Below are 288,284 nucleotides of genomic sequence, written 5' to 3'. Positions count from 1 at the left end.
TGCCAGCTTGTAATAATTCAGCTTCCTTCCACCTACGTTTTCAGACTGTTTAGTCTCCTTAGATGTTGCCTGACTTCATGTGTGGTACAAACAACAGAAAATCTGCAGATGCTGGAAATCCAAGCAAAATTTCTAGCTTTGTAGAATCTTTGGTGTTTATGATTTTCTGATTTACTTCTGCCTCTGGATCGTACTAGAACTTTACAAATCTCTGGTTAGGACTTAGACACTTGTGAACACTTGTAGGCATCACATGTTAAAAATGCATGACGCTATGAAGCATTTGTAGTCCAGCTCATAGATCTGCTACCTAGCAAACTTAGGTAAGTGGATTCAATCTGGACGTCTGACGTTGTCTATATGGTGCTTACCTGTACCTCCCTGTGGCTACGTAGGCTTTCTTTGGGTTTTCAGTTCCTTTCATATCTCAAAGACATGCAGTGGTAAGTTAGTTGGCTACCGTGAGTTGCCCTGCGTCACGCAGGTGAGTGACAGTATATGGCTAGTTATTGGAAATGTGAAGAGAGGAAGTTAAAAGAAAAATTAATGAAAATTGCTTTCTGATTGCTCTTTACTAGCGTTAATGGTCATCAATGTTTCTATCAAATCCTCTCTCAGTCCCCTCTGCTCTAAGAAGAACAGAATCCTTATTCCTTTCATGTAAATAACATCTGTCATCCTTGTAACTGTTCTACTGAATCCTTCCTGTACTTTGAGTTTTCATACTCTTCCTATAAACTGGTATCTGAACCAGATTCATAGTAGAGCAGATGGAGGATTCTCTCTGGCACCTGGATCAATGTCCATATAAAATCATTAAAAAAATATCTGGAAGTGAAACTAAATTATTTTCCTTGTTTGGATAGTTACCGCATCCAGCATTCTTTACGAGGCAGTGACATTGCACACACATTGATGTATTATCATCCTGTATATAGATTCTATTTTAAGTCAGTTAGAATTAATTTTAATTAAATGTGCTTTGCAATGTAAAAATGGCGATGGTAACATCAATAGGTAATCTATGGTATTAATTGAATTGAATTGAATTTTGGTTTATTGTCACTTAGAAACCACAACTGCAATGCAGTTAAAAAATGAAACAACGTTCCTCCAGAATGATATCACAAAAGCATATGACAAAACAGACTACACCAGAAAATCCACATAATGTTTGGCAATCCCCAATCCAGAGTCCGGAGAGGCTGCTGCGTATTAATATTGTGCTACCATCTTAGCACGTTCCCCGGAAAGGAGCTCCAAATCCACCAGACAAAATGACTACCCAGACACACCAAGTCAGGAGACCAACTCTACCACCCAACAAACCAAAAACTAAAGCTACAAGACCTACACAAAACCACATAGTTACAACATGTGCAAACAATACCATAATTGATAAAAAAAAAACAGACCATGGGCACAGTAAAAATAGTCCAAGATGTTAAAAGACTGTAAGTTTGAAAGAAACCACCACACAGTTTCCACAAGTCCTCAGGGTCCCGATAGACTCGTCATCCCACGCAGGCGGCAGAAGGGAATACCCCCGCTATGGACATCTAATGGCGCCGCCGGACTCAGCCTCGCAGACGCAGCACACAATGAAAGCGCTGCCGGACCCAGCCTCGCAGACGCAGCACACAGTGAAAGCGCCCCGACCGTAGCGGACTCTGAGTCCATCAAACTTCCGAGCCTCCGACCATCCCCTCCGGCACAGCCTCTCTGAGCACCATCCTCTGCTGAGCGCACTACAATGCCCCCGCCACCAGCCACCAGCAACGTGACCCTGAGGACTGGGAGCCTGTTCTTCCCAGCAGAGACCCGGACCTCACTACAGCAGCAGCAACAAAGAAGGCCTTCCTGGAGAGTTCCAGATGTTCCTCTGTGCTCCCATGTCGCCCTTTTTTCAGAACTGAAAAGCTGGTACTGTAATTATCCTCTTAGCAAGAGTAAATGTTAGAATACTTGTGCTGCCATTCAGAAAGTTTGGTACATGCAGCAACAAATCATCAATCAGGATAGATGTTTATTGCATAAAGTGTCGTTTTACAATCTTATGACAACCATGGGAACATTGCTATACTATCAGTCACATGGCTATCACCAACCAATGAAACATGAGAACCAAAAGATAGAACATATTTATGGATGCACCTGCCCCTGGTCTCGCTTTGGATTTGATATCCTATCTCACTTTACCCATCGTTTTTCACTTTTTGCATGCTCTGAATGCTCTCAGCCTTCCCACTGTCAGGTATTTACTTCGCTTCAGAACTGGAAAAGAGCAGGCTACGGAGTGCGCAAAGACAACCTGACTGGTGGAGAGATCCCTGCCTGTTCTACAGTCACTTCCAGCATCAAGTGGCCAACATGGCTCACAGCATTCTGAGCAAATAAACTTAGAGGCTGGTTCTGAGAGTATCAATTCAATGATAAATGATATCATGCAGATGAAGCTATTATTCCACTTTGATGCATTTAAAACTAATTCCAAAATTAATCTTCAAAATATGAACTTATATTACATGAATTAGAAAAGGAAAATATGGAATATTACTGGTGGCTAATTTATGCACATTGGCAGGCTGCTTTGAGGAATATTTTAGACTTTGTAAATCCTCCTGAAAGTGGGGTCTGTGATGCAGGAACACTTCTCAGTGAGAAGCAGAATGGAGTTATTTCTATAAAGGATTTCAAAGCACCCAAAGCCATTAGAAGCATACAAATATTACATCCAATATGTCATGAAAACCTTATGATGTTAGAAAGGAACATTAATTGCTAAATTCAAATATAAAAACATTTACACCACAAAATCTTTATAGATTGTGACTTGCACACTGTGTGCGCTTTGTGCACTTAAAACCTGAACTTTGTGTGTTCTGTAATCATGGAGTGGAATTCGGGTATGGAGGATCTGGTTGGGTCATGAGATATGTTTTGCACTAGCTGCTAGGGACAAGGGTTGGAGTCTCTGTTGGGGGTGGGGGTTGTATAGTTCTTGGTATGGATGTGTATTGTAGCTAGTGGAGATGGGAAGGGAGAAATCAGGCTAACAATTGGACCAACCAAGGTTTGGGTTCATGATCAAAGAGGATGATGGCCACAAACGTATGCTCAGATGTCTCTGATGGTTAGCTTATCGAATGCAAGGGGGATTGGAAAGATCACTAGGAGCTCGTGATCCAGATGGTAGTTTATCATTTTTCCCAACGAAAAATCATCATTTTTCTCAGCAACAGAACTTCTGCAGCAATTGCATCAATTAGTATTCAATGCTAACAGAGTACTAATATTTTCAAACAACATCCTCCAGTTTAAGCCATCTTTAAAGTTGTTACATGGCATGAAATACCACTGACTCCTGGCAACCTCTTCCCTCTCAATAAGAGGACCATGAAGCACTTAATGGTTAACTACTGGATTGTTACTTTCTGACTGCCGTACACAGTCTGTCAGACAGCCAGTAGAGAAAGGAGTCAGAGCTAGAAAGGCTTTCATCATATTTATCCTTAGAGGGTCTTTAAGGAGGTTTTCTCATCTCAACTTCAACAAGGAACAATGCTTGAAATATCTTTGCTTTTTTAAAAGGAAATGTGAAGGAAACTGCTGAATGCAGCAATAACAATTATAATCTAGGCCAAGTGGCCATGGAGGCTGCTTATGACACTTGTATTTTATGTGTCTCACTCCTGATCTGGAATAAGTACTCATTATATTGAAGTTTGTGCACCTAGGTATTATATATACATAGATACTGATAGATAGAAGGCTTTATTTCTTTTCCTCCTGTCAGAGGCAAGCTAGCCAAGTAAACCCAAGAGCCTATATGGATTGCAGGTTGTGTTAAGTATAAACACATTGCTTTACGTGTACCTCATCCAAACTCAGCTAAATTAATGAACCAAAAAAGATATGAATCTTTCCCATGAAACATTCAATGAAAATACAGATTCTATGTGCAGCCAGAGTGTGATTAGAAGCAGGATAATTTTTAGGTCATTGACCATTATCCTGGCAGTGGCTACAAGTTTGTGAATCTTTTATGTCAACTGCATAAGTAAAAAGTTAATTTTCTACTGAATGACACAGTACATGCCTCCAGATAAAAGCATATAGATATTCAAAATAAGCCAACGAGAAGCATGCTGCCACGAGAAAGTAAACATTTCTAATACCTTGCATTTATTATCCAACAGTACCAGCTGAGAAAATGCAGGAAATACTCAGTAAACCAGGCAGCATCTTAGAGAGAACAAAATATGGGTTATTTCTTCATGGAAAACAGAAGTAAAGAAGTTTCAAGTCATAAAGAGAGAAGGCTCAGCCGTGATGAAATAGCTGAGAAGACTTTGGGCCAAATGGTCTAATTCTGCTCCTATATTTTATGATCTTACAAAGAAAGTTGGGACGGGTAGAGAGAAGAAAAGGGAAAGAGAGCAGCAGTTGTTACTCTTTAATTTTTTTTGCTCAATTTATACAGGATCATATGATTCATGAGGCAACAGTAATTTGAACATTGCTGTCCATTCACTGAGTCCCATATTCCTTAGTGTTCATTCACCATCCCCATTCTGACAACACACATGTGAAAGAAGAAACAGTGGAAGGTGTTAAGTCCCATGAGGAATGCAGCCATTGAGGTCTATGAGATATATAAACAAAGCTATCTGTTGTTGAGGAAACCGCCTGTTGCCAAGAGTAATGGGAAACTGGAAGATCGGGAAAACTTTAAAAACAACAAAGAACCACTAAGTGAACAATAAAGAAAGGGAGGCTAGATTTTGAAAATAAGCTAGCACAAAATATAAAAAAGGATGGTACAAGTTTTTATAATTATATAAAGCAGAAAAGAGTGGCTAAAGTGAATGTAATTTCCTTGGAGGACGAGAAGGGGGAATTGATATTGGGTAATGAGGAAATAGCAGAGGCTTTGAATGACTATTTTGTGTCAGTCTTCACAGTAGAGGACATGTCTAACATGTCAGAGAGGTGCTATGGATGTGATGGGAGGTGAGGACCTCGATACAATAGCTATCACTAAAGAGGTAGTGCTAAGCAAACTTATGGGCCTGAAGATAGATAAGTTCCCTGGTACTGATAGATTGCATCCCAAGGTATTGAAATAAATGGCAGAAGTTATAGTAGAGGCTTTGGTATAATTTACTAAAGTTCTCTGGACTCTGGGCAGGTCCGAATGATTTGGAAGACAGTGAATGTCATGCCACTATTCGAAAAAAGTTGGAGGCAAAAGGCAGATAACCATAGGCCAGTTAGTTTAACATCTGTGGTTGGGAAAATGCTTGGAGGTATCATTAAAGAATAAATAGAGAAGTACCTGGAAAGAAAGAGATCCATCAGGCAGATGCAGCATGGATTCAGCAAAGGCAAGTCCTATTTGACAAACTTACTGGAGTTCTTTGAGGATTCAAAAAAAGAGGGCAGTGGTAGATGGGAACAGATGGACGTTATTTACTTGGATTTCTAGAAAGTGTTTGATAAGGTGCCACTTAAAAGACTTAACCATAAGATAAGGGTGCATAGAGTTGGGGGTGATGTATTAGCATGGACAGAGGCTTGATTAACCAATAGAAAGTAGAGAGATTGGATACATGGGTGTTACTCTGGTTGGCAATCAGTGGTGATTAGTGTGCCGCAGGGGTCAGAGCTGTTCATGATATACAGTAACAAACTGCTTTTTCCAGAGAGTAGTGAATCTGTGGAATTGTATGCCCAATAAAGCAGTGGAGGCTAGCTTAGTAAATAAATTTAAGACAAGGTTGGATAGATTTTTGCATAGTGGGGGAATTAAGGGTTTAGGGAAAAGGTGCGTAGGTGGAGATGAGTCCATGGCCAGATCAGCCATGGTCTTACTAAATGACGGAGCAGGCTCAATGGGCCAGATGGCCTATTCCTACTCCTATTTCTTATGTTCTCATAGAGGTCGGATTTCAGTTTCATTCCAATTTTTCAAGGTAATCATGATGTAATACATTCAAAAGTAAGCTCAACATCCTGATGAATGTCTTGGTTGCTTAATCTTGTTCTACATCAGGCTTCTCCAGTGTCTCCAGCATGGACAACAAAAGGAAGCTAAGGTCCTAATTGGAAAATGCCAGCTGTCACAGAGTGGCAACCTCAAGCATCTCTCAGCATGAAAGGATCTGAGAGTGGGGACAGATTTTTGGATTGCTTGTCAACAATTCTGTTTAAAAACTGAAAGTCCTTTAAACAATGGCAGCTTGTTGTGTTGCTCTCCGCGCCTTATGGCGTGTTGGGTGGCAACCTCGCCGTTTCTTATAAGGCTGAGTTGCTAGCCTGGTATTAGGACCAAGACAGATGGAAAGCATGCAAGGAGCCAGCCGGATTCGAACCCGGGGCCACTTGCCTCAAAATCTGGTGCAGATGGCACTATGCCATTGACCAGCTTAAACAGTGACAGCACTCTAAGTTATATTGCAGAACTCAGACTTCTAATGGAACTTGTTTGAAATCGTAAGAACAGCTATCAGATACCCTTGCATGATGAAATCCGTAGTGTGCCAGTAGAACTATCCAATGTATCATGCTTGAAAACACAAGTTCCAAGCTCTGCACTGAGTTCTTTGTTAAGCTATGTCTGGACACCCCCATGTTCCATATAATTGAGTGGTAGATTTGCAGTAAGACTTTAGGTTATTTATATTCATCAGTATCATGTAATTTCAAGCCCTTCAACAGAAATGACCCATTGTGTAACCTTGTTCTCTGATAACTTGGCACATGTACTGTCCTCTTCCTTGCCACCCTTCCTGGACATTTGCAGTGCCTATAAAAAGTATTCACCCTCCCTTGCAAGTGTTCATGTTTTAATGGTTTACAACACTGAATCAGAGTGGATTTAATTTGGCTTTTTTTGACACTGATCAACAGAAAAAGACTATTCCAGGTCAAAGTGAAAACAGATCTCTACAAAGTGATATAAACTAATTACAAATATAAAATGCAAAATAATTAATGACATAAGTATTCACCTCCTTTAATATGACATAACAGCCAGATGGCTCTTGACGTGAGTTGGCAACAGCACATGACGAACGTCGAGCTCTGTGACGACCTACTGATGCTCACTACTAAAATCGAGGCAAGAAGACTGCAACTAGCGGGCACTGTCTACGCCACCCTGAGCTACCTGCCAGCCTAGTCATCACATGGGAGGATGAACCCTGGACGCCCTCCCAAGACTATGGTCAACATGCTTGTAGAAGGTAGTGGAGCAGCTAATGTAGATGAACTGAACATATGAGGGAGAGGGAGGAGTGGAAAGTCCGTCATCATGCCTGATGCCGGCCCACCAGGCCTGAGTCGACGTAGTAGTAGTAGTAGTAGTTAATATGACACACCAAATCATAACTGGTGCAGCCAATTAGTTTTAGAAGTCACATGATTAGTTAAATGTGGACCTGTTTTTGAGACCTGTGTGCAGTCAAAAGTGTTTTAATTGATTGTAGTAAAAATACACCTGTATGTGGAAGGTCCAACTGCTGGTGAGTCAGTATCCTGGCAAAAACTACACCATGTGGACATTCCAGGCAACTCTGTGAAAAGGTTATTGGGAAGCACAAGTCTGAAGATTGAGCCTTTTGGCCATCAGACTAAACACTATGCTTGGCATAAGCCAAACACCGCAAATCATCAAAAACACACCATCCCTACCGAGAAGCATGGTGGTGGCTGCATCATGCTGTGGGGATGCTTCACTGCAGCAGGACCTGGAAGTCTTGTGAAGGTACAAGGTCAAATGAATGCAGCAAATTACAGGGAAGCCCTGGAGGAACACCTGATGCAGTCTGCAAGGGAACTACTACCTGGGAGAAGATTTGTTATCCAGCAAAACAATGACCCTAAGCGTAAAGCCAAAGCTACACAGGAATGGCTTAAAGACAACAAAGTTAATGTCCTAGAGTGGCCAAGTCAGATTCCAGGCCTCAATACAATTGAAAATTTGTAGTTGGACTTGAAAAGGGCTGTTCACTCACAATCCCCAGGCAATCTGACAGAGCTTCAGCAGTTTTCTAAAGAATGGGGAAAAATTGCAGTGCCCAAATGTGCAAAGCTGATAAAGAGACCCACCCACACAAACTCAAGTCTGTAATTGCTGCCAAACGTGCATCTACCAAATACTGACTTGAAGGGGGTGAATACTTATGCAATCAAATTATTTTGTGTTTTATATTTGTAATCAATTAGATTACTTTATAGAGATCTGTTTTCACTTTGTCTTTTTCTGTTGGTCGTGATAAAAAAAAACAAATTAACTCCACTGATTCAATGTTATAAAGCAATAAAATGAAAACTTCCAAGTGTGGTGAATACTTTGTATAGGCACTGTATATCCATTGTTGCATTTTTTTCTGGATTGTGCATCTATGCTTTCCTCTCCATTGTTATTCTCAGAGCTGGTGAATGGAGGTTTAACATTGAATAAGGCATATAGAGAACATGGAACATAAAACAGCAGATCACTAGAACAAGCCCTTCAGCCAACCATGTACTGAGCTAATTAAGCTTTCTTGTTAACTTTTTTTCCACTGACAGAAATGATTCAACTTCTCAGGTCCATTAGGTTTAGAGGAACCTGAGTTGGTTTGTGAAGGGGAAAGGACAGAATGTGAGATGTGACGTTATCAGCAGGAGTGCTAGAAGAGGAAGTATTAGTGCAAGAAAAAGATAACTTTGATAAATGGTTTGATTTACCGAGTAAAGACTGACTCATCGAGACAAACATTATGTGAAATCATTGAAGTTGTTCATGTACTACAGTCCTATTGTCTGAGCAACTTCTTCTGCATTGACTCTACTTTCTGCTGTCTCACCAGGCCAAATGGATTGAAAAGGCAGAGTTTCGGGACCAGAGGCAAGGGTCTGTTCGCTGCTCTGTGACCTTTATTCCACTCTTCGCTGCACTGAGGTGGTGGACCTGTTTGGCTGGTCCAGGCTTCATGTCTGAAGACTCATTTTAGTTCTAAGTGCTATTTGCTTGCTATTTTTTTGTTTGCATATTTTCCCCCCCTCTTTTTACACATTGGGTGTTTGCCTTTTTTTGGGTTTTTTGTTTTGTGGATGCCTATAAGGCGATGAATCTCAAGGTTGTATAATGTATACATACTTTGATAACAAATGTATTTTGAGGTTTGAACTTTGATCTCCTTGGAGGGCTCTTCTATTAAAAACTCCCATGCACTGACTTTAAAAATTCAAGCTCAGTCTTTTTCATATTCAGTTATTGAATAAAGCACCACAGTACAGTGTCTTTATATAAAAGACTCAGTTTCTTGCAGCTTCTTTACCTATAAGCCATTTGAAATATCGTGTCCCCATTGATGCATACTCCAGAGATTAGTGGGAATCATCTAAACCAGCAGGTTGCAATAATTTAACGTGCAGCTAGCAAGACAATGACTAGCTTATTAATTGTATATTGTGACAAGAACAGAAAATGCTGGGAATTCTCAGCAGGTCAGACAAGATCTGAGAAAATGAACAGTAAATGTTTCTAGTCAAAACTCATTGTCAGGTCATGTGATCCCTTTCTACAGATTTTTTTGCGAACTTGTTCTTCGTGAAACTGAAAATGGAAGAGTGGAAATAGATTTGCATTTTCTAGTCTACAACTGAAATACACAGTATTATTAATAAGTCATCCAATCACAGGGGAAGTCTCTCAGAGGCAAGTTCATCTCATTCTAATTGGTTTGTGGCTTCAGGGTTGATTTAATTTTACAACAAGTTTTCTGCCACTTCTTAATGCATTTTAGGGCATTTATGAATATCTTATGTTGATGTTTGTCATTATATCTGGAATGATATGAGCCAATTACCATATCTTTATACTTCAATAGGTTTGCACTAATCACAAACTCTGATCCACATTAGCTGAGAGTTTTATAATTTTGACAGGAAGTTTTAACTTCAAATCCATTTATTCCTTTCTTCTTAAACATTTGCCATCTTGGCAACCATGTCTTATGACTGAATTTCACCTCATCTATTTAAAGAATCATTGTAAACATGATATTTGTTAGATTCTGCACAGCTACTGGTGTATAGAAAAATGAAATATGAACAGGCCCCTGGATTCAATTACTCTGCACTTGAAATATTTTGGGAGCTGTAAAAACATACAGGAACATAGTGCTCTCTACTGACAAGAGGAGGAAGTCTATCACTGTAATCAAGAAGATATTGTTGAAGGCAGCTAAAATTTGAGCTGTCAAAGAGAGTTCTTAAGCTCTGATTTCAGAGCCATTTGTGGCTGAATGATCTCATCAAATCAGGAAAGGTGAGAACAGTATTCACCTACATCCTAATATGTGAAACTCAAGCAAAAACTACAGGTGCTGGAAATGTTCAGCAGATCAACCCACATCTGTGGGAAGAGAAACAGTGTCAGTATTTCAAGTCAGAGATTCCAATTCCAATTCAGATTTATTTATCAGGAGTATGTTGAATCATTAAGTGAAATGTGTCACTTGCATTAACAAGGCTGAGCTGGCAGCAGCCTGCAAACGTTGCCACATATTCCAGCACCAACATGGCATCCCCACAATGTTCAGTAGCACAAGAACAGCAACAACAAAACCAAAATAAGACCACAACAGTAAAACAAGCCCCTTTCTCACCCTCCTGCCCACGCACACTCTCACAAATACACGGAAAGACTTCCAAGTCTAAGACAAGATGCCTCCAGGCCTCCAGTCCTTGGACTCAGATTCTCAAACTTGCGGGGGAGACTCCCACCTCTACCCGGGTCTCGCCACACTTACAGACCTCCAACCCAGGACCGAGACCAGCCAGAGATCTCTGTTTTCTTCAGTATCTATCACTCAACTGTTGGATTGCAAAACACACTAACCTGGACTCAAATTCCTGTCCAGACTCTTCATTTACTGTCTGTGACCTCTGACTGCCCCATCCCTGTCCCGAAATCCGATGTCCTAAAAAATCAACTAGGCCCTTCATCATAACCCAAACGGAGACAATAGAAGCTTGTAAAGCTGCAGGGAGGGGGTGGGGAGTTGTCTTTCATAGGGTAAAACTAGGACGTGAGAAGCCAGTCAGAGGTGTGTGTCTCCATCTCATTTTGATTGGTCTGTAGCTTCAAGGTTAATTTAGTTGTAAAACAAACTCTCTGCCACCTGCCTTCTGCACTTTAGACACATTGACTGCTAGACGTTGCATGACCCTGATAATAAAGCCTTGGAAGGGCCAAAGGCAAAGAGCAAGATAGTGAAAAGAGAATCCTATGGTACTTGCAAGCAGCAGTTCTTGTTCTAGTTTTGTGCTTATCTGCCATCTAATTCAGTAGGCTGTTTCATTCTCAACCGCTGGTGACACTTTTGTAGTTGTTGAACACCCAGTGTCCTGTCTGTGGACCTACTTCAGTTTATCCTGATAGCCTCCTGAGAGCTTGTGTTGATACCACTGCTTTTTATATCTCCAGGGATCAGAGATAGTTAGGAATAGTTGAAGTATATTTAAGTAATTAAAGAAGTTAAACTTTATAAAAAGTCAATGTTAATTTTGAAAATACTTTTTATAAAATAAATACATTTCTAAATATACACTTTTAATACTAACATTGATCAAAGTAAAAGGAAACAGCCCAGACAGTGTAACTTCCCCAGACTTTGGCATGCAGGTTAGTGACCCTGTTCCATTTAATGGGGTTGCCTTATGCACATCAACTCTACCTAGTGTAAACCAAAGCTAGTGGCCATGTGCTTCACATGAATTCCAAAGTGTTCCATATTTCCGCACTGCAGTGTGCAGTCACTGAAGTCTGGAATGTGGTAACACATGCATTGCATCTGACTTGTGATTCCCTATGGAACAGCCCGCCAGTCATCTGTGCAATTTGGCCTAATACTTCCAGCCTTCTGCACCATTATGTTCGCATGAGGAGTTTGACCTGACTCTATAGTATGTGTGGTGGTTTGGCCTCCCGTATTTCTCTACTGATTCCTTTATTCCCATACATCTGGAAATGTGTGGAGAAGAGAACTTTCTTCTCCTGTGGCTCTTGTTGATGTTTATCATGATCCACTCCTGACTGCCAAAGTATTTTGCAATATAAAGAGCAGATATGTTGATGTGGCTTTTGGAACCTGCAAACTGCAATCCAAGAACTGTAAGGTTTGAAAACTATTCTATGAGATTTTTTAGATTTTCAAATTCAGTTCCAACTTTTATAAAGTCTGTTCCAAGATTTTCAGATTTAAGTCCCACCTCAAGCCATAAGTTCTTTGAGCAAACTCTTTTTTTCACGTTCCACTGAAGGAAACAATTGTGAGGTGACTACAATTATTGAAAGATTTCTGCGCCCTTTCTTTAAGATTAAACAAGATTGGGAAAAGGAACTTAATTTGACTTTTATAGCAGAGGACTGGATGCAGATCTTGAAGTTGGATAACTCTTCTTCGATTTGTGTCTCTCCGTGGCCGACGTGAGACGAACCCTGTGCAGGGTCAACCCATGGAAGGCTGCTGGACCAGACAACATCCCTGGTAGAGTGCTCAGAGGATGTGCAGACCAGCTAGCAGATGTTCTCACTGACATCTTCAACATCTCCCTGAGTAGCGCCGCCATTCCAATGTACTTCAAGGCCGCCACCATCGTCCCCGTGCCGAAGAAGTCTTCAGTGGCCTGCCTCAATGACTACCGTCCCGTTGCACTTACATTCATCATCATGAAGTGTTTCGAGAGGCTCATCATGAGGCATATCAAGACCCTACTGCCCCCCTCACTGGACCTCCTGCAGTTTGCATACCATCCCAACCACTCAACAGATGATGCCATTGCCACCACCCTCCACCTGGCCCTAACCCACCTGGACAAAAAAGACACATACGTTTGGATGCTGTTCATAGACTTTAGTTCAGCATTCAACACAATCATCCCTCAGAAACTGATTGGAAAGCTGAGCCTATTGGGCCTGAACACCTCCCTCTGCAACTGGATCCTAGACTTCCTGACTGGGAGATCTCAGTCAGTCCGGATCGGGAGCAGCATCTCCAACACCATCACACTGAGCACGGGGGCTCCCCAGGGTTGTGTGCTCAGTCCACTGCTGTTCACTCTGCTGACCCACGACTGTGCTGCAACACACAGCTCGAACCACATCATCAAGTTCGCCGATGACACCACCGTGGTGGGTCTCATCAGCAAGAATGACGAGTCAGCTTATAGAGAGGAGGTGCAGCGGCTAACGGACTGATGCAGAGCCAACACCCTGTCTCTTAATGTGAACAAAACAAAAGAGATGGTTGTTGACTTCAGGAGGGCACGGAGTGACCACTCCCTGCTGAATATCAATGGCTCCTTGGTAGAGATTGTAAAGAGCACCAAATCTCTTGGTGTTCACCTGACGGAGAATCTCACCTGGTCCCTCAACACCAGCTCCATAGCAAAGAAAGCCCAGCAGCGTCTCTACTTTTTGCGAAGGCTGAGGAAAGTCCATTTCCCACCCCCCCCATCCTCATCAGATTCTACACGGGTTGTATTGAGAGCAACTTGAGCAACTGCATCACTGCCTGGTTCGGAAATTGCACCATCTCGGATCGCAAGACCCTGCAGCGGATAGTGAGGTCAGCTGAGAAGATCATCGGGGTCTCTCTTCCCGCCATCACGGACATTTACACTACACGCTGCATCTGCAAAGGAAGCAGCATTATGAAGGACCCCATGCACCCCTCATACAATCTCTTCTCCCTCCTGCCATCTGGAAAAAGGCTCTGAAGCATTCGGGCTCTTACGACCAGACTATGTAACAGTTTCTTCCCCCAAGCTATCAGACTCCTCAACACCGGAAGCCTGGACTGACACCTTGCCCTACTGTCCTGTCTATTATTTATTGTAATGCCGGTACTGTTTTTGTGCACTTTATGCAGTCCAGTGTAGGTCTGTAGTCTAGTATAGCTTTCTCTGTATTTTTTTATTACGTAGTTCAGTCTAGTTTTTTGTACTGTGTCATGTAAACCATGGTCCTGAAAAACGTTGTCTCATTTTTACTATGCACTGTACCAGCAGTTATGGTCAAAATGACAATAAAAGTTCACTTGACTTGACTTGACTTGACTTGATTTGTGCTAGCCATTCATTGATTCAATTTAAAATTGTACATTGTTATTATTTGACGAAGGAGAGATTGTCTAAAATTTTTCCTAATGTTGATAGTTATTGTGATAGATGTAAAACCAAGACAGCTGCACTGACACACATGTTTTGGTCTTGTTCTATATTGGAACGATTTTGAAAGTCAGTTTATTCTACAATTTCTAAAGCACTTAGAATTAATTTACAACCTAACAAATTAACTGTGCTCTTTGGAATAATACCTCAAAGTATTTGTGGTATTTCTTTGTCTGACCAACATGTTATTGCGTTTGTTACATTGATAGCGAGGAGGGCCATTCTGTTGAAGTGGAAGGATACGTAGGCTCCCACTCTGTCACAATGGTTCTCTCAAGTGATGTTATGTCTTAGTTTGGAGAAAATTAGAAGTCGAACCTTTGAACCTATGTTTGATTTTGAGAAAAGATGGGGTTCATTTGCTCGTTACTACCATTTGAGTTAATTGATAGATTTTCTCCAGGATCTAATTGTAAGTTTTGGTATAATTTGTTTTTGCTGGTGGTTTGATGTTTATCTTTAGAAGCTTTTTATATGACACATGGCTCCAGGGTTGAACACCTAATGGGTCTATTTTTTCCCCTCACTTTTTTCTTGCTTTAGTAGGGGGTTTTTTCTTCTCTTTTTTTTTGTGTCACCATATTTTTCAATCCTTAATATTGTCTTTTTTCTCTTTTGAGGCATTGTAAGTGTTACTTACTTTGATGTACTCTTGTATTTTGGTTACTAATAATAATAATTTAAAAAAAGATTTGAAAAGGAAGATTTCTCCTTCGGTTCCACTGTGTTCCTGCTTTGCTTTCACTGGCAAGTTCTAGGAAACTTGAGAAACCTGTGCCAACACTCAAAATGACCATTAACGTGATTTTTCAGAAGCTGTTAATACACTGGAATTGCCAATTCACTTCTCCTTAGGGTGTGTTCATAGTTAGCCTTTCACACGCAAATTGAACAAAGTCAATGTTGATAACATCCAAATTCTCCATTATTTTCAGTCTATCTAATTTCTGACACATTCCCAGATCAATTGTTTCACAAAGATGTAATCTATGGCTAAAATCCTGATGATATCCTGTATAACCATTTATACAATTGAGAAGTATAACCATTGGTTCCATGTACTTATGGATAGAAACTTGGATTTGTTTTTGTGTCTGTATTGTGTAGATTCAACAGTTAAGGATGTCACATGCTCAGTGCATAGTTTGGTTACAGCTGTGGGCAATACTGTGCCTTTATAAGCAAACAACAAAATTTCCTTAATATTTGGAATGTAGCTGTGCTCAAATGCAATTTAACGCTGTTGGAGCTTTGAAGCTTCTGGTAAGATGGTGACACACTTGGTCACAGACTCCTCTCCAGGTCTGACAAAAGGTGCAAATTTAGACTTAAACATTTTTCTGATGATCGCAAGACCCTGTTGAACATTGGTAATACAATATACTGCAAGTCCAGTTCATTGGGTCTTTTGCGAGACCAAGGACAGGGGAGCTGTGTGGCCTCAGTTGTGTGGACCAGGCCCTCACACCTTGGAATACGTGCACAACGCTGGACGAACTCAGCAGGTCAGGCAGCATCCGTGAGAAAAGAGTAGCCAATGTTTCGGGCCGAGTCCCTTCATCAGGAATGGGGGGGAAGAGAGGGCCGAAGCCCAGTAATAGAGATAGGGGAGGGGTTAGGGCCTAGAGGCGCCAGGTGGAAAACCAATCAGAGGAAAGATAAAGGGGGGAGGAGAGGGGATAAGCATGAAAGAACTGTAGAGATAAAGAAGCAGAAAGTTGAAAGGGGAGAGAGGCAGAGAGGGGAAGGGGGAGGGGGAGCGAATTACCGGAAATTGGAGAATTCAATGTTCATACCACCAGGCTGGAGGCTACCCAGATGGTAGATGAGGTGTTGCTCCTCCAACCTGAGTTTGGCCTCATCATGGCAGTAGAGGAGGCCATGTATGGACATATCTAGATGGGAATGAGAGGCAGAGTTGAAGTGGGTGGCAACCGGGAGGTCCTGTCTATTGTGACGGACGGAGCGTAGGTGCTCGACAAAGTGGTCTCCCAATCTGCGTCGGGTCTCGCTGATGTAGAGGAGGCCACACTGGATGCAATAGACTCTCAGGTGAAGTGTTACCTCACCTGGAAGGACTGTCTGGGGCCCGGAATGGTGGTAAGGGGGGAGGTGTGGGGACAGGTGTAGCATTTGTGCTTGCAGGGATAAGTGCCAGGTGGGAGTTCTGTGGGGAGGGACGTGTGGACCAGGTAGTCGTGGAGGGAACGATCCCTGCGAAAAGCTGAGAGTGGTAGGGAGGGAAAGATGTGCTTGGTGGTGGGGTCCTGTTGAAGGTGGCGGAAGTTGTGGAGGATAATATGTTGGATCCGGAAGCTGGTGGGGTGGTAGGTGAGGACAAGGGGAACCCTGTCCCTGTTGTGGTGACGGGAGGATCGGTTAAGGGCTGAAGTGCGGGAAGTGGAGGAGATGCGGGTGAGGGCATCTTTGATGACGCCAGAAGGGAAACCACGATCCTGAAAGAAAGAGGACATTTGGGAAGTCCTGGAACAGAAAGCCTCATCCTGGGAGCAGATGTGGCGGAGACGGAGAAACTGGGAATAGGGAATGGCATTTTTGCATTGGGCAGGGTTGGAAGAGGTATAGTCAAGATAGTTATGGGAGTCAGTGGGTTTGTAGAAGATGTCAGTGGGTAGTCTGTCTCCAGAGATGGAGACCGAGAGATCAAGAAAGGGGAGAGAAGTGTTCAAGATGGACCAAGTAAATTTAAGGGCTGGATGAAAGTTAGAAGCAAAGTTGATGAAATTGACGAGCTGAGCATGGGTGCAGGAAGCAGCACCAATGTAGTCGTCAGTGTAGCAGAGAAAAAGTTGGGGAGTGGTGCCAGTATAGATTTGGAGCATAGACTGTTCCACATAACCCACAAAGAGGCAGGCATAGCTGGGGTCCATGTGAGTGCCCATGACTAAGCCCTTGATCTGGAGAAAGTGGGAAGAACCAAAGGAGAAGTTATTGAGAGTTAGAACAAGCTCCACCAACCGGAGGAGTGTGGTGGTGCTGGAGAACTGGTGGGGTCTGTTATCTAAAAAGTAGCGGAGGGCTTTGAGGCCTTCTTGATGGGGGATGGAGGTGTATAAGGATTGAACATCCAATGTAAAAATGAAGCACCTCACACTTTGGCATCGCCTGTTACAACCACCCAAGGGAGGAAGTGTTGAAATTTGTGTGGGTGAAAACAGGCATGGCGGACACACTGGAATCCGTGCTGGGTTGGGAGCTGACTCCAGTATTTATCCCTGAACACAAGCTGGATTGCTGTCTTCTGCGGCTGGAAGAGATGAGGAACTGATGCATGCTTGCTCTTGCAGAAACGTGGTTCCAGGACAACTTCCCATGCCCCATCAGCCTTCAGGCCAAGCCACTTGTGCTATATTATTTTATTACTGTATGTGCTTTCAAAACTATATGTGCCATGTGCTATTTGTGACTATACTGTGTTTTACACCTTGGCTCCAGAGAAATGTTGTTTTGTTTGTTTATTTATTTATTGTGATACGACGCTGAATAGGCTCCTCGCTGCCCAGCAATCCCCCTGTAGCTTAATCACAAAACACTTTGCAAGGACCAATTAACCTACCAACTGGTACATCTTTGGACTGTGGGAGGAAACTGAAGCACCCGGAGGAAACCCGTGTGGTTGTAGGAAGAACAGACAAACTCCAGACAGCAATAAAAATAGCTGTATATATGAGTATGGTTGAATGGCATTTATACTTAAACTTGAACTTGGATCCAACTGTCAATAATAATTCACGAGGAAATCTGCAGATGCTGGAAATTCAAACAACAACACACACAAAATGCTGGTGGAACACAGCAGGTCAGGCAGCATCTATATCTATATGATGCTGCCTGGCCTGCTGTGTTCCACCAGCATTTTGTGTGTGTTGTTGTCAATAATAATTCACTTGTTTGTGTGCTGTAACCATTGAAGGTTCCAGATTGATACCATGAATACACTTTGGCACTTAGTCCTGTCATGTTGTTGAAAACTTGAGCTGCTGGAATAGCAAACACTGAAGGAAGATGATGATGTAAATCAACATGTCAGGTGATTTCATATCAAACTGTCATTCTGGAGTTCCAGCTCTTCAATCCATGCCCCCTTAGACAGAAATGATGAGCAGCAGAATTGGGAGAATGATCAGATGAGGCGGAGCAGAACAAGCTGCTAAAGAGGGAGGAGAAGTGGGTGCAGTGATTGGGGAGGCCTCTCAGCACAGAGCCACATTTCCAGAAAGTCATAAGGAAATAGCCCTATAAGAGAATTTATTGCTGGAGGACTGCAACACTCTGGCAGTTCATTTCTGTGCACTCAGCCTTTGAGTCACAGATTCACACAGCATGGAAACAAATTCTTCAGAGCAGTGCTTCCACATAGAACACCAATTGCACATGTAACCCCCTGGGTCGCCTCAGGCTCGCTGAGCTCGTTCTCGTCTAGGGGGAGCAGCCTTCGGCCCCGCCAAACTGGGTAACCAGCTTGTGTGGATGCTGTGTGATGTCCCCGCCTCGTCCAAAAACAGACAGTACACCATATGCGATTAAATGATTACAATTTATAAAGGTTACTATAACTAAGTGATTAATAACAATACAGTATATATGAAGGAAAAAAATAAAGAAAAGGTGCCAAACTTATCAAAGTCCAAACCACTTTGTGCACAACCGTTGGAGCTCAATTAGTGAAGTCTTCTGGCCACCATTCGATCCCCTCCGAACTCCTCGACTTGCAGCTCAGTACCACCCGAAGTGGTCAACCAAGCATATCTATCTTAGTCTCCTCTCCTCAGGGTACCTCCTGGTCTCAGACCCCCACTTGGGGTCCATTCCTCGCCCAGTTTACAGCATCACATCCTCTCTCTCTCACCCCCCGTGCCGATCTGCCCAAAAGCCCGCCAACAATAGCTTACAGACTCAGAAGAAAGAACAACATTAATCCCAATTGGTTTACAAAGGAATACAATTCTCGTTATCAGTAAATTTTAACACAAACAAGCTTCCAGCACTCTCTCGCAACAAAGAAGCATTCGTACTTTTAACAAACAAAGAAGCCATTTTGATCAACATACGCAGTAACTGCGGGATTCATGTGTGTAATCATGGCGGTTGCCATGACCCGTACAGTAGAGGGGGGTAATGTTGTGTCTTTTTTCCACAACATTAGTAGGGGGGTATTTTTTTTTCCTTTATATTTTAATTTTTTTCTATCTTTTTGCCTGGATGATTGGTGGGGACACACATAGCAACATGGAGATTTTTATAAAGATTTCCTAGGATACCACGAAAGTGGAAAGATTAGGTATTATTATAGATTGAAGTAATATAATAAAAAAAATGACTAATCTACTAAATTTTTAAAGTTTTAATGTTAATGGGCTTAATGGGCCAGTAAAAAGAAAAAGAATTTTAACATATATTAAAAAAAAAATGAGAACTCTGTGGAGCATGTGGGGATCTTCCAACATCCAGGCATTCCTTTTTTTTTTCTTTCTTATTTTTTTAATAGGGATGTTAGGGGGGAGGGGTTAAGGGGAGGGGGGCTGGGTAACACTTTTTTTTTCATGCACATTTATTTTGTAACTATTTGAAAACAATAAAAAAAAGTTTTTAAAAAAACATACGCAGTAACAATGAAAAAGAAGAAACCCCCTTTACACACATTTGTGTTAATGCCTCACTAATCCCATTTTGTTCTGCTTATATTCCTATTACCTGTCTTCCCCTGATGCTATAACACTCACTGACATACTAGATGCAACTTACAATGCAATTAACGCACCAGCATACACTTGGGATCTGAGAGGAAAATGGTGAATTCTGGGTAAACCCAGGCAGTCACTGGGTGAACGTGAAATACATCACAAGCTCCACCATTGGTCAGGATCAAACCTGGTTCACTGCAGCTCTAAGGTAGCTACTCTGCCAGCTGTGTCACTTTGATCCAAGCCATGACATAGTTGTTTGAGTTTGCATGGCATGGCACCATTCTAGCTTCCCACAACTGGACTCAAATATTAGGTGGACTCTTCTTGTTCTGCAGTAGAAAAAAAGGCATTGAACATAGAACGCCGCTTCATACTTTGATTGAGATGGCCTATCAGAGGATGATGTTCAGCTCTGTGCAAAGTAGTAAGGTAAGTTGGTGTCAATTTCCTATATGTACATTGATGTTACAAAATTTCTGACAGACAGCCTAGTGCAGTTAACATTTTGGTTCACACTACTCTCAGCTTCCTTTTGTAATTTGGACCATCAACATGTGCAATTGCACCTCCTGCAGCAGGAAAGATACTCCAATGGAATTTGATTTCCTCATATCCCTTTATGACACAGAAGAAAGTCACTTGTCCTAATAAGTCAATGTCAACTCTCTGGGTAATCCCATCAATCCCATTCTCCTGTTTATTCCTGGTGACCCTTTCTGTCACACATGTTCATTAGCACCAGTCCCCCTACCCAGATTCTTCTACCCACCACTTATATCAGGAGTAATTTATGGCAAATAATTATCCTAATGAACAGCACATGGGATGTGGGAGAAAGGTGAAGCACCCGGGGAAATCCAGTAGAAATCACAGCAAGAACATGCAAACTATACTCAGAGAGCTTCTGAAGACAGAGCTGAAGCTAGATCACTGGAGTTTTGAGACTGCTGGATGACATGCAATGCCAGTTCCTGAACTTCTGGCTTCCAGCTGGCTGACAACTGCATTTCCCTTTCCAGCTGAGTGCTATGTGCACAGCATTCACTAAAGGCAGAGCTATTTCTATGCTAAGATCCAAATTACATGCATTGTTAGTGTCTAAATTGGCAGATGGCAGCATAGAAGACTGATGCTGTGTCTTAATGTTCACTGTCTTCCTGCATTTCTGCTACTCAACAGGTCAGTTTGTTCACAATGGGAGGAAAAGAAGAGATATATAAACAGATTGAATTGAATTGACTTTATTTCTTACGTCCTTTACGTACATGAGTAAAAAATATTTACATTACGTCTCCATCTAAATGTGCAATGTGCAATCATATTAATTCAAAATAATTTATAATAAATCGAACAGTCAATGTAATACACAGTATACTTAAATCAGCATGAGTTCATCAGTCTGATGGCCTGGTGGAAGAAGCTGTCCTGGAGCCTGTTGGTCCTGGCTTTTATGTTGTGGTACTGCTTCCCGGATGGAAGCAGCTGGAATAGATTGTGGTTGGGATGGCTTGGGTCCCCAATGATCTTATGGGACCTTTTTACACACCTGTCCTTGTAAATGTCCTGAATCATGGGAAGTTCACAACTATAGATGTGTTGGGCTGTCTGCACCACTCTCTGCAGAGTCCTGCGATTGAGGGGGGAACAGTTCCCATACCAGGCAGTGATGCAGCCAGTCAAGATGCTCTCAATTGTGCCCTGTAGAAAGTTCTTGGGATTTGGGGGCCCACACCAAACTTGCCAAAAAATAATAGGGTTGTTGTCATGGGGGAATTTCAACTTCCCTAATATAAACAGTGACCTTCTTAGTGCAAGGGGATTAGATGGGGCAGAAATTGTTAAGTGCATTCAGAAGGGTTTCTTAAATTGATGTGTGGATGGTCCAGTGAGAGGAGGGGCTGTACTGGACCTGTTGTTGGGTAATGAGCCTGGCCAGGTGACTGACCTTTCAGTGGGTGAGCAGTTATGGAACAGTGACAACTCCTTAATTTTTAGGATAGCTATAGATAAGATAGGTATGTTTCTTGCGGAAGAGTCTTAAATTGGAATAGGGCAAATTATGAGGGTATTAGGGTCGAACCAAGAAGAGTTCATTGGAACACCTTTTCTCTAGCAAGTCCACATCAGACGTGGAGAATGTTTAAAGATCAATTGCACAGAGTACAGGAAAGGTATCACACACAAAATGCTGAAGGAACTCAGTAGGCCAGGCAGCATCTCAAAGTTCAGAGTAAAATTTATTATCAAAGTACATAACGTGTCACCACATACAACCCTGAGATTCTTTTTTTTATGTGGGCATACTAAGCAAATCTACAGATTAGTAACTGTAAGCATCGGGAATTATGAACTGTAAACAAACTGAGCAAATGCTGATAATAAAAAATAGCAATAAATAATGAGCATGAAGTACAAGATAAAAAGAGTCCTTATGTGATTCTTTATTTAAGGATCATTATTGTTATCCCCTTTTGTTCAAAAGCCTGATGGTTGAGAGGTAATAACTGTTCTTGAACCTGGTGGTACAAGTCCTAAGGCTCTTGTACTTTCTGCCTGATGGCAGCAGTGGAAAAAGAACATGGCCTGGGTGGTAGGGATCTTTGATGATGGATGCTGCTTTTCTACAGCAACATTTCATGTAGATGTGCTTAATGGTTGAGAGAGGTTTGCCCGTGATATGGTGGGCCAAATCCACAAACTTTTGTAGGACTTTCCACTCAAAAGCATTGGTGTTCCAAAGGCACACTTTCCACCACACATCTATAGAAGTTTGCCAAGGTTTTCGATGATATGCTGAACCTCCATAGACTCCTGGGGAAGTGGAGGCACTGTTGTACTTTCTTCACAATTATGTTTATATGATGGGGCCAGGACAGGTGCTCTGAGAAAGTGACACCCAGGAATTTAAAGCTACTGACCCTCTCCACCTCTGATCCTCAGATGACTACTGGCTCACGGATCTCTGGTTTCCCAATCCTGAAGTCTACAATCAGTTCCTTGATCTTATTGACATTGAGTGGGAGGCTATTGTTATTACACCATTCAGCCAGATTTTCAATACCCTTCTATATGCTGATTCATCATCACTTTTGATACAGCCCACAACTATGGAAAAGAGTAGCCAGTCAACATTTCGGCAAGGCCCTTCATCAGGACTGGAAAGAAAGAGGAGAAGTCTTCTCTTGTCCACTTTCTTTCCAGTCCTGATGAAGGGTCTGACTTGAAATGCCGAATGTTACTCTTTTCCATAGATGCTACCTGGCCTGATGAGTTCCTCCAGCATTTTGTGTGTGTTGCTCTGGATTTCCAGCATCTGCAGATTTCCTCATGTACAGGAAAGGTACGTTCCTGACAGGGATGGAAGGATAAAAGGACCTTGGATGTTCCGAGAGGTGATGAATTTAATCAAAAGAAAAAAGAAAAGTATGTAATGCTTCTGAAGTTAGGATTAGACAGAGTACATGAGGATTATAAAGGAGCCAGAAAACAACTAAAGCAGGGAATTAGGGGTCATGAAAAGTCCTTGACAAGTAGGATTAAGATGAATCCCAAAGCATTCTATACATAGATCCAGAGCAAGAGAATAACTAGGGAGAGTATAGGATCACTTAAAGATAAAGAGGAGAGCATTTGCTTGGATGTAGAGAATGTGAGTGAGATACTTAATGAGTACTTTGCTTCAGTATTTACCAAGGTAAAGGACATGGGGGACCAGGAGATCAGTGTTATATGCATAAATATGTTAGAACGATAAGAGGTCAAGGAGGAAGAAGTACTGGTTCTCTTGATGAGTATTAAGGAAGATAAGTCCCCAGGGCCTGATGGGATTTTCCCCAGTTATTGAGGGACACTAAAGATGAGATTGCTGGGGTCTTGACTTTTATCTTTGTGTCCTCACTAGGTGAGGTCCTGGAGGACTGGTGAGTGGCTAATGTTGTGCCTATATTTACGACGGGAACAAGGGAAAATCCTTGAGTCTCACATCAGTTGTGTAGAAATTGTTGAAGAAAATTATTAGGGTAGGATATATGAGCATTTGGAAACCCATGGCCTAATTAGGGAAAACAAGGATGGCTTTGTGCAGAGTAAGTCGTGTCTTACCAACCTGACTGAGTTTTTGACAAGATGACCATAAGAAAGGAGCCGAATTCAGTCATTTGGTAAATGTCTTTTCCTCCATTTTGTCATGGCTGATCCAATTTTCCCCTCAGCCCCAATCTCTTGCTTTCTCCTCGTATTCCTTCATGCCCTGACCAGTAAAGAATCTATTGACTTGTGCCTTAAAGACTTGGCCTCCACAGCTGTCTGTGGCAAAGAATTCCACAGATTCACCACTCTCTGGCTAGAGAAATTCCTCCTTAATTCTGTTCTGAGAGAACGGCCCTCTATTCTGAGACTGTCTCCTCTGGTCTTAGACTTTTCCACCACAGTGAGAGAGATTGATGAAGGTAGAGCAGTGGATGTTGTCTGTATGGTTTCAGTAAGATGTTTGACAAAGTCCCTTGTGGGAGGCTAATCCAGAGGATTACGATGCATGGGGTATGCAGTAAATTGGCTGTTTGGATTCAGAACTGGTTTACACATAGAAGACAGAAGGTAGTAGTCAAAGAGACTTACTCAAGGTCTGTGATTTGTGGTTTTCCACAGGGATCTGTGCTGGGACCTCTGCTGTTTGTGATGTACATAAAAGATCTGGATGATAATGTAGATGGGTGGGTTAGTAAGTTTGTGGATGATACCAAGATCGGTGGAGTTGTGGATCGTGTAGAATGACAAAGGATACGTCATGATATAGATCGGTTGCAGATATGGGCTGAGAAATGGCAGATGGAGTTTGACTCAGATAAATGTGAGGTTTTTGCACTTGAGTAGGGAAATGCAAGGAGATAGTATACTGTTAAGGTCAAGATCCTTAACAGTGTTGCTGAGCAGAGAGATCTTGGAGTCCAAGTTCATAGCTCCTTGAAAGTGGCTACACAGATCGATAAGATGCTTAAGGCAGCTTATGCAATGCTTGTTTTTATTAGTCAAAGCATTGAATTCAGAAGTCAGGAAGTTATGATGCAACTTCATAGAACTCTGGTTCGGTCACATTTGGAGTATTGCATACAGACTGGTTGCTCCACAATAGGAAGGACACTGAGGCTTTGGAGAGGGTGCAAAAGAGGCTTACAAGGATGCTGCCTGCTTTGGAGGGTATGTGCTATCAGGAGAGGCTTGTCAAACTTGGGAGTTGATTTCTTTGGAGTGGCAGAGGCTGACGGAAGATCTGATAGAGGTTTATAAGATTATGAAAGGCATATATAGAGTACACAGGCTAGAAATGTCTAATATCAGAGGGCAAGCATTGAAGGTGAGGGGCAAGTTTTTTGCTCAGAGAGTGTTGGATGCCTGGGATATGCTGCCTGGTATGGTGGTAGAGGCAAATACATTAAGTTTTTTAAGAGATGTTTGGATAGAGACATGAATGTGAGGAAGGTAGAAGGATATGGACATTGTGTAGGTAGGAGCAATTAATTTTGGGTTTTTAAAATTTACTTTTTAGCTGGTTTAGCACAAAATTTTGGGCCAAGGGGCCTGTTCCTCTCCTGTACTGTTCTGTGTAACTTGGTTTTGTTGAGAAAGTGGAACAAATAAGATGCAGCTATTTACACCATTAATAGTCTCACTGTCAGAAGGGACTGAATAAGGGAGAAACAGAATAACAAAAGGGATATTAGGTGTGCTGAGATCTTCACCTTCAGTGGTGCTCACAATCTCTGCATAACCATCACCAGACTATCCACCATGGGTTTAGTCATCTGTTTCTCCAGGTTTTTTTTCTGGTGCCATCAGCTATGTTACATCTTCTTCAGAGTGAGAGGCAAGGCATCAGTACCTTGAGGCCCACTCTGCATTATGCTTGGCAGAGTGATCAAGTTGTATGATCTGGGTGTTAGACTTCCAATGCAACTGGGCTGTGGCAGAACATATGAATAAGAGTCCTAATTCCTAATTGATGGGAGGATGATAAAAGCACCGGCTTGAGCAGTGTCTGTAGCTGGTCGCCCAAGAAACTTTCCATTCCCTTGACCTCAGCACTGTTGAAATAAACATGAAAGTGTGCACCACCCCCTTCCTGAAGTCAATGACCCCCTCTTTGTTTTGCTGACATTCAGAGGAGGGATATTGACATTACACCATCCACTGGGCTCTCTATCTCTTTTCTATACTCCAGCTCATCATTGAGATATGGTCCACTACAGTGGTATCATCTGTAAACTTGTATTTGGAGTTACATCAGAAGCTGTCCAAACAATCAAGACATAAAGGTAGTAAAGTAGAGGGATGAGGGCACCAGTGTTGAGGATAATTATGCAGAGGTGCAAGTATACTGGCTGAAATAGGATTGGAGCTAGCCACCCCTCTTAAAATTTTATGATGATGAACCAAATTCTAATTCAGGAAGAGCTCTGGTTCTCTTTATGTTGTTAGCTGTTCCATCATACGGTCCTGTGCTGCTGCTTCTTACTGCCACAGAACATGACAACAAACTTGACTCTGTCATGTCAACTGCTTTTATATTCCTGTCAGTAGCAGCTTAGTTGCTTCTTCATCAGAAGCTATCATGTACAAGGTAGCTGCAATCTTCATTGTAGTATGTCTAATTGGCTGTTTCTAGTCTTACTTAATTCTTGACAATGGTTAAGTCATTTTAATGAAATTATAACGTTAATAAGTAAATACCTATTAATTAAAACAGCAGAAGAAAGAAACAGAATTATTTGAGAATTGTCATGTGTTCATGTATATTTTGACCTTATGGGTTGCTGTCAAACTGCCCTGGGTTTTACATACTGAACATAATGTGAGAGGAGATTTTGGGTAAATGACTTACAGGCCAAGTAAACAGCAGCACGTTTATTCCTTACCCCTCTGTCTCTCGTGTGTGTTATCCTTGGCCACCCGGCTTCCCAGCACTGCACCACAAACACAACAGGAATAATTGGGCTACTTTATTATTTATCTTGTTTGGGAGCAAATTATTTGGGGAAATTATTATTGGTAAGTAATCATTCAATAAAAGAAGACTGGTCACAAGCAAGGGGAAATTTGCAGGTGCTGGAAATCTAAGCAGCACACGCAAGATGCTGGAGGAACTCAGCAGGCCAGGCAGCCTCTAGGAACAGGAGTAAACCATCGACGTTTTGGAGCCAAGACCCTTCATCAGGACTGGAGAACAAATGAAGAGATCAGAGTAAGAAGAAGTTGGGAGGAGGTGAGAAAGAAGTACAAAGTAGTAGGTGATAGGTGAAACCAGGAGAGAGGGTGGGGGTGAAGTAAAGAGCTGGGAAGTTGATTGGTGAAAGAGATAAAGGGCTAGAGAAAGGGAATGTGATAGAGAGGACAGAATGCCATGGAAGAAAGGGAAGGTGGAGGAGCAGCAGAGGGAGTTGATGGGCAGGTAATGAGATGAGGTGAAAGAGGGAAATGGCAATGGAGAATGGTGAAGGAGAAGGGAGGGCGTTACCAGAAGTTTGAGAAATCCATGTACATGCCAACAGGTCAGAAGCTACCTAGATGGAATATAACGTGATGTTCCTCCAACCTGAGTGTGGCCTCATCATGGCAGTAGAGGGGGTCATGGACTAGCATGTCAGAATGGGAATGGGAAGTAGAATTAAAAAGGGTAGCCACAGGGACATCCCACTTTTTCTTAGGCGCTTGGCAAAGCCATCTCCCAATCTACATTGGGTCTCACTGATATACAGGAGGCCACTCCGGGAGCACCAGAAACAGTAGATGACTCCAATAGACTGACAGATGAAGTGTCACCTCACTGTAAGGACTGTGTGTGGCCCTAAATGGTAGTGAGGGAGGAGGTGTAGGGGCAGGTGTAGAACTTGTCCTGCTTGCAAGGATAAGTGCCAGGAGAGAAATCAGTGGGAAGGGACAAATTGGCAAGGGAGTTGCATAAGGAGTGATCCCTGCGGAAAGCAGTGTGATTGGTGGTGGGATCTCTTTGGAGATGGCGGAAGTTACGGAGAATTGTGTGCTGGATGGGGAGGCTGGTGGGGTGCTGGGAGAACAAGAGGAACCCTATCCCTGGTGGGATGGCAGGAGGATGGGGTGAGGACAGATGTGTGAGAAATGGATAAGGTGTGGGTGAGGGCAGCATTGATGGTGGAGGAAGGGAAACCCTTTTCTTTGGAGAAGGACATCTCCTTTGTTCCGGAATGAAAAGTCTCATCCTGAGAGAAGATGCAGCAGAGATGGAAGAATTGAGAGAAGGGGGGGTAATAGCATTATTTACAAGCTCACATGCTCCACTTCTTACTGAGAGAGTCCATCTTTGATGAAGATGTTTTCCTTTCTAATCAGAAGTGAATTTGAGGTTCCAGATGTTTTCCTAGGTTTTGATATATCCCACGAGCATTATTTATAAAACAGAAGCATTGGAATTAATTCTCCTAGGGTGAAATGTCAATGTACAAATGTTTTGTATGTGTCTCTTCCCCCACAATATTCAATTGAACACTTTGCCCAAAGCATCAATTTTTGCAAACTAGTTGTGCAATGATTGGAAATCGTGGAGTGGGGGTTCAGACTTTGAAATGGAAATATTTTACAATTCGTTCTGTGTTTTTTACTCATTCAGCTCAGTGTTTTCACATATTCATTTGCAAACAAAAGGAGGCACTGCACATGCGTTCAAGTCCATAAGAAAACTATTTATTAGAACTAGCACCAATGGAATACAGAAACGTTTACAGTTGTAGTAGTACTGAAGGCAACATAGTACTTATCATCCACTAAACAAGATGATCTGCAGAATGCCTCTCTCCATCTCTCTCTCTTTTTCTCGACATACTCTAACTCTCTCAGCGTACTTGTCCCTATCTTTTCCAACTCTTAGCACTAGTACCAGCCGTGACCTAGCCTAAGACAAAGCTCTCCTATGCATTAAGGAAGTGCCCTTTTTTGTATACCCTTTCAGATTCCTTCAAAGAATACATAATTATCACTATAGCACGTTCCCAAGCATTTAGCACCTGCACAATAATCGCACCTTCCCCAGTCAAACACCAGGAAATCTGCAGATGCTGGAAATTCAAATAGCACACACAAAATGCTGGTGGGACACAGCAGGCCAGGCAGCATTTTGTGAGTGTTGTTCCCCAGTCAAACATGTTTTTCACTATTATCCTCTATTATGGCTGTAGATTTGCACTTCCTTAACTTTCTCAAAACATTGATGTGGACTAGTTCTCTTGTACTTTCTTGAAACAATCCCACTCTAAGCTAACACCATTTTTTTCTTACAGATTTAAATTTTATTTTATTATATACCAAAGAAGAATCACATTTAGCTCTTTCATTACAAACTTTGAGAGGCCCATTGACATTTGGGGGGGGGGGGGGGGGCGTGAAATAAACATGAGCTGGAGCTTCAGTCAGGGAAATTGGCCTTTAACTATAGGCTTGGGGCAACAGGTCAGAGCTCATGGTCAAGTGGGGAAATCAGGATCATGATTAGGGGATTACAATGCTATTAAGTTAATCTTTGGTTCTGATAAATTGTTACCAAGAAGCAAGGAGATGTTAAAGAGTATACACTTAAAGTGAACTCTTATAAAGGACCTGTATGCAATAGGATCCAGCATCAAATTCCATGGTTATCAAGCAGCTTTGCTGACTTAATTCAATATGTGCAAAGGCAGTTTTTGTGTGACTTCTATGGCCAGACATCTTGTATATACAATGAAACAGAAAATATGCACAAATGTTAGCTCAGTTGACTTTGAGCTTCAATTGATGTGATACTCAAATAATATTGTAGCATGCTATCTTTGTCTCGCATTAAATACCATTCAAGTAACAGAGGTTGAATAGAGTAACTAGACTACAATGTGTTTGATTTTAGATATGCTACTTCGTAATTACTTTTTTAATTTCACAGTACAGCCAGTCCTTTCAACTGTGTGCCCACATGCGCGTACGTACACACACACACACACACACACACACACACACACACACACACACACACACACACACACACACACACACACACACACACACACACACACACACACACACACACCTGTGCCCTTGTTTAACCAGATTATGAATCATTAACTCAAGCTAATGTTTATGACACTTGAATTGTTTGCTACATCTCAGTTGCTTTCTTCCTCTGGTAAACCACCAGTTATCTTTGATCAGTGGCCATAAATCAAAGTACAAACATTAAGGAAAGTCAAATAGATTTGACATCAAAGAAACAAGCAATGTTCATTTCATCATTGAACATAGTTTAAATTTCCAATGAGCTGACAGAATATTATTAATAATTTTAGGCTGTAGTAAATTAAAACTTAATTAATTTCCTAACTAATACCAAAATATACATGAAACAAAAAGAAAAATACTGCATCTGCTAGAAAACCAAACAAAAATGAAATTCTTCAGCAAAACAAGTGGTATCAGTGGAAGAACATAGAAACATGAGCCATTGGCTATGATCTCAAGGCTATTTCCAATATGAAATAAATTTCTTTAGGTTAATTAATAGGTGTCATGTTATGTTCTTAACTTATGCTTTGGCAATTTCAAATCTACTGATACATTATCAGTATGAATTGGTTTTCGTCTGTTCTTTCTAGAAAATCAGGTCTTAGAATAATTGTGAATGAGAAACCATCAGATCTTCCTCGTATCCCCTTTTGATTCCTTTCCTAAGCTATTGGAGGATAGCTGGTAAGTTAAACTAACAAAGTGTTTTATTATCTTACAAAGAGGGCAGAGCATTCCCTGATTACTCCAAGACAGCAAGGAGATTTCAGGCTGTTTAATACTCACAGCGACAGTGAATAGTTTGATTCTAATGCAGAAGTCCAAAAAGTATTAATATCATCAAAGCTTGCTAAGGGCATTTCCTTTTCAAGAAAATGGAAAACCAAATTGGGTGGGGGGGGGGGGGGAATCAAGTCTTGGTATACACAAGTGAATCTGCAGATGCTGGAAATAAATAAAAACACAAAATGCTGGCAGAACTCAGCAGGCCAGACAGCATCTACAGGAGGAGGTAGTGACGACGTTTCGGGCCAAAACCCTTCATCAGGAGTGAAGTAACATGGGATGGTCGAGGGGGGGATAAGAAGTGGGGGGAGGGATGAAGTGGACAGCTGGGAAGTGATAGGCTGGAGAGAAATGGGCTAGGGGGAAGGTGGAGAATTATGGGAAATAAAAGAGAAAGAAAGGTATGGCTGGGGGGAGATTATAGTGAGGGGGGAAAAGAGAACCAGACTAAAATTATAGATAGGGATGGGGTAAGGGGGGGGCAGGGATATCAACGGAGGTCTGTGAGTTGGATGTTCATGCCGGCAGATAGGAGGCTACCTAGGCGGGAGATAAGGTATTGCTCCATCGACTTGCGTGTGGCTTCATCTTGACAGTAGAGGAGGCCAAGGACAGACATATCGGGGTGGGAGTGGTCTGTGGAATTGAAGTGTGTGGCCACAGGGAGATCCCACCACTGCTGGAGGACTGAGCGCTGGTGTTCGGTGAAACGGTCTCCCAGTCTGCGATGGGTCTTCCCAATGTATAAATGGCCACATCGGGAGCACCAGATATAGTATATCACCCCAGTTGACTCGCAGGTGAAGTAGTGCCTCACCCTAAAGGACTGTCTGGGGCCTAGGATGGTGGTGAGGGAAGTGTGGGGGCAGGTGTAGCACTTCTTCCGTTTGCAGGGATAAGTGCCTGGAGGGAGGTCTGTGGGGAGGGATGGGGGGGGGATGAATGGACAAGGGAGTCGCATAGGGAGTGATCCCTGTGGAAAGCAGAGAGTGGGGGGAGGGGAAGATGTGGCTGCTGGTGGGTTCCCGTAGGAGGTGGCGGAAGTTACAGAGGATTATACGTTGGATCTGTAGGCTGGTAGGGTGATAGGTGAGGACCAGGGGGACTCTATCCCTGGTGGGCTGGCGGGGGGATGGGGTGAGGGCAGAGGTGCGTGAAATACGGGAGACACGATGGAGAGCAGAGTGGATGAAGGGAAGCCCCTTTAGTTAAACACAAAATCCTCCTTAGTAGAGAGACTGTCATTTCAGGACCAACCTACACCCGTTTTTCTAAACCGGGACATCCATATCTGTCAAGACCTTGAAAGATCTGGTCAACAATGTCTGTGAATCACCTTTGCTCTTTTGCCCTCTCTGATATTAGTTTGATGTGAGTTTCATTTTTAGTGTGACAGGTCTGTCACTTTTGTGGTAATTGTCTTCCTGTCTTCTCTTAACTGCCTTCAAGAACTTGTTGTGGTGTAATGAAGTAACTTTATCAACATCAGCTACTGGATAACACTATTCCAATTTTGGTCTCTTTGATCTGCTCGACTTGAAAACTGCCTTGACTTTGTGGATTTGCCATCCTCAGAAAGCATTCTCCAGCAAGCTTCATTGTATGCCAAAAGCACATCAGTTTCATCGTATTAACACTGTGATGACCCATGACAACTTTCTTCTGAATCAAGGGTCCTTGCACCAATATTTTGCCCTAGTTATGACCTGCTCCAATAGTATTCTGAATATACTGTAATCCTGTCTATCTCTTCACAGCTCATCTTGCTCATTGCATGGTGTTTCGATGTTCTTTTTATCATACATTGGCTGTAAAAATGATTTCCCAAACCACAAAGTTTCACCCATATGCAGAGCACTTATTTTTGCTTATTGATGATGTTAGCCATAAGACCTGCAACACCTGAACACATTGGCTAGACTTCCTTGTTCTTTTGTACTTTTACTTCTTGCTGTTGGCCACCCAGAGTGCTGTTGAAAAGTATTCAAGATGAAGCATGAACTAACACGAGGAAATCTGCAGATGCTGGAAATTCAAGCAACACACACAAAATGCTGGTGGAACACAGCAGGCCAGGCAGCATCTATAGGGAGAAGCACTGTCGACGTTTCGGGCCGAGACCCTTTGTCAGGACTAACTGAAAGGAAAGATAGTAAGAGATTTCAAAGTAGGAGGGGGAGGAGGAAATGCGAAATGATAGGAGAAGACCGGAGGGGGTCTGATCTTCTATCATTTCGCATTTCCCCCTCCCCCTCCTACTTTTAAATCTCTTACTATCTTTCCTTTCAGTTAGTCCTGACGAAGAGTCTCGGCCCGAAACGTCGACAGTGCTTCTCCCTATAGATGCTGCCTGGCCTGCTGCGTTCCACCAGCATTTTGTGTGTGTTGCTTGGAGCATGAACTAGTGTCTCTTTCCACAGATGCTGCCTGGTTGGTTGGTTCTTCCAGCATTTCTGTATCTGTTTCAGATTCTAACATCTGCAGTTTATTTTCCTGTATACCTAGATTATTTGTGGATACTTCCACAGCTTGCCTGTAAGCAGTGCCCTGGAGTTAACTCTATCTCACATGTTAGTGCTCCTGCAGACTGGATCCCTGACAGTCCAAACAATCCAGTCCCTCAGGAGCAAGTTCTGTAAGTCTGCCAAACTGTAGATACCTGCTAATGGAATTAGTTCCATTTAAATAAGTGTCAAAGAATTCTTGCTCTTCATTGTGAAAAAGCAACTAGTAACTCTCAATTGTTCCATTTCTAGATGGTCTGCAAAATGCTTGTAATCTATGTACAGTGTTCTCAGGGGGCTCATTTGAAGACATTATATTATAATACAGATCCTTTCCTCTTGAGGCCAATGAGATATAATAGTATCTTCAGTTTAGTCCCTCTGGTTTATCTGCAAAAGCCAGCTCTATGTAGATGTGAAATTCTGGCCCATCCCCCCAACCACCCTATTGTTTCTATTCTTTTTAGCAAGTACTTGCCTGGAAATTCATTAAACAGATCTAGTTTTGTTTAATGGTACTGTCACAGAGCTCTCTTTCTCACTATGCATATTCATAGGATATCTTAATTTTCAGGTTGGAATTTTCATGGCTTCATTAACTGACAATTATGACACCATATATCAGCATCTCTCTAAGAAATTGGAGGCTATGCTTCTATCCATATTTAATTGTGACTTTATCCACAAAGCCTTCCACTTTAGAGCTTTCTCCACTTGCCTTTCTTCATTTACAATATGCTAATATCTTGCTTGGTGCTCCAGATACATCCCCAGAAACAGGAACGCTAAAGGAATCAACACCGAGGGGTAATTTTGACATTCCATATCGAATACTGTGTTGCTGACAGCAGCGCTATGCGGATAACCTGATGAACCACTCGATCAGAGACGATGTCTGCGGGGATTCCGTGGAGGCTGAATACATGGCGGACGAGAAGATCTGCGGTTTCTTGAGCGGAAGGGGGTTTAGGGAGGGCTACAAAGTGCACCGCCTTAGAGAACCAGTCTACCACGGTGAGTACGGTGGTGTTCCCATGTGAAGGTGGTAGACCAGTGATGAAGTCTAGGGCAATGTGTGACCAGGGACAACCAGGGACAGGTAGAGCACGAGGTAAACCCACAGGTGGCCGATGAGAGGCTTTTCCCCGGGCACAGATGGAACATGCTGAGACATAGGAACGGGTACCCCCCTTCATGGACGGCCACCAAAAGTGTTTTCTCAGGAGCGCTAGGGTCTGATCACCCCCGGGGTGGCAGGCGAACCGAGACGTGTGCCCCCCTTGGAGAACCTGAGACCTGACAGAAACTGGCACATACAGGTGATCGCCAGGTCCATTGCCAGGGTCAGGGTCATCCCATTGGGCTTCTTTTACTTTGGACTCGATCTCCCAACTGAGGGTGGCAGCCATGCAGGATGGTGGGAGGATAGTCCCTGGGCAGGAAATGTCCTCCTTGGAGTCGTATTAGCAGGAGAGCGTGTCTGGCTTCCCGTTCTTGGACCCTGGACGGTATGCAAGGAAAAACTTGAACCATACAAAAAGTAACACTCAGCGGGCCTGGCGGGAGTTCAAACGTTTGGCAGTCTGAATATACCCCAGGTTTTTATGATCAGTCCATACCACAAATGGTTGTTATGTCCCGTCCAGCCAGTGCCTCCATTCTTCCAATGCTAGTTTGATTGCCAAGAGTTCCTGATTCCCCACATCGTAATTCTACTTGGCGGGGGACAGTCGGCGAGAATAGAAGGCTCAGGGGTGAAGCTTTTCGTCCGAACTTGATCGTTGGGACAGGACTGCAGCTATCCCAGAGTCAGAGGCATCCACCTCAACAATGAATTGACGGGCTGGGTCTGGATGGACCAGGATGAGAGTGGTGGTGAAACACCTCTTCAGGTCAGTGAATGCTGAGTCAGCTTCAGAGTCCCAACAGAAGGGGGTAGTAGGCGAGGTAAACTGGGTAAGGGGGGGCCACCACTCGACTGTAGTCTCTGATAAATCAGCGGTAGAAATTTGCAAACCCCAGGAATCATTGAAGTTGTTTGTGGGTCATGGGTCTAGGCCATTCTTCCACTGCCCGGATCTTCTCGGGGTCTGCTCTCACCTGCCCGCTCTCAATGATATAACCCAGGAAGCTGACCGAAGGAACGTGGAACTCACATTTCTCCACCTTCACAAATAATTGGTTTTCCCACAGTCTCTGGAGGACTTAACAGACATGGTGAATATGTTCTTGGGGGTGCTAGAAAATATCAGGATATCATCGAGGTAAACAAATACGAACCAATTAATAAAGTCACACACAAAATGCTGGTGGAACGCAGCAGGCCAGGGAGCATCTATAGGGAGATGCATTGTCGACGTCAGGACGAAGGGTCTCGGCCCGAAACGTTGACTGTGCTTCTTCCTATAGATGCTGCCTGGCCTGCTGCATTCCACCAGCATTTTGTGTGTGTTGCTTCAATTTCCAGCACCTGCAGATTTCCTCGTGTTTGCCGATTAATAAAGTCCCTCAGTACGTCATTAATGAGGGCTTGAAAAACGGTGGGAGCTTTGGTGAGGCCAAACGGCATGACCAAATATTCGAAGTGGCCCAGAAGTGTATTAAAGGCCATCTTCCACTTGTCCCCCTCCCTCACCCTGACTAGGTGGTAGGCGTTATGAAGGTCCTGCTTTGAGAAAATGGTGGCTCCATGTAGTGGTTCAAAAGCTGAACTAATGAGTGGTAAAGGGTACTTAATCTTAACTGTTATACTGTTTAGGCTTCTGTAATCAATACAAGGATGAAGCCACCCGTACTTCTTTTCTACAAAGAAGAAACTGGCGCCTACCAGGGAAGATGAAGGTCTGATAATGCCCGCCGCAAGGGACTCGCTGATGTACTTCTCCATGGCCTCTCTCTCCGGTCAGGATAGGTTAAAAAGGCGACTGGTGTGTAGCGAGGCCCCGGGGAGAAGGTCGATGGCACAATCACATGGGCGGTGCAGAGGCAGGGAAAGGGCCCGTTGTTTACTGAATACTGGTCCCAGATCATGGTATTCTGTGGGGACTCAGGACAAATCGAGGGGTTCCGGGACAGGCAGAGTCACGGTAGCTTCCCTGGGAGATGGGGCTGCTGCAGAGAGTTGACGTGGCAAGATTGGCTCCATTTGGCTATCCTCCTGGTAGACCAGTCGATGTGGGGATTGTGCTGGGTCAGCCATTGTTACCCTTGAACTACTGGGGCTTGAGTTGAATGAATGAATCGTACCTCCTCCCAATGGTTGCCGGATAGGATCAAGGTCAGGGCGGCATACAGTGGGTCACCTGAGCCAGCAGTTTTCCATCCAGGGCCCGGGCCTCCAGGGGGGTAGTTAGCAGCTCACGAGGTATTCCAGCCTGGGAGGCTATGTCTTCATCCAGCAGGTTGCCCTTGGCACCGGAATCCACCAAAGCAGATAGGGACAGAGACTGTCGTTGGTAATTCATGGTAGCCAGGATCTGCATCTGAGTCTAGGGGGCTGAAGGGAGTATCGTCCAGCTCACCAGGGCCCCCTTTTTCACTGGTGGGACTTCCCTTTTGGCTGCTGCGGGCAGGTATCCCAGAAATGTCCTGGCTGGCTACAATAAAAACAATCCCCAGCTCTCCACCTCCGAAGTTGTTCGGCCGGGGAGAGACGGTTCCGTCCCAGCTGCATCGGTTCCTCCCCCAGGGTGGTGGGGACCGTTGGAGCAGGAGCTACACTTGGAGCAGCTGGGGAAGGCAGGCTGGCAGGGACTGATAAGGTGGACCGTGGGCTTCCCCGAGGAGCAGGGCGACTGGTTCTTTCTCTCAGCTGCTCTTAAAGTCGATTATCTAATCTAGTGGCTACTGAGATCAGAGAGTCCAGACAGTCCATGTAGTCCCTCACTGCCAGTTCATCCTTTATCTTGTCTGAGAGGCCTTGTCAAAACTCCTCCCGTAGGGCCTCATCATTCCACCCTGAGTCCGCGACTAAGGTTCAGAACTCGATGGAATACCTTGCTATGCTTTGCGAACCCTGACAAAGAGTCAGCAAGCATTTCGCGACATCCTTACCGCGAATGGGTTGTTCGAAGACCTTCCTCGTTTCAGCAACAAAGGAAGGGAAGGAGGAACAAACCTCTGGTTGGTTATCCCATATCGTGGTGGCCCAAGCCAAGGCATCCCCTTGTAACAGGCCCATGATGTACGCAATCTTGGATTTATCTGAAGTGTAGGTAGCTGTAGCTCAAAGACCAGAGAGCATTGTACAGGAAGGCCCGGCACCTCCCTAGGTCCCCTGCGTAGGGTTCTGGCTCAGGTACGTATGGCTCTTGAGGATACCGTATTGCTGATCCCAGGGATGACACCATCCTGAGTGGTGCAGTTTGGGTAGTCAGGATTCTTGGAGGGAACAGAGGAAGGGAAGAGGAAACTCGGTCCACTTGCTCACTGACCTTCCGTACATTCATGGACAGTGTCCGAAAGTTTTATATGACCTCCCTAAGTAGTTGGTCATGGTAGCCCTGACTGGCAAGGGCCTGTTGTACAGGATCCATGTCCGCTGGGTTCATTGTGGCCAGTTCATTCTGTTACACGAGCGTGGCGGTGGACGAACCCAAGTGCAAAACATGGGCACGGAGGCAGAGTCGGGAGGCATTATTGACGTAGCAAGCATGGAATCGGTATCAGGAGTGATGCTAGACTTAGAACTGGCAGTCCTAAGAACCATGAAATGAGGTTACTCACACTGGAGTGGACCAACGAACTGGCAGCTCCTTGTTGTGATCACAGGGTCTTTATCCTGCACTTTCTGATGGAAATCACGTGTGTGTAGTTAGTGGAACCTGGGAATGATTGGGAACTAAACAACAGGATTGAGGCCAAATCCCTGAAATAAATAACAAGGTGGGGGATTGCCAGAAGGGACCATGACATCTCCTCTGTTGACAGACCATTCGAGAGAAATAGTTAACTCTGTGAATGAAAGATTCCTCGGGTGACATCTGTCAGGTAGTCAATCATTTCAGCTTTTCTATGTCTTCTACTTATCCTTTTTTTTTCTTATTTTTATATTTGGAACTGTTGGAGTCTGTGGCTTATGGTTTGTGGTTCAATCTAGCGAGCTATCATTCTGCTGACCCCGAGAAAACTGCAGGAGAGAAGTGTGAGCACAACCTACTGTGAGGAGAAGCTCAGAGATGAGACAAAGGGCCATGATCAACTACATTTCTCGCCAATTAAATCGTCAAGAAAGATTGAAACATCAAGGCAAGTGCAGAGGAGAGCAAGTGGTTCTCCAGGAGGCCGCTGGTCTGGGTCTCTCTCCTTGGGGAGGCTGCTGGTGCGAGTTGCTGGGCTCCGAGATCAAGTCACTGCCCTCAAAGTCGAGTCGCTAGGTTTCGTTGCTCTCGGAGATGTTATTGAAATTCTGAAATTTAGAGATTGGATTGTATTTCAAACTAACTTTAGTGCATATTGGCCTTTTTCAGTTCTATGTTTTTTGTGTGTTCTTGCCCATTCTTTCTTGTTGTGGATTGGCGGGCTGGGGGTTTGGGTGATCTGTTAGTTTTTGTGTGAGGGAGGAGTTGGAGAGTTTTGGACTTTGTGAGTTTTTGTTTCTTTTTCTTTTCATGCGGGGGATTGGTGTCTGCCTTTCAACTACATATGGTTTTCTGTATACTATGGCTACCTGGAGAAGACAGATTTCGAAGTTGTATTCTGCATACACACTTTGATAATAAAATGATCCTTTGAACCTTTGAAGGAAAGTGGGGATAAACAGAAGGGTGAATTCCACAGCACTGAAACAGGAAGCTTGTGTTAAAGAAGTGCAAGATATGAAGGCAGGTAAGACATACAGGATAGGTCAACAACACTAGCAAATATCACAAAACCTAAAAATATTTAGCATGTACCTTGAATGCTTGTAAATATTCTTCAAAGGCATAACATGATAAAAGTTGCATGTAGCCATCCAAAGAACAAGTATAATAATATGTCACCAAAGGAAACTGATGCATTTTGTTGAAATGTGCTGGGACTCTTACATGCCATCAGTTAACAACCTTATATTGTGATGTTGATGATCCATTTCAAAAACTAGTCAAAAAATTGACGCACAGTGTCAAAGCTATGCATTCAATGCACCTAATCAGATACCAGAGGTGGCACTGGTCAGTAGATTGTGAATCTGAGGGACCTAGCTATGTTATGCAATTTCAGAACATTCTTAGATCAGGATTAGGTTATTTTTGTTAGATTAGCTAATGAGCGAATACAGGCCATCCTTTCTGATATTCCAGATCTATTATTAAAATATCTATGATTTCCATTGTGATGGAAATTCTACAGAACAGCATGAGAGAATTTTGATTCATCAGTCTACAGATGTTAAAGCATTGGACAGTGTTACAGGGACAGTTGAGGCAGTGTTAACTGTAACATTTTTTATTGAGACTCAGTCATATGACAGTCAATGTCAGGAATCCTATGTGTCCCTGCTATTAGTGGCAGGGAAAAGATACGACCTCAGTTTGTCCATACAAAACAGACCACTGCTATAATTTCAGCAGTTCAGTGCAATGCATAAAAAGTTACTATAAGTTGCAATAAGAAATATATATTAAAAAAAGTAGTGCAAAAAATGAACAAAATAATGAGGTTCATAGGTTCATGGACTGTTCAGGAATCTGAGGGCAGAGGGGAAGAAGTTGTTCTTTAAAAGCTGAGTGTACATCTTCAGGCTCCTGTACCCTCCTCCCTAATGGTAATAGTGAGAAGACGACATGTTCTGGGTGGTGAGTGTCCTTAATGACAGATGCACCATCTTTAAAAGATGTCCTCAATAGTAGGGATGCTAATGCTCATGATGGAGTTGGCTTATACTTAAAGGAACTTTTTATAAAGTTAGCTGATTCTGCAAGCTCTCCTACAACTTGCATATATTGACAGAAACAAGTTGAACATCACCAGTGTTGAAAGTTATAGTCTATAGCTGGCTCATAGGTTCAGAAACAAATAAGAAAGTCAAACCCAGAAGAATTCCTGGAATACTATGTTAATGAAAACCGAGATGGGAGGATCCATGTTCAATGTAATTTATACCTCAGATGGCGATTGTGCACTGCAATAAATTTAAAATCACCACTGAGTTAAATAGTGTATTATAACAAATATACACACTGTAGATGATAACTCAGTAATAATGCAAGACTATGGGCACAACTTTAACAAAATCCATCTAGCTAAGAAACATATCCTCATATTCTATCCAGTTGAGTTGGGAAAGAAAGGAACAAGGAGGGCAATCTGCACAAATAGCCTGGTAGCCACAATGAAAGCAAGGTCCTCAGCAGACCATACGGCAAACTTAAATCAAAATCACAATAAACAATCTGAATAAATTGTCCTTCTCATAGGTTGCAAAGTTACTAACTAGCTATGTGCCTTCTATCTCTTGATGCATGTCAACTGATTGCATGTGGCATTTGTTAAGTAGTGAGGAGAACACAAAAGGATGCTGACAGGATCTAGAGAAGAAATGCATTATTTCAAAAGAGTTACAGGGTGGATTATTACTGAGGTGTGCATTTGCTTGAGTATAGCATAAAAATGTTTGAGGTGACATAGTGAAGACAGATAGGCAGAGAAGAATAGCGAAGAAGAACAATGCGGAAACAGGAGGATTAGGTGATAAAATTACAAACTGAATTACAAAGGTGAATTCACCTTCACCAGAGAAAAAAACTACAATTAGGTGTGTAGGTTTCACAAAATGTTCCCGAAGAATATACATGTTTAGCAGGTTATTGGAAAAAATGAACTTGATGTTGATGAAGTGTACACATTAAAGGAAGATTCCAAAGAAAGGTGCCCATCAAGGGATCCATCAGAATGAAACGGAGATAATTGGCAAATGTATGGCATGAAATTGTCTCTCTAGATTGAAAGACTTGCAATTTGTGGTTAAGTTCTCAAGTGTAATGAATGGTTTCAGTCTGGAGACCTGGTGCAAGTGGTGAATCACAGAGATCGGTTCTGGGACCAGTGTTATTTGTAATAAATATATAAGTGACTTGGATGAGAATGTAGGTGACAAGTTGGAGTCATACAGGTGGCAAATTAACTTTAATCCTGACAAATATTAGATGGTGTACTTTGGGAAGTCAAATTCTGGTAGGGCATACAGATTAAATCACAGGGACCTTAGAAATGTTGATGCAACAAAATACTCTGGGTTAAAAGCTCATAGCTTCATGACACGTGGAAGGTATTTATAGGCTGACTTGTTGCAGTTGGACAAAACATTGATTTGACTGCATTTAGTACTGGTCACCATAGCACAGAAGGGACATGGTGGCAATCGAGAAAATGCAGAAGAAATTCACCAGGATGGTGCCTGGAACAGAGCGCTAATGCTAATTTGAATTGACTTTATTTCTTACATCCTTCACATACATGAGGAGTAAAAATCTTTATTGTACATCTCCATCTAAATGTGCAATGTGTAATCATAGTAATTTACAATAATTTATAATAAATAGCACAGTCAGTATAACATAGAAATACACTCATATCAGCGTGAGTTAATCAGTCTGATGGCCTGGTGGAAGAAGCTGTTCCAGAGCCTGTCGGTCCTGGGTGTTATGCTGCAGTACTGTTTCCCGGATGGTAGCTGCTGGAATAGACCATGGTTGGGTGACTCAGGTCCTCAATGATCCTTCAGGCCCTTTTTTCACACCTGTCTTTGTAAATGTACTGAATCATGGGAAGTTCACAACTACAGATGTGCCACTCTCTGCAGAATCCTGTGATTATGGGAGGTACATTTCCCATACCAAACATTGATGCAGCTAGTTAGGATGCTCTCAATTGTGCCCCTGTAGAAAGTTCTTAGGATTTGGGGCCCATACCAAACTTCCTAAACCGTCTGAGGGGAAAGAGGTGCTGTTGTGCTTTTGTCACCACACAGCTGGTGTGTACAGACCACGTGTGGTCCTCGGCGATGTGGATGCCAAGGAACTTGAAGCTGTTTACCCTCTCAACCCCATATCCACTGATGTCAATAGAGATTAGCCCATCTCCATTCCTCCAGTGATCCACAACCAGCTCCTTTGTTTTTATGACATTGTGGAAGAGGTTGTTTCCTTGACACCACTGTGTCAGAAAGATGACTTCTTCCGTGTAGGCTACCTTGTTAGTGTTTGAGATTAAGCCAATCAATGTAGTGTTGTCGGCAAATTTAATTAGCAGGTTAGAGCTGTGGGTGGCGATGCAGTCATGGGTATACAGAGAGTAAAGGAGGGGTCTTAGTACACAACCCCGAGGGGCTCCTGTGTTGAGAGTCGGAGGGGTGAAGGTGAGGGAGCCCACTCTTACCACCTGCTGGCGATCTGACAGAAAGTCCATGATCCAGCTGCACAAGGCAGGGTCAAGGCCGAGGTCTAAGCTTTCTGTCGAACCGGGATGAAATTATACTGAACTGCAGTCCAAGAACAGCATTCTCAGAATCAGAATCAGGTTTATTAACACTGGCACGTGACGTGAAATTTGTTAACTTAGCAGCAGCAGTTCAATACAATACATAATATAGAAGAGAGAAAACTAATAATAATTAAAATAAAAATAATAATAAATAAATCAATTACAATATACTTATATTGAATAGATTAAAAATGTGCAAAAAAACTGAAATAATGTATATTTTAAAATGTGAGGTAGTGTCCAAGGGTTCAATGTCCATTTAGGAATCGGATGGCAGAGGGGAAGAAGCTGTTCCTGAATCACTGAGTGTGCCTTCAGGCTTCTGTATCTCCTACCTGATGGTAACAGTGAGAAAAGGGCATGTCCTGGGTGCTGGAGTTCCTTAATAATGGATGCTGCCTTTCTGAGACACCGCTCCCTGAAGATGTCCTGAGTACTTTGTAGGCCAGTACCCAAGATGAAGCTGACTAGATTTACAACCCTCTGCAGCTTCTTTCAGTCCTGTGTAGTAGCCCCCCACCCCCCCACCAGACAGTGATGCAGCCTGTCAGAATGCTCTCCATGGTACAACTATAGAAGTTTATGAGTGAAGTTGTTGACATGCCAAATCTCTTCAAACTCCTAATTAAGTATAGCTGCTGTATTGCCTTCTTTATAACTATATCAATATGTTGGGACCAGGTTAGATCCTCAGCGACCTTGACACCAAGGAACTTGAAGCTGCTCACTCTCTCCACTTCTGATCCCTCTATAAGGATTAGTATGTGTTCCTTCATCTTACCCTTCTTGAAGTCCACTATCAGCTCTTTTGTCTTACTGACGTTGAGTGCCAGGTTGTTGCTGCACTAGTTGCTGCACTCCACTAGTTGGCATATCTCACTCCTGTACCTGAAATTCTACCAACAATGGGTGTATTGTCAGCAAATTTATAGATGGTATTTGAGCTATGCCTAGCAATATAGTCATGTGTATACAGAGAATAGAGCAGTGGGCTAAGCACACACCCCTGAGGTGCACCAGTGTTGATTGTCAGCGAGGAGGAGATGTTATCACCAATCCGCATAGATTGTGGTCTTCCGGTTAGGAAGTCAAGGATCCAATTGCAGAGGGAAGTATAGAGGCCCAGGTTCTGCAACTTCTCAATCAGGATTGTGGGAATGATGGTATTAAATGCTGAATTATAGTCGATGAACAGCTACATTACACAGGTGTTTGTGTTGTCCAGGTGGTGTAAAGTCATGTGGAGAGCTATTGAGATTGCATCTGTCGTTGACTTATTGTGGCAATTGGCAAATTGCACTGGGTCCAGGTCCTTGCTGAGGCAGGAGTTCAGTCTAGTCATGACCAACCTTTCAAAGCATTTCATCACTGTCGATGTGAGTGCTACCGGGTGTTAGTCATTAAGGCAGCTCACATTATTCTTCTTAGGCACTGGTATAATTGTTGCCTTTTCGAAGCAAGTGGGAACTTCCGCCCGTAGCAGTAAGAGGCTGAAGAGGTCCTCAAATACTCTCACTAGTTGGTTGGCACAGGTTTTCAGAGCCTTACCAGGTACTCCATCAGGACCTTCTGCCTTATGAGGGTTCACTCTCTTTAAAGACAGCCCAACAGTGGTCTCTGAGACAGAGAACACAGGGTCACCAGATGCAGCAGGGACCTTCACAGTTGTAGTTGTGTTCTCCCTTTCAAAGTGGGCATAGAAGGCGTAGAGTTCATCTGGTAGTGAAGCATCACTGCCATTCATACTATTGGGTTTCGCTTTGTAGGAAGTAATGTCTTGCAAACCCTGCCGGAGTTGCTGTGCATCTGATGTCACCTCCAACCTTGTTTGAAATTTTCTCTTTGCCCTTGAAATAGCACTCCACAAATCATAACTGGTTTTCTGGTACAGGCTTGGGTCACTGCCACAGATCTAGCCTTCAACAGACGACGTAACTCCTGGTTCATCCCTGGCTTTTAGTTTACAGTAAGTAATGTACAGGTAGTCTTTGTGGGCAGATACTCATCCACCCAGGTTTTAATGAAGTCAGTAACAACTGCAGCATACTCATCCAGGTTCGAAGATGAATCCCTGAATACAGTCCAGTCCACCGATTCAATGCAGTCCTGTGGTCCCTTGTACCTGAAATTCTACCAACAATGGGTGTATTGTCAGCAAATTTATAGAGGGTATTTGAGCTATGCCTAGCAATATAGTCATGTGTATACAGAGAGTAGAGCAGTGGGCTTCTGTGCTTCCCTTTAGTCCTCACTACTGGTGCTGCAGTCTTCAGTCTCTGCCTAAACTCAGGGAGTAGAAGTACAGCCAGGTGATCAGACTGCCTGAAGTGAGGGCATGGAATAGCACGGTAGGCATTCTTGATGGTGGTGTATCAATGGTCCAGTGTATTGTTTCCTCTGGTATTGCAAGTGATCCATTGATGGTAATTTCTTAGTGATTTTTTGAGACTGGTCTGATTAAGATCTCCCAAAACGATGGTGAAGGCGTTAGGGTGTGCTGTTTCATGCACATTGATCCCATTGCTCAGATTATCTAAAGCCTGATTGACATCAGCCTGAGGTGGAATGTAAACTGCTACCAAAATGGCCCCAGAGAACTTCCACAGTAGGTGAAAAGGACGGCACTTGACTGCTAGATATTCCAGGTCTAGTGAGCAGTATTGGGACAGCACTGATATATTTGTGCACTAAGAAGAGTTGGTAATGAGGCATACTCCTCCACCTCTGCTTTTGATAGACTCTAAAGATTTATCCTAATGGTGTGCAGTAAATCCGTCGATCTGAATCGCTGTATGCAGTACAGAAGAGGTTAACCAGGGTTCTGTGAAACAAAGGACACATACGGTCCTAATGTCTCTCTAATTCAGTGCCCTAGCTCTGAGATCATCAATTTTATTCACCAGAGACTGCACGTTCACCAGCAAGGTAGTTGGTATAGGGAGTTTAAAACCCAGTTTCCTTAAACACCCTTGTAACCCCGCTCTGCACCCTTGCTTCCTCCGAGGTATCCTACATGGGCGCTTCCAACTACATTCAGTGTTGTTTCCATCAGTTTTAAGCAGTGATAGTTCATTTAAACGCATTAAGACAGCTTTGTTGACTGTACTGACCTTGGAAACAATTGTGCTTTTTAGCTGTATCAGGCTGAAACGGGAATATTTGATCATATCCATTAAGAATACTGCTGCTACTTGAGTTGCACCTAGGCTCCCTGAAAACATTCTCACATTGAGGTTGAGGGTGTACTCCCCTGGGTTCTTTGCCGCAATGAAAAGAGGTACATTTAGGGTGATCAGGGTGCAGGTTCCCTCCCAGTTTACAGGTAGCCAATTATATAGGACCCGTTTCCCACAGTACCACCAGAGGTCCGCTCTGCTGACAGTCAGCATGGTGGCGTTTTCGGTGCCAGTAAGACTGATCCGGGTAGAGCATGCACTGTCAGGTAAGTTTCCCACTCTGTAGGGCTGATCCGACGGGGACAGGTTAGTAACGCAAGTGATGTTCCTGATCGGGTCCACCCTGAAGGCTGGTGGGGTCACATTGGCCGGGGCCATGGGGAAATAGGTTTCCCAGGACTTGCACCCGGCGGAGGGGTTGGTTAGTGACATGAGTTCGAGGGCGCAACGGAAGGTGTTGTTTCCTTCCTCGAAGGGGCTAGGACTCATGAGGAGTGTGGGTTTCCCCGTAGCACATACCCAGCAGTCCCCTATCGCTGCCTGGGTGGTGTATTGGACCACTCGGTCAACCCAGGCGTTCGCTTCCACGTACCCTGTCTCAATTGCAATATACTCCCGGGGAGTGATTTTACTCGAGTCCGAACTCTTTACCAGAACAGGGCTGGCTGTGGGACCCAATCCTGGGTCTGTGTAAGTTCCCAGATTGATCCGGATAATTCCCCATGGGTCTCGGCCTGTCACGTCCGCCCTTATGATCAGGTAGAGCACGCCCCCCGCCCCATGCTCCCTGTCCTCTGACCCGCGATGAGTGGAGCAGGTCTGTGACGACCATCCCTCCATACTAAAAGGGTTGTGTATTCCTTCCTTGAGTGTCAGGATTAGCGGGTTCACTCCCTGCTTTCTTCCCCAAATGGAGCCCCTGTAAAGGCTCACCTTCCTCTTAAACTCATAGTAGGGTTTGGAGGACCCTTGATTGATTGGCCTATTATCCAGCCAGGACTGGTCTGGGCCCGTCCACCACCATACATTTATCCATGCGCTACACTCTTTTACCCATGGGTTCGGGTATCCCAAGGTGAATGGACACATGTAGACATTATACCCAGTCCAGGCTCTCTTGTCGCCCCAGCAGTTGATCACATCGCACAGGTCAAACTGGAATGTCCTACCCGTATGAGGGTCCGCATTAAGGATGATATTCGCCCCACACGCATCTCCTCCCCTTCCCGCTTCGGCCATAGGCGCCTTACCTAGGAGCATCACTCCTACCCATATCAGGGTTTTCCATGGTGTCATCCTCCTCGGCTTCCTCCTCCTCTATGTCGGAGTCGGGATCAATCGGTCTTCCTTTCTTTGTCCTGGAGCAGTGCGAGAAATGGTGCCAGTTATTGTCCCCCTCCCTTCCCACCTTGAGTGTATTGTTTGAAATTTCTGTAACAGGGTACGGGCCATGCCATCGCTGCTCGCTCCAGGAGGAGCGCCCTGGTTGCCGCAGGTAGACCTCATCTCCTATTTTTAGCGGCAGCTCGGGGGCTGCATCCTCAGGGTGGGCATTCCTGACTTGTTTAGCTATGAGCCTCACCATCTGGCCCAGGACTCTCATGTATTGGGTCATGTCCTGATTCATTGTCTCCCAGTTTTCCTCCCACCGTGGCGAGGTGCGCGGTCCCGGCATGGAGCACCCCGTTAGTATCTCGTGTGGTGTTAGAAAAGTTTCCCCATTCTTTTCTTGCCACATGGACATCAGAGCCAGGGGGAGTGCCTCCACCCAAGTGAGCTGGGTGCCCGCCATTACTTTTGCAATTTTGTCTTTTATGGTTCGATTTGCTCTTTCCACTAGACCCTGGCTTTCTGGGTGGTAGACACTGCCGAACCGATGGGTTATCCCTAGAACGCCCTCTACTCTGGCCAAGTGTTCGTTTTTAAAGTGGGTGCCATTGTCTGTGCAGATTTTTGTGGGGACTCCGTATCGGGGAATCAGTTCCTGGGTAAGGATGTTGACCACCGTCTCACCATCCTCCGCCCTTGTGGGGAAAGCTTCTACCCATCTCGAGAATCGGTCCACTATAACTAACAGGTATCGGTGTTTCCTGGGGATCCTTAACCTTGCTCCCATGTCCGTGAAATCCATACAAATTTCCTGCCATGGTCCCGTGGGGTTGGGGAATTTGAGCATCGGATGGGGCAGTGGTCTCCGGGCATTGTGTTCGTTACAGATTTTACATTCAGCTCTCAAATTTTCCATGTGCTCTTTTAATTTTGGGGCCCACCAGTGATTCTTTATAAGTTTTATTACCTTGGCTATCCCTATGTGGGTGGGCCCATGGATCTCCTTAAATAGTGACGGTAGTAATGCCCTGGTTGCTACTATCTCCCCTCCCTCGGACCGCCATATATGGTGGTCCGTATCTCCCACAGTGAAGTGTTGTCGAGCAGCTCCCTTGTTAATCCACTCCCGACGCTCTGCTGCCGATGCTGCCCCCTGTAACTCAACAAGGTGGAGCATAGCATCCGCTTGGAGCAACGGAGCGACCTGTAAACCTCGGGATTCCGGCTGGACCGGCTCCGGGCGGGGCGAGCCAGGAGGCTCACAGTCTGAGGTGTCCCTCCCTGACCTCAGGGTGGGCATTTGAATTGCGGCTTTTGCCGCCCGGTCGGCCGCATCATTACCCCTAGCCTCGGGGGTGTTTGAGGAGCTGTGGCCTACCACCTTTATCACTGCGACCTGAGTCGGTAAGCGGACTAACCTTAACAACCTGCGGAGAGGTCTTTCATGCTTCACCGGGGTACCAGCCGCGGTCCTGAAACCCCGCCGGATCCAAGCTGCTCCCTCTATATGCACAGCCCCCCACGCGTAGTTAGAGTCGGTGTAAATATTGACTCGCAAACCCTCACTAAGCTCTAAGGCGCGCAGGAGGCCGTAGACCTCGGCCAGTTGGGCTGAGGCTGGTTGTGGGATCTCGTCTGCCTCCAGGGTCCGGAATGCCTGGCCCTGCCGCTGCACCACCGCGTACGAGGCCCGTACTCCGGCGTCATCCCGGCGACTGCTACCATCCGTGAAGAGGTCCCAAGCGGGCTCATCAAGGGGTTCCATGAATAGATCCCGCTGGACCTTCCGTTCCTCGGCCACACGTGCAACGCAATCGTGGGCCTCTAGCGTCCCGGAATTGACCCCCGTGGTCATGTTACGGAAATGGTCGCGGGTCGGCATGAAAGAGATGTGCGGGGCTAGGAGGGTGTCCTCCATCTTTATCTGTCGATTAGCCGAGAAACTGAAAGCAACAGACGCAAGCAGCGCGCTGACACTGTGATCCGTGTGGATCAGCAGGGGGTGGCACAGGACAATATGGGAGGTGTGATTCACCGCGCGAGTGACAGCCGCTAGAAAACGGGCACAGGCAGGCTGTCCCTGCTCAACGGGCTCAAGTCGGCAGCTATAGTAGCCCAGGACCCGCCGGGATCCTCGGTCGCGCTGATAGAGGACCGCATTCGCCCGCCCATCAGTTTCAGAAACGTCCAGGTGAAATTCCCGGCGGTAGTCGGGATGGGCCAGTACAGCAGCAGCCCCAAGAGCCTGCTTTACCTGTCGGAAAGCAGTTTCCCTCGTAGAGTCCCAGCGGAGGGTGCTCTTGAGGCGCTTAGTCCCGGCCTCCGTGATCATGGCTCGCAAGGGGCCAGTGAGACCGACATAATCCGGGACGTAAGTCCGAAAGTAGCCGCATAGACCAAGGAAAGCCATCATATCTTGCACAGTCCGGGGAAGCCCATACGAGAGAATGGCCTCGCGGTGGGCATCGGAGAGAGTCGTACCCCCCTTTCCTATGATTCTGCCCATAAATGCTACCGATTGGCGTGCTATCTGGCATTTCGATTTTTTGACCTTGAATCCCTCCCTCGCCAGTGCGTCCAGGAGAACGCGAACAGCCTCCAGATTAGCTTCATCGGTAACACTGGCAACAAGGAGGTCGTCAACATATTGGACAATGGTGGTGTCCGCCGGGAGCGGAAGGGCCTGAAGGATGGGTGTGAGTGCTGCGCTGAAAAGGCCAGGGGAGTCCTTGTAGCCCTGCGGGAGCCTGTTGTAAGTGTACCGGCAGCCTTGGAAAGTGAAGGCGAACCAGGCCTGACAATCAGGATGGAGGGGGAGACAGAAGAAGGCATTTGCCAAATCCACCACCGAATAATACTGCATGGATGGGTTAAGGGCGTGGAGGGCAACGTAAGGGTCCGGGACCTTCAGGTTCAAGGTCTCAGTGGCGTCATTAATTGCCCTGAGGTCGTGGACCATTCGCCACCCTTTGCCCAGGCCCTTGGGCACAGGAAGGATCGGCGTGTTCCACCGACCTCCCTCTATACGTCGCAGCACCCCGACCTCCTGGAGTCCCTCAATGGTGGGCCCGATCCCCGCGACTTGGTCCGGGGTCAGGGGATATTGGGGCACCCAGACGCAGTGTTTGACCTCGGGTTTAAGCTGGAGCCGCACTGCCCCTTTGAGGCGCCCGGTGTCATGGGGATGAGTGGTCCATAGGGTGGGGTTAGTATCCCGAAGGATCTGGGCGGCCTTCCCGTGATCTACGGTATCCAGGCGTAGGGCGCGCTCCACTGTACGCTTCTCGTACAAGCCTTCCTCCCTGAGGGCAAGAGGACGCCGCTGGAAGCAGCCATCTAGGGACACTTCTTCCGGTCCCCCTCCCACTATCCTGTACTGGCACCGCAGCGCCGCGCAGACCATTGGGCCAAGATTCCGTGCCTCGTATCCAGGGGCAATGGCCAGCGTGACATGCGGTGCCGACTCATCCCCAGCCTGAAACCAGTCAGTCTGTTCGTCGCTTAATTTCACTGCCGCTGCCATCCCCTCCCTTCCGGCTATTAGGTAGGCCAACTGAACAGCGGTGCGGGTGCCCCGTGCGTGGACAGTGAACCATGCGTAGTATTTGGGGTCACTTATGGTTATGTAGTTTAGGGTCACGTGGTAGGGATCGCGCGGTGGATGGTAGAATTGTGAATCGGGTACGGAGGGGAGCCACTCCTCGAACTCACGAAGGAGCCCCACAGTCCGTTGGTCATACAAAAGCCTAATCCAGTAAATACTGATCTCTTTAGATTGGGATTCTGGTGCAGGGGTGAAGATGTATTGGCTGGTGGCATGGTCAGTGATCCCCTTCTGACCCGGCCATACCAGCCGGAGCCCGGCTGGGGAGCAGAAAATCTTCGCCCCCAGTTTGGAGAGGGCATCACGGGCTAGGAGATTGACTGGACACTTCGGGGCCAGCAGAAAGGGCAAGGTAATTCTCTGGGTTCCAATAACAAGCGTGGCGGGATGAGTATATGGTCGGGCCTCAACCGTCCCCGAGAATCCCACAGTTTCCAATGTATTGCCCGAGAGGGTGAGATGGCGGGGTAATTTGGTGATCGTAGAGGCTGCTGCCCCCGTGTCGACCATAAACTCGATAGCCTCCCCGCAAAGTTTTGCCCGGATCATGGGGGGCTTATGGGGAGGCATCACCCTCGGGGATTCTCGCGGGCCCCGTCAGAATTGCTCGGGATAAGGGGGGTAATCATATTCCTCGTCTGGATCGACCAGCGGGCCATCCTGAACCCCCTGCAGTTCCTGGTTCTCCTGTGATCCATGCCATCCCCCTCTCACCTCTTCCCTACCCTGGGGTTGTTTCGGCCTAGGTTCCATTGACCGGCCTCTACTGGCCCCTATCCTAGCTCTAGGGGGAGGTCCTTGTCCTCGCCCGTGCCTTCCTTGGAGGGCGTCTACGGCCCGGGGCCGACCCCGTCCCATAGGCGGATTTTCGGCCCGGCAATCCCTGGCATAGTGGCCGAACTCATTACAGCTCCAGCACATTACCTGCGGATTGCGTCCCTGCGAGCGCGGGGGACCAGGTGGGTAGTAGCCCCGGGGTTGGCCCTTTAGTGGGGCTGGGTGGCCGTACGGGGGCTGATAGAATTGGGGCTGGGGGAGTACGGGGACCTGCGGGACCAAAGCCTGAGCCGCATGCTTGGCGCTAGCTTGCTCTAAGACCTTGCTCAGCTGTTCCATGACCTGCTGGGAAATCTTCGATGTCTGGCCTTCTGCCTTATTCTTCTCTGAACTCCTATATCTATTCAGATAGTGGTCTACCTGGCGTTTCCACTGATCCTCGGGGAGTGCGTCAAGGCCAACGATATTATCTCGCAATTTTGACTGGACGGGGTGCGGCAGCCCCGCCAAGATGCCGTGGCGGAAATGGGCCACTGCCAGAGCTGAACTATCGGGCCGCTCCCCTGTTCCTGCCTCCCATTGTTCCCAGGCCCGACTGAGGTACTCGTGGGTGTCCTCCCCTTCCCTGAGGCGGAGGGTGGCCAAGGCGTCCAAAGAGAAGGAGGTGGGGTAGCTCTCCCTGAGGGAGTCCCAAAACCGGTTCCTAAACAGGTCAAATAGGGATGACTCCTCTGCGCGGGTGCACTTTGCCAGCTTCTGTGCTCGGCTCAGTGCCTCTTCCGCCCGGACCTTCAGCAATATGGTACGTATATCGGCTAGGGCTAAGCGGTCCTGGCAGGTCTCCCTTTCAAAGGTCCGTATCCACGCCGCCACCCCATTTGTCAGTGGCGGCAGCTTTTTTATTAACGTGTCCAGATCAGTACGGGCCCAGGGGACACACTTTACTCCTCCCCCATGTGTGGCCAGTAGGGGGCCCTGTAGACCTGGCCAGGAGACACCATCCCCCGGCGTGCTAACTGCGTCCATGCTATCCCTATCCTCCGAGGGGTCGGGTTTGTTAGTCTGATTTATGGACGGGCTGCCTTTTACCAGTGTGGCACGCAGTCCATACCCTGTGATTACTACCGAGTCCTCCTCTGGAGGCTCTTGAGGCTCGGTCTGTCGCCTCAGCTCAGGGTCTCCCTTGCCACCTAGAATCGTGAGGGCGGCATGTCGGCCAGCCTGGGCGACGTGCTGGAATGACTCTGAGTGGGGAGGTTCGGAGGGCAGGCACCAGTCCGGCCAGTTCTCCCCCTCCCTCGGGAGGGCGACATGGGCCTTGAGAGTCCTCGCCTCCTCCTCCGTCAGGGCAATGAGTTCTTTTAGTTGCTGGCTGTGCTGCGTCAGCAGGGTGAGCATATGTTCTCGGATGGGGTCCTTTACGTCAATAATACCACCTTTTATTTCCATCATAGGAGCTTGGACATTCTCCTGTGGGGCTGACGGGACTGATGGTGCTAGATCAGCTTTGGGTGGCTGGGGGGGCTCTGCATATGGTGGAGGGGCCGTTGCTGGGATAATGTGATGCGGGGCGTGAGAGGCATTAGACCATCCGGAGGGAAACGGTGGGTAAAGAGGCTGGTGGTCTATGATCCACTCTGGGTCTGCGGGGTCAATCTCGGGGTCTGGACATGTGGCTGACTCCCTTGGTGTGGGGCGCGGGAGCTCGGAGTTCCCCGGCGGTTTGTCCGCATGCGCCTGGAACCGGGACAGGAATTCCTTGAGATACACATCCTCATCCTCTAATTTGGCTACGGACTTGGATTTTCCAAATAACTTTCGTTTTGCCTCCCCTCGTCTGTTTTCCAGATCATCGAGGACACGAAGTTGAAATTCAGCCAGCAAGGAGAGGGTCAGAAATGGTTGGTCATCGGCTGGGAACCATCCTTTGTCTCTCCACGCCTGAAGGCTTTTTTCTAACATGTGTAATTTCTTTTCTCCCTCCTTTACTGTATTGTTATGGGAGATCGAGTGTCTGACGCTCTGGAGCATCTCTCCAGTGCGTGGTCTATTTGCAGCGACAGTGGCGGGGGCCACAGTCGCGGACTCCTTTTGGGTGAAGTCTGAATCAGGGGGATACGTGAGATGGACCGCCACAAACCCCAGTTCCGCGGTTGTACTTGCCGGACGGGCGGTGCCCAATAGGGGCACGGTTTTTTAAAGGTCCAATGCCACGCGGAAAGTTTGATTGCATTGATCCCTTCTCAGGCCAATCCCGCGACTCCCACTTTGGGGTCAGACTCATTGTGAGCTCCGTCTTCCATTTGTGTGGCGGGGCCTTAATTCCCTCCCAGGTAGGGGGCGGATTACCTAACTTTATCACTGTTCTGGCAGATGCTTGGGGATTCGCTGCCAGGTTATCCAAAATTTTAGTCATGTGAACGGGGTCTACAAGGGTGCGTCGAACCTCACTTAGAAGGTGGTCTTTCTGGTGGGGTGCCTGGTCTAGTACCTGAAGTACATTGTTGGGGTCCATAATGGCATTATCTAACAATAGCTGTGATGTAAGATTAGTGCCGTGGTTTAGGCTCAGTCGCCACCACGGGACACCGGGGTGTTCAACACGCAGGTGTCTGAGTTTTGGTAACTTAAAGTTGAAGTGTTCCATGGCTCCCTAGTGCACAGAGAGGATCAAATGTGGGACAGTCGCCTTTCAAAACCTGACCTTCGCGTGGGAGATTTCTCCTCTTAACAACCAGTCTAAGGTAGGTGCCGTCAATATCCCCGTGCACTAAGGTGTACCGCGGAACACTTTCTCCTCCTCACTTCTGAGACTTTTATGCCCTTTTGGGCGGCGGGTTTCTCAACTCCCCTCACTCAGAAGACTTTTCCACGGGCGGAGGATCCTGCTAAAATGGATAAGAAAAATAAGTACTTACCAGTCACGATTCCGCACCTGGAATGAACTTTCACGAGGTAATTTGGGGTTGGTGAGGTTCCGTCAGCAGACAAGATCTAACTCAGTAATTTAACTATCTAGTGGAAGTCTTAGATATAACAGGCACTTCCTTACCTTATTCAAGACGCGGCCGCAAGTTGTCTGCCGTCGGACCCGCCAGCCTGTGTTGTCTCTCCCTCCCCACGTCGGGGTCACCAAATGTTGGGCTCAAGTTATGCCCTGTGTTCGTTTGGAAGAGAGACAACCAACATCGGAATATAGCAAAACGTGGCTTTATTGGCAGAATCGTAACTGGCACAGCGAATCCACGGAGTCGCTGGAGAAGGCGCGCTTTCCCACTTCCCCTTACAATCTGCTCTTATTTATATCCCTTTTCCCCCCAGCACAACCCCCCGCTACATATAAGGTAATATCGGGCACTTGTGTCCATCTTATTGGCCCGCAGCCATATGCTCACGAGTTACCTGTTTCTTTTGTTTACTGAATCGCGTGACACTAGTAGTTTCGGTGTAGCGGGGTCCCCAGTTTCGCTCCCCCCTCCCTCGCATTCCGGCTTCCTACTATTACGTGAGCCACTCCTGACCTGTAATGGCGGTCTCGAATTAACCCTAACATTAACCCTAACAAAAAGCAGTTGGACAGGTTCTTAGATAAGTAAAGTGTCGGCGGACACTGTCTAATGCCAGTAAATAGGATTAGCATAGGGAGGAAACATGGTCAACATGAAGAAAGGTGGGATTATGTGCTGTATGAGGAGTCCATGACCATCACATATCATAGTTTCACTATGACTGTATTCACCAACACGTTCAAGGTTGTATGCTCTTTTTCTTATAAACGTGTGGTATTGATGTATAGGTATATGAATTTGTAGCTCACATACCTCAGCTCTTACATATACATATAATTGTAACTTCAGTTGAGTCACAATTACTTTAAGGATCTATCACTGGTGTTTAGTAGAATAAGGAGGAATCTCACTGAAACTTATCAAATATTGAAAGGCATAGATAGAGTGGACGTGGAGAGTATGGTTCCTATAGTGGGGGAGTCTAGGACCAGAGGGCACAGCCTTAGAATAGAAGGATGTTGCTTTAGAAAAAAGATGACAGAACATAGAACAAATCCCTTACTATCTTTCCTTTCAGTTAGTCCTGACGAAGGGTCTCAGCCCGAAACGTCGACAGCGCTTCTCCCTATAGATGCTGCCTGGCCTGCTGTGTTCCACCAGCATCTTGTGTGTGTCCCTTCTTAAGCTCCTTTCTTGCTACCCTATATTCCTCAATAGATCCATCTGATCCTTGCTTCCTAAACCTTATGTATGCTGCTTTCTTCCATCTGACTAGATTTTCCACCTCACTTGTCACCCATGGTTCCTTCACCCTACCATTCTTTATCTTCCTCACCGGGACAAATTTATCCCTAAACATCCTGCAAGAGATCCTTAAACATCGACCACATGTCCATAGTACATTTCCCTGCAAAAACATCATCCCAATTCACACCCGCAAGTTCTAGCCTGAGAGCCTCATAATTTGCCCTTCCCCAATTAAAAATTTTCCTGTCCTCTCTGATTCTATCCTTTTCCATGACAACGCTAAAGGCCAGGGAGCGGTGATCACTGTCCCCCAGATGCTCACCCACTGAGAGATCTGTGACCTGACCCGGTTTGCTACCTAGTACTAGATCTAGTAAACACGAGGAAATCTGCAGATGCTGGAAATTCAAACAATACACACAAAATGCTGGTAGAACACAGCAGGCCAGGCAACATCTATAAGGAGAAGCACTGTCGACGTTTCAGGCCAAGACCCTTCGTCAGGACTAACTGAAAGGAAAGATACTAAGAGATTTGAAAGTAGTGGGGGGAGGGGGAAATGCGAAATGATAGGAGAAAACCGGAGGGGGTGGAATGAAGCTGAGAGCTGAAAAGGTGATTGGCGATAGTGATACAGAGCTTGAGAAGGGAAAGGATCATGGGATGGGAGGCCTCGGGAGAAAGAAAGGGGGAGGGGGGAGCACCAGAGGGAGATGGAGAACAGGCAGAGTAATGGGCAGAGAGGGAGAAAAAAAAACTTGCAAAAATGCAATCCCCTTCTCACAATTCCTCCGTCTCTGCCGCATCTGCTCTCAGGATGAGGCTTTTCATTCCGGGATGAAGGAGATGTCTTCCTTTTTTAAACAAAGGGGCTTCCCTTCTTCCACCATCAACTCTGCTCTCAAATGCATCTCTCCCATTTCCCGCACATCTGCCCTCACCCCATCCGCCCGCCACCCCACTCAGGATAGGGTTCCCCTTGTCCTCACCTACCGCCCCACCAGCCTCCAGGTCCAACGTATAATTCTCCGTAACTTCCTCCACCTCCAACGGGATCCCACTACCAAGCACATCTTTCCCTCCCCCCACTTTCTGCTTTCCGCAAGGATTGCTCCCTACGTGACTCCCTTGTCCACTCGTTCCCCCCCATCCCTTCCCACCGATCTCCCTCCTGGCACTTATCCTTGTAAACGGAACAAGTGCTACACCTGCCCTTACACTTCCTCCCTCACCACCATTCAGGGCTCCAGACAGTCCTTCCAGGTGAGGCGACACTTCACCTGTGAGTCGGCTGGTGTGGTATACTGTGTCTGGTGCTCCCGGTGTGGCCTTTTATATATTGGTGAGACCCGACGCAGACTGGGAGACTGTTTCGCTGAACACCTACACTCTGTCCGCCAGAGAAAGCAAGATCTCCCAGTGGTCACACATTTTAATTCCACGTCCCATTCCCATTCTGATATGTCTATCCGTGGCATCCTCTACTGTCAAAATGTATCCAAACTCAGGTCGGAGGAACAACACCTTATATATCGGCTGGGTAGCCTCCAATCTGATGGCATGAACATTGACTTCTCTAACTTCCGTTAATGCCCCTCCTCCCTTCTTACCCCATCCCTGACAATATTTAGTTATTTGTATTTTTTCTCTTTCTCTGCCCATTACTCTGCCTGTTCTCCATCTCCCTCTGGTGCTCCCCCCTCCCCCTTTCTTTCTCTCAAGGCCTCCCATCCCATGATCCTTTCCCTTCTCAAGCTCTGTATCACTTTCGCCAATCACCTTTCCAGCTCTTAGCTTCATCCCACCCCCTCCGGTCTTCTCCTATCATTTCGCATTTCCCCCTCCCCCACTACTTTCAAATCTCTTAGTATCTTTCCTTTCAGTTAGTCCTGACGAAGGGTCTCGGCCCGAAACGTCGACAGTGCTTCTCCTTATAGATGCTGCCTGGCCTGCTGTGTTCCACCAGCATTTTGTGTGTGTTACTAGATCTAGTATGGCATTCCCCCTAGTCGGCCTGTCAACATACTGTGACAGGAATCCATCCTGGACACACCTAACAAACTCTGCCCCATCTAAACCCTTGGAACTAATCAAGTGCCAATCAATATTAGGGAAGTTAAAGTCACCCATGATAACAACTGTGTTACTTTTGCACCTTTCCAAAATCTGCCTCCCAATCTGCTCTTCGGTATCTCTGCTGCTACCAGGGGGCCTATAGAATATCCCCAGTAGAGTAACTGCTCCCTTCCTGTTCCTGACTTCCACCCATACTGACTGAAAAGAGGATCCTGCTACATTACCCACCCTTTCTGTAGCTGTAATAGTATCCCTGACCAGTAATGCCACCCCCTCCTTCCCTTTTCCCCCCTCTCTATCCCTTTTAAAGCACTGAAATCCAGGAATACTGAGAATCTGTTCCTCCCCTGGTGCCAGCCAAGTCTCTGTAATGGCCACTACATCATAATTCCATGTATGTATCCAAGCTCTCAGTTCATCACCTTTGTCCCTGATGCTTCTTGCATTGAGGTACACACACTTTAGCCCTTCTACCTTTACACCCTTTACACCCTTTATTCTGCTTCTATTTCCTCAAAGCCTCTCTATATGTTAGATCTGGCTTTACTCCATGCACTTCTTTCACTGCTCTATCGCTCCGGGTCCCATCCCCCTTGCAAATTAGTTTAAACCCTCCCAAACCATGCTAGTAAACCTACCTGCAAGGATATTGCTCCCCCTCGAGTTCAGGTGCAACCCATCCAATCTGTATAGGTCCCACCTTCCCCAGAAGAGATCCCAATGATCCAAAAATCTAAAACCATGCCCCCTGCACCAACTCCTCAGCCACGCATTCAACTGCCATCTCCTCCAATTCTTACCATCACTATCACGTAGCACTGGCAGCAATCCTGAGAACGCCACCCTTGAGGTCCTGTTCTTCAGCCTTCTGCCTAGTTCCCGAAACTCACACTTCAGGACCTCATCCCTCTTCCTGCCTATGTCATTGGTACCAACATGTATCACGACTTCTGGTTGCTTTCCCTCTCGTACCAGGATGTCATGCACCCAATCAGAGACATCCCAGACCCTGGCACCCGGGAGGCAACAAACCATGCGGGTGTCCTTCTCACGTCCACAAAATCTCCTGTCTGCTCCCCTGACTATAGAGTCTCCAATGACGACAGCTCTCCTCTTCTCCATCCCATCTTTCTGCACCACAGGGTCAGACACAGTGCTGGAGGCCCTGCCACCATGGCTCACACCTGGTTGATCGTCCTCGCCAACAGTATCCAGGACGGTAAACTTATTATTCACAGGAATGGCTACAGGAGTGCTCTGCACTACCTGTCTACTCTCCTTCACTTTCCCCCCTCTGACTGTCACCCAACGATCTGCTTCCAGCAGCCTAGGTGTGACTACCTCCCTATAGCTCTCATCTATGGCTGCCTCATTCTCCCTTATGAGTCGAAGTTCATCCAGCTGCTGCTCCAGATTCCTCACACGGTCTTCCAGATCACCCAGCTGCATGCACTTCTGGCAGATATGACTCTGTGGGAGAGGGGAGTTCCCCCAAGACTGCCACATCTCACAGGAGAGGCACATCACTGTCTCAGGAGGCATTGTAAAGACTAACTGGGAACAAACTCATCCTCCGCCTCTTCTTGTCGAAGCCTCTTGAGTCAAAGCCTCAAATCTCCACTCCTTCACTGGTTGCTTTCCACAGGCCAGTGAAGACAGGGGACTTCTTTAGCCAGATAGTGGTCAATCTGTGGAGTTCTTGCCATAGACGGCTTTGGAGGCCACATTATTGGATGTATATAAAGTGGAGGTTAATATATTTTTGATTAGAAAGAGAATCAAAGGGGGAAGGCAGGAGAATGGGATTGCGAGGATTAATAAATCAGCCATGGAATGGCAGTGCAGCCTCAGTGGGCTGAATGGCCTAATTCTGCTTCCATGTCTTATGGTTAATTTCACAATATTGAATGTGCCATGTTTTGGTTCAGTTTAGAGAGTCAAATTCTTTAGAGAGATACCCGTTCACTTGGAATTTGCAAGCTCAGTTGAATTTGTGTTATAGTCCAAAGCAGTTAGAAGATATTGTAGTATCCTAATCTAGAATTTGCCTTTTTTTTCTCACAGACTTCATAGGCTACATCACAAGATCCATTTTCCTTCTGTCAATGTCTATGGATATTATAAAATATACTTCACCTTATGTTCCCAGTCTACTGGAGACTCAAGATGGAACTTCACAGACGTTACTTAGAATTTCATATTTGTCAGTTTACAAGTTCAATATGAAATAAATGATTTGCTTCATATCTGCAGATTACTGGGACCATAAACCCTGGTTCATGACTAAGGCACCAACAACTTGTGTATGACGTAAGTAGATTACACCAACAATGATCCCTTGGCCTCTCAATTCAAAACAATCAACCAGGAATTTATGGAATTCTTTTGGACTCCGTGAATGTTTGAGCTGATTTCATTAAGAGAATCAGATGATCTGAACTAAGGGACAGACTAAGAAATATGCCTTTTAGCAACAGTTCATCAGATATATTATGTTATTCTAGTCTTTCAACATAAATTTTCAAATTATGAAAGCCAAGTGCCTGCTTTCCTTAGTGACTCCACTCTTGTAATGATCTAGGTGTCAGGCAGTCAAACCCTGCTCCAGATAGTGGAAAAATATTCTAAACTGGAGAATTATTTTAATAAAATATGTTTTCCTTCATTGAAGTGAGGCAATATTAGATTTTAAGTTAGAATTTAAGCTACACTTTAAATAGCACCAATAAATTTTCCCAGCAATCTTCTTTGAAGCGACACAAGTGAAAAGAAATGGATGAAATGTGAATTATATTATTGCTATGTGTCAGGTTATTTCTGCCATGGTTTCCAACAGTGACTGCACAACAAAATAATTTAAAGTACTTGGGAATCAAGATTAATGATGAGGTACTATATTTATAATGTTGTCATCACGTAACAACTGCAGAAATATCTGTGATCTGTCTGTTGCTCATCTAGGTGACAGAATTAGGGAGATTGATAATAGCATGCACTCACTGAACAGATACCATAGAAGTCATTATCTTTGGTATTAATGCTGTAAAAGTCTCAAGCAATCTAATAGGACCTAGGTAAGTAAATTTCTTAGGTTGGTTATCCCAAAGCATGGGATAAAAAGTTATTGCTGAAAATTTTATTGAAAACTGGAGAGGAATTAAGAAATTTGAGACAAGCTAAAGTTTTATTAAGTTATCACAAAAGACAGCAAAAGACAGACATGAACAATTATGCAGCCACTGGTCTTGCTTTCATTTTAAGGTAAAGCAAAGGAAATAAGCTGTGTTTTTGATTTCATTAGAAATGTTATTCACCTCCACTGCAGAGCTAGGGAGCAATCATTGAGTTGCAGACTACAAACTACTGAGATGTCCTCCTTCAAAGAAAGGGGCTCCTTGCCTCCACCACTAATGTTGCCCTCACCTGCATCTATTCCATTTCATGCACACCTGCCCTCACCCCATCCTCCTGCCACCACACCAGGGATAAGGTTCCTCTTGTCCTCACCTACCACCCCACGTCTCCGCATCAAGCACATAATACTCCGTAACTTCAACCGTCACCAATGGGATCCCACCACCAAGTACAACTTTCCCTCTGTTCGCACCCCCCCCCTTCTGCTTTCTGCAGGGATCGCTCCCTACGCCCTTGTCCATTCATCCCTCCCCACTGATCTCCCTCCTCATACGTTTCCTTGCAAGTGGAACAGGTGCCACACCTACCCTTACACCTCCTCCCTCACTACAATTCAGGGCCCCAAACAGTCCTTCCTGGTGAGGTGAGTCTCTTGGGGTCATCTACTAAATCCAGTGCTCCCGGTGTAGCCTCCTGTATATCAGTGAGACCCAACGTAGAATGGGAGACGACTTCACTGAGGGCCTATGCTCCAACTGCCAGAAAAAGTGGGATCTTCTGGTGGCTATGCATTTCAGTTCTACTTCCCATTCCCATTCTGACATGTCAGTGCCTGGCCTCCTCTACTGCTGTGATGAGGCCACATTCAGGTTGGAGGAGCAACACCTTATATACTATCCTGGTAGCCTCCTGTAGGGTAATGTAATTGGGAGAGATGCACATAATTCACAACCACTGACATTAAGTTAGGATTTCTCTGTAATGGATAGTCTGATGTGATGATGTTATATATAGAGAGCTCAGTGCACTTTTGTGTGTAGGTATTGATGATCAATAAAATGCATTACGGGTTTCATTAAACATAAAATGCTTCACTTTGTTTTATTTGAAAAACCCTACATTGTTGACCTCAATATGCTAGGACGATACTAGAGTTATTGAATATGTCAGCCAAGGCGGTCGCTTTGAAACTATCGGAGATTTGGAACCAAAAGCTGTTTGGTTCATACAGGCTGAAGCTCAATTCGCTTCGCGAGAAATCCCTGCCGACAAACACCAAATTCTACTATGTGGTAGCATCGTTCAGTAGTTCCACCTCAACACAATAAATTTCGATCGCTGAAAGCTCAACTAATACAGACTTCTGGGCAGTTGGAGTTTGAGCACAGCAAACAGTTGCTGCCCTTACCCGGTCTCAGTAATACGAGGTCTTCAGATCCAATGGACGTGGGGTGTCTCTCCTGGGAAATCACAATCCTTGTTTTATTTTTAAAGAACTCTTCATGTAGCAAATGCCTGATCAAGTTCATATATCTTCATAAATACACCCGTGAAGGACTATAGGGAGCTTGCTAAAATGGCTGATGATCTACACTAATCTGGGCAGCAAGGCATCATTCCTCCTCCTTTCCCTACCTCAATAAGCCTGGTTAGCAAGGCCCCCAGTGTAAGGAAGCCTGTGGCTGCAAACCAGATGATGCTGGGTTCTGTGCGTTAACCATGCTCGTTTTGACATGAACACTAGGAAGTGCCGACTACCTTGCAGCTTCGATTGTGCCAGGGCATTAGGACATCAGAGGTCTGTGAACACCATGGTTTCCAGTTGCCAGGGTCATCTGCTGTTCATTACGACTGCCTTTTAGGGTGACGCTTCCTGTATGACACGGGTGCTCAAGTGAGTATGCTGCCAGCATCACCTATTGATGAGAAGGCAAAGAGCAATGAAACCTTGTGGAGGCTGCCAACAACGGGACAGGACTGGTGATGCTCTGCTTCAGTGGGCAATGTCACACATGGGACTTTGTCCTGGTTGAAGCAGCTAGACCTCTGCTCGGTGCAGATTTCCTGTGTGCCCAAGAGCTGTTAGTCGATCTTAAGAACTGCCAGCTTGTGGATGTCCAGGATTTGGGGAGTTACCCTGCTCCCCCAGTAAGTTCCCCACAGCAAATCTATCAAACACATGCACCACCGTATATGAATTTACTGGACTGAGTCACAGAACATGGGGATGGGCACCACATTCCCAAGGCGGGCCCATGCGTGTAGACTGGAACCAGAAAAGCTGGCAACTGTGAGACTGAGTTCGCCTACATGGAAAGACTTGAAATTGTACACTGTTCAAATAGCCCCTGGGCTCCACCCCTCCATTTGGTCCCTAAGTGCAATGGTGGTTGCTGCCGTTGTGATTACCGATTCTTAATGAGGCCACCACCCCCGATTGTTACCCAGTCCCACACATCCAAGACTTTTCAGCAGGTCTAGCAGGAAAGTTAATTTTTTTTCCAAAGTTGATCTAATTAGGGGCTACCTTCAGGTCCTGTGCGCTTGGAGGACTTTCCCAGAAGAGCTGCGATAACCCTATTTGGCCTTGTTGAGTTTCTGCGCGTGCCATTTGGACTAAAAAATGCAACACAGTCTTTCCAACACCGATGGACTCTGGATTAAAAGACTAAGATTTTCTTTTCGTTTTCCAGGGCGTCCAAATCCAAAGATGTTTCCCAGCTCCATACACTTTTCCAGTGCTCAAGACAACATGAGTTGATTATCAACCCGGCTAAATGCCAGTTTGGCTTGTCAATCATTGACTTTCTCAGCCATTACATCTCTGCGGCAGGTGGAAAACTCCTCCCATCAAAAATAGCCACTAATATGGATTCCCTCTGCTCCCGCATTGCTAAAAATCTAGAGGAGTTTCTGAGTTTCTGTCACTGCTTCATTTCTCAAGCTGCTGAATTTATGTTCCCCCTCTATAGTATGCTTAAAGGAAATCCCACTAATCGTGTGCTTGACACTTGATGATACCAGACGAGCTCTTTCTAACACAACCCTACTGCCGCACCCACTCCCCAGTGCAGCCATAGCCATTATTCCAATGCCTCAGACATCAAAAGTGCATGCACATTTGTTTGGAGGTGCATGGCAGCCACTTACCTTCTTCAAATGACATCTCCATCCTGCTGAAAGGAATGCAGTACACTTGACCGTGAGCTTCTTGCTCTTCTTTCTCATTCTAGAGGGTCGCTATTTCCTAGCGTTCATTGACCACAAATCCCTTGTGCATGCGATGGCCAAAATATCAGTCCCTTGGTCTGCATGGCAGCAACACCACCTGGCCTACATATCTGAGTTCACAACAGATATACAATATATCAAGGGAAACAATAACACCATGGCTGATTGCCTCTCATGGCCAGCCGTTGAGGCTGTACACATAGGTGTTGACTATGCCAGCGTGGCAGCCAACCAAGTTGCTGACCAGAAGTACAGGCTGACTGAACAGCAGTCACGACCCTGTGTTTGGCTGACATTAAGTTCATGGAAGCTGGTGTTTCTCTCCTGTGCAATGTCTCAAACACTCAGCCTTGTCCCATCGTGCCTGCAAACTGAAGATGAACTGTTTTCGACTCCATACGTGGCCTTTTGCATCCGGGCCAGATGGCCTCACAGAAACTGGTTGCAGTGAAGTTTGTCTGACACGGATGTGTGTGATTGGACTGCAGCCTGTGTGGAGTGCCAGCAGGGAAACATTAACCATCATATTCAGCCGCCATGGCACCTTTTGATGTCTCTGAATGATGGTTTGATCATGTCAATGAGGACCTTGTCGGCCCTCTTCCTCCCCCCCTGTGGTTTCACACACCTCACCATGGTGGACCATACTAGCAGGTTCAAGTTCAAGTTCAAGTTGTTTTTATTGTCATTTCAACCAAAAACTGCTGGTACAGTACACAGTAAAAATGAAACAATGTTCCTCCAGGACCCTGGTACTACATGAAACAACACAAAACTACACTAGACTATGTGAGACAGCACAAGGCTACACTAGACTATGTGAAACAACATAAAAACTGCATTAGACTACAGAACTGCACAGGACTACATAAAGAGCACAAAACAGTGCAAGGCAGTACAGTAATTAATAAACAAGACAATAGGCACAGTAGAGGACAAATTACAATATAATAAATGATGTAGATGTCAGTCTAGACTCTGAGTATTGAGGAGTCTGATGGCTCAGGGGAAGAAACTGTTGCACAGTCTGGTCGTGAGAGCCCGAATGCTTTGGTACCTTTTGCCAGATGGCAGAAGGGAGAAGAGTTTGTGTGAGGGGTGCGTGGGGTCCTTCACACTGCTGTTAGCTTTGTGGGTGTGGCGTGTTGTGTAAATGCCTGTAATAGCGGGAAGACAGGCCCCAATGATCTTCTCAGCTGACCTCACTATCCGCTGCAGGGTCTTGCGATTCGAGACGGTGCAATTTCCGAACCAGGCAGTGATGCAGCTACTCAGGACGCTCTCAATACAACCCCTGTAGAATGTGATGAGGATGGGGGGTGGGAGATGGACTTTTCTTAGCCTTCGCAGAAAATAGAGGTGCTACTGGGCTTTCTTGGCTATGGTGCAGGTAGCCAGAGGTTGTCCCTCTAGCATTGACAGTGGCTGCAGACATGTCTTGGGCATTCATCAGCACCTGCTTTGCTGGTTTGACACCTCATCTGATATTTCCTCTGACCGCGGTCCCCAGTTCATTTCAGACCTTTGAGCTGTGATGGCCCAGAACTTTGCGTTCAGCTACATCACATCAAGGCATAGATTTACTTTGAATTTTGAACTTTGAACATTGTTCGCCTAACCAGAACTGGACTCCATTCTGAACTCTGTCACAGCAAGAAATTACTCAGTGAGCTGAGGAAAAGATTCAAGGATGCTCTTAAAACATCCTTGAAAACATTTTTCATTTAACTTTTGGCCCATGAAGACCCAAAAGAGAAGAATCATTCTGCAGTCTATTGAGAAGACGGAGGCAAGAATAAATAGCAGAAAATGGTAACTGCCTCCCAAACTAGGCTCCTGATTTCCCTGTCAAGCATCTTCTGCTCTGTCTGTGGTCTGCAGATCCCACAATTGCCTCAGATCCATGGAACTGGAGTAGAAACATGTCATACAAGAGATTTCCATGAAGTCTAAACTCTTTCCTTTGAACTTCAAAGTTCAGGTCCAGCTTCAGAGACATAGCATAAATCTAATCTGATTTCCCAAATAGCACTGTATGCAGGAGGTATTTATTGTTTTTTGGATTGGATATTAAACTTAATTGGTTCTCTCAGGTGGATGTAAAAAATCTCATTGCACTTTACCTAAGAAGAATAGATTTTTAATTATCATCTATATTATGGGTAATATTTATCCTTCACTCAGCATTTTTGAAGAACAGATTTTATAGCAATTATTACATTTATGAGAGGTTCCTACCTTACAGCAATGACTGATGTATAAAGTACTTATCAGCTATGAAATCTTAAGTGGTTCTGAAACACCTTTCTTTCCATCAGCAATAAGCATGAAAATTCAAAAAGACAATACTAAAGATGTGGGAATGCAAAATAAAGAAGAGAAAATATTTGAAATACTTGCAGATCACATGGCAACTATAGAGATAGAGCCAATGGTTCAGGTTGATATTTCAGCTCAGCAGAACCGAGAAAATTTAGAAATAAATCAAGGTTTAAGATACCATATAGATAACTGATGGGGGAGGTGTTTGTTGGTGAGCATCAAAAAGAAAGAAATAAACATACTTCTCCACAGTAATTAACTTATGATTTCATGCATCATTCATGCTCAAAATGCAGATGGATTTAAATATTTTCAGAATTTTGATAGTGCAAAGGGTGAAAGAACGTTTTCTCTATTCTCTCCCCATTCTCCAGCATAGATATTTCTATCAATAACTTTCTATCGATGATTTTCAACATGCCCTCATCACTTGAATGCAGGGAACAGCATGCTGTTTAATCAGTGCACACAAATCAAACCTACTTGGCCACTTACAAATGAAATACATAGAAATAAGAAGATGCCACAGTATGGACTGATATGCTATGGTTCAAAAGCAGCTTGAGATTATTAAAGGATCAATATTGGTACAGATTTTATACTCACATGAATGGATTCTCATTTTCAAAAGAAATCTGTTTCAAAATGATATTATCCATCCATTTCACTAGATCACAAATTAAAGCGAAAAAAATCAACATTTAAATGTACACAAGTAAAATTGCATATGTTTAATTATGCTCAAGTTCTGACTGTAATGAAGTGACAATACAAATTATTTCAACACCTTCTCTAACAGCCATATTCTAAGTAGTTTAAAGTAAAATGCAAACTTCCTGATACAGAAGTAATAAGGAAACTAACTGATGAAGTCTGATACGTACAAAATGCTGGCGGGACTCAGCAGGCCAGGCAGCATCTATGGAAAAGAGTAAACAGTTGGCGTTTCAGGCTGAGTTTCTATTTCAGATCCTGCTGAGTTCCTCCAGCCTTGGATCTCCAGCATCTGCAAAGTTTCTAATGTTTGTGAAGTCTAATTATTTTTCCCAATGTAGATGTCTTGAGGGCTCAGTCATTGATACCAGATAAAAGGTGGAATTTTTGGGTTGTGAGTTTATAGATTCTGATCTTTGATAGCATTTGCAGGATGTGCTTTAAGGTGATGATAGCAATATTTATTTTAACATCATGTGCATGAAGAGCTTGACACAGGGATATAGTTGAGAGCTGGTGAGAGGGAGCAAAAAGAATGAAGAGGAATGTAGATCTGATTTCAGGAGTTCACAATGCGGGGCCTTTTATTATGGTTTGGACCTATCTGTGACAAGAAGGGTGACATGAGAAGTGCATCTAACAGTATTGCGAGAAACAACTGAATTTCTTTGATATTTGCTTTTAAAATGTGGACAGATCCCATTTATCAATATACAGTATGTGAGAGGTAAAAGAATGTGGTGGAAATCATGTTATATCTTATGAGATACTGCAAAATGTTTCAGAATAAGAAGAGAAATAGAAATGATAAATACTTCAAAAAGTGAGACTTCAAAATGTTAATCCTGTATTCTAAATTGCTATTTAGTATGCAGTATCCATCCATTTCAGATCCTGTCTCCACTGTATCTGGTTGGGGGTTGTTCTGTCTGAGATTGAACAGTAATTCACAATTTATCTCTTGTAGAAATGTTTACTTCCCTGTGCCACGAGACAAAGTTAGTTAACTGGCATCAGAAAACAAATTTAAAAATTTTTAAAATCTAGTGTGTTTATCCGGCATATTTGATGCATAAACTTTTCTCGGGCTTCCAGCTGGGTACAGGTGTAGATTTTATCCAACATTTTGATAACAAAATCCACCATCTTCATCAGGGATGATGGTTAGAATGTCTAGTCTAGTGGTATGTACACTTATCTCCCGTTGTTCATCCCTCTTGATTAGTTAGTTCTAAACCAATCAGGTTTCCACTGTCCCACCTTGTTTAAAATCATATTCTAGTTCTTACTTAGAGTGAGACCTTCTTCTTTGTTAAAATTCTTATTCTCTAGTCTTATTTAAACTGCTTCCTTCACCAGGTGGTCCCAGAAACCATTGATGCAACACAGTAGTTTTGCACCGTTGAAGTCAACCCTATGGTCATTGCGTATGCAATGTTCTGCTACCACCGATTTCTCCAGGTAACCCAAACGGATACACCTCCTGTGCTTGTTGATGCAGGTCTTCCACCATGCAGCCCGCCTGGCTGATATACACTGCTTTGCATTCACAATAGCAGCCATCCTGAGTCACAGATCATCTTTGACCTGCAATAAACTGGAAGTTGAGCTTCCTTACAGGTTTGTGATGGTATTAATCCAATATTTCTTCAGGGTCCTAGCAATCCTTCCAGAAACCGTGAAGATTAAATTGAAAATTAAATGGCCTAGATTCTTCTTGAATGCTCCTAATTTATTGTAAGGAAAACAAAGAACAAAACAAAGGACAATACAGCACTGTACAGGCCATTTGGCCCACAATGTTGTGCCAACCCTTAAAACCTGCCTCCCATTTAACCCTCCACCTTAAATTCCTCCATATACCTGTCTAGTAGTCTCTTAAATTTCACTAGTGTATCTGCTTCCACCACTGGCTCAGGCAGTGCATTCCATGCACCAACTACTCTCAGAGTAAAAAACCTTCCTCTAATATCCCCTTTGAACTTCCCTCCCCTTACCTTAAAGCCATGTCCTCTTGTACTGAGTAGTAGTGCCCTGGGGAAGAGGCACTGGCTGTCCACTCTGTCTATTCCTCTTAATATCTGCCAACACAGATGCCTTGTGCAGGAAGGCACAGAGTCAACTGTACTTCCTAAGAAGGTTGGCGTCATTCAATGTCTGTAGTGAGATGCTGAAGATGTTCTATAGGTCAGTTGTGGAGAGCACCCTCTTCTTTGTGGTGGCGTGTTGGGGAGGAAGCATTAAGAAGAGGGACGCCTCATGTCTTAATAAGCTGGTAAGGAAGGCGGGCTCTGTCGTGGGCAAACTACTGGAGAGTTTAACATCGGTAGCTGAGCGAAGGGCGCTGAGTAGGCTACGGTCAATTATGGAAAACTCTGAACATCCTCTACATAGCACCATCCAGAGACAGAGAAGCAGTTTCAGCGACAGGTTACTATCGATGCAATGCTCCTCAGACAGGATGAAGAGGTCAATACTCCCCAATGCCATTAGGCTTTACAATTCTACCGCCAGGACTTAAGAACTTTTTAAAAGCTATTATTAATGCTTTTTGAGATAGTGATTTAGATGCATATCATATTTTTTACTGAGTTAAGTATTGTATGTAATTAGTTTTGCTACAACAAGTGTATGGGACATTGGAAAAAAGTTGAATTTCCCCATGGGGATGAATAAAGTATCTATCTATCTATCTATCTATCTATCTATCTATCTATCTTGTATACCTCTATCATGTCTCCTCTCATCCTCCTTCTCTCCAGAGAGTAAAGCCCTAGCTCCCTTAATCTCTGATCATAATCCATACTCTCTAAACCAGGCAACACCCTGGTAAATCTCCTCTGTACCCTTTCCAAAGATTCCACATCCTTCCTATAGTGAGGCAACCAGAAATGGACACAGTACTCCAAGTGTGGCCTAACCAGAGATTTATAGAGCTGCATCATTACCCCACAACTCTTAAACTCTATCCCTTGACTTATGGAAGTTAACACTCCATAAGCTTTCTTAACTGCCCTATCTACCTGTGAGGCAGCTTTCAGGGATCTGTGGACATGTACCTCCAGACCCCTCTGCTCCTCCACACTCCCAAGTATCCTGCTATTTACTGTGTACTCTACCATGGAGTTTGTCCTTCCAAAGTGTACCACCTCACACTTCTCCGGGTTGAACTCCATCTGCCACTTCTCAGCCCACTTCTGCATCCTACCAATGTCTCCCTGCAATCTTCAACAATCCTCAACACTATCCACAACACCACCAACCTTTGTGTTGTCTGCAAACTTGCCAACCCACCCTTCTACCCCAACATCCAGGTCATTAATAAAAATCATGAAAAGTAGAGGTCCCAGAACAGATCCTTGTGGGACACCACAAGTCACAACCCTCCAATCCAAATGTACTCCCTCCACCACGACCCTCTGCTTTCTGCAGGCAAGCCAATTCTGAATCCACCTGGCCATACTTCCCTGGATCCCATGCCTTCTGACTTTCTGAATAAGCCTACCTTGTGGAACCTTGTCAAATGCCTATGACAAGGCATTTTCAATAATACAAGATGTTTTCAATTATTGCTCTAAGATAACACATTAATATTTTGTTATTCACATGCCTTTCAACAGATTTTTGAACAGGCCTTCTCCTTTAAACTATGATGAAGCCAGAGGTTTCCAAGAATTGCAGAGCTTCAAGAAAGTTGCCTAGACCTCTGAAAAAAATGTAACCTCCACAATGACATATGGGAATCCTTTGCCTATCATCTTTTAAAATGGTGGAAATATAATTATGAAAAAACAGGAAAACTTGTGCCTTTTTAGACCATAACACCATAAGATATAGGAGCAGAATTAGACCATTTGGCCCTTCGAGTCTGCTCCACCATTTTATCATGGCTGATCCATTTCTCTCTCAGCCCCAATCTCCTGCCTTCTTCCCATATTCTTTCATGCCCTGACTATCAACCTCTGCCTTATATATACCTAATGATCTGGCCTCCACAGATACAGATTTACCACTTTTTTGCTGGGGTTACAAAGAAATGCACTACCTGTTAAACTCCCTAGCCACCCATCTCCTCCAGCTATCTGTGGAAGAGCCAATGGATTCCATAACAATCTCATCTGCCACTCTGGATCCCAGAGGCTGGAGATGATGCAAGTTATCCTTTTAAGAAGTAGAAGAATCAATCTTCTATCATTTGTCTTCTATATATATATATTAAAATTCTGGTATTTGCATGCCCTACACAACACACTATCTATTATCCTAAGAATTAGTCTATTTAAATCAGGCCTCTAAGGAGCAATCTATGGAAATTATTGTAGAATTGTCTTGTGATTTATATCCTTTCAATTGAACAAATAGCACAAAGGTTCAAAAAGTCCATTAGAAACAAAGTGATTATGTTTTTCACACAAATTCTTAGTTTCTAATGAAATGACACAGGCTATCAAAATTAAAAGATATACCATCATTTATCAATGAGATAAATTAAAAACTGCTTAAAACACAGAGTTGTGATTAATTTTCAGTGTAAAAGGTGTCATAAAAGGAGCAGGCTGTATCTTTAATTTTTCATGCTTGATAAACACACCATTAACTTGGTAAGTGCTGCCTGATGATAGCAGTTCCTGTTTCAGTGTCAGTGTTGTGATATGAGACACCAGCCTCTGTAATTAAGGACAAAGTGGTTGAACATCTGGAAGATTTTCAGCTTAGAGGAGCAAGGGAGCATTGATTAGCAAAGGATTGATTAATGTGGTGCACAGAGGAATATATGGTCATCCATAAAGGATCTGATAATTACTCTCATAAGAAGTTGTGATAAAAAGATTAAATTTCATAGAATTGAAGGGTATTTTTCAACTTAGCAATTTGTCTGTGTGCCATGGGAATGAGAAACCTGGAACATGGAAGATTGTGATAACAATTAAATAATTGTGATGATGGAATAATGAATTATGTTTACAGGTCAACAAAGGCACAAGGATAGACAACGTTGAAAGAAGTGTCACCAATGGCACAAGGATAAGCAGCAATTAAGACATACAGATGGTTGCTCTATATTACAAATAGCATGCTCAATAAATAGAGAAAAATAAACAAGAGTTCATTGTAGGCAAACATGAACCCAATTTTTTTTTGTTTTAAATAGAATAGATTATTTTATAAATGGTGAAAAGGTAGAGCCATTGGAGATCTAGGCAATGGGTCCTTGTATTGGAGTTTAATGTCATTGTCATATACACAGCAGAATGAAAGTATCAGTGGGATATTGGAGTTTTCATTCAGAGGGACAGAACCCATGAGGATAGAAGCCTACTTACAGCTGTGTAAACTCCCAGTTAGACTACAAAGTACTGTGAACGATTTAAACACCACACCTTGGGCCTGGAGAGAATGAGGAACATTGTACCAGAATGATGCATAGTCTCTAAAGGTTAAATTAGGAGGAAGAGCTGCAAAACATTGATGTGAATTTCTGGAAGATCAGCAAACTAGGGAGTGTTTTGATGAAGCTGCCACTATATCACTGATATAGTACAGGGAAAGAAACTCTATTTGCTGGTTCATAAACCTTAAAATAATTAGATACATCTTTTGGGAGTGTACTGGGAAAACAAGTTTTGAAGCAAACATTGACAGAAATTTGGAGTTATTTTTAGCAAATGGTAAAGTGCCTTGAAAAAGTGTTCAGCTCCAACCCTTTGTTCACATAAATGAGTATTACAACCAGGGATTTTTAAAAGCTTAACTGAGAATTTTTATTTGTAAATCACATGCTCCTTTTTTCACCATAGATGCCAAAACAACAGGGAAAATTGTAAAGCATGAAAAATTAAAAATTCAAAAACTGAAATGTCAGCAGTTCAAAAATATTCATCCCCTCTTGCTTAGTTGAATCACCTCATGCAACTATTACAGCCAGTAATCTTTTTAGATGTCTCTATTAGTTTTACACAACCTGATGGAGCAGGATTTGCCCATTCCTCCTTTCATGCTGTGCCAGGTTAGTTGGGGAATGGTGGTGGAGAGCAATCTTGAGGTCTTGCCAGAGTTGTTCAATCGGGTTACGGTCAGGACTCTGACTGGGCACTCAAAGACAAAAATTTTCTTCATCTGAAGCCTCTCCATGGTTGCTCTGGCAGGGTGCTTTGGGTCATTGTCCTGCTGAAATTTGAACTTCGTCTCCAGTCTAAGCTTTCCAGCAGAGGCTAGCAGGATTTTATCCAAGATCTCTATATTTAGCAACGTTCATATTCCCATCAATTCTGAGCAGATTTCCAGTCCCCACTGCTGAAATGCATCCCCATAGCGTGATGCTACCTCCACCATACTCCACGGTAGGAATGGTGTTACTTGGTGTTCGATTTATGCCACATGTACTGCTTAGTGCTGAGGCCAAGAAGTTCCACTTTAGTCTCATCCAATCACAAGACCTTCTTCCACATCTTTACACTATCTTCTAAGTGATGCTTTACAAAGTCTTTACAGGCAAGGATATGCTTTTTTTTCTCAGCCGGGGCTTCTTCCTTGCCGCATTTCCATTAATACCCTTTTTGTGCAAGGCATTAGGATTATGGAGCCATGAAATTAATCTCCAGATGCAGCCACTGACTTCTGCAGCTCAGTCAGAGTGACTGTTGATGGCACAGCAGTGTCTCTTACAAGTGTCATTATTCTATGGTAACTAAGTTTAGAGGGGTGGCCTGGCCTAATGTATTGTTTCATATTTTTTCCGCTTTTTCACAATGAACTGCATTGAGCCCCAGGGTATGTTCAGTGCCTTTGAGATTGTCTTGTACCCTTCAGTAGATTTGTGCTTCTCTTTTATCATTTGACTTGGCTTGAATGCTATTTTCTCTTCTTTTTGGTTTGATCTGTTGAAAATCTACTATACTGTTGGACCTTACAGAGGAAGGGGATACTTATTCAGGTGGTCATCCAATTTTCTATATCAACAAATTGGGTGTGTAGGTAAGGTAATGTACATTATTGCACCTGAGGAAAGTTAGCATAGTAATTACAAAGGGGATACATACCTTTTTTCAGCCTCACAATTCTGGTTTTAGTGAATTGTTTACAGGTTTTGAATTTTTTTTTTGATTTGACATGGAGCACAATGTTTTGTAGAATAGCTCAAAAATCCTTCTTCTATATACTTTAAATTTAGAAAAAGAGACAGTAAAATGTGAAAATAATCGTGGGATCTGAATACCTTTCAAACCACTGTAGCCGATGATAATTTTAACTCTGTTGGTATTTTTTTAACAAAGGTATTAAGAGAAATAGGACAAAACAACTATTTGGAGTTAGTTCACATTTCAACCAGGATTTCATTAAATATTGGAGTAGTTTTCAGTGGACAACTACATAAGAAGCATAATGATACCTCCATAGTACTGCTACCAGTAAGGAAAAGACCACATTTTTTATTCCTTTTTGGAGCAGCTGATCCTGCCAGAAGAAGGCAGAAATGCAGAATGTTACCTACCACTCTTAACCTTCTCTAGCTCTACAGAAGGTATAATGACTGTGCTCCTAGGCTGAACTTGTGTTTACCAGTGGCTCGGATAATTAATTTAATGAGCAAAGGAACTATGCAAAACCTGATGTTAGCAGGTGTGAGGCAACTTCAGCAGGACTTAGTACTAGAGAGCAATAGTTTGTTACAATAAGCAAGGTGTTCCAGTGTCAGGGTGCTGGAATATCAATCATGGATTCCAATCTCTATTCATTTCTGACAGCTAGCAGTCAAAGGCCTTTGTTGGTCAGGGTCATCCATGGATGCTTCGTCTGAGCTATCTAGATATGTTAGTAGGCCAGGGCAATACAATATGGAGAGCAACCTGTTGCCTATGTAGCAAGCTGCTCCTCTCCACGCAAAAGAACAGCAGAGACTGATACAATTTGGAACCAACATTGTTGTGGGAGTTGCCAGTCAATATTGAACGCAATGTAGGACTGCCCTGGGGACTTCAGGTCCGGAGTTTTCAGAATTTCCCTTGAGTGGGTTTAGCCACAAGGCAGCGGAGGTTTGAGATCAGAGATTTCCTTCTGCAGATGAGCTGCCAACCACTGCTGATGAGCCCCATCTGCCCGACAGCTTTTAAGTAGCCAGTAATTTGCCTTTGCCCCTCCTCCTGTCAGGAGAAAGGATTCCACCGGGCTTAGCTGCTAAACCATACATGAAGGAGCTGGACTTGATTGTCAGAGGCTATTTGAGGCGCACACCATTGGGAGCATTTAATAGGTAGTGGGCGCTCTATCCCCATTACCTCACCTAGCTATAACAATCTTAAGGAACCCTAGCTGGCAGTGGATGTAGGAATAAATTGGAACCAAATAACCAAACATCAGGATGCCATTCTGCCTATGCCAGCTCTTGAAGAAAACAAAACATAATTCTACTGCCCACATATTCCTATGGCCTTGTATCTTCCTTTATCTGAGAGTTGTACTTCTCTTGATCTCAGCTATATCTTCCAGTATTTCATCATTTGACAATCCTCTTCTTGAAGAAAAATTTCTCCATCTCTCGCAACCTTATCTTGGCATTAATTCCTTTTAACATTACAGACCTAATCAAAGGAAGTAGTTTGTATTTATTAGAATCCTTCACCATTTTAAAAGAAGGTTTCAGTTTAATCACATTTTATCCACCTCTACTTCGATAGGTTCTTTTCCCAATAGCTCATAACGCTGGTTATTTATCCCTATTTACAGCATTGTCATGTGATTATATCTTGAGAGCTCTGAACATTTTCCATGATGAAACACCACAGTCACCTATGTTTGAACAGGGTCATGCTTGGGTCCTCTGTAGTTAAAATGTCCAGTGTCATTCAATGCAATTTACAGGAAGATGTTGTCTCCTGCTCGCATTGCTGTTTGCCATACCTCCAGCAGTGTGCTTAGGTCAGCTGCAGGGTCATCAGTCAGGGACCACCGCTCATTGATGTTTCACTTCTTTAGCCCTGGTACATCTCCTGGTGGTGGGCCAAAGTTAAGTTTCACACGTTAAAAAAACAGAAACTTAAGTGTGATCAATAGGCATTCGTGGAATCAATCATAATGGAAAATTAACAGGGGAGGTGAAGATAGAGGGAGATGAAACCAGTGTGTTTATTGGTGTAAATGATTGAGATTGTACATATTAAGCAATCTAAGTTCACTTTACAAGTAACTTAGATTAAGTTATTACGGTGATAAAGCTTTTTCTGTGGTCTTGCATTTAAAGTCAGTCAGTCCTGCCGAAGGGCTTCGGCCCGAAATGTTGACAACACTCTTTTCCATGGATGCTGCCTGGCCTGCTGAGTTCCTCCAGCATTTTGTGTTTGTTGCTTGAATTTCCAGCATCTGCAGATTTTCTCTTGTCTGAGCTTCATTTTTACTGTTGCAATTTTGCAGTACCCTGGTGACAGTTTCATCCTGGATTTTGCCAGCATTGAACCACAAACATTAATATTGCACAAGTTGCTTTCAAGCTGAAAGAAAGGGAAACTGGAAAATATTTTAAAAGTTGCTGAAAATACATTAATTTGGCTCTGGGGTGTTATTATTGAAGTCCTTTTTATAACTTGGTTACTAATTAAAGCTGCTTGCAGTGATGACAGGGAGATAGACTTTAATTTTGGACTAAAACAATTCACAATGCAAACATACACAATGCTATACTTCAAACAGCATCTGTTCATATACACCAGGGCAGAGCAAATGTTCACAGCATGATTGTGGAATGCATACATCGGTCCAAACAGCTTAGGTCACCCACATTACAAAGTTTACTGCATTGCTTATTGAGACTATATATACATACACACGCAACTAAAATGTGTACCTATTGTTGATCGCTGGCATTTCCTCCCCTGTTGTTCCCATTTCTCTCCATTTTCATGTCATTTAGGACCAATCAGATGGCCTCAAACTTCCCCAGATCAGTTGAGTCCTTGGAACTTTTTTTCATGGTTGAATCTTAATGATATTTCACCCCCCCCCCTTTGCAAAATAATTTGGTTTATTACAGATTAAACGTGTGTGTGAGTTCACTGGATGTCATACAGTGCCACATCTCCACAGTGTGTTTCTTCCAAACAACTCCAGGAGAGAAAGGTCAATGTCTGGGGCCTAGATTCTTGATTGCAGAATTAAAAAATCCTCTCATGTCAATAACTATTAGTTAAAGTTTCAGGAGCAACAATTTCCTTTATACTGTGCTCCACATATGGTACAATTTGTATCTATATGGAACTCCCTGTGAAATGGAATTTTTTTCTGTGTGGCTGCCAGGGTAGTATAGTGATTAGCGCAAAGCTATTACAGCTTGGGGCATTCCAGAGTCTGGAGTTCAATTGCAGCACCATCAGTAAGGAGTCTGTATGTCTTCCCTGTGGGATGCATGGGCTTTCCCTGGGTGCTCCGGTTTTCTTCCACGGTCCAAAGACATACCAGGTAGGTTAACTGGTCTTTGTAAGTTATCCTGTAATTAGGCTGGGATTCATTGGGGGTTGCTGGGGCGGAAGGGCTGCACTACTATATAAAAAATAAATAAATGAACTTTCAAGACTCCGCAAAACATTTTTATCGCCAGTGAAGAGTCTATGAAGAGTAGTCACTATTGTAATTGTTTTTGTGTATGGATCAACAAGTGCCACTAGGATAAGTAAGAATGTGCCAGAGTGATATTCTTTGAAAGATATGGATACACAATAAAACCCAGGAAAACTTTTGGTTCTTTGCAGTGGCTACATATTTCCTTATTTCCTCACAGCGATGAAAGAAGCCATTTGGCCCCAGAAATCTGTGCCCATTCTCAGAGTATTCCCATTCCCGAAATGATTGTAAAAAACATTCTCTCTGTTGTCCATCAACTACCCTACAATTCTCTTGGCACCTAACTGCACTAGGAACAAATAACAACACTCAATTTACCCATCTGTCTGCCTTTGGAATGTGGGAGGAAACCAGGCCCACATATCTGAGGGAAAATGTGTAAACTCAGAATTGAACATGGTTTGTATAATCTTCATTCTTTATTTAAGAGGCCAGATTAGAGCTCCTTTTAATATCTCAACAAAGGGATAGTATGTATGACAATCCAATGCCCATTCAGTACTGCACAAAGTTGGATTGTGACTCGGGAGAGTGACTGAGGCAAAGTAGAAATTTACAAGGTAGGAAAAGTGTTGAGAGAAATAAAGGTAAGCTAATGCCAGCTTTGGAAAAAGTGTTGCCAAGATGGGATATTAAGCTGCTCTGTGAGAGGCAGGTCAATTAAGAGAGAAAGCAGGAAAAGCTGGAATCACTAGGCATCAGTGGAAAGAGGAACAAGTTTAATGTTTCAAGGCCGTTTGACTGAATTGGGGAAAGAGAAATCAAGTTAATTTTAAGTTGCAGAGCAAGGGGCTGGGATGGAGTGAGGAGGGGTTGGGGAAAGGTGAGAGATGTAATGGGGATGTCTCTGAGAGGATGAGGTTAGAGCTGTGGGGATAAGTTGTTGAAGAACTGATCTGGTTGATGGGATACTATGATAATCAAGAGATATTTGAAAAGAGAAAAGGAGATGATAGGGTGGACAGGACTGGTTTAAGAATCCAGAGGCATGAGTGATGATAAAAAGTTTGTGAACCCTGTAGAATTTTCTCTATTTCTGCATAAACATGACCTAAAATGTGATCAGATCTTCATGTAAGTCCTAAAGCTAGATAAAGAGAACCCAATTAAAAATGTAACACAGACAACATTATACTTGTTCATTTATTTATTGAGAACAATGATCCAATATTACATGTATATGTTGGGAAAAGTGTGTGAGCCTCTGGGGCAATGCCTTCTACAAAAGCTATTTGAAGATAGGTGTTCCAATCGATGACTTGAGATTGGAGGTGTGGGTTGTAGAGGTGTCCTGCCCTATTTAAAAAAAAGACACACAAAGTCAGGTTACTGACAGAGCCTGCTCTTCTCAAGAAAGATGTGTTTATGTGCACGATGCCGCTATCAAACCAGCTTTCAGAGGACCTCAGAAGAAGAATTTTGGGGATGCATTAAGCTGGAAAAGGCATTTCTAAAGACCTGATTGTTCATTAGTCCACAGTACGAGAAGTTGTCTACAATGGAGGAAACTCTCTAGGAGTGGGTGTCCTACAAAGCTCACACAAAGAGCACAACGTGGAGTGCTGAAGGGAGTGAAAAAGAACCCAAGGGTAACAGCAAAAGACCTGCAGAAACCTCTAGAACTTGCTAAAGTCTCTGTTCATTTGTCCACTATAAGAAAAGTACTGAACAAGAATGGTGTTCATGGAAGGACACCACGGAGGAAATCACTGCTCGCCAAAAATATATTTCTGCATGTCTCAAGTTTGCAAAAGACCACCTGGATGTTCTACAACACTTTTGGGATACAATGTATGCAGACAGATGAGACAAAAGTTGAACTTTTTGGCAGAAAAGCATATTACTATGTTTAGAGGGAAAAGATCACTGCACACCAACACCAAAATCTCATTTCAACTGCAAAGCATGGTGGAAGGAGCATCATGGCTTTTGTGCAAATGATAGCACAACATTGCAGCCAGCAGGCTGAATATCAGTGCATTAGGAATGCAGAATCAAGAAGGGTAGCAAATACAGTACTCAAAGTGTTATATTTCAACGCACAAAGTACACATTGGATAAGAATTAAGATGGATGATCTTGTTGCACTATTACAGATTGTCAGGTATGATGTTGTGGCCATCACTAAATAGGGGCTGAAGGATGGTTGTAGTCGGAAGCTGAATATCTATGGTTACACATTGTATTGGAGGATAGGAGGGTAGGTAGAGGGGGTAGCGTGGCTCTGCTGGTAAAGAACGGCATCAAATCAGTAGAAAGATGTGACATAAGATTGGAAGATGTTGAATTCTTATGGATTGAGTTAAGAAACTGCAAGGGTAAAAGTTCCCTGATGGCAGTTATATACAGGCCTCCCAACAGTACCTGGGATGTGGACCACAGATTACAACGGGAAATAGAAAAAGTGTGTTAAAAAGGCAATATTGTGATAGTCATGGGAGATTTCAGCATGCACGGCGATTGGGAAAATCAGATTGGAAATGGATCTCAAGAGAGTGAATTTGTTGAATGCCTACAAGATGGCTTTTTAGAGCAGTTTGGCATTGAGCCTACTAGGGGATCAGCTATACTGGATTGGTGTTATGTAATGAACCGGAGGTGATTAGGGAAGTTAAAAGAAACCTTAGGAGGCAGTGATCACAATATGTTTGAGTTCAACTTGAAATTTGATAGGAAGAAAGTAATGTAGCAGTATTTCGTGGAGTAAAGTAAATTACAGTGGTATGAGAGCGGAGTTGGCCAAAGTAAATTGGAAGGAAAATCTGGCAGGGATGACAGCAGAGGAGCAATGGCATGCAATTCTGGGAAAAATGAGGAAAGTGCAGGATAGATGTATTACAAAAACAAAGAAATACCCAAATGGCAAAACAGTCCAACAGTGGCTGACAAGGGAAGTCAAAGCTTATGTAAAAGCAAATGAGAGGACATGTAACAAAACAAAAAATTAGTCAGAGGACAAAGGATTGGGAAGCTTTTAAACACCTACAGAGAGCAACGAAAAGAGTCATTAGGAGAGAAAAGATGAATTATGAAAGGAAGCTTACAAACAATATCAAAGTGGATAGTGAAAGCTTTTTCAAATATATAAAAAATAAAAGAGGGATGAGAGTGGACATAGGAATTCTAGAAAATTGAGGCTGGAGAAATAATAATGGGGGACAAGGAAATGACAGATGAATGAAATGAGTATTTTGCATCAGTCTTCACTGTAGAAGGCTTTAGCGGTTTACCAGATGTTGAAGGGTGTGAGAGAAAGAAGTGAGTGCAGCCATTATTACAAAGGAGAAGGTGCTCAAAAGGCTGAAGGACCTAAGGGTATGTACAGAGGCATGCAAAAGTTTGGGCACCCCTGGTCAAAATTTCTGTTACTGTGAATAGCTAAGCAAGTAAAAGATGACCTGATTTCCAAAAGGCATAAAGTTAAAGATGACGTATTTCTTTAATATTTTAAGCAAGATTACTTTTTTATTTCCATCTTTTACAGTTTCAAAATGACAAAAAAGGAAAAGGGCCTGAAGCATAAATTTTGGGCACCCTGCATGGTCAGTACTTAGTAACACCCCCTTTGGCAAGTATTACAGCTTGTAAACACTTTCTGTAGCCAACTAAGAGTCTTTCAATTCTTGTTTGGGGGATTTTCACCCATTCGTCCTTGCAAAAGGCTTCTAGTTCTGTGAGATTCTTGGGCCGTCTTGCATGCACTGCTCTTTTGAGGTCCATCCACAGATTTTCGATGATGTTTAGGTCAGGGGACTGTGAGGGCCATGGCAAAACCTTCAGCTTGCACCTCTTGCGGTATCTTGAGGTGTGTTTAGGATCATTATCCTGTTGTAGAAGCCATCCTCTTTTCATCTTCAGCTTTTTTTCAGACATTGTGATGTTTGCTTCCAGAATTTGCTGGTATTTAATTGAATTCATTCTTCCCTTTACCATGAAGGTCATATTTGTGCGACATGCTGCACAGTAGAACAGTGCACCACCACTCCAGAGTCTGCTAAATCTTCCTGAAGGTCTTTTGCTGTCAAACGGGGGTTTTGATTTGCCTTTCTAGCAATTCTACGAGCAGTTCTCTCAGAAAGTTTTCTTGGTCTTCCAGACCTCAATTTGACCTCCACCGTTCCTGTTAACTGCCATTTCTTAATTACATTATGAACTGAGGAAACAACTACTTGAAAACGCTTTGCTATCTTCTTATAGCCTTCTCCTGCTTTATGGGCATCATTTATTTTAATTTTCAGAGTGCTAGGCAGCTGCTTAGAGGAGCCCATGGCTGCTGATTGTTGGGACGAGGTTTGAGGAGTCAGGGTATTTAAAAAGCTTTGAAATTTGCATCACCTGGCCTTTCCTAACAATGACTGTGAACAAGCCACAGCCCTAACAAGCTAATTAAGGTCTGAGACCTTGGTAAAAGTTATCTGAGAGCTCAAAGCTCTTGGGGTGCCCAAACTTTTGCTTGGTGCTCCTTTCCTTTTTTTCACTCTAAAATTGTACAAAACAAAAATAATACACTAATCTTGGTTAAAATGTTGAAAAGAATGTTTCAGCTTTAACTTTATGACTTTTGGAGATCAGTTCATCTTCTACTCACTTAATTATTCACAGTAACAGAAATTTTGACCAGGCGTGCCCAAACTTTTGCATGCCACTGTAAGTCACCTGGGCTAGATGAACTGCATCCTAGGGTTCTGAAAGAGGCAGCAGTAGAGACTGTGGTTGCATTAGTAATGATCTTTCAAAAATCACTGGACCCTGGCGTGGTGCCAGAGGACTGGAAAATTGCAAATGTCACTCCACTTTTTAAGAAAGGAGGAAGGCAGCAGAAAGGAAATTATAGACCAGTTAGCTTGAGCTCAGTGGTTGGTGGAGTCAGTTGTTAAGGATGAAATTATGGAGGACTTGGTGACACACAACAACGTAGGACAAAGTCAGCATGGTTTCTTTAAGGGAAAATCTTGCCTGATAAACCTGTTGGAATTCTGAGAGAAGATTACAAGTGGGATAGATAAAGGGGATGCAGTAGATGTATATTTGGACTTTTAGAAGGCCTTTGACAAGGTGCCACACAGGAGGCACCTTACCAATTTAAGAGCCCATGGTGTTATAGGAAAATTTCTGGCATGGTTAATGCATTGGCTGATTGGTAGGAGGCAGTGTGTGGGAACAAGATGATACTTTTCTGGCTGGCTACCAGTGACCAATGGTGTTCTGTAGGGATCGTTTTGGGACCGTTTCTTTTTATGCTGTATGTCAGTGATTTAGATGATGGAATAGATGGCTTTGTTGCCAAGTTTGCAGATGATATGAAGATTGGTGGGGAGACAGGTAGTGTTCAGGAAACAGGTCGGCTGCAGAAAGATGTAAACAGATTAGGAGAATAGGCAAGAGAGAGGTAAATGAAATAAAATGTTGTAAAATGCATGGTCATGCACATTGGTAGAAGAAATAAATGTGCCAACTTTCTAAGTGGGAAGAAAATCCAAAAATCTGAGATACAAAGGCCTTAGGAATCCTTGTTCAGAGCATTCTAAAGGTTAACTTGCAAGTAGAGTCAGCGGTGAGGAAGGCAAATGCAATGTTAGCATTCATTTCAAGAGGACTTGAATACAAGAGCAGGGATGTGATGCTGAGGCTTATAAGGCACTGGTGAGGCCTCACCTTGAGTATTGTGAACAGTGTTTGGGCTTCTCGTCTAAGAAAAGATGTGCTGGCATTGGAGAGGGTTCAGGGGAGATTCACAAGGATGATCCTATGAGGAACGTGTGATAGCTCTGGGTCTGTACTCACTGGAACTTGGAAGGATGACGGGGGATCTATTTGAAACCTTTGGAATGTTGAAAGGCCTAGACATGGTACATGTGGAAAGAATGTTTCCCATGATGTGAGAGTCTAGGACAAGAGGGCACAGCCTCAGGATAGAGGGGCATCCATTTAAAACAGATGTAGAATTTTTTCTTTAGCCAGAGGGTAATGAATTTGTGGAATTTGTTACCACAGACAGCTATAAAGGCCAGGTTGTTGGGTGTACTTAAGGCAGAGCTTGATACGCTCTTGATTGGACATGGCATCAAAAGTTATGGGGAGAAGGCTGGGATGTGGGGCTGAGGTGGGAGGGGGGGGGGGGAGATCAGCCATGATTGAATGGCAGAGCAGGCTCGATGGGCTAATGTCTGAATTCTGTTCCTATGTTGGATGGTCTTATGGTATTATGGAATCATTGGTTGTAATACTGAATTTTGTGAAAAAAGCATTGGATTATGTAAACACATAATTTCACGATTTTGCTTTTTCCATGTTGGTGGGGTCGAGGGGGGGCATTGTTTTGTGGTGTTCTGTGGGAAGACAAATCTCAGGTTTGAGTATTGCATACATTGACAATAAATGTACTTTGAGTCTTTAAACATAAGAATAAACACAATGTAAAACCTTTCATATTTTAAGTGTCAAATGGTCAATATATTTAGTGGTGCTAACACTTTATTCAACAGTTGCACCATTGCCACTCATGTGGCCTCTCTGGGAAATTGAGCTAAGATGTCACATTTTCATAGTCTAACAACTAAATGATGGAAAGATTTGAAGAGCTGAACAGCTTATTTTTGTTCTATTGTCTTGTAAACAAAAGACTCAATGTCCAATTTTGTCTAGACAAATCCTTTTTTTAAAAGAATACACACAATGCAATGGAGCATACCTTTATATATTTTTATTTGTTGTAGTTGCCTCTCACTATAAGCACTAAACCTCAGCTGTTTATCTGTACTGATAAGAACGGGTATTGAGTCACAGATCTATGTCTCCTGGAAAAACAAAATAAAACAATTGTAACAAAATAAGTCCTGAAAACAAAACTGAATCTCAGAGGAAGCTGGAGAAGTAGTGAAAACCAGAGGAGAGTTTTCGTTTAGAAAGAATACAGAGACAACATCTATTACACATCAGGAAGACGTAGACATCAACCAAATGTGAACTCCCCACCAGCACTCATCCTTTTGGGAACAGATTTTGCCCCTCCACCAGCAGGTTTGTGAATGATCTATCAACCCATGATGGTACTAGTCTTTTGCACTGTTTATTTTTTGTAACTTACAGCAATGTTTGTTTTGTTCTGTACTGCTGCCCCAAAACAACAAATGTCTGGACACAGGTCAGTAATAAACCTGATTCCGATTCTGATGCGGGAGCACCCAAGGAAGATGTCGCCGACCGCAAGATTCTCGGTGCGGGTAAGAGCGGCTGGGGTGGTGTGAATTTGCTACTCCCACCTAACATTCCCGGGCGCCAGTAAGGAAACTATGTGGATTTTTTTTTACCAGCAAAGATATTGATTGATATTTATAACGTTAATTGTCCTTGAATGAATTGCTTATACGTTTTCAATTAACTTTTCTGCAAACTAAAATATTTAATTTTCTTCACAAACAAGAGAAAATCTGCAGATGCTGTGAATCCGAGCAACACACACAAAATGCTGGAGAAACGGACTGCATAAGTGTTTCGGCCCGAGATGACGACTGTACTCTTTTCCGAGATGTTGAGTTCCTCCAGCATTTTGTTTGTGTTATTTAATTGTTATTCAGGACCTAGAAATATAAATAATTTTATAAGCATGCAATTGTTGAATACATTAGCGGAATGAAGTTTTGCCCCAGTGCTCGGAGTTCCTGGCTGACAGGGTTGCTTTGACTCAAGAGTGTTTTGAAGAGCAGCGGGAGGAAAACGCTTTTAACAAAGAGCGTTTGAAAGAAATGGACCCAAGGCTTTTGTCCGTTTGTATATTACATTGTTTTATGAGACTGTGAAGTGTTAACTGCCCTTAAAGCGCCGTTGACAGGACTCTGGTGTCAGATGTTCGCCAGGTGCCACTCTCGATTAAAACCTGGTACATCTCGCAAATAAACCCTACTTTCTCGGAAGGAGGGTCCCTGTTCCAACCAACCCCGGCCCTGCCCACCGAGCACCTCACAGCTGAGTGCGGGACTGGGGAAAGTTCACACGGGATGTACTAACAGCCTCTTCCCACACCGCTTTCTTTGTACCACAGCTGCCGTCAGGCTGTCCTATACTTGAAGACATAAGCAGGCAGCGTTAATCGAGACACCCACCCCCCCCCACCCCACCTCCGGTGCTTTCTTCTTGTATCCGTTTTATCCTTTCCCACCCCTTCACACACACACACACACAACTAACGGGGTTCAATAGTCGATGTATGTAGGGTTGATCGCTCCGGGAGTCGCAGATGGGTGCTGGCAGATCACGATCGCGATGAGGACCGCTCGCAGCTTTCTGGCTGTGGTCGCTCTGCTCTGCAGCGGTAGAGTCTGTTGCTTTAGCGCGGCGGGATCCATTAGCCTCCCGGGCGACTGTCTGTACAGCCCAGCCGGCCCGGCTATTTCGCGGCGGTCATTCGGGATCGCCGAGTCCGGCCACAGGTGCCTGGAGTGGAGCGCCATCCCCAGTTTCGTCGAGAGGTACCCAGACAAAGGTCTGGGGGATCATAACTTCTGTCGTAACCCCGGCGGGAGGCTCAAACCCTGGTGCTTTATCAGAAATCGCCGTGGAAGGATCGATTGGGCTTATTGCGGCTGCAGGCAGGGTGCGTACTAACACTGGACTTGCTGCTCATGTATGCAGACAAAGTGGGAAGTCCACCGAGACGGTGCGGTGCTGGCACCCAGATGCAAAAGCTCCCTCGAATGTTATGTCGATTGTGTGCTGCTAGATTCAGATAAAGGTTAATTTTATCATACACAGCAGGGTGCAATGAAATTCCTTTTTTTTGTGAAGGTCTCTGTGTAGACAGTACATGTTTAATACTTTATAATTAATTCCTGTGTACATTGTTAGTACTTTGTTCTTAGTCATTATTAGCAGCACCAGAGAAGAAGGTCGGATGTTTCATAGTAATTGAAAACTAACTGCCATACAATAACCGTCGTAGAGTAAATAAATATTTGATGTAATGCCTCCGCCGATTATAACTCAACTGTAAGGAATTGTCTCAGCTGACTCAGAAAAATATTTTTTAACATGGATCTGTTTTTAATTAATAAGAAAGGTGCTAGCGTACGGACAAATAGGGACAAACTTACAGCAAGATTTGTCTTTTCGAGCACGGGTCCTAACCTGGGGTCCACAGACCCTCTCAGTTAAGTGTAAGGCTCCGTGGCAAAAAAAAAGTTGGTAACTCCTGATAGAGGATTTGCGGTTTGGGAGTGCAAAGCGAATTCTCAGTAAAATGGTCCTCAGCATATGTGTCACCATGGAAACAGGTGATGCCTTCTGAAACTAAGGGTTGCTGATTGAGCAACTTACAATATATGTTTATTCCAGAAAACGAAATGATTGCCATTTGGAGCTGTCTCCATCTCCGAATGCATTATGGCATTAGATAACATGAAAGATATTTATAAACCAAACCAAGGCTGCCTTTACAGAAACAGACAGAGAAGCAGCATTAGGTTGTCCAAATGGAATGTGTGTTTGGCACCCGCTCAGTTGCACCATTTGTAAATATTATTTGGACATGCATATTCTTTCTAAGCAGATTGTTGGTGCCATGGGCTGAAGATGGTGGTCTCTCATTTCATCTAATAGTGTGAGTTATGTTAGATTTCACATTTTCACAAATATATCAGCATTTCATTTTGGCAGAGATACTATTAACTATTCCTTATCTTCAGAAACTTGAAAAGAAATCCCTTTATTTTCTCAGGCCCATTTCTTCTATGATGTGGTTCCCCATTATCTCTTCCTAAAACATTCCAAAAGCACAGGCACTGAAGCTGCACAGAAACAAGACCGCAGGATAACATCTTGTGTGACCATATCCCATCCGTCTTTGTTTAACCAGATCAGCATTGTGGTATAATTGTCTCTGTGGTGTTGTTTATCCAGCTTCTCTAAACAGATCTTTATACTTGCTGTCCCCCACATTTCGATAACTCTCAGAATAAATAATTGCTCCTTAAATTCCACACCCAGTTAAGTTGGTTACCATCTTATAGTTACATCTGTAATTTTAAACTCTCCAAAAATATAATCTGTCTCCAACTCTTCCTATCCTATGTCCTGTATTTATTCCCTTTTCTCAATGTCTTTGCTGGCTTTCCATTCTAGAACATCAGAGATGTCTTCCTCCTTTAAACCCCTTTAGAGAATGGGGTTTCCCTCCCTCCACTACTGATGCTTCCCTCACCCACATTTCCTCCATTTCCCAGTCATCTGCACTCGTCCCATCTTTCCACCACCTTAATAGCGATAGAGTTCCTCTTATCTTTACCTACCACCCCATCAGTCTCCACATCCAATACATTATCCCCCACAACCTCTGCCATCTCCAAAGGGATCCTACAACTAAACATGTCTTTACTTTCCCCCCTCCCCCTACTTTCCATTAGGATTGTTCCCTCTGCGATTTGCTTGTCCATTCTCCCTTCAGGCACTTATCCCTGCAAGTGGGCGAAGTGCTACAACTTCCCATACACCTCCCTCACCTCCATTCAGGGCCCCAAACAGTCTATTTCAGATGAGCAACACTTCACCTGTGAATCTGCTGGGATCATCTATTGTGTCCAGTGTTCCCAATGCGGCTTCCTCTACACTGGTGAGATCAATCATAAGTTGGGGGACCGCTCTGTCGAACTCCTCTGCACCATTTGCCAAACATTTTTATTCCAATTCCTATTCCCGTTCTGACATGTCAATCTAGGGCTTCCTCTTGTGCTAAGATGGGGCCACCCTCTGGGTGGAGGAGCAACACCTTATATTCCATCCGGCACACTCCAACCTGATGGCATGAATATTGATTTCGCCTTCCAGTAATCAATTTCCTCCCCGCCCCCTTTATTCACGACTCTGGCATTCACCTCTTCTCATCTACCTATTACTTCCTCTGGGGTCCCTCCTCCTTCCCTTTCTCCTATGAACCACTTTTCTCTCCTATTTCTCCCCCCTCCACCTCTTTATTATGGCATCTTCCCCTTTCCTTTCCAGTTGTGAAGAAGGGTCTTGGCCTGAAACCAACTATTTACCCTTTTCCAAAGATGCTGCCTGACCAGCTGAGTTCTTCCAGCATTTTGTGTGTATTGCTTCGGGTTTTCAGCATCTGCAGATTTTTCATGTTTATGTCTACATATCAGACCCTTTCATCATCTATTTGGCAATTGATCAGCCTCCCATCCTGAACCCTTTTGACATTTATATCCTTTAAATTGTAGATCATCCTTGTAAATCTGTTTTCCTCCTTCCCTTATGTAGTCCTTTATTTTAACAATTTGAGTACCAAAACTGCACTTTTGGTCTTTGAGATCCAATACAAAAGTTCTCTGTCTTTCAATTCTATCTCTTTAAAAATATACTTTGATGATTGAGTTTACTTAGGAGTATTAAGATGTGTTGTTATTTTTAGTGATTTATGTATTTGGATTCCACGATTGGTTAGCTTCTCCAACACATTTTGATCCCCGGGACAGATGGGTTTGGGTCAAACAGAAAGTTTGTGTCACAACTTCTGACTCCTGTGTCCTGCCCTTTTCATGAGTACTGATGAAGGGTCTCTGCCCAAAGCATCAACTGTTTACTGTTTTTCATCAATGCTGCATGGCCTGCTAAGTTCCTGCAGCATTTTGTGTGTGCTGCTTGGATTTCCGGCATCTGCAGATTTTCTCCTGTTTGTGATTTAACCCATAGAGATTGGGTTTCATGGAGCTTTGGAGATCTACTAAGTGATAGGAGGTGTGATGGTCAGCAAATAAATTTTGTTGCAGTGTTGCTATGTCTGAGGCAAACAGAAATGTTTAGTCCAGGTTACCCTCACTTCCTGAATTCAACCATCAAATCTTGTTCTGAAGTCTCCAATCCATTCACTGTGAGAAATTCCTTATTTCATGGAATTGATTTACTCGAAACTTATGAGTATGTTCTTCTTAATTCATCAAACACTTGACATCACAGAAAAGGCCAGCATATAGTGATAAGCTCCAACTATTCAAGAGAAGCTTCATTCATTCAAGGCACTCTTATTGAGTCAAATGGTAGGAAATTTGCTCCAGCAATGGTAAATACATTTCTGTTAGGATGATGTATGAATTGGAGAGCAACTAGCAAGTGTATTGATCCCACACTTCTAGTGGCCTTATGTGATCTGGATGGTAAGCGTCATGGATTTGGGATGTGCATTAGAAGAAGTCTTGCGGAGTAACTGCTGTGGTTTTGTAAGTGGTGTATAATGCAGCTATGATTCACCACTAGTAGAAGGAATGATTGATTAACATGTTGGGTAATGGGCCACACAAGTGGCAAACTTTGAGAATATGATAACAGCTGCACATATCCAGCCAATTCAGGATTATTTCTTTACACTCCTTACTTACCCCTTGCGTACATTTGTAAAACTGAAGTGCATAGCCTGTCTGATAGCACATACAGAGAGAGAACAAAAACAGGCTACATTTCTGGTCAATGATATTTCTTCAAAACTCAAGATAAGAAGCAATTTCTTCACATGCTCCCTGCCTTTCTGAATATTTCTGGCATTTCTTGTTTTTATTTCAGATTTCCAAATTTCATAGATTGCAACAGCACACTGAGCAACATCTGTACTATTATTCAGGGTCTGAGCTGATAGATCTGCAATAAGCCCAACTATTTTCTTTATGGTTGATATTACTTCAGACTATTAATACTTCTTTCCCTCAATTCCCTTTAACTTCCATGTTACTAGGGGTGAATTATGCCAGGCTTGGTCATATACAGCCCTCATGTCAAAAGCAGTCCTTTTCCATTTGCCTCTTGAATTCAAATCCTTGGACAAGGGTTGAAGATCAATTTGAGGCAAATATGCCCAGTGAAATCCAAAATGAGCATCAGTGATTGTGTGGTGGTCAGTGTATTATCCATTTACTATGGATTGGGAATTGACTGGGCTTTTAGAGCATTTATTGAATATCACTGGAACTGACGATGTATTGGAGCTGAGGCTATGTGAATGAACTATAGACCATTTTGCAAAAAACAAATCAATTTACCGAGAAAACGAGATTGTTTAGACATTAAAGGAAGCAGAAAATACAGCAATTTTTCTCAGTGAAAGAATGATTAATTCTCTGATGGAGGGGAGTTGCTGATAAATCATGTAGATAAAATCAATTCCAATCACATTCAGCAGCCTGGGGAACAAGCTGAAAGAATAGAGGAATTATCCAATCATTTCCTTTCTGGTCATTGTCACTCCATGTAGTCTAATGGCAATTTTTTACTCTACACATGAAGGAAACATTCAGTTAGACCAGCCACAAATGTACTGTAGCTACAAGAACAACTGAATGGATGGGTGACTCAACTTCCTTTTTCATGGACTAGAATAGAATATTCTCTGCTTAAAGGAGACTGCAGCTACTATAGAAGAAGAGAGTATTGTCCCATACAAAACAGTGTGCACACCCACCACTCTCAATATTTATTCTCTGCACCACCAGTGCTTTTTGGCTTCAGTAGGTGCAGTTACTCATTTAGGCTATTTGGACAGCCCTCTGAACCCACAACCTCTATGACTAAAAAAGTCAAGGGGAACATCTTCATGAGAGTACCAGATATGGAGGTATGATTCTGAGTTTTCAGATGGCACTATTTTGATGGTGGCGTTCATAGTGACAAGGTTAACGAATGATATTGACCACCTGGGAAATTGGGCAGATTTTGGGAGGTCAAATAAGGACACATATCATGAGAGGCATTGGGGGAAGAATTGGTGGGTATTCCAGGGAGAGTGGTGGAAAGACGGTTCTAAAGGTGGCAAAACAAGTAGACAAGAAGACATAAAGGATGCTGGTCTTCATTAGCCAGGATTAGAACATAATAACCCAGAGGCCTTCATAAAACTGTGGTTAGGCCACTGAAGAATTGTAGGCTGTTCTAGTTGTCACACTATAGGAAGGATGTGAATACACTGGAGAGAATGCAGAGGAAACTTTCCAAGATGCTGACTTGACTGGGGTGCAAAGTTTCAGTTATGAGGAGAGACTGGATAGGCTGGATTTGTGCATTTTGGAGTAGAGGAGACTTGGAGGGGGGGGGGGGGGGAGGAAGTCCTGAGAGAGGTGTACAGCATTGGGAGGGACATTAATAAGGTGCATAGTAAGGAACTTTTCCTTCTGATGGTGACATCTAAAATCAGAGGGCTCAGGTTTAAGTTGATGTGTAAGAAGGTTTGAGGAGGATTTGAAGGAAAAAAGTTCATTTAGAGGGTGTTTAGAATCTGGGGCACACTGCCTGAGAAAGTGATGGGGCACAGCACTTAAAACATATCAGGATGCACATTTGAATCACCAAGGCATATACAGCAATGGACTAAGTGATGGTAAATGGGATTTGTATGATTAGAACTTGTGCATGCTGAATGGCCCAGTTCTATGTTGTGTGCCTCTATAACACTATGACCATTGCCACCACACTAGGTTCTCCTTTAGGTTTCTCACAAGCCTTCATGGAAATATTTTGCAGCTGGGTCTAGATACAAAACTCCATGCCCTATAATACCAGAAGAACTATTGCATTTTGAGAAGATGACTCAGCACCTAATTCACCTGGGCAATTAGGAATGGATAATACATGTAATCCATGCCAGTTATGTCCCCATTCTGAACAATGAATACAATAATGGTTGTCTGAAGTCTTCGTCAGCTTTAGATAAGTGTCAGAAGTTAGACCATAGTTCAGAATGAGACCTTTTGGCCCATCGAGGCTGCTCCACCATTCCATCATGGCTGATTTCTTGATCTTCAGGGACCTCTTGATCTTCAGTCAAATGAGCTACCACTGAGCTATACTCCCACATCTGAACAAGGAATTTGGACAAGCACTTAGATTGGACATGTTTAGAGGGGTATGAGCCAAACATGGGTAGATGGGGACTAGCTTATATGGCAATTTTGGTCAGAATGGACCAGTTGTACTGTAGGGCCTGTTTAGGTGCTGTATTACTTTCTGACTCTAAAGAATCAAGCTAATACCTCTTTTATGGCAGATGCAGAAAGACTCTGGTCCAACCCGTTTACAGGAAAGAGCAAAATTCAAAGCAACCCCTTCTGTTGATATAGACAGCAAGATTCACAAAGTCTTTCTTTGCACAAGTGCAGCCTGATTTAGACTAACTCTTTCTACTGGCAGATAAAAAAATTCAGATCTAATTATTCCTACAGCCAAATATTTATAGTACAGCTGCACAAATTTTTGATGTTTTCTGTAAGGACTGTTTTAAATAACTGAGTTTTGGGTTCCAACAAACCGCAGAGAACAAGGAATATATTTCAACTGAACAGTTGCTCCAATCACTTGTCTATGACTTAAGTGTTATTTGACAATCAGTTACATGCATTTTTTATGCTGGATATGTGTTTAACTAATTTACTAAAAGTACATAAAGTCAATATTGTAGCTACAATTCCTTAACAGCTACCATGCTTAAATAAAATGGCTCTTTATGACATTAAAAAGCAAGGCAAATTATCCTTTATTCTGTAATGGGGAATAAAAGCTAAATTCAGACAATTTAAGAATATAGCATGGCATTTTACTAAGTATATTGTATGAAATATTTCATATTGCAAACTCAAAAAAAACTGAAGTCTAAATTTAGAAATATTGCAATTTAATATTTTTCTGGTGTATGGTAAAAGAGAACACTATGCTTCAAAGCAAGACTGCTGCAGAAGAAAGCAGTAAAAAATGCTCCCCAGATGTCATGATAACTGAACCAAATTTGAGCAATTGCAATTTACCCAGTGGATTCATGTGAATTGCACCAAGTTATCCGTAATTATAACAAAATATGTACTCTCAGGCATGCCTTAAAAAAGGTTTGAGTAAGAAATGGAATACCGTACTGAAGCGACAGAAAATGCTTACATGTGAAAATGCTGAGATAGGAAGGTAAAAGTGGCTAAGTGTGCCATTTCTCATATTTAGATGGAGCAGTGAAGGATCACTCTCAGTTTGTTGGGAAATAATTTCTTGATATTCACACACAGCTGAATGCTGTTTTGAAACCTGACATTAATTCCTAGTGGGCTAGAATTTGTTTCGGTACTTTCAATTGTTAGGAGAAATTGCATCTCCTCATCAATTCAGTTGCAGAAGGTTCAATTTTTTGATGAAGACTAACAAGATGTGTGGGACCAACTGGAAAAGTTTTAACACTATGTAGCAAGTCCATAAATAGTTATAAGATGTAACAATCTCATGAAACTTAATGCATTTCAGTTGTGAGGCAAAAAGTAAAATGTCTTTTTTGGGAAGTTAGTGACAGTACAGCAAACTAACAGTTAATTGCTTGTCTGCCTCTTGCTTGAAGAAGGTGTACCATTTCCCATAAATGGAGTGGAGTGCCATCACAACCAGTTAGCAGCAGGTGGCATCTCATTGGTTCTTCAATCAACCCTGGAACATCTGGACAGCGAAGGTACATACATCAGAATGCTCTTTATTGGCTACAGCTCAGCCTAGACCCCTCAAAACTAATCAATAAGCTTTAAGACCTTAACCCCAACACCTCCTTGTGCAACTGGATGCTTGATTTCCTCACTTGCAGACTCCGGTCACTTCAGATTGCCAACAGCATCCCCTCCACACACATGCACCACAAGGCTGTGTGCTTAGCCCCCTGCTCTATTGGCTTTACACTTACGACTGTGAGGCCAAGCACAGCTCCAATGACATATTTAATTTTGCTATTGACACCACTGTCATTGGCCGAATCAAAGGTGGTGAGGAATCAGCATATAGGAGTGAGATTAAAAATCTGGCTGAGTGATGCCACAACAACAACCTCTCACTCAATGTCACCAAGACCAAGGAGCTGATTATAGATTAAGAAGGAAGTAACCAGAGGTCCATGACTCAGTCCTTATTGGGGGATCAGAAGTGGACAGGGTTAGTAACTTCAAGCTTCTTGGCATTATCATTTCCAGGGACTTGTCCTGGGTCCAACAGGTAAGTGCCATTATGAAGAAAGCACGGCAGCGCATCTACTTCCTTAAAAGTTTGCGAAGGTTCTCCACATCATCTGAGCCATTGACAAACTTCTATAGATGTGTAGTGGAGAGTATATTAACTGGTTGCATCGTGGCCTGGTATGGAAACACCAATGTTCTTGAATGGAGAAGCTTACAAAAGTATTGGATATGCCCCAGTCCGTCACGGGTAAAGCTTTTCCCCACCATTGAGCACATTTGCACAGAGTGCTGTCACAGGAAAGCAGCATCCATCTTCAAGGACCCTCACCACTCAAGCTATGCTCCCTATTCACTGCTGCCATCAAGAACCTCAGGACCCACAGCAGCAGGTTCAGGAACAGTACCCCTCAACCATCAAGTTCTTGAAACTGAGAGGAAAATTTCATTCAATTTCACTTGCCCATCACTGAACTGTTTCCACAACCTATGGACTCACTTTCAAAGACTCTTCTTCTCAAGTTCTCGATATTTATTCCTTATTTACTTATTATTATTATTATTATTATTATTATTATTATTATTATTATTATTATTATTATTATTATTATTATTATTATTATTATTATTATTATTATTATTATTATTATTTCATATTTCCACAGTTGTTGTCTTTTGCAAGTTGGTTATTTGTCCCTCCTGTTGAGTGCAGTCTTTCATTGATTCTATTGTGTTTCTTGGATTTACTGTGTATGCCCACAAGAAAATGAATGTTAGGGTTTTATATTGTGACATCCACCTGTACTTTGATAATAAACTTGCTTTCATCTTTGAACTTAAATACTTCGGTCCTATAGATACTTTGACTGCAACATCTGTATTGTTGTCCTCCATATGAAGGAAATCTGTTCATTCACCTGCAATATAAAAAGCAATTTCTCTACATGGTAACATTGAAATTCAAGGCCCTTCCACATTGAATAAATCTTGTAAATTATGGCACACATTGCACATTGATTACTAGTTACTGTTTGCGAATTTGCAATAGTGCAAAGGAAGTGTAATGAAGTGTTTGGAGAAGTATAATCTTCAATGGAAAGCTTTGTGTCAGGTTCAGTGCATTGTTAGCACTCTGTGGGCTCAGGCTGCATTGCAATATGTAAGCACATAGATCACCAATTCGCGCAATGTGGACTACATGCAAGTTGCTCTTAAACTACTACAATTTTCAGAAGTGGTGCGTGTTCAACATAATATTTTCAATGAATCTGCCTGACTGAGAAACATTTGAGAATATGATACATATTTGTCAACTTGCTTGTTCAGTCAGACCCTTTAAATACCACTAGAGCAGGCCTTTCAGTGGTTATGGAAGCTCACTTTCCACAATCGACCTTAACTCATTATGGGTCTGACATGCACCAATGATAATTATGGAAATAGCTTAACAATGGCATGCAAAAGTTTGGGTACCCCTGGTCAAAATTTCTGTTACTGTGAATAACTAAGTGAGTAAAAGATGACCTGATTTCCAAAAAGTTGAGGATGATATTAATATTTTAAGCAAGCTTACTTTTTTTTATTTCCATCTTTTACAATTTCAAAATAACAATAAAGGAAAAGGGCCCAAAGCAAAAGTTTGGGCACCCTGCATGGTCAGTACTTAGTAACACCCCCTTTGGCCAGTATCACAGCTTGTAAATGCTTTCTGTAGCCAGCTAAGAAAGTCTTTCAATTCTTGTTTGGGGGATTTTCACCCATTCTTCCTTGCAAAAGGCTTCTAGTTCTGTGAGATTCTTGGGCCATCTTGCATGCACTGCTCTTTTGAGTCTATCCACAGATTTTCGATGATGTTTAGGTCGGGGGACTGTGAGGGCCATGGCAAAACCTTCAGCTTGCGCCTCTTGAGGTAGTTCATTGTGAATTTTGAGGTGTGTTTAGGATCATTATCCTGTTGTAGAAGCCATCCTCTTTAAATCTTCAGGTTTTTTTTTACAGACGGTGTGATGTTTGCTTCCAGAATTTGCTGGTATTTAATTGAATTCATTCTTCCCTCTATCAGTGAAATGTTCCCTGTGCCACTGGCTGCAACACAAACCCAAAGCATGATCGATCCACCCCCGTGCTTAACAGTTGGAGAGATGTTCTTTTCATGAAATTCTGCACCTTTTTCCCTCCAAATATACCTTTGCTCATTGTGGCCAAAAAGTTCTATTTTAACTTCATCAGTCCACAAGACTTGTTTCCAAAATGCATCAGGCTTGCTTAGATGTTCCTTTGCAAACTTCTGATGCTGTATTTTGTGGTGAGGACGCAGGAAATGTTTTCTTCTGATGACTCTTCCATGAAGGTCATATTCGTACAGGTGTCACCGCACAGTAGAACAGTGCACCACCACTCCAGAGTCTGCTAAATCTTCCTGAAGGTCTTTTGCAGTCAAACAGGGGTTTTGATTTGCCTTTCTAGCAATCCTACAAGCAGTTCTCTCAGAAAGTTTTCTTGGTCTTCCAGACCTCAATTTGACCTCCACCATTCCTGTTAACTACCATTTCTTAATTACATTATGAACTGAGGAAACAACTACTTGAAAACTCTTTGCTATCTTCTTATAGCCTTCTCCTGCTTTATGGGCATCATTTATTTTAATTTTCAGAGTGCTAGGCAGCTGCTTAGAGGATCCCATGGCTGCTGATTGTTGGGACAAGGTTTGAGGTGTCAGGGTATTTATAAAGCTTTGAAATTTGCATCACCTGGCCTTTCCTAACAATGACTGTGAACAAGCCACAGCCCTAACAAGCTAATTAAGGTCTGAGACCTTGGTAAAAGTTATCTGAGAGCTCAAATCTCTTGGGGTGCCCAAACTTTTACATGGTGCCCCTTTCCTTTTTTTCACTCTAAAATGTACAAAACAAAAATAATACACTAATCTTGCTTAAAACATTGAAAAAAATGTTTCATCTTTAACTTTGACTTTTGGAGATCAGTTCATCTTCTACTCACTTAACTATTCACAGTAACAGAAATTTTGACCAGGGTGCCCAAACTTTTGCATGCCACTGTGTATATATATGTGGGACACAATTGATACATGATGCATAGTAGTCTATTATGACATTTTATTATGTACAGAAGTACTGGAAGGTATGTTGCAAACTTTGCTGACTGTGTTGTAAGTTTATTAGCTTGACAAAGAAATTGTCATATAGCATTATTAAATACTACACTATATTATTGAATTTATGTACTGTATATTCAATTTGCTGGGCCTGTCAAGCTCAAATCTGACTTTTGCCTCCTACATTTTGAATTTTTGTTGATATGGTGTGGAGAGTAGGTCTACCTGTCTCATTATAACATCCTAACTCCTTAATGGTCTTTACTTGAAGCCACAGTGCAATATTACAACAAATGCACACAATAGCTTTCTCTGGTTTTCCTTTTAAAAAAGAACGATCAAACATGCTTCATGAACTTCCTTAGAGATGTGAATTGATAACTAATGTGAAAGCATTATGAGTTCTTCAGACATCATTCCAGGTAAAATGTTAATACTCCTAATTACCTCTACTATTCACACACCCCTTACAATTTTGTTTTCATCTGAAATTCTCATTCCCACTTCCACAATAACTGATGACATTTTCTGTTAATATCCATTTGTCTAAAAATTAACTAATATTTTATTTTATCAGGTTTAGTCCGATTGCAAGGAGGTCAGAAGCTTGGCGAAGGTAGAGTTGAAGTGTATGTGAATGGAGTATGGGGAATGATCTGCAGCAAGAACTGGGATGATCGGGACGCCTCAGTCGTTTGTCGGCAGCTCGGACATGGGTAGGATTTACAAATTGGAACTTTTGAACCTGGATTTTTTTTTGAGCATTATCCCAGAGAGCTGCAAGATTTCTTTGCTGCCTGAAATGGAAGTAATTCCTTGGTTCTGTCATAGAGTTTTCGCAATTAAAACTGTCAAAGTATTTTCAGTTATTGAAGAAGAAGGTTTGGCAAATGCATTAACTTTTAGTTTCCATAATACATTGTAATGAAATTAGTGATGAAAATAATAATAGTCACTCATTCAAAGTGACTCGTCGCTGTTGTTGTAGTGTTTCCCCACCTGGCCACTTGTTCATTAACATATTGTATTATTTTTTCACTGATAAGTATTATTAATCTGCCTTTTGAAAACAACTTCAACAAATAAATGCAACACAGACAAAATGCTGGAGGAACTCAGCAAGCCAAGCAGCATTTCTGGAAAAGAGTAAACAGTTGATGTTTTGGGCCTGCTGAGTTCCTCCAGCATTTAGTATGTGTTGCTTCAGGGTTATTGATTTAAGTTATTGTCAATTCAGGCTGAAAAATTCACATTTTAGATAATGCAACTTGATGGGTTTTATGTTTGTTCTTGATATAAGACAAATTTGGGTAGGAAAAAAACTAACACAGTTATTATTTACAAAAAACTACAGGTTAGGCTTTAGTTTGGCCACATTTAACTCAGAACCTTCAGCCCGTCAAAAGCGCGTGTGACACATTCACCAATGTCACTTCCCGTTCTGATGAACCACCCGCATTACACACAGGGATATGAAGTTCTTTATTATGTACAGACAGAATAACACAGTGGGCTAAAATTATTCTGACTTAGTTATATCTTTTACAACTGGCCCAAGGACTTGTGAATCTTGTATCTAGAGCTGGTTTGGGTCCGAATCTATTCCTGGTGATTTCCTCACATCATCTCCCATTGTATCCTTCCCCTTTTCCTGTTAATTGTATCTTTAATATAAATCACCTCGAGAAAATGACAAAAATATTTAAAACCTGAGGTTCTTTGACAGAAATGCTTCAACTGTCATAAATGGGTACCCTCTTTTAATAAACAGCACCAGACACTTTCACAAGGAGAAATATTTTCTCCACATCCATCCAGTTAAAAGCCCTCAGGGTCTTGTATGTTTCAATCAAATTCTCTCTCACTTCTCTAAACACCAATGGATACCTATCTGCCTCTTTCAACATTTTCTCATAAGACAACTTGCCTATTTCAGGATTTAAGCTAGTAAATTTTCTCCGTACAGCTTCCAATCCATTAACTTAATTTCTTTATAAAAGGGGCCATTACTGTACACAACAGTCCTGATATGGTCACATCAAAGTCATGTATGGCATCTGAACCATTAACCCTTATAATAAATAAAAGCATTCTGTTAGCTTTAGCCTTTTGTGTATCATGCATGAAGGCACCAAGACCCCTCTGCTTTTCAATTTCTCGCCATTTAGACAAAATGTGTTTTTTATTCTTCCTACCAAAATGGGGAAATTCACATTTTCCTATTTTGTACTATGAACTAGCCACTATGTATATCCGGTAGTAACCTTCTGTGCAAGAAGAAGGCCTATCAATCCTGTTTCCCCTCTCCTTACTTCCTTGTGCCCAGCATCTCATTCTCTCTCACACAAGAATTGCTTTAATTCCTTTTAATGTTAACCTACATTAGAGGTAATTCACAGTGGCCAATCAACCTAGCAGCACATCTTTGATACGCAAGAGGAAACTGGAAAACCAGAGGCAGGCCCTACTTGCCTTATTATTGTATAAATGATCATTCTAAATAAAAAATCCTATCAGTTCCTACATTTATTTTCAGAGACAAGCTGTCATTCAGGCAGACTCTGGCAAGTACAGGGATGGAAGGAAAGAGCATGCCGAAAATATTTTACGTTATTTGATATATTGTATAATATTCCTTTGATCACCAGGATGAAGTAAATATATATTGTATGTTCAGAAATTACTTGATTAGCATTTATGCATTACATGCTTTTGATTTATGAGATTGACTCCAAAAAATCAGACGCTGCAGCTTCAGTAAGCTAGCTTTCAAACTTCTCAGCAGTGAACACAAGTTTGTGTAACATACAACAGATGTCCTTCAGGAAACACCAACCAAAAAGATAGTCTTTCTGGTTGGAGAATGGATATGCTTTCCAAAAATGATCTATCTTTCTGACTGTAGCAATGAGGGATAATGGTTACTACAAGGCCTGTCCTCTGATTTCATTCTTAAATGATTATCACAGTTAATGTAATGGCAGTGAGCTAGCGTTCAATATCCTGGACAAAAATTGAATCAAGTGAAAGGTTTTAGGGCCCTATCAAATTGGGAGATTACAGAACTAAGGATTGACAGCTTTATGGAAACCTTGCTAGTTAACCAGGAAGTGACAGATCAAGCCCTGATTCTGCCTTCTTTCAGCTTTAGGCTCTAGGGTTGAACCATAGAACACTACAGCACAGAAACAGGCCTTTTGGCCCTTCTTGGCTGTGCCAAACCATTTTTCTGCTTAGTTCCACTGACCTGCACCTGGCCCATAATCCCTCCATACACCTCTCATCCATGTAACTGTCCAAGTTTTTCTTAAATGTTAAAAGTGAGCCCGCATTTACAACTTCATCTGGCAGCTCATTCCACACTCCCACCACTCTCTGTGTGAAGAAGCCCCTCCTAATGTTCCCTTTAACCCATGTCCTCTGGTTTTTTTCTCCCCTAGCCTCAGTGGAAAAAGCCTGCTTGCATTCACTCTATCCATACCCATCATAATTTTATATATCTCTATCAAATCACCCCTCATTCTTCTATACTCCAGGGAATAAAGTCCTAACCTATTCAACCTTTCTCTGTAACTCAGTTTCTCAAGTCCCGGTAACATCCTTGTAAACCTTCTCTGCACTCTTACAACCTTATTAATAACCTTCCTGTAATTCCTATGGCCTAGGTACACAAAGAAATGATGAAACTACCATGAAAACTATTGGGTGACATCCTGCCCCCTGTGCCAATCCTCACTTCTCTGGTAATTTAACAGAGAGTGAGGAGGTAAGTTTCTTTTGAATAGGAAGGCTTTTAGTCAAGTAGAAGTGACTAAGAAAACTATCATCAGAATCTAAACACAAAAATACAACTGCAGATGCTGTGGATCAAAGAATACGTACACAACGCTGGAAGAACTCAGCAGGTCAGGCAGCATCCATGAGAAAAGAGTAGCCAACGTTTTGGGCCGAGTCTCTTCATCAGGAATGGGGGGAAGAGAGGGCCGAAGCCCAGTAATAGAGATAGGGGAGGGGGCAGGGCCTAGAGGTGCCAGGTGGAGAACCAATCAGAGGAAGGACTGTCTGGGGCCCGGAATGGTGGTAAGGGGGGAGGTGTGGGGACAGGTGTAGCACTTACGCTTGCAGGGATAAGTGCCAGGTGGGAGTTCTGTGGGGAGGGACATGTGGACCAGGTAGTCGCGGAGGGAACGATCCCTGCGAAAAGCTGAGAGGGGTAGGGAGGGAAAGATGTGCTTGGTGATGGTCGTTCCAGGTGAGGCAACACTTCACCTGCGAGTCTGCTGGAGTCGTCTATTGCATCCGGTGCTCCCGGTGCGGCCTCCGTCCATCACAATAGACAGGACCTCCGGGTTGCCACCCACTTCAACTCCGCCTCTCATTCCCATCTAGATATGTCCATACATGGCCTCCTCTACTGCCATGATGAGGCCAAACTCAGGTTGGAGGAGCAACACCTCATCTACCATCTGGGTAGCCTCCAGCCTGGTGGTATGAACACTGAATTCTCCAATTTCCGGTAATTCCCTCCCTCTCCCCCTTCCCCTATCCCAGGTCCCTCTCTGCCTCTCTCCCCTTTCAACTTTCTGCTTCTTTATCTCTACAGTTCTTTCATGCTTATCCCCTCCCCCCCCGTTATCTTTCCTCTGATTGGTTCTCCACCTGGTGCCTCTAGGCCCTACCCCCTCCCCTATCTCTATTACTGGGCTTCGGCCCTCTCTTCCCCCCCATTCCTGATGAAGGGTCTCGGCCCAAAACATTGGCTACTCTTTTCTCATGGATGCTGCCTGGCCTGCTGAGTTCTTCCAGTGTTGTGTACGTATTCTTCTATCATCAGAATCTATCGTCTGAAAAGTTGCGAGCTGTAGTTACCATGTGAAATTGGTGAACTTGCTCTGGAGTTGAAGTGCGTAAACATTAATTAATAGATCTTTCTGCATAATTAAGAAAAAATGACATATTTACATCAAGTTTTTCCTGTCATAATATCTGGAAACAACTCATGACCAGTGCAGTGTAGTCATTCCTGCTGTAATGGAAATAGAACCAATTTTCCATGAAGGTATGCAAAGTACAAAGTCCCACAGTTGATGTGGTTGAAGGAACATGTCCATCTGAGAATTTCCTTCCATTGTTTATGCATGCATTCAGAAAGGAGAAAAACATCTCCGGGGTTCTGTTCCTGATGTTATCCAATAACCACAAGTGCTTTGTGAAGAATTAGGGGGAGGATTTGTATACATTTCTGAAAGTGGAAATAATTGGCAAGAATTATTTTTATTAACTATACCTAAATGCTCTTGAAAAATTGCTGGAGAGTTCTTTTCTCAGCAATGTTTGGTTTGTCAGGTCATTTCAGTATTAACATTTCTGCAAGTTTCAGATTACATAAAGACCAGACTGAGCATTTAAGAGAAAAAGATAGCTTCAAGGTCTTTAACATTGATTATTTGATTTATTTTTTCAGATTTGATTATTTAGGTAAATTTAAATTTCACATTTACCATGGTGTAATTTCAATTCATTTCAGTATCATTAGTCCAGGCCTCTGGATGGTTGGTCCAAGTAGATTAATCCTATGATATCAGAGGGCTGATGGCACAGCGAAAACTGCATTGTAGCAAGGGTTCCCATTTTCACAAGTAAAGAAGATATTATAAAATAAAGTTCAAAAAAAGGTTCATTGAATTTAAATTTGACAATAATGTAGATTGTAGGCTATAGAGTCAGTCACTGGATAATAAGTTCTTCATGAAAATGAACATGTAGAATGGTGGTTAAATAGTAGTGGGGCCAACATTATGGCACGTGGTGGTCATTGCGACGCTACTACAGCTTGGAGTATTCCAGAGTTCAGAGTTCAGTTCCGATGCCATTCCATAAAGAGGCTCTGTGTATCCTCATCGTGGAATGTGTGGGTTTTCCTCGGGCACTCCAGTTTCCTCCCACAGTCCAAAGATATACTGAGTAGGTTAATTGGTCATTGTAAATTGCCCCATGATTAGGTTAGGGGTAATCGGGGTTGTGGGGTCACTGGGCAGTGTGGCTCAAAGGGCCTACTCTGTGCTCTATCATTAAATAAATAAAGTCTTTTTGATTTCTATGTGGGGAAAAAGGTAATCAGAGAAGTACAGAATCAAGTGTTTGTGTTTTCTTACTGTGTGCTATATCCCCTAACTCAGTAGCATGCTCAGGTGCCCAGACAGGCATATCGGTGTCAAAGCTGATAAGCAATATGTTTTAGAATGTAACGTTCATGATTTTGCATTACACATGCATGGCTCACACTCAACCAGAAATGATATTACTGTACATGAGAGTCCACCTTCGTGAGTATCAGTAAGAAGGGACCTGCAGAGCAGAAGCCCAGGACCCCACTTTAGATAATGGTGCAGTGTTTCTGTCCCTGCTCAATCAGACTGCAAGCCTCAGCTCCCTTCTCAAATCTGATCATTACTACAAACCTTTCACACATTGTGATACCCACATTGCCCTAACCTGACCTTTGACATCTGAGATGATAGAGTCACCTTCATTTTCTACAACTCATCAAATTGCACAACACCTGACTATCAATACAAAGCCTTTCACTATATAACTTTTCAAATTATGTGTATGCAGTTACGGTGAAGGATAGATGTCAAAGTATAGAAAACATGATTTACTCTATCATAACTAAAAAGATTTTTAAAAAGTTTGTGATGTAGAAACTGGCACTGAAATTTTATGGATAAGAGAGTTTTCAAAATTCTGAAAAGCCAGATGCAATGAAGTTTTGTTTTCAGTCTGCCCACTGATAATATGGGTAATTGATTGGCATGCTATAACTGGGAAGAAGCATAATGAAAAATATTATTCCACATGTGGTATAAAACATTTTTATTTAAGATTCAGAGCTTTTGCTTAAGGTTAGGATTGGAAATATAGCAATTTATTATTTGCCAATCACACACCAAAGATTGCCATTGACAGCAGGCAGCAAAGTTAATGGTGCATAGAACACAGAGCAGCAGGCACAAGTACTGGCCCTTTGGCCCATGATTTGTGCTAATTAAACACTTTACTAAATCTATTCCTTCTGCCTACACAATGTCCCTCCATTCCCTGCACATTCGCGTGACTATCTGAGACACAAGATACATAATATAAAAACATGGCTAATTATTTATGTTTCAATATAATTTTAAAACTTCAATTCTAATTCTAAGGTGATAATTTGGGACCCATTTGGAAATGGAAATGCTAAAGTGTGAAGTGACTAGAGAGATTTTAAAAAATAATTTAACAACATCTTTATTTGAAGTTTCCAACTGAAGCATCATCTTCTTGCATCCCTTGAAATAAAAGCTTTAGAAATCAAGGCATGACAATGTGATAAATGAAAACAAACAATATTCATTAGAAGTCAAAAAACATGAAGAATTAATCAAATTCTTACCATCTGCTATTAAATTGGATTAAGACCTATCCAGGAACTGTGGACATCTATGTCAGGAGCAGAAATCACATTGATCAGAATCAACAACCTGAACAAAATACCTGACCTGAAGTCCAACACAATCAGCACCTGTGAATACTCTCTTGCGTCTCTGTCAGCAGAGAAGCACAGCTAGTCTGCTGAGATGACCAGGAGATCCAGGAGTTCATTAACTGCAAACCTTTCTTGGATTGGAGGCTCCATCTTGTCCCAAGGGAAAAGAAGCAGCTTCATAGGCCACCAACAAATCTGTGACCTAATGAACAGATATTGGGAAGAAAGCAGACTGATGGTTCAGCAACCCCGATGACTGAGGCACACACAACTTCTTCACTGTCGCCAAGGCTATCTATAAAAGTTCATCAGCATAGAAGCAGGTCCTGATGAAGGGTCTCAACCTGAAACGTCAACTGTTTATTCCCATCCTGCTGGACCTGCTGAGCTCCTCTAGCACGTTATGTGCATTGCTCCTTCGGCTAACTTATCCATGTGATCAAGATGCCTGTCTGAGATAGTCCCATTTGCCCCTTGTCCCTCAAAACATTTTTTATTGATGGTCAATAAAAATACAGAGGAAGTCAGCTCCGCCAAAAAGTAAAGCATTTCTGAAGTGTGAATCTGTCCTTGACCCATGTGCCCACTACAAAGCTCTGGATCAAGTCTCTTCACCATTCCAAACTAACAAGAAGTCAAAAGGACCAGCACTTTTTCTTTCCCTCCTTCTTTCATTATATCTGCCAAAGGCTGGCTTGCATCAGCACTTTGGTCTTTCAGTCATTGTAGTCAGGCTAGTCGATCGTCCACGTTCATCGTAGTACAGCAACTCCTCATACTCAGCCACTGTCACTGTTGCTCTACTGAAATTAACTGGGCAAAGTGTTTCTCTGGGAGCTTGGTTTCTCTGTGAGGAAGAGAATCTGGCTGCTTCTCTATTTAGTGCAAGCATCCCCTTGCCACTGCATTGGGACTGGGTCATTGAGGATGACAAGGAGTAGCCAGAGACCCTACCTGAAGGCAGCACCAAGCCTGCAATAAACATTAATTGTTTACTCTTTTCCCTAAATGCTGCCTGGCCTGTTGAGTTCCTCCAGCATTTTGTGTATGTTGCTTTGGATTTCCAGTATCTCCAGATTTTCTCGTGTCCAGAATTTGTAATGCCTTGTATTTCACCACAACTGCTGTCTATTAATCTTAGCTTGTGAGTGTAAGGATTAAAACGAAATTGTTAACTTTAGTGGTGATTTGTCTTTCTGTTTTTTCAGACGAGGTAATATTTTCATTTACTCTGCAGATTGAGCACCCCTTATCATCCAAAAATCCAAAGTCCGAAAACCTCCAAAATCCAAAATGTTTATGAACACTGATATGATGCTACTATTGGAAAATTGCGCAAGGCACTGGGAAGGTTCCCAGGGAATGCACAGGTCTCTGCGCACCACAGACAGTCCATAGAAGTGACTTCACATATGCTGAGTGGAGTAACCTGTTGGTGTCAATTTGTTTTCAGCAATCATCATGCAGTACTCACTGTAATTACCCTGTGTTTTGCCCTTATTCTGTGCTGTGAAGATGTTGTTGAAAATGTCAGAAAGGCCTGCAGTTACACCAATGGGTAATAGTGAAAAGAAAAAAGAGGAATCCTTTATGTTTATCTATAGCACAGAATGTCAAGTTGTTGGAAAAACTTGACAGCTGTGTAAGTGTGAAGCATCTGAGAGAGGAGTATCATGTCAGAATGATCAACGTCTATAATCTGAAGAAACAGAAGGACAAACTGTTAAAGTTTAAAGTAATGAGCAGAGGTTAATGGAAAATAGAAAACCATTGCATTTCTTCCCAAGGAGCTTACGAAGATTCAGCATGACATCTAAAACTTGATGAACTTCTATAGATGTGTAGTGGAGAGTATATCAACTGGCAGAGAAACACCAATGCTCTTGAACGGAAAATCCTACAGAAAAGATATGGATACAGCCCAGTCTACCACGGGTACAGGCTTCTCCACCATTGAGCATATCTGCATGAAATGCTGTCACAGGAAAGCAACATGCATTATCAGGGACACCACCCAGGAAATGCTCTCTTCTTGCTGCTGCCATCAGGAAGAAAGTGCAGGAGCCTCAGGACTCTCACCTCCAGGTTCATGAACAGTTGTTATTCCTCAACCATCAGGTATTTGAACCAAAGGGGATAACTTCACTCAACTTCACCTGCCCCATTACTGAAATGTTTCCATAACCTATGGAATCACTTTTAAGGACTCTTCATCTCATGTTCTCAATATTTATTGCTTATTTATTATTATTATTATTTATATTCCTTTGTGTTTTCACATTTTGTTGTATATTGCACACTGGTTGAATGCCCAAGTTGGTGTCGTCTTTTATTGATTCGGTTATTGTTATTATTCTATAGATTTATTGAGTACACCCACAAGAAAATAAATCTCAGGGTTGTAAATGGTGACATATACAGTATATACTTTATTAATGAATTTGCTATGAACTTTGAACTTGAAAAATATTGAAGTTTTTAGTTTTCATTACATTTACCTGTAATTAAATTCAATCTTTTGTTCTTATACCTTGTATAAACCTAAAAAAAGTAAAATACAAATACAGTGCACTGTAACCTTATAATCAAAATATGGCAAAGGCTGAAACCCTGCCATAGTTTGTTGTTAAACAGCTAATTCAGGTATCCTGCCAACACTTTTTTTACGCTGCAAACATTACCTTTTTATTATATTTTTAATTATATTTATGTATATTATGTGAAAGAATAAGACTGCTTACCGGTAGAACATAAATTTAGAAGTCAGGAAAATTGGTGACGTTCTCCTGGGCAGCCAAGGTATTGATAGTCTATCTTTCAGTGGTTTAATGTACACAACACATTATTGTTTCGGGACAAAACTATTAAAACTGTTATGCAAAACTATCTTCAGAGTTTATGTATAAGCTTTATATGTAATATAAATGGTTTTTGTGTTTAAAGGGGGGGGGGGTCCCATCCCAAGCTATCTCATATATATACGTAGATGCGAATATTCCAAAATCCGAAATCCAAAACACTTTTGGCTCCAAGCATTTTGGATATGGGGTTTTCAACTTACCGTACTTATTTATTCTTGTTTAATCATTTTCACATTTCTTTGGTTCTGCACATCTAATTGTAATTTAAAGTTATTAAAAGTAGAAAGTGCTCAACAGGGCAGAGAAGAAAGGGAAGTACTCCATGGCGTTTCATCAGTAAATTAAAGTTGTGTGTTGTATGCTGCATTTGCTTCATCATCCTTTGCAAGCATTGATCCCACTTTCTCATGCCCTTGCAAGAAAGACAATAAATTTCACATCAGTTACGACAGTGATAATGAACCTGATTCTGATTGATGTGAGTGATGGGTCCACTTTTTTTTGATGGGCTGGTTGGTGCATCAGTTCTTCTTTTGTAAAAGCCTTTTGCAACTCCTTTTCTTCTGAAGGTAAGGTATATTTGGACTGTGATGACTAAGCCTGTTAGAGCTTTCTCATACCAAATGAACCATGGAATTTGGGAATAATGCTCCAAAGTTTATTGAGTTAGACAGTTTGAAACTTGTATGCAAATTCAGACTCCTTATTAAAGCCACACTGATAGTATGCACTAATCTATTTAGGTGATGTTATTTGAATGGTTGTTCACATGTCAATAACTTTGTATCTTTTCATTCTGTTCAGTCAAAGTGGCAAAGCCAGTCAGATCATCCTTTCTGGCTTGGCAATGGCTCCCATTCACTGGAGTAACATCCAGTGCCGGGGTGATGAACACAGTATATTTGAGTGTTCAAAGGAGACCAGGAAGCACGGCAACTGCCTCTACAAACGGGTGGCTGTGGCTACTTGTTACCCTCCCAAAGGTAAGCAAGTACAGTATTTGTGAGCTCACTTAATGATCAGTTCCAATAAATTTTCAGAAAAATACCACCCTATGCTCTAATACTTAAGTGGCCAAAATATAGACAAGATCAAAATGATCTCAGCATCTTTTTATATCCAATTACTCATTGATGACATTGCTGGGAATTAGAACACATTTCCATTACAGTGGATTCTGATTAATTGGGCCATCAGATAATTGCACCAGCCACTTATTTAGGACAACACTTAAAGTTGTCCCAAACTAATTAAAACTAGTCAAGAAGATTGCCAGGATTCCCTTTGTTTATTTGGGACATGATGCTGCTTAATTGGTGCGGGAGACTGTTGCCGAACTGTTGAATCTATGGAATGCTCTGCCTCAGAAGGCAGTGGAGACCAATTCTCTGGATGCTTTCAAGAAAGTGTTAGATAGAGCTCTTAGAGATAGCAGAGTCAAGGGATATGGGGAGAAGTCAGGAACGGGGTACTGATTGTGGATGATCAGCCATGATCACACTGAATGGCGGTGCTGGCACGAAGGGCCAAATGGCCTACTCCTGCACCTATTGTCTATTGTCTATATTGTCTATTGAACATTGTCTAGCTAGAGGCAGTCACGTGCACTTGTGTGGTTTTTAGAAGCTAACTGTGCTTAGAGTGAACAGTTAAATAGTGTCAGTTGCATGTGTTTGTGATTTTTGCCACTAATAGTTGGCAAGAAATAAGCAGTAAGCTGATTTAAAATTGTTTTACTCACTGGCAGTTTTGAGCATTCAGGCTGGGAAATGGCTGGGAGTGAAAATGTAATGGTTTCACTACTTGAACAAGTTAGGACCTATGAAGAATTTGAAGATATCGACGGTCATCTTGAATGTTACAATGAAAATAAAGATTTGGAGGATGCAATGGTTGATAGCATTGCATGAAGGCAGTCCACCATCTGCACTAAGTGTATGTGCTGATTTTGTTCTTTGTGTACACTGGATGAATTCCTTCATTGATAACTATTAGGAACTAATATACAGTTTTGTAGTACTGTAGTAGTATTGGTAATGTTCTAATTTGTTCTGTATCTCATTTACATGCGTAATCTTTTCACTCAGTTAAATGGTAGTTAGTCCTTTTTATACCTTTTTAACGATTTCCATGAAACTTCGGCTAATTAAAGCTGCAGCATAACTGGGACAAAATGGACTAGTCCGGATGTATCGCCATTAATCGGAGTCCACTGTATATCCAATCAAATTACTAAGCATTTTCCCCTGAACAGCAAGAGTCTGCTCTGCTCACCCACTTTACAATTAAACGTTAATTTAGCTCTCATAAGCAACAGGCTGACTTCAGTAGAATTTAAAGAGCAAACCCGAGGAAATCTGCAGATGCTGGAAATTCAAACAACAACACACACAAAATGCTGGTGGAACACAGCAGGCCAGGCAGCATCTATAGGGAGAAGTGCTGTTGACGTTTCGAGCCGAGACCCTTCATCAGGACTGACGAACTGACTGACAAAGATGAGTCCTGACGAAGGGTCTCAGCCCGAAACATCGACAGCGCTTCTCCCTGTAGACGCTGCCTGGCCTGCTGTGTTCCACCAGCATTTTGTGTGTGTTGTTGGCTGACTTCAGTGTTCATTGTTTGCTTACTTACAGAAAGTTGCTACCAAATAAATGAAAAGTTAATGAAAAATCTTTGAAAAGCTAAGCTTCATGCAGCTATGGACTTTACAGTGGGAAAATTAATTCATTTACTTAGTACAGACAGTTAAACCATGTTAAAGTACCTTACACCAATTTGTTTGCCTGTGAAGGTACATCTCAGAAACAGAAAGATTTTTTTAAATTTATAAATGTTAATAGATTATTTATTAACAAAACATCTTTTGGTTTAACTTTAGCAGCTGTATTTGTTCCAATCCGACTGGTTGGTGGCAGCTCCGAATATGAAGGCCGGGTGGAAGTCTACCGTTCTGGGCAATGGGGAACTGTGTGTGATGACCACTGGGATGAGGCAGATGCTGAAGTTGTCTGCAGACAATTAGGCATAAGGTTGGTGAGATTTCACTGCTGTAATTAGATTATGATTAAAAGTGAAAGGATGATTCAGTTCAAAGTCACTGCACAACTCTGCATTAATGTCCTGATATATATTTCCTATTGACTTAGAAGTACTAGAAGCACCTGGTGAAAGGCAACGATGGCACATGACCTTAAAAGGCGGGGATGATAGCAAAGCAGAGATGGCTGAAGTTTCTGGGAATAGTTCACAAGTCGCAGGATAGATATGTCCCACACAGGAAAAAGTTTTCAAATGGCAGGAGTAGGCAACAGCGGCTGACAAGGGAAGTTAAGGGCTACATAAAAGCCAAGAAAAGGACATACAAGGTAGTCATATAAGGGTCTTTTAAGAGACTTTTGGATAGGTACATGGAGCTTAGAAAAATAGAGGGCTATGGGTGAGCCTAGTAATTTCTAAGGTAGGGACATGTTTGGCACAACTTTGTGGGCCAAAAAGCCTGTATTGTGCTGTAAGTTTTCTATGTTTCTAAAAGAGAATGGGAAGTTGGATGATTGGGAAGTTTTAAAAATCCAACAAAGGGCAACTAAAAAAGCTATAAGAAGAGAAAAGATGAGCGCAGACTGCCAATAATATAAAGCAACATACCAGAAGTATTTTCAGTTATATAAAGAGTAAAAGGGAGGTGAGAGTTGATATTGGACCACTGGAAAATGACACTGGTGAGATAGTAATGGGGGACAAAAAATGGCAGATGAACTGGAATTTAGAAGAATGTGGGGGGATCTCATTGAAACCTACTGAATGTTGAAAAGACTAGATAGGGTGGAGGTAGTGAAGGTGTTTCCTATGGTGGGGTTATCCAGAACTAGAGGACACAGCCTCACAACTGAGGGGCAACCCTTTAGAACAGAGGTAAGGAGGACTTTTTTTAGCCAGAGAATAGTAAATCTGTAGAATGCTCTGCCACAGACTGTGGGTATGTCTGTGGGTATGTTTAAGGCCAAAGTTGATCCAGGATCAGGCATGATGGAATGGCAGAGCAGACTTGATGGGCTGAATGGCTTAATTCTGCTCCTCTGTCCAATGGTCTTACGGTCTTGTATGTTTTGTACACAATACTGAACTAATATAGTACAAATCTTTAATGGGATATGTACTTGCTATCAACTCCAACAATTAATATGCACCTATCAAAGGCACCATGGTGGTATGGTGGTTAACACAATATTATTACAGCTCAGAGCATCAGAATTCAGAGTTCAATTCCTGTGCCGTCTGTAAGGAATTTGTATCTTCTCCCTGTGAATACATGGGTTTGCTCCAATCCTCCATTTCCTCCCGTAGTTCAAAGATGTACCAGATAGTAGATGAATTGGTAATTGTAAATTGTCCTGTGATTAGGCTGGTGTTAAAGTAGTGGGTTGCTGGGCAGCTGGTTGGGCCAGAAGACCCTGTTCCATACTGTATCTCTTAAATACATACATACAGTATGTGTATAAATAAATAAATAATCGACCCTAGGAAAATGGCATTGACTTCTTGAACTGCTGCAGTTTTTGTGATGAAAGTAATCCAAGATTGGTTTGTAAGGTCTTGTGGAAAATTGAATAGTGAGGAAGGAGTGATCATTTATTTCATAGCAAGAAGTAAATTGAATTCTACAGATCCCATATTACCTGATGTAATGCACACCCTTTTCTGAAATTTATTCTTTCCAGCACTTTATTGTTTAATCGAAAGTCCAAAGGATGTAGTAATTAATTCCATGAGCTCCACTAGGTAACTTCCCATCATCTTTGTGAATGAAGTAACAAAATAGAGTAAAATTCTTACTTTCTTCTCTACTGAATGCAATGGACAGTATATACAAAAGGCCACTGCTCACCTTCCACTATCACTAACCATTGCAGTTAGTTCTTTATTTTCCAGTTTTGGGCATATTAAAAAAACAGCCGGGGTCGTGACTTAGTTGGTTCAGTAGGTTTTATGCAATACTTGCTTCCTGAGAATGGTAATTTTTTTCTAAGCAAAAGCTGGGTGAAAGACGTTGAGGAGGAAAGGTAATTTCCTGGCTTTCACTGGAGTGGGAGGAGTGGGAAATGACTACAGCAAGCACAGCTGAATGGAAGGAGCATCCTGGCCTTCCGTTTCCCTTCAGATTGATGGCTGGGCTTTCCAAAGACATGAGCACCCAGAAAAACATGGATTTGACTGAGAGTACAACTTCTCTTTTCTGTGTCCTGCTCTTCTATCAATATCCTGTCCATTCATGGTGAGAACTGTACCAAGATTTCTCTGAACCTTTATTTCACCTCCCGTGTAATTGCAATTTTTACACACAACAGGAATCCCAAAAATGCAGGCTAATGTCACAAGCACCCATGCAATATTATAGGTTCCAGCATAGAAATTAATTTCCATCATGAACTACAAGATCTTTCATTGGAAGAATGCCTGGGTCAGCTATTGGATCAATGTGTGTATGCTGCCCAGACAGAGAGCAGGCTGCTTTAATTATACGGCTGCAATGCAAAATGAAGATTAGTCTGTGTGTGACTCTAAACTGGCCTGCACAGTTTAACTTTTGACATCTCTGACATAGCATTAATCGAAGCACAATATAGACATTACTGCCTCCTTATACTAAAAATATGAAATTCTGTAGATGTTGGAAATCCAAAGCAGTATACACAAAATGCTGGAGGAACTCAGCAGGTTAGGCAGCATCCATGGGAGTGAATGTTTCGGGCCAAGACCCTTCATCGGGATTGAAAAGGAAATGGGAAGATGCCAGAACAGGCAGGGGAGGGAACAAGGATAGCTGGAAGGTGATAGGTGAAACCAAGTGCATAGGAAAGGTAAAGGGCTGGAGACGAAGAAATCTGATAAGAGAGGAGAGTGGACCATAAGAGAAAGGGAAGGCGGAGGGGCAACGGGGAAGGTGATAGGCGGATGAGAAGAGGTAGCGGCCAGAGTAGGGAATAGATGAAGAGGGGAGGGGGACCGAATAGGAACTGGAATTTAAAGTTTGGCTACCAGGAAGTTCTGCTTTTGGACTGGAGGTGTTCAACGAAGCGGTCCCTCAGCTTATGTTGGGGTCTCACCAATGTAGTAGAGGTCGCATCATGTTCACCGGACTCAATCGATGACCCAGCAGATTTGCAGATGAAGTGTTGCCTCACCTGGAAGGGCTGTTTAGGGCCCTGACTGGAGGTGATGGAGGAGGTGACTACGCAGGAGTAGTCCTTTGGCTGCTTAAATGCTCAGAGGGAGATGAGTGGAGAGGGACAAATGGACAAGGGAGTCATGGAGAGAGTGATCCTTGTGGAAAGCAGAGAGCGGAGGGAGTTACATTTTGTGGTAGGATCTCTTTGGAGATGGCAGAAGTCATGGAGGGTGATGTGTTGGATGTGGAGGCTCATGGGTGGTAGGTAAGGACAAGAGTAACTATCACTGTTATTGCAGTGGGAAGACGAAATGAGCACAGACATCTGGGAAACGGAGGAGATGTGGGTTAAGGCAACATCAAACCTAAGGAACAGTTTTTAGGATTAAGGTTAGTTTAAATTGGCACAGGTACATTGAAACATATAGTAAAATGCATCAAATCAAATCAACGAGGATTGTGCTGGGCAACCTTCATGTGTCACCATGCTTCCAGTGCCTACATAGCAACCCACAAATCAGTAACCCTAACCATACGTTTTTGGAATGTGGGAGGAAACCAGAGCACCTGGACAAAACTCACAAGATCACAAGAACATGCAAACTTCTTATAGACAGTGGCAGGAATTGAACCCCAATCTTACAGATGGCTGCAATAAAGCATTGCACTAACCACTACGCTACCGTTCTGTATAGCTGGATGGAAGTACATCCCACAACTCCGACCTTCAAAGTTATCAAAGTTGTTACTTTTGCACCTCTGTCTCAAATTTCCCTGTCAATGAACCTAATAATGGAACAGGCAGAACAACTATACAAGGGCATGTAGCTGAGCATGTGAGATAGAAGAAGAAAGTCCTTAACTCCGAGTGGAGTCATTGGGACACCGTTGCGTACGGCGTCTTGTTTTTACGAGGCCGAGTTGCTAGCTCAATGCTCAGCTCAGCACGGATGGAAAGCATGCAAGGGGAGCATATGAAGACTCTGCATTATTTCATCAGACAATCATCATCATGTTCATAAATATTGAAGATCATTCGTATACTTCATTGCATGGGAACCAACTACACTTTCCCCATTTCTTTGTCAACTCAATTACTATGCATGCTCTTTATTCCATGTGTTGTGATCAGCTATTTCCCTGATCAAGCAGGCTCTGAATAAGATTGAAATAACATGGAACTATAGTCAGTGGCCACTTTATTAGTAATACCTCTGACCTGCTCGGTAATGAAAATAGCTAATCAGCCAATCTTGTGGCAACGACTGAATGCATAAAAGCATGCGGAAGTAGTAAAGAGGTTCATTTGTTCAGATGAAGTGTCCGATTGGGGAAGAAATGTGATCTAAATAACTCTGCCAGTGGAATGGTTGTCAGTGCTAGACAGTGTAGCTTGACTATCTCAGGAACTACCAATCCCCAGTGATTTTCACGCACAACGTCTCTTGAGTTTACAGAAAATGGTGCAAAAAGCAAAAGGAACATCCAGTGAGTGGCAGTTCTGTGGACAAAAATACCTTGTTCATGAGAGTGGTCAGAGAAGAATGGCTACACTTATTCAAGCTGACAGGAAGCAAGAGTAACTAAAACTTTGACAAACTTCTATAGATGTATAGTGGAGAGTATATTGACTGGCACGGAAATACCAATGTCCTTGAACGGAAAATCCTACATAAAGTAGTATAGCCCAGTTCATCATCGTTAATGCCCTCCCCACCACTGAATACATCTACACAGAGAGTTGTCTCAGGAAAGCAGCTCCACCCAGCTCATGCTCTCTTCTTGCTGCTGCCATCAGAAAGGTACAGGAGTTAACAGGTTCAAGAACGGTTATTATCCCTTAACCATCATGCTCTTAAACCAAACGGGATAATTTCACTCAACTTCACTTGCCCCATCACTGAATTGTTCTCACAACCTATAGACTCACTTTCATGGATTCTTCAGCTCAGGTCCTTGATATTTATTACAGATTGATTTTTTATTATTATTTCTTTTTTCTTCTGTATTTGCACAGCTGTTGTCTTTTGCACACACTGGTTGTCCACTCTGTTGGGCGCGTTGATTCTATTATGGTTATTGGTTTATTGAGTATACCCCCAAGAAAACAAATCTCAGGGTTGTATATGGTGACGTATATGTACTTTGAAAATACTCAACAACAAATTTTTTTGGAAGTGTTGCTTCCTCAGAAATCTTCTTGGTTATGATAGACTGTTTGAAGCTGAACACAAATATAATTTCAGACTACTTGTATCATGTAGGAATTTGAAGAAACAAGAAATGAACCTTTATTGAATATAATGTGTTTAATTGCATAAGTGTGCTAATGCTTTGCAATAGTTCAACAAAGCTAACAATGTTTTGTTGATGATTTTCATTTATACTCTGTGTCTGAGGCTTCTTGCTTAAGTGGCCAACAATAATCAGCCAGCATTGATGGATTTCAATTTCCCTGATACCATCTCTCCATGACGGCAACGTCCTGGTAAAACCTTTCACCATGTTCGCCACTAACAGCACCAAGATTTGCAGGGATTTCTGTTTAAATGGGAATGCAGAATGTGAAGCTTCAGTAACATGTTTCACTTCATAGTTTTGTATGCTTGAAATATGTTGTTAACCAGCTACACCAGTTTGGTGCTCTATCGTTGCCAAGAAAAATTTTAACATCCTTGAATGTCTTCCATGCGATTTTCTCTGGTCCCACTAGAAATTCTTCAAATTGCCTGTCATTGATGACCTGTTTGATTTGTGGATCAAAAATGCTTTTCTTAATCTTAGCATCGGTTAGTCTGATTTGAATTATTTTGGGTAGGTGGGGGGGGGTGGGGTTTGGGTTCAATGTTCTTGTTGCATTTTTGTATGTGGCAGGATTGATTTGGCGGCTGATGTTCTTGCTGTGTGTTTTTGTGCAGGGGAGAAGGGTTTGCGGGTTTGATGAGTGTGTGTGTGTGTGTGTGTGTGTGTGTGTGTGTGTGTGTGTGTGTGTGTGTGTGTGTGTGTGTGTGTGTGTGTGTGTGTGTGTGTGTGTGCGTGCGTGCGTGCGTGCGTGCGTGCGTGCGTAAGGGTGGGCTTGCTGTTTCTCTTTGAACAACGTCTGTGGTTTTCTTTGTTTCGTGTCTCTGAGTATACGTACTTTGATAATAAATGAACCTTTGAATTGAAATAACATGGTGTGTGATAGGGGAATTTCATGGTTATTTTCATGATCAGCAGCCCAAAATCCATAAGATACACCCAAAAGTATTCAGGAATAAAATCTTTGATGTCCAGATAATAAATTTACATTCAACTTTGAATTTACTTTGAAATAACCAAACATTACAACAGTGATATGCAGATGCACATTTCTGAACACACAGCATGTTGAACCTCGGGTTACAGTAGCAAAAGACCACAAACGATCTCAGGCATACACTTGGTCACTTTATCAGGTTTAAGAGGTACCGAATATCAAAGCCACTGAGTATTTGTTTATTTTACTTTGCCGTTTATCATAAATAGATGAAAAATTAGGGGTATAGAAGCATGATTATTCTTCATTGGTTGAACGCAAACCAGTCTGCTAATTAATCATTTCTGCACCAAGTGCTAACTAAAGCATTCATTCATTTTATGCTTTCAGAAAAGAACTGAAAAGTGCAACTCTTTTGCATTGCTTAAACCTCACTTGCACTTTGTTTTTTGATGGTAATAGTCAATTCTTTATATCTTGTTCTCTTTTGGTTCCTTCAGCTGTCTTTGCTGTTCCACAGGTTGTGCTAGAAGTTTTGTTATGATACCATTTATTTACAAACCCCATTTCCAGAAAAGTTGGGATATTTTCCAAAATGCAATAAAAACAAAAATCTGTGATATGTTAATTCACGTGAACCTTTATTTAACTGACAAAAGTACAAAGAAAAGATTTTCAATAGTTTTACTGACCAACTTAATTGTATTTTGTAAATATACACAAATTTAGAATTTGATGGCTGCAACACACTCAACAAAAGTTGGGACAGAGGCATGTTTACCATTGTGTTACATCATCTTTCCTTTTAATAACACGTTTTAATCATTTTGGAACTGAGGATACTAATTGTAGTAGATTTGTAATTGGAAATTTTGTCCATTCTTGCTTGATATAAGACTTCAGCTGCTCAACAGTCCGTGGTCTCCGTTGTCTGATTCTCCTCTTCATGATGCGCCATACATTTTCAATAGGAGATGGATTTGGACTGGCAGCAGGCCAGTCAAGCACACACACTCTGTGTCTACAAAGCCACGCTGTTGTAGCCCGTGCAGAATGTGGTCTGGCATTGTCCTGCTGAAATAAGTATGGACGTCCCAGGAAGAGACGTCGCCTTGATGGCAACATATGTCTCTCTAAAATCCTAATATACGCCTCAGAGTCAATGGTACCTTCACATACATGCAACTCACTCATGCCGTGGGCACTGATGCACCCCCATACCATCACAGATGCTGGATTTTGCACCTTTCGCTGATAACAATCAGGATCATTTTAATCTTTAGCACGGAGAACTCGACACCCGTTTTTCCGAAAACTAGCTGAAATGTGGACAAATCTGACCACAGCACACAATTCCACAGTCTTTCGGTCCATCGGGCCCAGAGAACTCGCCGGCGTTTCTGCATAGAGTTGATGTATGGCTTCCCCCTTGTGTAATACAGTTTCAAGTTGCATTTCTGGATGCAGCGACGGACTGTGTTAAGCGACAATGGTTTTCTGAAGTACTCCCGAGCCCAGGTGGCTATCATTTTCACAGTAGCATGACGGTTTCTTAGGCAGTGTCACCTTAGGGCTCGAAGATCACGTGCATTCAACAGTGGTTTCCGACCTTGCCCTTTACGCATTGAGATGTCTCTGAATTCTCTGAATCTTTTCACAATATTATGTACTGTAGATGTTGAAAGACCTAAATTCTCTGCAATCTTGTGTTGGGAAATGTTCCTTTTGAACTGACTGCCAATTCTCTCACAAATTTTGGCACAAAGGGGTGAGCCATGACCCATCCTTGCTTGCAAAGACTGAGCCTTTGATGGACGCTACTTTTATACCTAGTCATGATACCTCACCTGCTACCAATTAGCCTGCTTAATGTGGAGTCTTCCAAACTGGTGTTACTTGAATATTCTGTGCACTTTTCAATCTTATTTTAACTCCGTCCCAACTTTTGTTGAGTGTGTTGCAGCCATCAAATTCTAAATTTGTGTATATTTACAAAATACAATTAAGTTGGTCAGTAAAACTATTGAAAATCTTTTCTTTGTACTTTTGTCAGTTAAATAAGGGTTCACGTGAATTATCATATCACAGATTTTTGTTTTTATTGCATTTTGGAAAATATCCCAACTTTTCTGGAAATGGGGTTTGTACTTTTATTATCAGGAAAGGAACCACGATGTTCTGTAATAAGTCTGTTTATTTTCTAGTTTGTTTATTTTATTCAGTTGGAACACAAATATCAAGGATGCAAAAAGATTTTGAAATATATGCTGATGAAAAGAAGCAACAAAAAGCGATTGGGTGAGATTAGAACTAGAGGTAATAGGTTAAGGGTGAAAGGTGAAATAGTTAAGGGAGTCTGAGGGGAACTTCATCACTCAGGATGGTGTAAGTATGGAAGGAGCTGCCAGTAGAAGTGGTAGATGGGAGTTTGATTTCAACATTTGAGAGAAACTTGGATAAGTGCATGGGTCGGAAGGGTATGAAGGACTGTGTTCCATGTGTGAGTTGATGGGACTAGGCAGAATAAAGGTTTGGCATGGTCTGAATGGGCTGAAAGGCCTGATTTTGTTCTGTAATCCTCTGTGACTCAAGAGATAAGAGATTACCCCCTTCTAAAGTTGCACTGTCTCATCCTCTTAGATTTTGGACACCATTTGAATTGATTTTCTGTAATTAGTTTTATAAGCTGTACCCTGAAATTTATAGTTTGAGTTTGGCTATGTTAGATTTGCATCATTACCTTAGCCAGTAACTGAGTGGCTGGACAGAGTAAAGACACACCAGTGTTACAGCCCACATTACTAGATAATATTTAGTATGGAGTCCAAATCAGGAAAAGAATTTCAAATATTCAACCTATTAACTTTTCGAATACAATCAGCTTATTTTTTTCACCAGAAGTGAATAATGGTTTTGAGAATAGATGCCCTTTTTCCTGTTGTACACAGTATGTCTGGTAATTATTCAAAATGCAGATGTTCAGAAGATGATATATTATCACATTTGTGCTGCCTATGTATAGTCCGATGGCTAAGATCTGATATCTGAACTGTCACCCGCATCAACATAACCTTAACTCTTTCACTATCATTTACTTTTCTACTTACTGTTTGTTCATTTTCTAAAGAACTTTTCAACCAGCCATTCATGTAATGTGCAGAGAAGTATTTATGTGCTTAGAAGAAGCTTTAAGAAACCAAATACACCACAGATAATTAGGTTCACAATTCAGTGGGAAGTGAAGCCAAAGCCCCAAGTTTGGGACTTGCCTCTCTAAATCTCTCTTCCTTTCTATATTTTTCACCTTTTTTAGGTATTCTTTCTCTTTGACTAAGCCTTTCTTAATCTAATATCTCCTTATTTGGTGTCAAAAAATGCTCCAGTATGGCATCTTGTAATGATTTTTACCCAAAAAGTATTGTATACATATATTGTGGCAATTATTAGATGGCAGTGCACTGTTACCAAAGTGCCTAGAATGGTCTTGTTACACTTTTCCCACTGGAGGTATAACCCCTGTTATTTCTTAATGTGGAAGGCAAATTCATTACAGATGGCAATCAGAGTTACATTTCATAGACAGATTCCTAACTGTAATTGCAAATAATATCACTCTTGCCTACAGAGTCTCAGCTCTAAGTGGAAAAACCAATAATACTTGAGGAGACTGTCCATGACTGGCTTCAAAATACAGAAAACTCTTTTTCAGTGGATTATGTTAAGGGCAGGATAACTGCTGTTCCTGGTTCTTCCATTTAAAAAAAACTCCTCAGATTTGGTCTTCTTTGTCTTCTGACCAGTCACACTCCTCCAAACTGTATCCCAGTGACAGTTCAAACAGCCCTATTCATGTTTTTAATAATTCTCTACAATCTTCGCGACTTGAAAGAGCTGCTGAACTCCTAGTGGTTACTTAATACTAACAGTTCACTGCTTTCAGTTAAAGAAAGTATGTGAAGCAGGTTTGGGCTTCTAACCATGTTGGATTAATTCCAATGCTGAATTTGCATCAGACATTTACATTGTACCTCATTAACACCACTTTCTGACCTTGGAATGAAACAATCCCTAAAGTCACATTTAAATGCATGCACAGCTCACTTTCTGTCTGTGAAGTTCTTTTTAGAAATGACCCGGAGATAAAACCAAATGTTTTTGGCTGTGGCATCTTATGAGGAGACACAAGAGACTACAAGTAGAGGTTAGCGTAATGCTTTGCTGGAGGAACTGCTGGAGGAACTTATCAAGTCAGGCATAACCTGGGATGGGAAATGGTCAATAATCAACATTTCTGAACAAGATCATTTATCTGGAATCTGAAATGCCGACTGTCCATTCCCTCCACAAATGATGCCTTACTCGTTGAGTTCCAACAGCAGTTTTTTTTTGTTATGGCATGGAAAGAGTTCTCCTATATTTCCTTTTAACAATGGAGAAATTGACTGGTTGACATTTTACTCTGCTCACTGCTAAATTAATGCCATTTTAAAGTGTTTGTTCCAGAACTGCGCGTTTAACAAATATTACAATGGTTTAATTGAACTGTTATGAATCATAATTTCTTTTGATTGGATTCAATTTATAACCTGTAATTATTATGTTGGAATAAAATAATCAGTAACATATACTAAGTTGAAACTTGGTGTTAATGCAATCCTTGGAGACCCTCTTTTGTTACTCTCAGTATTATAGGATGTAGCAGAGATATAATGCTAACTTGTCATTCCAAACACACTTCATGATGTCGCAAGTGAAAATTTATGTTTATTAAATAAACATTCATTTGAAGTTTTAGCACTGGATAATACATTAGTGAGCAAAGTTAACTTATTTATATCAAATGCATGCATACACAATTATTTTCTTTCTCAACTTTTCCTATCATGCTCTCCAGAGTCACGTGTGTATGTAAATATAAATTATTGCTTTGAGAATACAAGGCATCCAACTTGATGCAGTAACAATTGGTGACATGACATCCTCTAGCTTATATCCGGAAAAATAACTGGCATCTACTGTATAGTAGAACATACGAACATAAGAATTATGAGCAAGTGTAGTCCACTAAACCTGCTCCACCATTCATTATGATTGTGGCCGGTCTTATCCTTCAGTTCCATTTTCCGGTACTATCTCCATTTCATTGATACCCTTAATAACCAGAAATCTATAATTTTCTCTTTTGAAGACAATCAATTCCTGATTTTTCACAACCCTCTGAGTTTCAGAATTCTAAAGATTTAGCATCCTTGGGTGAAGAAATTTCAGTCCAAAGTGGACCAACCTTATTTTAAGACCATGTCCCTAGTTTCATATACCATATCCAGGGGAAGCATCTTTCTGGCTGTTAAACCCTTTAGGAATTTGGTAGGTTTCAATCAATTAACCTCTCACTCTTCATACAATCTTTAACAGTGTAAATCTTTCTGAAGTGTGGAAAAGCAAAACTTCATACTAATCCACAGAACCGGAGAATCAAACTTGGCAGAGAATCAAAAGGTTGAGCAACAGAATTGATTTTAAGAAGTGCTTCAGGCGGAAGGGGTAGATAAGGAGAAAGATTTATGGAGTAAACTCCAGACCCAAGAACCCTGGAAGCTGTCTGCTAATGGTGGAGTAACTAACATGCAAAAGACCAGAACTGAAAGAGCAAACAGCTTCAGGAGATTCATAGAATCACATAATGTAATAGAAATAGAGGCCATAGAGGGAGATGAAAATGGTAAAATTGGTATTTCGTCTAAGCAGAATTCATTTTAAGTACATGTTAAAACCTAAACGGTGGAAGTTTGGATGAGATTTTGGAAACATTATAAGCAAGAATGAGTATTAAACTTGTAGATGAGCCGAGACAAGGGAGGGGATCAGGAATGTTACCAAGTGTAAACAGTGATCTTAATTTTGGAGCATACATAAGATTGGAAGTTCAGGTCAAAGTCAGGATGCCAAGGATGAGAAAGGCCATATACAACCCTAGATGTTAGCTAAATAGAAGGATGAAATTGGTGTCCAAGGAAATGGAGCTCACACTGGAGTCTAAAGATATTGGCTTTAATCATCCCAATATTTTTAGCTGCATGAAATTTCTGCTCTTAAAGTACTTGATGCTAAACTAGCATCATAAATAGATTAACAGAACAAAGACCATCATCCTCAACCTCAAGGGATAGCCACGGCTAAACTAGCGGTCTGAACATTTATAACAATGAGAGAGAGAAGGACCTGTTGAATTCTGTCAATAGACAGGACTGTTGGATTTTGTTAGTAGGCAAGTAAAACTTAGCATGCTTACAGGTGACATCATCAGTGGATATATTGCATATGGAAATTGGAAGGAACCAAGGATAGATCATTTGGGAATTTCAGAAGTAAAAGGGAAAGCCATTGCAGATAATCCACAGTCCCTGTGCAGATGGATTGGAATGGAATCAGGTGAGAATAATCCACCTTGTCTTCTTATGGATACAAAGAATTATTGAATAGTAGACCGTAAGACCACAAGGCATAGAGCAGAATTAGGCTATTTGGCCCACTGAGTCTGCTCTATCATTCCATCATGACTGATTTATTTTTCCTCTCAACTTGAATCTTCTGCCATCTTCCCTGTCCTTTGACACTCATACTCATCAAAGTCTCTGTTTTAAATATACCTAATGTCTTGCCCTCCCCAGTCATTAGTGGCTAAAGAAACTCCTCTTCATCTCTATTCTAAAGGAATATCCTTCAATCCCACAGTTGTGCCTTCTGATCCTGAGCTCTCCCAATCTGTGAAGCATTCTCTCCATGTCTACTCTCTTTTATTTATGTAGAGATGCAGCAGGGAAACTGGCCCATTTGGCCCAATGAGCCCAGAGCACCGAATTATATCCATGTGACTAATTAACCTACTAATCTTTGGAATGTGGGAGGAAACTGGAGCCCCCAGAGGAAACCATGCAGTGACGGGGAGAATGTACAGACTCCTTACAGCCAGCGGTGGAATTGAACAGGGTTGCTAGCACTGTAACAGCGTTACACTAACTGCTAATCTACCATTCTGCCCTACACTCCATCTAGGCCTTTTAATATTCAGTAATTTCAATAAGATCCCCCCGCCATACTCCTCATAAATTTACCATTTCATTCCCGGGATCTTCTTGTAAGCCTCCTCTGGACCTTCTGTAGTGCCACATCTTTTCATATATATGGAGCCAAAAATTGCTCACAATGCTCCAAGTGTGATCTGATCAATGCTTTATAAAGTCTCAGCATTACATCTTTGCTCTTCTATTCTAATCCTCTTGAAATGAATGCTAACATCACATTTGTCTTCTGTCTTATTATTGACTTAAACTACAAGTTAACATTTGGGAATCCAGCACATGGACTATCAAGTTCCTTTACACCTCCAATGTCTGAATTCACTCCCTGTTTAGGAAGGAGTCTGTTCTTTTATTCTGCCTATCATGTGCATGACTATGCATTTCCCTACACTGTATTACCACTTACCACTTTGCCCATTCTCCTAATCTGTCCAAGTCCTTCTGCTGACTCCCTGCCTCCTCAATACTACCCTCCTCTCCACCCATCTTTGTACCAGCCTGAAACTTGGCCACAGGCCATCAATTCTGTCATCCAGATAATTCACATATAATGTGAAAAGTAGACCTAACACTGGCCCTTGTGGAACATCACTCGTTACCAGCAGCCAATTCCTTGTCTTCAGCCAGTAGGTGACTATTTAGTGCAAATCTTTAAGAGGTATTCAGCAAGACCGTACCTTAATACTAAATATAAAAAGAGTATCTCTAATGTTGGGAGTGAAAATTTCCTAATTTTGCATGGCAACAAATGTCTTTCTCCTGATGAAGATATATGAAGGTTCAACTAATGATTTAGAGAACCAGATTAAAATTCCCACCAAAGCAATTATGAAATTTAAATTTAGTTAAATAAACCTGTTTTCAAAAGAAATTGACATCCATAAAACTGTTGGAAAATGGTAAAACTCATCAGCAAGAAAATTTCAGTGGAAAAAAGTTACAGTTGGTATCCATTCTAATCAAGATGGCGCCTACGTACATCACTCCCACTGTCGACATCTTCTGGATTGACCATAAAATCATATATTTCACTTCTTTTATATCTTTTACATTTGTTTTTCATCTTGAATGTGATTCTGGAACTGTTAGAGCCTGTGATTTGCAGCTTGGAGATGGTTTAGTTGTTTCACCGCTCTATTGTCTCCATAAGAATTCCAGGAGACAGAGGCAGTGTGCACAAATCTCGTGTTGAGAAAGCTGCCGGGTGGATTGTGAGCCAATGTTTAATTCCATTTTGCTGATTAAAGCTTCCATTGTTCACTGATTAAAGCACCAAGGGAGCTTCAAATATTCAGGCAAATTCAGAAGGTGAGCGCTGGGCTCTCTGCCATATGACGCTGGTGGGATCGCTCTGCTATCGGAAAGGAGAGACTGTCTTTTGATCACTGGTGGGATCGCTCTGCTGATGGAGAGGGGAGACTACCTTTTGATTGCTGATGGAGAGGGGAGACTGCCATTTAATTGCTGGTGGGATCGCTCTGCTACCGGAGAGGGGAGACTGTCTTTTGATGGGTGGTGGGATCACTCTGCTGATGGAGAGGGGAGACTGCCTGTTGATCGCAGGTGAGATCGCTCTGCTGATGGAGAGGGGAGACTGCCTTTTGATTGCTGATGGAGAGGGGAGACTGCCATTTGATTGCTGGTGAGATCGCTCTGCTGATGGAGAGGGGAGACTGCCATTTGATTGCTGGTGGGATCGCTCTGCTGATGGAGAGGGAAGAACCTGCCGCTGTGTTTGGAGAATTGTTACCCAGGTTCTCAATGTTTTGAATATGGACTTGGACTATGGACCTTTTTTCAGTCTTAATTTTTCTTATATTCTGCGTTTTCCAACTGATCTTTCTTGGTTTTTTGTGTGGGGGAGGGGGATTTCAGGGTTGACGACCGTGTTGCTGTTCTTTTTCTTGGTTTCGTGGCTATCTGGAGAAGAATAATTTCAGAGTTATATATTGATAATAAATGAACCTTTGATCTATATTTGATCCTAGGTCCCTATCAATGTCATTAACTCATAACTGCTGTGGCCTGCAAACCACTCAGTTCATCTAGGTTTTCGAGACAGGCAGTGAACCCTTGTGAATTTGAAGGCAATTCCTGTGCCCTTATTACAAAGGCTTTGAGCCTTTTACAGATGAGAATTAAAAGCAGGTGTAAAAATTGATAGTGTGGGCTGACAAAGATAGAGAATGGCGTACCACGAAACAAAGAACATTCGATCATATCTAGATAGATAGATAGATAGATAGATAGATACTTTATTCATCCCCATGGGGAAATTCCAACTTTTTTCCAATGTCCCATACACTTGTTGTAGCAAAACTAATTACATACAATACTTAACTCAGTAAAAAAAAATATGAATCCAATGGTTGTCCAAAGTAAGAAACCCATTGTTCCTAGCCCTCTGTTCACATTAAACACAGAATGCCATGCATCAACAACAATGAGACACTTCAAGCGCAAATAATAAAAACCCATCAAAATACCAATATTCAAAATGGTTTCCTCATTCTCAGCTGTCCCATTGAGAGGACCCTCATTACCAGCAATTGAAATCTTCTATACTTTTGGAACTATGAGTGAAATGAAATTCTTGACTCTTTGGTCTTAATTTGCTAAAGAGAGTTTAGCTTCATAAAGTCATTCAGATATGGGAAGGTGTTTTTATCATGTTAAGTTAATTACAATTTATTTCTCCAACTTTCAACTGAAACCTTCTGTTAAAAATACAGTCTGAATATAAAGTTAAGAAGAAAGAATAAATGATTCCTTATACCGTAATTGAAAAGGCATCTGGATGTAAATAGTCTTCAATATGTAAATATAAAAATATGATATCAACAAAGCCATCGTTTACCACAATAAATTTAAATTGCAATGTAATTGTTGTAATTAATATCTTCTTCTCAATTGGGGATCTATTAAAGTTGGAATAAAGATATAACATCAAATCAAGTCAGTTTATTGTCATTTAACTGTATACTGTATGTGTATACCATCAAATGAGACAATGCTTCTCTGAAGTAGGGTGTAAAGCACAGTCATATAGTACTCAATAACTCAGGATAAAATCTACAGATAATTACACATAACTAAACAAAGTAAAATGCATAAATTAAATATTGTCAGGTACAGAACAGATCATCCAGTGACACTTCGAATGTGATGTGGCAGGGAGTTCAGAAGCCTAATGGCCTGAGCAAAGAAACTTCTTCCCATCCTGACCGTTCCTGCTTTTATGCATTGGAGTCTCCTGCCTGATGGTAGAAAGGCATAAATAAGATGAGCTGACATTCTCTACCTCTTCTAGAGGTCTGTTTATGTCTAATACTCAATCTATCTTTCTTTCATAATTCTATATCACTATTAAACATCTGCTAAGTATTATTGTAGCAGTAAGCTCAAGAAAGGATTAAATGAGTTTAGGTACTGGTTAAGAGCAGTGTGCCAATATCAGGATAGTTGTAAATTATTCAGTAGAAAGTATATTCTATATTGATACAAAAGATGAAACTAATATATTATTGTGAACATAATGCACAAGTTCCTTTCTGACAAAGGATAGGCCTTTCTTGCACAGCTGGAGGAGCTTGGCATGGTGAAATTACGGAAAACTAACCACTAGTACTGATAGGGTTAATGATGGCTCTTGTTAAGTTTCTGCTCCTATAAGCCTGTTTTATTGTAACAGGAGATGTCCTCCAGTGGAAGTGGACACCGGAAAAGCCTGACTGGCCCAAATGTGAATTCAGTTTCCTTTACATTAGCATCTGTCAGACACATGGCATGTACTAAACATGGATAAGAGGGCCTGCTATGTTTGCTAAAGGAGATTTAATACTACCATCAGCTCATCTCATTACGGATATGATCATCTATCCAGGCAGGTCAGGAAAGCCAACGATTATTCATCAGAGTTTGAGATTGAAGGAATAGCTGTAGCATTTTCAGTCCTTCATGTTTATTCTGACCTAGTATTGTTGTTCTGCACCTCAGCTTCATTTAACAGCCGTTGATCAAATCCATCAATATCTTTACAAGAATCTTTCAGTGCTGGTTTTGAAAATTACACTAAACTCGACATCATTACTCTTTCAAGGAATTAGTTGTACATTTCCATTAATGTTGTGTACACATGTGCTCCCTTATTTCACAAATGTAATTTATCAAAAATTACGAGGGATTCTAAGTGGTGCAATTTAACTTCCTCAGTTACCTCAGTTACCATATAATGATAAACTTTGCCCTGTCTTTGCCAGAGGTTTCTTTCTTTAACAAATTGTTACTGGAAATATAAATGAAATTGAAAACTGATCTCTGGTTATTATCCTTCTTTACCACCTATCATATCTGCTATTTATGCTGTAAGAGGGATTAAAGTTAACCCCTTTGGCAGAAACATAAACCCCTTTGGCAGTTGCAGCCAGTGTGAAAGCTCCCCATGGTACATCTGTAGAAATATGCGAATGTTTTTTGGTAATATACCAAATTTCCTCAAAATCCTAATGAAAAAGAGTCGAACTCTTGCCTTCTTTATAGCTCCATCAAAATGTTGGGACCACATTAGGTCCTCAGAGGTATTGACACACAAGTCCTTATAGAAGGATCAGAAGTGGAGAGAGTGAACAATTTCAAGTTCCTGGGTATCAATATTTCCTAACCTGATGAAATGGCAGCCCTCTAGAAGAAAATGAAAATGGCAGACAACCAGATAGAGACCAAGAAGCTCACAGTCAAATGTGCTGAACTTCCTTTCTGGGGGACTGAGCTACCAACTGAAGAAGGCAGACAGCTGTGACTGCCTTCGACCAGCTGTTCGTGCACAGCACCCTCAGCGTAGTCTGAGGTGCCGGTAGTAATAGCTATGGGTGCATTGGGGAGTGCGTGCGCCAGTAAGGTTGCGATAGAAAGAGCTTGTTTGGTATCATCAAATGCCCTGGTCAAGCCTGTGATCAGAGGAATTGCCTTTAAGCGCATCATATAAGGGGAGCATAAGTTCAGCAGCTTGTGGAGTGAAGTGGTGATAGAAATTCACCATGCCTAAAAACTCTGGTAGTTTTTTAGTAGTGTGGGGGAGTGGGATATCTGTAATCGCAACTACCTTTGAAGGGAAGGGTATCACACCCTCTGCAGAGATGCAATGGCCAAGAAAGTCAATGGCTGACAACCCAGACTGACATTTAGCAGGGTCAATAATCAACCCGTGTTGGCTCAAGCGCTCGAAGTGTGTGGAGATGGGATACGTGCTTGGATTTGGATGCACTGGCGACAAGCATATCATCCAGGTAAACAAAAAGAAAATCTAGGTCTTTTAAAACAGAATCCATCAACCACTGTGTCGCATTTTTCAGTCCAAACGGCATGTGCAGAAACTCAGAAAAGCAAACAGAGTTATCACAGTGTTTTTGGAAATATCTACTGAGCACACAGGCACCTGATGGTAGCCCCGAACTAGATCGACTGGAAAAAAATTAACTTTCCAGCTAAACATGCTGAAAAGTCTTGGGTGTGGGGACTGGGTAACGATTGGGGGTGGTGGCCTCATTAAGGCATCAGTAATCACCACAAGGGCGACAACCACCATTGCACTTAGAGACCTTATGGAGGGGTGGAGCCCAGGGATATTCGGCCGGTGTACAATTCCAAGTCTCTCCATGTTGACAAACTCAATCTTTGAGGTTATCAGCTTTTCTGGGTCTAGTCCACATGTGTGGGCGTGGAATGGTGGTCTAGTTGTGGGAATGAGGTGCTTGAACCCGTGTTTTGTGACTGTAGTGGAGAATGTGGGCTTGGTGAGGTCTGGGAATTCGCCCAGCAGTTGAGTAAACACACATGCAGTGGTGCATGCGCTTGACAGAGTCATTGTGAGGAACTTACTGGGGGAGCAGGGTAACGACCCAAATTCCTTGACATCCACAAGCTGGAAGTTCTTAAGATCCACTAACAGTCCTTGGGCACACGGGAAATCTGCATCAAGCAGAGGTCTAGCCTCTTTAGCCAGGACGAGGTTCCATGTGTAACGTTGCCCACTAAAGCAGAGCATCATCTGTCATGTCCTGTAAGTCTGAATCTTGCTGCCATTGGTGGCCTCCAGCAAGGTTCATCGCTCTTTGTCTTCTCATCAATAGGTGATGTTGGCAGCACACTCACGAGCACCCGTATCACGCAGGAAGCATCATTCTGAAAGGCTGTCTGTAACGTACAGTAGATGAGTAGTCATCTGGCTATGCAGCTGGAAACCATGGTGTTCTCAGTCCTCTGACGTCCTGTTGCGCTGGCACTGTCGAAGCTACAAGGTGGTCGGCACGTCCAAGTGTTCACACCAGAGCAAGCATAAACCTTTCAGACGTTCTCCCTGGGTGAAGCCCAGTTGCCGGCCCCACACCGAGACTCCATCACGCTGTCCAACAATGACTTCACCAGAGTCCTGGCGGATTTCCCATCGGTTCTGGCACCGCAGTTCACGGCAGCCATGCCCAGACACGGCGTACAGCACCACATCGTGACACAAGGACCACCCCTCCACACCCGCACACGAAGGCTCCCCCCCGGACAAGCTCTGGCTGGTGAAGGAAGAGTTCAAGAGGATGGAGGAATTGGGGATCATACGGCGGTCCGACAGCCCATGGGCCTCCCCCGTGCACTTGGTGCCCAAAGTGACAGGGGGCTGGAGACCATGCGGCGACTACCGCAGGCTGAACAAGGCTACAACACCGGACCGCTACCCCGTGCCGCACATTCAGGACTTTGCAGCAAACCTGCACGGCGCATGGATCTTCTCCAAGGTAGACCTCATCCGCGGATACCATCAAATCCCGATGCATCCGGACGACGTCCCCAAAACGGCACTCATCACCCCTTTCGGCTTTTTCGAGTTCCTCCGCATGCCGTTCGGCCTAAAGAATGCCGCACAGACATTTCAGCGGTTAATGGACGCGGTGGGACGCGACCTGGACTTCGCTTTCATCTACTTGGACGACATCCTCACAGCCAGCAGCAATTGTCAGGAGCATCTGTCCCACCTCCGTCAACTCTACGCCCGACTGAGTGAATACGGCCTGACAATCAACCCGGCCAAATGCCAGTTTGGGCTCGACACCATCGACTTCCTGGGCCACAGGATTACTAAAGATGGGGCAACCCCTCTGCCTGCCAAGGTAGACGCGGTCCGCCATTTCCCCCGACCCAACACAATCAAAGGCCTTCAAGAATTCGTGGGTATGGTGAATTTCTACCACCGCTTCCTCCCTTCAGCTGCCTGAATCATGCCTGTTCGCCCCGATGTCGGGTAAGGGCAAGGACATTACCTGGGACGAGGAGTCCGCTGCTGCTTTCATTAAATCCAAAGAAGCCTTGGCAAACGCCGCGATGCTAGTGCACCCCAGAACAGACGTCCCTACCACCCTCACAGTGGATGCATCCAACACGGCAGTCGGTGGAGTCCTGGAACAACTCATTGAGGGTCGCTGGCAACCCCTGGCGTTTTTCAGCAAACACCTATGACCACCCGAGCTCAAATACAGTGCTTTTGACCGGGAACTGTTGGTGCTATACCTGGCAATCCAGCATTTCAGATACTTCAGGTACTTCTTAGAAGGTAGGCCCTTCACCACGTTCACGGACCACAAACCGCTTACCTTTGCGTTCACGAAAGCATCCGACCCCTGGTCGTCCCGCCAGCAGCGACATCTGTCCTACATCTCCGAATACACAACTGATGTCCAGCATGTCTCGGGAAAGGACAATGTCATGGCGGACGCCCTCTCCCGCCCTAACATCCAAGCTCTGTCCCAGAGGGTAGACTATGAAGCACTGGCAGAGGCACAGCAGGCAGACGAGGAGATCCCTAGTTACAGGACTGCAGTCTCCGGTTTGCAGCTGCAGGACCTCCCCGTAGGCCCAGGTGAGAGGACCCTACTCTGTGATGTCACCACCGGCCAACCCTGCCCCGTCGTTCCAGCAGCCTGGTGGCGGCGCATTTTCAACTCCATTCACAACTTAGCACACCCCTCCATCAGGACAACCATCCGGATGGTAGCCAACAGGTTCGTTTAGCACGGACTCCGCAAGCAGGTCAGTGAATGGGCCAAAACGTGCATGCACTGCCAAACAGCCAAGGTGCAGCGGCACACCAAAGCTCTGCCGCAGCAGTTCCACCCCACCCACCGGCGTTTCGACCACATTCATGTGGATATCGTGGGCCCCCTGCCAGTGTCGCGAGGAGCACGGCACCTCCTGACTATCGTGGACCGGTTCACAAGATGGCCAGAGGCGATCCCGCTCACTGACACCACCTCCGAATCTTGCGCCTGGGCACTGATTGCCACCTGGGTATCCCGCTTTGGTGTACCAGCCCACATTACCTCCGACAGAGGCGCCCAGTTCACCTCCAGCCTGTGGTCAGTTATGGCCAGCCTTTTGGGGACACAACTGCACCACACAACTGCCTACCACCCACAGTCGAACGGACTAGTGGAGCGTTTCCACCGTCACCTGAAGTCGGCTCTCATGGCCTGCCTGAGAGGACCTAACTAGGTGGACGAGCTCCCCTGGGTCCTGCTCGGAATCCGCACAGCGCCCAAAGAGGATCTGCACGCCTCGTCGGCAGAGTTGGTGTATGGCGCACCCCAGGTCATCCCAGGAGAGTTCATACCAGCCCCAAGGGGGCAAGAGGAAGAACCCGCAGCAGTCCTGGGCAGACTACGCGAGAGGCTCGGTAACCTGGCCCCCATACCCACTTCACAGCATGGGCAGAACCCGACCTGCGTACCCAAAGACCTGCAAAACTGTAAGTTCATTTTTGTATGACGGGGCGGACATCCCGCACCGCTACAGCGGCCCTACGAGGGGCTGTTTACGGTGATCAGAAACAATGGGTCCACATTCGTGCTGGACATTGGGGGGAAAGAGGAGGTTTTCACGGTGGACCGACTCAAACTGGCCCATGTGGACTTGGCGCAGCCGGTTGAGATTCCGGCACCGTGGCGCAGAGGCAGACTGTATCGCCAGTTCTGGGGGGGGGGGGGGGGGTGGTTATGTGGCGACCCACTTCCCAGCGCACTCGAACCGGCTCACAAAGCGGCGCGCGCTGGCATTGAGGCCAGTCCCAAAGAGGGCGCCAAGCCTGCTTCACCAGCAAGGGGAAAACCCTGCACGTGGGACGGGACTGTGAATACGCATTTACCCCCTACAGCATTCCCGCCCGGGTAGGGCAGGATCAGGAAGGCTTTAAAGCGAGGCTGCAAAGTTTGAATAAACTGCTTTTGCAACTGCAGCTCACCAACTCCGTGTCATTATTGCAGCGCTGCGTGTAGCACACCGCTACAGGGGTATGATTTAGTGGCCATTACAGAAACGTGGTTGCGGGGTGGAGAGCATTGGGGATTAAATATCCAAGGATATCAGGTATAACGTAAGGATAGGCAGGGAGTAAAGGGAGGTGGGGTAGCGCAACAGGGCAACAAACAGTAAGAGACGATATAAGGAGCAGAATGTTGAATCCATCTGGATAGAAATTAGGAAAAGTGAAGGGAAAAAATCACTGGTGTGAGTTGTCTATAGGCCACCAAATATTAACATTGCACTGGCACAGGCAATAAACAGAGAAATACCTGAGGCATGCAAGAATGAGACAGCAGTTATCATGGGGGACATTAACTTGCACATAGATTGGGTAAGACAAGTTGGTTGAGGCAGTCTTGAGGAGGACTTCATAGAATGCATATGTGATAGCTTTCTTGAACAGCATGTTACTGAACCTATAAGGAAACATGCTATCTTGCATCTGGTCCTGTGCAATGAGACAGGTAAAATTAGTGATCTTGTAGTCAGGGATCCTCTTGGAAAGAGTGATCACAGTATGACTGAGTTTCTCAAACAAATGGAGGTTGCAATAGTTTGATCTAAATCAGTGTATTATGCCTAAACAATGGAGACTACAATGGGATGATGGAGGAGTAGGACAGGGTAGACTGGGAACACAGGCTATGTGATGGGACAGTTGAGGATCAGCGGAAGACTTTCAAAGAGATTTTTCATGGTGCTAAACAAAAGTATATTTGAGTTAAAAGCAAGAACAATAGGGTGGGGAGAGACGGACATGGATAACTAAGGAAATAAAAGAAGGCATCAAACTGAAAGTCCATGCGTACAAAATCGCCAAGAGTAGTGGGAAACTGGAAGATTGGGAAGACTTTAAAAAAACAACAAAGAACCACACAGCAAGCAATAAAGAAAGGGAAGCTAGATTATGAAAATAAACTAGCACAAAATATAAAAATGGATAGTAAAAGTTTTTATAATGATATAAAACAGAAAAGTGTGGCTAAAGTGAACATAGGTCCCTTGGGGGACAAGAAGAGGGAATTGATATTGGGTAATGAGGAAATGGCTGAGGCTTTAAATGACTATTTTGTGTCAGTCTTCACGGTGGACCGCACATCTAACATGCCGAAGAGAGTTGATATGCATGCGATGGGAAGTGAGGACCTCGATACAATAGCTATCACTACAGAGGTAGTGCTGAGCAAACTTGTGGGCCTAAAGATAGACAAGTTCCCTGGTCCTGATGGAATGCATCCCAGGGTAATGAAAGAAATGGCAAAGGTTATAGCAGAGGCTTTGGTGATAATTTATCAAAATTCTCTAGACTACGGGCAAGTTCCTGCGGATTGGAAGAAGGCGAGTGTCACACCATAGTTCAAAAAAAGATGTAGGCAAAAGGCAGGTAACTTTAGGCCAGATGATTTAACATCTGTAGTTGAGAAAATGCTTGAAGGTATCATTAAAAAAGAAATAGCGAGACATCTAGAAAGAAATGGATCCATCAGGCAGACACCACATGGATTCAGAAAAGGCAGGTCCTGTTTGACAGACTTACTGAAGTTCTTTGAGGATGTAACGAGTGCAGTGGATAGAGGGGAACAGATGAATGTTACTTACTTGGATTTCCAGAAGGTGTTTGATAAGGTGCCACATAAAGGACTTATCCATAAGATAAAGGATGTATAGAGTTGAGGGTAATATGTTAGCATGGATAGAGGATTGGCTAACTACTAGAAAGCAGGGAGTTGGGATACATGGGCATTTCTCTGGCAATGAGTGGTGAGTGGTGTGCCACAGGGGTCGGTGCTGGGCCCACAACTGTTCATGATATAGATTAACAATCTGGAAGAGGGGACCAAGTGTAGTGTGTCTAAGTTTGCCGATGATACTAAATTGAATGGAAAAACAAATTGTGCAGAGGATACGGAGAGTCTGCAGAGAGATATAGATAGTTTGAGTGGGCAAGGATCTGGCAGATGGAGTACAAATTGGTAAATGCGAGGTCATCCACTTTGGAAGGAAAAATGGAAGATCAGATTATTATTTAAGGGGTCAGTGTGGACATGGTGGAGGATTACAAATATCTGGGGATACCTGAGGAGACTGAGGCCCTTTAACATCTGCCGGACGATGCTGAGGATGTTCTACGAGGCTGTGGTGGCCAGTGCTATCATTTTGCTGTTATGTACTGGGGCAGCAGGCTGAGGGTAGCAGACACCAACAGAATCAACAAACTCATTCGTAAGGCCAGTATGTTGTGGGGGTGGAACTGGACTCTTTGACGATGGTGTCTGAAAAGAGGATGCTGTCCAAGTTGCATGCCATCTTGGACAATGACTCCCATCCACTCCATAATGTACTGGTTAGGAACAGGAGTACATTCGGCAAGAGACTCATTGCACCGAGATGCAACACTGAGCATCATAGGAAGTCATTCCTACCTGTGGCCATCAAACTTTACAACTCCTCCCTCGGAGTGTCAGAAGCCCTGAGCCAATAGGCTGGTCCTGGACTTATTTCCACTTGGCATGATTAACTTGTTATTATTTAATTATTTATGGTGTTATATTGTTATATTTCTACACTATTCTTGGTTGGCACGGCTGTAACAAAACCCAGTTTCCTCGGGATCAATAAAGTGTGTCTGTCTGTCTGTAAAAGATTGCAGCATGCTGCTGTGCAGAGGAACTTGGGAGTGCTTGTGCATGAATCACAAAAGGTTGGTTTGCAGGTGCAGCAGGAAGGCAGATGGAATGCTGGCCTTCGTTGCTAGAGGGATTGAATTCAAGAGCAGGGAGATTATGCTGCAACTGTACAGGGTACTGGTGAGGCCGCATCTAGAATACTGAATGCAGTTCTGGTCTCCTTACTTGAAGGATATACTGGCTTTGGAGGCAGTGCAGAGCATGTTCATCAGGTTGATTCCAGAGATGAGGGGGTTAGACTACGAGGAGAGATTGGGTTTCCTGGGACTGTACTCAATGGAATTCAGAAGGATGAGAGGAGATCTTACATAAACATATAAAATTATGAAAGGGATAGATCAGATCGAGGCTGGCAAGTTGTTTCCACTGGTAGGTGAGACTAGAAGTAGGGAACATAGCCTCAAGATTTGGGGAAGTAAATTTAGGACCGAGATGAGGAGGAACTGCTTTTCCAAAAAGTGGTGAATCTGTGGAATTCTCTGCCCAATGAAGCAGTGGAGGCTACCTCAATAAATATATTTAAGACAAGGTTGGATAAATTTTTGCATAGTAGGGGAATTAAGGGTTATGGGGGAAAGGCAGGGCTACGTGAACTGGATCAGGCATTTGCTGTACGAAGAGTTCTTTAAAAATAAAACAGAGATAGTGATTTCCCAGGGGAGACAGCATTAGCTGTCCATTAGCTCTGAAGGCTGGGCAAGGAGAGCAATCGCTTGGCGTGCTCAGACTCCGATAGTCCAGAAGTCTGTAAAAGATGACTTTACAGCGATCAGTATTTTATCATGTTCAGGTGGGTGTTCAGGCAGACTCCCTCACCAGCCTCACAGCGGTGGAATTGCTGAGCGACACTGCCACATAGAAATATTTGGTGTTGTCAGCAGAGATTTCTCTCAGAGTGAACTGGGCCTCAGGTTGCACAGACCAAGCGACGGCAGTTTGCTCCCAAACCTCCAGCAGTTTCAAACCAGCTGTATTGGCTGACATATTCAATAGCTCTGGAATCATCAAAGAGTAACGCTCACCAATGTAGGTTACTGTAAATGAAACGTAGTGAGGAATTTTATGTTTAACGAAATCCAGAGCACACTTTATTGAACTCCAAAACCTACACAACAAAGGCGCCCTAAAAAACCTTTTACTTAATAACGTCATTACCTCAGACCAGCCTCTTAAAAGTGAAATCCCAACTCAATGTCAGTGGTTGTGAATTATGGACACTTCTCCCACTTACGTTTCCCTACAATATTATACCTGATTCTGATTCTAACTAATAGTATTTAAGATCTATTCTCCAAATCCTCTGATTCTGATGATTTCCTTATTTCTCTGCTGCAGTGAATTCAACCCCAGAGTTTTTCCTTTCACTCAGTGTAACTGAACGTTATCAACAACCAGTCATGAAAAGGTACCTTTGTTGTCACATTTCATGATTTCATTATCGTTTAAAATGACAAGCCGTACTAAATTGCTTTCAATACTTCCAAGGTTTCAGTTCTTTATCTGCAGCATTAGCTACTGGCTCTCAACATTACTTTCTTTTATTCAACTCATTCTGCCTGCTCCAAATGTCAAATTTTGTCCTCAGGTTCATCCTCTTTCCTTGATACCATAATTCCTGCTTCTGGGGATCTCTGACATGTTTCTCTACTTCCACCCACTCCCTCACCACCCTATTAATCCTACCAGTGCCACCTGTGTCTTCATCCATGCAGTCCTTCTCCCTACAACCCCTTTACTTTCCACAGTCCTCATTTCCTTTAAGACTTCACAAGATTAAATACTTTTTGTCTTGTGTTTTGTGTTATTCCACCTAAGACCTACTTTTTAGTCTGGAGTCTTATAAATTATAGCTCTGTGAAACAGTTTGGGATACTTTTTTGTCTTGAAGACTTAATCTAAATACAATTTTTTTGTAACCGATGCTACTAACAGTAACGTGCAGAATACCCTAAAGCAGGGGTCACCAACCTATCTTGCACCATGGACCAGTATATTAACAATATTCTTATGAACTGGCCAACAGGAGTGGGGGGAGAGGTGGGTGGGGTGTCAATCATGACCGGAATATCGGTGATAAGTCAACTATAAGTCACTTATAAGTGGCTAATACACTCAATTTTGTTTCTAAAAGGGTTTATCTAACAAATTCAATTATAACTCATTTATAAGTCAATAGCATCATAACATTTTAAGTAACATTTGGATATTAAACATATAGTGTGTACTTTCCTCGTATGAACATATAAAATCATTGCAACACACCAGTGAGAGGACAAAGTAAGGGCCGGAGGTCCCCATGTCAGGGCCGTGGCGGTCGCAGTCCGGTGAGAGCAACCGACCGAGCGAGGAATGTGACAGGGCATGCACCCGCCCCCCTTGTAGATAGGTAGGATTTATCGGCTGACCAAAGTATGACTCGAGGGATGATTTTCAGTAGATCGCAGCAAGGTAGCTGCTCTGCTACTTACGAAACCCTGAGCCCGAATTAGGTCGTCTGCGAATATTTTAGCACTGGGTTCCCCACGAACATTCGACTGAGGAAAGGTGCAGCTTACTCATATCGTTACATATCTTCAAATCATATCGTTTCCTCGCAGCCCGGATACACATGCTTTGTGGCCCGGTACTAGTCCGCGACCCAGTGGTTGGGGACCACTGCCCTAAAGGTTAACTTGCAGGTTGAGTCATGGTGAGGAAGGCAAATGCAATGTTAGCATTCATTTCAAGAGGTCTTGAATTACAAGAGCAGGGATGTGATGCTGAGGCACTGGTGTGGCCTCACCTTAAGTATTGTGAAAGGTTTTGGACTCCTCAACTAAGGAAAGATGTGATGGCATTGGAGAGGGTTCAGAGGAGATTCACAAGGGTTATCATATGAGGAATGTTTGATGGTTCTGTGTCTGTACTTGCTGGAATTTAAAAGAATGAAGGGGGATCTCATTGAAATGCCTAGACAGAGTAGATGTGGAAAGGATGTTTCCAATGGTGTGGGAGTCTAGGACAAGCCTCAGGGTAGATGGGCATCCATTTAAAACAGATGCATCGAAATTCTTTAGCCAAAGGATGTTGAATTTGTGGAATTTGTTACCACATGCAGCTGTGGAGGCCAGGTCTTTGGGTGTATTTAAGGCAGAGTTTGATAGGTTCTTGATTGGACACTGCAACAAATGTTATGGGGAGAAGACCAGGGAGTGGGGCTGAGGAGGGGAAAAAAGGATCGGCCATGATTGAATGGCGGAGCAGACTCGATGAGCCAAAATGGCCCAAATCGGCTTCTGTGTCTCATAGTCTTATGCGGGAAATGAGCATGGATATATTATACTGTAGGTTTCCATTCAGGCACAATCACTCTGCTATTTATTGTTTCCATTCCCAAAACTATGGAACTAAAAGTCAATGCTTCCTAGCATTGCTTAAATCTAGCCTGCATCACCTAAAGGTGTAGTGTGGCATTTTGGCTAGAGTTCTGCTGAAAGTCTTTTGTGAGGGGACCTTGACTTATTCATCTTCTCAGTATTTATCAACAAACGTCAAAGCTTGGGCCTTTGTAACTCCCTCTGTATCTGGATCCTTAACTTCATTGTTGGGAGACCTTCATTTTTGGTATTGATTGGTTATACCATCTCCACCTCACTGACAATCAACACCAGTGCACTCAAGGATATGTTCTTAGCCCATTACTGTACTCTGTCTACACTCATGATTGTGGGGCTAGGCACAGCTCAAACACCAGAATCTCAGACAGCGAAGAGGAGGAATAGAGGAGTAATATAGATCAGGACCAAGAGTTGATTGTGGACTTCAGAAAAGGGAAGTAGGGAGAGCACATACCAATGTGTACTACTGCTGAAAAGCAACAAATCCCATGACAAGATATAAACCTGATTCTGATTCTGTAAGGTGAGCATAGGTTTCTGCTGGCTGAGCTGGTGGGACGGAGATGGCAGCTACAGACGACCATTCTGAAGCATCCAGGGTCAGCCAGCTGGCAGCTCTGACTACTTTTATAGAAGGTTAACTTGCAGACATGCTAGTTCGGTCTGCTGCCGTCATCATTGCACCAGTTTGACTGAGATTATAGAGATGGTGTTCTAGGGGAAAGGCAGTGGCTCCATGAAGCATAATCCTGCTGGCTTTTCTCAGGATGAAGGGAATGAAGGGAATTTCTGCAACTTGAAATTCTAGCAACCTGTCTGGTCCACACCACCATGTTGACAATAATGAATTCTGAAGCAAAGTCTTCAGAACCCAGACCTTGTTGGGATGATTCTCCATAATAATTTTAATTTCCCTTATGGAGCGGCACAGTAGCATAGTGGTTAGTACATTGTTTTATAGTACAGGGGAACCGGGTTCAATTGCTAACACTGCCTGTAAGGAGTTTGTACGGTCTCCTTGCGATTGCGTGGGTTTCCTCCGGGTGCTCCGGTTTCCTCCCACAGTCCAAAGACGTATCATTGTAGGTTAATTGGACACTGTAAATTGTCCTGTGATTAGGCTTGCATTAAATGGGGGATTGCTCGGCAACACGGCTCGAAGGGCCAGAAAGGCCTATTACGCACTGTCACACAATAAGTAAATTAACAGATTGATTCAGGAATCATATAAGAGCTGTTCGGGTACCACTCCAGAGAGTTATATAATCATGAGGGGCACCATTAAGGTAAATGGTTGCATTCTTTTCTTAGGGTAGGGGAGAGGTTTCTAAAACCAGGGGGCAAAAACTTAAGGTGAGAGGGGAAAGATTTAAAGGTGATCTGAGGGGCAAATTTTCACATAGAGGATGGTGAGTAGATGGAATGCATGCTAAAGAAAGTGGTGGCAAGTAAAATTACCATATTTCAAAAAAATTTCAACAGATTCATGCATTTGGATAGAGAAACAGTATATAAAGTTGTGAGAGTGTAGATAAGCTAGATGGCTACAGACTTTTTTCAGGGTGAGCAAGGGGAAGAGGGATCTAAAACTAGAGGAAATAGTGAGAGGAGAAAGATTTATAAAGAACTTTAGGCAGCCAGAGGAAATACATCTGCCAGCTCTTGGTCCTCCTCCTACCCTATTATTTTGACTTCTGATCTCTTCTTTTCCAGATCAGCATTTTGTGTGCATTGATCCATATTTCCAGTATCAAGAGTCTTGTAGAGAGTTGCGTGGATAGAAATAATTTCAGAGATATGGCCGAATACAGGCAAATGCTGAGAAAGGCACTTTAGATGACGTGGATGAGCAGGACCAAAGGAGCTGATACCGTGCTTTGTAAATCTATGACTCTAAGAAACTAAAACAGTCCTAATATTTGGGAACAAGATTGATTAATATGAATTTATAACTTGAATGTTGCATTAAATTAAATTTTGTAAGTTGAAAATTTAATTTTGTAAGTTGCATGTCAAAAGGGCAATGTTACAATAGTCATGGGGGATTTCAATGTGCAGGTAGATTGGGAAAATCGGGTTGGTGCTGGATTCCAGGAGGGGAGTTTTCTAGAATGCCTACGAGATGGATTTTTAGAGCAGTTCATAGTTGAGCCCACTAGGGGATCAGCTATTCTGGATTGGGTATTGTGTAATGAACCAGAACCCTTAGGCACAAGTAATCATAATATGATCAAATTCACCCTGACATTTGAGAAAGAAGAACTAATGTCTGATGTATCAGCATTATAGTGGAGCAAAGGGAGTTGCAGAGGCATGAGAGAGGAGTTGACCAGAATTTGAAAAGAACACCGGCAGGAAAGGCAGCAGAGCAGCAATGGCTGCAATTTCTGGAAGCAATTCGGAAAGCACAGGATATATACATCCCAAAGAGGAGACATATTCTAAAGGCAAGATAACACAACCATGGCTAACAAGAGAATTCAAAATCAACATAAAAGCCAAAGAGTGGGCTTCTAACAGAGCAAAAATTAGTGGGAAGTTAGAGGATTGAGAAACTTTTAAAAACCAATAGAGGGCAACTAAAACAGTTATTAGGAAGGTAAAGATGGAATACAAAAGTAAGTTAGGCAATAACATTAAAAAGAATACCAGAAGTTTCTTCAGATACAGAAAGTGTAAAAGACAGCTGAGAGTGGATATCAGACCGCTGGAAAACGATGCTGGAGAGGTAATAATGGGAGACAATGAAATGGCGGACAAACTGAATAAGTATTTTACATCGGTCTTCATTGTGGAAGACTCTAGCAGGACAGTGAAAGTTCCAGGTGTTAGGCGTAATGATGTGTGTGAAGTTACCATTAATAGGGAGAAGGTTCTTGGGAAAATGAAAGGTCTGAAGATAAGTCACCTGGACCAGATGGTGTACACCCTAGGGTTCTGAAAGAGATGGCTAAAGAGATTGTGAAGGCATTGGTAATGATCTTTCAAGAATTACAGATTCTTCAATGGTTCTGGAAGACTGGACAATTGCAAATGTCACCCCACTCTTCAAGAAGGGAGAGAGGCAGAAGAATGAAAACTATAAGCCAGTTAGTCTGACCTCAGTGATTGGAAAGATATTGGAGTCAATTATTAAGGATGAGGTCTCAGGATACTTGGCACATGATAAAATAGGCTGCAGACAGCCTATTTTCCTCAAGGGAAAATCTTGCCTGACAAATCTATTGGAATTCTTTGAAGAAATAACAAGCAGGATCGACAATAGAGAATCAGTTGATATTGTGTTCTTGGATTTTCAGAAGGCCTTTGACAAGGTGCCACACATGAGACTACTTAACAAGCTATGAGCCCATGGTATTACAGGAAAGATTCTAGCATGGATAAAGCAGTAGCTGATTTGCAGGAGGTAAAGAGTGGGAATAAAGGGAGCCTTTTCTGGTTGACTGCTTGTGACTAGTGGTGTTCCAAAGGGGTCTGTGTTGGGACAGATTCTTTTTATGTTATATTTGGATGATGATTGATGGCTTTGTTGCAAAGTTTGCAGACAGTACAAAGATAGGTGGAGGGGCAGATAGTTTTTGAGGAAGTAGAGAGGCTACAGAAGGACGTAGACATATTAGGAGAATGGTCAAAGAAATGCAAATGGAATATAGTGTCAGGAAGTGTATGGTCATGGACTTTGGTAGAAGAAATGAAAAGATTGAAAAAAACTGAAGGTTAATTTGCAAGTTGAGTCTGTGGTGAGGAAGGCAAATGCAATGTTTACATTCATTTCAAGAGGACGAATATAAATATAAGGATGTAATGTTAAGACTTTATAAAGCACTGGTGAGGCAGCACTTGGAGTATTTTAAGCAGTTTTGGGCCCTTTTTAATAGAAAAGATGAGCTGAAACTGGAGCGGGTTTAAAGGTGGTTTATGAAAATGATTCCAGGATTGAATGGTTTGTCATATGAAGAGCGTTTGATGGCTCTGGGCCTGTATTAACTAGAATTCAGAAGAATGAGGGGTGACCCAATTGAAACCTATCGAATGGTGAAAGGCTTTGGTAGAATGGAGTCGGAGAGGATGTATCCTGTGATGGGAGAGTTTAAGACCAGAGGACACAGTCTCAGAATGGAGGGGTGTCCTTTTCAAATGGAGATGAGGATGAATTTCCTTAGCCAGATAATGGTAAATCTATGGAATTCTTTGCCACAGGCAACTGTGGAGGCCAAGTCTTTATGTATACTTAAGGCAAAGATTGATAGATTCTTGTTTGATTAGGGCATGAAGGGATATGGGGAGAAGGCAGGAGATATGGGCTGAGAGGAAAATCGGATCAGCCAAAATGAAATGGCAGAGCAGACTTGATGAGCCAAATGGCCTAATTCTGCTCCTATATCTTACAGTCTTATGGAAGAAGTTGGGTGAAATGAATTGTAGATATATTTATCTGAGTGGAATTCTGTTTGTGATAGTGAAAAATTACCTCCTAAATCAAAATCATGTAGTTCAAAGAATCACTGGCATTATAGCAATAACTTATAGATTGAAAATGTAATTATTGAAGGATAGTATAAATATACTGTTCCTCAATTAACGTTGGCATTTACTTTTGCATTTTACACAATGTCAAAGGAAAGAGAAGAAGAATGGTACATTTCATGGCTGGTGAACTAGGTTTAGGTTATTGCTATTGAATGATCCTTTCCTGTAAAGCTTTATCAGAAAAAGAGCTGCTCTTTTATTTTTTGCTTGTTCTTCTTCTGCATTCTCTTCTCCTTTCACCTACTTTCTTGTTGTTCCCTTTCCATTTCTTGTTCTTCCATTCTGTACCATCACACCTGATAGCTGAAGGCAGGAAGTTATGACATTGAGCCATGCATTGTGACTCAGCGCTATGCAATACGCAAATGAGTTCCACTAATCTTGGATCATGCTCAGTCATTCAGTGCAGGGTTCTCCTCTTTTTTCAGTAAATCAGTCACCTGTTGAATAACATTGCCCTGGCCAGCATGATACCCTTTAGGTCCATGCTGTCTGTGCGTGTGCTGATTGCAACTGCAGTCAGCACCAGCATTAGGACTTGAAATGACTCAACCAACTTCAGGATCCATTTCAAGTATCAAATAGGTGGCCCTCACCGCCAATACAGTAGTCTCCCTATGTATTTCCATTATTTTTGTCACAGGATGAAGGCAGGTTCTTGGTCATTTTCCTATAGAAGCATACTGGTTAGATTCTGAGATGGAGAAAGCCCTTTCACTTCCACAACATGGGAGATTTGGCATGTGGCGTCCTCATTGGAATGGGAGCAAGTACTGCAAATCTGGAGTGGGCTAGTCTGGTAAATGTTTATCCTTTCTGGGGGGTTTTTTGATGAGAAGAAATGAAAGGGCATTAACTCCATTTTAAATAAAGAGACCTAATAATTTATCCTATTGGGAAGATGTTATCAAAATCTGCAGCCTGAGTGTAGAAGTAGGCAATGACCACGGCCACTTCTAAAGATCAGTTTTGACAAATGATCATTGGCCTGAAATATAACTTTGTTCCTCTCACAATGGATGCTGCCTACTCTGCTGAGTGCCTCTAGCATTTTCCTTTTGTTTTTCAGTTTCCAGCATTTGTAGTACTTTGCTTTTGTGATAATTGATAAAGACATTGGCAATAGAGCTGCAGTCCAGCTCTGAAAGTGTGGTTGTGTCTGTGATGAATGGTTAGATTCCAATGCAGGTCTCCATGGAGAAATGAAAGCATCCCTCATTTTGCTCTTCACTGAGCTTCAGGCAGGAGAATTGCTCATGAATGTTCTTTGCAGATGTGATTTCCTCTGGGATCCCTTTTCATCCCTCTTTCAGCAGTTTATTCTCTTTTGTGAGCCCTCCAAATCGTCTCAGAGTTCTGCTGCATTCTCTGTTTGAAGCTCTATGATTAATGTACAATCACTGTCAGATTACTGCCCAGAAACAAAAAGCCTGCAAATTTTGTCATGATGGAATTATTGAAGAGTTTATATTATAAAACACACTTCCATATAATATTAGTATCAAATTTACAACTACAATGAAGTTTCAAATAGATAATTGGGTGTTTGATAGTTGTCAAAGAGTATACTGTAGATGATGACATTTTTAATAGATGTTGCTGTTGCACTACAGTCAGAATTATTTCACAAAACATCTTGCATATTTCCTTTCTAATGCTGTTAATGCGGTAAAAGGTATACAATCTTACAGTTCCTTCTAAAAGAAAAGTGAAATCACTGTGTGAATGGTAATTTCCAATGACCGTCAATCACTTTTTCATGAAGTCCCACAGAAATACATTACATTCAGAAAATGAACTTTAAAATGAGGCACTGATATGTTTAGTGATTGTTTTAAGGAACTACTGCTACTCCAAGTGTGGAGTATGCAATCCAACATTAAGAAAATTTACAATGCCAAAAAATAGAAGTAGATCTTACAATCTCCGATTTGAAAGTGAGCTGTAATCAAAGGATTTTTATTCCCAACTGTGTTGAAATACCAGGGCTACCAGCCCATAATTTCAAAACTTCAACTATTTTCAACATGTATTTCCTAAATATTTCTACTGATCATTTAAATAATAATCTGTAGTTGGTTCTTAAGTTGTTTATTTGTTTTCAAATCAGTAAACAAAGTGAATAATTTAATGGCAATAATGCATGGGTAGACATGTGTAAATATTTAATTTTGGCAGTGCTAATGCTTTTTCTTAACACATGCCAAATTATGGAAGTAATTAAAAAGAAAGGCCTTGATCACCGCAAATATACTTATAAGTTGAATTTAAATAATTTCTTTTACTTAAGAAGAATTAATATAATTTCACTGTTCAATGCACTTCATGAATTGTAATAGCTATTAAATTAGGGTGGAGTGCAGGTCCATTGAAACCTGTCTTCAGTACCTAATCTTTATGCTGTAAGTCTATTTACCTTTTAGACAATGGGTCACAAAGATAATGATTAAGAGTAACTAAAATCCAATGCTTCAGAAATGACTAGCCATAAATGTGCAGTGCCCCTGTGTGAGTGTGATTGGATGCTATCACATTGAGTCTTAGCATTTCCATTTTGGGCATTCAATGCCCTGTGAATGGGTATCAATTATGACCTTCCTGCTCTTGTATTTTGGATGCTACAGGATGCCAGGCCAATGCTGCTTGGATGGTTGGGGGCTACAAACTTCTACTACATCCATCCTGCCAGTCTTCCTTCAGTGACACCAAGCAACCAGTTTTAGAGTTTGATCTGTGTCATTTGAACTCACTTCTCTCATTCAATGTCATTTTGGTGCCAACAGCTGAAATTGTTCATTAGTTCAAAACTGTAGTGTCACATATTTTTTTTAATATCTACTCTAGACCAGTAAAAGTTATGACCTATTTATAGAACCTTGCTTACTCTTGAGAATAGTCATGGCCTAACAGGCTTCTCTGCTGCCAGTTAAACTTCACATTTAGTCTCTAATAAAATGTGTTTGAACACACTGAGACTACACTGAATGTGTTCTCAGGGTAGTTATGGCATTTCTTTGAAAAAACTTTAAATAACTCAGTTTTCCTTATCTATGGGAATGTATTATCCCTACTCGAACAAAGCAAAACCTTTACTTATCAAATTCTGAAATCTTGATACATGAATATAAGGATTAAAATCAGTGATGTTAACTACTGATAAAATTTAAAGTGTGTGTCAACATACTGTGTGGTTGCAGTCATTATCCCACTTCATTTCCATCTATTACAAATAGGAAAATCTACAATTAGACTAATTAAATATGACTATATCAATAAAGTGCAGATGAAATTTAGAAACTGTAGATGCTAGAAAATTGAATTAAAAATAGAAAATGCTGTAGGTCTCTGGCCAGAAACATTAACTCTTATATCTCTTTCTACAGGTTCTACCAACATTTCCAACATTTTCTGTTTATACCACCTGTTACGTTCCCCAGTAACCGGGTGACTTACCAGCAAAGATAGATAGGTCCGCTGAAGCCTGGTGCTACTATTTTCAAACGTTTTTATTTATAAAGGGGCACAAACGTATGGTTAATACAAAACATTCAGATCATATACGTCGTCAATACTCAATTTAAAGCACAGGTATAGTAATAATCAATCAGAAATAAGCTCTATCGTTGTCTAGGGGTAATGTATATATTGTTCGCTGTATATCTGAAAGTCTCTTGCGGCCACTGCAGTTCCACCAGCTGCCGTCTGTTGTGGTGTCGCGTTGGTGCACTTTTGTTAGAAAGAGAGAGAGATTGAATGAAACAGTTACCCGACAGGTTTTCCAACCTGTAGGAGTTCGGTTCGTCGGAAGTCTCGTTGGGGAATGGACTCTCATCTGTGGCCTCCCCTGTAGCTAAGCCGTTCTTCCGTGGTGAGGTCGCCAATCCCAGGCAAGGAAAAGACGCACACGAACCCCACCACCGGCTGTCGCTATCAAAACGCTGTCGCAGGATTTCTAGCGTGTCTTCTGGTGCGTCTGAGGCCCCGCCTCGGCAGCCCACCTTTTATCTGGACTGGCAGGGTTGTCGATGTCCATCAGGGTCGGGGGGGTGAGGCAATCTTTCCCCCATCACCCATCTCACCTTGCCCTGAGGGTCTGCATGTAGGCCAGTTCCTTATTCCACAAAGGTGTCTCCCAAGACAATGGCTATGTCCAAGGCTTTTGTCTTGTTGAGCGACCAGCCCACATTCCAAACCGTAAGGCTCTCTCTCTCTCTCGCGATTCTCACAAAGGAGGGGGCTGAGGTCATAACACACCAAAGTTGGTTCTTACTTTAACATAGGAAACTTCAACAATATGTTTCCCACATGCAATTATATTAAAATGACCAAATAATGAGTTTTTAGTAATTGAATTACGCAAGGATTAACATTTGTTAGGAAACCATGGATAACTCCTCTGCTCTTCTTTGAGAAAATGTCATAAGAACTAAACTTCTCTGCCCACATGAGAAATGGGGGCCGGAGGCTTTGTTTCATGCATCAGTCAATAAGCAACACCTTTAAAGATACACATAAAAAATGTCGGAGGAACTCAGCAGATCAGGCAGCATCTATGGAAATGAATAAGCATCCACTTTTAAAGATTCTTATGCATTGTGATATAAATCACTCTCACCACTACTATTTTCAACCAGAGCATTCCAGCCTATGGCTCTTTTAACCCCAGCAGAGGTGAGCAAGATGTTAAATATAATGAAACACCTCACTGCCTCTCAGCAAACAATATCACAGTAAAACTACCAACACCATTTAAAGGAAACTATTATAGGCTATTTGCTAGATTGTTTCTTCTCACTCCCAGTGCAATTGTTAACGTACTCGGAGCTTTCCAATAGTCAACTAAAATTTCAAAAGGTCTGCAGGGAATGGCTTAGCTTGTGCTGAAGTACTTTTGCTTGTACTGAAACAATTTGCTTCCAAACATGAGTGGCCTGGCAGGGCTTCCTTTTGAAACAGAGCATGACTGGGAGGACAAAGAGAAGGCATAGAGAGCAGGACAAGCTGCTAGGGAGAGATGGGGAGGTGGAGTAGCCTTAGCAGGAGGTTAAATCCATTTAGGGTGTATAAGGAGTAATAAAGTTATTGCAGCTTCAGTATTGAACAATTTGGATGAAGTCTTTGATTTACAAATAAATCAAAACTGAAATCTGTCAGCTGGGGCCAGTCATATTTAATCCCAAGTTAAGGGAAATGCAGAATGCCCTATGACTGTCAAGTTGGTTGCAAATCATAATTGCTGTATTTTAGTTCCTTCCAAGTCTTGCTGTAGATATCAGAAACATCTCATCCTTTAGTTAGTTGTCATTTGTTTGTTTTGTGCCATGTCGTATGACATGGGCGATCATGGTCTTTTCAACAAGATTGTTCTTAGCAAATTTTTCAACAAGCCTTTGTCTTCTTCTGGGCAGTGTCTTTACAAGATAGGTGACCCCAGCCATTATGAATACTCTTCAGAAATTGTCTGCCTGGTGTCAGTGGTCACATACCAGGATTTGTGATATGCACCAGCTGCTCATATGTCCAACTGCCACCTGCTCCCATGGCTTTATCTGACAATGACTGGGGGGCTAAGCAGGTGCTACACCTTGCCCAAAGGTGACCTGCAGCCTAGCGGATGGAAGTGCCTTGCATCTTCTTTGGTAAAGATGCATCTCCACCCTGCCACCCAGTTAGTTGTCAAATATGCTAATTTTGTCACCTTTCCTGCCTCTTAACATTAAATATACATTCCTCAGGCATCCTAGCTTCCAAACTGTCTGAATAGTTGCAGCAATGAGAGCAAATCACCAGCATCTCTTCATCACAGGTTGAGAAAGCCCCCAGTTCTGGATATCTTAAAGTAAAAAGGGATAAGGGTTGCACCATGTTGCAATAAAAGAAGGATTTTAAAACAATGTTTTTACAGCAAATGCAGACCCCCATTATCAATTCCTTTAGTCCCTCCATAACCAAAATCACACTTGTGCTTTCTCCCGTGCTGGTCCACATGATCTCCTCTGTGGATTTAAAATATACACCCATGCTTGCCCTCCTGAACCTCTTCCCTGCTGCCTACTATTAAGCACCATATTCTTCTCTGAGAGATGTTGACAGCTCAAGTCAATGTTTTGCAGCTCTGGCTACAAACAGCAATTATTTGAAGGAACAGGCTGCCCCAATTTAATAGGCTGCTTATAACATAGTGATGGGTTATGATACGGCATGGGTTCAGCTGGAGCAACCATAATCAGGATAAATCAAATTCTTCTGTGTATTTGAATATTTCATTAAAGCAGCAATGATTTTCTGCCACATTTGCTGGCTCTGGTGACGTGTACACTTAACTACCTGGCATTGATATTGTCCCTGTGCGCATGTATATGAAAACTGGTCGACACTTACTAACAGCTTGAAATAAGCTGCACTTAAAAGGCAAAAATTATGATTAATACCATACTTACGTAAACATTTAATGTGATCATAGTAAATTTTCTCTGCAAAGTTAAAAAAGTTCAAAGTAAATTTATCGTAAAAGTACATATATGTCACTATGTACAACACGTAGATTCATTTTCTTGTGGGCATTCACAGTAAATACAAGAAACTCAATCAAATCAATGAAAGACAGACAAACTATCTGCAAAGACAATAAGCTGTGCAAATACAAAAAGAAAGAAGAAAATAAGTAAATAAATTAATAGGTAATAACTATCAAAAACATGAGATGAAGAGTCCTTGAAAGTGAGTCTGCAGGTTGTGGGAAGAGTTCAGTGATGTAGTAGGTGAAATTATCCCCTCTGGTTCAAGAATCTGATGGTTGAGGGATAACGAATGTTCTTGACCCTGGTGTGTGAGTCCTGAGGCTCCTGTACCACCTTCTTGATGGCAGCAGTGAGAAGACAGCGTGGTCTGGGTGGTGGGGACCTAGGTGGTGGATGTTGTTTTCCCGAGATGGCACTCCATGTAGCTGTGCTCAGTAGTGGGGAGGGCTTTACTGAGCTGTATCCATTAATTTTCATAGGCTTTTTCATTCAAGAGCATTGGTATTTTCATACCAGGCCATGATGCAGCTAGTCACCACACATCTAAAGAAGTCTGTCAAAGTTTTAGATGACATGCCAAATCTTTGCAAGCTCCTAAGAAAGTAGAGGTGCTGCTGTGGTTTCTTCATAATGACACTTATGTGCTGGTCCCAGGACAGAACCTCTGAAATGATAACACTGAGGAATTTAAAGTTACTGACCCTCTCCACCTCTGATCCCCTGATGATGACTGGCTCAATGATCTCTGGCTTCTTCCTCTTGAAGTCAATAATCAGCTCTTTGGTCTTGCTGACACTGAGTGAGAGGTCGTTGCTGTGGCACCACTCAGCCAGATTTTCAGTCTCTCTCCTGTATGCTGATTCCTCACCACCTTTGATTGGGCCAGTGGCAGTGGTGTCATCAGCAAACTTGAATACGGCTTTGGAGCTGTGCTTAGCTACACAGTCATAAGTGTAAAGTGAGTAAAGCAGGGATCTAAGCACACAGCCTTGTGGTGTACCTGTGCTGATGGTGTCAGGGTCCGATCCAGAACCGCGTTCCGGGTTTTGATCCAGTCCGGGGGCTCCGGACTCCGGGTCCTGCAGTTGTCCCTCCCGTCACCCGTGATCTAGTTAGGACCCTCCTGGTTCAAGGAGTCACACCTGTAACTCATTGAGCTGCAGGTGTTTATAAGGGGCCTTGGGACTGGGACCAGACGGGTGGTTGTTTTGTTCTGTTTCCTTTTTCTCCGCCGACTCCGAACTCATCTCTGCGTTCTGTTATCCTGCCCGGGCTCAGATCCACTCCGCATTGTGCCCAGGCCTCCGGTGTTTCCGCCTGGGAGGCGACCCTACCCGGGATACATGCGGCCCACCCAGGGAGGGCTCTCCGCTAGCCTATCGCCACCTAGACCTGTCTGTCTGCCTGCCTGAACCCCGGGGACCTGCCTGCCTGAACCCCGGGGACCTGCCCGCCTGAACCCTGGGGACCTGCCCACCTGAACCCCGGGGACCTACCTGCCTGAACCCTGGGGACCTGCCCACCTGAACCCCGGGGACCTGCCCGCCTGAACCCCGGGGACCTGTCTGCCTGAACCCCGGGGACCTACCCGCCTGAACCCCGGGGACCTACCTGCCTGAACCCTGGGGACCTGCCCGCCTGAACCCCGGGGACCTGTCTGCCTGAACCCCGGGGACCTGTCTGCCTGAACCCTGGGGACCTGCCCGACTGAACCCCGGGGACCTGTCTGCCTGAACCCTGGGGAAACTTGAATACGGCTTTGGAGCTGTGCTTAGCTACACAGTCATAAGTGTAAAGTGAGTAAAAGGGACTTGTCTGCCTGAACCCCGGGGACCTGCCCGCCTGAACCCCGGAGACCTGCCCGTCTGAACCTCGGGGACCTGTCTACCTGAACCCCGGGGACCTGCCCGTCTGAACCCCGGGGACCTGCCCGCCTGAACCCTGAGGACCTGCCCGCCTGAACCCTGGGGACCTGCCTGTCTGAACCCCGGGGACCTGCCTGCCTGAACCCCGGGGACCTGCCCGCCTGAACCCCGGGGACCTGTCTGCCTGAACCCCGGGGACCTGCCTGTCTGAACCCCGGGGACCTGTCTGCCTGAACCCCGGGGACCTGCCTGCCTGAACCCCGGGGACCTGCCCGCCTGAACCCCGGGGACCTGCCCGCCTGAACCCTGGGGACCTGCCTGCCTGAACCCCGGGGACCTGCCCGCCTGAACCCCGGGGACCTACCTGCCTGAATCCCGGGGACCTGCCTGTCTGAACCCCGGGGAACTGCCTGCCTGAACCCCGGGGACCTGCCCACCTGAACCCCGGGGACCTACCTGCCTGAATCCCGGGGACCTGCCTGTCTGAACCCCGGGGACCTGCCTGTCTGAATCCCGGGGACCTACCTGCCTGAACCCGGGGACCTGCCTGCCTGCCTGAACCCCGGGGACCTGCCTGCCTGAACCCTGGGGACCTGACTGCCTGAACCCGGGGACCTGACTGCCTGAACCCTGGGGACCTGCCTGCCTGAACCCTGGGGACCTGACTGCCTGAACCCTGGGGACCTGCCCGCCTGAACCCTGGGGACCTACCTGCCTGAACCCTGGGGACCCTGCCTGCCTGAACCACGGGGACCTGCCTGCCTGAACCCTGGGGACCTGTCTGCCTGAACCCCGGGGACCTGCCCGCCTGAACCCCGGGGACCTGCCCGCCTGAACCCCGGGGACCTGTCTGCCTGAACCCTGGGGACCTGCCTGCCTGAACCCTGGGGACCTGCCCGCCTGAACCCCGGGGACCTGCCCGCCTGAACCCCGGGGACCTGTCTGCCTGAACCCGGGGACCTACCTGCCTGAACCCCGGGGACCTGCCTGCCTGAACCCCGGGGACCTGACTGCCTGAACCCCGGGGACCTACCTGCCTGAACCCCGGGGACCTGACTGCCTGAACCCGGGGACCTGTCTGCCTGAACCCCGGGGACCTGTCTGCCTGAACCCCGGGGACCTGTCTGTCTGCCTGAACCCCGGGGACCTACCTGCCTGAACCCCGGGGACCTACCTGCCTGAACCCGGGGACCTGCCTGTCTGAACCCTGGGGACCTGTCTGTCTGAACCCCGGGGACCTGTCTGCCTGAACCCCGGGGACCTACCTGCCTGAACCCGGGGACCTGCCTGTCTGAACCCTGGAGACCTGTCTGCCTGAACCCGGGGACCTGCCTGTCTGAACCCCGGGGACCTGTCTGTCTGAACCCCGGGGACCTACCTGCCTGAACCCGGGGACCTACCTGCCTGAACCCGGGGACCTGCCTGTCTGAACCCCGGGGACCTGCCCACCTGAACCCTGGGGACCTGCCTGCCTGAACCCCGGGGACCTACCTGCCTGAACCCTGGGGACCTACCTGCCTGAACCCCGGGGACCTGTCTGCCTAAACCCCGGGGACCTACCTGCCTGAACCCCGGGGACCTGCCTGCCTGAACCCCGGGGACCTACCTGCCTGAACTTCAGGAGCCGCTCCACTCCGCCTGCCTGAACTTCGGGAGCCCGCTCCACTCCGCCTGCCTGAATCCCAGCTCTACCCTTAAGTGCCATGGCATCCCCATCCTGTCCTCCCCCTAGTACTTCAGTGTCTGCGTCCTGCGTTTGGGTCCATCCGGCCCCTCCTGACAGATGGTGATTATGGAGGAGATGTTGCTGCCAATTCATAATGATCGGGGTCTGCAAGTGAAGAAATTGAGGATCCAGTTGCACAAGGATGTATTGTGGCCTAGGTCTTGAAGTTTATTGATTAGTTTTGAAAGGATGATGATATTGATTGTCAAGTTGTTGTCAATGAAGAGCATTCTGATGTATGCATCTTCACTGTCTGGGTATTCCAGGGTTGAGTGAAGAGCCAGTGAGATAGCATCACCTGTGGACCAGTTGCTCTGGTAGACAAATTGGAGCGGATCCATGGAAATTCCCAGGCAGTAGTTGATATGTTTCATCACCTACCTCTCTTAGGCACAGGTATAATTGAAGCATGTGGGTACCTCAGACTTTTGGAGTGAGAGGTTAAAGATCTCGGTGAACACTCTGGCTGTTTAGTACTAGGCCAGGCACCCTGTCTGGGCCAGATGATCTCTGTGGGTTCAGCCTGTTGAAGGATGATCTCACATTGGCCTCAGAGACTAAAATCACAGAGGCTGTGGGAATTTGTGAAAGTGCTTCCAATTTTCGATGGTCAAAGTGAACATAAAAGGATTTGAGCTTATCTGGCAGCAGAGCCTTGTTGCTTGGTTTCACTTTGTAGGAGCTGATAGCATTCAAGCCTTACAACAGTTGTCGAGCATCCTTCTATGATTCAAGTTTGGTCCAGAATTGCCACTTGGCATGTGAGATGGCTTTCCTGAGATCATACCTGGACCTCCTGTAGCTTTCTTGGTCATCATATTGGAAAGCCTCTGATCTGGTACTCAGCTGATAGCGGATTTCATGGTTCATCTAGGGTTTTTGGTTGTGGAAGACGCTGAGTGATTTTGTGGAGACACACTCATCTTCAACATTTTTTAATAATGTCCTTTACAACCATGGTGCATTCGTTCAACACCTCTGATGAGTCCTTGAACACAGTCCAGTCCACTGACTCAAAACAATCCTGTAGCTGCTCCACACTTGCCGTGACCACCTCTTTATTGTCCTTATCTCTGGAGCCTTACCTTGTAGCCTCTGCCTGTATGCGGGTAGGAGAAGGACACGTAAATGATAAGACTTCCCAAATGTAGTCTAGGGATCAAAGGACAGGCATTTCCTTATGTAGTATAGCAGTAGTTGGGATTTCTTCAAACGAGCCGAATTGAAGTCCCCAACAGTACTTTGAAGGACATTCCTGTAGGCTGGTCCTTGTTTGCTGATGGTGGCGCTCAGCACCTCAAGTGCCTGCTTAACATTGGCCTTTGCTGGTATATAAACTGCAATCAGGATCACAGAGAACTCTCTTGGTGATTAGAACAGTCAACACTTAATTATTAGATGTTCCAGGTCAGGGGGTGGGGGGGGGGGGGAGCAAGAATACAAGACCACTGCACCTGAGCACCACAAAGAGTTCATTATGAAACGCATACCCCCCACCTTTTGCCTTCTCTGAATCAGAAGTCTGGTCCATCCAGGTGATCGAGAAGCCACTGGGTCTTAACAGTCTTAGCATGTCTTGAGATAGCCATGTCTCTGTGAAACACAGAAGGCAACAACCCTCATTTCCCTCGAATACAGTAACCTCGCCCTTAGCCCCTCAGTCTTGTTCTCCAGAGACTGTACATTTGCTATCAAGCATTATCCCATTTAATTTAATATCTACAGCAGATTATCACTAAATACTATATGTATTAAGTATTTTTTCAAAAATAGTGCACGTCATTTCTATCTTACAGTTGCAGCATAGGTTTATCATAATTTACGTACTGTATAATTCAACATCATGTTAGTACATTCATCTTCACCCACTCAGCTTCTCATCTTGGTCTTACTTGTCTCCTATTCCCAATTAGCTTTAACTATTCAGTTGGTGCCTGCTTTCCTAACATATGTTACAAATAACCTGTCCTTACACAAATTGAAGCATCTATAGGTGAACACAGAGATACCTGCCCTTGGACTTACTGCTTTCCGCAGCCACTGTCACCAAACCCCTCTTACAACTGGTCTTTCCTACCAAGGTAATTCTCTTTCACTTCCTCCCATCTGCATTCTTCTACACTCGTTCCCACTCTGGTCTTTCTCTTCCCTTCTCCATCCTCTCCCCTGCTCTTTCCTTGTTCCCTATTCTCCCTGTAACCCTCAGTTCGGCCAGCGGCATTAGTCTAGGGAAGACAGTCTTTGGCCCTGCCAAACGTGTGAGATCTGAGGGGCAAAACCTCTTGTTTGTGCAGAGGCTGCGTGATGTGTTCCCCTGTTACAATTGAGTACCACACAATAACAGACAGTACACCATATGCAAGTAAATGATTTAGCTTTATAATTCTTAATTTGACTGTAGGATTAGTAAACAGAAACAAAAGGAAAAGGGCCCGTTTTAATGAAACAGTCTAATGAGCACGTTGGAGCTCATGGTTTCCCTTTCGGTGGTTCTCCATCGATTTCACCGGGTTTCATCAACTCCCAGCCCCACTCCAAGTCCACTCCTTTCAGGCATCGTCTCTCTTCATCTTCCGCCAAACAGAAGACCTAGAATAATTCGCTCTCAGACACACAACAAAAAAAAGCACTCCCTTCATTGGACAGCGCACATTCCAAAGCTCCAGTTATCTTCACTCATAACCCAAACACTGCTGCTACAGAACAACCATTACAACAGCAGTGAAACCTTTCCCAGGGTATTACATCCCCTTCCTTCAATCTCTTTCATCCTCTATTCTCTTTCTGCCTGTCCTTCCCCATTGCTCACTCTCCAATCCTGACATAACTGTCAGAAATAAATAATTTTTTCTAGGATGCAGCCTAAAATTGAGCAAGTTTTGTTTTTATTATCCAGTTCTCGATACTGTACAGTCAAGATCCTGTTGTCTAAGAAGGACGCTTTCTGGATCTCCAAATGGTATGGGAAGCTGCTGCTTGATACTGTGCAGTCAAGGATCTGTTGTCTAAGAAGGAAACTGTAGTGTATAGATCGATTTCTTTTAGTGCAATGACCCCACCTTTGCACTAATTATTGACTGCTAAATTACCCATGCGTACTGATTTGTTGCTTTCTATGCTACTCTTTCTATGCTACTTTCTACAGCTACTTGAGATGTCTGCAGTCCTTCAGATCTAATGTCTTGTACAGTTTCCGTTGTTTCCCCCTCCACTGTTGAAGGATAACCTTTCTATTGCCTCACCAAATTCTGGAATGTCTTCCATTAACCTCTCTACTTATCTACCTCTTTCTCCTCCTTGAAATGCAATCCTTTAAGTAAGTGCAGGGGCACTTTTCTAATGTACTTTTGTGTAAAAATTTGTGTTTAAAGAACATTTACTCCTATGTTTCTTGTTAATACAAAGGACAGATACAAATTGCTAGACTGAGAACGTATTGATTGTTTGTCAGGTTACCTACCTGACTTTGCAAAGTCACTTCAATAATTTTGACCTGCTATGTGGTTTCACCAAAGCAAGCTCAGAGTTTATCATGTAAAAGTTTAAAGATTCAGCCCATTGAAGGGGGGAATGCTTTCTTTTTTGGTCAGAGTTGGGATTTGGTCATTTGAACACTATTTTGAAAATGCTGGTTGTTTGTACAATGTGGGTAACAGGCATGATCAGCTTTGATAACAAAGGAACATATCTTGGCAAACACTTTGTCCTGGAATTTTCGTGTAGCTACTGCTGCTGAGAGAAACTGAGAGAAATGTGCTACCTGTAAACATTCTACTGGTGACCATTCATCTTGATTCTTGATTGAAACAGACAGTATTGAGGAAGCTGGACAGGGTGGAAGTATGTTGTGGTAGAGAAGGTGACTCCTGAAGTTGCTGAAGACCTAGATGGGCAAAATAGTTTGTTTCTTTGCTGTTCATTTGAAGTAACACAATGTGTGTAAAGAATGTCTGTCAAAAAAATCTTGTCCAGATTAAATTCTCACTTGTTTTAATGCATGAACATTTTTAGATGTGCTTATATATTTAAAGTAGAAATAACTGAAGTTGTTTCATATTATATGAACATTCCAAACATTTTAATGTATGCTACTTTTTTTCATTTGCCGAACGGTTCACCCAAAGTTCACAGTTAATTGAGGTGTTAGCTTCTTAAATTAAAAAGATGTAGCGATGTACTACATACAAGCTAGAGACAATGACATGCAGTTGGTAAGTTGTTTCGAGACTAGTTTATTCAAACTTCACAGCGCTGGCACTTAATCCCTAGAGCCCACCCTCTCCGGGCAGAAATGATGTCAGAGGTGCATTACCAAAGTCTTTCCCCACGCGCTGGCTATTTGTGAGCCGGTTCGCCTGCGCAGAAAGTGGGTCACCACATAACGCCCCTCCAGAACCGGCGATACACCCCCCAATATCCACAGTCTGGATCAGCCTCTGTTTGGGGAGGTCTGCCTCTGCGCCGCGGTGCCTGAACCTCGACCGGCTGCGCCAAGTCCACATGGACTGGTTTGAGTCGGCCCACCATGAAAACCTCCTCTTTCCCCCCAATGTCCAGAACGTACGTGGACCCGTTGTTGTTGATCACCTTGAACGGCCCCTCGTACGGTCGCTGTAGCGGTGCCCGGTGTCCGCCCCTTCGTACAAACACAAACTTACAGTTCTGCAGGTCTTTGGGTACATGGGTCGGGGTTGTCCGTGCTGTGAAGTCGGTACAGGGGCCAGGTTGCCGAGCCTTTCGTGTAGCCTGTCCAGTACTGCTGCGGGTTCTTCCTCTTGCCCCCTTGGGGCTGGTATGAACTCTCCCGGGACGGCCAGGGGTGCGTCGTACAACAACTCGGCCGACGAGGCGTGCAGATCCTCTTTGGGCGCTGTGCGAATTCCAAGCAGGACCCAGGGAAGCTCGTCCACCCAGTTAGGTCCTCTCAGGCAGGCCATGAGAGCCGACTTCAAGTGATGGTGGAAGCGTTCCACTAGTCCGTTCGACTGTGGGTGCTAGGCAGTTGTGTGGTGTAGCTGCGTTCCCAACAGGCTGGCCACAACCGACCACAGGCTGGAGGTGAACTGGGCACCTCTGTCGGAGGTAATGTGGGCCGGTATCCCGAAGCGAGCTACCCAGGTTGCAATCAGTGCTCGGGCGCAGGAATCGGCAGATGTGTTGGTGAGCGGGACCACCTCTGGCCACCTCGTGAACCGGTCTACCATAGTTAGGAGGTACCGCGCTCCTCGGAACACTGGTAGGGGGCCCATGATATCCACATGAATGTGGTCGAACCTCCGGTGGGTGGGTTCGAACTACTGCAGCGGGGCTTTAGTGTGCCGCTGCACCTTGGCTGTTTGGCACTGTGCGCACGTTCTGGCCCATTCACTGACCTGCTTGCGAAGTCCGTGCCACGCGAACTTGCTGGAGACCAGCCGGACGGTTGTCCTGATAGATGGGTGAGTCAAACCGTGTATGGAGTCGAAACCTCGACGCCTCCAGGCTGCCGGGACGATGGGGCGAGGTTGGCTGGTAGCCATGTCGCACAGGAGGGTCCTCTCACCTGGGCCTACGAGAAAGTCCTGCAGCTGCAAACCCGAGACTGCGGTCCTGTAGCTGGGCATCTCGTCATCTGCCTGCTGCACCTCCGCCAGTGCTGCATAGTCCACCCCCAGGGACAGGGCCTGGACAGCTGGTCTGGAGAGTGCGTCCACCACGACGTTGTCCTTTCCCGAGACATGCTGGATGTCTGTCGTGTACTCGGAGATGTAGGACAGATGTCGCTGCTGGCGAGCCGACCAGGGATCAGACACCTTCGTGAATGCGAAGGTCAACGTTTTGTGGTCCGTGAACGCGCTGAACGGCCTGCCTTCTAAGAAGTACCTGAAATGCCGGATTGCCAGATACAGTGCCAACAGTTCCCGGTCGAAAGCACTGTACTTGAGTTTGGGTGGTCGTAGGTGCTTGCTGAAGAACGCCAGGGTTGCCAGCGCCCCTCGATGAGCTGGTCCAGCACCCCGCCGACTGCTGTGTCGGATGCGTCCACCGTGAGTGCGGTGGGAACGTCCGTTCTGGGGTGCACCAGCATCGCGGCATCTGCCAAGGTTTTCTTGGCTTTAACGAAAGCGGCCACGGCCTCCTCGTCCCAAGTAATGTCCTTGCCTTTACCCGACATCAGGGTGTACAAAGGGTGCATGATACGGGCTGCTGAGGGGAGGAAACAGAGGTAGAAGTTCACCATACTAACGAACTCCTGCAGGCCTTTGACTGTGTTGGGCTGGGCAAAGTGGCGGATAGCGTCTACCTTGGCGAGCAGAGGTATTGCCCCGTCTTTGGTAATCCTGTGGCCCAGAAAGTCGATGGTATCGAGACTGAACTGGCATTTGGCCGGGTTGATCGTGAGGCTGAAATCACTCAGGCGGGAGTAGAGCTGGCGGAGTTGGGACAGATGCTCCTGACCACTACTGCTGGCTATAAGGATGTCGTCCAAACAGATGAACGCAAAGTCCAGGTCGCGTCCCACCGCATCCATTAGCTGCTGGAACGTCTGTGCAGCATTCTTCAGGCTGAACGGCATTCCGAGGAACTCGAACAGGCCAAATGGGGCGATGAGTGCTGTTTTGGGGATGTCTTCAGGGTGCACCGGGATTTGATGGTATCCTCGGACGAGGTCTACTTTGGAAAAGATTCTTGCCCCATGCAGGTTTGCTGCAAAGTCCTGTATGTGTGGCACGGAGTAGCGGTCTGGAGTTGTAGCCTCGTTCAGTCTGCGGTAGTCGCTGCATGGTCTCCAACCCCCGGCTGCTTTGGGCACCATGTGCAGGGGGGAGGCCCATGGGCTGTCAGATCTCCGTACGATCCCCAATTCCTCCATCCTCTTGAAATCCCCCTTTCCCAGGTGGAGCTTTTCCGGGGGGGGTGGGCCTTCGTGCGCGGGCATGGAGGGGTGGTCCCTAGGTCGGGATGTGGTGCTTTACCCCATGTCTGGGCATGGCTGCCGTGAACTGCGGTGCCAGAATCGATGGAAAGTCCGCCAGGATTCTGGTGAATTCGTTGTCCGACAGCGTGATGGAGTCCAGGTGTGGGGCCGGCAGCTTGGCTTCACCCAGGGAGAACTTCTGGAAAGTCTCGGCATGTACCAGTCTTTTCCCTTGCAAGTCGACCAGCAGGCTGTGAGCTCGCAAGAAGTCCGCCCCCAGGAGTGGTTGGGCCACCGCGGCCAGTGTGAAGTCCCATGTGAACCGGCTGGCGCCGAACTGCAGCTGCACTGTGCGGGTGCCGTAGGTCCATATCTTGCTGCCGTCTGCGGCCCTCAGGGTGGGTCCTGGCTTCCTGCTGCGGGTGTCATACCCTGTCGGGGGCAAGACACTGATTTCCGCTCTGGTGTCAACCAAGAAGTGGCGTCCCGACTGTTTGTCCCAGACGTACAAGAGGCTGTCCTGGTGGCCAGCTGCCATAGTCATTAGCGGCAGCTGGCCCTGGCCCTGGCCCTTGAGGGCGGGCGACAACAGCGGGCTTTTGTGCCCCACCGCTGGTGGTAGAAACATCACTGTTCACTGGCCTCCTCACTCCTGCCTCTGTGTTGTGAGCGCCCCCCTGCTGGGCCTGGTCTGGTCCGCTGTTGGGCGCGTGGCTTGGTAATCTGACCGACGGACGCTACGCTCTCCCTCTTGGCTTTCCACAGTATGTCTGCCCGGGCCGCCACCTTCCCGGGGTTGCTGAAATCTGCGTCGGCCAACAGCAGATGTATGTCCTCGGGCAGTTGCTCTAGGAATGCTTGCTCGAACATGAGGCAGGGCTTGTGCCCGTCAGCCAGGGACAGCATCTCATTCATCAATGCTGATGGCAGTCTGCCTCCCAAACCGTCCAGGTGAAGCAGGCGGGCACCCCGCTCACGCCGTGAGAGGCCAAAGGTCCCAATGAGCAGCGCTTTGAATGCTTCATATTTGCCTTCTTCCGGGGGCGACTGTATGAAATCCACAATCTGGGCAGCCGTCTCCTGGTCAAGGGCGCTCACCATGTGATAGTAATGCGTGGAATCAGAAGATATCTGCCGAATCTGGAACTAGGCTTCTGCTTGGCTAAACCACACGCGTGGTCGCAGCGTCCAGAAAGTTGGCAGTTTTAGCGAAACTGCGTGAACAGATGAAAAGTCGGTCATCTTTGGTCCAAATCCCGTTTGGACCGTCAGGGTCACCAATGTAGCGATGTACTACATACAGAGCTAGAGACGACACGCAGTTGGTAAGTCGTTTCGAGACTAGTTTATTCAAACTTCGTGGCGCTAGCATTTAATCCCTGGCGCCCGCCCTCTATGGGTGGAAATGACATCAGAGGTGTATTACGAAAGTCTCCCCCCGCGCACTGGCTATTTGTGAGCCGGTTCGCCTGCGCAGAATGTGGGTCGCCACAAAGATATACTTGCTTGCAGTTTTGCTGTTTACTACTCATTTTCCTGCATTACAGTGTGCCCTTCACAAGATTGCAACGTAACAACATGCATTGATAAAGGTACATTAAGATATTGAAGAATGAAAAGAACAGTTTCACCTTAAGGCAAAAATAAAATGTCATAGTTACCTTCATATTGAATTGTTTCCTTTATCACAATAACACAATGAACGGTCACTCTGGAAGTAATTTGTTTTGTGAAATATGATTCTGCTGGAGTATCAGAGAGATTGTATGAAGATTGTGAACTAATTTATTTGAAGTCTATGAACTTGGCTTTTATTATAAGTCTCTATCAGAAGAAAAGGATGGAAAATTCTGTGTGATAAATAAGAAACACGAGTAGATTTAAATAAAATTCCTTTGACTTATAGAATACAAAATCTTTTGAACCTATTAGCCAAAAGAATTTCATTGGAATCCTAAATGCAAAAATTGAACAGCATTATTTCAATACAGTATATGGAATTTTTAAAATTACCTATTTTCTGCAATTATTTGGACATTATTCAAAGTTATATTAATTTCCTGGAGTACATTTCACCCATGGGGAAGAAATGTGATCTAAGTGACTTTGACCTTGGAATGATTGTTGGTGTAAGATAGGGTGATTTGAATATCTCAGAAACCGCTGATCCCTTGGGATTTTTATGCACAACAATCTCTAGCGTTTACAGAGAATGCTGTGAGGAACAAAAACATCCGGTAAGCAGCAGTTTTGTGGCCATTAATGCCTCAGTAATGAGAGAAGTCAGAGCAGAATAGGTTCAAGCTGGCAAGAAGGTGACAGTAACTCAGATAACCAGGCATTACACCAGTTATCTGCAGAAAACCATCTCTGAACACACAACACTTTGAATCTTGATATAGATGGGCTGCAGCAGCAGGAGGCCTCAAACATGGTAACAATGAATAACTTCAAAAGACTTAATTATTCTGATCTTTGTAAAGAAATCCTACCCTTCTCTTCTATCCAGTTTCATTATTCAAGGCCATCAAAGAATAATAATCCTGAAGAAGGGGATCAGCCTGAAATGTCAACTGTTTATTCACTTCCATGGATGCTGCCTGACCTGCTGAGTTCCTCCAGCATTTTGTGTGTGTTGCTTTGGATTTCCAGTATCTGCAGAATTTTCATGTTTATGTTGCTAATAATTTGAATGATTCTCTACTAAGTCCAGAGCATTCGGAAACCTAGAGATTTGGCCTGACTGTACTTCTTACCATAGACCTTCCTTATCCTTAGCCATTTTTATGTCAGCAACACAAAATCTCAACGGACGTACCCACAGAGGGTTTAGTCAGAAGAAGCTGATAGAACAATAGCAAAGTTTTGCAAATTGTTAGCCAAGCAGAAATAAAATCTCCTTTATACCGGGCTTTTCCCATCATTACAAAGGCAAAGTAAGCTCTTACTCTGAAAATACCCTTATTTGTGATAAATATTATTCTACTGGTGTATCAAGAAGATTGCATGTAAATCAATTGTTGAATTCATATTTCAGATGAAAATATACTTGCTACTTGGAGTATTTATTTAAAGTAGGTTAGTCTTGGAGATTTTATCACCTAACTTCATTGTCATTGGTTTACCTTCCTTCATCTAGCCAATTCAAAGGGAAAAGAAATGCTTTGTTACCCATTTGGATCAATTTTGACTTGTTAATGAAGTAGTCTTCTCGACCTCATCAGTGGCATTTTCTGAACAATAATGAATTTGAAGAAAATGGAAGACTAAATGCAATTTTATTAAAAATCATTTTCACCTGGGATGCATTTACCTCTGTCTGGAGATTAGTCATCAGTTATTGGAGTTCCAGGATGACCTGGATGTTGGCAAAACAAACTAGCAGAAAGTCAATTCCAGTCCTGCACATTAGTGATAGACCATAATTGTTGGCATGTCCAGATGCCAAATATCTATAATTCTGCTCCACCCTTGTCAAACAAAAACATTCTCCCGCTCATCATGGCAGCACCCAGCTGAGAACAATGGATGAACTATCTGCTCAATCCATGTTTCAGCTGCCTGCTACTGCTGGATGTTGCTGAAATCCTCATACATAGGGTGCAAGTTGTACTGATTCAATAATGATTACCAAAACAACGATGCTGATCTTAAATATCTTTGGTAGAGATATTTACCATTTCCCAGTTAGCCTATTAACTGGAGCACTACAAATGATAGGGATGCTTCTCATTTTGGGGAAGCAGTTTAAGAAGGGAACTTCTCAGAAGCAAGCTCCTTGCAAATAATAGAATTCCAATAATTGCATTTGTGAACTGAAACTCTTCATTCCCCTTAGCAGTAGGAGGGAACATTTCTGGCAGAATGAACTAAAGAATTGTTTTTTTCAATCACCAGGCCTGATGTCCAAATCCTGTATATACTGAGAAAAGAATATTACTGACAGCTTAATCTGTCCCCAGTTGGCCAGCCAGAGATTTTAAAAAAAACCTTCATATAGGTCTCTAGACTTGAATGTAAGACATCAATGGAAATTTTAGATACTGGGTAATGTAAAAAAACATAAACATCATGCTGAAATATTGTCATCCTTGTGCCAACTAACATTTTTTACTAAAATAAATAATTATGACCATGAAAATACTGTTTTATTGTCCAATTTTCCATCTACGTATTCAGAAAGGCAGTTAACGATCCCTGGAAAATTATTTTCTTAAAGGAAAAGTAGGTATACTGAATGTCTGAGTACTTCCCAGTGAGTACCTTTCTTGTACGTTTAAGTTTTTTTTACAAAATAGTTCGGGCTCCACAGGAAATTCCAGCTTCAAGCCTTTTATGTAATAATCTATCAAATTACCTCTTAAAACCCCACCTATATTCTTTCAACTAGAAATTCTAAAGTACGTTAAAAAACGTTAAAATGACACTGCTGTAAGTGTCAAATGTTGGTCAGCTGTAATGTTGCTGGTCTCCAGGTTGCCCATGAAGCCCAAGACAAAACAAGCTGGCAAAGACAGCAGACAAAATTAGATACTGCCTATAGAAATGTGCTCAGAAGTCTTCATTTATAATCCCTTGTCACAGCAGAAAGTGTTGATAAGGTTCGGGGAGTTGGTGGGAAATGATTTCTGAAGAAGATGGAGCTCTGTGTAGAGGGGAGGATCACATGAGAAACAGTGAAAGGTAGAGCAAAACTGGGCTGGATTAAAGACTGGAGCAGCACAGGAAGAATATAGGGTTATGGGATGGTGATGGAAAGCTCGTGAAGGGTTAGGAAATGACTGGAGTGGGATACTGGGGAAAAGGAAAGTTCATGGAAAATAATTGGGTGTTTTTTCACAAAGCATGTAAACTCTTGCATTACAATGTAGAATTGTGTGCCCTTTATCTGTGGATTAGTTTGGGATAGAGTTTGCTTGTGGAGTTGTATAAAGTGAGTGAGAACAAGCTGTTGGTCTGTTTTATATTTATCAATTTTTATCCCCAGTGATTTAAATTAAATTAATAAATGATAGAGTGGAAGAAGGCTGCTGACTCACTGACATCAGCTTCACAACATCATACAAGGTCAAAACGTACTCTTTTGATTAACACACACAAAATGTTGGAGAAACTCAGCAGATTAGGCAGCATCTATGGAGGGGAAAAAACAGTTGACATTTCAGACGAAGAGCCTTCATCAGGACCTGATGCTGCCTGGCGTACTGAGTTCCTGCAGCATTTTCTGTATGTTGCTCTGGATTTCCAGCAATTGCAGAATCTCTTGTGTGTACCTTTTTGATTTTCTCAAAAGAATAAAACAGGTATAGCTAATCACACAGAACCTATCCTTCACAGATTCATTATAGATCTCCTAATTATCCCTGTCTTATTTAATTTTATGTAATACACTCCAAAGTTAATCAAAATCAAAATAATGCTGACATCCATCATCTCATACTTTATTGTTTTGACATTTTATGGACACTTCAAATACTTTGGAAAAGACTTTACCGCAACTCTTTTTACTGTTCTTTGTTGAGAACCACTTGAGTCCAGTAACAAACTAATAAGGATTTCCCTCTGCATGAAACATCATATCAAGAGGATTAGCCTTTAGCATAGTCAGCTTGGATTCCTCTTTCCTACCACCTACAGGCTCATAGTTTGCCCATCCTCTAATGACCGGCACATGGATATCATGGGCATACCTAATTTCTCTTTCTCCCTGCAGCCATTCCCCAAAGACTAACAGGATAGGAAACACTTGTATCCTGAAATAATGTGGAAGCCTCACTCCTGTGGAAACTGGAGGAAGGAAGAATGTGACCTTACACTTTCTGTGCATTTAATTAATATTTAAGTAATCTGACCCATGGAAAGCCTTGCCAAGCTTTAATAACATTTAAAAATAGTTCTGCCTCCTTTAAGATTGAACTTTTTTCCTTTGGCAGCAATGGACTCACTAAAGTTAGTTGGGATCCCGTGAAGGGCTGGACTTCACACATAAGCAGTACTAAGCAACTAAGCAAAATAGGTAATGAAAACAGCAAGGTCAGGCATGACTTTTTTCCTGCTGAGAACCCAACACATTCAACTTCTTATTAATTTCTGCATAAATTCATAGACATTTCGGCATTCTCTGTAAGAGCTAAATACTTCCATATGAATATAAAACAACAACCACATAAATTTGGAATTATTTGAATGAATCAGAACCAAAATCAGAATCAGAGGATCAGGTTTAATATTACTGGTATATGTTGTGGCATTTTTTTTGTCATCACAATGTATTTGGATTGTGCAATGCAATACATAATAATAGAGAAGAAAATTCAACTGACAGTATATGAGTACGTATATGTGTTTATATCTACATATATAAAGTTGTTAAACAAGTAGTGCAAAATAGAAAATTAAAAAGAAGTGAGGTAGTGTTCATGGATTTAATGTCCATTCAGAAATTGGATGGCTGAGGGGAAAAAGCATCTGCCTGAAAATCTTGGAATTTTGAAATATTCCTTCTGTCCAGTTTCTAATATTGAGCATTGTCCATATTCACATAATATTTAAAGGCAATTTGTAATCTAATCTGAGTCTTACTCACGTTACTGTCCAAGAACACTCTAACCAAGCACATTGCACAGAAGTTCATATAACTTTATGTATGCATAATAATATTTTGCAAAGGTCATGGAAAAACTCAGCAAATCCTTTCTGAACAGATTTAGTGAATAATTTGACATCACTATCCCTCAGCAGGTGTTGAACATGGATAATCATCAAAACTTCCTCGTAAATTATCAACAAGGCCACATGATGGCAGCAAACAAGTTTACAAGGCATATTATACACCTTACAGATCCAGAGGAGCTGAGGATTGAAGGGCCCTGTAGGCAATAAATTACTGTTTGAAAGAACAATATTCCAAATTGTCAATGTTTCTAGAAATTTTAATACTGATATTCAAAGGTGATCTCCCAGTGTCTCAGCATGTCCAGGAAGAGACCCTTATATATGCTAAGAATGGATCGGATGAGGGAAAGTGATGATTACCTGAATAATTGGACACTGAGAATCTCAAGCATCTCAAACTTTTTTATTTTTAATTATGTCTTCCATAAAGTGCATTTTGTCTGCTTCTGAAGAAATCCCTGATGCACAACCATAACAACAAACTTTCACAATCACTATGATGTACTGCCCAACTGCATCCCCTATAATGAAATATTGGCTCAATTTAAATTGCCTCAGTGAGTGAGATTTTGTGGCTTAGAAGTTACAGAAGCCTTGATGGAAAATTCTGGCCACATAAATTTAGTAGTAATTTTAGAAAGTGGAAGTTTATGTGTACAGTTATATTGTTTATTAAAAACATCCAATCTCTTTAATGTAAATTTGAGGAATCCACTTGTGTGGCAAGGCTGACTGTACTATTTGCCCAGCAGAACTGATGGAATTCTTCAGAGTAAAAGAAGAATTACACCAGAATGAGCAGTTGGCTTAATAGGAGTGGGCAGAGTTATAAAAAATGCATAGGAAATTCTTGTCCTTCTGCGTCACCGGAATTTTTTTTCCCTTTAAATCTGTTGGGAAATGTAGCGGAGGCGTGACTCAAAAGCAGCAGAGCAATAACTTTAATAATCAACTGTAAAATAACAGACCATGAGAGACCACAAAACTAGAGAGAGTAGGTATTAAGCACAACAGGCAATCAGCTAACTGAAGGATAGGAGCAACTGGTTGAGGCTGGTTGGTTGGATGACCAAATGAGGGCTATGGATGAGAGCTGGGTTTGAATAGGCTGCAGGGGATGAGTTGGAAATGAGTGGAGACTGGAGCTTGCGGGAGTTGGTGCACTGGGCAGGGGTTGGGTAGAGAGTCAGACATGGTCCACAGCCTGGAGTAGTGTGGCTGGGTGCCACTGGTGGTTGGTCTGGTGGCAGTAAGCATGGTTGACAGCTAGGGTCATCATAGCCCCTTCAGAAGGTGGCTAAACAGTGATGAAATCTTTGGTGCTGGTAGAACACAGGTGTCGAGTGACTGATGGGCAGACAGGAGCCCAGAGTACCACTGATTGGAAGAATTGGACTGGGCACATTGAGGGCAGACAGTAATGATGGTGGGCCAATAGAACCAGCTTTGCAGAAAATGCAGAGTCCAGCATGCATCTGGCTGGACAGAAGGGGTAAGGAGTGGGCCCAGTGGAGTATCTCAGTGTGCACAGCTGTTGGCACATACGGGCACTTGAAAAGGGTATCAGCTGGAGCAGGCTCATGCTGTCTGGCCTGGCGGTTCTGGATCTCAAGGTCCCAGATGATCAGTGCAAGGATCCTGAGGGATGGAATGATGAACTGAGGGTCTATCTCCATTTCAGCTGGGTCGAAATGTTGTGATAGGGCATCCGTCTTGGTGTTCTTGGAGCTAGTTTGGTAGGAAATGGTGAAGTTGAATTGTTCAAAGAAAAGGACCCAAATGAGCCTAATGTAGGATGAGTTGGTGGGTCTTTTGTAAGGATATGAGGTCCTGGTGATCAGTCCAGATCAGGAAGGACTTGGTGTTTCCCCATCAGCCAATGTCTGCAATCGCCAATGTCTGCAATCCTCCAGGGCCCATTTAATGGTAAGTAACTCCCTCTCTCCTACTCCATGACAGCATTGTGTACAGTTGAACTTGCTCGAGAAGGCACAAGGGTGTCTTCCCATACGGTCCTCATTGGGAGAGGATGGCCCCAGCACCCACATCACATACATCCACCTCTACCACAAAGGGTCCAGAAGGGTGGGGAATGGGTGCAGCACTCTACAATAGCAGACCATGTTATTTGTGAGGTCAGTGGCTTGGTCAGGGAGATGAGAGGAATGGCGATTTGGCTGTAGTTTCAGATGAAACAGCAGTAGAATTTGCAGAAACTCAACAAGTGCTCTAGTTGTTTGAGCTAACGTGGTCAGGTCCATTCAGTGACAGCACACACTTTCTCTGGGTCCATGGTTAAGCCTTGGGGTGAAAGGGTTTAACCCAGGAAGGAAATGACTGGGCTGTGACACTGGCATTTTTCTAACTTACAATACAGTTGGTTTTCAAGGAGATGCTGAAAGACTAAAAATAGATGTAACAAATGTGTTCTTGGAAATCTTTGGAGAAGATAAGGATGTCATTAAGGTAGATGAACACATACCTGGGTAGCATGTCTTGAAAGACTTTGTTAATGAAGGCATGAAAAATGACTGGACTGTTGGAAAATTCAACTGGCATTCGGAGTTATAAATGCCATCTTTCACTCATCCCCTGGTGGATGCAAATCAGGTTGTACCCACTTGGTCGATCCAGTTTGGTGACGATCTGGATCCATTGGGAGTTTTGAATCAAGGGGAGTGGGGTAGCAGTTCTTAATGGTGATTTTGTTGAGTCAGTGGCAGTTGATGCAGAAACAGAGAACCCCATCTTTCTTTTTGTCACAGAAGAATCCTACATTGGCTGGGGACTGAGATGCTCAAATGAAGCTATGCCATAGTGCTTCAGCAATGTAGTCATTCAAGACTTGATTCTCAGAAGGGGAAAGGGAGACCAGACCCCCTCAGGTAGAGATGGCGCCCCTACTCAGCAGTGAAGCAGATGACCAGGTGAAGTGAGGGTTGTGAGTGGAGAACCAGAGGTAACCCAAGATGAGAGGAATGTTGCGCAAGTCAATCAGGAGGAATTTGATGAATTCACGGTACTCTCTGATTCTCAGTGCACAGGCCATATGAGGGCTCTGACCATCCCAGATCCCAAGAGACATCCCCGTGATGTAGAAAGGGTTAGAGATAGGCTTGGTCAGAAGTCCAAGCTGCAGATGGTAATGGGCCAAGAGCACTTCTTCATTCCAGCGAGAGTGCTGAATTCCATGGTGTAATTTAGCACCAAGTTTTGATACAGGCAAAATCTCTGATTTGCTACCTCCCTTCCACTTTCCAGTGGGTTGAAAACCAAGCACATCTCAGAGGTGAAATCCTCATATTTGTTGTGGGGAATCTTCTTGTCCCACTTAGCAGCTGCCCAGGTGAGAGCTTACCCAGTCAAGAGAGGATGATCAGGTTAATCTTAACTCAGTACGTAAGATACAGAGATGGATGAAGCTCAAAATGCAAGATGCACAGGAAGTTATGGCATTGGGTTGGGGATCCGTCAACATGATCAGGGACCAGAATCCAGCACTCTGAGGGAGGAGGGTGACTTCACGGGGTTGCTGTATCAAGAAAGTGACAAGTAGATGGTCATTGTATTCCTGCTCCTGGATCATGTACTTATGTCAACAGATGGGTTCCTTTAGGCAAGCAACCTCTGCTGGGTCAATCGAGGGCTCACTGATTCTGTCAGGAACTTTACTGGAGGCTTGACCCAAATGCAGAGCAGCAGAGACAACTCCGTGATGAACAATAACTTAAATAATTATCTGCAGGATAACAAGCCACAAGGGACCACAAAATAAGAGAGAATAGATACTAAACACCACATGCAACAAAATAACTGAAGACTTGGAGTAACTCGTTGAGAAAGGCTGATTTGATGAGTGAACAGGAGCTGTGGATGAGAACTGGGTTTAAATAGGCTGCAGGTGATGTGTCAGGTGATTCCTGTTAGCTGGGTGGAGACTGAGAGGTGCCTACCTGTGCAGGCTTGACAAGATCAGGATAGGATAGAAAAAGGACAGAATGAAATTTTGTCACTGATTTTTTTCTGTACTGATCCAAGTTATGATAGTTCTCTGTCAAAGAGAGACCGTAACCTCTTGCTTGGTGCCAACAATTTAGGATTAGATTAAAAGACAGTGGTAATGTTTTAGCCACTGTAACATTGAAGCACTGTAGGGATATCTCTCAGGATATCTGATAGCTAAAGTAAGAAAAATAATGGAACCATATTGCATATTTTGAATATTTATTTGCTATTTGTATCTCTACCACCACAGTACTCCAGCCAAGGCGCACACATTAGCATTTTTTGGAGAAGGATCTGGTCCAATATTGCTGGATGATGTACAGTGTACAGGCAATGAACTGTCTATAGACCAGTGTCCCAAGAGTTTGTGGGGAGAGCACAACTGTGGGCACAAGGAAGATGCAGGTGTAACCTGCAATCCTCTGAGGGGTAGGTATTACACCAAAATAATACAATTATAATTATACAGTATTTAGAAAAATGGATGGCCATATATTGAATGGAGGTTTACAAGTTATTTTTCAGCATGTAAATTGTTGTACAGTTTAAATTAAATTCTGTTTTATTTTCTGTACATATATAGTATAAAATCATTTTTAAAATGGTATGATGGTAAGTCCCTGTGGTTATGGTAGGAGAAAAACATGTGTTCTAGGCCTAGGACTAGGTAAACACAAATGATTCCAGGGTGGTGTTTTGTATACCATGTTTAGTTCCTGGATTTTTCACTTTTGATAGAAAAGAGCAGATTGTGATAAATTGGCACAGAATTCTGAAAAGAAACATCCCACAGCAGCAGTTGGAGAGCATTAACATGTGGGTGTATTTCAATTCCAGTACAGAATGTGAGATTATCTCTAACAATGTCGAATATGAAATGCCCTGAAGGGTTGCTGTTGTTCTTAATTTCTGTCTTGTGAATTCATTGTGGAAAGAGAAAGATTAATTTCTTTTGTATTTATCAAATACATAAAGGAATCCTTTGTCCATGTATTAGGCAATAAAAGTTCGTGAATGTAACAGATAGCCTCACATATGTATACAACATCTGTTTCCAATGGTCACTTAGAGACCTCTTGAATAGAGTGAATGAAATGCATCAATTGTAACAAATCTGATTTTCCAGAGGAGAAAACTACAGCTTTAAAACTGCAAGCCCCCAGTGAATTTATTCGTAGGACTCAGTATTAAAGATGATACCTAACCAGTTTTCCTTGACTATTAGTACATTTTGTAAAATAAATCTTTCAGTTGCTGTAATGGCATGATTATATTCCAGTTGATGCTGGAAATCATATTAATGCCATTACATAACAGTGCTTTGCCACTTTTATTGTCAGCCATGTATCCTCATTCTTGGCTTTTGTTGTCTTGTTCAGACGGTGCACTACGCCTGGTCGGAGGAGGGGGCAGCCACGAAGGACGGCTTGAGGTATTTTATAGTGGCCAGTGGGGAACGGTCTGTGATGATGGCTGGACAGAGCAGAATGCCCAAGTAGTTTGCCAGCAACTGGGATTCAGGTACTCCAGGAGTTTTCCCATCAAATGAAAAGAAAATAGAAAGCTGAGAGTTAGATAGAAAATTAAAACCATACTGAGGATGTGGCATCATTTTGTTTGTTTAATTATTTCAGTGTGAAAATGCCTTTTGCTTTCCTGCATATAATATAGTCAAAGGCTTCACGTGGGGAATCACACAACAGGAATGCTAGATTTGAATGAACCGTGAATATTACAGCAAGTTAATAGATAAGGTTGCTCAATTAAATTTAATTAGAAATGCTATTTTTAACTGTGGTTAGCAGGTGATGTAGGCAAATATTTTATGGTCCATAATTGTCATTAAGAATTACAAAACCTAACAAGAGGAAAACTTGAATTTTCAAGAGGTGCTTGATGCAGTGCAGCACAACATTAGGCTGCATGGAATTGAAGATAATGTAGTATTATAAATTGTAGATTAGCTAATTGACTGAAAACATAATGTAGGAATAAAGAACTAATTTTTGAGTTAAAATAATAAAAATGCTGGAATTATGAAATGAAAATAGAAAATGCTGGAAGCACTCAGGAAGTATCTATGGAAAGAAAAATAGATTTGATATTTTAGATTTAAAAAAATCTTCATCAAAGCAATGAGGATGTCTATTATTTTTTCAGTTAGATCAGTGTGAAATCGGTGCCAATGAGGCCTCTTTGACCTGAAAAGCTAACTCTTTTAAAAGATGCTGCCAGACCTGATGAATGTGATAAGAAGGTTGTCCTTATGAAAAAAAAAACATTGAGTAAGAAGGGATTATATCATCTGGTTTAGAAAATTATGCTATCTTACTAGAATGCATAAAGCAGGATAGCTTCTGAGAGGTTTTCCCTGGATGGGAAGTAAAGAAGTTGGACTGTCTATCTTGGACCAAGATGAGTATTTTTTTCATTCAGAGGCAGGGCATCTTTTCATGAGATTGTTTACAAGGTTAGATCAGATGGGATTCAGGGTGAGATGCTCAATTGAATACAAAATTGGCTTAAAGACTAGCTTTATCTGTCACATGTACATAAAAACATTGAAACTTTCAGTGAAATACACCATTTGCATCAAGGATCAACGATCTGAGGATGTGCCCACAAGTGCCACCATGCGCCAACATAGCATGTCCACAACATACTAACTCAATTGTCTTTGGGAGGAATCCAGAGCACATGGAGGAACCCATATGGTTACAGGGAGAACATACAGGCTTCTTACAGACAGTGGTGGGAACTGAACCACAAATGCTGATGCTCTGCTACCGTACTGCCTCTGTTGGTAACTGGTAGGAAACAGAGGATGGTCGTAGAAGATTAGAGGCCTATGTTTAGAGATATGCCAAAAGGATATGCTAGGTCCCCCGTTGTTTGTCATCTATATTAATGATCTGGATGACAATGTCATTAACATGGTTTGCAGATGACACCAAAAATGATAGTGTGTGGACAGAGAGAAAGGTTTTCTAGGATTACAACAAGAATTAAATCCATTGAGGAAGTGGATGGACTAAGGAATAGCAGATGGAATTTAACTCAAACTACATTTTGGAAAGATATACTGCGGTAGGAGTTATGCCCTGGACTGTGTTTCAGTACAGAGAGAACCAAGTCTACAGATACACAGACACACGTAGAAGGGAGGTAGGGAAGACAATTGGCATTTCATCAGTCAAGGTATTGAGTACAGGAATTGGGATGTCTTGTTGCAAATGTACAACTTATTGGTGAACCTACATGCAGTATTTTAGGATACATTAGGATGTAAGGCACTAGCCTGCAGGTCACTCTTGCCAAGGTGTAACAAATGCTTAGCCACTCAGGGTCACGTGAAGCCATGAGAGCAGATGGTGGATGGCCGTATGAGCAGCTGGTGCATATCACAAGTCCTGGTTATGCAACCACTGACACCAGGCAAACAATCTCTGAAGAGTGTTGATAATGGCTGGGGTTACCCATCTTGTAAAGACACTGCCCAAAAGAAGACAATGGCAAACTACTTCTGTAGAATAATTTTGCCAAGAACAGTCATGGGCAGGGATAGAGAAAAGAATAAGAACAATAGTGTGGAAGAGGTCCATGATCCCTCGCAGATTAAAGACCATGATCGCCAATGGCATACAACACAGCACATAGTGATGATGATGATAATGACATAGAGTATTGTGCACAGTTCTCGTTAGCATAATGAATACCACTAACTAGGAAAGGGTACAAAAAAGATTCACAAGGATGTTGCTGGGATTGGAGTTATGTGGAGAGGTTTGATTTGCTGGGACCCTTTTTCCCTGCAGTGTAGAAAGCTGAGGGGTGAACTATTAGAGGTAGATAAAATCATGAGGGGTATAGATAAGTGAATGTTTACAGTCTTTTCCTCCAGAGTAGGGGTACTTAAAACTAAAGGGCACAGATTTAAGGGAGGAGGGGAAAGATTTCAGAGAGCAGTTTCTTCACACAGAAGATGGTAGGTATTTGAAATGAGCTGCTGAAGAAGGTTACAGAGGCATGTACAATTAGAACATACAATATATTTGGACATGTACTTGATAGAAAAGCTTTAGATAGATGTGAGGGATATAGGCATCTGAGACCAACTTCAATAGGCATTCTTGTTGGCATGGACGATTGACAGAAGAGCCTCCTTCAATTCTGTATTACACTATGACTCTACTTTGATAAATGGTTAATGGAATTTTGGATATCAAGTGAACCAAGCTGCTGTCCAGGAAAGTGGAGTTAATGAACCTGGTGAGTGGCTGAAGAGTCTCAAGGAATATTATGTCCCACACCCATTGCTTGCTGAATTTTTATGCTACATCCTTTTCACTCTTTCTAATTCTCAGAATCAGGTTTGATATCCCTGGCATATGTAGTACAGTGTTGCTTTACTGTAGCAATACAGTGCAATACATAATTCTAAAATACTGTAAATTACATTAAGAAATATATACAATGGATTCTGGTTAATTGGACATGGCAGCTCCAGTATATTTTGGCCCAGTTAAGCGGCTGTACCAGTTAGCTGAAGTTTCGTGGAAATAGTCAAGAGGGTATAAAAAAGACAAATTGACTAACAAATTATGTATTTAAAGGAATACAAAACAAATTAGAACACTACTAATAGTACTGTAGTACTATAACTCTATGTATTAGTTCCTAATAGTTATCAACTGAGAAATTCATCCAGTGTGTGCAATGAACAACATCAGCCCAGAAGAAAACCAGTTCAGATAATGCTGTCGATAATTACACCCTCCAAACCTTCATCCTCATTGTAACCTTCACTATGGCTGTCAATACCTTCAAATTCTTCATAACTCCTAACTTGTTGAGGTACTGAAATAATTTTAATTTCACTCCTGGTCATTTCTGGAATCTCCAAGCTTGAATGCTTGAAACAGCAGTGAGCAAAACAGTTCTGAATTGTCTTACTGCTTATTTCTTGCCAGCTATCAGTGACAAAGATCATCACTTCTTGATCACACACAACTGATGCTGTTTGAAAATTGTTCACACTAAGAATGACGTGGCATCGAGTGTATTCGACTGACACTAGTTAGAAGTTGTTCATTCATAGTTTCCTTCCCCAATCTAATTTCAATCGGAAAATGCGTTCCACCAGCATTTTGTGTGTGTTGCTTGAATTTCCAGCGTCTGCAGATTTCCTCATGTTTGCATTAAATCAGAATTGTTCTTTCACTCTTAAAATAGCTTTCTGTAGGTTGTAGCTGGATTTCTGTTATAGTTCTGGATCAGCGGTCTTGATCGGCACAGATTTACCCCACAGCAGACTGTGAATTTCTTTGTTCACCCTGGTTTTGGCTTGAGTAAGTCCGGTACGTTCTTGAAGGCACACACTCATCCACTCAGTTCTTGATTAAGTCAGTGGCATCTGTGGCATGGTCATTCAAATTCAAAGATGAATATTGTCCGGACCACTGACTCAAAGCAATCCTGTAAGCACTCCTCCAAATCCCCTTGGTGCTCCTCAAGCGGTTCTCAGTCTCTGTCTGTATACTGGAAGTAAAAGTACAACCAGGTGATTGAACCTTCCCAAGTACGGGCATTGGATGGCACAGTAAGCATTCAGGATCAGTATCAGAATCAGGTTTATTGTCACAGGCATGTGATGTGAAACCTAGCAGCAGCAGTTCAATACAATACATAATCTAGCAGAGAGAAATAATAATAAATAAAACATAATAATAAATAAACAAGTAAATCAATTATGTGTATTGAATAGATTTTTTTAAATGTGCAAAAAAACAGAAATACTGTATATTAAAAAAAAGTGAGGTAGTGTCCAAAGCTTCAATGTCCATTCAGGAATCAGATGGCAGAGGGGAAGAAGCTGTTCCTGAATTGCTGAGTGTCTGCCTTCAGGCTTCTGTACCTCATGCCTGTTGGTATCAGTGAGAAAAAGGCAGTCCCTGGGTGCTAGACGTCCTTAATAATGGACGCTGCCTTTCTGAGGCACCGCTCCCTGAAGATGTCCTGGATACTTTGTAGGCTAGTGCCCAAGATGGAGCTAACTACATTTATAACCTTCTGCAGCTTCTTTTGGTCCTGTGCAGTAGCCCCTCCATACCAGACAGTGATGCAGCCTGTCAGAATGCTCTCCACGGTACAACTATAGAAGTTTTTGAGTGTATTTGTTGACATGCCAAATCTCTTCAAACTCCTAATATAGTATAGCCACTGTCTTGCCTTCTTTATGACTACATTGATATGTTGGGACCAGGTTAGATCCTCAGAGATCTTGACACTGAGGAACTTGAAGCTGCTCACTCTCTCCACTTCTGATCCCTCTATGAGGATTGGTGTGTGCTCCTTCATCTTACCCTTCCTGAATTCCACAATCAGCTCTTTTGTCTTACTGACATTGAGTGCCAGGTTGTTGCTGCGGCACCATTCCACTAGTTGGCATATCTCACTCCTGTATGCCCTCTTGTCACCACCTGAAATTCTACCAACAACATTCTTGATGGTGGTGTAACAGTAGTCAATTTTATTGGCTCCTCTGGTTCCACAGGTGATATGTTGGTGATAGTTGGTCAGAGACTCTCTCAAGTTGCGTGGTTGAAATCCTCCACATTAGTGTACACTGTTTTGTGACTGCTGTTCGTGGTGCTCAGCTTCCCCAGTGTCTGCCTGACGTTGGCCAGTGGCAGAATGTACACCACTACCAGGATGATGGTGAAAAACACTTCCGGCAGATAAAATGGATGATACTCAACTGCTAGATGTTTCAGGTCAGGTGAGCAGGATTTAATGCTAATTGGCTAAAGCATTACTAGCAGATAGTTTTAAGGATGCTAGCCATCTTCCAGTGTCATCTCTGAGTGGACTTTAACGATATGTGACTGACAGTTCACATCAATAATCGATTGATTGTAAATATCAGCACATTAGACTGACTGTCAGGTTTGCATGCAAAATTGGCGGAAAAGTTTTCAGGTACTGTACAGGAATAAAAAACAGTTTATATTCTTTGGCACATACATTGCACTAAGGCCATTTGTTGCACATCAGGCAAGACTGGGTAACTCAAAAGAGGCCAGAATGGAAAACAAGGCCTTCTTTGTCTAGACTGCTCAACTTCTAACTGATTTAATCAACTGATATGAAAGTATCTGATCATCTTTCATTAATATTGCAGTGAACGTAGTATGTGATTTACCTTCTGATTTGATTCTGCCATTTAAAAGCCTCACACAACTGGCCCATTCTTAAAGCTGTGTTCCCGGGTTGCCAGGATAAGCTTCAAATGGATGTGGTTTCCTTATGGTTCGGCATTTGGAAACTGACCCAAGATCCTCCAAAATCTCAACTTCTCAACAAGCTTGCAGTGATGCAGTTATGTCTTCCTGCTTTCACAGGTATGCACAGAAGCCTCTGGTGGGTCAATTTGAACGTGGTTCTGGACCTATTCACCTGGATGATGTCAATTGTTCTGGTCAGGAGTCATCACTAATTTTGTGCCCTAGAAATGATTGGGGTCAACATGACTGCGGTCACCAAGAGGACGTAACTGTCATCTGCACATTCACTGCTGCAAACGACATCCAGGAAATCCCCTTTGGTGAGCATTGCTTAGGAGAGTCTCAGCACTGTTTACAGTTCTACAATTGACAGCTTGACTCAGAAGTTCCAAGGACAATAACCCCATTTTCTGTGTATTTCTTGCAGCACCACAAAATGTTTCAGTTTACACACCAGTAAATGTTTCATTCCTCAATAAAAGACATGGGATTTATTTTGGACTAAGGTAACAAAAAATTATCACAAGGATTGTATATTTTAGGTGAAAGATGTTGAATATATTCAAGACCAAGACTAAGGAATTAATGAATATGAGGATTGGGTGGGATATGGAATCAGTTTGAATGAGTTTGGGGATCAGCTGGCTTTGTATTTGATGGTGCGCTGGTTCAGGGATTATTAGGCCTACACCTTTTCCTATTTCCTTGATTTCTAACAACCCCACTGACAGTAACTGTTAACTGTACTGCTCCACAGAACTATCAATTGGCGATTTTAGAAATATTACATTCATTTTCCTCTGCCAAATCACTGATGTACACCGTCAATAATTGAAGCCCAAGCAATGGTCACTGTGCTATCCCATAAGTTGTTCATGCTCACCACCCTGAGGAAGATCCACTTATACTTGACCATCTGCTAGTATTTAGTCCAAACCAGTATCTTACCCTGAATCAAATGTGCTTTAATTTTACTCACATTTCTATGAGGGATCTTTCCAAAAGATTTCTGAAAATCCAAATATACCACTTACTCTCTTTCTCCTTTATTAATTTTACCAGTCACATCCTGATGCACCATCAATAACTCTCTGAGACATGAGGCGAGATATCGGCTTTTATTGACTGGAAGAAAGAACAAGCAGCAATTGACCACCATGCTACATCCTGGAGACTGAGAGGCAGGGCTCAGGCCCCAATCGCCTTTATACCGGGGTCTGTGGGAGGAGCCACGGTCAGTGGGAGGAGCCTCAGGAGCAGTCAGCGGGGGGGCGTGTCCAGACAGGTATATGTAGTTCACCACACATCCTCAAAGAAATTCCAGTAGGTTTCTCAAACATGATAGCCTTTTCATAAATCTTTGATGACTTTTTCTAATCCCATAAATAATGTGGCCAGAGTTCTGTTACAATTTCCTTTATAATGGTAGACTATTAACAATATTCCTGCTACCGTTTTCTTCACTGTATTTCAGAATCAGGTTTAATGTCACCAGAATATGTCATGAAATTTGTTAACTTTATGGCAACAGTAAAATGCAATACATGATAAATATTTAAAAAAACTAAATTACAATAAGTAAATACATATAAAGGGGTTTAGTAAATAAGTTAAGTATATATACTTAACTCCTTTATTAAACAATGGGATAAAACTTGGGAGCCTCTATTCTGCAGGAACAATTCCATATCTATTGCTTGTTGGATGATGGCAATCAATACTTTCATTTCCATGGTTAAACAAGAGAAAATCTACAGATGCTGGAAATCTTAGCAACACACACAAAATACCGCAGGAACTCAGCAAACCAGGCAGCATCTATGGAAAAGAGCACAGTCAACGTCTCATGCAGGACTGGAGAAAAGTAGCTGAGGAGTAGATTTAAGAGGTGGGAGAGGGGAGAGAGAAACACAAGGTTACAGGTGCAACCTGAAGGGGGAGGGATGAAGTAAAGAGCTGGGAAGTTGATTGGTGAAAGAGATACTGGGCTGGCGAAGGTGGAGTGTGATAGAAGAGGACAAAAGGCCATGGAAGAAAGAAAAATGGGGAGGAGAACCAGAGGCAGGTAATGGACAGGTAAGGAGATAAGGCAAGAGAGGGAAAAGGGGATGGGGAATGGTGAAGGGGTAGTGGGCATTACCGGAAGTTCAAGAAATTGATGTTCATACCTTCAGGTTGGAGGCTACCAAGGTGGAATGTAAGGTGTTGTTCCTCCAACCTAAGAGGGGCCTCATCACAATAGTGGAGGAAGCCATGGATAGACATATTGGAATGGGAATGGGAAGTGGAATTAAAATGGGTGGGAGATCCTGCTTTTTCTGGCAGATAGAGCATAAGTGCTCGATGAAACAGTCTCCCAATGTACATTGGGTATTGCTGATATACAGGCGGCCCCACCAGGAATACTGAACACACTATATGACCACAACAGATTCACGGGTGAAGTGTTGCCTCACCTGGAAGAACTGTTCAGGGCCCTGAATGGTAGTGAGGGAGGCGGTGTAGGGGCACTTGTTCCGTTTGCAAGGATAAGTGCCAGGAGGAAGATCACTAGGGAGGGACAAATGGACAAGGGAGTCGCTTAGGGAGCAATCCTTGTGGAAAGCAGAAAATGGGTAGGGGGCAGGTGGAAGGGTAAGAAGTGCTTGGTGGTGGGATCCCGTTGGAGGGGGCGGAAGTTACGGAGAACTATGTGCTTGTCACAGAGGCTGGTGGGGTGGTAGATGAGGACAAGAGAAACCTTATCCCTGGAGGGGTGGTGGAAGGATGGGTTGACAGCAGACATGTGTGAAGTGGAAGAGATGCGGTTGAGGGCAGTGTTGATGGTGGAGGAAGGAAAGCCTCTTTCTTTGAAGAAGGACATCTCCTTCATTCTCGAATGAAAAGCCTCATCCTGAGAGCAGATGCATTGGAGATGGAGGAATTAAGAGAAGGGGATAGCATTTTTACAAGTAACAGGGTGGAAAGAGGAATAGTCCAGGTAGTTGTGAGACTATGTGGCTTTGTACTAGACATCAGTAGATAAACTGTCTCTAGAGATAGAGAGATCGAGAAAGGGGAGGGAGGTGATGGAAATGGACCAGATGAATTTGAAAGCATACTGTTAATTTGTAGCAAAACTGTATAAATGTTAGTAAGCATTAGGGATTGTTAGGAATGACAAGGAGAATGACAGAAAGAAAAACTAGAATTCATTCCAACAACACTCACAAAATGCTGGAGGAACTTAGCAGACCAGGCAACATCTATGGAAAATAGCACAGTCAACATTTCAGGCTGAAACCCTTTGGTAGGACTGTAGAAAAAAAGCTGAGGAGTAGAATTGAAAAGTGGGGGGGGGGGGGGGTGGGAGAAACACCAGGAGACCAGGAGATAGTGAAACTTGGGGGGGAGGGATGAAGCAAAGAGCTAAGAAGTTGATTGGTGAAAGAGACAGAAGGCCATAGCAGAAAGAAAAAGGGGGGAGGAGCACCAGAGGGAGACGAGGGGCAGGCAAGGAGATAACATGAGAGAGGGGAAAGGGGATGGGAAATGGTGAAGTGGGAGAGGCATTACTGGAAGTTTGAGAAATTGGTGTTCATGCCGTCAAGTTGGAGGCTACCCAAACGAGATATAAGATGTTGTTCCTCCGACCTGTAAGTGTGGCCTTAACACAACAATGGAGGAGGCCATGGATGAACATACCGGACGGAATGGGAAGTGGAATTAAAATGGGTGGCCACTGGGAAATCTCACTTGTTCTGGCGGACGGAGGGTAGATGCTCAGTGAAGTGGTCTCTCAACCTACGTCAGGTCTCACCATTATACAGGAGGTCACACCAGGAGCAGTGAACACAGTACATGACCCCAACAGACTCACAGGTGAATTGTCACCTCACCTGGAAGAACTGTTTGGGACCCTGAATGGTAGTGAGGGAGGAGGCATGGGGCAGGTGTAGCACTTGTTCCACTTGCAAAGGTAAGTGCCAGGAATGAGATCTGTGGGGATGGATGAATGGACAAGTGAGTCGTGTAAGGAGCGATGCCTGTGGAAAGCAGAAAGTGAGGGGGCGGGGGGGAGGAAAGATGTGTTTGATGGTGGGATCCAGTTGGAGGTAGCGGAAGTTTTGGGGTGTTAGGTGAGGATAAAAGGATCATGATCCCCGATACGGTGGCGAGGAAATGGGGTGACAGCAAACGTGCGTGATAAGGAAGAGGTAGAGCTGAGGGCAGCATTGATGGTGGAGGAAGGGAGGACCCTTTCTTTGGAAAAGGAGGATATCTCCTTCATTCTAGAATGAAAAGTCTCATCCTGAGAGCAGATGCGGTGGAGACAGAGGAATTGAGAGAAGAGGATGACATTTTTACAAGTAGCAGGGTGGAATGAGTTATAGTCCAGGTATTTGTGAGAGTCCATTGGTTTATAATAGACCCTGACAGATAAGCTGTCTCCAGAGATAGAGACAATGAAATCAAGAAAGGGAAGGGAAGTGTCGGAAATGGATCAGGTGAATTTGAGGGCAGAGTTTAAGTTGGAGGCAAAGAGGATGAAATCGACAAGTTCAGTATGGGTGCAGGAAGCAGCACCAATGCAGTCGTTGATGTAGCGTAGGAAAAGTGCGGGACAGTCACCACTGTGGGCTCGGAACATAGACTGATCCATGTAGCCGACAAACAGGCAGGCATAGCTCGGACCCATGTGAGTGCCCATGGCTACACCTTTTGTTTGAAGGAAGTGGGAGGAGCCAAAGGAGAAATTATTTAGAGTGAGGACAAGTTCAACTAGGCGCAGGTGAAAGGGAACTGATTGGGTCTGGTGTCCAGAAAGAAACAGAGAGCTTTGAGCTCTTCCTGGTTACATCCTTTAGTGTTCTAGATGTAGTTTGTCACATTCTTTGGATTTATTGGCATTGTGTTTTTCAGCAGTTTTTAAACTAATCATGACATTCTATTTTGTTTATTACACACTTAAACACAAATAATCTCCCAATGAATTATGGAATTGTTTTTTGGGTAGATAGAACCAAGGTATTTGTTTAAGTTCTCTACCAGGCCATGCTCTTTTCGTGCTGCTGCCATCAGGCAGAAGTACAAGAGCCTCAGGACTTGCACCATCAGGTTCAAGAACTTTTACTACACCTCAACCATCAGGATCTTGAACAAAACGGGTTAGCTATACTCATTTAATGGCTATTTTTTGCTATTTCATGTTTGTTATTTATTGCTGTTTATTTATATCTGCATTTGTACAGTTTGTCTACAGTTAACAGTACCTGACGTTTATAGTTTACAGTTACAGTTTATAGATTTGCTAAGTATGCCTGCAGAAAATGAATCTCAGGGTTGTATGTGGTGACATGTATGTACTCTGATAATAAATTTTAATTTGAACTTTGAATTTGTTTGTTGCCCTTGCATTCTTATGTTTCTAACTGGAAGAGACCTGTATTTGCCCTCATTAATCTTTTTTTTCCTTATTACATACTTGCATCTACTTTTATGTTTACTCTCATGGTCCATCTTTTTCTCCAATTCTCAATCAACTGTTGATCTACTTCAGAAATGACATTCAGGTGATTTAGACTCAGAAGCAAGCGTTAAAATAGATCTCCAAGAATACCGACAGGACTTCCTGTTACATTGCTCCCTAGGCAGCAGAGAGAGAAGTTAGCTCTTAAAGGCAAACTCACTTATACACACATTCCTATAGCCATGAAGCAAACAGAGAGTGCAGTAGGAGCAATGAAAAGGTCATGCAGATTCTGGTCAATGAGTTACACAATACTCCAAGTGATCTTCAGAGACATCACCCCCTAAGGGAATGTCTTTAGTAAACAGTTTATCCACAAACTAAGGTTTTCTATTGTTGTCATGGAGATATGTAAAATATTTGAGGATGATAATTGGTTATATTCTCTTTATTGAGGTAAGGTCACTTTAACTTACAATTTCCTTACCTCAGGACTTTTTGACTAATTTCCTATGATACATTTTCTGTGAATGTTAATTTGCTCTGGAAATGTTGGGTAATACTTTTGCCTGTGCACAAGACTCTGAGTGGTGAGCATAATTCCAGATATAATCAGGTGGGACATTTTGCATTGAGTTGGTGGGAGTGAAGCAGAAAGGAACAGATCCAGACTCTGCCCCAAAGTTTGACTTCTTTTGGTAGCTTGTGCCCATGCCCTTCTGATGGAGGCCTGGCTACTGCAGATAGCAGGTTGGTGTGGCTGAATCTGTGATGGTGAACATCTTGAAGGTTTCTCACATAGAACTCTGGTTTAACTGATTTATCTTGGCTTGAAATAATTATGCTTTCTGTAAAAATTCTGTGTCCTTAAAGGAGACTTGAACATCATCCTTCAGATAGTGAGAATTGTAACTGAAAGTTGCTAATCATGGAATATATGCTGCCCCTGCTCTCTCCCCATCTTCATATCATTATCTAGGCCCCCACAGTGGCTGTGGAAAATGACCATTATTTCACCAAACACTTCTGTGATCCTCACTTGGCAATTCCACCAGAAACATGTTTAAGATTCAGTCGGAGTTTCAGGCTCATGCTGTTTTTAAATCTTGGCTCATTTATGCACTTGCTGTCTTACAGGTCCTCCTATCAGACTGATGGATGGTGAGAATAAGAAAGAAGGACGTGTTGAAATTTTTATCAATGGCCAGTGGGGAACCATTTGTGATGATGGATGGACTGACAAGGATGCTGCTGTGGTCTGCCGTCAGTTGGGATACAAGTAAGTAACAGCAAGATCAGAGACAGTTGCTGTAAATGTCAAGGGAGCCATTCAGACTAACCTAAAACATTTTCCCAGCTAATTGTTTAAGCAAAAAAGTTACATCATTTTTGCCCATGATAGCCAGAGAAATTTTTAAGAGGCATTGAATTTTCTTCTAGAACTCCTGTTGTGATTTTAATTTTCAAACAGATAGAAAATGAAACCAAAATAATGTGCAACCTAGTGTTTCTTAAATTCTTCTTTATTTTGAAACATGCATAAACATCAAAACAATAAAATTCAATGCATAAAAATGAAAGAGGAAATTTAAAAAATCAGAACTTGGATTTTCCATGGGGATTTTCCTGATAATTCAACATATCTTCAGCAAAACATTAACTAAATCCCTAGGAAATTAGCATCTATATGTGCCAGCTGTTGTTCAGTGACTCAACCTTATTTTTCCTCTGGAGGCTTTGCATCCAAATGTCATTCCAGAGTTTACCACAAGAGTACATTCTGGGAGTACAATGCTGTCTTTTGGTTGATGCAACATCTGCTCTGTAAGCTAAATATTAAAGATCATGTGGCACCATTTTGAAGAAGAAAAGTGGAAGTATGCCTGGTATTCTGGTCATCAATCATTCTTTCACCAACTCTCCTGGAGAAGTTTATTTAGTCTTTGCCGTATTGTTTAAGCCAAAAAAATTACATCATTTGTGGCTATTTAAATCAGAAACAAAATCACATTCCGTACATTGTCTTACATGAAGTGAAATTTGTTGTTTTGTGGCAGCAGGTCTATGTAATGTCATAAGTTCCTCCACTGTCCTGTAACGAGTTTGTACATTCTCCCCGTGACCACTTGCATTTCCTCCGTGTGCTCTGGATTCCTCCCACAATCCAAAGATGTACAGATTACTAGGTTAATTAGTCACATGGGTATATTTGGGTGCTGCAGGCTCATTGGACCTGGAGAGCCTGTTACTGTGCCGTAACTCTAAAATATTTTTGCTTTAAATTACAATGTACTGTAAATAAATAGTGCAAGAAAGGAATAATAATTTACAGTTTCATGGACCATTCAGAAAACTGATGGTGATGGGGTAGACATGGTTTCTGTATCACTGAGGTTGGGTTTTCAGGCTCCTGTAGCTCCTTTCTTATGGAAATAATGAGAAGAGGGCATGTCTGGATGGTTATGGTCCTTTAATGATGGATGCCATCTTCTCCAGGCACTGCCTTTTAAAGATGTCCTTGATGGTGGGGGTGTTGTGCCTACAACACTCTGCATCATCTTGTGATTCTATGCTATGCAACCAGTCAGAATACTTTCCACCATTCTGTACATCTATGAAAATTTGAAAGGATCCTTGGTGACATACCAGATCTCCTCAAGCTCCTATCAAAATGGAGCTGCCTGTGTGTCTTCTTTGTAATTGCATCAATGTGGTGAACCCAGGAAAGATCCTCCAAGATGCTAATGCCTTGGAACTCAAAGCTGTTGACCACTGACCATTCAATGAAGACAGGTACATGCTCTCCCTTCCTTGAACCCATAATCAATTACTTAGTTTTGCTGACATTGAGTGTGAGGTTGTTGTTGCAACATGACTCAACCATTAAATTTGTAAATTAATAAAACACAGAGAAAATTTTCAATGGCAGAATTCTCTTTGTGAGTTTAGGTGTTCTACCAGGTAGAAAATGAGACCACATTACTGTTTATTTTGCTGTGCACATATAGTTTGCTCTTTTCTGACATTATGATAGTACTATATAATTTTTGACTGCATTAACTGGTGAACTACCTATATTCTGTGTACATCATATGTACTGTGTCGCTCTGTCACCATGTGGTAAGGGGGTCTGGAAGATTAAACATGCCGCTGAGCCACCGATCCAAGACTGGAAATCTAACACAAGATTTAGCGTGGGGGACTGGTAAGATCAATAGTGAGAAAAAAAATCTAACTTCCACAAGCAGAGTTCAATGAAGTGTGGTGAATGTCTGTATCATAAGTATACGTGATTTCAGCCCTCCTTGAGCTAGGATACCAACAACATTGTCGGAAGTATTCAGAAAAGTTACAAATTGGCAGTCATTGACAATAATTATAATGCAGTAATTGGCAATCTGAAGTAAAGTCTTGCGAACCCAGATTGGGATGATTCTCCGTGATCATTTTGAGTTTCATTTTTAGGGCGGCGCGGTAGCATAGTGGTAAGCACAATGTTTTACAGTTCCAGCGATACGCATTCAATTCCCGATGCGGCTTGTAAGGAGTTTGAACTTTGTCCCTGTGACCGCTTGGGTTTCCTCCCACAGACGTACTGGCTAGTAGGTTAATTGGTCATTGTAAATTGTCCCATGATTCGGTGCGGGTTAAATCAGGTATTGTTGGGCAGTGTGGCCCAAAGAACCAGAAGGGCCTGTTCTGCGTTGTATCTGAATTAATAAATAAATAAATAAATAAATAAGCATGGCAAGCATTAGGAAAATGAAATTGACTCAAACAAATGCATTTAAAAGTGCATTAAAGAAATCCACAGCTATTAATCTAAAGCTAAAGCTGGATATGAGAGTGCCACACAGTATATCATCACTTCTCTCTTTTTTATGAAAAGAATCATTAAACGCATTAGATACAAAGAAAGTTATTTTAGATGATATATGAAGGCCCCTGGGGAAACAGAAATACAAGCTGAAAGCTAGATTAGCTATTTTCTGTGTTGGCATCTACTAAAGCAAAATGTGCAGTCTGCCAGAAATACAACACAATCCTCTAAAGCAAGATGCATTTTCCACAAGATGCAGAGGTTGAAGGGAGCCAACTCAGCAATAATCATGCCAAATCTTTACTTACATTTGGAGAGGTCAAGCAGTGTATGTAGAAGATATGATGAAAACTTGGAGCCCAGCTAAAATTATTGGTAAAGCCAAATCCTTACAACTGTATATCATCAGTGGGTCAACTGATGAAGTGGAAACAATTCTAACAATGACTTACAAAGAGCTGAGGAGAAAAACACGATAATGACAAAAGTCTGTTTAACTTTAACAGCATCAAGGAAAGCAAACAGCACAACACCAAAGAAATGCCCTAACTCATTGCAGAGAAGAATAATTTGCGGCTAAACTTGTCTTCAGACACAACCATGTTGGATAATTCCCCTTTATTTTCTTCTTGGCTTTCTTCTACATTTTTTGTGCTTTTTTGTGTGCTCAAAGTCACTTATGTCAATGATAAATCATTTCCCTTTATGAAATAGGTAGTTGACATGAAGTTCCCTAGGTGTCCCACACTGAAATCCTTGCATTCAAGGAAATGCTGTGATCCAGTGGAAAACACAAAAGCTGATGGCTTCTGTGCATAGGACATACTGGACATCTTGAAATCATGCTGGCATTCAAACTGTCCACCTTGCCTGTTTCCTTGTGCAGTGCAGAATGTATAAGAGGCATGTAAATTTCATGTTGTGATATAGCCAGTCGTTGAACAACAAATTGCACCGCTCTCAAACCATGGTGCCATGTGACTTGCAAGCGGAAGAGACAGAATTCTGATATGACCAGGTGTAAGACACAGTGTAACAATACCTTGGCCTGTCATGAGCTGAAGCATTTCAACGATGCTAGGGAGGGAAATCCACAGAAGTACCCATCCTCCTCTCCACATTAGCGGCATATCAAAGTCATCAAAAAGATAACGAGAAGGGAAAATAGAAATAAATGAAGAGCACAACAAAAGCCATTATTGCACACAGACATAGGTACTGTACCTGAAAATTAAATACAATCTGACACCAGGTTTATGAAAAAACAAGCTCCAAGACAGTCTCATTGCACTGAATTTGGTGGGCAGAACCATAGACAAAATCAAAAGAAGGACACAAGACTATGTCTACCCCACCAATGAATATGAATACAAGTGTGCGCCGCTTAATGTCCATTCAGACAACGTCTGATCGCATATACGTCCGTAGACCCGATCAGAGAGCGTGACGTAGCGGACATAACCAATCTCGTGTATCGCGTGTCCCTTGAGTGTAGTAGTGTTATCTCTCTGTTTAATTTTCTTTCAAAAATATTACCGTAAAGTGCATCATGGCTTCCAAACGCAGCAAAACCACCCCTAGTGATGTATTCGTCCCCACTTACTAGCAGGAAGCATTATAGCAGTTACATAAACCTTTTCATTTTTTAAATGGGTAAGTATTAGCAAATTAAGTATGTGTTCTAGTTTTTTTAAATTATACAATCTTTTGATTAGATTCTGTTATCTAAGGATTTTTTGTTATCTCAAATATAAAGGTAATGGATTTTTAAAGGTGCAACCTTCTTGTCATTGAATCACGAATCTCTGCTTTGCTTCTCACTTAGATTCAAATGCTAGACTCTTTTATAATCTTTTATAAACTTTAAAATAAATGATCATGAAAATCAAAGTTTCTTGCTTATTCTTGAACTCCTAAAAGAAACCATGGATCGAAAATTACAGAGGTCCTGCAGCCTGTACCATCACCTTCAATTCCCTAATCTTTCAGAAATGAATCTAACTTTACTTGAGATATTTATAATAATCTGGTCCCTTGTTCCTTTTTTGCCAAACAGTTCCAAAACCTGTAAATGTCAACCATTCATAAATAACTAGCCTCACTGACCACTTCATGACTTGTAAGGAATCTATTATTAGCAATTGTACTCTTGGGAGTTCTTACTTCCTGCTCAGGAATTACTATTTTATTTTGAATAAAATTGGTAACAATGTTTTAAATAGGCCCACAGCAGGAAATTCCACTGGCTTTTAGCAGAATTAGGTTACTGTTGGGTAATCACAGCTGCTCCAGAAATGAACTGAAATATGCCACAATTATTTCTGCTTTTACTGAACTTTTCTTTAGCTTTTATTTCAACTTTTTGCAGAACTCAGCTTTGCCTCTTCAGATAAATCTCAGACTACTATCAATACTGTAAAAAGCTCTGCTCTGGGCAGCATTTCGCAGATAGAAGCTCGGTTGCACCATAAGCAAAGGTCTCTAAACTTCATAGCAAGATCCTTTTATAGACAGTACACCATCCACAGATTTTGAATTTTCAGTTGATTTATTTTTTAGCCCCGAAGGTGACGGTGTTGGTGCTTGTTAGTTGAATTACTTTCTCCAGTCTCTGTATTAGGCTCTACAACCCAGATGTAATGGTGCCAAACTGGAAATGGAGCTTGTACAAATCTACTTAGTTTCAAAAGTTGCTTGAACTCCTTCACCTTCTCATCTGGTAGCTGTGTGAATTCACACATAACCCATTGGAAGTGGATGTATCAGTTTAATGTGAATTTGTTTCTTACAGTATTTAAAAAAGCTTATACTGCCTGAGGTCAGGGTTCAGAATGCCTAAAGATCTTTACCTTTGGAAAGCTACATCCAGCCTTCCTTCTTTTGGTTTTGTATCTAGGCAATGGACTGACAGAAGAGGCCAGGACTATATCAAAATGAAGGCATGGTGAATCTCTTTATCCAGTCTAGCAGACTTTGCACCTGATTGAAATGCAAGTCTTTATTTATTCCAAGATGCCATAGAGATCTGACAATGTAGGGAGTGGTGGTGGAATGTTTGGGAGTAAACTCTTTGTGGAGGGTTGGAGGGATTCCTGATGCAACAAGTGTCAGTAGTGCTGATTATGAAGGGCGCAGCATTGAACAAAATGTTAACCACAGCCATGATGTTCTGTTCCTATGGCAGAACTGTGTAGATATTAGGCTTAATGAGAATACAAGGCCTTTTCAGGTTTGTGGGTTGCCCATATCTAGTGTTGTGGATCCTGCAGCAAAGATAAGTGGGCTACTTGGTATGTGTAGTTGTTTCCACCTTCCCTCTGACTGGACTTACGAAGTTCTCGTTCCCCTCCATTTTAAGACTGTCATTGATCTATCAAAGCAGTTCACTTCCCTTGGATACTAGGAAAACAATGGTTCTACTGGTAAAGCAGCATTCAAGGCTAACAGTGTACATAAGTACTGAGTTTAAAGAAGACGTGCAATGTCAGAACTCATCGGCTTACACAAGTGTTGTTCAAAGTAGAGTGCAGACTCAGTGCTCTATATGGGACTGGGAGAGGGGGAGCAGGTGATTGAGCTGTTCTCTGGAGCCAGCAGTCTCATGTAAGTGTTCTGATGAGGCTATGTACTGCTCCTGTTTGACATTTCAGTTTATTCCCGCTTAGTCAGGTTCCTTCTACAAACTCTTCAACTAAAACAAATTGAGGACAGCTTGTAGCCCAGAATCAGCAGAAGTTCATCCATCTAGTCCACCAGCTCATCCGTAAAACATTCTCATGGTCAAGAAACAATTTTTAACCCTCCCAACCACTGACACCTCCTCCCCACCACCCTCACCCAATCCACCTATTAAGTGGCTCTTTTTGATCTCTTTCAGCCACATCTATAATCCCCAGCTGAATTCTTCAATCTCCTCTTGACTTTCGGATGTCTTTAGGCATTCCTAATCTCTCCCTGTCTTTCCAGTTGCACAGAGTTTTTCTGATGTCAGGATCAGGTTTATTACCTGTGACTTGTAAGTTATGAAATCTGTTTTGTAGCAGCAGTACAGGTCAAAGATGTAAAATTGCAATAAATTATAAAAGAAAATAATGCAAAACAACAAAACAGTGTTCATAGGTTCAGGCCCATTCAGAATTCTGATGGCAGAGGGGTAGAAGTTTCTCTTGAATTGTTGAGTGTAGCCCCTGTAGCTCCTCCTCATGGCACTAACAAGAAGAGGACATGTCCTGGAGGGAGTTTAACTCTGAGATTAATCTTACCAGGCTTTGCTCTGTCTGACCTCCATTCTCGTTTCCCCACCCTTCCCTACCCACTCTCTGGCATTGGATCCTGGATTCCCTACCTCAGCCCAAGGCTGGCAACCATGTTGAACAGACTAGCAGTGGCTTAATAACAAGCAAATTCAATTAGACTGTGGGGATAGTGTTTCTGAATTTGGCAAGGTTTGCCTTTACTCTAGTTGTCCAGATTTGTAAGCCCTCATTTCTAGATATGAGCATACAAAAAAAAAGGGACATGAATCTAATGACTGATCTAGCCTGTCTGATCAAGTAATGATGCTTGGGGATCATAGTCCTTAGACTCTCCAGCCTTCCTTGAATCATTAATCTTGAGGAGAGCTGTACAAGCAATATACTACAGCAGTGAGAAAATTACAATGGAATGTCTTAAGACTAGAATAGTAAGTGCAAATTGATGAAGATGACATCTGATTGAATGGAGCACATAAATCCTACATTTTGTTACACTGTAGAATTGCATAAACGTGTAACTTTTATGGTCAGCACATGGACTTCAAAGTAGTCAGTCAGTGAAGAATGGCCAGTGCGTGCTAACGTTAAACATCATTTAAACACTATGACACTTCCATGGAAAAGAGCAAGGCTGAAAATGTGTTAATAATAAAAAGAAACTAATACAAGTCTGATGTCTTCTAACTGTTGCATTTTTTTCTAAGGGGCATAGCCAAGGCAAGATCACTGGCTTATTTTGGAGATGGTGTGGGTCCAATACACATGGATAATGTGAAATGCACTGGGAGTGAAGAGTCACTGGAAGATTGCCACAAACAGGATATTGGAACACATAACTGTCGACACAGTGAGGATGCAGGAGTGATCTGTGACTATAGTGATAAATCAGCAGCAAGCATAGGCAACAGAGGTGAATATCAGTCACTTTTTTTAAAATAGGATGTTTAGCCAAGTAGAGAGGAAAAAATAAAATAAAGGAGATGATAGAAATCTGAGACAAAAACAAAGTTCTGAAAAAAACTCAGTGGGGAGAAACCAAGTTAGTTTGTTAAGTTTGTGGATTTTCATCAGAACGACATTGACTTGATTTGTTAGCTCTGTATATCCCTCCACAGATAACTACTTGAGTATTTCTGTTATTCTCTGTTTATTTTTAAATATTGTAAATAAGTAATAAGCAAAATAATGCATTTGCTGGAAAATTGAGTTTAACCTGAAGTTTCCCTTCTTGTTACCCTCTCTACAGGTACTGCAGAGTATTTGCTACAATTTTTGATTGCTCTAAATGGATCTACTAAGTTAATCCTTCAATCTGATAGGTTACTGGGTGTGAAATAGAGGAATAAAATTAAATAAACTATGGTACTGTTGCTCCCTAAGTATTTGGATTTATTTTTCTATCACATACTATTGCAACATAAGGTTTGGAAGCATGAATAGTAAAGGTTATTAGTTAGATATTATCACTAGGAAAAGAGCATCAGAATTTGTGGTGACTGTCTATTTCATTCATGCCCCCACCCCGACCCATTCCCTGACTATGTATGCTCTTGTCAAAAAGCAGTCACTGTGATTCAGCTGACACTTAAGTGTAGCTGCTGCACTGAACCGGGTTTATGAATACTCCAAGCAGATGGCAAGGTGTGCAGGGTAAAAGAAACACTGTAGGACCAGAAACACAATGCCCATTAATCAAACATTAGGAGCCTGAAGAAACCCACAGCCAATGCAACCTGGTCCTGCTGTCAGAACTGAAGGAATAGCACACTAGCACCAGACAATAGTACATGACCTTAGAATGAAAAGGCAGAAAAAATGGTCATGTGGAGAGGATTCACCTGACTGTTTTCAATCATTGGCGCAGCGCTAAATAGCTAGTTTTGTTAATGTTTCAGTCAGTGACCCTTTGGTCTGATGTCTCTACACAGATGGTACCTGCTTTGTTAAGTACCCATAGCACTTAATGTTTTTTTCATATTTCTAGTATGCACAGCATTTTGCTTTTGTGCTGAATGATTGATGGTGCACAGTAGAGAAATCGGAAGGAGTTCTCTGTACTTCATTGTAATGATTGGGACAAAGAGCTTTATAATTACCAGCCTGCTGGCATGAGAACATTACTATCAAGATGCACATACAATTTGTGTATTTTTACAGGCTGTGAGATTCCTGAATTTTTGTGATGCAAGTAGCAGAGAATTGCTAGTAGATTATTCTGTACAAAAACAGGTTTTAAATCATGCAGATTTTTAAAATAGTTTGTAAGTATGTGACATCAATCCCACCAAATATTAACTTGAGTAATATTCAAAAAAAGAATTAATTGTATTTCTATGGCCTGTAGAGTACAAAATTGGACAACGCAGATATCTGACTCACAACTACTTCTTTTCAGTTGTGAGTTTGGGTTAAGTCAGGACTCCCATTTATTTCTAACAGTATAGCTAGCAGGAGTATAGAAAGATCTTACCCTAGCAAAACAGGAGCCAGTTGCTGGCAGAGCCATCGGCTACATCAATGCTGAGGTGGTTTTCTTCTGTTTGTGACTCTCAAGCATAAGCAATCATATGTGTGAAACAAATGGAAGAAATTCAGTCATGTGGAGGAAAATTAGATAGGCTCTATTACATATATGCAATTCTTCTTCCCTATATACTCTGCACTTGTAGTCATTTACCAGCTGGCACTATCAGAGGAAAATATGTCCAACTACCTTCTCCTCTGTTCATATTTCAAAGCACCCAATGACTGATTTTCTAGGCAGCATCTATACTTTGAAACTGTTTGAAAAATGATGGTTTCATTTTATCTTGCATACACCTTCTCAAAGTCACTGAAAATGGTCTGATTTCCTGTTGCAAGTTTCTTGGGAGATTGGTGGCCCAAATGTAGAAAAGGCAATAAAGAAAATATTCTACAATACACAACATTGTTTTGGGAGAATTTAGCAATTGTGCACTAACATTTCCAGTAGGTATGTAGCAAACTCCAGCAGAAATTTAGGACACCAAAACTTAGATGTAAATCACATATATACATGATAAAATGTGCCTAACTGGCAATGTGATCCATGGATCATGCTCTTCGTAAATAGGCTTTATTATGAATTGCTTTTGACAATTCCATGGTCCCGTTGAGGATCTGCTTTCAGTGGGAATGCATCTTGTGGTGCTACAGGCATTTTTACTGAGGGCTTGTAAACGCTGTCATCCTGAAACTGTCTAATGAAGAAACCTCCTCACATCTGCTTTCTAAATTGCTGTCTTCTCATTCTGAGACTGAGCTTTACCAGCCAGTGGATACATTCTTCCATCATCTATTGGTTTCTGAATTGTTTACGTTTCAGTGAGATGGCCTTTCATTCTTCTAAATTCTTGGGAACGTAAGCCTGGTATGCTCATTCTATCCTGAATGAATATTCTCTCCAGCCCAGCAAACAGATTAATAAGATATATCTAAACTAATGTTTTCAATTACAGTTGGATCTAAAGTTTATGATAATCTGTAGGTGCTAAGGAAGCAATGAAAGATATGAACAGTTGAATGAGGTGAAATGGGAAGAAGCTTGGAAAATGTTTAGATAAAAAGCCATTAACTCAGTAATTAGCTCAATAATTTGTACAGAGAAATTATTCTATTTCTGACATTGTAAACAAGCATTCATTATAATGTAGAAATTGAATGTTTTCCCTTCAATGTTTAAAGCTTCTGTAAAAAAAAATTCCAATATAAATAACTCTGAGCATCATTGCTTTTAAACTTTTAGGCTCCATGAATTCTCTCTGTGGCTTACGATTGTTAAACCAACGGCAAAAACGAATCATTGGTGGGAAAAAATCTTTAAGGTCAGTAAATAAATTATTGCATAAAGGAAATATCTCTAGGAAATCCTTATATCGGTAATTTTCTGTATATCTAATGTAACATTCCTAAATCAGATTGTCAAAATATATGTGAAAATGATTGTCTTGTTGCTTCTGTCAGTATGCTAAAGCAAATACATTAAAGATTTACAGAAAGGTCTGTCACAGTATTTGAGAGAATTAACACAGATGCAAGTTTCTTAGGCTGGTTAGTCTCATTTGATTTGATACTGGTGTGGATTTAGTATGACACTGAGTATTGAGCTAAACAATTCTTAATGAATGGCTATGGGATCAGAAAAGCTATCATATAGATGTTCAGCTTGATTTACAATAGGGGTAATTTACATTAATGTAAACTTCATTATGAACTTCACACAGACAGCACCCAAGGTCAGGAGAAAAGCAGGTGTCTGGAACTGCTGGGAATGGAGTAGCTAGCCAGGTTCCTGCTGCTGATCACAGTGACAACGTCTGATCTGTATGCACCTGCTGTCATTGAGTGAAAATATGAACTGACTTAGCTCTGCTTTCAGTCATGGCCGAGTGTTGCTTCAATCGCCCGGAACACCACCTCAAGTGATGGTTTTAGACTGCTGGCAATGGTTAAATAGAAATGGTTGCTAATAAACTCCAGATCCATCAATAGACTAAGAGCTTAATGAAACTAATCAGAACTGGAAAGATGTTGGTCTGTACTGAACAGCTTCCAATACTCAGGAACATTTTGAGCCTCTGTGACCAGTGATATAAGTAGCAAGCACAATGTGTAAATTTGTTCAAGGCAACACACACAAAATGCTGGAGGAGCTCAAAGCAACTCTGGAAAAAGGTACAGTCAATATTTCAGGCCGAGACCCTTCAGCAGAAATGGAGAAAAAAAGAAGTCCTGCCAAAGGGTCTCAGCCCGAAACGTCGATTGTACTGTTTTCCATAGATGCTGTCTGGCCTGCTGAGTTCTTCCAGCATTTTGTGTGTGTTGCTTGGACTTGCAGCATCTACAGACTTTCTCTTGTTTGGGGTTTAAAATTGTTGTTTTGACATTAGGCTAGAGTTCAAAGAAGGTTCAAGCTGCACCCCAGATATTTGAGAACATGAATAAGACTAATCAAATTCAGAAAGTGTAGCATTTTTGCAGGTCCAGTGCTTCAGATAAAAGACTAAATTGTGGTCTCACTTGCTCCTTAAGGACATAAAAGAGCCAAGGTACTGCTTTAGTAAGATGAAGAGTGCTTCATCTCTATGTCCAAGACTATTTCTCAAACAATATTATCAAAAAGTAATTCCCTGGTTTCTTTGTCATTTGTAGAACTTACTGTACAAATTGACACACCTAAGTGTAAGGAAGTGTGTTTTCTTGTACTAGAGAGTGATACCAATGATAGCAATGACATAAATAATACAAGTGATACAGTAATTCAGTGACTGAAAGGTGCTTTGGGATAGTCTAAGGTATGAAAAGGAATGATAGAAATGCATTACAGAAAGGACCGGCACTTTTATACACTGCAATTTAGCATAATGAAAAATACTTCTGCAATTATAAACAGATGGAGAGAAGAATAATAATAAGTCAAATAATAGACCTGGATTCCACTTGGATTCAGATCTTCAGTTTGGTAGATAATGAAAATGCAGTGGAAACACACATTTAATTCCTTATGCAAGCTAGCAAAGCAGCAACAGATGAGATCTCGTGACACACCTGCAAGGGTTAGATTTTCTGTCAGTGTGGGTGACAAAATCCATGTGCTGGCCTTTCTGTTGTGTTTGCTGGGCCCCTGATGATTAATGTTTGGCTTCCTGCCTTACACAGGGGCGGGTGGCCTTGGCAGGCAGCCATCCGACTGAGAGCGTACCATGGAGAAGGGAGACTGCTGTGCGGTGCCACTCTCATTGGCAGCTGTTGGGTCCTGACTGCAGCTCACTGCTTTAAAAGGTCAGTCTTCTAATTGAAATAATTTAATCAGCATAATTAAAAGGAAATAATGATCTTTCTCTCTGGAGGACTATGGTAGGCTGGTATAATTTGCAGCAATTGGCTTTGAATGGCTTGATGGAAGGCAGGTGTTAGTCTATATATGTGTCAAATTACTCAGAATTAATAGAGTTCCTGTTGAAAGAATCACATCAGTTGGAAAGACTCCTTGTTTGCAGCAAAGACTTCTTTAAAATGTTTTGGCTCCAATTCATTTTTAGGTGGAATGGATTATTTTGTAATAGGAAGAAGCACTGTGGAGACCAAGGGTACAAAATGTACTCTGGCAGTAGAATATCACCAAGGGTAGCTCAGTACACCACCTCTTACTGAGTCCTGAGGGCACAGGTGACAGTCAAGTTCTGCAGCAGATGCTGAGAGAATAATAGTGAGGAAAAATAAACTGGATGATCTGTAGTGAATGACTCAACTTTTGACACCCCAAATTTATTCTACATCAACAAACTGAAGACATGATGCAATGCCTTCCATTTATCTGGGAGCATTTAACTCTACCAACAATCACAAAACTCAGAACTTCCTGAGTAAAGCCATTTGCTTGATTGGTGCTCTATCCATTACACAGGAATGGATAAAGACCATTCTATTAAACACCATTACTGGTATACTGTGGCAGCTCCTCTCAAGCGTGACCACTGTCATCTAGAAGGATAAAGGCACATCATTTAGGAAACACCATCATTTTCAAGACCACCTCCACATTACACACCATCCTGACTTGGAAAAATATTACTGTTCTTATATTGTGACTGTATCAAAATCCTGGAACTCATTACCACCACTCACAACACCTGTTCAAGAAAGTGGCTGTCCTTCACCGTCTCAAGGACAATTAAAAATGTGGAATAGTTGCTGACTTTGCCATTGATGTAAACATGCTATTAATTAACAATACAAAGAGAGCTGTGATAGTTTGACAATCATACCAGTGCCCAACCTGCTCTTCTGAGCAGTGTGAGCTGCCTCAATGACTATCACCCAGTGGCACTCACATCTGCTGTGATGAAGTGCTTGAGGGGTTGGTCATGGCAGTAAACAACTCCTGCCTAAGCAAGGACTTGGACCCGCTGCAATTAGCCTGTCATCACAATAGGTCTATAGCGGACACAATCTCACTGGCCTTGGATCATCTAGACAATAGCAATACATACTGTTGCTGTTTATTAATTACAACTCAGCGTTCAACACAATCATACCCTCAGTTCTAATCAACAGGCTTCAAAACCTGGGCCTCTGTACCTCCCTCTGCAACTGGATCCTTGACTTCCTCACTGGGAGACCATAGTCTGTATGGATCATAAATAACATCTCCTCCTTGTTGACAGTCAATACTGCCACAGCTCAGGATGCATGTTTAGTCCACTGCTCTACACTCTCTACATCCACGATTGTGTGGCTAGGCACAACTCAAACGGCATCTATAAATTTATTGATGGCACAACTATTGTTTGTAGAATTTCAGATGGAGGTGAGGAGGTGTGCAGAAGCAAGATAGATCAGCTGGTTGAATAGTGTTGCAGCAACAACCTTATAGTCAATGTCAGTAAGACCATGGAGTTGATTCAGACTTCAGGAAGGGGAAGTCGAGGAAACACACACCAGTCCTCATCAAGGGATCAGCAGTGGAGACATGAGCAGTTCCAAATTCCTGGGTGTCAACATCTGTCAGGATCTATCCTGGGCCCAATACAATGATGCAATTACAAAGAAGGCATGACACCAGCTGTTTTTCACTAGGATTTTGAGAGGAACTGGTACGTCATTATAGATTGGAGCAAATTTCTACAGACGTACCATGGAGAACATTCTAACTTGTTACTTCGCCAACTGGTATGGAGGGGCCACTGCACAGGATTGAAAAAGTCTATAAGATGTTGTAAACTCTGCTAGCTCCATTGTGTATGGATGCCTCCCCAGCATCCAGGACATCTTCAAAAGGCAACGCTTCAGAAAGCCGTCATTCATCATTAAGGCCCCCCATCATCCAGGACATACCCGCTTCTCAATGCTACCATCAAGGAGGAGATACAGGAGTCTGAAGACCAATACTCAATGTTTCAGGAACAACTTCTTCCCCTCTGCCATCAGATTACTGAATAAACAGTACCTCAATATTTTTGTCCTCTTTTTTGCACCACGTATTGAATTGAATTTTCCTTTTTATATGTAGAGTATACTTCTTACTGTAATTGATAGCTTTTTATTATTAAGTATTGCACAGTACTGCTGCTACAAAACATAAATTTCATGACTTATGCCAGTGGTATGAAACCTGATTCTGATTCTGATCAGGGGCAGGTGTTATGTTACAAGACGTGGATGAAGAGTGAGAAGTTCAATTAGGGTGTGGTCAAGTTCTGTAATTATAACATGAAGTTCCATATGCCATCAGCTGCACCAATAGACACAGACTCTTTTCCAAGTACCACAACCAGAGCACTCATCTACCAGCAATCTGTCAATCAGCATTCACACCTAACCTCATGAGGGGCCAGAAATGAGATTGTGGCCAATGGTAGAGGGAAACCACAGAAGTTGATGGTGTCCTCACATCTTGTTCTCCTTTTGTTTTCTTCTTCCACTTTCCTCTCTGTGTTATCCACCTCCCAACCACAATCTCACATGCAGCTCTTACATTGCCACTACAGCATCAGACCCCTGCCCATTACCATTCTCCACCATTAACAGAGTGCTTTTCCTCTCTAAGATAGTCAGGAAGTGCAGTCTGGCTATACGGGAAAGAGTGAAGTTGAAAAACACTCTATTTTTAATCCCTATCTAATAGCTCAGGCACTGACAGTTATAGAGGTTACGTTAGAGAAGGGATTTACAAATGGTAAGACACCAAGCATAGGTGGCCTGCAGGGGAAGGGAAATAGTGTAGATGCCAGATCATGAAATGTAGCAGATTAGAAAAGGCTGCAGATGTGCTTCTCAATATGAAACTGGTGGGCTACTGCTTCCACTTGTACGTAGAGCCCACCAGCTTCAGATAGCCAGTGTCACAAGTTTCATTGTAGCACATGCAAAGCACAAATAAAATCTTATGCTGCATTTACTTCCAAGATTCAAGCTCAGGCATCTATCATCATGGGTGCAGATACCAGCATTCAAGGAGTTTCCTGGGTGTTGCAGAAATGGAGAGATTACTAAAGCTGCTGAAGGACATCTGGAGGGGAATAGTGGCAGCACTGTGGAGCGTGGATCTGCTGTCCACTCTCATAATGGCAGCCCCTTTACCAGGACATGGTGTAATCTGTCAACTAGCACAGACTGCTCCAGTTCCTGTTGGGTACATGCAGTCCAATGCTGGGTCTTCAATGTGTAGCTGACTGCCGTCTTACAGTTTCAATTTCTCCACTGAAAGTCATCATCCTTCAACCAGTCACACACTGTCACTGGGACTAAGCTGCTAGAAAATTATGTCAGGCAAAGGAAGATGTAAGTCAACCACTCCAGCCCCAAGACATCAAAGCAGGTGTTTCTGAGATAGGGTCATAGGTATAGATACTTCCACCTATTCCATCAAAGTATTATAGTTGGGCATTGCGGTTGTTCGCACAGTGTTCAATTCCATTTGCAATTCCTTAGCAAGAAAGGTCATTCCATGCTTGTCTGCAGCAAGACCTAAACAGCAAACACGCATGGGCTAATGTGTGGGTAGTAATATTCATGTTGCAAAGTGACAGGCAATGCCCGTCTCAACAAGAGAGTCTAATCAAATCAACAGCATTAGTGTTCCCAAGTCATCTACATTAATGCATTGCAAGATAATCTTGTTCTCCTTTGAATATTAAGTGCTGGTTCCTTCTATCCTATTAGGTTACCTGTGTGTGAAATGCATTGAAATAAAATAGGTCATTCAGTATAGGCATTAAAGGAATGCACAGCTGTTATTAGTTGATGTTTGTATTCATGTTGACATGCTTTTCATTTATATGTTTAATAATGTAAGCTAATTGTTGACATTGAGTGTTGGTGAAGTATCCCAGATAGTGTCCCACAGTGATTCTTTCAATATCCAGCAGCACCAATAGCTTTAAGTAGCATTCACAATGCTAGGCAATGACATTTACTTCCAATCATGTTGAGGTAATTAAGCAAGGGCAGTGGGTCAAATGCTCAGCACTAAACTGTAGTGCAGCTTCATTAAAGAGCAATAACATGCTTTCTGAATGGTTTTTGAACCCATTAATGGTTTCCAGAAGCTCTTTATAACGTGTTTGATTTTCATTATCAAAATGGTTCCATGCACTAAATGTAGGCTAAACAATATTTCAAGAATCCATATTAGTTGATGAGCTCCTGAAGGAGATCTCAAAGTCATCCATTGCATTTATTTCAACTAAGCAACTACAATTTTAACTACTTTCAAAAATGAAATGTTGTTAAAGAAAATATAAGTAAACATTACAATTAACAAATGAAAAAATAATATTCTTCTTTCTTTTAATTGTTATTCCTTAATGCAGAATATGAAATATGCATCTTATTTTTCTCTAATTCTGCATAAGACACAAATTGTTCCACAAGTATATGAATTTCTGGCGGACTTGGTCCCAGAAAAGTCCGTGTTAAAATTTATCTGAGTTCAGAATCAGAATCAGTTTTAATGTCACCAGCCTATCTTGTGAAATTTCTTAACTGTGCAACAGCAGTACAATGCAATACATGATAATATATTAAAAAACTGAGAATTACAGTAAATAAATATATATATTAAATAGATAAATTCAATAAGTAGAGCAAAAATAGAAATTAAAAAGTAGTGAGGTAGTGTTCATGGGTTCAATGTCAATTCAAAAACAGATGGTAGGGGAGAAGAAGCTATTCTGGAATCATTGAGTTTGTGCTTTCAGGCTTCTGTACCTCCCCTCTGATGATAACAAAGAGAAGTGGACATGTCCTGGATGGTGGGCATCCTTAATGATAGACATTGTCTTTTTGAGGTAATGCTTCTTGAAGATGTCTTGGATGTTACGGAGGCTAGTACCCGTGATGGAGCTGACTAATTTTACAACTCTCTGCAACTTACTTAACTCCTGTGCAGTAGCCCGCTCCCCCAATACCAGACCATGATGCAACCAGTTAGAATGCTGTCCATGGTACATCTGTAGAAATCTTTGAGTGTTTTAGCTGACATACCAAATCTTCTCAAGCTCCTAACGAAATATCACCACTGGCTTGCCTTCTTTATAGCTTCATCAATATGCTTGGACCAGGTTACGTCTTCAGAGACATTAACACCCAGGAACTAGAAATTGCTCACATTCATCACTTCTGATTCCTCTCTGAGGACAGAGCGTCTTACTCTTTCTGGGGTCCACAATAAGCCCTTTCATCTTACTGACGTTGAGTGCAAGGCTGTTGCTGCGACACCACTCCACTAGCAGGTATATCAAACTTATGGATAACCTTTGAGCTATGCATAGCCACACAGTCATGGCTGTTGAGAGAGTAGAGCAGTGTGCTAAGCACACATCTGTAAGCCAGTGTTGATTGTCAGCGAGGTGGAGATTGCGGTCTTCCAGTTAGGAATTTGAGGATCCAGTTGCAGAGGAGGTACAGAAGCCCAGGTTCTGTAGCTTTTCAATCAGAATTGCAGGAGTGACGGTGCTAAACGCTGTAGTCAATAAACAACATCCTGACATGTCTTTTTGTATTGTCCAGGTGATCCAAGGCTGCATGGAGAGCCAATGAGATCACGTCTGCTGTAGACCTATTGTGAGAATAGACAAATTGCTGTGGAACCAGGTCCTTCCTGTGGCACATGAGTTGATTCTAGCCATGACCAACCTCTCAAAGCACTTCATTACCGTAGACATGAATGCTACTGAATAGTATTAGGGCATCTCCAACTGCTCTTCTTGGGCACTGGTATAATTGTTGCCCTTTTGAAGCAGCTGGCAACTTCCAACTGTAGCAATATGAGACTGAAAATGTCTTTGAAGACTCCCACCAGTTGGTTAGCACAGATTTTCAGAGTCTTACCAGGTAATCCATTGGGGCCTGTTGCCTGAAAGAGAGCCTGATGTCAGCCTCCATGACAGAAATCACAGGGTCACCGGGTGCTCATAGCTGTAGTTTTATTCTCCCTTTCAAAGTGAGTATAAAGGTCATTGAACTTGTCTGAGAGAGAACCATCACTGCCATTCATGATGTTGGGTTTCGCTTTGTAGAAAGTAATGACCTGCAAACCCTGCCAGAGTTGCCGCCAAACTCCTTGGAGTTGTTCCAGAGCTCCTGAAGTAGCCCTCTGCAAGTCATACCTGGTTTGACTAGATTATATTGCAGGCAACATGTGCTTTATGGATTATAGGTCTAAGGAATAGTTAGCCATGATCAGATTTCCTTTTAGAAACCACAATTATAAACATGCACAGTGCACATATGGTAGAACAATGGGGAATTCTTCCTTCAAGCTAGGCAATGGCAAGATATGAGCTGTTTTGTAGTTAATAAATCACAGTGTTGCTTTTCAGTAAAGGTTAATGAAAGGCACTCATCACAAGGCAAATTCACAATTTCACTCTGTTCTTCAGTGACAACGTACAGTGGAGGAAACAAATTACTATAGATGAGCAGCTATATTTATGTTGTACGCTCCTACAAGAAGCTTTCAAACCAGGACAAATGCATAGAACAAAAATGCTTTGTCTATAATTTGGTGCACATTACTGTCACGTACTGACACATAGAAAACATCAATGGAAGTAAAACAAGTTGTTTTCCTCTTCTCCCATATTTTGATATTGTTTTTACTTAGCTCTCCACAACTTGTCACTTTCCAAACAAACCTTACTTAGAATGTATCATGAAACAGGTGAATAAATTGTTCTTGTCAATGAATAAACTCCTCTTGGACTTCCAGCTGGGTACAGGTATCCATTATAACCGATGTTTTAATGACAAACTTTGCCAACTTCGTCAGGGATGATGCCTGGGCATGTCTAGTCCAGTGGTAATTTTCTCGACAAAATGTTGTGTTCAGATTATTTCAGAGTACTATTTCAGAATATTTCAGCACCACAATTAGTCAACAAGTATGAGAAATTTGTGTCAACTCAACTTATTTTCCTTTATAATGATGATGGAGAATGCAGAGCAATATAAGCAAAGTAATTGACATCAGTCATGGCCAGAAAGCTCACACAAAACTTTTATCTCCTCAGGATGCTGTAGACCTTTGGCTGGTCCTCTTTGAACCTCACCAATTTTATCGATACACCATAGGAAACATCCTATTCAGGTGCTTCATGACTTAATAGAACCAAGAACATAGAAGTCTACAGCACATTACTGCCCTTTGGCCCACAATGTTGTCCCAACTATGTAACCTACTCTAGAATCTGCTTAGAATTACCCTACCGCATAGCCTTCTATTTTACTAAGCTCTATGTACCTATCTAAGAGTCTCTTAAAAGACCCTATTGTATCCACCTCTACCACCTTTGCTGGCTGTGCATTCCATGCACCCACCACTCTGTATGAAAAACTTAACCCTGACATCCCCTCTGAACCTACTTCCAAGCACCTTAAAACTATGCCGCCTCGTATTAGCCATTGCAGTCCTGGGAAAAAGCCTCTGGATATTCACATGATCATTGCCTCTCATTATCTTATACACCTCTTCAGGACACCTCTCACCCTCCGCTCATCTTCCATATGGCATCTGCTGTTCCCATTGCCGCAAAGAACTGCAAAGAGATGTCGACACAGCTCAGCATTATACAGAACCCAGCTCCTCTATATGGACTCTGTCGACATTTCTTGCTGCCTTATAAAGCAGCCAACATTATCAATGATCCGATCTACACTGGACCTTCTCTCTTCTCCCTCCTCTCATCCTGTAAAAGAAACAAAAGCTTGACAGCACAGACCACCAAGCACAAAGACAGCTCCTATCCTGACTATTGAACAGCTCTTTAGTACAATAAAGTGGACTCATGACCTCACTACCTATCTCCTTATGACCTTGCACCAAGCTGACTACCTAAACTGCACTTTCACTGCAACTGTAATATTTTATTCTGCATTTGTCATGTTATTTTTAATGTTATTCTGCATTATTACTCTGTGGTAATGAATTAATCTTTATGAATGGTATGCAGGAGAAGTTTCATGCTGTACCTCGGTACATATAACAATAATTAACCAGTTTCCCTATCTATCAATTTAAATCTTTGGGATATCTATGTTAAACTACACTTGCACAGAAATTCCAAAGTTACTGTCAGTTTTCTAGTACAAATTCTAGTAGTTTCTCTGTCTTTAAAATGGAAAAGAATCTGCCATTAAAAGGGAAAATGATAATTATTTTGCATGATGCTCTTTTGTACACTATTATGTCAAAGATGCTAACTTTAAATAAGTGATAAACTCTACATTTTCTTTGATATTCTAACTCAGTTTCATCTGATGCTTAACTACTGAAGGATGAAAGGATCATTCCAATTTCCTCTCAAATATTAAAAAGGATCATTGACATTAGAGAGCCAGGGATGTTGATTTCTGCTGTTTGATATTTAAACAAAACTATAATTACATATTTCATTCAAACTTATACCTTTGTTATAAATAGTAAACAGCAAGCATCTTTTATCAAACAATTTTTGCTTTACAATTTTTTTATTTTCTCTTATCTTGATTTAGTAATACTCTCCTAAGTGGTTCACTTAACCAACACAACACAGTGGTTTTCTTTCCCACTGTCATACTCCATTATGCCTAGAAATTTGTTGCTGATCAGTGACTTTGAATGCACTAGCTAGTAATGTCAAGAGTGCTGTACTCCTATTCCAAAGTTCAATCAATTGAAGCAAACATTTAGTGCAGGCCATTATGCTTTTAATCAAATGAACCCTAGGTCATTGTAATTCATTTAATTGGAGCTCTTTTATGCTGTGTGTTCTATTAAATAAAACTTCTTTCTTAAATTTATTCCTTCTCTTTGATAGGTATGGCAACAGCACAAAGAACTATGTTGTGCGTGTTGGTGATTACCACACATTAGTATCTGAGGAATTTGAGGAGAATCTTGAAGTGCAGACCATTGTCATCCACAAAGACTATAAGCCTGATGCTAATGACTATGACATTGCATTGGTAAAGCTTGAAGGAGACCAGGAACGTTGCATCAAATTTAATGCCCATGTCCTTCCAGCATGTTTGCCACACAGGAGAGAACGTATACAGAGAAGCAGCTCAAACTGCTACATTACTGGATGGGGTGACACAGGTAATAATGAATACTGTGAACTGATATCCCAATATGCAGCTAAGGAGAGTAAAGTGTAGCTATCATTCTTTGAAGCTAAATAATTCTAGATCTTGGTTAGTACCCAAATGTAATATCCAAAATTTAGTATAATTTTTCTTCATGGTTGATAAAATGGTGAATTTAATTATTGGAGCATTTGTTAAATTATTTATGCATTAATTTAAAGCATCACGATAAATTAATCTAGCACTATAAAGAATCATTGTTACCATTCACTGGAGCCTTCATAGCCACCAACAGAAATTTGAGTGTTCAAATAGACTGTAAGTGTAAGACTAGGGTTATCATGATTTTTTGATTTATTTTGTCTTCTTGAAATATTGATCAGATGCAGGTTGTGCTCCAAATCATATGACCCCATATTTGAATCATTAAACACTATGACATAATGCAGTATGTTATTGATCTTTACCTTTCTTTTTCTTGCTTTGTGTTTTAAGCAACAAATTACTACTCACTTGTGGTGACAACACTAAGTTCAAAGACACAGAATCACAGAGTAATAGAGCATGGAAACAGTCCAGCAATCTCACAACATCTACACCAATGAGCATTCCAAATGTGTTAATCCCATCCCTTCCAGCACTTGGCCCATCTACCTTCTCCCTCATCTGTCACTCATCCCTCACCCCTCATTGGTTCACCTTTCACCTACTGGCCCCTGTTTCACTTCTCCCCCCTCTCATCTTTATACTATCTTCCCTCTCCGCTTTCAGTCCTATTGCAGAGTATCGGCACAAAGCGTTGGTGATCCTTTCCTCCCTCCCTCCAGCCCCACAGGTGCTGCTTGATTCACTGAGTTTTGCTTAATCCTTTAATGCCTAGCTGATTGAAGTGATCAACCAGGCAGCTCGTTACTGCTGTCAGCAGCTCTGCTTCCGCCACTCCTGAAGCGCATTCCATGTACTCACCACTCTCCAGGTGATAAAGGTCCCGTTCAAATCCCCTTTGAATCTCTTGTCCCATGCCCTAAAACTAGTTTATGATTCTTACTCCATTCAACCTACTGAGAGTAAGTTAAAACTACTAGAGCCAAAGATCTCTGGCAACTCTAATGGACTCCACTGCAACTTCCAGTAGAGTCTCTTGGAGCTTCCAGTGGTTAGTCCATTACCTAGCTGTGAAATTTAATAACTGGCTGTTATGAGATGGGGCAGGCACCCTGTCCAACTCAGACATGATAAAGGAGTGAGTGGGAGCTTTTAGCTTCCAGGGTCACTTAGAGACCTGGCCGATGATGAATGACAGCATTTTTAGTTAGCACCCATTGACTTGTCAATGACAGTAAGATCAACATAAAGTTTCAGGTGAGGTCTGTGGACATAGAAACATTAATCAACAGGTACTTTTTTTTATTTTTTGTTATGAACCTGCCCCTATCAGAGTACTTGCTTGGACTTCAGACTCTTTGGTGTGCAACTGTCAAGTTAAAATTTGGAACGTTATGTGACATATCACAAAGGGATACGGGGAGAAAGCAGAAGATTGGGATTTGAAGGGAAATGGATCAGACATGATGAAATGGCGGATCAGATTCAATGAGCCAAATTACCTAATTATGCTCCTATATCTTATGGTCTTCTTATGTGAGTAGCATTGTAAACACCAGTCCAATATATCACTTCTTATCAGGATATGCTACCTTCAAAGTTTTACTCTGTTGCAGTAACTATATTGATATAAGTGTGGCTGGTCACATTTTTCTTATCAATATAAATCTAATATTTAATCCAAGTGAAAAAGAGAATGAAGAGTGAGTGAGAAGAGGGGTAATTTTATATCTGACACCTTGTATTAAGTGTACCCCTTGACTCAGCTTTATTAGAATTGCGCAAGTAGATAGATTGGAGATGAGATATGATTGGATTTGGAAATTACCTACTTATACATAACTACATAACATTGATGGTTAGAATTATTCATTTTACGTCCACATTTGTAATATAAGCTATTTATCATAATTATATTGCACTATAATTTCATCTTCTCGTCAACATCAGAGTTGATATTCCTTAGATTTCTGAGCTCTATTCCTATTTTTCTAACCAACCCGAAATGTAATTAAGATTCTACGTCAGATATTAAGTAATATCATGGTAGAATGTGTCAGTGTGAAATGCAGCCTGGACTATGGCTGGCTAAGCAGGCACTGTTATACCCCATTTCACATCTTGCTGGTTTACTTTTGCCATTTCCTCAGCCCATGCACAAGGAAATATTTACTTCCTAAGTAATGCAAGCAAGGTAGCGTAGTGGTTAGCACAAACTTTATAGTACCAGCGACCTGGGTTCAATTTTTGCCACTGTCTGTAAGGCGTGTATACGTGGGTTTCTTCTGAGTGCTCTGGTTTCCTCCCACAGTCCAAAGATGTCCATTTGGTAAGTTGATTGGTCATTGTAAATTGTCCCATGATGAGACTTGGGTTAAGTCAGGGGTTGAAGGACAGCATGGCTCGAACAGCCAGAAGGGCCTATTCCTATAAGATATAGTCCAGACCCTTACTCTTCATGATTTTTATAAATGACCAGGCTGAGGAAGTGGAGGGATGGGTTAGTAAGTTTGCTGATGACACAACGGTTAGGGGTGTTGTGGATAGTGTGGAGGGCTGTCAGAGGTTACAGCAGGACATTGATAGAATGCAAAACTAGGCTGAGAAGTGGCAGATGGAGTTCAACCCAAATAAGTGTGAAGTGGTTCATTTTGGTAGGTCAAATAAGATAGCAGAATATAGTATTAATGGTAAGACTCTTGGCAGTGTGGAGGATCAGAGGGGTCTTGGGGTCCGAGTCCATAGGGCACGCAAAGCAACTGCGCAGGTTGACTCTGTGTTTAAGAAGACGTGTGGTGTATTGGCCTTCATCAATCGTGGAATTGAATTTAGGAGCCGAGAGGTAATGTTGCAGATATATAGGACCCTAGTCAGACCCCACTTGGAGTACTGTGCTCAGTTCTGATTGCCTCACTACAGGAAGGATGTGGAAACCATAGAAAGGGCTACAGGAGATTTACAAGGATATTGCCTGGATTGGGGAGCATGCCTTATGAGAATAGGTTGAGTGAACTCGGCCTTTTTTCCTTGGAGCGACGGAGGATGAGAGGTGACCTGATAGAGGTGTATAAGATGATGAGAGGCATTGATCGTGTGGATAGACAGAGGCTTTTTCCCAGGGCTGAAATGGTTGTCACAAGAGGACACAGGTTTAAGGTGCTGAGGAGTAGGTACAGAGGAGATGTCAGGGGTAAGTTTCAATCTCCCACTTGTTTGCCCATTCTCCTAATCTGTCTACGTCCTTCTGTAGTTCCTCTACTCCCTCAAAACTACCTACCCCTCCACCTTTATTCACATTGTCAGCTAACTTTGCAACAAAGCCATCAATTTCATCATCCAAATCATTGATATATATAACGTAAAAATAGTCAGGCCCAAAAAAGACCCCCGTGAAACACTGCTAGTTACTGGCAACCAACCAGGAAATGCTCTCTTTATTCCCAATCTTTACCTGCTGCCAATCAGCCACTGCTTTATCCATATGAGAGTCTTTCCTGTAATACCATAGGCTCATAGCTGGTTAAGCAGCCTCATGTGTGGCACCTTGTCAAAGGCCTTCTGAAAATCCAAGTACACAATGTCAACTGATTCTCCTTTATCTGTCCTGTTTGTTACTTCTTCAAAGAATTCCAATTGATTTATCAGTCAAGATTTTCCCTTGAGGAAACCAAGCTGACTACAGTCTATTTTATCATAAGCCTCCAAGTACCCTGAGACTTTATGTTTAATGATTGACTCCAACATCTTCCCACCCACTGAGGTCAAAATTACTAGCCTATACTTTCTTTTCCTCTGCCCTTCTCCCTTCTTGATGAGAGGAGTGACATTTGCAATTCTCCATTCTTCTGGAACCGTTCCAGAAACTAGTGATTCTTGAAAGATCATTTCTAATGCCTCCATGATCTCTTCAGAACCCTAGGGTGTACACCATCTGGTCCAGGTGACTTATCTACCTTCAGACCTTTCAGATTCCCAAGACCGTTCTCCCTGGTAATGGTAACTTAACACACTTCATGACCCCTGTCACATGGAACTTCCACCATACTGCTAGTGTCTTCCACAGTGAAGACTGATGCAAAATACTTATTCACTTCATCCACTATTTCCTTGTCCCCATTACTACTTCTCCAGCATTGTTTTCTGGCTGTCCGATATCCACTGTCGTCTCTCTTTTACACTTTATGTATCTGAAAAAACTTTGGTATTCTCTTTAATATTATTGGCTAGCTTGCTTTTGTGTTCCATCTTTACCTTCTTAATGGTTGTTTAGTTGCCTTATTTTGGTTTTAAAAGCTTCTCAATCCTCTTAACTTCCTACTAATTTTTGCTCTATTATATGCCCTCTCTTTGGCTTTTATGTTGGCTTTGATTCTCTTGTTAGCCATGGTTGTGTCATCTTCCCTTTAGAACACTTCTTCCTCTTTGTGATGTATATAGCCTGTGCCTTACAAATTGCTTCCAAAAATTCCAGCCATTGCTGATTTGCGATCATCCCTGCCAGTGTTCTTTTCTGGCCAGCTCCTCTGTCAAGCCTCTGTAATTCCCTTTACTCCATTGTAATACTGTTACATCTGACTTTAGCTTCTCCTTCTCAAATTTCAGGGTGAATTCAATCATATTATGATCACTTGCCCTTATGGGTTCTTTTACCTTACACTCTCTAATCAATTCTGGTTCATTGCACAACACCTAATCCTGTATAGCTGATTCCCTAGGGGGCTCAACCATGAGCCGTTCTGAAAAGCCATCCGAAAGCACTCTAGAAATTGCCCCTCCTGGAATCCAGCGCCAAGCTGATTTTGCCAATCAACCTGCATATTAAAATGCCCCATAACCATTGTAACATTGCCCTTTTGACATGCATTTTCTATCTCCTGTTGAAATTTGTAGACTGCATCCTTACTACTGTTTGAGGGTCTGTCTACAACTCCCATCAGGGTCTTTTTACCCTTGCAGTTCCTTAGCTCTATCCACAATGATACAACACCTTCTGATGTCACCTCTTCTAATGATCTGATATCATTTTTTACCAACAGAGAAACTCCACTCCCTCTGCCTTCCAGCCTATCCTTTCGATACAATGTGTATGCTTCGACATTCAGATCCCCGCTATAATCTTCATTCAGCAACGATTCAGTGATGCCTACAACATCATACATGCCAATCTGCAACTGTGGTACAAGTTCTTCTACCTTATTCAGTATACTGTGTGCATTCAAGTAAAACACCTTCAGTCCTGCATTCACCGTTTTGGATTTTGCCCGTGTTTTACATTGCAATTCATCCTGCTGACTGCAATTTTGCCCCTTCAGTGGCCTCTCCTCATTACACCATGCCTCTGTTTGTAAACCAGCTATTTCATCTTCAGCACCATCCACCTTTCCTACAAAACTTCTGGCGTTGAACACTAGTCACACCATGCTCAACTTTTAGATTCCTAGCTTTGTCTGAGGTCTTACCTACATCCACTCTACAACTCACCACTAATTGTTCTGGTATTCTGGTTCCCATCCCCCCTGCAAATCTAGTGTAACACTTACCCAACAGGCTGGTATATGTCTAGGGGGAAAGGAGATCCAGCCACACACCAACCCCACCTCCCGTACACGCAGGTGCTGTGAGAATCAAGTTTATGCCGCGCGCACACACACCATATCAAACTCACACCAGATACCATTATGAAATGCCCTTTCAAGATTTTACTAAAACTAAAAGAGTACTATGCAATACAATATATATGAAAGAAAAGAAAAAGTAAAAGGCGCCAACTTATCAAAGTTCAGTCAGTTTAGTGCAGATCATTGGAGCTCAACCATCGAACCATGCGACCCCTCGTCACTTTCCTCCGACCTCCACGTCCTCGCACCTGGGACCACCCGGGTGGTCGACTGAGCAGTGCAGCGCATGTCCACCTTCCTCGGCATCTCCTTCCTCCTCCCCTGAAAAAACCGCGAAAACCCCCCAAGCTCCCAGCCTCACCAGACAAAATAACATTCCCCATTGGTTAACAAATGAATACAATCCCCATATCAGCAAGTCTAAAGCTAAACAACTGCGAGAGAAACACTTATCAGACAAAGAAGCATTCCTACTCTTAACAAACCAAAGAAGCCATTTTGAGTAACATACACAGTACATTGTACATTCTCCCCCCCACCAGCAAATGTCATGCCCTCATAACATTACCAGAGTTCCCCAAAGCTTCTTGCAACACACAAAACCCAACCCAGGTGCAGAAAGCAGCGACATAACTACCCAGAGCAGTAGAAATCACACTTGGTTCTCCCGGCACCACATATGTCAACCGCTCCAGGGGGGCGCCTACTCCTCTGAGATCTCCTTACCCCTTCTGCCGCCCCTTCCACCTCACTGGGCTCCCTCTTCACCTGCGAACCCTCTGCCTCGGACACCCCAGGTCTACCTGACAGACCCTCACCAGCGCCCCCGCCGGAAATCGTGTCTCCTCTTCAAGATCGTCCGGGGCGTCTACTAACAGGGCTTCGCCCGTCGGCACTGCTGGGAATCTGGGGGTCCCCATCACGAGTGCTACCTCCCCTGGTCGGATCATCTTGGGCCTCGCCTGCGTACACCACACCGTCCCTCGTTTACACTCCGGGTCCAGCCCTTGGGAGGCAACCCCTTCTTCGAATACCACTCGAAACACTGGATGCACCGAGAGGGTCTCCAGAAAGTGTTCCCCCCTTTCTCCTTACAAACTCCCAGGAGCCATCGCACAGCTGGGGAGTTAGTCCCCACTAGGAGGGCAGCACCACCGATTTCCACCGGTTCAGGACACACCAACACCAACGTCTCAATAGCTTCGGACACTCCCACATCGCCCTCCGAGAACTCCAATCTCACCGATAGGTACCCATCGTACAGGTAGTCACCCTCGCTCAACACCCCAAATCTGCAAGGCGTCAAATGGGGTTTCGGGCAAATGCTTTAGATATTGGTTGTAGAACGACCGGTACAATAAGGTCACCTGCGATCCCGTATCAAGAACGGCTTTCGCGTAAACTCCCTCTATCCGTAGACACACACTGGCACAGGGTCCTACCAGCCGATCTGGAATAGAGGCGTGGGCACCCGGTGGTCCCCTGGCTGATCTCTGGGAACGTGTTCCTCCAGAGGCTCCAGTCCATTCCCTCACTGAGCCTCTCCTAAGTTTCCCGACACCTCCCCCTTCTTAGTCGCCCGGGGGCTTGCCCTCCGCGGGACTCCTTGTCTCTCACAATCCCACCAAAAGTGTCCCTCCTCTCCACAGCTATAGCACACCCTCGGCCGCCCACAGTCCCACCTGAAATGCCCCTCTTTCCCACAGTTAAAGCTCACACTGCCTACCGCCCCTCCTCTCCCAGGACGGCTCCCGCTCCCAACCCACTGCACTGGCCGTCCCCGGGAGTGGGTACCTCCCCTGTCCTTCCCCTCCAGAGGGGGGTCCCTACTCCCCTGGGGGTTGTCAGTCCTCCACCCAGCCACCACTTCCTGTATCGCTGAGGATCGCTCCCGGAGGCCCGAGCCGCTTTTCCGCCACAACGCTCTCTCTTCCTCCCGCACCTCTCTAATCAGATGGAGGGGAGCCCTTCCTATAAGCCTGCCGGATAGTCCATGCCACCTTGTCCCCCTCCAGAGAGCCACTGAATAACTGACTCATCCTCATGCTAGCCACATCAGGCACCTTCACTACCCCCCGGCGCCGCAGCCCCGAGAGCATCCCCTCCATCCTAAATATGTATTCAGAGAGCTTTTCCCCTCTCCGTTGTTCCAGGCATTGGAACTCTGCTAAAAGCAGCCAGGGTTCCCCTGACAACCCAAATGCTCCCTCCAAAACTTCTATGCATTCCTCCACTGAAGCCCCAGGCTTTTCAGCTTTCAACTCCTGGACTGTTTTGGCTGCCGAACCCCTCAAACTTCCCACCAATCACTGCCTCTTCTCCTCCTCCGAGCCTGGCCACTCCTCTAACATCAAAGACGTATGCTCGATCCGGGTCTCAAAGTCCACCTCCCTGTCTGGAGTAGGCTTGGCTCTGGAGAACACCCCCAGCTTCAGCTGTGGCCTCTCGGCCACCCCCACCAGGGAGTTAAGTGCGGCTGCCAGCTCTGAGGCTTCCCCCCTACCTGGGGGGCGGGACCTAGTCATGCCTCCCACCTCCGACCTCCCTTTACTAGTGACGGGCATCTCTCTGGGGGCCGCCTCTAGCTCTAGCTCCTCCTCCAGTGTCTCGTCATCCTCATCCTCGGAGAGGATGTGGAGCCCCCACGGCCCCGCCTCCCCCGGAACACTGACCATCGCTGGCAGTTCCAACGTCATGATGTCAGCACTCGTACGAACCATCACCCAACTAGACTCTACCTCTTTACCACACCGTCTAGCTACTAATTCTACCTGCCCAATACCTTTTACCAAACTTAACCCCCGCAGTAACGCATCTCCCGAAACTTGAAAATCCACTCCGCTCACTGCACAGGCATACTGCACCGGTACATCTTCCAACTCGCACCAGCTAACAATCTTATCTCTGTCCATCTCCGCATTGCTGCCTGCGCGATTCCACAGCCCCTGAAAATCCCAATCCCAGACGAGCCCCCACAAATGTAACACTTACCCAACAGGCTGGTATATGTCTGGGAAAAAGGAGATCCAGCCACTCACCAACCCCACCTCCCGTACACGCAGGTGCTGTGAGAATCAAGTTTATGCCACGCGTACACACAGAATATCAAACTCACACCAAATATCGTTATGAAATACACTTTAAAGATTTTACTAAAACTAAAAGAGTACTATGCAATACAATATATATGAAAGAAAAGAAAAAGTAAAAGGCACCAACTTATCAAAGTTCAGTCAGTTTAGTGCACATTGTTGGAGCTCAACCATCGAACCATTCGACCCCTCGTCACTTTCCTCCGACCTCCACGTCCTTGCACCTGGGACCACCCCCGGTGGTCGACCGAGCAGTGCAGCGCATGTCCACCTTCCTCGGCATCTTCTTCCCAACTCTCCTGAAAAAACCGCGAAAACCCCCAAGCTTCCAGCCTCACAAGACAAAATAAAATTCCCCATTGGTTAACAAATGAATACAATCCCCATATCAGCAAGTCTAAAGCTAAACAACTGCGAGAGAAACACTTATCAGACAAAGAAGCATTCCTACTCTTAACAAACCAAAGAAGCCATTTTGAGTAACATACACAGGACATTGTACACTAGTTTAAGCCCCACTGTGCAACATGAACAAACCTTCCCATTAGGATACTAGTTCCCCTCCAGTTCAGGTGCAAACCATTCCTTCCGAACAGTTCTGACCTTTCCTGGAAGAGAGCCCAATGATGCAAAAATCTCATGCCCTCCCTCCTACATCAACTCCTTAGCCATGTGTAGTCTTCCTAGTTCTGGCCTCACTAGCACGTGGCATGGATAGCAATCCTGAGATCACAACATTGGATGTCCTGCCCTTTAACTTAGCACCTAACTCCCTGAACTCCCTTTGCAGAACCTCATCATTCATTGGTACCCACATGGACCATGACTTCTGGCTGTTCACCCTCCCACTTAAAAAGGCTGCGGATTCGAGCTGAAATATCACAAACCCTGGCACCTGGGAGGCAACTTTCCATCAGGGAATCTTGTTCTCGGCCAAAGAACCTCCTGTCCGTTCTCCTAGCTAACAAATCCTCTATCACCACAGTGTACCTCTCCTTCCCCCCATCCCTTCACTTCTGAGTCACAGAGCCAGACTGTGTGCCAGAAACCCAACCACTGTGACTTCCTGTGTTAGGTCAACCCTCCCAGCAGTGATATACTTGTTTTTTTGGAGGAATGGCTCTGTACTGCCTTCTTAACCCCTTTCCACTTCCTGACTGTCACCCAGTTTCCTGTGTCCTGCACCTTGAGTGCAACTACCTCTCTGTATGTCCTATTACCCCCTCAGCTTCCCAAATGATCCAGTGTTCATCCAGTTCCAACTCCAACTCCTTAACACAGATTGTTAGAAGCTGCAACTGGATGCACTTCTCGCAGTTGTAGTCATCAGGGACACCTGAGGTCTGCCTGCCTTCCCACATCCTGCAAGGGGAAACATTCCACTATCCTGCCTTCCATCTCTACTGTCCCAGCCGAGCAGATATTAAGGGGAGGAAAAAAAAGCTTAACCTCGCTCTTTTATTTCTTTTGCTTTCTCTGACTGAAGCCTCGACTCTGTCCACTCACAGTGATGATGACTGCCGCACTTGCCCATGCCTTCCTTTAATTTGCTCTTGCTAATCAATCCTAAATGCTGATTGGTCACTTGTCAAAGCTCTTTTACACTCAAACAACCTGCTGCTTCCTTTTCTACTCAGGCAGTGAAATCCCCTCCTTCCAAAACTTCAATGTCCAGATTGGTCACTGGTCAAAGCTCTTTTTAATATAAATAAATGAAAATAATCACATAAAATCAAAGCAGAGGATAAAATGAGGTCAAATTGAATGGCTTTAAAAGCAAACTATATTCTCGTTATTAAATGAATGTCCAATTGTTTCCTCTTCACTAATACTACTTTATTCAAAGGCAACACTCTTGCTGACATCAGTGGAGGTCAACAAATGCCTGACAAAAGAAACCACCTAGCTCAGGACATCAGCACTGACCCGGAATGCACAATCTAAAAGGATATTAGATTAGGGCAACCTATGAACGGGAACAGGACAGACTTCTAGAGAAACATGAACAGCCTAGCTCTGAACAGCTTTTTTAAATGACTGGCAGAGGCATGATGGGCCAAATGACATCTCCCTGACTGAAATCTGTAACACTATAAATAATAATAGACAAAGAGAATTTTACTAATTGCTTCTTCTTTTGCACAGGATAATCACTTCAATGGCTAATCGATCAATCAGTAATGTTTAATTATATGGATAAAATTACTGGAATACCTCTTTAAAATCGTACCCCTATTTAACTTTTTAGATCTGAGACAGGGATACTTGACAGCTTTGCTGGTGATTTCACTGGAGTGATAATTAACTGACTCACTCACTACCTTCCCTGAAGTTTTTCATCTTTTGAGCTTTAGAGCATTGTGTAACCACATTGTGAATTTATCCAATTGCCATGCTTCATTTGGTATCTTCTAGAAAACAGAACTTGACAATAGATAGTGAAAATGATGCATTGAATTAATATTAATGTGGGACAAAATGGATTATTGAAGGACTGCAGTTTTGGTGTCTTTTTTAAAAGTTGATGTTCACAGTCTTAACTTCTTAAAATTTCCTCCAACTTCATTGCAAATCTCTACCTGGCAAAAAGTTCTGCACCGTTAGTAAAGTGAAATCCTTAGGCTAAACTCTGGGGTGATCATTTGCTGCAGAGAGACCCATGAATCAGGAGCACATGTTGGGAATTTAATGAGCAGAAAATAATGACTGCTACCAAGTTCATCTGCACCTGAGAGCTCCTGTTACTTGTTCCCAAGGTTTATTAAATGTGAAACACCAACCAAATGACCTCTTCCAATTGACAATGATGCAGAAGTTAATGGCTGACCACTCATGTACATAGATGCACAAAACTATAATTTAGAGATCAATCATGGAATTTTCGGCTTCTTCCCATTTTACCTGCTTTATAAGTAAATTGGCGGGAGGATGCTCCCCACTTCTTCTCCATTTCCCGGGCATCTGTCCTCACCCTATCTTCCCCCCACCTTCACAGGAATAGATTTACTCTTGCCCTGACCTCCACCCCATGAGCATCTGCATCCAGCACATTGTTCTGCAAGACATCCACCATCTTCACTGGAATGCTACCGACAAAAACATCTTTACCTCTCCCCCGCACTCCACTATCCACAGGGATCACTCTCTCTGTGATGCCCTTGTCCATTCATCCCTCCCCATAAATCTCCCTCCTGGAAATTATCCCTGCAAGCAGAAGAAGTGCTACACCTGCCCTTTCACCTCTTCCCTCACCTCCATTCAGGACTCTAAACAGTTCTTCCAGATGAGGGAACAACTCACCTGTAAGTCTGTTAGGGTCATCTACTGTATTCAGTGATCCTGATGTGACCTCCTCTACATCGTTGAGACCTGACAGAGATTGGGGGACTGCTTTGTCACGCATCTTAGCTTCGTCCACAAAATGCAGAATATCCCAGTGGCCAACCATTCTAATTCCGATCACTATTCCCATTCTGACATGTTGGTCCATGCCCTCCTCTACTGCCACAATGAGGTCACTCTCAAGTTGGAGGAACAACACCATATTTCATCTGGTAGCCTCCAACCTGATGGCATGAAAATCAATTTCTCTAACTTCAAGTAAATTTTCCCCACAAGGAAGTTTTCCCCCACCCCCTTCCCTCTTTTTCCAGTCCTGACTGTGGCCCCCCATTACCTCTTCTCTTCTCCTCACCTGCTTATTACCTTCCCTTGGTGCCCCTCTTTCTTCCCTTTTTTTCCATTGTCTACTCTTCTCTCTTATCAGATTCCTCCTTCTTCAGCTCTTTACCTTTTCCACCTATCCCTCCCAGTTTCTCACTTCATTCTTCCTCCCCCATTCCCTGGTTTTGCCTATCATCTTCTAGCCTGTAATCTCTCCCCCCAGCTTCTTATTCTGGCTTCTTTCTCTTTCATTCCCTGAACTGACAAAGGGTTTTGCCTCAAAAAATTCAATTCTTTATCCCTTTCCATAGATGTAGCTAGACCCCAGCATTTTGCATATATAACTTCGGAGGGAAGGGTTGCTGTTGCCATGGTGTTTACTACATTAAAAAAATCCTCTCCTACCCAGGGCCAGAGGCATTTCTTTGGTTCAATGAGGTATATTGGTGTGAAGCTGGACAAATTACAGACATACGTTGATGGCATACTGCATTATGATTTATCATATATACTGTATGTTTAATGCCTGAGTCATGGTTGTGTCCAGGATTTCATAGAGAAGTGAAGGCTGGGAAATTTATAATCAGAATGGAAGTGTCAATGCTGATGGGTAATTAGAGAGTTCAGGTGTTATTGTTGGGAATAGATGGGGTTCTGGGCACATCAGTAGTAGTTTGGGTCAGGTTGTTAGTTGGGGGTTGGTGGTTGTAGGGGACTCACATTAGATCAGCAAATTGGTTGGTGAAGTTTGTGATGCATGGGGTCAGAAGATCAATACATGCCTGTGTAAAATTCAGGTTGGACCACAAACATGTTTATACCTGTGATTCCTGCCTCAATCCAACACACTTTCATTTTATTCCTTTTATTCACTGTCATCATTTTAGTTATTGTTCTCCATTGCATTCTTAGTCTGATGGTTCGGACCATCCCATTTCATGTTGTCAGCACAATACTTTATCGAATACTTCTTCACAGTTACTGATTTAACTGGAGAAGAAACGTATTCACACAAACACTAATAAGTACATTGCAATAATACGTGTATTAAGCATATACTCATGTATACTCAAATCATTCAGTGACGTATTTGTATATTCACTTAGTTGTCACTTTATTAAGTACCCTATGTACCTAATAAAGTGGTCACTGAGTGTATGCCATGTCTTCTAATCACTCTTGCAAAAGTACATTCTCTTTGACTAATATTAATGTTGGTTTACACTCTGAACTTGTGTATATTCATAGTACTGCAAAACTCATAAATCATTATGCACTTGCTCAGTCTCTAATATGTAAATGAGTTGTATGAACTAGATTATCAAATATACTTCTGGAATAGAATTTATAGTAACATGTGGACAAAATTGCCAATTTAGTTTGAGGGGTATCAAAGAAACGATGGTTGGGTCTAATCATTTTTATCCATGTCTAAATGCTGTTTTGGCTCTTTACTGGAAAATCTGAACAGCAAAGATGCAAACATCAAATTGCTCTTTATTGCCTACAGCTCAGCATTCAATATTATCACCCCTCAAAACAAATCAATAAGCTTCAAGACCTTGATCTCAATATCTCTTTCTGCAGTTGGATCCTTAATTTCCCTACTTGCAGAACCAATCAGTTTGGATTGGCAACAGCATCTCCATCAGTCTCCATCGGCAGATGTTCTGTGCTTGGATTTTCAGAAGGCCTTTGACAAGGGGCCACACGTGAGGCTACTTAACAAACAAAGAACCCACAGTATTACAGGAGATATATTCACATGGATAAAGCGTTGTTTGATAGACTGTGGTCATAGAATGAGAATAAAGGGAGCCTTTTCTGGTTGGCTGTTGCTGACTAGTGGTATTCACAGGAGTTTACGTTGGGACTGAGTCTTTCTATGTTATATGTCAATGATTTGGATTGCAGAAATGATGGCTTTGTAGCCAAGTTTGCAGACAATAGGAGGATAGGTGGGGGAGCAGGTAGTGCTGTGGTGAACTACGTATACCTGTCTGGACACGCCCCCCTTGCTGACTGCTCCTGTGGCTCCTCCCACTGACCGTGGCTCATCCTTGGTAAAAGATGAATATTCACGCACTGTGGGGGTGAATTTGGATTACATGTGCACTTGCCAGATAGATATAGGAATTGACCCCAGTACTGGTACAACTGGGCCCAACTCAGTCATGGGACCTTATTTATCTGAACGCCAGAGTGCTCACCAGTGAAAAAGATTTAAATTTGACACTGTTACATTGCATGCAGAGGCTCCAAAAAAAGATCCAGGCAAATACATTAGAAGCAATTGGGTAGAAAAGAAATTGATCAGACAAGGACTTTATCCAAACCTTAGCACATGTAATGGAACTCAAACATAATTCATTCTGTCATCCCTACTTGCAATTGTGTAGCTTTCATGGAAAATTTTGGTAGCACATCCTTTTTTTTAAAGAGCTTCAGCATTTGAACCTTTAAAGGTTTAAAGGTTTGAACCTTTAAACCTTGATTATCCTGAAAACAGCTTGGGGTCAACTGTATTTAGGGCATTCTAATTTTAGGTAAGAGTGCAGAAAAAGATACTGTTGTTCCCAACTTTCACTTCTGCCTATTTGAGGTGAAAGCCCCAAACACCTGCTTATATTAGCCTTTATCATTCCAGCTGGAAAATATGTGCAAACATTGCTGGCTCATTGTATGTTTGCATTTTTTACACTGCTTTACACCCTGTTGCAATTGTACTTGTTTCTCCATTTATTGTTTTATTTATTATTGCAACATATACTGTTTGTGAGCTTCACATGAGCAAGGAAGTTCACTGCAATCTGTTATATAACAATATAACTAAAGTAACCAGGCCCCTTCATATGTGAGCTTAGACTGGCTGTTCTGCTTTGTTGTTAGTTATTGGAGATTTGAGCGTGCAGCTCCATGCTTTAGATATTATTGAAAATTGTGAATTCAAAATGCTATTTCTTTTCACGCCTCTACAAGTTGTAGGTTTTATATATTAAATGGGCCAAATGGCTTCCTTTTATCTTGCATGGTAGGTGTGTTCAGACATTGCATTAAATTGTAGAGTGGTGTATCAAAAATTTCACAAGAGCAATAACGACTTTCTGTCTCTGCTGCAGGAAGAGCGTATTCAAAGACCCTGCAGCAGGCTGCCATCCCATTGCTTCCCAAAAGGCATTGTGAGGGGCGCTACAGGCAGAGGTTCACTGGCAGGATGCTCTGTGCCGGAAACTTACTGGACCACAAACGAGTAGACAGCTGTCAAGGAGATAGTGGCGGACCACTGATGTGTGAGAGAGCAGGAGGTCGCTGGGTAGTGTTTGGTGTGACCTCTTGGGGACATGGCTGTGGTATAAAGGAAACCCCAGGTGTCTACACCAGAGTCTCTGCTTTTGTGCCTTGGATTGAACGTATGACTAACCTATAAGGAGTTGGGATCAGAAGACTGGCGCAGACTGCTGAAGGAGCATCACACATCCCTTGTTCTCCATCTCCTTCCCTGTGAAGGAACCCTACAGATTCACTCTCTAGCAAAAGGGGTATTTCAGGAATTCAAGGACCAAGAGAAACAACCTCAATGTGGTACTTCCATAAGTTACCGAGCAATAACAGAATTGGAGAAAACGATGGTAATTCTGTCCATCATTTAAAGGGCTGAAGCATCTTATAGGAGATTTGATCTTGCTGCAAATATTTTGCACAATATAAAATGCAGAGACATTTTGAATTTCTTTCTGATCTAGCGGTTTCTATTCTGCTGGACTAGGAACTCTGTTGAAAATACTTGTTTATTTATACTCCTTCATGTTTTGGCCATTCAGTGGTGCCCTGTTGTGGGATACAGATGCATCGTGTCAGCTGTGCTAGGACAAGCACACTCAGTATGCACAAAACTTACCTTTCTTATAAAGATCACTTCATCCAGGCTCTAAGTCAACAGGTAAACGGGGGAGTTGTAGAACAGTGTTAATACTCCCTTTTCATACAATGGTAACAGCGTTTCTATCCAAACTAACTTGTGAGAATTGCACTAGCTTTTATAAGGTTTCATTGTTTTCAGTTTAACTGAAAGCACAAATTGGAATGGACAAAAATTTGGGAACCAACATGAACTGGGGTATTCAGTCTTGCTAGCCCTGAAGTATTGTTGATTAAATGAAAATCTGTGTAAACTTGTTTTTAAACTGCTTGCTATAATTATGCTTTCTCAGCTGTCGTCATCCAGCTGTCTTCGTCATGAGTTTGATGGAGAAAGAAGCAGCCAACAGTTCAATATCCATTTATATTGAGCTAATTCAGTACGCATCACACCACAGCTGAACAAATGAAATATGGCAAGTTAAAAATGGATTTAAGCAGCCTGTAAAAATTTGGTGATGCAGTGTAATACTTTTAATACAGGGCTAGTAACCCTAAGGTAGTGAATTCAATAAAAGTGTGAGGTAGTATTGGAAAAATGGCAATAGAATTTGTTGGATTGTTATTTAAAACAAATGCATCACTAAATCCTTCAGCCAAGTGAATCTATTTTTTCCACTTACTCAATTACCACATAGAATAGAGAACAGAACTGTACCGGAAGAGCCACTTCAGCCTACAATGGATGTGCTGACCAAACTAATTCCATTTGCTGCAGAAGATCCGTAGCCCTTCATTCCCTGCCTATTCATGTGTCAATCTAAATGTTTCTCTCAGCATTGCAATCATATCTGCTTTGGAAATGGTTTATTATTGTCACATGTACTGAACAGCTTGCCTTGCATACTGTTTATACAGAACAGGTCAGTACACAGTATAAAGGTAGAACAAGACAAAACAAAATAAAGTGCAACATCTGTGGAGAAAGTGCAGGGCAGGTAATCAGTAAGGAGCAAAGTCATTATGAGGTAGATTGAGAAATCAAGATTCCGTATTATCATCAAAGGGAACTTGAGAAGAGCTCACACCCCCCTTTGCATTGTCAGTGGAAACTATGAGCAGTTTCAAACTCCTGGGAGTGCACACCTCACACAACCTCTCATGGTCCCAGAACACATCCTACACAACCAGGAAAGCTCACCAATGCTTCGACTTTCTGAAGAGGTTGGACTATCACATCAGTACCCACATCATTCTACAGATACACAGTAGAGAGCATCCTAACAAGCTGTATCACTACATGGTATGGAAACTACACTACGGCAAACAGGAAGCCTCTACAATAGGTAGTCAAAACTGCTCAATGCGTCACTGGCGTCAGTCTAACCACCATCAAGGATCTATTTACACAGTACTGGAAAAAGGGCCAGTGGCATCATGAGGATCCCACCCACCGGCTCATGGACTGTTTGCCCTGCTCCCATCAGGGAGGAGGCAACATAGTGTCCATGCCAGGAGTATTAGACTCAAATACAGTTAGTTTCCCTAAGCAGTAAGGCTGATCAACACCTCCACACATCAACCTCCCTTCCATACCCCAACCACCACTACTTTATCACTTCCTGTCAGTCACCTTATGTAGACACTCCTGGGTCTTATGGACATATAATCTATCTTATATATTTATGTTTATTGTGCTTTTTTTATTATGTTCTTTATCTTATTATGATTTTGTTTCTGCTGCACGGGAGCAGGTGTAGTAATTACTTTGTTCTCCTTTACAAGTGTGTGGGAAATGACATTAAACAATCTCGAATCTTGAACCATTCAATAGACTTCTAACAGCAGGGTAGAAGCTGCCCTTGTGCCTCGTGGTTTGTGCTTTCAGGTTTTTGTTTCTTCTGCCTGATGGAAAAGGGAAGAAGTGAGAATAGAAGAATGCTTCTACCACTTCCCTTCACAGCATATTCCAGGCTTCTAACATCCTCCTTGTAAAATCTTACCTCACAGATCTTCTTTAAACTTTCACCTGCTCTCTATGCTTAGAGTTATAGTGTCTTGCAACATGGAAACAGACAGTTGTCTCAACTGGTTTAAACTAATGAAGATCCCCATCTAAGCTAGTCTCATTTTTCCACAATTGGTCTGAAGCACACTGAACCTTTCCAATCCACGTATCTGCCTTAGTATCTCTTAAAATGTTGTTACTGTACCTGCTCGAACCACTTCCTCTGGCAGATCATTCCGCATTCTGACAACCCTCTGTATGAAAATGCTGCCCCTCAGGTTTCAATTAAATCTTTCTCTTCACTCACTTAAAACCTATGTCCTCTAGTTCTTGATTCCCCATGTCTGGGAAAAAGACTGTACGTTCACCCTGTCTATGCCCTCATCATTTTATACACCTGTCTAAGATTGCCCCTTATTCTCCTAAATCTCAAGTGGTTCAGCACCTCCTCATAACTCAATCCAACTGGTCCTGCCACAAATCTCTGCACTCTTCTCGGCTTCCCAATATTTGTTATTTCCATCCTGGAAATGACTATAGATAGATAGATAGATAGATAGATAGATACTTTATTCATCCCCATGGGGAAATTCAACTTTTTTTCCAATGTCCCATACACTTGTTGTAGCAAAAATAATTACATACAATACTTAACTCAGTAAAAAATATGATATGCATCTAAATCACTATCTCAAAAAGCATTAATAATAGCTTTTAAAAAGTTCTTAAGTCCTGGCGGTTGAATTGTAAAGCCTAATGGCATTGGGGAGTATTGACCTCTTCATCCTGTCTGAGGAGCATTGCATCGATAGTAACCCTCTCATAATGTTATATATTTCTAACAGATCAACCCTCAGTCTCTAGTGCTCCAGAGAAAACAATTCTATTCTCTCCAACCTCTCCTTATACCAATACTCTTTAATCCAGGCAACATCTTTGGCTGCACCCTCTCCAGAACCTTCACATTCTTTGAGTAATGCAGCAACCAGAATTGCATGCACTATTCCAAGTTTTGCCTAACCAATGTTTTATACGGCTACAACATGACTTACCAATTTCTATACTCAATATCCCAAACATATAAGGCAAGCATGCCATACGCTGCCTTTTCCACCCTATCTATTTGTGCCTCTATTCTAGGGAAATATAGAGTTACACCCTAAGATCTATCTGTACATCAATATTTCCAAGGGTCCTGCCATTTACTGTGTATTTTCCTCTTGTATTTGATCCCTCAAAATGCACCACCTCACATTCAGATTAAGCTCCATCTTTTTCTTTTCTTTTTTGACTATATTTAAAATAGTCTCTTGTCATCCAAACTTCTCGAACCTTGCCATCACAATCTTTCATTTTACATCTATGTGTTTTCAGCTTGTTTATGCTCCTCATAATCTTACATACCTCTATCAGGTCACCCGTCAATCTTCTACATTCCAGGGAAGAAAATCCTAGTTCGCACAACCCTGCTTGGGCTGTACAAAGATTTCATTGAAGTACTGCATTTCCATCTGGTGATATCTGGCTCCAAAGCATTTGATGTGATCAGGGGGATAAAGCCATTGGCCTTAGAACAGTACAGCACAGGAAAGAGGCCCTGTGTAGTAATTACTTTGGGCTGTTTAAAATTGTGAGAGATATAGATAAGGCGATATTGTGCTGAACCAGCTAAAAAGTAAATCAAAAACCCTCAGAAACTAATCCCTCCTACCTACACAATGTCCATATCACTACTCTACTATGCCTCTCATAATCTTATAAATCTCTATCAGATCTCCCCCCACCCCAGTCTCTGACGCTCCAGATAAAACAACCCAAGTTTGTCCAGCCTGTCATGATAGCACATCCCCCTTAAACCAGACAACATCCTGGTGAACCTCTTCTGCACCCTCTCCATTCAATGAGTTTTGTGTTTTAATCATGAGTTGTGGTGTTCCCCATGCTTCTCAGGCAGAGAAAACCATTAAGCAGACTGAAAGAGAGACACAGATGGATAGGGAGTGGGAAAGCATTTGGTATGATTGCTTTCATAGGCTGAGTCATTGACTAAATGAGCTGGGAAGTCATGTTGTAACTATGCAAAATATTGCTTATACCACACTTAGAGTGCAGAACATAGTTCTAGTTCGTATGCTACAGGAAGGATGGAGAGAGTGTAGAAGAACTTGATCAGGAAGTTGCCTGGAATAGTTATGAGGAGAGAATGGAAAGATTGGGCTTATTCTCACTTGAATGCAGGAGACTGAGGCATGATCATATTGAGGTTCATGAAATTCTCCAGGGACATGGATAAAATACATCGTTAGAGATTTATTTCCCAGGTCAGGAGAGTCACAACACTGAGGTTTAAGTGAAGGGAGAAAATTAAAGGGGAGCCAAGTTTTTCCACACAGAGTTTGGTGAATATCTGGAAAGAGGAGGTTGTGAAAGCAGATACGATTATTATACTTCAAATGCATTTGGATAGGAAAAGCAAAGAGGGTTACTGGCCTAACGAGGGTGAAAAAGATTAACAGATCAGCAACATAATCGGCAATTGATAAGGTGAACTGACGGGGCCTGCTCATTTTGAATCATTGAGTCATAGAGAATACAACATGAATACAGGCTCTTTAGTCCAACAAGTCCATGCCAAATATTTTTTCCATCAAGCTAGTCCTAATTTCCTGCATTCTACTGATATCTCTCCAGGACCCTCACCTCTAAGTATTCAAGGGTTTCTTAAAAATGATACTATTGTACCTGCCTCAATCACTCCCTCTGGCAGCCGGACAGCTTCTGTTGCCCCTCAGTTCCCTACTACCCTCTCACCTAAATTTATACCCGCTAGCTTTGGATTCTCTTACCCTAGAGTATTAGTGTTCGCCTTATCTATATCTCTCACAATTTTAAACAGCTCTGTAAGGTCACCCCTCATTGTCCTAAATTCCAAGGAATAAAGACTAGCTTGGCCAGCCTCTTCATTAAACTTGGGCCCCCTAGACATGGCAACATCCTTGCAAATCTTTTCTGCATTCTTTCCAATTAAACTACATCTTTCCTATAACAGGATGACCAAAATTGTGCAAAGTTCTCCAAATGCGGCCTCACTCACTATCGTTGGCATGTGTCATGAAATTTGTTGGTTAGCTGCAGCAGTACAATGCATATGTTAGAGTGATTTTGGGGTTTAGGACATATACATTTAACAATTGACTTTGGCTACCAGCCTTCACGGTCTGACAATGTATTGTGCATTTAATTTGGAGTGCAGCTCTGAACAATGGGTTCCTAAAAACTGTGAATTCCAGTCCAGACAACGCTGATTAAAATTCATTTTGATGTCTGTGGTGTGGATGTGAATCAAGAGCTGTGAAGTTTGTATGTAGTTTCAAAGAAGGCATTGTAAATATTGAGTTGTCCTTTGATGTTTGACTCATAAAATATGGAGCCCCACATTGGGCCAGCAGACCTTTCCACCAAAAACGTCTCCATACGATGGCCGCTGTACCTTGTTTTGTCAAATAAAGAAGCTGCTTTGTATCTACCAGTAGTTTTCTCTGGGGATTTCATTCACGCGACAACAACGTACATAATAATAAAACTATAAATTACAATAAGAAGTATACTCTATATATAAAAAAGCAAATTAAGTTAAGTAAGTAGTGCAAAAAGAGGAAGTCCCCAGGTAGTATTCATGGATCATAGTCCACTCAGAAATCTGATGGTGGAGGGGAGGAAGCTGTTCCTAAAATATTGAGTGTATGACTTCAGGCTCCTGTGCCTCCTCCTTGATGGTAGCAATAAGCAGAGGGCATGTCCTGAGTGATGGGGGTCTTTAATGATGGACACTGCCTTTTTGGGGCATTGCTTTCTGAATGCCGGGATGGTTAGTGCCCATAATGGCAGAGTTTAAAACGTTCTGCAGCTTTTTTCAATCCTGTGCAGTGTGTCCTCCATGCCAGATGGTGATGCAATCCATTAGAATGCTCTCCATGGTACATCTGTATAAATTTGTGAGATGACATATCAATTCTCCTGAAACTCCTAATGAAATGTAACTGCTGCTATGCTTTCTTTCTAAGTGCATCAATATATTGGGCCCAGGATAGATCCTCAGAGATGTTGACACCCAGGAATTTGAAACTATTCACCCTTTCCACTTCTGATCACTCAGTGAGGACTCGTGACTGTTCCCCAACTTCCCTTTCCTGAATTTACAATCAATTCCTTGGTCATATTGACTTTGAGTGCAAGATTGTTGCTGCAACACCACTCACCCAACTGATCCAACTAGCTTCTGTATTCCACCTCACCATCATCTAAAATTCTGCCAGCAATGGTTGTGTCAATGGCAAATTTTATAGATGGCATTTGATCTGTGCCTAGCCACACAGTCATGGGTGTTAAGAGAGTAGAGCCGTGGGCTAAGCACACATCCTTGAGGTGCACCAGTGTTGTTAGTCACTGAGGAGCTGATGTTATTTCCAATCCACACAGACTGCAAGGAAGTCAAGGATCCAGTTACAGAGGCCCATGTTTTGATCAGAACTGTGGATATGATTGTGTTGAACGTTTAAGCTGTTATCAATAAATAGCTGCTAACATAGGTACTGCTATTGTCCACGTGATCCAAGGCCAAGTGGAGAGCCAATGAGATCACATCCACTGTAGACCCCTTGTGGTGATAAGAAAATTGCAACGGGTCCGGATCCTTGCTTTGGCAGGCATTGATTCTGGCCATGACAACCTCTCAAAGCACTTCATCACAGTAGATGTCTGTGTGATAGTCATTGAGGTAGCTCATCCTGCTCTTCTTGGGCACTGGTATGATTGTATGAGCCAAGTGGGAACCTCCAACTGCAGCAGTGAGAGATTGAAGATGTCCTTGAGCATTCCAGCCAATTGGTTGGCACAGGTTTGCAGAGCCTCATCAGGTACACCATCAGGGCCTCATGAGAGTTCATCCGCCTACAAGATGTTCTGACATCGGCCTCTAAGACACAGATCACCAGGTTACTCAATGCTGCAAGAATCCGCACAGGGGTAGTTTATTCTCTTTCAAAGCATGCATAAAAAACGTTGAGCTCATCTGGAATTGAAGCACACAACCGTTCAAGACTGTAGGCTTCGCTTTGTAGGAAGAAGCAACCAGAGCTGATATGTCCACAATTGGAAATGTTTTCTTGCCTTTTAAATAGCCTCTGTAGGTCATACCTGGACTTAGAGTCATAGAGTCATACTTCTTGTATATTTCTGCCTCATCAGTCTTAAACACCACGGATCTAGCCCTCAACAGATACAAATCTCCTGGTTCATTCACGGCTCTTGGTTCTCGAAAGCACGCACTCACCCACACAGGTCTTGATGAAGTCAGTGACAACTGTGGTGTATTTGTTCATTCCCTGCATGTTGTCAAGTCCACCAACTCAAAGCAATCCTGTAAGCTTTCCTCCACCTCCTTTGACCATACCTTCTTCGTCCTCACCACTGATGCTGTGGTCTTTAGTCTCTGCCTGTATCCTGGGAGTAGAAGTATAACCAGATGACTGGATTTCCCAAAATGTGGGTGTGGTTTGGCACAGGAAGAGTTCTTGATAGTGTAATTACAATATCATGGCCCAGCTCCTACACTCATTGCCCTGAATGATGAAGATCTGCATGATAAACATCCTTTACACCACCCCATCTACCTGTAACACCACTTTCAATGTACTGTACACTCCTACTCTAAGTCCCTCTGTTCCATTAACTTACTCTTGTATTCTATTCATAATATAAGTCCTATGCAGGTTTGACTTTCCAAAATGCATCTATATTGAAATCTATTTGCTACTGCTCGGCTTTGACCATTCATAGCCAAATCATTTATAAAAATAGCAAATAACAAAGGTCCCAACTCCAACCTCAGAGGCATACCTCTAATCACCATTCTCCATTATGATAGACGACTTTTAATCAACACCCTTCGCTTTTTATCTCTGAGCCAATTTTAAATGCACCTAGTTAGCTCTTCCTGCATTCCTTGATTCCAACTTTCCATATCAGCCTCCGATACTGGAACCATATTAGCCACATTCCATTTCTCAGGAACTTCACCAGTGGCTGATAATAAAGCAAGAAACTTCAACAAGGCCCGCCACAATTTCTTCTCTAACTTTCACATTAACTAAACACGTTGATGATGGTAGAGCAGTAGGTGTAGTGTATATGGATTTCAGCAAGGCATTTGATAAGGTACCCCATGCAAGGCTTACTAAGAAGGTAAGGAGGCATGAGATCCAAGGGATCCAGAACTGGCTTGCCCACAGAAGGCAAAGAGTGGTTTTAGACGGGTCATATTCTGCATGGAGGTCGGTGACCAGTAGTGTTCTAAATCCCTTCTCTTCGTGATTTTTATAAATGACCTGGATGAGGAAGTGGAGGGATGGATTAGTAAGTCTGCTGATGACACAAAGGTTGGAGGTGTTGTTGATAGTGTGGAGGGCTGTCAGAGGTTACAGCAGGACATTGATAGGATGCAGAACTGGACTGAGAAGTGGCAGATGGAGTTCAACCCAGATAAGTATGAGGTGGTTCATTTTGGTAGGTCAGATATGATGGCAGAATACAGAATTAATGGTAAGACTCTTGACAATGTGGAGGATCAGAGGGATCTTGGGGTCCGAGTCCAGAGGTGCCCTTTGAGTGCCTCAAAGCAGCTGCACAGGTTGACTGTGTGGTTAAGAAGGCATATGGTGTATTGGCCTTCATGAACCGTGGGATTGAGTTCAAGAGCCAAGAGGTAATGTTACAACTGTATAGTACCCCGGCCAGACCCCACTTGGAGTACTGTGCTCAGTTCTGGTCACCCCACTACAGGAAGGATGTGGAAACTGTAGAAAGGGCGCAGAGGAGACTTACAAGGATGTTGCCTGGATTGGGGTGCATTCCTTATGAGAATAGTTCGAGTGAACTTGGCCTTTTCTCCTTAGAGTGATGAAGGATGAGAGGTGACCTGATAGAGGTGTATAAGATGATGAGAGGCATTGATCATGTGGATAGGCAGAGGCTTTTTCCCAGGCCTGAAATGGTTGCCACAAGAGGACACAGGTTTAAGGTGCTGGGGAGTAGGTACAGAGGAGATGTCAGGGGTAAGTTTTTTACTCAGAGAGTGGTAAGTGCGTGGAATGGGCTGCCAGCAACGGTGTTGGAGGCGGATACGATAGGGTCTTTAAAGAGACTCCTGGATAGGTACATGAATCTTAGCAAAATAGAGGGCTATGGATAACCCTAGGTAATTTCTAAAGTAAGTACGTGTTCGGCACAGCATTGTGGGCCGAAGGGCCTGGATTGTGCTGTAGTTTATCTATGTTTCTATGTTTTCATAATGTCCAAGGTTTTATTTGGTGATGCCCTGAACATTTATCCACCTTAAGACATTGTAAAGCTGCAAATACCTCTACCCTATTAATACAAATGTTCTTCAAGACTTCTCCACTCATTCTCCTTATGTCTAAGTCAACCATGATAAACACTGATTTCTATGATTCTAAAATTTGACAATTCTGTGAATTCTGTAAGATGGTACATAAAAGTCTGACAAGAAAGTTTGATTCTCAGGAAGTGACAGGAAGAGGGAGGAAGTAGCGCAGTGACATAAAAACCCAATTAAATGTGTGTACATATCATATACAACCCACAATCAGCCACACTGTTCAGAGCATGACCCATGATCCATCTACTTCTCAACCTTCTGATTCCCTTTCTCTTGGTCAGCTGTGTCGTTGGCTTTGAGCTATATCTGTAAATGACATCCACTGGCAGTTGGTTTTACAGTGATCTGAAAACGTTAATTGTTTGTTCTTTCATGCACCAAGTCAGAACTCTGAGTTGGAGTCAAACTGCATGGAAGTAGGCCCTCTGGCTCACTATATCTGTGCTGAAGTTTTTTCCACTTCCACTAATCCTACTTTCCTGCTTTCAGTCCATATCTTTCCATGTTTTGCCTAGTCAGGGAAAGCGTATGCTGATTGTAAAAAGGAGGAAGTATTGAAGACCATTGAGGTGGGTAAGTCCCCAGGTCCTAGTGGGATCTATTCCAAGTTATTGAAAAAGGCAAGAGAGGGGAGTTTACAAGTGTGGGGTGTTTCACTTTGGGTGGTAAATCAAATAAGAAAGAATACAATAAACAGCAGACCCCTTTGGAACATCGATCTTAGGGTATTAGTCTTCAGTTTCCTGAAAGTGGCAAAACAGGTAGACAGGGTGGTGAAGAAAGGGTATGGTGTCTTTGCTTTCATTAGTTGGGTTGCTGAGTATAAAACCTGGCATGTAATGTTGCTAGCTTTTATAAACTCTGGTAAGGCCACATTTTATAAGCTTTTGGTAAGCCCACATTTGGACTATCGTGTGCAGTTTTCTCTATCACATTACAAGGACGATATGGAGACTTTGGAGAAGTTCAAACAGAAATTCACCAGGAAGGTGCCTTGTTGGAGTATATCACCTGTAAGGAGACAGCTGGCTGATGGTGTAGTGGCATCTGCACCGGACTTCAAGGCGAGTTGGCTCGGCTTCAAATCCAGCCAGCTCCTTACACACTTTCCATCTGTGCAGGATTGCGTGCTGAGCTTGCAACTCAGCTTCATAAAACACAAATGCTAAGAAAATGGCAAGGTCGCCACTTGGCACACCACTAGTCGTGGAGAGAAACAAAATCAATAAGGAGAGGTTAAATAAACTTTAACTGTTTTCATTGGAGTGTGCAGGCTGATAGAATTATGTAAGATTATGAGAGGCAAAGATAGTGCAGGTGGAGTTTCTTTCACTCATGGAGAGGAGATCTCAAATACTAGATGGCATTCCTTAAGGTGAAGGGGGAATTGGAATTAGAATTGAAGCTGGGGAAGTTTAACAGAGATTTACAAGGGAGGTATTTTTGACACAAGCAAAGGAAGGTGCCTGAAATGGTTGCCAAGAGAAGTGGTAGTATTAGGTTTGATCACAATGCTTAAGAAGGATTTAGACAAGCTCACAAACAGGAAATAAACTGAGGCAGATGGAATGAGTTTAAATTAGTATCATGGTTGGCACAAGCTTCATGGACCTAATGGCCTGTGCTTTTGCTGTACTGTTCTAAGTATGTTCTAGATAGTTCAGGAGATCATTCAGCCCATCAAATTTGTGCCAGCTGCTTTTGGAGCAATCCATTAAATCTCCTCACTCTTTCCCTAAAATTCTGCAAATTATTTTCCCTTATCCCTATAGTTTTGTTAAAAGGTCTTATTATTACTGCCCTTTATGTCACTGGTGTTTAGGAATGAAGGTCCTCCATCTCTGGTCATGTGCAGGGCTTCATTTGCCATGTCCATAGCTTCCTCTCAGATTTCACTACTGGCAGTCGTGCAGATCCCAGGTGGAGACTCAGGAATACCATCGCACTCAGATGTAGAAGGATCCTTGATTGCTGTTTCCGTAACAGTTTAGTTTTACCAGTCAGGGTTGTTAGCCCTGAGGTGAACCCCTGAACTAGGAGATCCAGTAGACAGCTCTTAGTCTGGCCTTTGATCTGTTTGGTATGGGTGACCATACCAAGAGCCAAAGCACAAAGCCCTGACTCCAGCCAACTTAGCTCTCCAGGTCACTGAGGCAGACGTCTCCAAACCATGACAAGTGTGTTCCTCTTGGAGGCGGAAAAGTCTTAAAACCTGAAATATTACCTGTTTCTCTTTTTAAAGTGCTGTCTGACTCACTGAGTGTTTCTGGCATTTCTCCTTATATTTCATTTGAAAACCTGTTCGGTTGTGCTTCCTGCAAACTGCAGTTCATAAACTGGTGAGGAGTCTTTGTGTGTGGAAGTTAGGAACAGGAAGGGATCAATAACTCTATTGGGTGTTTTTATAGATCACCCAATAGTAACAGGGACATCAAGGAGCAGATAGGGAGACAGATTCTGGAAAGGTGTAATAATAACAGAGTTGTCATGGGTGGAGATTTTAAATTCCCAAATATCAATGGGCATCTCCCTAGAGCGAGGGGTTTAGATAGGGTGGATTTTGTTAGGTGTGTTCAGGAAGGTTTCTTGATACAATATGTAGATAAGCCTGCAAAAGGAGGGGCTGTACTTGATCTGGTATTGGGAAATGAACCTGGTCAGGTGTCAGATCTCTCAGTGGGAGAGCATTTTGGAGCTAGTGATCATAGTTCTATCTCCTTTACTATAGCATTGGAGAGCAATAGGAACAGACAAGTTAAGAAAGCATTTTATTGGAGTAAGGGGAGATATGAGGCTATCAGCCAGGAACTTGGAAGCATAAATTGGGAATAAATGTTCTCAGGGAAGTGTACGGAAGAAATGTAGCAAATGTTCAAGGGATATTTGCATGGAGTTCTGCATAGGTACGTTCCAGTGAGACTGGGAAAGGATGGTAGGGTACGAGAACCGTGGTGTACAAAGTTTGTTCTAAATCTAGTCAAGAAGAAAAGAAGAGCTTACGAAAGGTTCAAAAAACCAGGTAATGATAGAGATATAGAAGATTATAAGGCTAGCATGAAGGAGATTAGGAAAGAAATTAGGAGAGCCAGAAGGAGCCATGAGAAGACCTTGGTGGGCAGGATTAAGGAAAACCTCAAGGCATTTTACAAGTATGTGAAGAGCAAGAGGATAAGATGTGAGAGATTAGGACCAATCAAGTGTGACAGTGGAAAAGTGTGTATGGAACCGGAGGAGATAGCAGAGGTACATAATCAGAACTTTGCTTCAGCATTCATTACGAAAAAGGATCTTGGCAATTATAGGGATGAGTTACAGCGGACTGAAAAACTTGAGCATGTAGATATTAAGAATGAGGATGTGCTGGAGCTTTTGGAAAGCATCAAGTTGGATAAGTCAATGGGACTGGATGAGATGTACTCCAGGCTACTGTGGGAGGTGAGGGAGGAGATTGCTGAGCCTCTGGCAATGATCTTTGCATCATCAATGGGGATGGGAAAGGCTCCAGAGGATTGGAAGGTTGCAGATGTTGTTCCTTTATTCAAGAAAGGGAGTAGAGATAGCCCAGGAAATTATAGACCAGTGAGTCTCACTTCAGTGGTTGGTATGTTGATGGAGAAGATACTGAGAGGCAGGATTTATGAACATTTGGAGAGGTATAGTATGATTAAGAATAGTCAGCATGGCTTTGTCAATGGCAGATCATGCCTTCTGAGCCTGTTTTAAATTTTTGAGGATGTGACTAAACTCATTGATGAAGGTGGAGCAGTAACATGTAGTGTTTATGGATTTCAGCAAGGCATTTGATAAGGTACCCCATGCAAGGCTTCTTGAGAAAGTAAGGAGGCATGAGATCCAAAGGGACATTGCTTTGTGGATCCAGAAGTGGCTTGCCCACAGAAGGCAAAGAGTAGTTGTAGATGGATCATATTCTGCATGGAGGCCGGTGACCAGTGGTGTGCCTCAGGGATCTGTTCTGGGACCCCTACTCTTTGTGATTTTTATAAATGACCTGGATGAGGAAGTGGAGAGATAGATTAGTAAATTTGCTGATGACACAACGGTTAGAGGTGTTGTGGATAGTGTGGAGGGCTGTCAGAGGTTACAGAAGGACATTGATAGGATGCAAATCTGGGCTTAGAAGTGGCAGATGGAGTTCAACCCAGATAAGTGTCAGGTGGTTCATTTTGGTAGGTCAAATATGATGGCAGAATATAGTATTAATGGTAAGACTCTTGGCAGTGTGGAGGATCAGAGGGATCTTGGGGTCCAAGTCCATAGGACGCTCAAAGCAGCTGCGCAGGTTAACTCTGTGGTTAAGAAATGTATGGTGTATTGGCCTTCATCAATCATGGAATTGAATTTAGGAGCCAAGAAGTAATGTTGCAGCTATATAGGACCCTGGTCAGACCCCACTTGGAGTACTGTGCTCAGTTCTGGTCACCTCACTACAGGAAGGATGTGGAAACCATATCCTTGGAAGGGTGCAGAGGAGATTTACAAGAATGTTGCCTGGATTGGGAAGCATGCTTTATGAGAATAGATTGAGTGAACTTGGCCTTTTCTCCTTGGAGTGACGGAGGATGAGAGGTGACCTGATGGAGGTGTATAAGATGATGAGAGGCATTGATCATGTGGATAGTCAAAGGCTTTTCACCAGGGTTGAAATGGCTAGCACAAGAGGGCACCGTTTTATATATATATATTTTGCTCAGCATAACAAAACTTACGATTTCCAGATACATTTACATTTATATTTCTTCCCCTCACAGATATCAGCTATCAGAACACTTCCATCAAAATATAGGCATCACAGCATCCTATACAAAAGCCCTTATTAGTATAGCAGACAGGTTTACACCTACATACTGCAGAAAAGGTTGCCGTGTTTTATGAAAGCTATTTGCTTTTGAGTGTACCATACATGTCAAAAAGTCCGAAGGAATGTATTCCATGATTAATTTGCGCCAACCAAAAAGTCCAAGGGCTTTATTGGATATCCAACAAAGTAAAATGTTCTTCCTTGCACAAAAAGTCAGGATGTTAAAAAGTTTTTTCTGATGTGCATTAACAATACGACTGCTGGGTAAGCCTAAGAGAAAAGACACTGGGTCCAGTTCAAGCTCCATCTTCAGAATCTTTTCCATTTCATCTAAAATATCACTCCAGTATGCCTGAAGTTTGGGACAAGTCCAAAGACAGTGGGTGAAAGTTCCAGTATTAGCTTCCCTCAATGATGGTGGGAGGAGACCACAATTAAATGCATGATTGAACATGTCTAGCATAGGCTCTGATAATATCCCTGTGAACTCTTTATAGAATTAACTAGTGAGTCCATCAGGACCAGGGGCCTTCCCATTTTGGAGTTGTCTCATAGCTTCCTGTATCTCATGTATAGATAAGGGAGCACTGAGGAGGAGCTCTTGTTCAGAAAAAATGCCTAGGAGATCTAAATTCCTGAAAAAGGACTCCATCCTAGATTGTCCATCATTACATTGCTCAGATTGATACAATTTAGAATAAAAATTCTTAAACACATTCATCATTTTAGAATTACTAGTGAGGGCTCCTGTCCCATCCCTAATTGAAGCAATAGTCTGAGAGGCATTTTTCTTTATAGCTAAATAAGCCAAATACCTATTTGGTTTTTCACCATGTTCAAACAATCGTTGTTAAGTAAATGTCAATTTTCTTTTGGCTGTTTGTGTAAGTAAAGAGTTTAGTGTACAGTGTAGGGCTGTGATATTCTGTAACTTGGCTGTAGAAGGCTTACTAATATACCGTAGATTCCGGATTATAAGCCGCTACTTTTTTCCCACATTTTGAACAGCTTTGAACTCTGCGGCCTATAATCCAGAGCGGCTAATACATGGTTTTTTTTCATGCCGCCTTGTAAACATTTTGCCTCGTAACAGTAGACCAATAAAATTGGTGAGTAGTTCACAGAGGTCCAATGAAATTGTACGATAAATCAAGCGCACTTTCACAATTAAATTATTGTAAATCAGTCATTTGTACTCACCCTCATCAACATGGAAAATACTCGAAGAAAAGCAAGACCCGAGCGCGTCAGACCCGATTAGACCCGATCGCGTTACGCAAGCGCGTCAGACCCGATTAGACCCGATCGCGTTACGCAAGCGCGTCAGACCCGAGCGCATCAGACCCGATTAGACCCGATCGCGTTACGCAAGCGCGTCAGACCCGATTAGACCCGATCGCGTTACGCAAGCGCGTCAGACCCGAGCGAAAACGCTGCTTTTAAGTTAAAGTCGATCAATAACTTTTCCTGGTAGGCTGCAGTATATATATTTTTACCAGTCGCTAGGAGATATTGGAATGTTGTTCGTGCTGTTCAGTAAAAAAGTATATGCAACGTAATTTGTGTTACCGATACGTATGTATATTTAAAAGTAGCGGTGCAGCCTAAAATCCGGTGCGGCCTTTACAATTAAAAAATTGATTTTATTTCTAAAATTAGAGCCTGCGGCTTTTAATCAGGTGCGCTCTGTAGTCCGGAATCTACGGTAATCCTTTTCAGCTGCCACAAGCCTTGCTTCCACTCGGCGCTGCTGTTCTGCAGCTTGTCGCTTCTTACTAGCAGAGTAGGAGATAATTAATCCCCTTGCATAGGCCTTAGCGGTTTCCCAGAGCATTGATGGACTACTAGCTGATTTGGAATTAATAGATAGGAAAGTTTTGAATTCAGAAGTAAAGTAGTCTATAAATTTATTATCTTTTAGAATAAAAGGATTCAGCCTCTAATGTCTAGATCATGCTGAATTATCTTTGGCCTTAATATTTAAATATACTGCTGCATGGTCAGAAATAGCAATATTTCCTATTGTGCAGGACACAATTAAGTCTAGGAGTGTTTTGGGGGTTAGAGAAAAGTCTGTTCTGGTGTAACACTTGTGTGGATTAGAAAAAAATGTGAAGTCTTTGTCTGAGGGATGTAACAACCTCCAGACATCCACAAGTCCTAGTTCTCCACATAAGCCCATGATTTGTTTGGACTGTGAGGAGAGTAATGGGGCACTCTGTCCATCAATGGGTTCATGAGACAATTAAAATCCCCACCTACAATAATGTTTTGTATTGAAAAACTTGTAAGTTTAGAAAAAGCATCTATTAGGAATTTGAGAGGATGAGCTGGAGGGGAGTAAACATTGAGAATACCATATTCCTCTCCATATATTGAAGCCTTAACAATCACAAATCTCCCATACTTATCCTTATTGCAGTCTAATAAATTAAAAGGTAAGTTCTTCCTAATTAAAATGGCCATCCCCCCCAACTCCTGGTATTAAAAGATGAAAAATAGACTTGATCAAATCCACTCTGTTGCAGTTTTAGATGTTCTTTATCATTTAAATGTGTCTCCTGCAATAAGGCTCTATCCACCCCTTCCTTTCTCAGGTTTTAGTAGGATTTTCTTTCTCTTGATTGGTGAATGACTCCCCTTAATGTTCCAAGTGCACACTGTCAACATATTACTGGTCATAACCCTTTATAACAATCATGTGACTCCGGAGGAGAAGAAACCCGACAAGATCAGCTGAGCAGCAGTAAGTGAATAAAAAAACACACACAAAAACAAAGCGCCAACTGTGCTGAACAAGAGGACCTACCCCACACTTAAAGGGGATATCTGAACCTTCTAGCACCCCATATTCTGCCCCACTGTCAATATGGCATTTAACATAGTCGAAAATAAAAATGGCATAATTTTTCATTCCACCAATTTGTTACCATCATGTTTAAACTCCTTCAGGCTGGAGCAGCACTGCTAATTTAAACAAATAATGAAACTGTATTAATCAAAACAACCACGTTACCCATCCTATAAGATATCTTGTTGTCGAGTAATGAAGAGGTAAAATAAAGCGACCATCGAGCATTTTACCGTCCATAACCAGGGCTACACAGTATACTGTATACATTCTTTAGCCCAACGTGTCCACAAAAGTTTTAGCTTTTCCAGGAGAATCTAATATCTTCATGGTCCTGTTGTAGGTGATTTTCAGCGCCGCTGGGTATAGCATAAAGTTCTGGATTCCGGATTCTCTCAACCACTTCTTTACCTGGTCAAATTCCTTGCAGTTTTGAATAATGGCTGCCGAAAAATTTTGAAAAAACATAAGCCTGGATCCCTCATATATGTTAAAGCCTGGGCATCAGTCTCACAGTGCTTCGAAGCCTCCATTACTCTTTGCTTATCACCGAAATTATGGAACCGCACGAGGACAGGTCGAGGGTGTTGGCCTGGGCCCAGTTTTGGAGCCAGCGTACGGTGAGCTCTTTCCACTTTAATGCATCCAGCCTTGGTTTCCAAATCAAGGAAATTAGGCAGCCAGCCCTCAAAAAACTTCGCTGACTGGCTGCCTTCCATACCTTCAGGTAGACCAATGATCGATATGTTCTCGAGATCATCGATATGATCTGATAGGCTTTGAACTTGTTTTTCTAGTGCCTGGATGTGGCTTTGGGCCTGATCAGCTACAGTCTCTACTGTGGAGACTAGGCCCATGGCCTCAGTCGTTCTTGTATCAAGATTTTTAAGCTCCAATGTGTGGTTCTGGAGTGTTAGAGAGAGTGGACCCAGCTTCTTGTCCATCATTTTGGATATGTTCTCCGTAACTTCCTGAATTACTTGACGAAGAGCAGGGTCCAACGTGTTAGCACAGCTAGCAGCAGCAGCGAGCTCCCCAGCCCTGGGCCAGCACTCTGCGCAGTCCATCTGGGCTGCCTTTTTAGTACCTTTCGACGGCGTGGTGTTGAAGCAGCTCAAAAAAAAGATACTCGTCAATGTTCATGTCATTAAATACGACCCTTGGGCATTTAAAAAAAGTTGAAAAGGATCGGTTTATATGTGAAATTAGCAGTGCTGCGGTGCTGAACTCAGCAAAGCAGACCTTTCACTGTGTCGCCATCTTGAAAAACCCGAGGGCACAGCTTTAAGGTGTTAGGAAGTAGGTATAGAGGAGATGTCAGGGGTAAGTTTTTTTACACAGAGAGCGGTGAGTGCGTGGAATGGGCTGCTGGTGACAGTGGTAGAGGCAGGTACAATAGGGTCTTCTAAGAGACCCCTGGCCAGGTACATGGAGCTCAGAAAAATAGAGGGCTATGGGTAACCCTAGGTAATTTCTAAGGTAAAGACTTGTTTGGCACAGCTTTGTGGGCTGAAAGGCCTATATTGTGTAGTAGGTTTTCAATGTTTCTATGTTTCTAATCTGTTCATTTTTTTAAAATGCACTTCCTCTCATCCAGTCTATAGCTCTTCCTATCATTTTGGGTTTAATGCACAATTAATGTAAGTGGGTCAGCACTGATTAGGTGGGCTGAAGGGCCTCTAACTCTGTACTTTTTAGGCTTACTGTCTGGATATTATAAAACAGTACGTGAAGAGAATATGGTACATATTGTGAAAGAATAAACTGATCATTTTTTGGAACTTACAATTGCCTTGTGTCATTGGACTTTAAAACAGGAGAGTTTTCTTTGACTTGAGTCAGTTGATTTGAGATTAATAGCAGTTCTACACTGGCACAATTCCAAATGCCTTGTCCTGACATTCCAGGATCAGAACTTCCTGAATTAGTTTTGTGCATGTCAGGCTCCTTACCTCATCTCCAGCTCAAGTGAACAAACACTTATCCCTTGTTAATGGGTCAGTTGTTTCAGTTTCTTGGGATCCAATTGCAATTTATTATATGTAATTCTGCTTTGCAGGCAGGATTTTATAATTGCTCTATTGAATCTTTTACACAAATTGCATTGAAAAGCACTTTTCATAATGTAAAGCTTCAATCTTTCTTTTTTCCTTCCATAGAATGCTAAATTGGATTTCATTATTACAGACTTATTCAAGTGAGTAAAAAGTTTTGATCATTAAACCGAGTATACGCAAGCCTTATTCAATAGGAATGAATTGGCATTCATCAGCATCACCATCACAGAGTCATTTCTTCCCCCATCAATATGCTAGGGGGTAACATTGATCTGAATCTGGACAAATCACATGAGTATCATGAACTGAGAACAAGACAGATCAGAAGCTGGGTGTCCAACAGAGACTGACTCACATAACATGCAAAACCTCTCCTCAATTTCAAAGGTAAATGTCTTGAATACTTTTCACAAGCTTGACTGACCGGAACTCCAAGAAGCTGGATAGTATCCAAGAAAATCAGCCCATGAGATTAGCAGATCATCACCATCCTACCATAATTGTTCCCCTACCATGGCTGCTGTTTATATCATCCACAAAGTGCCCTACAACAAGGACAACTCTAACAGGCACATAGGAGCATCAACAGCTGCAGAGTCACGTTTATTCATGCTTGATTGGTCTTGATCGGGTGAAGGGCTGGGCTGAAGAGTTTAGGGAATCCTGGCTGACAAGAAATATATAGGCTCTGATAAGGAAAAAGAAGTTTAGGCACCAGGAACAAGTGCATGTAGGAGTACACATAAGAGGGAAATCAGGATGGCAAAACGATGGTATGAGGTGAACCTGACAGTAAGTGGTCACGTCCGGGAGAGTGCAGTGAAACAGACCTAGGAGTTCAGTTACGTAGCACTGCAAGTGCACAGAGCATACGAGACGTTGGTGAGCTAGCACTTGGAGTACTGTGTACAGTCTTGCTCATCCTGTTATAAACTGGAACGAGTGCAGAGAAGATTTACAAATATGCTGCCAGGACTTGAGGGCCTCAGTTTTAGGGAAAGATGGTTGAGGTAGGTCTTTATTTCTTGAAACATAGGAGTGATGGTGACCTTATAGAGGTGTATAAAATCATAAAGGATATAAATAGGGTGAATGTACATAGTCTTTTCACTATGGAAGAGGAACTATAAACTAGAAGGCACAGGCTTAAGGTGAGATTTGAAACGGACATGGGGGCAATTAGTTCATACCAAGAGTGATGTGTACATGGAATAAATTGCCAAAGAAAGTGTTTAGCAATCAGCAGTGTCAACAAGAGGGATTTCTCGCATGTCAGCAGTTATTTAAAAAGGGAGATTCGAGAGCATTTGTCCATTGCACGTGGCCTATCAGTGGCTATCATCAGAGCACCAGTTGTGAGTTAGATAGCAGGGAAGTTTTCAGGCATAAAAGGGAGACACTGCCTAGCAGAGTGGTCATCAAAGGAGCAGCCATCGACGGAGTGACCTGAGGCAGAGTGGTAGGGCTTTGGCTCATTTGGTTTTTGGCGATAATGGGTCAAGGTGAGGTAAGATACCTGTGAGGAATTTAAACAGGAAGTATGTCTGTGAGGCCAGTGTTCTGTGCTGGGTGTCAAGTGTGGGAAGTTTGGGAGTCTCCCAGCCTCCTGGACGGCCACATCTGCGCCTGGTGTGTCGAGATGCAGCTCCTTAGGGACCTGGTCAGGGAAGGTAAGGAGGTGATAGAGAGGAGCTATAGGCAAGTACCCACACTTGGGCCTTGGGAGACAGATAAGTGGGTAACACAGGAGACGGAAGGGTAAGAGTCAGATACTAGAAAGCATTCCTGTGGCTATCCCATGTAACAATAAGTACTCCTGTTTGAGTACTGTTGGGGGGGGTGGCCTGCTGGGGGACGCAACAGTGGCCGTGCCTCTGGCACAGAGTCTGGCCCTGTGGCTCAGAAAGGTGGGGAAAGGAAGAAGGCAGTAGTAGTAGGGGACTCTGTAGTTTGGGGTCAGGCAGGCAATTCTGTGGACGCAGGAAAGAAACTCAGATGATAGAAAAATGGATGGTAGTTTGCCTCCCAGGTACATAAGAACATAAGAGATAGGAGCAGGAGTAGGCCAATCGGCCCCTCAAGCCTGCTCCGCCATTCAACAAGATCATGGCTGATCTAATCTTAACTCTAGTTTTCACCAAATCCCACAAGGCAACAGTGCCAACCAACAGGGCACCATGCCGCCCATTTTATTTTATTATTCATCCCGCCCAAACCCATGTGATCACCCGGGGAAAAAAAAACCGAGTTGCCAATTGAGGAGAAAAAATCTGGAAAATTCCTCTCCGACCCATCCAGGCTATCGAAAACTGGTCCAGGAGATCACATGGCTGATCTAAACCTAGCCTCATGTCCACTTACCTGCTCGCTCACTGTATCCCCTAATGCCATTTTTATCCAGGAAAATGTCTATCTCCGTTTTGAATTTATTGAGTGTAGTAGCTTCCACAGCTCTCTGGAGCAGTAAATCCCACAGCCCCATTACCCTCTGAGTGAAGAAATTTCTCCGCATCTCAGTCCTGGAACGGCATCCCCTTATTTTAAGATTATGCCCCCTAGTCCTAGTTTCACCCATCATTGGGAACATTCTCACCGCATCCACCCGATCAAGCCCCTTCACAATCTTATATGTTTCAATAAGATCGCCTCTCATTCTTCGGAACTCCAATGAGTAGAGTCCCAATCTACTCAACCTCTCATCATACATCAACCCACCCATCCCCGGAATTAACCTAGTGAACCTTCTCTGCACTGCCTCGAGAGCCAGTATGTCCTTTCTTAAATATGGACACCAGAACTGCATGCAGTACTCCAGGTGTGGTCTCACCAATACCCGGTACAACTGCAGTAAGACCTCCCTGTTCTTATACTCCATCCCCCTAGCAATAAAAGCCAGCATTCCATTGGCCTTCTTGACCACCTGCTGCACTTGCATACTAACTTTTTGTGTTTCCTGCACCAGGACCCCCAGATCCCTTTGCACAGAAGCACTTTCCAGTTTCTCTCCATTTAGATAATAACTTGCTCTATTATTTTTCCTGCCAAAGTGCAAGACCTCACACTTGTCAGTATTATATTTCATCTGCCAAATGTCTGCCCAATCACTCAGCCTATCTATGTCCCCCTGCAGGGTTTCAATGTCCTCCGCACTCATTACACTCCCTCCCATCTTTGTGTCATCAGCAAACTTCGATATGTTGCACTTAGTCCCTTTCTCCAAATCATTAATATACATTGTAAAGAGTTGGGGTCCCAACACCGACCCCTGCGGAACACCACTAGTCACCAACTGCCAGTCTGAGAATAAACCATTTATCCCAACTCTCTGTTTTCTGTTAGAAAGGCAATCCTCCACCCATGCCAGAATATTATCCCCAATCCCATGATTTTTTACTTTAAGTAATAATCTTTGGTGTGGCACCTTGTCAAATGCCTTTTGGAAGTCCAAATACACCACATCCACTGGTTCCCCTTTAACTACCCTATATCTTATGTCGTCAAAGAACTCCAACAAATTTGTCAAACATGACTTCCCTTTTGTAAAGCCATGCTGACTTTGTCCTATTAAGCTATGTTTATCCAAATGCCCTGTTACTGTTTCCTTAATTATCGATTCCAACATTTTGCCAACCACAGATGTTAGGCTAACTGGCCTATAATTCCCAGCCTTCTGTCTATTGCCCTTTTTAAATAAAGGAGTTACATTAGCATTTTTCCAATCTGCCGGGACCATTGCCGAGTCCAGCGAGTTTTGAAAAATTATCACTAATGCATCCACAATCCCGACCGCCACTTCCCTTAAGACCCTAGGATGCAAGCCATCCGGTCCAGGGGATTTATCCGCCTTCAGTCCCATTAATTTATCAAGTACCATTTCCTTGGTGATTTGAATCGTAGTTAGCTTCTCTCCCCCTAGAGCCCCCTGTTTATCCAGTGTTGGGATATTTTGAGTGTCCTCTACTGTAAAAACTGATACAAAATATTTGTTCAGCGTTTCCGCCATCTCCATGTCCCCTAGCATTAATTTCCCGGTCTCATCTTCTAGGGGACCAACATTTACTTTAGCCACCCTTTTTCTATTTATGTAACTATAAAAACTCTTACTATCTGCTTTTATGTTTTTCGCCAATTTACTTTCATAATCTATCTTCCCCTTCTTAATCAATCTTTTTGTTATTTGCTGCTGATCTTTAAAAGCTTCTCGATCTTCAATCTTCCCACTAGATTTAGCTACCTTATATAACTTTCTTTTTAGTCGTATACTTTGCTTTATTTCTTTACTTAGCCACGGATAACTATTTTTTATTTTACACCCTTTTTTCTTCAGTGGAATATATTTTTCTTGATAGTTGTAAAATAACTCCTTAAATATACACCACTGATCAAGTACCGATCTACCCTTTAATCTATTTTCCCAATCCATCTTAAGCAATTCCACTCTCATACCATCATAGTCTCCTTTATTTAAGCTCAGTACGCTTGTCTGAGATCCAACCCTCTCATCCTCTAATTGAATATGGAACTAGACCATGTTATGGTCACTCATTCCAAGAGGATCCTTTACTAGGACATTTTTTATTAGTCCTGTCTCATTACACAGGACCAGATCTAAGACTGCTTGCCCCCTTGTCGGCTCAGTAACGTATTGTTCAAGGAACCCATCCCAAATACACTCAATAAACTCTTCTTCAAGGCTGCCGTGTCCGACTTGATTAGTCCAGTCAATATGAAAGTTAAAATCCCCCATAATTATAGCTGTTCCCTTATTACAAGCCCCAACTATTTCCTGATTTATGCTCCGACCAACTGAGTTACAGCTGTTTGGAGGCCTATAGACTACTCCCACCACTGCTTTTTTCCCTTTACTATTTCTTATTTCTACCCAAATTGTTTTGTTATCCTGATCCTTTGAGCCAATATCATTTCGCTTTATTGCAGTGATTTCTTGCTTTATTAACATAGCCACCCCACCTCCTTTTCGTTCTTGCCTGTCTCTCCTAATTGTCGAATACCCTTGTATGTTTAATTCCCAGTCCTGGTCACCCTGCAGCCATGTTTCCGTAATTGCCACAATATCATAACCATACGTAATTATTTGTACCGTCAACTCATCAATTTTATTCCTAATACTATGTGCATTCAAATAAAGGACTTTCAAATATGTTTGACACTTATTTCCTAACTTTTCCTTTCGTACAACTTTACGCTTATCTCCGTACATTCTTTCCCCTCCTGACACACTCTGTCTTTTTATTCCTCCACTTTTACCTACATCCATTACCTTCTCCATTGTCTTTTTAATTATTTGCTCTCTAGAATCCTACCCCCCACTAGTTAGTTTAAAGACCTCTCTGCAGCCCTAGTTATATGATTCGCCAGGACACTAACCCCAGCCCGGTTCAGGTGAAGCCCGTCCCTCCGGAACAGTTCTCTCCTGTCCCAGTACCAGGGTGCCAGGGTTCGGGATGTTTCTGATTGAGTCTACAATATCCTGAAGTAGGAAGGTGAACAGCCAGAAGTCGTGGTACATATTGGTACCAATGACATAGGTAGGAAAAGGGAGGAGGTCCTGAAAACAGAATACAGAGAGTTAGGAAGGAAGTTGAGAAGCAGGACCGCAAAGGTAGTAATCTCAGGATTACTGCCTGTGCCACGTGACAGTGAGTATAGGGATAGAGTGAGGTGGAGGATAATATGTGGCTGAGGGATTGGAGCAGGGGGCAGGGATTCAGATTTCTGGACCATTGGGACCTCTTTTGGGGCAGGAGTGACCTGTACAATAAGAATGGGTTGCATTTGAATCCAAGAAGGACCAATATCCTGGCAGGAAGGTTTGCTAACGCTGTTGGGGAGAGTTTAAACTAGAATTACTAGGGGTTGGGAACCAAACTGAAGAGACAGAGGAAGAGGCAGTTTGCTCACAAATAGAGAAAGTTTGGAGACAGTGCAAGAGGGAGGATAGGCAGGTGATAGAGAAGGGATGTGCTGAGACCAGTAGTTTGAGATGTGTCTATTTTAATGCAAGGAGTATTATGAACAAAGCAGATGAGAGAGCGTCGATCAGTACCTGGAGCTGTGATGTTGTGGCCATTACAGAGACTTGGATGGCACAGGGGCAGGAATGGTTACTTTGAGTGCCAGGCTTTAGATGTTTCAGAAAAGACAGGGAGGGAGACAAACAAGATGGGGGCATGGCACTGTTGAACAGAGATAGTGTCATGGATGCAGAGAAGGAGGAAGACATGGAGGGATTGTCTACGGAGTCTCTGTGGGTGGAAGTTAGGAACAGGAAGGGGTCAATAACTCTACTGGGTATTTTTTATAGACCACCCAATAGTAACAAGGAGCAGATAGGGAGACAGATTCTGGAAAGGTGTAATAGTAACAGGGTTGTCATGGTGGGAGATTTTAATTTCCCAAATATCAATTGGCATGTCCCTGGAGCGAGGGATTTAGATGAGAAAAGGTTGAGTGAACTCGGCCTTTTTTCCTTGGAGCGACAGAGGATGAGAGGTGACCTGATAGAGGTGTATAAGATGATGATAGCCATTGATTGTGTGGTTAGTCAGAGGCTTTTTCCCAGGGCTGAAAAGGCTAGCACGAGAGGGCATAGTTTTAAGGTGCTTGGATGTAGGTACAGAGGAGATGTCCGGGGTAAGTTTTTTACGCAGAGAGTGGTGAGTGCATGGAATGGGCTGCTGGCGACGATGGTGGAGGCGGATACAAGAGGGTCTTTTAAGAGACTCCTGGATAGGAGCTTAGAAAAATAGAGGGCTATGGGTAACCTGAGGTAGTTTCTAAGGTAAGGACATGTTTGTGGGCCAAAGAGTCTGTATTGTGCTGTAGGTTTTCTATGTTTCTAGAATAGCAACATTTAACAAACATTTTGATAAGTACATGATTTGTTGGAGTTTAGAGGGACAGGCAAATGGGACTATTACCATGGTCAGCATGGGTGAGTTGGGTGAAGAGCTTGTTTCCATGACCCTAAGTCCTAAACTCCACAATGATCAAAACTGTTGATGTGCTTTCAGTGGCAGGAAATCAATGATTGAAGAAAGCTACTCACTAAGTATAGGCAATAAAAGCAAACCGTATTACTGATGCCAAGTTCCTGAAGATGAATGAAAATATATACATTCTTGGCCAAAATCTAAAACTGCCTGATTGAATTATTTTTACCCTGATCGCCACCTTGAACACATACCACCTAAAATATGTCATTTATTCAAAAATTAGACAAGAACAAAATTTACATTAATTTTGCATTTTACATGACCTTGAAGCACCATAAATCTTACCATAAGCAATAAAGTGCTTTTGTCATTGTTGTCATGGCAGTAAAACAGTAACTTTGACCACAGAGAGCAGTAATATAATAAGGACAATAAGGTCCATTTTTACTGAAACTGAATTTTAGCCATTACATCTCACCCAAGTAAATTTTCTCATGACTCTTAACTGTTTGAGACTGGAAAAGGGATAATAATTATTTTTTGCTCAATGTGTTTCAAGGAGAGGACAAAACAAACTAAGTAGAAAGCAATTGTCAGGCAGTGGCAGCCAAGATCTTTGAAAAATTAAGGCATAGAATCCTAACAAACATTAAATATGAAAAATTATCCAAAGCACATCTTGAAATCAACCTGAAGCACATGTCCTGCATCAAATTCTTCAGGAAATTTATAAATAGTTTATTGAATCACCAGGATAAAATGACTAATTGTTTATATGGCACCTAAATATATCTGAACTGTCAGTCACCCTGTGTCTTAAGGAAGGAAGAAGTATGTTTTCCTCAATTACACTTTTAAGCATGACTTTGGAGGCTGTTAGAACTGCTGTCAGTTTAAATGGTGGTGGTTGAACTTTCTGTTTGCTGATTAATACTCTCCTCTCCCAAAGGAGAATGGCCCGTGTTTCTCAGAGGAATTCCTCATTCCCAGCACTAACACCGGCTTATGCTGTGCAGAATTCTGCATTTCCTGTATCATTAGGTATGAACACCATCACTGTGCAGCTGTCATATGTAGACCAGAAGAGCCGATTGGGAATGTGGGTATTATGGTACCAGCAATCATTCAGGGAAAATTGGATGGGGAAAGCTGAGCCTGGACAATGAAGGGTTAATCCTCTGAATTCACACTGTCGGAGGCTTTTGTCCATTTGGATGACTATGGATCATAGAGCAATAGAATCATACAGAACAGACCAAGTTTGCACTGACTGTCGATCTGCCACGAGCCCTGCTGCTTTCAGTAGAGCATCGGGCTTCAGGGTTTCTCCAGCACCTGTATTTACTAATTGTTACGACCAGCTGCTTTCAGTTTAATTTTGTCAAGTTATTTGCGATCAGCACGTTTCCCAGATTCTATGAGTATTTAAAGAGGACTGTGCTCTAGCTGTGGAGTCTGGAAGGTTGAGCAGGGAAAGGGGTGGAGTGGAGTGGAGTGGAGTGGAGTGGAGTGGAGTGGAGTGGAGTGGAGTGGAGTGGAGTGGAGTGGAGTGGAGTGGAGTGGAGTGGATGCATGTGTGAATGTGGTTTGGAACTTGTTGAGGGAAAGAGAGTGGGGAAGGAGTGGGAATTGCTGGGAGGGGGTTGTCTGGGTCTGGTAATGGCAGACAAGGGGAGAGGAGGGGCTGAGGGAAAGAGTGGAGAAGGAGCGGGATAGGGATTTGGGATTAGAGGTAGGCAGCTGGGGAGAAATGGATTATTGTGAAGGGAGAAATAAAGGGAATAAGGAGATAGTGAGGGGATGGATGAATGAAAACCGAGACAAAGGGAATAAAAGAATAAGAAATGACAATGGAGAGAGTTCTGAAAGTGAGGAAGATGAACAAGTTCAGAGAGGAGGTGTTGTCATAATTAGGTTTAATGAGAAGGCGCAAGGACACATGAAGAAAATTAACCCGTTTGTACTAACAACAACTCTGGCAAATAAGAAAGGGGAAATAGTATTTGAAAAAGTCCTTAATGATGGCAATCTATTGGTAAGATGTGCGAATGAGGAACAACTTGAGAAAGCACTCAAGCTAAAAGAGATAGGAAAATGCAAGGTGGAATATACAGGGAGGGTGGGAGCACGAAATGGGTGTTGTAAAGGAGTGATCACGGGTGTACCAGTGAGTATAAACATGGAGGAGTTGAAGAGGAATATCAAAGGGGGGAAAGTAATTAATGTGCTAAGACTGAAAACAACAAAGGAGGGAATGAAAAAGGAAAGTGAAACAGTATTGATTGAATCTGAAGAAGAAAGAGTGCCAAGGAAAATGTTCCTGGGTTTCATGAGTTACCCAGTAAGGGTATATGTGCCAAAGCCATTTAGGTGCTATAATTGTCAAAGGTTTGGACACATAGCTAAAAACTGTAAAAGGCAGAGGAGATGTGCTAGATGTGGGGATGATCATGAATATGGAAAGTGCGGAACAGGAGTGCAACCAAAATGCTGTAATTGTGGAGGAGCTCATAATGTGGCATATAGTGGGTGTGAGGTTATGAGACGGGAGAATAAAATTCAAGAAATAAGAGTGAAAAGAAAGATCACTTATGCAGAAGCTGTAAGAACAGAACAGAATAATGCTCCTAATGACCAGAGAGCAATAGGGATGCAAGAGATGCAGCGAAGAGTAAATGACAGGATTTATGTGGAAAAAAAAGCTCTAATAACATTCATTGCAGGAGTCATTAATAGTACGGCAGAGATAAAGTCAAAAAGTGACAAAATTCAGCTGGTGGTCAAAGCAGCAGTAAACCATTTAGGGTTAGTAGGACTGACATGGGAAGAAGTGAGGGAGAACCTCACTAATCAGTCAAGCCAGGAAGTGTCATAGGTTGGTTAGTACTCATTATGGTGATTCTTTTGCAATGGAATGCAAGGAGTTTACTGGCCAATGGCCAGGAATTTAAGGATTTTATTAAGGAAATGGTTGTATAACCGGATGTAGTGTGTATTCAGGAAACTTGGTTGAAACCAGCTTTAGACTTTGTGGTACATGGGTATACAATGATAAGGAAAGATAGAAATCTAGAGGGAGGAGGAGGTTGTGCTATGTTAATCAAGCAAGGTATACCGTATAGAGCACTGGAAAAAGGAGATGATCAGGAATACTTGGTGGTGGAAATATGGGAGAGAGGGGAGGGAGTGGTTATAATTAACTACTACAATCCATGTAAAAGGTTGGATTTGGACAGCCTACTAAGGATACAAGGTCAAAATAGACATAAAGTAGTGTGGTGTGCAGATTTCAATGCTCACAGCACAATATGGGGGGATCCGATTACAGATTCAAATGGAAAGGTAATTGAAGATTTGATGGAAGAAAGGGATTTGGTATGTATGAATGATGGTAGAGGAACAAGGATAAACATAACAACAGGAACTGAGTCGGTATTAGATATTACATTAGTGTCTAATGTCTTGGGTGGCATCAGTAACTGGGGAGTTTGGACTGCTTCAACAGTAGGCAGTGATCACTACCCAGTTTTATGTTCAGTGGGTGAAAGACTTGAAATAAGGCCAGGTGGGGGAGTCCCAAAGTGGGTGTTTGGAAAAGCAGATTGGGGTAAGTTCCAGAAGTTAAGTGAAGAAGCATTGACAAAGATTGACATTTCTGGAGATATAGATGAATTAAACAGTCAGGTGACTTCAGCAATTATTATGGCAGCAGAAGGATCTATACCCAGGAGTAAAGATAGGATGAATAGAAAAATAGTGCCATGGTGGACAGAGGAATGTTGTCAGGCTGTACAAAACAGAAATAGAGCATTCAGGCTAGTTAAAAGAACCCATAATATGCAGCATTTGATTCAATATAAGAAGGCACAGTCAGTGGTGAGAAGAACTATACGTCAAGCTAAAAGGGCAAGTTGGAGGAGTTTTTGCAACAAAATAGGAAGAACAACACCTGTGGGAGAGGTATGGGGAATGATTAAGAGGAAGGGGGGAGATAGAAGGGATTGGGAGAATCCAGTAATGATATCTGAGGAGGAAACAGCAGTCTGCAGCAGGGATAAGGCTGAGATCATGGCCAAGTCATTTGTAAAGATACATAGTTCAGAAAATTTGTCTGAAGAAGGGAGAAGGAGAAGGGAAAGAACAATGAGTCAATACCCAGGTGTGTTAAACAGGAGGAAAGAAACAGATGATATAATTGATGATCCATTTACTTTGGCAGAAATGGTGAGAGCAATAAAGAGATTGAGACCAACCTCCCCAGGGAAAGATCTAATATGCTACGTTATGCTAAAAAATCTAGGAGAAGGAGCGCTCTTGAAGTTACTGCATTTTTACAACAGAGTGTGGGAGGAGGGAAGATTACCAAGTGCATGGAAAGAAGCAGTAGTAATTCCAATAAGGAAACCTGGCAAGGATCTGTCAAAAGCCACTAGCTACAGGCCAATAGTACTAACATCAAATATATGTAAGGTAATGGAAAGGATGATAACTGAAAGGTTATCATATGATCTTGAGAAGAGAGGAATGCTGGCAAGTTATCAGAGTGGTTTTAGGAAGGGAAGGAATTCCATGGACTCAGTGATAAGGTTAGAGACTGAAATAAGAAAGGCCCAGGCAAAGAATCAGTAGCTGCAGTGTTTTTTGTCATTGAAAAAGCCTATGATATGATGTGGAAGGAAGGATTATTAATTAAACTGCACAAGATGGGGGTTGGGAGGAGAGTTTTTAATTGGATTAAAGATTTTTTGTTTGGTAGAAAAATTCAAGTTCGGATTGGATCAGAATTATCAAAACAGTACATAGTGGGAAATGGCACACCTCAGGGTAGTGTGATTAGCCTGTTTCTTTTCATCATTATGATCAATGATGTCTTCACAAAGGTACCAGTGGATATAGGTAGGTCACTGTTTGCGGATGATGGGGCCTTGTGGAAAAGAGGCAGGAACACGGAGCATATAATCAGGAAACTACAAGGAGCAATTGATGAAGTGGTAGAGTGGGGTTATGATTGGGGATGTAGATTTTCAGTGGAAAAAACTCAAACTGTATTTTTCACTAAGAAAAGAATTGAAGTAGGGAAGAAGTTAAGGATGTATGGGATTGAGTTAGAAAGGGTTGGATCATTTAAATTTCTGGGAGTTATATTTGATTCACGATTAACATGGGCAGACCATAACAGGAAAGTTGAGGAGAAATGTAAAAAAGTAATAAACGTGATGAGATGTTTGACTGTTAGGTAATGGGGAGCAAGTTGTTCAGCATTAAAGAGAATGTATATGGCTTTAGTAAGATCTGTGTTGGATTATGGAAGTGTAGCATATGGATCAGCAGCTAGGTCTCTTATAAGGAAATTGGATGTGATTCAGGCTCAGGTTTAGAGAATGTGCAGTGGGGCTTTTAAAACATCACCAGTATCAGCCCTGCAGATAGAAATGGGAATAATGCCTTTGGAATTAAGGATGCAATTGATGGCAAACTACTGGGTTAATTTGCAGGGACACAATGATTCTCACCCTGCTAAAGGAGTGTTGCAGGAGTCTTGGGAAAATGGGAGGTTTCAGAGGGAAAACTTTAGTCGGGTAGGGAATGATATTGCTAGATCATGTGGAGTGTTTGATCTAAGGATAAGTCCTTCAGTAGTTTATCCGGTTGTAGCTCCATGGAAGCTGGTATGGCCTGACGTAGACTGGCATTTGTTAGAGGTAAAAAGGAAAGGAAAGTATAAAACTGATTTGGTAAGTGCATTTAACTGTTATGTGATGGAAAAGTATAGTGATTATACTCAGGTCTATACAGATGGTGCTAAGGAACCTGAGACAGGAGTGATAGGGTTTCGGGTGGTTATACCAGCAAAAGCAATTGCAATCAGCAGAAAAACATCTGATAAGTTAGCGGTATATACAGTGGAGATGATGGCAGTGTTGGTTGCGTTGCGTTGGGTGGAGAAAACTAAACTAGTCAAAGCGTTGATATGCTCAGATTCATCTTCAGTACTAGCAAGTTTAATGTCTTCTCACTCAAACAGCCGGCAAGATGTACTTCATGAAGTCCTTCAGTCAGTCACAAGAGTTGCAAATCAGGGAGGTCAGGTTAAATTTCTATGGGTTCCAGCTCATGTAGGGGTGAAGGGCAATGAAAGGGTGGATGAGTTGGCAAAGAGGGCAATAAAGAAAAAAATATAGAAATGCACATTAGTATCAGTAAAGCAGAGGTTAAGTGTGTAATCTGGGAAAAAATTAACCAAATGTGGCAAGAAAGATGGGACAGTGAGGGGAAAGGGAGGCATTTATATCAAATACAAAAAAGTGTTGCAGGTACTAGGGTAGGAAGTAGATACAGAAGAGAGGAAATTGTGTGGACTAGGTTAAGGCTGGGGCACTGTGCACTAAACCAAACATTGAAATTGATAGGGAAGCACCAGACAGGATTGTGTGCGGAATGTCAGGAAGAGGAGTCAGTAGAACATGTAGTTCTGAGCTGCAAGAAGTATGGGATACAGAGAGAGATGATGAGAATTAATCTAAGGGAATTGGGGGTGCAGGAATTCACATTAAAAGGGTTGCTGGGCATGGGTGAGAGAACACAGGTCACGGTATTTTTTTTAGCTTTCTTAAGGGGTACAGGGGCTTTTTATAGGATATGATGGATAAACAGAAATAGGGTACTAGGATGGGGAGGATAAAGTGTAGGTTAGGGTATGTGTATGTGTGCAATTGGGTGAAGGGATTTAGAATGTGAGTCCATCGCATACTCTGGAACAGAAGGAGGGGGTAATGCACTATTAAGCTGGGTGCCAACTGCCGTAAAACAAGACGAGGAGAGAGAGAGAGAGCTGTGGAGTCTTTCTGTGTGTTTTGAAGAATGCTTTGACTTGCAGTGTCATTTGGTTGTGCCTGTTGGTATTCCAATGTCTAACCTCTTCATGGGGAGCCTGCTGTTCCTCCACACCTGGGTCAAGTCAGTGCCAGTGTTTATCGTGCCATCCTGTGCACCTGGGTCATCATGCTGTGGCATCAGCTACTCATTTACATAGTCTTACGCTATTCTGATTTTTTATTATCCCCACAACTCCCCTCATTTTTTCCTCTCACTCTATGCACTAAATTTACAGTGGCTAATTAAACTACCAAGCTAGATGTCCTGGTAACAAATGGATGAGGTTCTGCAGATGTTGGAAATCTTAAGCAATGCACACAAAATACAGGAGGAACTCAGCAAGTCGGGCAGCATCCGTGGAGGGTAATTGGTGAGTTGGTGTTTTAGGCTGAGACCCTTCATTAGGAGTGGACAGGAAGAGAGAATAGGAAGGAGGGCAGAGGAAAATGGGTGCAAGTTACAGGCGATAGGTGAGACTAGGTGCTGGAGAGAGGGATGTGTTAAGATGCTGGGAGGGTCTCAGCACAAAACATTGATCATTTCTTCCCCTACACAGTTGCTTGCAGACTTGTCAAATTTCTCCAGCACTTTTAAACGTCTTTGTGTTTTGGAAGGAAACTAAAGCCACAGAAAGAGACCCAGCAGTCTCAGAGAAATTGCATGGAGCAGCAGTGCTCAGGACTGAGCCAAGCTCTTTTGGGGCTGTGAGACAGCAGTTCCCTTTCCACTCAAAGTGGACAGGTAGTATGGGCTACAACACTGGAAAAATGGAGCAGGGGTGGTCCAGTAAACTTCAGGTTCATCTCAGTACTGAATTGCCGAGAAATGGTTTCATGAATGAGTCGGTGACTGGACGAGGAAACCTCGCACCTGTAGTCATTCCAACAGAATGATTGTGGTGGATGAGGACATACAGTTAATCCTAGTCATGTATTCTTCCAACCGCAATTACCAGACACAAATGTAAGTGGTGGCTCGGGGTGGGGCATTTGATCGTGTGGTGTTTGCTGTACTTGGCACTGTCTACGAATGCCTAAGAGCCAAAGAAGCATGGCTGAATAGAATCCAAAGGTCAACTAAAGAGGTAGTCAATCAGGACTAAGGCAAACAAATGGGGGTCTGTATAAATGTGACCACTCCCAGAGCGAAGCACCAACTGCGCACTGGGGATGTCACCTCGACTGGTGATGAAATGACTGCAAGCTAAATTGCCAAGCTTAACAAACACTGCAACATCAAACTAAGCTAGAGTTGGTCTGACTTCCAGAGCATACTCCTAAAAATAACCTTAAAACTGTGTGACACTATGGTATAAGCAATGAGGTTTGTTTATTCCCAGGGTTTCCTAGCCTCAACTACTTATCATAAACTTTCTGAGTAACTGTGAGACTTCTGTATGAAAACTGTGAATGGTGTGGAAGCACATTTTTAGCTTGAACTATTTAATAATAATTACTTAAGGAAAAATGTTGGATAATCTTTTTAATATTGTACAAAAGCATAAGAATGGCAAAACTCCCCCCCCCCCCCACCGATTGCAAATCTATATTTCTGCATTAACTCTTTGTGTGACTGTTGGCGAGAGAGTTGCCCGCCATGATCCTCACTGCATATAGCTCAAGGCAGAAGTCATGCTTGCATTTGATGGATTAAGTCACATGATTAACGAACAAGAAACAGCCTTCCCCAATGCCTTTCATACCTAGGGCTTCAATTAGGCTAGCTTAAAGAAATCTCTGCCCAACCACCATCTGCAGCATCGGAGGATCGACGTGTTCGACTGCTGCTACACTACCATCAAGAGTCCCTGCTGTTCAATCCCTTGAACACATTTTGGGAAATCTGACCAGCTGGCTGTCCTCTTCCAACCTGCTTATAGGTAATGACTACAGAGCAAGGCACCAACTGTAAGGACAACAAAGAGGAGATCACGGGAGGCAAAAGTCACTCATGGACGTGTCTCATCATTCAGAGTCTTCTCCAGCCAGAAGCCCTGGATGAACCAGGAAATTCAAAATCTGCTGAGGGCTAGATCAGTGGCATTCAGGACTAGCCATCCAGGAAAGTACAAGAGGTCCAGGCATGACTTCTGGAAGGTGGTCTCACATGCAAAGTAAACGTAAAACACAGAGAAATGCTTAACATCTGTGGCAGAGCCTGAATGCCATCACCATCTACAAGCAGAAACCAAGCAAGATAGAACAACAAGCTTTCACTCCCAGCTGAGCTCAATGCCCTTGATGTGGAGGCACCTTCACAATCCCACAGTCCCCAGTGATCCTATGATCTCAGTCTCTGAAGCTGACATGAGAGCATCATCCAGGAGAGTGAATCTATAGAAATAATCAGGCTCAACTGGTGTACCTGGGCGGGTACTGAAGACCCGTGCTAATCAACTGGGTGGAATGTTTTCAGACATCTCTCAACATCTCACTTCAGCAGTCTGAAGGTGCTTCACCCTCTGCTTCCAGCAGGCTGCACTCTTACCGGTACCCAAGAAGAATTTAGTAACCTGACTTAATGACTATTGTCCAGTAGTACTTAGATCCAGTGTAATAAAATGCTTTCAGAAGTTGTTCATGAACATATTGTTACAAATGATGAACAACTCTGATGGGCAGAAGGGTACAGAATCGCCAATGCCCCCCCCCCCCCTTTGGAGAATCGCAAATCGTTACTATTCCAATGCTGTTATCAAGGAAATGAGAGAGACACAGGACAGCTGCCAGGGCAGTTCTTATTGATAACAGCTCATGAAAGTTAATGAGAGAGAGGCACAGCTAAGGTGGAATGTCTCCTCCTAACAAAAGCAGAACGGAACCATTAATTACTGCTATTGTCTTTTGGAGAAGGATTGTGTACTTGGTACTGTTCTCAGGGGGCAACCAGAGTGGGCTGGTTTGATGGGTTACATCATCTCAACCTGATTGACACCTGAGACCCCGTGAGTGGGGATAAAAGTGAGGTCTGGGGAACACCCCTCAGACGCACCAGGAGAGACGCTACGAGACCAGTGGGGGCTTGTGTGTGTGTCCACCCTTGCCTGGGTGACGAGTCCTCCACGGAAGAACGGTCTAGCTAAAGGACGGAGGGGTCATAAGTGAATGGCCACAACAACAACGCATCGATGGATCAAAATTGTAAAGGAAAGTTGGCAAGTCAATAGCTGTTACTGTTGTCTCTCTCTCTCTCCAACAATTGCAACACAGCAACCAACAACTACCGCAGCCTGCACAAACTGAACTGAACTTTATATTTCCATCTGACAATTCATTATCCCCTAGACAACGATAGAGCTTATTTCTTATTGATTATTATTATACCCGCACTTTTAGGTTTAGTATTGCTAACGTATATTCTCGGTATATTTGCATTGATATTATTTTGTATATTTTTGCTAATAAATATTGTTGAAAATAGTATCACCAGACTCCAACGGACACTTCTATCTTTGCTGGTAAGACACCCAGTTACGGGGTACGTAACAATATCAATTCCTGTCTGAGGAGTGGTGAGGATCCATTCCAATTTGCCTTATTTCACAACAGGTCAGAAGCAGATGTCATTTCATTGGTTCTTCTCTCAGCTCTAGAACACCTGGACAATGAAGGTGCATATGTCAGGATAGTCTTCATTGAATGCATTTCAGCATTCAATACCAGTTTCCCTTGAAACATCACTAAGCTCTATGTCCCGGGCCTTGATACCTTCCTGTGCAACTGGATCCTTGGTTTCCTCAGGCAGATCTCAGTTAGTACGGTTCTCCTCCCCACTCACTGTCAGCATAGGTGTGCCACTAGGCTGTGTGCTTAGCCACCTGCTTACTCACTTTATCATTATAATTGTGTGGCTAAGTACAGCTTTATTGCAACATTTAAGTTCACTGGTAACACCATCATTGTTGGCCGTATCAAAGGTGGTGAAAAATCTGAATATAGGAGGCAAATTGAAAGTCTGGTCAAGTGGTGCCACAACAACAGCCCTAGGTCAATGCCAGCAAAACCATTGAGCTGATTATCAGTGTAGCCCTCTGGTAAGCCTCAGGCTCACTCAACTGGCTTCCGTCTAGGGGGAGCAGACTTAGGCCCCACCAAACTGGATATTCAGCTTGTGTGGATGCTGTGTGATGTCCCCCAACATGCCAAATAACAGACAGTACACCATATGCGATTTAATGATTACACTTTACAGATCTTACTGGAACTATGTACTTAATAGAGATATTAGTAAAAGGTGCCAAACTTAACAAAGTCCAACAACTTTGTGCGCAACAGTTGGAGCTCAATTAACGAAGTCTTCTGGCCACCATTTGATCCTCTCAAACCTCCTCGACTCGTAGCTCAGGACCACCCAAAGTGATCAACCAAGTACCCCCGGCACGCCTGTCTTTGTCTCATCTCCTCGCCGAAAATCCTGGCCTCAAGCGCCCGCTTGGGGTCAGTTCCGTCTCCCAGCTTACAGCATGGCATCCTCTCTCTCCGACCCCCTCACGCCATCCCCCAAAAGCCCGCTAGCAATAGCTTACAGACCCAGAAGAGAGAATAACATCTATCTCAATTGGTTAACAAATGAATACAATTCTCGTTATCAGTAATTTTAACCCAAACAAGCTTCGAGAGAAAACACCCTCTCACCAGTTAGCATAACAAAGAAGCATTCTTACTTTTAACAAAACAAAGAAGCCATTTTGATTAACATATGCAGTAACATAAAGAAGAAACCCCTTACACTCTCCCCCCACCAACAAAAGTCATGTCCTCATGACTGCTAAATAACTCGCCAACCTTCCTGCAGAAACAAGAACCCTGTCCAGGTACAAACAGTGACCGTGCTCCCCAAACAGTAGACCTCATGCCCTGTTCCTCAGGCGCTACATAGGTCAACTTAACTGGGAGTTTCCTAACCCTCCGAGACCTCCGTATCCCCTCACCTAAACCCTTCAGGCTTGGACACAACTGGGGATACCTTGGGTCTGCTTGCCAACTCCTCTCTCAACCTCTCACTGCAACTTGGAGCCCCCTGTCCCGTGTCCAGGGCCCCGCTTCTTTTCCTTCAGGGTCCTGTAGTAACCCAGGCAGCCCACAGCTAGCCCTCCCCACTACACCTGACTCAGTGGGAGAAGGGCCAAATGTCTCTTCCTCAATCAAGGGGAAGTTAGCAAAAGGCAGCATGTACCACACATCCAGCACTTCATCCTTCGAATCCGTATTCTTTCTCATTTCCGCGATCGGTAGCTGCTGTTTGATTTTCTCCAAACGGAAACATTTGGCCTGGACTGCTCCTGCAGCCTCTTCAGCCTCCTGCAATCGAGACGTCAGATTTTCCTCTGCCTCCACCAACTCTTGCCACAGTCTCAGCAGTTCTGACACACGCTTCATGTTCATCTCCATTTTGGACGCAACTACTCCACCCCCTTCTTGCACCCTGACCTGAAAAGCAGCCGTTAAAGTTTGGTCAGCCTCCAGTTCAGTGTTCACTGAACTTACCTCCAGCTTTTCTTTCCTAATGACTTCTTCCAGGTCAATTTTCAGGTTTTCCACTTCGTTAATTCTTTGTCGCCCGGGCTCCGGCACTTGCCTCTCATCATAGTCCCCCAAGGCGAATCCAAACCGTAGACGATCATCTGCATACGCCAAAACTCCAAACCCCTCCACATCCCCCATGGTCTTCCCCATGCCCTGCAGGAAGGTTGCAAGCGCTCCGGATATGCCCTGTGGGTTCTTTTCGGACTGGAAGAATCCTAGGGGACCTATAACGGCCGTCTTTTCCTTGTCGGCCTCACTCATCGGGATCTGGCAACATCCACTCCTCAGATCCAGCACCTTAAACCACTTCGCACCACTCAGACAGGCCATCGCCTCTTCGGCCCTCAGGGCCGTATTCTGGTCAATGACAGTGCGCCTGTTCAGAGTCCTATACTCCACACACACACACTGCCTACGTCTTCCACGGCTGCAGGAGCCAGTCGCCGCGACCTCTCTCTTACCGAGGTGTCTTCAGCAGTCAACTCCTCTCCCTCATGGTATCTCAATAGACAATAGACAATAGGTGCAGAAGTAGACCATTCGGCCCTTCGAGCCTGCACCGCCATTTTGAGATCATGGCTGATCAACTACTATCAATACCCGGTTCCTGCCTTGTCCCCATATCCCTTGATTCCCCTATCCATAAGATACCTATCTAGCTCCTTCTTGAAAGCATCCAGAGAATTGGCCTCCACTACCTTCCGAGTCAGTGCATTCCAGACCCCCACAACTCTCTGGGAGAAGAAGATTTTCCTTAACTCTGTCCTAAATGACCTACCCCTTATTCTCAAACCATACCCTCTGGTACTGGACTCTCCCAGCATCTGGAACATATTTCCTGCCTCTATCTTGTCCAATCCCTTAATGATCTTATATGTTTCAATCAGATCCCCTCTCAATCTCCTTAATTCCAGTGTGTACAAGCCCAGTCTCTCTAACCTCTCTGCGTAAGACAGTCCAGACATCCCAGGAATTAACCTCATGAATCTACGCTGCACTTCCTCAACAGCCAGGATGTCCTTCCTTAACCCTGGAGACCAAAACTGTACACAATACTCCAGGTGTGGTCTCACCAGGGCTCTGTACAAATGCAAGAGGATTTCCTTGCTCTTGTACTCAATTCCCTTTGTAATAAAGGCCAACATTCCATTAGCCTTCTTCACCGCCTGCTGCACTTGCTCATTCACCTTCAGTGACTGATGAACAAGGACTCCTAGATCTCTTCGTATTTCTCCCTTACCAAACTCTACACCGTTCAGATAATAATCTGCCTTCCTGTTCTTACTCCCAAAGTGGATAACCTCACACTTATTCACATTAAACGCCATCTGCCAAGTATCTGCCCACTCACCCAGCCTATCCAAGTCACCCTGAATTCTCCTAACATCCTCATCACATGTAACACTGCCACCCAGTTTAGTATCATCAGCAAATTTGCTGATGTTATTCTCGATGCCTTCATCTAAATTGTTGACGTAAATTGTAAACAGCTGTGGACTCAATACCGAGCCCTGTGGCACCCCACTAGTCACCACCTGCCATTCCGAGAAACACCCATTCACCGCTACCCTTTGCTTTCTATCTGCCAACCAGTTTTCTATCCATGTCAATGTCTTCCCCCCGATGCCCTGAGCTTTGATTTTACCCACCAATCTCCTATGTGGGACCTTATCAAATGCCTTCTGAAAATCGAGGTACACTACATCCACTGGATCTCCCCCGTCTAACTTCCTGGTTACATCCTCAAAAAACTCCAACAGATTAGGCAAGCATGATTTAACCTTGGTAAATCCATGCTGGCTCGGCCCAATCCTATCACTGCTATCTAGATATGCCACTATTTCATCCTTAATAATGGACTCTAGCATCTTCCCCACCACCGATGTCAGGCTGACAGGTCGATAGTTCTCTGTTTTCTCCCTCCCTCCTTTCTTAAAAAGTGGGATAACATTAGCCATTCTCCAATCCTCAGGAACTGATCCTGAATCTAAGGAACATTGGAAAATGATTACCAATGCATCCGCAATTTCCAGGGCCACCTCCTTTAGTACCCTAGGATGCAGACCATCTGGACCTGGGGATTTGTCAGCCTTCAGTCCCATCAGTCTTCTCAACACCGTTTCCTTCCTAATGTCAATCTGTTTCATTTCCTCTGTTACCCTATGTCCTTGGCCCATCCATACATCTGGGAGATTGCTTGTGTCTTCCTTAGTGAAAACAGATCTAAAGTACTCATTAAATTCTTCTGCCATTTCTCTATTTCCCATAACAATTTCACCTAATTCATTCTTCAAGGGCCCAACATTGTTCTTAACTATCTTCTTTCTCTTCACATACCTAAAAAAGCTTTTGCTATCTTCCTTTATATTCCTAGCTAGCTTGCGTTTGTACCTCATTTTTTCTCCCTGTATTGTCTTTTTAGTTAAGTTCTGTTGTTCCTTAAAAACTTCCCAATCATCTGTCCTCCCACTCACCTTAGCTCTGTTATATTTCCTTTTTTTTTAATGCTATGCAATCTCTGACTTCCTTTGTCAACCACTGTGGCCCCTTTCCCCCCTTTGAACCCTTCCTTCTCTGGGGGATGAACTGATTTTGCACCTTGTGCATTATTCCCAAGAATACCTGCCATTGCTGTTCCACTGTCTTTTCTGCTAGGCTATCCGTCCAGTCAACTTTGGCCAGCTCCTCCCTCATCGCTCCATAGTTTCCCCTGTTCTACTGCAACACAGAGCATCCACTAAGAGGGTCTCACCCTCATATACTTCCCCCAGGCCGTACTACCACCGCCTGTTACTTAAATTCAGTACCAGCCCAATGCTGCTACACATGTCCGCACAAGCAGCTTTCTCGGGGTGCACAGACAATGTCTCCAAACAGTGCTCCCCTGTCTCCTCCTGTCAGGCCCCCATGCGCCTCCACACCAGTGGGGTGTTGATCTTCTCCAGAATCGAAATGCTGCCCGTCTCAACAGTGTCCGGACACATCAGCATTAACGATTCACGAACCTCAGTCACCCCCACATTAGCCTCCAAGAACTGCAGTTTCACTGACCAATAACCATCGTCTGGATAATCACCAGCACTGGTACCCCAAATCTCCAGTGCCCTTAATGTCATCAAGGGTAAATGCTTCAAATAGCGGTTGTAAAACGAACTGAACAACAACTTGACCTGCTTTAGCGTGGCTTCCATCCATCCGTAATGACACCCAAGTGAGTGGTCTCTCTAAGCCTTCAGGAATAGGGTCTGTTCCTTTCGGGAGTTCCTTAGTACGTTGCTGGGAACGTGCTCCCCCAGAGACCCCAAGCCGTTCCCCCACTGGGCCTCCTCTAAGTTTCCCGACACCTCTCGGATCAACTGAACAACTGAGGGAGGGGCTGATCCCCTTGACAGATCCCCCTGGCACTGCAAGCAATTTATCTGCCCCCCTAGCCAAAAGGGATACCCTAAAAACTTTCCACCAATCTCCTGCCACGGATATGGTAAGTCCCCCAGCTGCGGCATTTGACTTCCAGTGGAACCAAACGCATTTTCCCATAACTGGCATCTGTCACTTCAAGGTATTTGGACCAGACAGTTCCAACAACGTCACCAGCCCGCCTACTCAATCTTCCAACCAATCCCTGTCGCTTTCCCTCAGCCAAGCACTGCCACTCACCCAACAACTGAGAGGTCCGCTCCACCCACGCCTCCTCTCCTTTAGGGCTGGACATTATTCCAACAACCCGGCGGAGCCCACCATAGCTGGAACATACCCACCAGTCCTTCCTCACTTTCTTAACAGCATAGACAGCCCTTGGTCCCACTACCATTTCGTCAGTGCTAGTCTGAACTCGAATAACGAACTCCGGGGTACCAACAGCCACCCCACCCAACACACATGCAGTGATAACCAGCAGAGGCACACCAGCATTCCGTCCCCGCAGCATATGCATAATTTAAAGAGGGCGATCACACAGAATCCCACAGAATTTAATCCCGGACCGAGCACCCTACAATGTAACCCCCTGGTAAGCCTCAGGCTCGCTCAACTCGCTTCCGTCTAGGGGGAGCAGCCTTTGGCCCCGCCAGACTGGGTAATCAGCTTGTGTGGATGCTGTGTAATGTCCCCAACACGCCAAATAACAGACAGTACACCATATGTGATTAAGTGAGTTCACTTTATAGATCTTACTGGAACTACGTACTTAATAGAGATACGATATAAAAGGAAAAGTAAAAGGCGCCAAACATATCAAAGTCCAAACCACTTCGTGCACAACCGTTGGAGTTCAATTAACAAAGTCTTCTGGCCACCATTCGATCCTCTCAAACCTCCTCAACTCGTAGCTCAGGACCACCCGAAGTAATCAACTAAGCACCCCCTAAGTCTGTCTTTGTCTCCTCTCCTCGCCAAAAATCCTGGCCTCAGACGCCCGCTTGGGGTCCTTTCCATCGCCCAGCTTAGAGCATTGTGTCCTCTCTCTCCCACCCCTCGCACCGTCCCCCAAAAGTCCGCCAACAATAGCTTACAGACCCAGAAGAGAGAATAACGTCTATCCCAATTGGTTAACAAATGAATGCAATTCTCGTTATCAGTAATTTTAACCCAAACAAGCTTCGAGAGAAAACACCCTCTCACCAGTTAGCATAACAAAGAAACATTCTTACTTTTAACAAAACAAAGAAGCCATTTTGATTAACATACGCAGTAACATAAAGAAGAAACCCCTTACATCAGCTACAGGAAGAAGAAGCTGGAGGTTCATAACGGTATTCACTAGGGGATTGGAGGTGGAGAGGGTTGGAGGCTTGAAATTCCTTGGATATATCCTGGAATCAACATATAAATGCCATCATAAGGAAGGCATGACAGTGCTTCCACTTTCTTGAAGTTTCTGTATATTCAGCATGCCACCAAAAGCTTCGACAAACTTCTAGAGATGCACAGTGGAGAGAATGCCACCTGGTTGTTGCTCATCCGGATGGGAACATCAATGTCCAGAAATGGAAAAGAGACGAAAAGTGATGGATATAGGCCAGTTCATTACAGGCAAAGCACACCCCACCATTGACTACATTTACATGGAGTGCTGCCACAAGCAAGGAGCATCCGTCATCAAAGGCCCCACCATTCAGACCATGCTCTCCTCTCGCTACTGCCATCAGGCTTAGGAACAGCTATTACCCTCCAACCATCAGGCTCCTGGACCAGCAAGAAAAACTTCACTCGCCACAACTCTGAACAACAGACTCACTTTCAAAGACTCTTTACAACTCATTCTCAGTTTGTTTTCATTTACAGTTTGTCTTCTTTTGCACATTCATTGCTTACCAGTCTTCGTTTATGTATGTTTATTGTCATAGATTCTGGTGTATTTTATTATTTTTCCTGTAAGCGCCTGCATGGAAATGGATCTCAATGCTGCATATGTTAACATACACAGTATATACTTCGATAATAAATTTACTTTGAAAGTTGAACTGTAAATTTTGAAGGAAACCGCTCCTACCTGTGAAGCTCCTCTGTATCTAAATCAATCCAAATAAAGGAGGCATTTTTCATCCAAAGTTGCATTACAATGAGCTAGTTTGTTCTTGAATTTGAAACGCTACTGTAATGTAAGAAACACTGTGGCAACTGTGCGTTCATTATGATCCCAGAAAAAGGAATAATCTAATGACCAGACAATCTCTTAATGATGCTCTTTGAAAGTTATACTACATTTGAAACATCAGGGAAATTATTTTAAAAACACTATTGGAACGTTTTTTTGCATATTACTTGACAAGCAGCATCTTCAACTGCACAGCAGTCCCTCAGTTCTGCACTGATATGTCTATTTCAACACTTGCCCAGCTGTCTGAAACGGCAGTTGAATCTTCTAATGTAGCTCCTTTTCTGAAGTCAAGTCTGACCATATATAGAGACATAAATTTGCATGAAACAACCTTATTTTAGGTTTAAATTTTTTTTCAGTATTTGACTTCACATCTTTGTATTCAGCCTAACAAAACCATGTAAACAGAGTACATTAAATTTACTGGTCTTGGCTGACTGTCACATACTCAGAAGCTGTCTCACTGCATGACCAGAATTCACTTAAGGTTAGACTAGCAACTATATTTTAAATTCGGAAAGAAGATGGCTTCCAGGGATTAGGCCCAGCAATTTATAATCTCAAGACAAGGCTAGCAATCTGTTCAGTGCTTCAGTTACCCATTTAAGACAGATGTACTTAATCTTTCTGGCACCATGCTGCCAAAATGGTGGATAGTTATGGCGAACATTATAGAAGCACATTGAGCTTGGTTAATAATGAATGGCCCCATATTCAGACTAATATATATTTTCATCAGTTACTAATCAGCAGCCCAATTAAAAGATGGTTATTATGTAAATTAAAAGCTGAGAAAAGCTGCACCTTAACTAAATTCTGAAGATTAATGTGAAACAGAAGCACAAACAAAAGTCACACTTATTTATAATTTAAACAAGCAAATGAATTCACATTTTAATCATCCACCAGCAAAGAATGCCTTATAAAGTGAAATCAACAGAATGTTTAATAAAATAAAACCTGTGTACTGCAGAGTATTATAATAAGAAATGTAAATGTAATATGTAATTAATCTCTTAGGTGTCCTGTCCTGGTCCAGTCACACTGATGTCACAGCTAAGAAAGCCCACTGGCACTTCTGCTTCCTTAAGAAGCTGAAGAAATTTGGCACCTCCCCTTTGACCCTCACCATTTTTAATTGATCCGCCATTACAATTCATTTGGATTCCATGCGGATGCATCTTGTATTGGTGTAGTAATCACTGAAACTGTAGAGTTGTGGACACAGCACAGTGCCTCACAGAAACCAGCCTCCCCTCCATGGACTCCGGTAACTTTTCTCACTACTTCGGTAAAGCACCCAGCATGAACAAAGACTTCACCTACTCTGGATATCCTCTCTTCTCCCTCCTCCCATGGGATAAAAGATACAGAAGCCTGAAGCACATAGCACTCGGCTAGAGGACAGCTTCAATCTTGCTGTTTAAGACACTGTAAGATAGTACAATAAGATGAAATCTGATTCCACAATCTACCTTGGTTTGACTTTACACCTTCTTGTCTCCCCGCTCTGCATTTTTTTCTGTAACTGTAACATTTTATTCTGCATTTTCCCTTTTATTGCCTCAAATTGATCTGTATGAATGGTATGCAAGACAAGTTTCTCACCATGTGACAATAATAAGCCAATTTAACAGTTGATTTTTTTTACCACCTTACCATTACTACAGTGGAACCAATATCGGCAATAATGCAGAAATGACAGTCACCTCTTCACATTGCTCTGGGCGAGGCAGTGGAGAGGAGACAGAGTTAAATTAGAAGCTGCTGGACCATTGTCATGTAAGCAATTTCAAATAGTGGTGCTTGCAGATATGTCAACAACTCTCTGGACTGCAAGTAAACTATGGGACAAAAACAAAGCACGGCACTAGAGGAAAAACAAACTTCTGAAGGTACTCAGTGGGTTGAGCAGCATTTGTATGGTGTGATGGGGAGAGCTCCGTAAACATACTCCTTACACACACACACACACACACACACACACACACACACACACACACACACACACACACACACACACACACACACACACACACACACACACACACACACACACACACACACACACACACACACACACACACACTTCATTGCCTATATTCTCATAATGGGTCCAAAACGAGAGTTGATGCGCTCAGTTTGGCTTTATGGTGACTTTCTTGCCATACACGGTGGAATATTCTATTTCTTTAGTAATGGGGAAGTGTAAATATGTATGTTGTATGTACACTGTATTTAAGGTCAATACTTCTGTTTAATTTGTAATATGATTGTAACTGCATTGTGGGGTGCATCATACTTTAACTCATGTGTAATCTTAAGTTATCTTTGTGGGTAACTGAAGATGGTATGTCCTGTTCCCTAATAAACAGAGATCATCAGAGAGAGTTCAAAAGTGCCAAGAGTTCACGATGGACAAACATAGTATGGAGCTATTATTGTGTTTTCTGGTAGATATCTTTTTATGAATACTGGCAGTTTCCTTTTCACTATTTTTGCTAATTTTTGTAAGTTTGATTTTTGATGCACCTCAAAAACACCTTTACATTAAAGTGCTAAGCAACTACAGTCAGTTTTTTATTGGTCATAACCCACGAATCTAAAATTTGGGTAAAAAAATTACCAACGTTCCAGGACGAAACACTGGCCTGAAGATTGTTACACCTGCCAGATTCTAGCATCTACAGTCACTTTTGTATCTCCATTTCACCAGACAGGTGGCAGGTTAATAAAAGTGACAATTTTTAACAATTAGTTCTTTAGTTTTGATTCTCAGGCAGATAAAGACATTGATCACAATCTCTGACAAGAATGGGAAAACAGAAAGCGTCTTTTCTGCTGGAGCACATTGGTCTGGTCTGATACACCTTTTGAAAATGTTCCCGTACTGTAGGGTGATTGGATTCATGGCTAGAGAATGGGATTTGGGTCACAACTAGGGAGCAGAGATGTGAGAAGGAGAGTTTGTGCATTAGATGGAATAGAAGGAAGGAGATGAAGGAAGAAAACAAAAGAACAGGAGTGAGATAAGGACAGGAGGGATTGAGTAAGGAAGGAGGGGCTGAGCCTGAGAGGGTGCTGGCAATATATCGTGGGGTATCTTGAGGAAATGGAATGGATAGTGGAGGCAAAAAGTAGGAGCACATAACTGGGTATAACTTGCAGCCTCGTCTGCACTGATGAGACCCGTTATGATTTGGCAGAACTTTCCAGTGACCAGCTATTTTAATTCCAATTCCCATTCCCGTTCTGACATGTTGGTTCATGGCTTCCTCTGGTGCCAAGACGAGGCCACCCTCAGGGTGGAGGAGCAACACCTCGTAATCCGATTGGGTAGCCTCCAACCTGATGGCATGAATATTGACTACTTCTGGTAAAAAAGTTCTTCACTCCCCCTCCCTCTTCTTCTGTTCCCCACACTGGCCTTTTACCTCTTCTCACCTGCTATTACTTCCCCTTGGGTCCCATCCTCCTTCCCTTCCTCCTATCAGATTCCTTCCCTCCAGCCCTTTATCTTTCCAACCCACCTGGCTTCACCCATCACCTTCTAGCTAACCTCCTTCCCCACCCCTACCGTTTTACAGAGTTACAGAGAAATGCCGAGTTCCATTCCAATGGCAATGTCTTCAGTTATCAAGTTCTCAGCTTTCCTTCTTAAACATTGTCATCTCTTCATTTGCTTTAATATAGTATTTAAAACTTTGACCAACCTTTTGGCTATATTGCCTAATTTCATTTTATTAGACCATGAAGTACCATCTTTGCTAATAAACATGTGGTGCCCTGATATATTATAGTTCAAAGTAAATTTATTATCAAAGTACATACATGTCACCATATACAACCCTGAGATTCATTTTCTTGTGGGTGTACTCAATAAATCCATAATAGAATAATGACAATAAAAGAATCGATGAGAGACTGCACCAACTTGAGCGTTCGACCACTGTGCAAAAGACAACAAACGATGTAAATACAAAAAGAAATAAATAATAATAAATAAATAAGCAATAAATTTTTGGTTACACTGACACTGAGTAAGAGGTTGTTGTTATGGAGCCACTCAGCCAGATAGAAATATTTAAACATAGAATCATAGAAAACCTACAGCACAATACAGGCCCTTCGGCTCACAAAATTGTGCCGAACATGTCTCTGTCTTAGAAATTACCAGGGTTACCCATAGCCCTCTATTTTCCTAAGCTCCATGTACCTATCCAAAAGCCTCTTAAAAGACCCTATCATATCCGCATCCACCACCATTGCCGGCAGCCCATTCCACGCACTCACCACTTTCTGAGTAAAAAACTTAACCCTGACATCTCCTCTGTACCTACTCCCCAGCACCTTAACCCTGTGTCCTCTTGTGGCAACCACTTCAGCCCTGGGAAAAAGCCTCTGACTATCCACACGATCAATGCCTCTTATCATCTTATACAACTCTATCAGGTCACCTCTCATCCTCCGTCGCTCCAAGGAAAAAAGGCCGAGTTCACTCAACCTATTCTCATTAGGCATGCTCTCCAATCCAGGCAACATCCTTGTAAATTTCCTCTGCACCCTTTCTATGGTTTCCACATCCTTCCTGTACTGAGGCGACCAGAACTGAGCACAGTACTCCAAGTGGGGTCTGACCAGGGTCCTATATAGCTGCAACATTACCTCTCGGCTCCTAAACTCAATCCTTTGATTGATGAAAGCCAATACACCGTACGTTTCTTAACCACAGAATCAACCTGCACAGCTGCTTTGACCGTCCTATGCACTCGGACCCCAAGATCCCTCTGATCATCCACACCGCCAAGAGTCTTATCGTTAATACTATATTCTGCCATCATATTTGACCTACCAAAATGAACCACTTTACACCTAACTGGGTTGAAATCCATCTGCCACTTCTCAGCCTAGTTTTCCATCCTATCAACGTCCCGCTGTAACCTCTGACAGCCCTCCACACTATCCACAACACCTCCAACTTTTGTATCATCAGAAAATTTACTAACCCATCCCTCCACTTCCTCATCCTCCTCATTTTCAATTTTCCTCCTTTATTCCGATTCATCACCACCTTTGATTCAGCCTTACCCAGTTGTGTCATCAGTAAACGTAAATATGGGATTGGAGCTGTGCTAAACCATACAGTTGTAAGTGTAAAGTGAGCAGAGCAGGGTCAGTTTTGCATTTATATAAATGTAAGTTAATTTTGTTTGTATAGCTGTATTATTGCAGGAAATTATAGAGCTGTGCTGCTTATTCTGTTTTATTACAAATTAATGATGGTTTAAATTTCATCATTAATTATTTCATTAGACCAACAATTAAATAGTAGGTAATGTTTGCTCCAGAAGGCATTCCAGTGTTGATATACTGTATGTTTCATATGCTCCTTGAAATCATGTGGCTGACTTCAGGCTTATCACATTAGTGAAAATCATTGCCTTGATTTATTTGTGTCCTTGACACGTTTAAATACTTCCACAGCTGAAATTAATCTACAATCAATCCAGTAATCGCCCACAGTCAAACACAGCCCTTCCACTTTCAACTTGATGAGATAAAGCTAAAATCTACTTATATGTTAACTATCCACAGTCGTGTTCTGAAACTTCTCAATGACATGATTCTTATTTTATGAGGTGTTTGGGAAATATTTCTGACAGATAATCATCACTAATTACATGGAATTTTGCTAAAACAGTTAAAATTTACTCATGAAATCCTTTGATGTCAGTATTAGTGTCCTAAGGGGAAAGACTTTCATCATCACTATGTTGTTTTTAGATCAAAAGATGCTCCACTATTTAAAAGCAATGTGTTTAGCTATGGAGGGATTGTCTATGGAGTCTCTGTGGGTGGAGGTTAGGAACAGGAAGGGATCAATAACTTTAATGGGTGCTTTTTATAGGCCTCCCAATAGTAACATGGATATCGAGAAACAGATACGGAAACAGATCCTGGAAAGGTGTAATAATAACAGAGTTGTCGTGATGGGAGATTTTAATTTCCAAAATATCGATTGGCGTCTCCCTAGAGCAAGAGGTTTAGATGGGGTGGAGTTTGTTCAGGAAGGTTTCTTGACACAATATGTAGATAAGCCTACAAGAGAAGAGGCTGTACTTGATCTGGTATTGGGAAATGAACCTGGTCAGGTGTCAGATCTCTCAGCGGGAGAGCATTTTGGAGATAGTGATCATAATTCTATCTCCTTTACAATAGCATTGGAGAGAGATAGGAACAGACAAGTTAGAAAAGCGTTTATTTGCAATAAAGGGAATCATGAGGCTATCAGGCAGGAAATTGGGAGCTTAAATTGGAAACAGATGTTCTCAGAGAAAAGTATGGAAGAAATATGGCAAAAATTCAGGGGATATTTGTGTGGAGTTCTGCACAGGTACGTCCAATGAGACAGAGAAGTTATGGTATGGTACAGGAACCATGGTGTACAAAGGCTGTAATAAATCTAGTCATGAAGAAAAGAAAAGCTTACAAAAGGTTCCGAGAGCTAGGTAATGTTAGAGATCTAGAAGATCATAAGGCTAACAGGAAGGAGCTTAAGAAGGAAATTAGGAGAGCCAGAAGGATCATGAGAAGGCCTTGGTGGGCTGGATTAAGGAAAACTTCAAGGCATTCTACAAATATATGAAGAGCAAAAGGATAAGGTATGAAAGAATAGGACCTATCGAGTGTGACAGTGGGAAAGTGTGTATGGAACCGGAGGAAATAGCAGAGGTACATAATGAATACTTTGCTTCAGTATTCACTATGGAAAAAGATCTTGGTGGCTGTAGTGATGACTTACAGCAGACAAAAGCTTGAAAATGTAGATATTAAGAAAGAGGATGTGCTGGAGCTTTTGGAAAGCATCAAGTTGGATAAGTCACTTCGGCGCAAGAGGACTTCGGCAAGAAGCCTGCTTTTCATTTATTCTGGCTAATCTGGGATCAGGTAATGGGGGAGATGGTTAGAGCAGTGGTGTGCTCCGTATGCAGTATGTGGGAGGTCAGGGTCAACACAGTTGTCCCTGATGACCACACCTGCAATAGGTGCATCCAGCTGCAGCTCCTATCAGACCGAGTTAGAGAATTGGAGCAGGAGCTGGATGAACTACGGATCATTCAGGAGGCAGAGGCAGAGATAGATAAGAGTTATCGGGAGGCAGTCACACCGAAAAGACAGGAGGTAGGCAAATGGGTGACAGTCAAGAGAGGCAGGGGGAGCAGACAGAGAGAGAAGAGCACTCCTGTGGCCGTTCCCATCAAAAATAAGTATACCGTTTTGGATACTGTTGGTGGGGATGACCTACCAGGAACAAGCTGCAGTGATCCTGTCTCTGGCACTGAGGTTGGACCCGTGACTAGGAAAGGGAGGAGGGAAGAGAAGAGAGCGGTAGTGATAGGGGATTCTATAGTCAGGGGGGCGGATAGGAGATTTTGTGGGGAAGATCGGGAGTCTCGGATGGTATGTTGCTTCCCTGGTGCCGGGGTCCGAGACATCTCAGATCGGGTGCAGGTTATTCTCGAGAGGGAGGGCAAGAATCCAGATGTTGTGGTCCATGTAGGGACCAATGACGTGGGTAGGATGTGAGGGGGTCCTGTGTAGGGAGTTCAGGGAGTTAGGTGCGAAGCTGAAGAGCAGGACCTCCAGGGTAACAATCTCAGGATTGCTACCTGTGCCACGTGCGAGTGAGGCAAGGAACAGGAAGATTATAAAGATTAATACGTGGCTGAGAGGATGGTGCAGGAGGGAGGGCTTCAGGTTTGTAGATAATTGGGCCTTGTTCCAGGGAAGGTGGGATCTGTTCCGAAGGGACGGTTTACACCTGAACTGGAGTGGTACTAACATTCTTGCAGGGAAGTTTGCTAGAGCTTCTTGGGGGGGTTTAAACTAAATTTGCAGGGGGCGGGGATCCAGAATGTGAGAGAGGATAGTGAGAGGAAGAATAAAGGACAGGTGGGGACTACACGGTTCCAGAATATTAAGTGTGTAGTAGAGGAAGGTGGGGCGGAACAAGTGATAAGGAGGACTCCTGTACAGAGGGATGGTCTGTCGGAACATGGAGTTAAATGTGTTGAAAGAATAAGTAAATGTAGGAAGGACAACAAAATTCTAGGGGTGTATAGCCCGATGGGAGTTTGGGGAGCTGGGTTAAGCACAATAGGCAGCGATTCAAACAGAGAGTGGAGAAGTGGGTTAAAAATTCTATATATGAATGCACGAAGTGTCAGGAATAAGGCGGATGAGCTTGAAGCCTAGGTGCGAATGGGTAACTATGATGTTGTTGAGATAACGGAGACATGGCTACAGGGAGATCAGACCTGGGAAATGAATGTACAAGGGTATACGTGCTATTGTAGGGACAGAAATGTGGGCAGAGGGGGTGGGGTGGCCCTGTTGGTGAGGAATGAGATTCAGTCCTTTGCAAGGGGGGACATAGGGTCATGAGAAGTAGAGTCTGTGTGGATGGAACTGAGGAACAGTAAGGGCAAAAGGACCCAAATGGGTGTTGTCTACAGGCCACCAAACAGTAGCATGGATATTGGGTGCAAGTTGAATAGGGAGTTAACATTGGCATGTGGCAAAGGTAATGTCGCAGTAGTTATGGGGGATTTCAACATGCAGGTGAACTGGGAGAATCAGGTTGGTGCTGGACCACAGGATAGGGAGTTTGTAGAGTGCCTACGGGATGCATTCTTGGAACAACTTGTACGAGAGCTGACCAGGGACAAGACTATTCTGGATTTAGTGTTATGTAATGAACAAGATTTGATAAGCGATCTCACAGTAAAGGAGCCATTAGGAGGTAGTGATCACAATATGATAAGCTTTTATCTGTAATTTGAGAAGGATAAGGGCAGCTCGGAGGTGTCAGTGTTGCAGATGAACAGGGGAAACTATGGAGCCATGAGGAAGGAGCTGGCCAAAGTAGACTGGACGGATAGCCTAGCAGAAAAGACAGTGGAACAGCAATGGCAGTTATTCTTGGGAATAATGCACAAGGTGCAAAATCAGTTCATCCCCCAGAGAAGGAAGGGTTCAAAGGGGGAAAAGGGGCCTCAGTGGTTGACAAAGGAAGTCAGAGACTGCATAGCATTAAAAAAAAGGAAATATGACAGAGCTAAGGTGAGTGGGAGGACAGATGATTGGGAAGTTTTTAAGGAACAACAGAACTTAACTAAAAAGACAATACGGGGAGAAAAAATGAGGTACAAACGCAAGCTAGCCAGGAATATAAAGGAAGATAGCAAAAGCTTTTTTAGGTATGTGAAAAGAAAGAAGATAGTTAAGAACAATGTTGGGCCCTTGAAGAATGAATTGGGTGAAATTGTTATGGGAAACAGAGAAACGGCAGAAGAATTTAATGAGTACTTTAGATCTGTTTTCACTAAGGAAGACACAAGCAATCTCCCAGATGTATGGATGGGCCAAGGACATAGGGTAACAGAGGAAATGAAACAGATTGACATTCGGAAGGAAACGGTGATCAGAAGACTGATGGGACTGAAGGCTGACAAATCCCCAGGTCCAGATGGTCTGCATCCTAGGGTACTAAAGGAGGTGGCCCTGGAAATTGCGGATGCATTGGTAATCATTTTCCAATGTTCCTTAGATTCAGGATCAGTTCCTGAGGATTGGAGAATGGCTAATGTTATCCCACTTTTTAAGAAAGGAGGGAGGGAGAAAACAGAGAACTATCGACCTGTCAGCCTGACATCGGTGGTGGGAAAGATGCTAGAGTCCATTACTAAGGATGAAATAGTGGCATATCTAGATAGCAGTGATAGGATTGGGCCAAGCCAGCATGGATTTACCAAGGGTAAATCATGCTTGACTAATCTGTTGGAATTTTTTGAGGATGTAACCAGGAAGTTAGACGGGGGAGATCCAGTGGATGTAGTGTACCTCGATTTTCAGAAGGCATTTGATAAGGTCCCACATAGAAGACTGGTGGGTAAAATCAAAGCTCAGGGCATCGGGGGGAAGGCATTGACATGGATAGAAAACTGGCTGGCAGATAGAAAGCAAAGGGTAGCGGTGAATGGGTGTTTCTCAGAATGGCAGGTGGTGACTAGTGGGGTGCCACAGGGCTCGGTATTGGGACCACAGCTGTTTACCATTTACGTTAACGATTTGGATGAAGGCATAGAAAATAACATCAGCAAATTTGCTGATGATACTAAGCTGGGTGGCAGTGTGACATGTGATGAGGATGATAGGAGAATTCAGGGTGACTTGGATAGGCTGGGTGAGTGGGCAGATACTTGGCAGATGGCGTTTAATGTGAATAAGTGTGAGGTTATCCACTTTGGGAGTAAGAACAGGAAGGCAGATTATTATCGGAACGGTATAGAGTTGGGTAAGGGAGTAATACAAAGAGATCTCGGAGTCCTTGTTCATCAGTCACTGAAGGTGAATGAGCAAGTGCAGCAGGCAGTGAAGAAGGCTAATGGAATGTTGGCCTTTATTACAAAGGGAATTGAGTACAAGAGCAAGGAAATCCTCTTGCATTTGTACAGAGCCCTGGTGAGACCACACCTGGAATATTGTGTACAGTTTTGGTCTCCAGGGTTAAGGAAGGACATCCTGGCTGTAGAGGAAGTGCAGCGTAGATTCACGAGGTTAATTCCTGGGGTGTCTGGACTGTCTTACGCAGAGAGGTTAGAGAGACTGGGCTTGTACACGCTGGAATTAAGGAGATTGAGAGGGAATCTGATTGAAACATATAAGATTATTAAGGGATTGGACAAGATAGAGGCAGGAAATATGTTCCAGATGCTGGGAGAGTCCAGTACCAGAGGGCATGGTTTGAGAATAAGGGGTAGGTCATTTAGGACAGAGTTAAGGAAAAACATCTTCTCCCAGAGAGTTGTGGGGGTCTGGAATGCACTGCCTCGGAAGGTAGTGGAGGCCAGTTCTCTGGATGCTTTCCAGAAGGAGCTAGATAGGTATCTTATGGATAGGGGAATCAAGGGATATGGGGACAAGGCAGGAACCGGGTATTGATAGTAATTGTTCAGCCATGATCTCAAAATGGCGGTGCAGGCTCGAAGGGCCAAATGGTCTACTTCTGCACCTATTGTCTATTGTCTATTGTCTATTGACTGGATGAGATGTACCCCAGGCTACTGTGGGAGGCGAGGGAGGAGATTGCTGAACCTCTGGCGATGATCTTTGTATCATCAATGGGGATGGGAGAAGTTTTGAATGATTGGAGGGTTGCTGATGTTGTTCCTTTAGCAAGAAAGAGAGTAGATATAGCCCAGGAAATTATAGACCAGTGAGTCTTACCCCAGTGGTTAGTAAGTTGAATGAGTAGATCCTAAGAGGCAGGATTTATGAACATTTGGAGAAGTATAATACAATTAGGAATAATCAGCATGGCTTTGTCAAGGGCAGGTTGTGCCTTATGAGCTTGATTGAATTTTTTGAGGATGTGACTAAACACATTGATGAAGGTAGAGCAGTAGATGTAGTGTATATGGATTTCAGCAAGGCATTTGGTAAGGTACCCCATGCAAGGCTTCTTGAGAAAGTAAGGAGTCATGGGATCCAAGGGTACATTGCTTTGTGGATCCAAAACTGGCTTGCCCACAAAAGGCAAAGAATGGTTGTGGACGGGTCATATTCTGCATAGAGGTCAGTCACCAGTGGGGTGCCTCAGGGATCTGTTCTGGGACCCCTACTCTTCGTGATTTTTATAAATGACCTGGATGAGGAAGTGGAGGGATGGATTAGTAAGTTTGCTGATGACACAAAGGTTGGAGGTGTTGTGGATAGTGTGGAGGATAGTGATAGATGGAGTTCAACCCAGATAAGTATGAAGTGATTCATTTTGGTAAGTCAAATATGATGGCAGAATATAGTATTAATGATAAGACTCTTGGCAGTGTGGAGGATCAGAGGGATCTTGGGGTCTGAGTCCATGGGACGCTTAAAGCAGCTGCGCAGGTTGACTCTGTGGTTAAGAAACATATGGTGTATTGGACTTCATGAACCGTGGGATTGAATTTAGGAGCCAAGAGGTAATGTTGCAGCTATATAGGTCCCTGGTCAGACCCCACTTGGAGTACTGTGCTCAGTTCTGGTCTCCTCACTACAGGAAGGATGTGGAAGCCATAGAAAGGATGCAGAGGAGATTTACAAGGATGTTGCCTGGATTGGGGAGCATGCCTTATGAGAATAGGTTGAGTGAACTTGGCCTTTTCTCCTTAGAGTGATGAAGGATGAGAGGTGTCCTGATAGAGGTGTATAAGATGATGAGAGGCATTGATCATGTGGATAGACAGAGGCTTTTTCCCAGGGCTGAAATGGTTGCCACAAGAGGACACAGGTTTAAGGTGCTGGGGAGCAGGTACAGAGGAGATGTCAGGGGTAAGTTTTTTACTCAGAGTGGTAAGTGCGTGAGATGGAATGCCAGCAACAGTGGTGGAGGCAGATACGATAGGGTCTTTTAAGAGGCTTTTAGATAGGTACATGGAGCTTAGTAAAATAGAGGGCTATAGGTAAGCCTAGTAATTTCTAAGGTAGGGACTTGTTCCACACAATTTTGTGGGCCGATGGGTCTGTATTGTACTGTAGGTTTTCTATGTTTCTATGATAAATATCTCCATCCACTAATATACCTCTCCACATCCCCCACCACCATGACTTTATCGTTTCCTGTCAGTCACCTTGTCTACAGACACTCCCAGGCCTAGTGCCATTTCATAGATATACAAATAGTTTACGTACATAAGCTATCTTATGCATTTATATTTATTGTGTTATTTATTATTGTGTTCTTTATCTTATTGGATATTTTTTGTGCTGCGTCAGATCCAGAGTAACAATTATTTTGTTCTCCTTTACACTAGCGTACAGGAAATGACATTAAACGACCTTGAACTTTTTAATCCTGAATCTTAAACACTGTTGATAGTCTTTAGAATGTTATTGAATGTTTTAGATATGTTTATAATAGTTCCTAGTGGTTTGAAGGTTTTGACAGCTGGTTAAGTCAATGGTGTACGTTATTCTTTACATTATTTTGACCCAGGGGATTGTTCTGTCCATGTGAAACACCATGTGAACCACATCTGGGATCAGCTGTCACTCTGGGTAGAGTTGCAACAATACATTGTACCCAGATCTAAGATTGCGCCAGTGGGTAGCTTCTTCAAGCTCATTTGCAGAAACAGCTTAATTTCTTCCCTTTAATATCTCTTGTTTCCTTTTCAAGGTGGATGGGGTTCTGTCAGAGTCCTTGATTTACAAACTACGGCTCTCTAAAGTGATGGTTCCCACTGCCGGTGCTTTATCGATACCCCAGGGATGCAGCCTGGAAGACAAATGCAGCTTCAGGTTCTCAGGCTCTGTGCTCCTGTAGATGAGTCGATTCCACATCGGTGTCACCAGCTAAAGCGTTATGGGAGAAAACGAAACATCGCCCACTGCGGATCGACTGTCAGAGGGTCTGTGCTCAAATTGTTCTTACTCCTTCTCTTGACGGTGGGGGAGAGCTTGCTGCCGATTCTCAAGTCAGAGAAACTCTGAATAAAAGCTTTAGCATCGCAATCAGCAAGTTGATTTGTTTTGATAGTCTCCCCTCTCACTGTGTGACACCTCTCTGTCCCTTTATTAGGGAGAGAGAGAGAGCCTGTGTCATGTCAAGTTATCAGGTGAATGGTTAGTTTTTGTTGTACTCTAAATCCTGCTCTCTCTTTTGGGGACTTTGCTACTGCTGGCTTGGTGGGTGGTGGGCAGTGAAGTGGGTGGGGAAGGGAGGGGTGACGCTTTGCTGCTGAATGTGCATGGGATGGGGGAGAGGGGGCTTTGAGCTTCCAATGTTGTTACTGCCACTCATTCTTTGGGGTACTCTTCAGTTTTTGTGGATATCTGTGAAGTGCAAGAATTTTAGGCTGTATATTGTATATATTCTCTGAGAGTAAATGAAACTATTTGAACCACTTGAAAATCCACACTAGCTAAGACTGAAATTTCTTTGCAAATTGGCAGCAGCAATTGTGAGTGTGGATTGCTGATCCTTGATAATAATGCCCAGGCTATTCCTTACACAACCATTATTCATCCCTCAAACTAAATCCAGTTGGCCTTCTTCAGACACATACACCTCATTCCCCTTCACTTGCACTGAACTTACAGTAAAAGTGGCTTTAACAGGCTTAGGGGAAGCGGAGTACAGCTATGTTAGCACACTGCAGTGAGAGGATAAATGCCAGATATATACTGGATGTTTGGTCATTTTATCAATTATTACCAGTTACTTACAGACAACAGTGAACATGATTATTGTCATTTTTGAATGGATTCTCAATATTATGGTAAGTACTTTTAGCTACCTGTACTAGTACAAATTACAATAGTTTTGATTTGGTAGATAAGGAATCAAAATTTCATCTGCATCTGGTCAGCTTCCTGTACACCCCACTCCAGCTGTTATAGAAACTCCTCCCTTGTTTTCACCAGCACATCTGCTTGTTGATAATAGTCATGATCTCAGAATTGCTTGTTCTACTGACTTAGAGCTATGGACATAGTTGTTTCATTTGACAAGTGGTCCCCGAAGCCTCACATGGAAATCTGTGGTGAACTACATATACCTGTCTGGACACACCCCTCTGCTGACTGCTCCTGTGGCTCCTCCCACAGACCCCTGTATAAAGGCGATTGGAGGCTCTGCTCCTCCCTCAGTCTCCAGGATGTTGTGTGGTGGTCTCTTGCTGCTGACTGCTCTCTTCCAGCTAATAAAAGACTATCTCGCCTCACGTCTCCGAGAGTTATTGATGGTGCATCAAAATCCAAGGCTTTTCTTCTGTCAATTGCAGATTCTTTTCCCTCCCGCTCCTATCCTATTCCAGATGTCAGACCACACTGTGACAACCTCTCACTTGCTAATGATTCTTGCATCTGGCCTCCTGACACTTGTCCAGGTGTGCATGCATTTAGGTGTTGACCAGAAAGCAGAGTGAAAAAACTGAAATGGGTTCCTGCCCACAAGTGTGATAGGACCTCCTTTTCTTGCCTCCTCTGTCGATCTACTACATAGCCACAGTGTATAACACTCCGATTAAGTGCTCCTTCCCACTGTTATCTGGCCAGATTTATATTGTTCTGGCATCTTTTTTTGCTTTCTCCCAACCTCAAAGAAACAGTCATTTCACATCTTGAGAAAAAAACGTTCTATTAACAAATGTTCAAAAACATTTTGCCTCTAAGCTGCCAGCTGAGAATCAGGAAGATTGTTCATTTAGGTATTTTTTTAATATCAGCTCAAGCCACACAGTGATTATCCCTCAGGGATCCATACCAATCACAACGCTGACACAGGAAAATGCAGGTGCAGGCTGAGACCCTTCGTGAGAATTCATAATAAAGGGAGTCACCCCGAAATGTCAACTCTCCATTTCTGTCTATACATTCTACCTGACCTGTTGAGTTCCTCCAGCACTTTTTGTGTGTTACAACCTAACAATGTAGACCGCTCCCAGAAGTTCTCAAACCTCAATGCTCAGAAATGACTTCAAAGTCCTCCACTCCCCATTGCCTCTCTTTCCTAACTTTGGTTCCTCTCTTTCCTGCAACTGACCAGTTTCATCAGGTTCACAACCCAAACTGCTTTCCCCTGCAATGAAGAAGTAAAGAGAAGGAAGGTCTCCTGACATGCTCTACAGGTGAGGACTTACTTACTGTTTATTGTGCCATGGTGCTGCAAAGCTGTATTTGTGTTACTTCAATAAATACAATTCTTTGCTGACTGCCTAGACAATACACATTTCCAGGCACTTAAGATTTTCTGGGCCAAGCTGTGCTCATTCAGGTAAATCTTCTAGTCACGTTGTACCAGCTGTCTACTATCTTCTGAAGTTTAACTATTGACCTTCACTCAGTGGCCAATTTATTAGGTATTGGAGGCAGCCAATAAAATGGCCCCTGATCGTATGTTCATGGTCTGCTGATGTAGGTCAGCCACTTTAAAGTGTGAGGTGCAGTGTATTCAGAGATGCTCTTCTGCACACTACTGTTGTAATGTGTGGTTATCTGAGTTACTGTCACCTACCTGTCAGCTTGAACTAATCTGGACATTCTTCTTTGACCTCTAAGGCATTTTCACCCATAAAACTTCCACTGGCTGGATTTTTTTTTTGTTTTTCACACCTTTCTCTGTAAAATCTATAGACTGTTGTTTGTGAAAATACCAGGAGATGAAGTACCACCCACTCAAACCACCCCATCTGGCACCAACTAAATAATTCCATGGTCTATGTCACTTAGATCATGTTTCTTCCACATTCTAACATTTGGTCTGAGCAACAAATGAACCTCTTGACCGTGTCTGCATGCTTCTATGAACTGAGGTGCTGCCTGTTATTTGCATTAACAGGCAGGTATACAGGTGTACCTAATAAAATAGCCACTGACTGTATAATTTTAGCTACTGAAACACACTTGTAAATAGGTTAATAGCTGATAATTATGATGTGTAGATTTACGTATTCATACTGGGAAAAATGGTTTAACTACATAATGCCTCATAGGCCTGATTTTATTCTCACAAATCAATGAATCTGTTGTAAAAAAAAAGATCACTCCCTACTTGTACATAGTTCTTTCCTTTTGCTTGTTTTTTCTTTCCACTCTTTTCTATAAGTGTAAACCTCAGATAAGTACTTTGTGGAGATTTGTGATATATAGATTATATGATAAATATGTACAATGTCTGAAATACATCTTATCGAAATGTTTGTTTGATGAACTTCAATAAAAAAATAAATTACAAAAAAAAAGAAATTATATAAATATATCGCTATGTATCCAGTCCTATGTGAAATTACCTTTATAGATAGGTAACAATCTGCTTTGTAATTGATTTTAAGAATGTATTGAATTCTGACCAATAAAGGAAAGAAATTCTTAATTTGTTTCCTTTGGACATGGCTTGCAGTCAATTTGGAAGATTGAGAAGCTCCACAAGATAGTAATCTTTCCTTGCGTAGCTTCAGTGCTTCTTCCGAAAATAGCTTTAATAAATTACATCATTTGCCAGTTCAGTTTCTGTGAAGAATGTGAGTCCACGTCGAGGACTGGAAGTCTGCACCTCTGCACTTCCGAGCCTCCTCCTCAGTTGACAACATGACACTATCATTGTTTGTCACCTGTCAGTTCTGTATCTCCAGCAATGCAGTAAATGATCCATCCGGTATTGCAGTGCTGCTCCAGAGATGTAAAAGGCATGTGCTGTTTTAAAAATTACATCACAGCAGAAAATAGAAATGAATAGTCGACCAGAAATTCAATCCTACCAGGCATATGTTTTCAGTGTTACAAGACTGATTTCTGCTCTAAAATTGTTGGCATTGGGTTTATAGCTCATAATGAACCCTTGAAATGAAGCTCATCGCTATAAATGATGCACCTATGCCCAGATGGCAAAGTTGAAATGTGTCATTTAAGTTGCAGGCTTATTACTGTTTATATATAGATGCCCAAATGTTAGTGCACTTTGAAAAGGCTTGATTAATTCATCACATTACTCTTACAGAGTTTACTATCAAGTTAGTGCTGATTGATATCCCGTTACTAACATATTCAAGAAAGATTGTTTTCTCTGTGCTGCTGTTTAGGGATTATTTCCCTCACTTCTTTAATTCTTTTCACCAGTCAGATGAATGCATTATGATTTAAAGTGCAATAATCCAAAAGCAGTATTGTGAATGGAATTATGAAACAATGGTGCAGCTAATTTTATCAGGGAAAGGCGATGGGGGTTCATATTTGTTTGCAGAGGCTATTCAAAATAGTGCATGCACATGATGCAACTCACAGGCGTTTGGCAAAGTGACACACAGTACCCAGCTTACACTGGGAATCTTTTGCAGATTATGAATCTAGCTGCACAATCACTACACAATGCACAGGAGAAGCAGGATGGACCAAGATAATCTATTAAGAAGAGATAGACAGACAAACAGGCTTGCTAGTGCTTCAAAGTTCAAATAGATATTATGGTGATGCAAATGGACACATCACAGTCAGGATTAAATATTTGGGCTTCTCCCAAAAATGTTAGAAGTCCTTACCTGCAAAACATTAAGAGATCTATCTGCTCCCATAGTGGCCTCATGTATATTAGTCTTCTTTTTCGGCTGTCCATCGACTTTCGATGATGACTGAGGCAGGGTTGTATGGAAGACCGGCAGTTGCCCGAGCAGCAAGTCTCCCCTCTCCACGCCACTGATGTTGTCCAAGAGAAGGGCACTAGGACCCATACAGCTTGGCACCGGTGACATCGCAGAGCAATGTGTGGTTAAGTGCCTTGCTCAAGGACACAACACGCTACCTCAGCTAAGGCTCGAACTAATGACCTTCAGATCACTAGACCGACGCCTTATTCACTTGGCCATGTGTCATATTACTGTATATTGGCAAGACCCAGTGTAGATTTGGAGACTGCTTCGCCGAGCATTTACATTCTTTCCGCCAGAAAAAATGGGATCTCCTGGTGGCCACCCATAGAACCATAGAACACTACGGCACAATACAGGCCCTTCAGCCCTCCATGTTGTGGCGACCCATATAATCCTTAAAAAAAAGTACTAAACCCACACTACCCCATAACCCTCCATTTTTCTTTCATCCATGTGCCTGTCCAAGAGGCTCTTAAATACCCCTAATGTTTTAGCCTCCACCACCATCCCTGGCAAGTCTTTCCAGGCACTCACAACCCTCTGTGTAAAAAACTTACCCTGATGTCTCCCCGAAACTTCCCTCCCTTAATTTTGTACATATGCCCTCTGGTGTGTGCTATTGGTGCCCTGGGAAACAGGTACTGACTATCCACCCTATCTATGCCTCTCATAATCTTGTAGACCTCGATCATGTCCCCTCTCATTCTTCTACGCTCCAAAGAGAAAAGTCCCAGCTCTGCTATCCTTGCTTCATATGACTTGTTCTTCAAACCAGGCAACATCCTGGTAAATCTCCTCTGCACCCTCTCCATAGCTTCCACATCCTTCCTATAATGAGGTGACCAGAATTGAACACAATACTCTAAGTGCGGTCTCACCAGAGATTTGTAGAGTTGCAACATGACCTCTCTACTCTTGAACTCAATCCCCCTGTTAATGAAGCCTAGCATCCCATAGGCCTTCTTAACTACCCTATCAACCTGTGCAGCGACCTTGAGGGATGTATGGATTTGAACCCTAAGGTCCCTTTGTTCAACCACACTCTTAAGTAACTGACCATTAATCCTGTACTCAGTCTTCTGGTTTGTCCTTCCAAAATGCATCACCTCACACATCCGGATTGAACTCCATCTGCCATTTTTCTGCCCAACTCTGCAGCCTGTCTATATCCTCTTGTAAC

The 288,284-nt window shown here is 42.8% G+C and overlaps 1 protein-coding gene across 1 annotated transcript; it reads left to right on the top strand.

Annotated features, from left to right (window-relative positions):
* Positions 1-86,222: 86,222 nt before the first annotated feature.
* Positions 86,223-230,297, top strand: prss12 (serine protease 12). The gene is made up of 13 exons (XM_073065160.1): positions 86,223-86,569; positions 98,615-98,753; positions 109,231-109,409; positions 111,308-111,458; positions 172,792-172,970; positions 173,921-174,062; positions 179,942-180,144; positions 186,411-186,552; positions 194,054-194,259; positions 197,116-197,194; positions 199,029-199,151; positions 208,169-208,449; positions 224,034-230,297. The coding sequence occupies exons 1-13, from the start codon at positions 86,239-86,241 to the stop codon at positions 224,339-224,341; spliced, it is 2,463 nt and encodes an 820-aa protein (XP_072921261.1). The 5' UTR covers positions 86,223-86,238; the 3' UTR covers positions 224,342-230,297.
* The last annotated feature ends 57,987 nt before the right edge of the window (positions 230,298-288,284 follow it).

Source organism: Hemitrygon akajei, chromosome 13 (assembly GCF_048418815.1).
Source record: "Hemitrygon akajei chromosome 13, sHemAka1.3, whole genome shotgun sequence".
Classification (NCBI taxonomy): domain Eukaryota; kingdom Metazoa; phylum Chordata; class Chondrichthyes; order Myliobatiformes; family Dasyatidae; genus Hemitrygon; species Hemitrygon akajei.
This window is presented reverse-complemented; position numbering and strand designations above follow the sequence as displayed.

Excerpts from the sequence above, each read along its gene's own strand:
- prss12 (XM_073065160.1), top strand. The coding sequence starts at position 86,239 with ATGAGGACCGCTCGCAGCTTTCTGGCTGTGGTCGCTCTGCTCTGCAGC. Across the intron at positions 199,152-208,168 it reads GCAGCTCACTGCTTTAAAAG|GTATGGCAACAGCACAAAGA; the intron begins GTCAGTCTTCTA and ends TCTCTTTGATAG. Across the intron at positions 208,450-224,033 it reads TACTGGATGGGGTGACACAG|GAAGAGCGTATTCAAAGACC; the intron begins GTAATAATGAAT and ends TCTCTGCTGCAG.